At 34.6% G+C, this 288358-nt stretch overlaps 2 protein-coding genes, 1 long non-coding RNA gene and 1 pseudogene across 5 annotated transcripts; 2 read left to right on the plus strand and 2 right to left on the minus strand.

The window, feature by feature from the left end:
* Positions 1–54893: 54893 nt before the first annotated feature.
* eag (potassium voltage-gated channel protein ether a go-go) lies at positions 54894–233949 on the plus strand. The gene is made up of 11 exons (XM_074185196.1): positions 54894–55124; positions 136130–136261; positions 139961–140082; positions 140179–140574; positions 145153–145576; positions 174259–174458; positions 180775–181027; positions 186785–187282; positions 188450–188868; positions 200322–200588; positions 233380–233949. The coding sequence occupies exons 1-11, from the start codon at positions 54995–54997 to the stop codon at positions 233506–233508; spliced, it is 2970 nt and encodes a 989-aa protein (XP_074041297.1). The 5' UTR covers positions 54894–54994; the 3' UTR covers positions 233509–233949.
* Positions 176440–178900, minus strand: LOC141486730 (uncharacterized; annotated as a pseudogene).
* LOC141486713 (uncharacterized) lies at positions 226600–228722 on the minus strand. The gene is made up of 3 exons (XR_012468001.1): positions 228004–228722; positions 227617–227693; positions 226600–226940 (listed from the first exon to the last, which is right to left on the minus strand). It is a non-coding gene; the product is annotated as an uncharacterized lncRNA (long non-coding RNA).
* A 32237-nt stretch (positions 233950–266186) lies between the features above and the next one.
* On the plus strand, positions 266187–281074 carry LOC141486717 (uncharacterized). Of its 3 annotated transcripts, none has more exons than XM_074185213.1 (2): positions 266187–266468; positions 279883–281074. In XM_074185213.1, the coding sequence occupies exon 2, from the start codon at positions 279906–279908 to the stop codon at positions 280794–280796; it is 891 nt and encodes a 296-aa protein (XP_074041314.1). In that variant the 5' UTR covers positions 266187–266468; positions 279883–279905; the 3' UTR covers positions 280797–281074. The 3 variants fall into 3 exon arrangements, with proteins under 3 accessions (XP_074041314.1, XP_074041312.1, XP_074041315.1); XM_074185211.1 differs by having other exon boundaries at positions 266188–266476; XM_074185214.1 differs by lacking the exon at positions 266187–266468 and adding an exon at positions 273280–273427.
* Positions 281075–288358: the final 7284 nt, after the last annotated feature.

Consider the following 288358-nt stretch of genomic DNA (forward strand, 5'->3'; position numbering starts at 1 on the left):
TTCAAGTTCATAGACATCGAAATTGATCCGATCACAGGATATGGAATATAAAACAATCTCCAAATATGCAAACTTGGCACAGATTGCATGCTGTGCATTTTACCTCAGTACAGTGACCGGATCAAAGTCGCAATGTCAGCGTATAATTCTTTATAAATATTGAGGGAGGTCAAGATCATAGTTAATAGTTAACAGTTAACAGTCAACAGACAGTATTCATTTACGTATCGATTGGATCATCAGAAATGCAGCACATCTCCTTTTCTTCAATCCTGCTGGGTGGCAGTATAATGTAAGTTTTTTGATTATTTTAATGTATTTTTTTTATTAACATTGAGTGTGAGTTTATTTAAAGTATTTTTCCGTTTCTTTCACAATAAATATTTTATTAAGTTTCAAATGAGTTCTTTCATTATTTGGGATGAATAAATGAGCGGGTGAAACAGCAAATAAAAATCCTCTCGTAAATAGCCAAGCGAGAACTGGAGTTGCGACAATACAAATAATTGGATAGAAGAGACAGATGATGAGGATGTCAACATTCTGCTAGAGGAAGTGATACTTGAAGAAGGTGTTGGAGTTGAAGAAGGTGTTGGAGTCGATGAAGTGGAGATGGACCTTGAAGTCAACGAAGTTGAAATTGATGCTGAGAGCGATGAAGATGAAGACATGGTCGTTGAGCTAGTCGTGGATGGTGAAGGTGAAGATGAAGGGGTTGTAGCGGACTCATCTGAAGGTGATAGCGCTTTGAGAATCGGTCACCGAATGCTCAACATCACCGATACCTTAGAAGATCCTGCCGATTTATATTGCATGATGAATGCGCATGTGCAGATCGAAACGATTGATGGCAGCATAAAAAAGTTATGTTGGTGCTGTTTCCGATTTTATTCAATAAGGAACAATAACGGTGGCTGGTATCAACACGTTAATATCCACGATGCGGTCTCTATGATGGAGATGGGTCAATATTGGTGTGAGGCATGTGAAAGACCGCTTACGAATTTCACGAGAGTATCAGCTTGCGTAATATGCAATAATGTGAAACCTGTGGCAGAATAACCCTGGACCTATTGGTCAAAAAAAAAAACAACAGCCCTTTTCAGGGCTACATTATTCACACAAACAGTAGTTAGTTGTATTAGTATTCATAGATTATATGACAAATGAATACTTTGACTAATAAAAAGTCTTTGTTGTTGTTAGTCTTTGAATATCTATACATTATATGACAAATAAATTACTACTTTGACTGAAAAGTCGAAATTTGGAATTTGATAGTCATTGAATATCTATGCACATGATGAGTACTACTTTAAATGAAAGTTGAAGTTGGCATTTTGTCAATCATTGTATGCATATAATGATGAATACTTTCACATACATATATTTCGTTTGAGATTATAATGTTAACATAATGTTAACAATGGTATGAATCTGTTTCTGTTTGAAAGTATAATGATAGCTCTGAAAAAAGCTATTTTTTTTTATTGTTTCAGTCTTTAATTGTAGCCCTGAAAAGGGCTGTTATTTTTTTATTAATCCATGCAATGATATGGACTAACGCTCCTCATCATCAGAAACAATAATTATGGTATCGTCATCTGAATCAGATGATATACTAATGATATCATCCTCATAGTCATCTGAATAAGATGATATACTCATGATGTCGTCGTCGTCATAATCATCTGAATCAGATGATATACTAATCACATCATCCGCATTGTTATCGTCAACAGCATCTATGTCGTCCTGAATACCTTGTTCCACTCGTTCTGCGAAATCATCAGGAAGATCATAGATTCGCTGCAGAAATTGAGCGAAGGTTGTACTCAAATGATCAGACGTTGAATCTATTTCATGTACTTGGATGGGTCCTGTACTCGACATTGTGGAAGAATGATATAGAACTGGGATTGTTGCTATATTTATATTGGAAGAAATGAAACGGAGGGGGTGAAGTGTAAATATAGAACAGTGTTTGAGATTCGAAAACATCAAGAATGAAACTCTGAGCGATTATTAGGAGAAATTCTTAGTGATTATTATGAAAAAAAAAAACTAACAAGAGGGAGAGGAAGGGAGGAAGACACTGCCACAGCCTCGCAGTGCCTCGTGTACACCAACCAAAAAGTGTGTACTCCGTGGAAGAAAAGGAAAGGAAATGATGGAAGAAACGAGTAGATGATTATATGTCATCATCGGAATTGAGGACATCATCATCGATCAGGATTGGGGATGGCGGAGGACTATCCTCGAAGAGGATAGGGGATGGTGGAGGACGTCTAACGTCAAGCTCGTCATCAGCATCGTCGCCAGAGTCGTCGTCGTCATCATCATCTGTGGTGTCTCCAGGCGGTGGGTCACCCCATTCATCATCCCATTGATGGGGATCCGGATAATCCCCGTCCGATAGGTCAGCTTCATCACTCCCAGTGACATGCTGAACCTGCACCCTGTAGTCATTATTCATGAATTCGTATGGAATGTCATGAGGCGCCGTTGTGGAGTGTACGAATCCTTCCTGAATAGATGCATAGTAAGGCATCTGAGGCTGCGGGACACTATAGGGCTCAGTAGTTGAATCAGGTTCCATCTCGATGCTAGCTGATCAACTGAATGTTTCATCAGATGATTCTTACTTTTATACTTTTGAGAGGAAGTGGGAGAGGAGTGGGACATTGAGTAGAGGTAAATTGCAAAGTGACATAAGACATATTCAATGAAAGAGATACTTGAATGGATAAAATACAAATGAAATATACTTATCGATTTCATTATGAAACATGTCTATTTTTTATTTTTTAAATTTTCTTCACATGAAATTATTTACAAGTGATTAGAGAACACAAAAATTGATGTGAGGTATTTGTCTAGAAGAACTTGGAATTGAAATTAAAAAAAAATAATAATAATAAGAGGAAGTGAAGAAAAATGCTCCAACCATCGCATTGTTCAATGTGTACCAAACCAAAAAAAAAAACAATGTACACCCTTTATTTCACTTCCTTTTCCTTTATTTAATATAAACTCAACAAATATAAACTTAAAACTATCATAATTAAATTTTCCTAACTAACCTAAAACTAATCTTATATTTACACTCAATCTATGGATAAGTGTCCATAAAAGTCACTAATCTTTTATGAGTCTCTATCGAAGAGGTCTCCGCTTCACACCTTTCCTCCAGAGATGCAATATCACGATCAAGTTCAGCCATTTCTTTTTCCAATTCTCTACGTCGTTTAACCTTGTCACCCTTTATGCGGTTCATGTTAGCCAACGCGGCTTCACTTAATCGGGCAGCGTGTTCTGCTTCCTTACATCTCTGCAGAAAACCACTCAACTTTTCACTAACCTCTCCGATAGGCTGTCGCACTACTTGTGGCACCAACACCTCAGGATCCGCCGGTGTCGCTGGCAGCGGTGGTAGTCGCGTCACCAACGGAGACAATATCACTAACTCCGGAGAAGGAATCCTCAGAGTTTTCACTGCTGCTGCTGGAGGCGGTGTGGAGGCCCTCTTACGAGAGGTCGACCAACTACCTGCATAAGGATTAGTCCTATTGCAAGTAGCTCGGTACTTAGAAATAGGACCAACCCTCGCTGCAGGTCGTTGGCAAACCTTCTTCACAGCCATGAATTCCTCCGCCTCCTCGAATAAGTCAGGGCTAGGAGATCTGCACCTAAGTCGCGAACGCGAAGTGGTTGCCTGGTCACCCGGCACCGCTCCCGAAGATGCTGCCTCCTCCTGGTCCCTAACCTAACGAGGGAATACATTCACCATGTTGGTTCCATTAATACATCATCAGTTGGTTTTGGTTTTGGCTGTTTTATTATAACATTTGGATTAATGTTCAGTCCTGGATATCCCAGTCCACCTGATGATGATGGCCTGACTTTATAGTTTCTCTCCAAAACTTCTTTATGGTTTTTCTCCAATACTTCAACTCTCTGTTCCAGTACATCATACTTTTTCATTGTAGTCCCTGTTATGTTTGACATAGCATCAAATTTTTTATTTGTAGACGCTGTTATGTCAGACATTTTTATGTCTATATCATTTGCAAGTTTGTCAAATTTACGAGTGAAAGTTATCCGAGCCTCTGCAATTTTATCGTCAAATGCTTGACGGGCATCGCGAGCAATATTGCCTATTGTGGATTGTATTGCAGCTTGTAGGGCTAGAAGTATAACCTCCTTTGTTCCGTTAATTTCCCCCTCAAGGTATGATACAGTTACACAATCACTCTTGTCAATTGGTTCGCTTGTATTTTTCAATATTTTTCTTTGCATGTCATAATGACCATCTTTTGTTAATTTAAATCCATTGCCGGGGGACATCGGATGACATTACCACCCCATTTTCTTTTTCTGCCAAATTTATCGATTGTTTTAGACATTGTGCACCCACGATGATTCTTTTCAAACTGATATTCCTTTCATTTACATTATATTATATATTGCAGTAATTGATTAGGGAAATAGAAATAATACAAATAAAATTCATTTTATATTCATTACAGTAATACATATACACACATACATAATACATTAATATCACATTACTTCTGTCATATTGAATTTTCCGGTTTTGAAGATAATGAATGATATTTCAATCATTGATCTCGGCAGATAATAAATTAATCAATTGATCCAATGGAGTCTCCTGAGATTGTGATTGTTGAATGATATTACTTATCCAACGTATGTTCTCATTTGGATCGTTTTCATAAAATTCAATATCATTAGGAATCACACGTTAAAAGGTAAGACCTCGTTAATCCTTAGGTCGCACAAGTTTCGACTTCTGAGGGTTGTCGTTCGTAGGGGTGCGACAGCTGGTTAACGAAAAAACAGATTTTAAAACAGATTATGACCCCAAGGAAGAGTGTGGGTAGTATTCGGAATGATAAATCGTTTATCGTCGTGGTATGATCATGCAACTTTATTTTTCAATTCAGTATACATATCATGCAACACGCTTCTAAATGAATTCATCTTTCTGAATATCATACCACCTTGTTCGACGATTTTTTGATAATCTTCGCATGTCAATTCATTCTTTATTACCGATCGTTCAACCCCTTTGGCTTTCTTAAATTCACCATCAACAGATTTCACATAATATGCTTTAGCACCTGTACCATAAAAACTCATGATTGGATCATTTGGAAATTCATCTTTGAAGTTACCTAAGACTGAACTTGTTACTGGAATATTGAATTGGTTAACTATACTGTAATTGGATGTATCAAATCTACTTAGGTTAGTTTTTATGAATTCATGAAAATTTTCTGTGTTTACTTTAAGAATGAGCTAGTCGGTATCTGTGTAAAGTAAAGAGACATCTTCATCAAAGTGTTGTTTGATGCATCCATAGAAAAAGTCATACATGACTGTTTTAGATAATTCTAATATGGAAAATCCCAAATATAATGGTTTATCGTAATGAACCTTAACTCTACCCAATTGAATGGCAACGAAATTATCAGTGAAAATTGAACAATTTTTGAAATTTGGTTTGGCTATGAGAGTGCTGGCACCTATATTTTTCTTTATATTTTCCCAATGTGTAACGAGTCTAACATCAATTCGATTATCTACATTCTCCATTGTCTTTCCATATGCCTCATTATTCATTAGTTTATAGAAATCTTTAACAGATTTGTTGTTAGACCTATTACGCATTTCAGTATTAAGATCTATATAGGGTTTCATCCAGCATGATTGTTTGAATTTCAATACTCTATGTGTATTCATTACAATCAATCCATTTTTGACAGCTTGCTGTAGATTCCTATAATGAACAATATATTTTCTTTTATCATTCAAATTTGGAATTAATTTGGGAATTTTCAATTGTGTACGAGGTGGTATTATTTTTTCGACTAAAAATGGAAGGTCAGAATGTTTATCATGCAACTCTTGTGGATAATGAATGTCCACTTCAAATACATACCCATACGGACTATCAGTACTCACATCCATCACATCAAGATTAAGAATTTCATTTGGTGTCAACCATGTAAATTCACTTGTTGGTAGAGGTTGTGACATACTGTGACCGTATAGATTTGTTGCATCTAAATATGTAATGAATGTGGAAGGTTCATTGGGATTATAATTCGGTAAAAATCTATTATTTGCTATATGTTTCCTCTCGCTACATTGACTAATTCCACCTCGTATACCTTTTTGAAAAAAGTGAATCATATCAATGTCAGTTAGTAATTCCAATTCAACATTAGTGGACTTCAACATGGCATCCCATGATAATCCAGGTGCAGTGTAATATTGTGCCGGATCTAAGTTATATATCTCTAAACTTGTGGTGCGGAAGTTTTCAAAAATATCACATAGTAGCAATACATCCGACTTCAAATACAAATCAGAGTATTCCCCCAAATTCTGACACTCGAATAAATTCCAAACATTTCTAGCCCTATCATAATCAGTTTCCGATATATGTTCACAATTGAGTGTGTCATAAAACTGATTTTTTGTCGGAAGTAATGGATAATTCAATTTGTCGATGTCATCAACAGAACTATATGGAAATACACCTTTCTGTCTCATCAAATTGAATTTCTCAATTTGTGGGAAATGTTTGTGCATCTCCAAACATTGATCGGAGGTCAAGTTTGCACCCAACTTCTCCAACGAATTAGTCATAAATTTATAACTATCGATAAATCTCATTTTGAGATAATTCTTCCTAACCACACCATCTTTATCGGTATAGCTGTGTGTAGAGAGATGCTTCGTGAAAGATATATATTTCTCTTTAGTTTGCGGGATAACATCAACTTTCTGTTTATTCCTATACAATTCTTTTATGAATAAATGACAATCATAACCACTTGAATTACAAAAATGATAGGTGTGAAGTTTGGTATTTTGAAATTTAAATTACATTTCGAGTGAGCGGCATGTGATCTTTTCTTTCCTGTGACATGACAATGATCTCTTACTTTAACTTCACCATCAGTAAATGCTTTATTACATATACCACAAGTTCTGGCTGCAGCAAACTGTTCTTCTTCTTCGACAGTTTGTGTATCCAATAGTTTAGGGTTTCTGAGATGATTTTCATGTATCTCTTTCAAATCATCTTCAATGCTACTCACAAATTTCTTAGCTGCATCTACACCCCTATATGTAACAAATTTTGACAAATCATCATTATATGAACACTTTATCAAATAAGCAAATGAATATGGGGCATGTTTGAATGTTTTAATCGTGTATGAACTTTCAGGATTTGGCTCATTCACATGAATCGGTTTAAGCACTGATCCAAAATCAGCATACACTACAAATGGCACCCTCATTTGTCTCTCAAAGTTTTCAAACATTAGTTTATTTTCCGCAACCATTCTACCATATTTATTGATCTTTAAATTAGTAGTTGGTGTTGTGGTACTTATGTGATTACAATCATACATATTATGACGTAAAAGCAATCTCTCATCAGAAAAATATATCAAACATCCGTCACAAAAATATTTTTTCTGTCTATGAGCTGATAGTTGATTATAAACTAATCTTGAAAGATCTTTGATCCAACAATAGTGACCATTACCTGAGTCTCATCAGTTATAAACAACAAATTGACATGTCTCCGGAGTCTTCTCTGTGAGTATCGCAATGGACCAATCACTTCATACTTCATTTTACCCTTCTCAAATGTACTCTCTAAACCGTAAACATTAATTGAAATATCATTTCTATCTTCGAATCTTTCAATACTCTTATTATTAACTTTAACTGGAAAATCCATACCAGTGACATTTAAAACAGTGGAAAAATGTGGATATGACGTAAGTTCGGACACTCGACTATCTGCAGGATATAATGCTGATGTTATAGCCCAAGCAAAACAATATTGATCTTCATTACGAACATTCACCACAGCTTTCTTCCATTGAATACATTGAGGCAGCTTCACATATGAACGTCCTTCCAGTGGACTGTATTTATTAATGTTGACCTCGAGTAACAATATTTTTTCACAAGTCCAACCTGAATTATAAAAAAAAATATTACTATTCAATCTTATTGAAATTTTTCAAAAATAAATACCTGAGTCACGTTCCTGGAATTCAGTCGTTTGAGCCACAATTACATCACGGAATCCATCAAAAACAGCATTCAAATCTGAAGATTGGTCCACTATTTTATTTTGGGAATTAAATGACTTCGTGTCCCTCGAATCTTCAGTCTGAAGAATATAATTCCCAAAAACTTCCATATTCACCTTGATGCTTTTATGGATCCTGATGGCCGATTCCAGTAATTCAATGACCTTCTGCCTAATCTCATTGAAAAATGACATATAGTCACTGGTTACAATCGAACTCTCCACCCTGTATGTAGCAATGCGGCAATTGAATGCATTCGTTATAATTTGAACACCGTCAGACAATTGAACACATGCATTATTTTTATGACTCATGGTTCTTCGGTGAGAATTCACTTGGGTCATAGGAATTGTCACATTACAACAATTGCACGTATACATAGGTGTTGCATTATCCACTCTCACCCGTTTCACTGCAGGCCCTCCTTGGCAACTCTGGAGCTGATGCCGACAAAGATTATCACTACGAGTGAAAGATTTACCACAGTCACAGGAATACATTTTATATAATAGTTCTCACTAACTTACTTGATGTAAACTGACATAGCCAACACTCGTACGCTTCTTAAATACACTCTGATAGGACCCGTCAAGACGTCATAGCCAACCCCACTTCTCAACTACATGCGCCAAGATTACCTCCTAACTGAATGCGATAACAGATGTCGATATACGAGCAAGCAGTGGTCGTTGCGGTCTCGGAGAGGGTAGACGTTAGACAGACGGTCCTCGGCTGCCGTGGTGTCACCATCGATAGCGGGGCTAGAGCGATGCGTTACGTCACAACCTTCATCGCTTCGGGAGTGGTGAGGGCAGACCGATGAATACGCATTACTCTGCCACACGTCGTGGAGTGAACATCTCGCTCTCTAGCCGTTGAACGGTTATTGCTGTGACGTCACTCCACTACTAACTTGGTGCCCTCACACCGATGGAGCATTTATTACTTGGAGGATATTCGAAGTATGCAGACGTATGTTTGTACATAGACAAACAAGCACATGATGAAACCCTGTACCGTGCATTCTCTTACACTCACACACACATACACACACAAAATCTCATATGAAAAAAAAATCTGAACGATCCATGCACCAGACACTTCAAGGTCACAACGCCTTGACTTCACTGCACAACAAAAAAAGCAAATAACACGTCATATTGGTGGGGGAAGGATTAGAACCGGGAAAAAATTTCTGAACGATCCATACACTACACCCTTCAAGGTCACATCACCTTGACTTCACCAAACAACAACCAATTAAAAAGCAATTAATACGTCATAGTGGTGGGGGGAGGCCGAGAATCAGCTGTAAACAACTACTGATTCAGTTAAGAAATTATCATTCGAGGACTTTCTTTTCGAATGAAAACCGAAGTTCTTCGTATCTCTCAATAATATCATAAAAGTCGCTTGGATCAACATTTCGCATCTCACGTCAGAGTATGTAAAGTAAATGCATATTGATTCAGTTTGGTGAATTTTATTTCCCTATTATTGACGACCAGATACATTGAAACAGGTAAAGAAATCGACTCAGGTAACAGTCGTATCTGAGGAGTTGGGATCCGTCGGTGTCAGGAATGCTCATTAAACTGATTTCTTTATGAAAAGATGCTCGGTTCAACTTATCATACATACAATTATATAATCTTGAGTCGCTTCGCTCAGCATTTCATTTATACAGGGCCCTGCAACAGTGGCGCGGTGTTACATATCTCAGTTTAAAAAACTGATAGCAATCTGAATTTCTTTAATATCACCTTATTGCTTGACCTTGACAAAATGATGACTTTGTTTTCGAATGGGTACCGAAGTGCTTCTGCATGTGATCATGCCTTGTGAAGCGTTTGCCACATTCGTTACAAATAAAAGGCTTAACTCCGCCGTGTATGTACAGATGCCGCTTTAAATCGCCTTTATAATGAAAGCCTTTTGGACAGTATTCACATTGAAACTCTTTGTTCGAAACATGGCGTCCAAAATGCGTTTTCAGGAGCTCGGCGGTCAAAAACCTCTTTCCACATTTGCTGCATTTGAAATGTCTTGCTTCCCCATGAATTGAATTCATATGCTGTTGGAGATAACAAGATCGCCTGAAACACCTATTGCAGATTGAATATCTGAATTTGGGGATTTCAGTGTCGTTTTCAGCATTAACCCCACCTTTTCGATTCATGTCTCCGAAACTGCGGGGGATCTCGACTCCTGAACTTGACCCATCTTCTTTATTATCCAAGAAACGACTTATTTGTTGTTGGGCTTCACGTTGTATTATTTCGACTTTGTTTTCCACCAAACGAAAATGATCCTCATCGAAACAATCCTGACCGATGACAATTTCTTGCCCATTGTTTCTTTCTTCAACGTGGTTCGGAGACCTCTCCTGATTGATATCATCATATCCCACGAAGGGATTTGTTTGCTGATCAGCAGATTTCGAAATTCGCTCACCGTCCTCAGTTTCATTCGCGTTCGCGTCTTCCATCATATCAGGCTCCAAAGGGAACTTTATCAGAGTTCTGTTCTGATTGTTCAATGGCATTAACGCCTTCTTGATCACACTGAAAATGACAGTCATTCAGTTCTCCAACGAATTGATTAACTTCCCCTGAATTTATTTGGTCGTTTTGTGAATTACTGATTGCTAATGATGACAAACCGTCTTCTTGTGAAGAAATTTCCGGAATTTGCTGACTGTCCTCAGTTTCTTTCTGAAAATTTATTGGTTTCGCGTCTCCCATCATACCAATATCCTGTTCCATAAACGTTTGATAATAATATGCTGTCGTTGCTTCAAAGGGAAATTTCTCAGAGTGCTCTTCTGATTGTTCAACGGCAACAACTCTTTTTTGATCACACTGAAAATGACAGTCATTCAGTTCTCCAACGAATTGTTGAACTTCCCCTGAATTTATTTCGTCGTTTAGTGAATCACTGATTGCTGATGATGCCAAACCGTCTTCTTGTAAAGAAATTTCCGGAATTTGCTGACTGTCCTCAGTTTCTTTCTGAAAATCTATTGGTTTCGCGTCTCCCATCATACCAATATCCTGTTCCATAAACGTTTGATAATAATATGCTGCCGTTGCTTCAAAGGGAATTTTCTCAGAGTGCTGTTCTGATTGTTCAACGGCATTAACTTCTTTTTGATCACACTGAAAATGACAGTCATTCAGTTCTCCAACGAATTGATTAACTTCCCCTGAATTTATTCGATCATTTCGTGGATTACTGATTGCTTATGATACCAAACCATCTTCTTGTGAATGATTACTGAACTGACGTTGCTGGTAACCCTCCATTTCTGAGCAGAAAATATCGTTAAGATGGAAAAGTTTGATTGTTAATCTGGAATATGATAGAACTAGAAAATTATCTTCACTTGACAATTACTCGATTAATACGTATATCAACAAGTATACTGATGTTCACTACCCACACAGCACTAGATATTCATTGAATATTCCCTGTATATCATAAAACGAACGTATATATTCCAAATATTCATAGAATATTCTTGGAATATATACATGCCTTTAGAATATTCATAGAATATGCTTGAATGAATATGGCAGGATTATTCCCGAAAGAATGTGCATAGAATGTCTATAAATGGATTATTCTCCCTTGAATATTCTAAGAATATTGTCGATCGAATATACCATATGGTATATTCTTAGAATATATCCCCACGGTATATTTTGGAATATTCTATACAATGGAATTTTGAATTATCTTATAATAACGTATTCAAATAATTCAATATTATTAAAAACAAAAATATTTGAAGATCTTAATCGAATGCATAACCTAATGTATATAACCCTGATAGTGTTAACCAGTTTTTGAACTCAACGCAAAGATTCTGGATGAATTGCTCCAACAGCAACTGTTGGAAACGACAAAAAAAATTGAATGGGCCAATAAATGAACCAATTGCATCAATAAATTGGTTAATTCTCATCCTATTTGACTTTTTGTATTTGAAATTATTTAATTACAAAGCGAAAAATCCTGGAAACAGAGAAATGAGGAAGTGAAAAATTGGAGTAAACGTTTCTCATTGGTCAATTGAAGTGTAGCGCGCGACAGTCGAATAAGCTCTGTGAAAGCGGCTGTCCCTTAATGCATGGTATATTTGCGTTTGCGTTAAATTCGACATTTGATTCAACATGGCGGTTGACGTGGCAGGTTCGCGTGTGTAATGCATGGTGTGTTGGTGTTATTATCAAAATATAATTCTGTCACGTTCAGTGTACCATTTATAATTTGGGGTTGTCCAATTTGCAGTACAGCGAATAGTTTGATTTTGGATCTTCAAACAGGAGAGTTGCATCTATTCAGTCTTCAAGAAAAGTAAGTAAAATACAATAGTATCGATAGTAAAGTCAGGGTGATTAACCTACTATACCTCATTTTAGGTTCGAGGAGAGTTGGTGTGTGGACAATGCAAGTTGCTCTCCAAGTCATAAAATGTTGTAAATGTTCATGAGTAACCTATGCGAAAAATATCTATTTGATTTTTATTCCAGTTTTATTGTGCCACTTTCAAATAGTGATAATGAACGTTAATGTACATGTTGTTCCAGGTATTACTATTGAAACACTGGCTGATGCATTGTTGGACAAATATAGGGAAAACTGTTCTGGTGAGCAAAGTTTTAATAACTTTAAGTAAGTGAAATTCATTGAAGAACCCATCATACCACTCATTTTAAATACTTCATTTGTGGGTTTATTTTTCTAAGTGAGAAACCTAACCTAACCTATTTCTTGATGTAATACACTTTTTCAATGAAATGATATATTTATTATTTTTTAATTAGTGCTGATGAATTCACAGAGTTGTTATTTTAGTATATTTTTTAGTATACATTTGTTTGAGAGTAGGAACATCCTAATTTGAATACATTTCTAATATTTGCAATATGACAGTATTCAGGAATATTTTATTCAGTGAATAAATATTTTGAATTAGATTTTTTATTTTTAATATTGGTTGAAACGTCAAATATTTCAGTGTATATTGTTTTTAAAATATATTTGTTTATGAATATTATGTGTTTTATTACTTGTGTGAATCTTGTATCAAAATGCAATATATACATGCCTAATAGCGGTTACTCGTCACATTCTTGGAATATTCCAAATATTCCTAGAATATTCATAAAATATATTTAAAGAATATTCTATGGTGTTTCTCTATTGTATATTCTCACAATAAACTAAGAATATCCTGAATATTTTATGAATATTCCTCGGGTTCTATTCCTGGAATATTCTTAATAGAATATACCTTAGATATTCTAAGAATATTATAAGATATTCCAAGAATATTCCCAAGGAATATTCTTAAAATATATCAAAGGTTCGCCAGGAGCACTTCCAGAGGGAATATTCTCCAGAAGATATATATATATATATATATATATATATATATATATATATATATATATATATATATCCATGGCATATTCATAGCATAATACAATATCCTTAAATGTATATTCATGAAATATACCTGGAATATCTATTGCTATGTGGGTACTCTAATTTCCAGACTCTTTTATACTATGTGTCTAATCGGCCGTCCGCATAGTACCTGCAGATTTGTCCGAGTGGGGGCGTCACTTATGAATTTCGATGGATTTTAATCAAATGAGATATTCCACTATTATTAATGAACAGATACATTGGTACATTAATTGTTCGATTTAATGATAATTATTCAACTCAATAATAAGTGAACTATAAACAGTCTCACGTAAAATTATGTGAAAGGATTACATATTGATTCAGTTAAGATATTATCATTCGAGGACTTTCTTTTCGAATGAAAACCGAAGTTCTTCATATCTCTCAATAATATCATAAAAGTCGTTTTCTGGGCGGATCCCAACTGTGTTTTTTCAAAAGGCAACCTAGATTTTTTATCGATATTAAGGTTTTTATATTATTATAAGCACCGAAGTTATTTTTCATATGATCTCTCATAAATATAATCTTGAGTTGCTTGGCTCAGCATTTTCATATATATATTAATTTCATGATTCAAATATTCAGTCAATTATAATGCATCTCACGTTAATGGATGTAAAAATATATATAATGATTAAGCTTGAGAAATTTTATAACACTCTTATTGACGAACAGACACTTTGAAACAGAAAAAAGAGGCCCAAGTAACAATCGTATCTGAGGACTGGAGATTCGCCGCTGTTAAGAATGCCAATCGTACTGATTCCTTCTGAAATTTGCATATACTGTATATTTACTGGTTTTGACATTTCATATATACATTATTTGTTCGATTTGATGATAATTATTCAATTCAATAATAAGTGAACTATTAACAATTTCACGTAAAATTATGTGAAAGGATTACATATTGATTCAGTTAAGAAATTATCATTCGAGGACTTTCTTTTCGAATGAAAACCGAAGTTCTTCGTATCTCTTAATAATATCATAAAAGTCGCTTGGCTCAACATTTCGCATCTCACGTGAGAGTATGTAAAGTAAATGCATATTGATTCAGTTTGGAAAATTTTATTTCCCTATTATTGACGACCAGATACATTGAAACAGATAAAGAAATCGACTTAGGTAACAGTCGTATCTGAGGAGTTGGGATCCGTCGGTGTCAGGAATGCTCATTAAACTGATTTCTTTATGAAAAGATGCATAACGAAAGGGAACTGAAGGGCCCCTTCACATTAAATCTCAATAATATCATCTAGAGTCGCTCGGTTCAACTTATCATACATACAATTATATAATCTTGAGTCGCTTCGCTCAGCATTTCATGTATACAGGGCCCTGCAACAGTGGCGCGGTGTTACATATCTCAGTTTAAAAAACTGATAGCAATCTGAATTTCTATAATATCACCTTATTGCTTGACCTCGACAAAATGAAAATATTTGCAGTCACACAGGGTGTTCAATTTTTTCTGGACGGATCCCAACTGTGTTTTTTCAAAAGGCAACCTAGATTTTTATCGCTATTAAGGTTTTTATATAGAAAATAAAAGACACTTTATGTATATATCTACTTCAAAAATTTTGACGGTTTATCCACTATTCTCCCGAACCAAGTTCCACCGAGAAGCAAGTACTCCAGGAAGAATTCCGGCCGTAGACAAGAATACCTCTTCACTATCGTCCGTCAAGGAATATCTACATAGAAATAAGTTTTTGGTGACAGAATATGCAACGAGCCATCATCGTCATCCTGTAAGCATAAATGAACTCAACTTCATCAATTGCAAATACTATTTTACGTCCGTACGTTTTACCAAATTCACCTTCAAGTACCAATTCTCGCCCATCCATTATTCCTCTTACCAACCTTTAAATCCCATCAACATGGCAAAACAATTCGACCTGAAAAATTTTTGGATTGTACCCGAATACGATGGAAACTCTCAAAAGCATAATAAACAGGAGCATCAAGTTTTTTATCGAAATTCAAATTCCAACGCTCATATGGATAAACTTCAGAATTCAAGTATACTCGAATACTATTGATATCAGCAGTTGTGAATTTTGTAATATCCTGTGTTCTATCTTCAGATGTGGTAGTACTTTGGAATGCGATGATGACAAAACGAGGAGTTTCCAATGCGTTAGTTGTTTTGATGGCCCATATGTCTGAAGAAGTCCCACGTAATGATGGGAGTTCATAGAGGTCCCACATACGATACGCCAACTTGATTTTGGCATTCAGATTTAATGAATCATTAACAAAATCACAACCTCTTTTAATTTTACGATCACTTTCAATACGACCGTATCGTTTGATGGTACACATTGAAATGAATAAGCTGATAACATTTATATAGTCTCCAACCACAACACGATGCGCATTGTAAAACAGGAAGAAAAGTTTGCTGTAGATAATCTAGATGAGAAATCTGGGTGTGTCTGTAAGCATAAATGAACTCAACTTCATCAATTGCAAATACTATTTTACGTCCGTACGTTTTACCAAATTCACCTTCAAGTACCAATTCTCGCCCATCCATTATTCCTCTTACCAACCTTTAAATCCCATCAACATGGCAAAACAATTCGACCTGAAAAATTTTTGGATTGTACCCGAATACGATGGAAACTCTCAAAAGCATAATAAACAGGAGCATCAAGTTTTTTATCGAAATTCAAATTCCAACGCTCATATGGATAAACTTCAGAATTCAAGTATATTCGAATACTATTGATATCAGCAGTTGTGAATTTTGTAATATCCTGTGTTCTATCTTCAGATGTGGTAGTACTTTGGAATGCGATGATGACAAAACGAGGAGTTTCCAATGCGTTAGTTGTTTTGATGGCCCATATGTCTGAAGAAGTCCCACGTAATGATGGTAGTTCATAGAGGTCCCGCATACGATACGCCAACTTGATTTTGGCATTCAGACCGCTTTTGTTTATTCTAAAAAGTTTGAGCTTGTGTTTATCATCTGGTACAATATGTCTTATTTTCCATTCGATTTTATTTATTTCCAAATCAGCATCAACCTCATCTATATATGAGTTTTTGAATGATCGAGCGATAATCAAAATCAATTCCTGTTTGGCATTCAAGATACTTTTGTTGTAATCTTCAGCAAAACCCATCAAATATTTCAGTGGTAGTTTTCCACTAAAAACATGACTGTTTGTATCCAAAATATCTTGCTTCAATTGTGAAAGTCCCCAACCAGATGTCAATAATGTGAGTAAATAGGCTATAGGAGTTCTTATGGCCCATTCCTTATATTAACATGGGAAAACGGCTAAGGTTCATTCTGGACCTTTTTGGACCTCAGGCCCACTTCACACGAAAGGAGGTCAGCGCCTCGTCTCTACCAGACGTCCATTATGTGTAAACTGAGCCTTAGCCTTCAAAGCCCACTTCAGACCACCTCCACTTTTCCACTTTTACCGTCATTCAGTCAACAAATCAGCTATCACGCCCGGTAGATGAACAACGTATGTTCTGGCACAAAATCCCATGTATTTTCTTATGGAGCTAAACTTTCTGCAATTTTTGGTTCAAACAGGAGTGAAGGAAACGTGTGACGTCATCGACGCAGGATGGAACGAGTTTCGTAGCGATTCAAGCATTCACGGCCCCCTTAGTACTCCACATCACCGCTCAGGCCCTCTTGCGACTCTTCCTCACCCCTCGGCCCCCTTGGGATTCCGCATCAGCGCTCAGACCTCCTTGTCACGTGATTTTAATTAAAAAAAGTTTATAGTTATGAGATTCGAACCTGGTTCGTCCGCGCCGTAGACATTGTCCTTAGCCTCTACACCATCGTAAGATATTGAAGTTAACTGCGAATGTTGGGCATTTATAGCGTTAGTTTTGTCGGGACCGAAATTGACTCATTCATTATACTTGACAGCATTTTTATTTTTGATTTCCGTAGATTGTAATCGTCATTATCATATTGAAGATAGGAAAATATACTTAGATTTGGGAAATAATTATTATTTCATGTAAAGATGTGTATGTGTGTGTAAGAGCGAGAGGCGCGTGTGACGTAATCGATGCAAAGAGAGATGGAGATCGAGGTTTTACCGGTTGCTAGTGCAAGCAGGTGTTGCCAGTTGTACAATAAATCAATGTTTATGGAGTAATGTAGCGTTGCCGGTTTGAAAATTAAGTTATAGAACACACACAGTCATCTATGAGTCACTAGCTGAACTATCTATTGGTTGAAGAAGGACACTGTAAACACTAGACTCATAAGACTGCATCTGTCAAATGTCAATACATGCCAGCATGGCAGGTTCGGCGTTGCCAGTTGTACAATAAATCATTGTTTATGGGGCAATGTAGTGTTGCCGGTTTTGGAATTAATCGTGAACAACTCGATGAAAATTGGAAGCGGGAAAGTGATATATTAATAATAATGAATCAGATTTAAGAAAAAACATTACAGATTAATGAGGCTGTATCGTTTCAAAGTTTGATCCCTCAATGTTACAAGGTATCTCAAAATACATCATTGAAATCAAACATGGCGTCGAAGTGTACAGGGTGCGTCAAAATACATCATTTAAGAAAAAACATAACAGTTCCACGAGGCTGTAAGTTTTCAACGTGCGATCCCTCAATGTGTACAAGGTATCTCAAAATACATCATTGAAAAACAAATATGAGGTCGAAGTGTACAGGGTGCGTCAAAATATATCATTTAAGAAAAAAAACATGTCGATTTGAAATATGATATTAATGTGTATACAGGGGCGTTTCAAAATACATCATTTAAGAAAAAAACATGTCGGTTCAACAGAAGTCTAGCATTCCAACATGTCGGAAGTCTCGTATCTTTGTTAACCAAGTTAGCATCATCAGGAGAAAGAGTAGATCCAAAAGTGTCGAGAGGTTAAGCGTTGTGGACTCAACGTGAGGGCAATGGGGGAGCCAAGTATTCGACAATGACATTTCAAAATAAGTGGTTTTTCGTGCGTTTACGATCGTTTTTCGTGCGTTTACGATCGTTTTTCGCGCGTTTTCGATCGTTTTTCGTGCGTTTTCGACCGTTTTCCGTGCGTTCATTCGTTATCGTTTCATCGTTATTGTCGTAACGGTTTTTCGTGTTTCAATATGACAGTCATTTATCATTTAACGCGTTTCGCTAACCAAGTTAGCATCATTAGGAAATGACTAAAGTCCATGCTTTGTCATATGAAGATTCATTTTGCGAATTTTCAGACTCTTGAACGGAACCTTGTGGAACACCCAACCTAACTTCTGTTACAGAGTAGTGTCGGTCAGCCAATTAGAATGGAGAAATCAAATATCGCTGGATTGATTGTGCTAGATGAAATTGAACTGGAGAATGAGGGTCGAATAATAATAATAATAGTGATAAAACATTAAAAGCTTGAAAGTGACGTAGTCAGCGTGATAGGTGGTGGCGTGTGTGATAATGAATGAGTTATTACAAAGAATAATAGCGCAACTGTCAGAAGGGCACTGAGTTGTATATTCACTAATAATGATCGGATCGTCGCATACAGCACGTCAAATGAAAGGATAAGAAATGGAGAATTCATCGACAGAGAAAAAACAAATATGGCGTAATGAATATGATATCCAACGCCTAATGTGAAATAACATAGGAAGAATTGCAAATTCAACAAACTTGTAAATAAAAAATGTTGGGTTATGAACAACTATAAGTTTATTTCAATTGCAGAAGTTTGATGCAAAACGCAGAATTTATTGACAAAGAAAATGAAAAAAATCATTGGATACTGAAACATATGATATATTTGGATTCCTTAGGGTGAGAAGATTTCGAATCCATAAAAAAACGACCACTTCCGGTTTCCACTTCCGGTCCTCCGATTTTGATGATTTCAACATCTATGGATTGGTTTAGATGTCATGAAACATAATTAATCATTTGTCGAAGCCAAAAGGGCCTTATAACCTATTTTCATTATACTAGCAGCAACAGACCGATGTGGGTACTCATTTCAAATGATGTCATTTGTAGATTATGAAAAGTATAATATCGAGCATCTAATGTGAAATAGCATAGAAAGAATTGCACATTTGAAGAAAATCATTGAACATATTTGAAATTAAAAGTTGTTGGGTTATGAACAACTACGAGTGTAATGTAATTGCAAAAGTTTGATTCAAAACACATAATTTGTTGACAAAAAAATGAAATAATCATCGTATACTGAAACATATGATATTTTTGGATTCCTTAGGGTGAGAAGGTTTCGAATCCGTCAAAAACAGGTCACTTCCGGTTTTCACTTCCGGTCGTCCGATTCCGATGATTTTGACATCAATGGATTCGTTTAGATGTCAAAAAACATAGTTGATCATTTTACGAAGCCAAAAGGACCTCATAACCTATTTTCGCTATACTAGTCGCAACAGGTCGGTGTGGGTACTCATTTCAAATGATTTAATGTGTAGACTATGAAAAATATAATATCGAGCGCCTAATGTGAAACAGCATAGAAAGAATTGCAGAGAGAATCATTGAAAAAACTTCGGAGTGTTACGTACATCATGTCAAATGAAAGAAGAAAAATTGCAAAATTCATCGACAACGAAAAAACAAATATGGTGCAACATGTCAGAAGGGCATTAACCCACATCTTTATTAATGATAACTGAATCTCAACGTGCAGCACATCAAATGAAAGGGAAACGAATGCAGAATTCATCAACAGAGAAAAAAAAACGGAGACGATGCCAAGAGGGCACAAAGTTGTATCTTTACTAATGATAGTCGCATCATCACATGTAGTACTTCAAATAAAATGGGGGAAAAAAGCAGAATTCATGTGTTTGTTGCGCTATTCAAATCCAAGGTGACATGGATCAATGTCAACGCTGAATATGCATCTAACAAAGACTCTTTGATTTTCTTTTGTTTCATTTCAGAATATATCATCACTAATTTTTATATTCAAACCCAAGGTGACATTGATCACTGTAAATGTCGAATCTACATCCGGAGATACGCAGTTTTCAAAGCGAGGAAACAAAGGCTCTTTGTTTCATTTTAAAATATGTCATCACTTATTTTACTATAAATACGTCATGCATGGGGAAATGAGTTAGTTGCATCCGTTGAAAGTGATACCAGTGACAAGTGCACCGATTCTATTTGAAAGTAAGTGTTTTAGGTTTGACTTTTTCCTCAGATGAATTTATTCAGATGTAATTAAATTGAAAGTTGTTGAGAATTGTTGAATCCTTTGATTTCCAAAATTTTTATCGATATATATATATATGTTGGATGATTTCAGTCGAATGTTTTACATGTCATGGTTTCTTTGAGATAGTATTCGCATATATTGTGAATCAAAACATAAAGCTTTCATTTTTTATTTTTCACAGATGGATTTACAAAAGTTGAATGAAAGTTCGATCGTGAAGAGAAAGCCAAGTATCAAAGTAGCAGATTTGCCTGTGGAGATGCCGCAGAGGATATTCACTGCATAAATCGTGAAAGGAAAATTTGGTGAGGCGGTCTTGTTAGATTTGGGAGATAAAGTATCATTTCTGCCCCACCGAGTGACGGAGGCGTATCGTCCTCACTTAGAAGAATTTTCATCAGGAAAATACGCTATTGTGTTCAAAGGGTTAATGGACATTGGGAAACCGAATCTTGTCGTTTCATTTGAGATTGTACAAAATTAAGGTTAGTACTGTTTCTAATTTTTTCTTTGTTTTATAGGCAAAGAGTTTTTGGGTGTATACAATATTTTTCATTCGAGTCAAAAATTCTCACTCACAGATATGATCCGCATAAAGTAGTGTTTTCATACAATATTTTTCCTTCACTTAGTACGTGCAGAATATGTGTTTTAAATTCTTTATTTTGAATGATACTTGATTTTTCATTTTCATTATAAGTGTAGCAATTACTTCATGAAAGACATTACCCTCTCTGTTGCCAAAAAATTTTTTTTAGTGTATGTTTTTATTGAAAAATCGAATTTATTTCAGTGCATTTTTTTATTGAAAAATCGAATTTATTTCAGAATAATACATCAACGTGTGCAGTATCAGTCAGAGTCATCTCAACAACAACATTCAAAACCGTCATAGCAACCTTTCCAGAGCGAGTTTCAAATCTCAGCAGTTTCCATTTTTTTCAGTCTATAGTTGCACATTATGAGGCTAGAATTTGTCGATATTCAGTGATTTGTTGGACAAACTGCGTCTATTCAATATATACATAACCGTAATGAATTTGGAAGACTTTGAAGAATCATCGTGGTGTGTTCCAAAATTCAAGAAAAACACGCCGTTCTGTATGAGTCATTTCAAAGGAAATTTGTTCAGCTGCAGTCTCAATAACGTTGATATTTTATATAAATGGCTTTAAAATATACTACCAAAATAAAATAAAATACATATCACACACATCTTTTTTTGAAAATGAAAACTTATCTTATACAGGGAAAGTTGTCAAAAATATGCAATAACAAAAAATTATATACCAGATTTTATAGAGATGAAGAAACATCATATTGAAAGATACTAAGTTGACAAAAACAGGACATTTTAGAAATAAAGGAAATAAGTTTGTCTGTCATTTTAAATTCTGATTCGTTGGGTCGATATAACAAAAAGTGGCATTTTATATCTTGAATTTTATTCAGGACATTATTATAGATGATTGACATTTGTCATTAAATTTCAAGTGTGATATTTGGAAATTCATTTCGTATTGTAGTTTTTTCGAAATTCCCATTCAAAATAGCATCCTTTGATATAGATACCGGACGAGTCTATTATGTGTAGATAACCTGAGTTTCGATTGTTCGGAGTTCTGAGTTCTTGTACATATAAACATAACAAAGTAACGATACAGACAAATATGAAAAATCGTCATAAAATAATTCAAATCCATTCAAGTGAATACATGAATTGAAAGATATTTTAACCTCAACTTCGATATTCTGAAACAAAAACACGCAATATTCACAATTCCATCTTTCGTTATTCCAAGTTCATAGTCATCAAAATTGATACGATTATAATATATATAGGAATATAAAACTATCTTCAAATACAGTTGCATGAATGCACATCAAGCATTTTGTCGTAGTACGGTGACCGGGGCAAAGTTACAACTTCAGCATAATATGAATGTTTATAAATATTAGGAAAGGTCAAGATCATCAACAGGTATTGAGAAATTCATTCGGTGTCCAAAGCTTTCGGAATACAATGCAAATAATTTTCTTTATGACTATTCGTTCGATATTAAATATTATTACCTCAAAATATATCAAAATCATAACACGTTTGCGATTCATTTTTTCAGTTACATATGAAAAGTGAGTTTCAGTTTGCAGAAATAATAGCCCACACATGTTGGAAATTTTGCCATAATGTGGTGAAAATCGTATTGGAAATTCTACGAAATATAAGCGCATACATACAGAGTGAATCAATATTTGAAATACGTCGTTTGGAACCCCCATAACCCTTCTCCATCGAATTTTAGCAGAAATAATGCTGAGTCGTATTGTAAAGTTAACGTTCGAAATTGGGGAGAGTGAAGTATTCAACAGTTTTGCGTGCGACGGTTTTGCGTGCGTTTTCGAACAGTTATCGTTCGTTATCGTTTCGTCGTTATTGTCGTTTTTTTTCCTATTTCAATATGACAGTCATTTAACACTTAACGCGTTTCGCTTACCAAGTAAGCATCATCAGGAGATGAATAAAGTCCACGCTTTGTCGTATGAAGGTTCGTTTTGCGAATTTTCAGACTCCTGAACCGAACCTTGAGGAACAATCAGCCTAACTTCTGGTACAGAGTGGTGTCGTAAGCCAATCAGACTGGAGAAATCAAATATCAGTAGAATGATTGTTTTAGATGAAATTGAACTGAAGAATGTGGGTCGAATAATAATAATAATAGTGATAAAACATTAAAACTCAACTTGTGTTACAGAGTGGTGTCGGTCAGCCAATCAGAATGGAGGAATCAAATATCGGTCTAATAATTGTGTTAGATGATATTGAACTGGGGAATGTGGGTCGAAAAATGATAATAATAATGATAAAATATTAAAACTTTGAAAGTGACGTAGTCAGCGTAGGAGGTGGTGGCGTGGTAGAAAATGTGTGAGGATTTGTGGAAATGAATGAGTTATTAGAAAAAAAAAATGGAGCAACTGTCAGAAGGGCACTAAGTTGTATATTCGCTGATAATAATCAAATCTTCGCTTACAGCACGTCAAATGAAAGGACAAAAAATCCAGAATTCATTGACGAGAGAATACAAAGATGGCGCAACATGTCAGAAAGACATTAAGTCACAATTTCACTCATGATATTTGGATGTTAACGTGCAGCACATCAAATGAAAGAGGAACGAATGCAGAATGTTATCGACAAAGAAAAAACAAAGATGACGCAACATGTCAGAAAGGAACGAAGCCACATCTCCGTTAATGACAATTGAATCTCAACGTGCAGTACATTGACTGAAAAAGAAAAAAAATGCATAATTCATCGACAGAGAAAAAAACAAAGACAACGTAACATGTCAGAAGGGCAATGAGCCGTATTTTCGTTAATAATGATTTCTTCTCAACGTACAGCACATCAAATGAAATGGAAACGAATGCAGAATTCATCGACAGAGAAAAAACAAAGATGGCGCAACATGTCAGAAGTGCACTAAGCTGCTTCTCCGTTAATAAAAGTCGCATCGTCACGTGCAGCATATCAAAGAGAAAACAAAAGAGGCAACCAAAAGGGCACTGAACCATATTTTCGTTAATAATAGTCGGATCGTCGCATTTGACATGATTCATTCACTCAAAACTGAAATGTTTAGAAGATACCAAAGGAGATCTTACGGTGAGTATAAGTTCTGGTATGCTTTGTTAGGTATCGAATGATGCGTGCAATTTCGTTAATTCCAGCGACGTGATTATTCCAAGATATATTGGTGTCCACTTGAACCTCAAAAAACTTATTGAAGCAGAAGGTGGAACCCCAAAAAAATATCAGATATTGTACAACAAGTCAGTGAAGAGCGGCTTTTTTCTGCAGAAAAATGTTTGAATTTCTTCAAATTTTCCGAATATCTGTAACAGAAAGACAAAACTCAGCTGCGGAACGCTTCTATCTACTAAAGTTAAGTATGTGTCAGTAGTGTGTAACGAAGGTTTCCATTTAATTCACTGGTTGCGCCCTCTGGAGGATGTTTGTTGCGATACACCATAGATGACAATATTTATTGTTTATCATTTCAAATCCGTTGAATACAAGGGGTCTGAAAATAGAAAAAAACAACGTTGTAACGCTTTGTAGACGTGTTTGATGCTCTATGACCAACACCCGTTATCCATATTTTCATTATTATTCCGATTGTATGACCACCAAACATTCAATTTTATTGGGATTGAAGGGAGCTGATAGGTTAGGTGGAGTACCAAGGGGGCCGATAGGTTAGGTGGAGTACCAAGGGGACCGAGAGGCGGAGTTACACGCTTAAATCACAACCATACTCGTTCCATCCAGCAAACTGTTCTTCTTCTTCGACAGTTTGTGTATCCATTAGTTCAGGGTTTCTGAGATGATTTTCATGTATCTCTTTCAAATCATCTTCAATGCTACTCACAAATTTCTGAGCTGCATTTACACCCCTATATGTAACAAATTTTGACAAATCATCATTATATGAACACTTTATCAAATATCGCAATGGACCAATCACTTCATACTTCATTTTACCCTTCTCAAATGTACTCTCTAAACCGTAAACATTAATTGAAATATCATTCCTATCTTCGAATCTTTCAATACTCTCATTATTAACTTTAACCGGAAAATCCATACCTGTGACATTTAAAACAGTGGAAAAATGTGGATATGACGTAAGTTCGGACACTCAACTATCTGCAGGATATAATGCCGATGTTATAGCCCAAGCAAAACAATATTGATCTTCATTACGAACATTCACAACAGCTTTCTTCCATTGAATACATTGAGGCAGCTTCACATATGAACGTCCTTCCAGTGGACTGTATTTATTAATGTTGATCTCGAGAAACAATATTTTCTCACAAGTCCAACCTGAATTATAAAAAAAAATATTACTATTCAATCTTATTGAAATTTTTAAAGAATAAATACCTGAGTCACGTTCCTGGAATTCAGTCGTTTGAGCCACAATTACATCACGGAATCCATCAAAAACAGCACTCAAATCTGAAGATTGGTCCACTATTTTATTTTGGGAATTAAATGACTTCGTGTCCCTCGAATCTTCAGTCTGAAGAATATAATTCCCAAAAACTTCCATATTCACCTTGATGCTTTTATGGATCCTGATGGCCGATTCCAGTAATTCAATGACCTTCTGCCTAATCTCATTGAAAAATGACATATAGTCACTGGTTACAATCGAACTCTCCACCCTGTATGTAGCAATGCGGCAATTGAATGCATTCGTTATAATTTGAACACCGTCAGACAATTGAACACATGCATTATTTTTATGACTCATGGTTCTTCGGTGAGAATTCACTTGGGTCATAGGAATTGTCACATTACAACAATTGCACGTATACATAGGTGTTGCATTATCCACTCTCACCCGTTTCACTGCAGGCCCTCCTTGGCAACTCTGGAGCTGATGCCGACGAAGATTATCACTACGAGTGAAAGATTTACCACAGTCACAGGAATACATTTTATATAATAGTTCTCACTAACTCACTTGATGTAAACTGACATAGCCAACACTCGTACGCTTCTTAAATACACTCTGATAGGACCCGTCAAGACGTCATAGCCAACCCCACTTCTCAACTACATGCGCCAAGATTACCTCCCAACTGAATGCGATAACAGATGTCGATATACGAGCAAGCAGTGGTCGTTGCGGTCTCGGAGAGGGTAGACGTTAGGCAGACGGTCCTCGGCTGCCGTGGTGTCACCATCGATAGCGGGGCTAGAGCAATGCGTTACATCACAACCTTCATCGCTTCGGGAGAGGTGAGGGCAGACCGATGAATACGCATTACTCTGCCACACGTCGTGGAGTGAACATGTCGCTCTCTAGCCGTTGAACGGTTATTGCTGTGACGTCACTCCACTACTAACTTGATGCCCTCACACCGATGGAGCATTTATTACTTGGAGGATCTTCGAAGTATGCAGACGTATGTTTGTACATAGACAAACAAGCACATGATGAAACCCTGTACCGTGCATTCTCCTACACACACACACACACATACACACACAAAATCTCATATGAAAAAAAAATCTGAACGATCCATGCACCAGACACTTCAAGGTCACAACGCCTTGACTTCACTGCACAACAAAAAAAGCAAATAACACGTCATATTGGTGGGGGGAGGATTAGAACCGGGAAAAAATTTCTGAACGATCCATACACTACACCCTTCAAGGTCACATCACCTTGACTTCACCAAACAACAACCAATAAAAAAAGCAATTAATACGTCATAGTGGTGGGGGGAGGCCGAGAATCAGCTGTAAACAACTACTGATTTAGTTAAGAAATCATCATTCGAGGACTTTCTTTTCGAATGAAAACCGAAGTTCTTCGTATCTCTCAATAATATCATAAAACTCGCTTGGCTCAACATTTCGCATCTCACGTGAGAGTATGTAAAGTAAATGCATATTGATTCAGTTTGGAAAATTTTATTTCCCTATTATTGACGACCAGATACATTGAAACAGGTAAAGAAATCGACTTAGGTAACAGTCGTATCTGAGGAGTTGGGATCCGTCGGTGTCAGGAATGCTCATTAAACTGATTTCTTTATGAAAAGATACATAACGAAAGGGAACTGAAGGGCCCCTTCACATTAAATCTCAATAATATCATCTAGAGTCGCTCGGTTCAACTCATCATACATACAATTATATAATCTTGAGTCGCTTCGCTCAGCATTTCATTTATACAGGGCCCTGCAACAGTGGCGCGGTGTTACATATCTCAGTTTAAAAAACTGATAGCAATCTGAATTTCTATAATATCACCTTATTGCTTGACCTCGACAAAATGAAAATATTTGCAGTCGCACAGGGTGTTCAATTTTTTCTGGACGGATCCCAACTGTGTTTGGGATCCGCTATCAAAGTTTTTATATTATTATAAGCACCGAAGTTATTTTTCATATGATCTCTCAAAAATATAATCTTGAGTTGCTTGGCTCAGCATTTTCATATATATATATATATATATATATATATATATATATATATATATATATATATATATATATATATAAATATATATATATATATATATATATATATATATATATATATATATATATATATATATATATTTATTTCATGATTCAAATATTCAGTCAATTATAATGCATCTCACGTTAATGGATGTAAAAATATATATAATGATTAAGCTTGAGAAATGTTATAACACTCTTATTGACGAACAGACACTTTGAAACAGAAAAAACAGACCCAAGTAACAATCGTATCTGAGGACTGGAGATTCGCCGCTGTTAAGAATGCCAATCGTACTGATTCCTTCTGAAATTTGCATATACTGTATATTCACTGGTTTTGACATTTCATATATACATTATTTGTTCGATTCAATGATAATTATTGCTTGCTCGTACCGGCAATTGTTATCGCATCAAGTTGGGAGATGGGCTTGGCTGTGACGTCAGGCATCTCTAGTGGATAGCAACTAGCAATGTGAACCTTTCACGATTTCATGGTGGGGGTGACTCGCACTGTTTAATATAAAAGAAATGCCTGGCACACTATGGAATCAGTAGACGAATATATCGCAGTTAGCAATTGGTAGAGTGTTATTCAGTTCGTAATAGAAGGAAGACGGTGAGTGTATTTGTTTGTTGGAAATTGTTTATATTTTCATATATATTTTCATCATGTCCGTTTCAAAAGTAGACTTGAATAAAATTAATAATTTGATTGTACAGGAGGTTGAAATACTAGAGCAAAAGGCCTTATCATCATTGCCAATTGATGAAGTGTACATAATTAAAAATATGTCAACTTATTCTACACGATTCGGTAAATCATTTTTATTAAGATGTGAGCAATGATAAATTATTTAAAACATGGCTACCAAAACGTATTTCGTTGCAATTCAGTGATGACGATATATCTTGTATCAACTCATCAGGTGGTAAATATACGATGATGTATTTAGGACAGACCCAACAAAGTTTTGCTGGCATGAAAACGCGATCTCTAGTCAAATTCAATATGATTGAATAATAATAGTAATAATTTATAGTGAATTTCTTTAGGTCATAGCTTACAAAGTTTTTTGGTGTGAAAACGCTAACTCTAGTCAAATTCAATATGATTGAATAATAATAGTAATTATAATGAATTTCTTATTGTTTTATAATATTCATATATTAGATGATAATAATTATATGGAAATATAAACATTACTAACTTAGTTGAATACACTCACTTTGTAACTACAAGTAAAATGGGAACGTGAGTATTATATCACTGAAAAATTGGAGGTTGCTCATTGTTTTTTTTTATTCGATTTCAGTTCCACCATTCAAATATGTGGATGCAGTACGCAAGTCAAGATTGGGTCGATGTTGTAGATCTCAAATCATCGGTTCAACATTTGTCGTCTAAATTGAAGGTGTTGGGTGATGGACCCGAACATGCAAGCAATTATGATATGAGTGTATGCTATGATGAAAAACAAATCGAATTATGCCTTCGTGATGCTGAGAACTATTGGAGTGGTGCAGAAGTTTGTAACAAATTTTTGGATAATGAATTGGAATTGTGGCAACTTTGTGAGGTTATGATTGAACTGAACCTAAGAAGATTCCTGTATAGCCTCCAACCATACTTGCCAGAATGAATTATTCATCACTTTGAACTGAATGATGAAAATCGAGAGGAAATTGAAGATGGTCGCGAAAATGATGATTATGAGGAAGAAGTTATTTTAGATAGTCTGTATGTTCCTGTAAATCGTAAATAATGTCAAATAAAAAACTTTGTATTATTTTCATGTTTTATTTATTTGAATCTCATGAAATGCAATAGAAAATGATTACAAAACAATAAATATGATATAAAATACAATACATGATATAAGTCAGTTACAAATAAAAAAAAAAGATCATAAAACAGTACATGATAGAGTGAAAAAAAAGTGTCAATATCTGCTATGAACTGAACCATCCAATGCATTGTATGTTAAAACTGTATCATGCAAAATTAATGCATATACTTTAGTGTTGTCTGAAAACTTGGTCTTCCTCGTCTCAAACTCAATCTTTATATCAATAGTTGATGATTTTGTTGCATTCGGTTGATGAGAACAATCGATGACGAATAGTGGATTCTCTCTAAATTGTCCAATGTCCATCAGAGGTTCACTCATATCCTTATCATAATAACTTCGCTGGAAACTCTCAAAAGCATAATAAGCAGGAGCATCAAGTTTTTTATCGAAATTCAAATTCCAACGCTCATATGGATAAACTTCAGAATTCAAGTATACTCGAATACTATTGATATCAGCAGTTGTGAATTTTGTAATATCCTGTGTTCTATCTTCAGATGTGGTAGTACTTTGGAATGCGATGATGACAAAACGAGGAGTTTCCAATGCGTTAGTTGTTTTGATGGCCCATATGTCTGAAGAAGTCCCACGTAATGATGGGAGTTCATAGAGGTCCCACATACGATACGCCAACTTGATTTTGGCATTCAGATTTAATGAATCATTAACAAAATCACAACCTCTTTTAATTTTACGATCACTTTCAATACGACCGTATCGTTTGATGGTACACATTGAAATGAATAAGCTGATAACATTTATATAGTCTCCAACCACAACACGATGCGCATTGTAAAACAGGAAGAAAAGTTTGCTGTAGATAATCTAGATGAGAAATCTGGGTGTGGATTGAATGGACAAAGAGTATTCAGACATGGTCCACTACTTCCATCATCAGTTCGAGGACTCATTATAGGACCTTCAAATTGTGGAAAGACGAATGCAATGATATCACTATTAACACATCCACAAGGATTGAGATTTAGAAATGTGTATCTCTATTCGAAATCACTCAATCAACCTAAATATCAGTACTTGCGAAGTGTTTTGGAACCTATAAAAGGATTAGGTTTTTATACATTCAGCAATAATGCAGAAATAGTGGAACCCTCCGACGCTAAGCCTAATTCTGTTTTCATTTTCGATGATGTGATATGTGAAAAGCAAGATATTATTAGATCACATTTCTGTATGGGACGTCATAAGGATGTTGATTGTTTTTATCTAGCACAGACATATTCACGGGTACCCAAACGTGACAATACCAATTTCATTATAATGTTCAAACAAGATGAGACGAATTTACATCACATTTATTCAGATCATGTTTCACCCGATGTAACATTGAAACAATTCCAATTGATGTGTGTTAAATGCTGGGAGGATCAATATGGATTTCTAGTAATTGATAAGAATATAAAAATAGATGAAGGTAGATATCGCAAAGGATTCGATAGTTTCATATACCCATGATCTTGTTTTTGAAACTTATTCGATCACTGAATATTGTAGAGGTCACTTCATCAACGAATTGAGCTATAATTTAAAAAGGGCATTATGAATACAAAAAACGATTCTGAACATAAAAACAGTGAAATGAATTTGAAACGTCAACTAGTAGAAACAACAGAAGCTGTCAGACAGAAATTCAACTCTATCAAGAATGATAATATTGAAAATCGTACGACACTTGAAAGATTGTATGAGCCCATAATGAAACCATTGAATGGTTTTTCATCAAACGCTACTTCTAAATCAGCAGTGTTATCACCGAATCGTGGTGAATATATATATATATATATATATATATATATATATATATATATATATATATATATATATTTATTAATAATAGAGGACAATAACGATAATAAAAAATATAAAATGAAAAATGTTAATATGTCTCTGTGAATGTGGAACGTTCTTTGACTCTATTCCTCAATAGTTGTTGCTCGTGCAAGTTACAGTTCGATAACCTCTTACATCAGCAGGATATTGTTCGATGACCCGAAGACGACATCAATTATTTTGCTGATACCTGCAAAGTCGGCAATAATTTATATATAAATAGGTGCATTTGATTTGTAATAGCCAGTACTTATTATTCATAGTTATTAGTTGTTACTCTGTTCAAATAAAAAGTTTTTAAAAACCCTTTTGTGTGAACGAGAAATATAATTGGCGCAGTCATTAGGATAGTGGAAGAGTCCTTAGAAGATCCTCGTCGTTCTCAAACGTTTATCCACTATTCTCCCGAACCAAGTTTCACCGAGAAGCAAGTACTCCAGGAAGAATTCCGGCCGTAGACACGAATACCTCTTCACTATCGTCCGTCAAGGAATATCTACATAGAAATAAGATTTTGGTGACAGAATATGCAACGAGCCATCATCGTCATCCTGTAAGCATAAATGAACTCAACTTCATCAATTGCAAATACTATTTTACGTCCCCCTACCTTTTTACCAAATTCACCTTCAAGTACCAATTCTCGCCCATCCATTATTCCTTAAACAATTGACCAACCTTTAAATCCCATCAACATGGCAAAACAATTCGACCTGAAGAATTTTTGGATTGTACCCGAATACGATGGAAGCCCAAATGAATTATACCAGTTCATCAACGTATCAACAATGATTCTGAACGAATATTGGAATACTGAAGACCCCGGTTGTTTTCAGAACCATATATTGATACAAGAACTACTCAACAAGCTACGAGGCAGAGCCAAAGACGTCATCTCAGTTTATGGATGTAGTGACTGGAACAGCATCAAAGGAACTCTAATCCAAAACTTCGCCGACCAACGGAATGAAAATTCCTTAACAAGAGATTTGGTAAACCTGCGACAAGACCAGAACGAAACACCACAACGTTTCTACGAAAAAGTCATGGGACTTTTAAACATTATATCAAACTATATCGAATTACACACCGCCGATGATACGATAAAGATCAGCAAGAAAAGCTTTTTCCAACAACAAGCTCTAACAACATTCCTAGCCGGACTACGAGAGCCCATGGGATCCACCATAAGAGCAATGAAACCAATAGACTTGGCAACAGCAATGCAGTACATCCAAGAAGAAAACAATATTCGTTATTTACAAAGGACGTTTTGATCCCCACAAATTCCCAAGAAACCACTCCAGACCCAGCAAAAAACTGCAAATCACGAATATGCCCAACAATCAATACCACAGCGGATGTACCAACCCATGCAACACTTTCAACGACCCGGACAACAACAAGCTCATCAGGCAATGGGACTCCAACCACAATTTCAACAACCGACCTTCAGACCACATTGGCAACCAAATACTCAACAGAAACAGATGTGGCCTTCAGTCCAACCACCACGTTTTGGACAGAATCAACCAAACAGGCAGAACGGACAAGAACCAACACCAATGAGCATTAGTACCAGAAATACTTATGGAGCACCAACGAGGAGCATGAGAACCCAACCTCAGGCAAGACCAAATTTCAATCCAGCTCCCATGTTCAACATTGAGCAACATGACGAAGACTTTGGATATGAAGCAAACCCCTATTACATTGAAGAAACCTGCTCTTATCCCAATCAAGAACCAACTGAAGAATTCCAGGTTCAAGAAGACCAACAGGAACCAGATGTAAATTTTCCATTGGATCCAGGACAAAACCAAGAAACATAGTGGAACTGCATACATTCGACGATAAGAGAGAACTTCCTTATATAACCATTGCAAATCCTCCCCTCAAACTCCTCATTGACACCGGATCAACAAAATCCTTTCTCAATCCTGAATTAGCTTTCCAATATTACAAGGATTGCATCAAAAAAGATCCCTTCGTCGTCACTTCCATTTTCCAAAACTATTCTCAAGATTACAGTGCAGAAATCCCCATATTTCCTGAGTTTAACTCAGACGGCATTCTGAAATTCTACCTCTTCAAATTCCATAAAACTTTTGATGGCCTCATTGGACTCGACAACCTGAAATTTCTCAAAGCTGAACTGAATTTTCCTGAATCCTCCCTTTTAACCGAATACTCCTCTCTCCCAATCCAGTACTACGAAACCAATAAGACCCAGTTCTACTCTATCCAATTGGAGCCAGACAGCGTGACCCAAGTACGACTACCGGTGAAGGAGAAGAATGGAACTATCATGATACCAAGACAGAAACTGCAAGGCGCTTACATCCGTGAAGCTCTCACTGATGCCCGTGATCATCTAGCCTGGACGGAAATTGTCAACTTTAGTCCAGATAAACTCCAAATCGTTCTAGCCGAACCAGTACGCAGCAGCTCAATAAATCTTCAAGAGCATCATATCTATTCTGCTGACGTGATCCCATCAGGAAACAGAGACCCAATCAACAACATGGATGATCTAATCAGAACAGACCACCTGAATCCAGAAGAGGAGATGCATATCAGAAAATTATGCAGAAGATATGCTGATATTTTTCACCATCCAGATTCGTCACTCACATTCACCAATCAGGTCAAACACCATATAAAAACCAGAGACGAAATCCCAGTCTACACAAAATCATACCGATATCCGTATGTACACAAGGAAGAAGTCAAGAAGCAATAACTTCGTTATTGGACCAAGGAATCATCAGACCTAGCCAATCTCCCTGGTCCTCACCAATTTGGGTCGTTCCAAAAAAACTGGACGCCTCTGGAAAAGCAAAATGGCGTATCGTTGTGGATTTCCGCAAAGTCAACGAGAAGACTTCCATCTTCATTCTATACGTAATTTACAGATTGAAAAGGCAAACGAAGAAAGAATCATCCAATGATGATCCACCAGTTCCCGAACGCGAAGCATCATCTTCAGTCTTGTTCGTCCCTTACAAGACTTCCCCAGGGGATGGAGAAGTTACAGTTCGATAACCTCTTACATCAGCAGGATATTGTTCGATGACCCGAAGACGACATCAATTATTTTGCTGATACCTGCAAAGTCGGCAATAATTTATATATAAATAGGTGCATTTGATTTGTAATAGCCAGTACTTATATTTCATAGTTATTAGTTGTTACTCTGTTCAAATAAAAAGTTTTTAAAAACCCTTTTGTGTGAACGAGAAATATAATTTGCGTCAAACACCAACATTGAAAAAAATGGATTCTCCTATTGGGGTAGAGTTGACCAACCTTCTCACACAGATCCCAAGTACTTCTACATGCATTGCATACATGATTCCAACAATTCATGGAATATGTATCACAACGCAAACAACGTTGCAGTGGAGCTGGAACGGCAGCACAGGTACCACAAATATTTCTACAGATACCTATATTGTTAAATATTATAGGTTCGGAACACTTCAGACACTGTAACTGTTGTTGATGATAATCCGATTTTGTTCGCTTCGGTGGATGAGAAGGAGGCGATAGTTGAATCCGCAACACGCAATCACTACACATACCAGTACATGGATTGATTGAATCCTTAGGTCTACTTATTTGACAAAAGTAGCACACAATAGCCCCTGCAATCATCATTGGGTAGACACACACTTTTGGTTTTTCATTCCACTCTTTTAGAAACGGCATTTTACTAATTCGATTAGAAATATTAAGAGATGACTTACAGAATCTCTGAATGCTCTCTCCTATACCTACGATCTCTATTTATACAAATCAACATCATGTGAAAGTATAGTGGGATAACTTCTCCTACTCTTCCACTCTAAACGAGTCAAGTGGGAAACGTATCACTACCTATTTAAGTCGACTTGCAAACCTAGAGTTCATTCATTCACTCTGCAACTGTGAGAAAACGTTAAGATGAATACTCAAAAAATAGTTGCTGCATTAAACAGAATATCTGCTATTGATACAAATAATTGGATAGAAGAGACAGATGATGAGGATGTCAACATTCTGCTAGAGGAAGTGATACTTGAAGAAGGTGTTGGAGTTGAAGAAGGTGTTGGAGTCGATGAAGTGGAGATTGACCTTGAAGTCAACGAAGTTGAAATTGATGCTGAGAGCGATGAAGATGAAGACATGGTCGTTGAGCTAGTCGTGGATGGTGAAGGTGAAGATGAAGGGGTTGTAGCAGACTCATCTGAAGGTGATAGCGCTTTGAGAATCGGTCACCGAATGCTCAACATCACCGATACCTCAGAAGATCCTGCCGATTTATATTGCGTGATGAATGCGCATGTGCAGATCGAAACGATTGATGGCAGCATAAAAAAGTTATGTTTCCGATTTTATTCAATAAGGAACAATAACGGTGGCTGGTATCAACACGTTAATATCCACGATACGGTCTCTATGATGGAGATGGGTCAATATTGGTGTGAGGCATGTGAAAGACCGCTTACGAATTTCACGAGAGTATCAGCTTGCGTAATATGCAATAATGTGAAACCTGTGGCAGAATAACCCTGGACCTATTGGTCAAAAAAAAAACAACAGCCCTTTTCAGGGCTATATTATTCACACAAACAGTAGTTAGTTGTGTTAGTATTCATAGATTAAAATGACAAATGAATACTTTGACTAATAAAAAGTCTAAGTCTTTGAATATCTATACATTATATGACAAATAAATTACTACTTCGACTGAAAAGTCGAAATTTGGAATTTGATAGTCATTGAATATCTATGCACATGATGAGTACTACTTTAAATGAAAGTTGAAGTTGGCATTTTGTCAATCATTGTATGCATATAATGATGAATACTTTCACATACATATATTTCGTTTGAGATTATAATGTTAACATAATGTTAACAATGGTATGAATCTGTTTCTGTTTGAAAGTATAATGATAGCTCTGAAAAGAGCTATTTTTTTAATTGTTTCAGTCTTTAATTGTAGCCCTGAAAAGGGCTGTTATTTTTTTATTAATCCATGCAATGATATGGACTAACGCTCCTCATCATCAGAAACAATAATTATGGTATCGTCATCTGAATCAGATGATATACTAATAATATCATCCTCATAGTCATCTGAATAAGATGATATACTCATGATGTCGTTGTCGTCATAATCATCTGAATCAGATGATATACTAATCACATCATCCGCATTGTTATCGTCAACAGCATCTATGTCGTCCTGAATACCTTGTTCCACTCGTTCTGCGAAATCATCAGGAAGATCATAGATTCGCTGCAGAAATTGAGCGAAGGTTGTACTCAAATGATCAGACGTTGAATCTATTTCATGTACTTGGATGGGTCCTGTACTCGACATTGTGGAAGAATGATATAGAACTGGGATTGTTGCTATATTTATATTGGAAGAAATGAAACGGAGGGGGTGAAGTGTAAATGTAGAACAGTGTTTGAGATTCGAAAACATCAAGAATGAAACTCTGAGCGATTATTAGGAGAAATTCTTAGTGATTATTATGAAAAAAAAAACTAATAAGAGGGAGAGGAAGGGAGGAAGACACTGCCCCAGCCTCGCGGTGCCTCGTGTACACCAACCAAAAAGTGTGTACTCCGTGGAAGGAAAGGAAAGGAAAGGAAATGATGGAAGAAACGAGTAGATGATTATATGTCATCATCGGAATTGAGGACATCATCATCGATCAGGATTGGGGATGGCGGAGGACTATCCTCGAAGAGGATAGGGGATGGTGGAGGACGTCTAACGTCAAGCTCGTCATCAGCATCGTCGCCAGAGTCGTCGTCGTCATCATCATCTGTGGTGTCTCCAGGCGGTGGGTCACCCCATTCATCATCCCATTGGTAGGGATCCGGATAATCCCCGTCCGATAGGTCAGCTTCATCACTCCCAGTGACATGCTGAACCTGCACCCTGTAGTCATTATTCATGAATTCGTATTGAATGTCATGAGGCGCCGTTGTGGAGTGTACGAATCCTTCCTGAATAGATGCATAGTAAGGCATCTGAGGCTGCGGGACACTATAGGGCTCAGTAGTTGAATCAGGTTCCATCTCGATGCTAGCTGATCAACTGAATGTTTCATCAGATGATTCCTACTTTTATACTTTTGAGAGGGAGTGGGAGAGGAGTGGGACATTGAGTAGGGGTAAATTGCAAAGTGACATAAGACATATTCAATGAGTAGGGGTAAATTGCAGAGTGACATAAGACATATTCAATGAAAGAGATACTCGAATGGATAAAATACAAATGAAATATACTTATCGATTTTATTATGAAACTTGTCTATTTTTTATTTTTTAAATTTTCTTCACATGAAATTATTTACAAGTGATTAGAGAACACAAAAATTGATGTGAGGTATTTGTCCAGAAGAACTTGGAATTGAAATTAAAAAAAAATAATAATAATAAGAGGAAGTGAAGAAAAATGCTCCAACCATCGCATTGTTCAATGTGTACCAAACCAAAAAAAAACAATGTACACCCTTTATTTCACTTCTTTTTCCTTTATTTAATATAAACTTAACAAATATAAACTAAAAACTACCATAATTAAATTTTCCTAACTAACCTAAAACTAATCTTATATTTACACTTAATCTATGGATAAGTGTCCATAAAAGTCACTAATCTTTTATAAGTCTCTATCGAAGAGGTCTCCGCTTCACACCTTTCTTCCAGAGATGCAATATCCTCCAGAGAAATGGCTGAACTTGATACGATCAAGTTCAGCCATTTCTTTTTCCAATTCTCTACGTCGCTTAACCTTGTCACCCTTTATGCGGTTCATGTTAGCCAACGCGGCCTCACTTAATCGGGCAGCGTGTTCTGCTTCCTTACATCTCTGCAGAAAACCACTCAACTTTTCACTAACCTCTCCGATAGGCTGTCGCACTACTTGTGGCACCAACACCTCAGGATCCGCTGGTGTCGCTGGCAGCGGTGGTAGTCGCGTCACCAACGGAGACAATATCGCTAACTCCGGAGAAGGAATCCTCAGAGTTTCCACTGCTGCTGCTGGTGGCGGTGTGGAGGCCCTCTTACGAGAGGTCGACCAACTACCTGCATAAGGATTAGTCCTATTGCAAGTAGCTCGGTACTAAGAAATAGGACCAACCCTCGCTGCAGGTCGTTGGCAAACCTTCTTCACAGCCATGAATTCCTCCTCCTCCTCCTCGAATAAGTCAGGGCTAGGAGATCTGCACCTAAGTCGCGAACGCGAAGTGGTTGCCTGGTCACCCGGCACCGCTCCCGAAGATGCTGCCTCCTCTTGGTCAGCGGACACCGGCAGAATGGACGCCACAGCATTATTTACCTCCTGTGTATTGGTTGCCATTCTGAAAAGAAGAAATAATACAAAGTTAGTTGATATAAAAAAATAACATTCTTAATTTACTTACTCAAATGTCAAGTTGGTCGTTGGAAGCTACTGTGTTGTAGTGGAGTGGACTGCTCTCGATGAGATGACTTGTCGAACTGAATGTTGTGAAGTGCTCTCCGGAGGGTATCGACTTCGATGCGTGAGTGGTGGGAAAATGGTGGGAGCGCGCATGCGCGTTGAGGGTAGGGGGTACATGAGCAAATGTTGGGAGATGGGGGGGGCGGGGCTTCGGGGAGGGGAGGAGCGGGGCTTCGGGAAGGGGGCGGGGTTTCGAGAAGGGGGCGGGGTCTCTGAAAAGTTGGTGTCGACGGGGGGCGTGGCCCATACGGGCCACGCCCACCGCCTGGGTTCCGCCCAGGTGGGTGGGGCCTCCGACCCCTGGTAGGTGGGACCTCTGCCTCCTAGTAAACGCCCGCTTCGCGCGTGCGGAATGCTTCCACCATTCGTTCCTAATATAATATCTAACCGAACACCTAACCTAACGTATGTATGAACCTAATCTAGTAAGCTAACCTACCGTAAGTAATAATCTAACCTAACACCTAACCTAACCTAATATATGTATGATCCTAACCTAACCTATAGTAAGTATTAATCTAACCTAACACCTAACCTAACGTAAGTATGCAGCTAACCTAACGTAACTATTAACCTAACCTAACGAGGGAATACATTCAACATGTTGGTTCCATTAATACATCATCAGTTGGTTTTGGTTTTGGCTGTTTTATTCTAACATTTGGATTAATGTTCAGTCCTGGATATCCCAGTCCACCTGATGATGATGACCTGACTTTATAGTTTCTCTCCAAAACTTCTTTATGGTTTTTCTCCAATACTTCAACTCTCTGTTCCAGTACATCATACTTTTTCATTGTAGTCCCTGTTATGTTTGACATAGCATCAAATTTTTTATTTGTAGACGCTGTTATGTCAGACATTTTTATGTCTATATCATTTGCAAGTTTGTCAAATTTACGAGTGAAAGTTATCCAAGCCTCTGCAATTTTATCGTCAAATGCTTGACGGGCATCGCGAGCAATATTGCCTATTGTGGATTGTATTGCAGCTTGTAGGGCTAGAAGTATAACCTCCTTTGTTCCGTCAATTTCCCCCTCAAGGTATGATACAGTTACACAATCACTCTTGTCAATTGGTTCGCTTGTATTTTTCAATATTTTTCTTTGCATATCATAACGACCATCTTTTGTTAATTTAAATCCATTGCCGGGGGACCTCGGATGACATTACCACCCCATTTTCTTTTTCTGCCAAATTTATCGATTGTTTTAGACATTGTGCACCCACGATGATTCTTTTCAAACTGATATTCCTTTCATTTAAATTATACTATATATTGCAGTAATTGATTAGGGAAATAGAAATAATACAGATAAAATTTTAATCATTTTATATTCATTACAGTAATACATATACATACATACATAATACATTAATATCACATTACTTCTGTCATATTGAATTTTCCGGTTTTGAAGAAAATGAATGATATTTTAATCATTGATCTCGGCAGATAATAAATTAATCAATTGATCCAATGGAGTCTCCTGAGATTGTGATTGTTAAATAATATTACTTATCCAACGTATGTTCTCATTTGGATCGTTTTCATAAAATTCAATATCATTATGACCCCAAGGAAGAGTGTGGGTAGTATTCGGAATGATAAATCGTTTATCGTCGTGGTATGATAATGCAACTTTATTTTTCAATTCAGTATACATATCATGCAACACGCTTCTAAATGAATTCATCTTTCTGAATATCATACCACCTTGTTCGACGATTTTTTGATAATCTTCGCATGTCAATTCATTCTTTATTACCGATCGTTTAACCCCTTTGGCTTTCTTAAATTCACCATCAACAGATTTCACATAATATGCTTTAGCACCTGTACCATAAAAACTCATGATTGGATCATTTGGAAATTCATCTTTGAAGTTACCCAAGACTGAACTTGTTACTGGAATATTGAATTGGTTAACTATACTGTAATTGGATGTATCAAATCTACTTATGTTAGTTTTTATGAATTCATGAAAATTTTCTGTGTTTACTTTAAGAATGAGCGAGTCGGTATCTGTGTAAAGTAAAGAGACATTTTCATCAAAGTGTTGTTTGATGCATCCATAGAAAAAGTCATACATGACTGTTTTAGATAATTCTAATATGGAAAATCCCAAATATAATGGTTTATCGTAATGAACCTTAACTCTACCCAATTGAATGGCAACGAAATTATCAGTGAAAATTGAACAATTTTTGAAATTTGGTTTGGCTATGAGAGTGCTGGCACCTATATTTTTCTTTATATTTTCCCAATGTGTAACGAGTCTAACATCAATTCGATTATCTACATTCTCCATTGTCTTTCCATATGCCGCATTTTTCATTAGTTTATAGAAATCTTTAACAGATTTGTTGTTAGACCTATTACGCATTTCAGTATTAAGATCTATATAGGGTTTCATCCAGCATGATTGTTTGAATTTCAATACTCTATGTGTATTCATTACAATCAATCCATTTTTGACAGCTTGCTATAGATTCCTATAATGAACAATATATTTTCTTTTATCATTCAAATTTGGAATTAATTTGGGAATTTTCAATTGTGTACGAGGTGGTATTATTTTTTCGACTAAAAATGGAAGGTCAGAATGTTTATCATGCAACTCTTGTGGATAATGAATGTCCACTTCAAATACATACCCATACGGACTATCAGTACTCACATCCATCACATCAAGAGTAAGAATTTCATTTGGTGTCAACCATGTAAATTCACTTGTTGGTAGAGGTTGTGACATACTGTGACCGTATAGATTTGTTGCATCTAAATATGTAATGAATGTGGAAGGTTCATTGGGATTATAATTCGGTAAAAATCTATTATTTGCTATATGTTTCCTCTCGCTACATTGACTAATTCCACCTCGTATACCTTTTTGAAAAAAGTGAATCATATCAATGTCAGTTAGTAATTCCAATTCAACATTAGTGAACTTCAACATGGCATCCCATGATAATCCAGGTGCAGTGTAATATTGTGCCGGATCTAAGTTATATATCTCTAAACTTGTGGTGCGGAAGTTTTCAAAAATATCACATAGTAGCAATACATCCGACTTCAAATACAAATCAGAGTATTTCCCCAAATTCGGACAATCGAATAAATTCCAAACATTTCTAGCCCTATCATAATCAGTTTCCGATATATGTTCACAATTGAGTGTGTCATAAAACTGATTTTTTGTCGGAAGTAATGGATTATTCAATTTGTCGATGTCATCAACAAAACTATATGGAAATACATCTTTCTGTCTCATCAAATTGAATTTCTCAATTTGTGGGAAATGTTTGTGCATCTCCAAACATTGATCGGAGGTCAAGTTTGCACCCAACTTCTCCAACTAATTAGTCATAAATTTATAACTATCGATAAATCTCATTTTGAGATAATTCTTCCTAACCACACCATCTTTATCGGTATAGCTGTGTGTAGAGAGATGCTTCGTGAAAGGTATATATTTCTCTTTAGTTTGCGGGATAACATCAACTTTCTCTTTATTCCTATTCAATTCTTTTATGAATAAATGACAATCATAACCACTTAAATTATGAAAAATGATAGGTATGAAGTTTGGTATTTTGAAATTTAAATTACATTTCGAGTGAGCGGCATGTGATCTTTTCTTTCCTGTGACATGACAATGATCTCTTACTTTGACTTCACCATCAGTAAATGCTTTATTACATATACCACAAGTTCTGGCTGCAGAAAACTGTTCTTCTTCTTCGACAGTTTGTGTATCCATTAGTTTGGGGTTTCTGAGATGATTTTCATGTATCTCTTTCAAATCATCTTCAATGCTACTCACAAATTTCTGAGCTGCATCTACACTCCTATATGTAACAAATTTTGACAAATCATCATTATATGAACACTTTATCAAATAAGCAAATGAATATGGGGCATGTTTGAATGTTTTAATCGTGTATGAACTTTCAGGATTTGGCTCATTCACATGAATCGGTTTAAGCACTGATCCAAAAGCAGCATACACTACTAATGGCACCCTCATTTGTCTCTCAAAGTTTTCAAACATTAGTTTATTTTCCGCAACCATTCTACCATATTTATTGATCTTTAAATTAGTAGTTGTTGTTGTGGTACTTATGTGATTACAATCATACATATTATGACGTAAAAGCAATCTCTCATCAGAAAAATATATCAAACATCCGTCACAAAAATATTTTTTCTGTCTATGAGCTGATAGTTGATTAGAAACTAATCTTGAAAGATCTTTGATCCAACAATAGTGACCATTACCGGAGTCATCAGTTATAAACAACAAATTGACATGTCTCCGGAGTCTTCTCTGTGAGTATCGCAATGGACCAATCACTTCATACTTCATTTTACCCTTCTCAAATGTACTCTCTGAACCGTAAACATTAATTGAAATATCATTCCTATCTTCGAATCTTTCAATACTCTTATTATTAACTTTAACCGGAAAATCCATACCTGTGACATTTAAAACAGTGGAAAAATGTGGATATGACGTAAGTTCGGACACTCGACTATCTGCAGGATATAATGCTGATGTTATAGCCCAAGCAAAACAATATTGATCTTCATTACGAACAGCTTTCTTCCATTGAATACATTGAGGCAGCTTCACATATGAACGTCCTTCCAGTGGACTGTATTTATTAATATTGACCTCGAGAAACAATATTTTTTCACAAGTCTAACCTGAATTATAAAAAAAAAAATATTACTATTCAATCTTATTGAAATTTTTAAAAAATAAATACCTGAGTCACGTTCCTGGAATTCAGTCGTTTGAGCCACAATTACATCACGGAATCCATCAAAAACAGCATTCAAATCTGAAGATTGGTCAACTATTTTATTTTGGGAATTAAATGACTTTGTGTCCCTCGAATCTTCAGTCTGAAGAATATAATTCCCAAAAACTTCCATATTCACCTTGATGCTTTTATGGATCCTGATGGCCGATTCCAGTAATTCAATGACCTTCTGCCTAATCTCATTGAAAAATGGCATGGTTCAACTTATAATACATACAATTATATAATCTTGAGTCGCTTCGCTCAGCATTTCATTTATACAGGGCCCTGCAACAGTGGCGCGGTGTTACATATCTTAGTTTAAAAAACTGATAGCAATCTGAATTTCTATAATATCACCTTATTGCTTGACCTCGACAAAATGAAAATATTTGCAGTCGCACAGGGTGTTCAATTTTTTCTGGACGGATCCCAACTGTGTTTTTTCAAAAGGCAACCTAGATTTTTTATCGCTATTAAGGTTTTTATATAGAAAATAAAAGACACTTTATGTATATATCCACTTCGAAAATTTTGACGGTTTTCGAGATATCTAGCATGACAGGTTTTTTCCAATATTCGTCACTCTTTGTTACTCTCGGTTGCATAGGCCAACCCATACTCTTTAGCTGTGCTTCTTATGGATTCGCCAGCTTTGCACAAATTGATAGCTGTTTTCATGACATTCTCATCCCACGACCCTTGTTTAGTTTTTTTTATATTTATTAACGATCTGAAACAAAAGAACAACATGATGAAATTATAAGTCAATAATAAGGAATAGCGGGCAAAGTGGATACCATATTCACTTTGCCCGACTAGGTAACTTTTGAGGTTAACAAATTTTGTACAAAACGAATAATGCTAAACTTCTGTGACAGATACAACAAAAACCTACTTTGACATGATACTGAATTGAAATATTTCTAAAGATCAAGAACCAATAGCAACGGAAATAAAATCAATGTACTTACCTCGTAAAATCAATCTTTTTTTTACAAAAACACAAATCTCTTCTCTGCGGCCGGCAAGCTACGCGGCCTCATGCTTTAGTATTTGCCGCGCACTAAATCAAGATTGCGGAATGTCACTACGGTGGTATGATGACAGTCGAATGAATAATATAGAAGTAGTGGGGAGTATTCGCTTTGCCTGGGGTGTTCACGTTGCCCGGCCTTCCCCTACGTCTTCATATGATCTCTCTATAATATCATAAAAGTCGCTTGGCTCAACATTTCATAAATACAATGATTTTGTGATTCAAATAATTAGTGAACTATAACGCATCTCATGTGAAATTAGGTAAAGTAAATACATATTCATTAGGGTGGAAAATTGTAATCCTTCAACATTGAAACAGTTAAAAAAAAAGACTTTGGATTCATGTAACAATTCAATTCGATGACTTTGTTTCCGAATGGGTACCGAAGTGCTTCTGCATGTGATCATGCCTGGTGAAGCATTTGCCACATTCGTTACAAATAAAAGGCTTAACTCCGCCGTGTATGTACAGATGCCGCTTTAAATCGCCTTCATAATGAAAGCCTTTTGGACAGTGTTCACATTGAAACTCTTTGTTCGAAACATGGTGTCCAAAATGCGTTTTCAGGAGATCGGCGGTCAAAAACCTCTTTCCACATTTGCTGCATTTAAAATGTCTTGCTTCCCCCTGAATTGAATTCATATGCTGTTGGAGATGACAAGATCGCCTAAAACACCTATTGCAGATTGAACATCTGAATTTGGGGATTTCAGTGTCGTTTTCAGCATTAACCCCACCTTTTCGATTCATGTCTCCGAAACTGCGGGGGATCTCGACTCCTGAACTTGACCCATCTTCTTTATTATCCAAAAAACGACTTATTTGTTGTTGGGCTTCACGTTGTATTATTTCGACTTTGTTTTCCACCAAACGAAAATGATCCTCATCGAAACAATCCTGACCGATGACAATTTCTTGCCCATTGTTTCTTTCTTCAACGTGGTTCGGAGTCCTCTCCTGATTGATGTCATCATATCCCACGAAGGGATTTGTTTGCTGATCAGCAGATTTCGAAATTCGCTCACCGTCCTCAGTTTCATTCGCGTTCGCGTCTTCCATCATATCAGGTTCATGTTCCATAAACGTTTGATAAAAATATGCTGCCGTTGCTTCAAAGGGAACTTTCTCAGAGTTCTGTTCTGATTGTTCAATGGCATTAACGCCTTCTTGATCATACTGAAAATGACAGTCATTCAGTTCTACAACGAATTAATTAACTTCCCCTGAATTTATTTGGTCGTTTTGTGAATTACTGATTGCTAATGATGCCAAACCGTCTTCTTGTAAAGAAATTTCCGGAATTTGCTGACTGTCCTCAGTTTCTTTCTGAAAATCGATCGGTTTCGCGTCTTCCTTCATACCAATACCCTGTTCCATAAACGTTTGATAATAATATGCTGCCGTTGCTTCAAAGGGAATTTTCTCAGAGTGCTGTTCTGATTGTTCAACGGCATTAACTCCTTTTTGATCACACTGAAAATGACAGTCATTCAGTTCTCCAACGAATTGTTGAACTTCCCCTGAATTTATTTGGTCGTTTAGTGAATTACTGATTGCTGAAGATGCCAAACCGTCTTCTTGTAAAGAAATTTCCGGAATTTACTGTCTGTCCCCAGGTTCATTCTGAAAAAAGATCGGGTCAGCGAAAACATCAATATCCTTCTCCTGTTCCATCAACGTTTAATAAAAATATGTTGCCGTTGTTTCAAAGGGCATTTTGTCAGAGTGCTGTTCTGATTGTTCAACGGCATTAACGCTTTTTTAATCACACTGAAAATGACAGTCATTCAGTTCTCCAACGAATTGATTAACTTCCCTCGAATTTATTCGATCATTTTGTGGATTACTGATTGCTAATGATACCAAACCATCTTCTTGTGAATGATTACTGAACTGACGTTGCTGGTAACCCTCCATTTCTGAGCAGAAAATATCGTTGAGATGGAATAGTTTGATTGTTAATCTGGAATATGATAGAACTAGAAAATTATCTTCACTTGGCAATCACTCGATTAATACGTATATCAACAAGTATAGTAATGTTCACTACTCTGATTTCCAGACTCTTTTATAGTATGTGTCTAATCAGCCGTCCGCATAGTACCTGCAGATTTGTCCGAGTAGGGGCGTCACTTATGAATTTCGATGGATTTTAATCAAATGAGATATTCCACTATTATTAACGAATAGATACATTGGAGCAGGAGACAAAAAATAACTAATGTACCAAATTATTTGAGGACTTTCTTTTCGAATGGGCATCGAAGTTATTTTTCATATGATCTCTCATAAATATAATCTTGAGTTGCTTGGCTCAGCATTTTCATATATATATTAATTTCATGATTCAAATTATAATGCATCTCACGTTAATGGATGTAAAAATATATATAGTGATTAAGCTTGAGAAATTTTGTAACACTCTTATTGACGAACAGACACTTTGAAACAGAAAAAACAGACTCAAGAAACAATCGTATCTGAGGACTGGAGATTCGCCGCTGTTAAGAATGCCAATCGTAGTGATTCCTTCTGAAATTTGCATATACTGTATATTCACTAGTTTTGACATTTCATATATACATTATTTGTTCGATTCAATGATAATTATTCAATTCAATAATCAGTGAACTATAAACAATCTCACGTAAAATTATGTGAAAGAATTACATATTGATTTAGTTGAAAAATTTTCATTTGAGGACTTTCTTTTCGAATGAAAACCGAAGTGCTTCTTCATATCTCTCAATAATATCATAAAAATCGCTTGGCTCAACATTTCGCATCTCACGTGAGAGTATGTAAAGTAAATGCATATTGAATCAGTTTGGAAAATTTTATTTCTCTATTATTGACGACCAGATACATTGAAACAGGTAAAGAAATCGACTTAGGTAACAGTCATATCTGAGGAGTTGGGATCCGTCGATGTCAGGAATGCTCATTAAACTTATTTCTTTATGAAAAGTTGCATAACGAAAGGGAACTGAAGTGCCCCTACATATTAAATCTCAATAATATCATCTAGAGTCGCTTGTTTCAACATATCATACATACAATTATATAAAGTTGAGTCGCTTCGCTCAGCATTTCATGTATACAGGGCCCTGCAACAGGGCGAAAATTTTGACGGTTTTCGAGATATCTAGCATGACAGGTTTTTTCCAATATTCGTCACTCAGAATATTTGGTAATATTCACAGGCCAACCAGGACCGGAGTGATGAGTGGAGCGATACTACGTTAGCTTTATTCCCTCTGAGTGCAATCAAATGTTCATCAGGCTGAACCATGTAGTGTACACTTCAGACAAATGAGCCCTATTGGAACCATAATACCAAAAAATACCCTTGAAATGTAGACGAGTGGTTAAACCAAAGCTTGGGAGATAACCAACCAGAACAGAAACTGTGACAATTTCCTGGGTGAAAACCCTCCGTGTACAACAACCCTATAAATGTTTTTTTAGAAACTGTCCTATATTGTCGCTAGCAAGAGAGCAATGAAAAGAAAAGTAGAAAAAATCACCTTCCGTGAAGGGTTTTATCTTGTAGCAAAAAGGCGTTGGCGTGGTACCAATTATTCAAACACCAAATTGATCCACTAAGGATGATTCAACAAATTCGGGCTTCGTCAGCCGTTTAGTAAAAAAAAGTTTATTTAGTTTGTTACTCTCGTTTTCAGAGCAGTGGTGCTGGTTTTGACGTGCCTGTACAAAGTTGCATAGGCCAACCCAAACTCTTTAGCTGTGCTTCTTATGGATTCGCCAGCTTTGCACAAATTGATAGCTGTTTTCATAACATTCCCATCCCACGAACCTACTTTGACATGGTACTGAATTGAAATATTTCTACAGATCAAGAACTAACAGCACTGGAAATAAAATCAATATACTTACCTCGTAAACTCAACCTTTTTTCACAAAAACACAAATCTCCACTCTGCGGCCGGCAAGCGACGCGGCTTCCTGCTTTAGTATTTGCCGCGCACTAAATCAAGATGGCGGAATGCCACTACGGTGGTATGATGACAGCCGAATGAATAATATAGAAGTAGTGGGGAGTATTCGCTTTGTCTGGGGTGTTCATTTTGCCCGGCCTCCCCCTACGTCTTCATATGATCTCTCGATAATATCATAAAAGTCGCTTTCCTCAACATTTCATAAATACAATGGTAAAGTAAATACATATTCATAAGGTTTGAAAATTGTATTCCTTTGATATTGACGCACACACGGCAAAACAGCCTATTTACGACGACAAAAGTCAAAAAAATAAAGTTTTATTTTGAATAAAATTTTAATGCCAAACCGGTCTCAAATATCCCTTATATCCAATACAAGATTAGTTTTTTTTCTAGAAATGCCCTAATCCATGGGGCAGGTAGCCAAACTTCGAGTTCTTTCATCACCCTTATTCGGCTCATCAGTTCTGTCCCAACCATAGTGTCGATTTGTTGTGTTTTTGTGAAGTTATAGTGCATTAAGTGGAATGTTTTCAATATGGATATTTTATCTTGTGGTAAGTACATTGTAATTTCAATATGTAGTTATAGAAATATCCTAGTGAAATATTCGAACATATCCGTTGAATGCACATTTTTTTGTTGTTGTTTGCCTTAGTTTGACTAGATTTTCAAAAGAAGTTCCACATTGTTCCGGTTCGAAAAAGTGAACAAACATAACCCACGTATCTGAACTTTAGTTCTCAATAGTTTTTAGCACCCCTTTTTGCCACATTTTCACATAATTCTTCATTTTTCACAGGTAGTCAGACAGTCGATGGCGCTGTGGCGTTGCCGAAAATAACCAGAAAAGAACTGTTCTTGATACTGAGGAGCGAAAGTTTGTTCAAGTCATCGATACCTAAGTGCAATAAACGATTATTTGATTACATTGTCGACAAATACAACATTGAGGATTGCCCATCAACAACAGAAAAAGCATTGAGAACTAAAGTAAAAGTTTTCATCACGAAGTTGAGGTCTAAATGGGGAGAATGCCACAACATGCAAGAACGATTCTTTGACAAACATGCAAGGTGGTTGAGCGAAGAATTCCAAGTTCCTCAATTTTCGAATATTGAAGCAGTTACACCTAGGAGAGAAAGAATCCAAGGCAGACCAAAAAAAAGTGTTGAGGAGTGGTCTCTGCGCACAAAACAACGAAATGTTCGACCTTTTGTCGACAATGTATCTCCTGAGCAACTTTCTTATGCTGCCGAATCCAGCTTAGTGAAGACGTGAAGAAGAAAAACTGCGAACGTTATAAAGCTTGCTCTCGAAGCTTCACCAAGGAGTTTGAGAAAAATGCAGCATGTGAAAGAAATACCTTCATTACAAAAATACAGCCCGGAAGAAGCTTTGGCACTCATTATTGATACGAATCTTACCAAAGAACATTACATTAATATTCAGAGAGGTGCCAAAACAAGAGGGACCAATATTTATTCTGCTTACAATACCATTTCAGAAGTGAAAAAAAAATGTTACCCAAATACTATTATAATTTCTGAAAGCGAAGCTGCGATACCTCTTCAAGATCTCTTGGAGTTGATAATCCGCCAGTTATTCGAAGTCCAGAGTGAAGTTCTTCAACTGCACCTCCCTACTGAAGTAACGCAGATTGATGTCCATTATAAATGGGGCTTAGATGGGAGTGGATGTCACAGTATTTACAAGCAAAATTTCACAAATGATCCAAAGTACTCAGATTCCAATATTGTCATTAGTACAATCGTGCCACTAGAAATGTCAGTTGTGCATAGAGAACAAAAGTTTATATTCTTGGAGAACTTCAGTCCATCTTCGACAAAATTCTGTCGCCCTAAATGTTTCAAGTTAGTAAAAGAAAATAATGAAACCACAAAGCAAATGTAAGGATTAATTATGCAGCAAATTTAAAATCTGAAACCAACAGATATCCTGCTGAACGCAGAAAAAAGTATTCAGTTTAAGCATATACCCAAATGCACAATGATGGATGGAAAAACGTGTAATGTGTTGACGGACACAGCGTCAACACAGGCTTGTAATATATGTCGAGTCACACCAAGAGATATAAATGACCTTGAGAAAGTGATAGCTAGACCATGCAACATTTCTGCATTCAAGTTTGGAATCTCAATTTTGCATTCATACCTCAGGTGCTACGAATATCTTTTGCACATCGCCTATAAGATGGAATCAAAACAGTGGCAAGCTAGATGAGATACAGCAAAAAACGCAGTGAAGGAAAGAAAAAAACATATCACTGATCTATTTTATGAGAAGATGGGTTTAGTTGTAGATTAGCCAAAGCAAGGTGGAGGAAACTCAAATGACGGGAACACCGCGAGTTTACATTTCTAGCTAGTTTGTTTTCCTCTCATACATATCTATATGAATCAAAAACTTTTTTTTAAACAATATTTGCCTTTTAAACCTATTAAAACTCAACCAACATGAAATTATATCTCACAAATAATGTTTTATACACAAAATTTATGTTTCTGTATTGAAAAATGTTTTTGTCGCCGTAAATCGGCTGTTTTGCCGTGTGTGCGCCGTCTCGTGTGTATCAGAATCAGTTGTGGGTTCGAGGGGAGAACAGGCAAGTTTATAATATATTCCTTGTAATTCCATACCTTTTATGTACAGCAAGATCGCTCTTTTCTTTAATAGAAATTCAAAGATGCTTTTTTTCTGACCGTAGAACTACTGAGCAAATATCACCGTCGCTGTCGAACTCTCTCAACCAGAACTTGGTCCATCAGCATGTTTCCAGCGGAGTTTTCTCTTTCTTTTTCAGTTACTGGTGAAAATGTCTAGCCTACAAATTCTCGAATCTGAAAAATTATGAATGTTCATGGATAGCAATTTGTGAGTAGTGTTTGAACTATCCTTCCTTTCGGTTTTTGAATCATTTTTCCCCAAGTTAATATCTAAATCAACCCATACTCGAAGGTTCCTAAACCTACTAATATTTTTGGGTAGCTCTTGGTCGCTTTTTGAATCGAACCGAACTCTGAGTGGTTTCTAAACCTACTAAAATTTCAAGTAGTTCCTGGGCGGTTTCAGAACCATGCCACACTCTCAGTGGTTTCCAAACCTCTTCTGATCCCTATCAATTTTTGACCGTGTTTTTCGAATAATTTTTTTAAAATACTCCACTGGAAAATTTCTCAGAAATCATATTTCATCATTGAATGATAATGGCTGCATATTTTTTCCGTGATTGAAAAGCTTTTTATGCGATATGATAAGGTACTCCATCCTGATAACTCACGCTACCTTGTGGAATTTGGAAAATCTTGTACAATTCGCATTTGCCACACAACATGGAACTTTCTGTAACCCGTCACATGAATGGATATTTTATTGAAATTTTCAAGTAAGGTTTCAAAATCATTCATTTTGCAATATTAACATTGATTGTCGTCAACTAACAGCCTTTTCCTTCAGCATGAAGTGAAATGAGACACACATAGAAATGAAACAGTGTATTCGTTCTTAACCACTGGGTTGTTCTATATGTTCTGACTCATTTTCCCGTCTCTTCAGTCGATACGATATCGGTGAATCAGCACGCGATGTACCACCCCTATGGTGATTAAATAAAACTTTTTCAATACAATAAAAATGTTTTTTTTGTGGAAAAAGGTATTGGCCTTCTACTTCTCTCTTGATACAAAAATGTGCCAATCTTTCAAAGAAAGGAAAGAAGTAATCACTTTCAAAAATCAACTCTATACAAAGATAATAATAATAATAATATTTATTTTCCGTTGGACATAGATAACATGTATTGGAATCGTCAAAGTACACACAAAACAATGTCACAAAATTCACAGTGTGAGCGACACCGTTGTTATTAAAACAACAACAAAATCAAAATAAAATAAAATACATCACAGATACACTTACATATTACGAATTGTAAAATTCTTGCAAATTATGAAAACAATTCTCAATCAAATAATTCTTCAACAAGTTACTGAATTTATTAAGGTTTGTTATATCTTTCAAACACCTAGGGAGTTTTATGAAAATAGTAAGAGCTACCACTGATGGATAATTTAGCGTTGTTTTATATTGACGAAACGGAACATGGAGATCACTTTTGTCTAGTGTTCACATTATGAATACTTCCGTTTGCAGGAAATCTATTCTTGTTTTCAAAAACATAGATTGACACAGGTTAGGGTTAAGATTCAAAATTTTTGAAATATATCCCTACAAGAAAATGTACTAGGAACTCCTGCTACTATACGAATATTCCTTTTCTGTACAATAAAAACATCTGAAGCTAGTGTAGAGTTTCCCCATATACATATGCCAATTCGCAACCTTGACGCAACTTGCGCGTGATATAATGTTAATAGTTGTTGTTCTGTTCAAATGGTTCTGAGGTTTCTGAAAAGGTAACATATTGGATTCAATTTGTTCGTCACGAGGGTGCAATGTTTTTTCCAAGTCAGACATGCATCCATGGTTATCCCCAGAAATGCTGTATCATCTAAACTGTCGAGTGTTTGATCATTTATTTGAATTTGTACTTTTTCGCACTGTCTTTGACAATTGTGGAATCTCACCAACTGAGTTTTTTCAGCATTGAGGTACAATGAATTGTTTCCGCACCAATTCACAACTGACTTCAGAGTACTTTTACACTTCTCAAACAGAAGATGGTCCACATTACTGAACACCACCAAGGATATATAATCAGCGTACATTGTTATGAATGAATCTGTGATGAAGTTATCGGTTTCATTTGTATAAAGAAGGAATAATATCGGACCTAGCACATATCCTTGTGGTACACACATCGTGACGTCCAAGCGCTCAGAATCAAAGGTAGTAGTGGTAGACTCACTATAATATTTCAAGCTGTCTATTCTTCAGAAACGATAAAGTCCAGTCATAGGCAGATGTGTAGACCATGCCAAGAAGTAACTTTCAAACACAAACTGGAAGAAAGAGCCCTTTCGAAACAGCTATTTTTATATAAACTCTGAATGATACGATAAACACTTTTCTTCATTCCGTTTATATTCCAGACATTCGTAATGGAATCGAATCAAATATCATTTACAGGTTTCCTACACAATATAATTGAAGAAAGAAGTGAAATTTCACTTCATTGATTATATTGTGTAGGAATCCTGTGAATAATATCTGATTTGATCCCATTACGAATGTTTGAAAAACAAACGGAATAGATATAATTCAACGTTCATATAAAGGTATTTGTTTCGAAAGTATTTTTCTTTCGTGTATTTCAATGTATATATGGAAAAATTGTTTCGATAGGGTTATTTCTTCCAGTTTGCTTATGAAAGTTACTTTTTTGCATGATCTACACATCTCTGTATAGAATTAATTTTTGAATCTATTGAAAGCACTTTCCACACCAGCATAAAAATCACGGTCCGTAATTATTGTTCCGGTATTGAGAAAGTGTTTTCAATACATTCATTTTATGCCAGAGGTTCCAGTACGAACTATCAAGTTGATTTTTGAAATTAATTGCTTCCTTCCTTTTTTTTTTGGGAGTTCCCCACATTTTTTGTATCAAGATGGAGAAGTAGGAGGCCAAAAACTTTCTTTCCCAGAAATTTTTCCCCCCTGAAAATATTCCTTTTCAATTCAAATTAATAATGGTAATTTGAGAAAAATGCTAGTGAAGTTAAATTTTGAATAAATCCTCTTCCAGAAATGGGATAAATTTAGGTTTTGAAATAAACTTACCATCACCTGAGGGTGTTGTTCTAGAGTTTGTTTTTGTTTGAACTAGTAGGTATTATTCGTTAACTATATAAAAAATCACAAGTTATTCAGAAAATCAAACCAGTTCAGGAAAAAATACCACTCAAGCCACCCCTAAGAGTTGTTTCGCTTTTCATCAGTCGGCATTTGCAATATCACTATTAACGAAACCTATAAAATATTTTTACTGAGAAATGATTTTTATTTTCAGCTGACAGTAGTTTTCTGTTGGCCAACGCACAAATAGTAGACTACCCAATAGTCTATTGCAACGAATCGTTCTGCAAGATATCTGGATATAACCGAGCGGAAGTTATGCAGAAATCCTGTAGATGTGCCTTCATGTTTGGTGAATTGACGGATAAGGAGACAATCAGCAGGGTAGATCATGTTTTGGAGCACCAACTCTACGATCAGTTCGAAATACTTCTTTATAAAAAAAATAGTGAGTACTAGCTAAGTTTCCCATTCATTTCATTTCAATCATCTATTCATCATTTCAATTTGAAATTTATTCATAATTCAATCTTCATGAATTTTGACATAATTTACCAGCTCTGTGTCACATATTATAAACCTATATCTTCGACGAACCCGAGTTACACAACTCTTTTTCAGGTGGTGTAAATTGCTATGAGTAACAAAGGACTATTTCGTCATTTTTTGGTCATTTGTCTGAGTTTTGTTTTCTAATCTGTTAGTCTTGTTCACAAGTTGAAATTCGTGTTAAATCAACAGAGATAGAAATCCTAAAAATAGGAGCGATAGCTCACTGGACTCAAAATGACTCATAAAGGAATGTATCAGATGATTTTACAACACACGAAAAATTGCAGTTTTCAGTAACGAAGTAAAATGAGAAAAAAGGAAGCATTTCGTTTTTGTTACCTACTCAAAAGTTTTCAAAACTTAAAGAATCAAAATGATAGATTATGAAAGAGAGAGAGAAAATTCACAATAAAAAAATTTCAATCTTTGGAATGTTACCTTCATTAATTTAACGACGTAAAAAAAATGTTTGAATCTTCCAAAGACAGGAAGGAAGTAATCAATTTTTTTTTAAATAAGTAACTCTATATATGGATGTGTAGATCATGCAAAGAAGTAACTTTCAGACACAAACTGGAAGAAAAAGCCCCCCTGAAACAGCTACTTTCAAATAAACATTGAATGCCACGAAAGAAAAATTCTTTCGAAACAAATACTTTTATATGAACACTGAATTATACAGAAGACACTATCCTCTACTCAGTTTCTATTCCAAACATTTGTTATGAAATAAAATCAGATATCTGCCATCTTCCTTACAGTGTTCCATGTACGTGCAATTTTTTACCATTCATTTAGTGTAGAAATCCTGTGAAAGATATCTGATTAGTGAATAGTGGATAGTGTTCATTTAAAAGTATTTGTTTCGAAAGATCTCTTCTTACGTGTAATTCAATGTTTATATGAAAGTAGCTGTTTCAGAAAGGCTTTTTCTTCCAGTTTGTGTCTGAAAGTTACTTCCTTGCATAATCTACACATCCATGTATAGAGTTACTTATTTTAAATACATTACTTCCTTTCTTTGGAAGATTTCCACATTTTTTTATATCAAGATGGAGTAGTAGAAAACCAAAAACTTATTTTCCCAAAACTCAATCTTGATTTTGAACAAAGTTAAGCAGTGGGTAAACTAACAATTTTTTTTCGACCTCGGTTTTTACAGATAGACACATAAAAGTTCAAATAGTTGTCTGAAAATAGTTTTGCTTTTTGGAGCTCTTTTTATCGGAGTTCTTGAAACAGGTTTTTTCCGCATATTATGATTTTTCAATAGTTGTAAATTATTCAAGTATCCCAAAAATCACCTTGGAACATTTATTATTACAAATGTTATATTATTATCGTTTTTGCTACCAACAACAGCAGTTATTGTCGCTAGGTACGATTTTTTCAGGTCATTCGTCAATGAATTGTTCACAACAAACGTCTAGCACATGAAAATTATTTTCACCAATTTGTTGTCATGACAAAATTATGATTCAAAAAATCAATCCATGAAAATATGTAATTATTCATAACTAATTTTTTAGCACTTTCGAATAATAACTTTTTTAACGAATCACGAAATATGGAAAACTAAATATGGATAAAAAAACGAAATATCATATAAAACGGGTCACTATTAAATGAATATTAATTGAACACAATTCATACTATGAGCTATATAGACATGTATATAATTTGGCGGATATTTATCCACTGAACAGATTTTTTTTCGCAAAAATTTTTTTTGCCGAAAATCAAATAAAAAATACTGATTTTTTTGTTTACCACATTCGTTCATTTATTTATAAATGATTCATTAACGAAAGATGCAAAAAATATATCTAGCGTCATTGGATCAGCGTTAATAGATAGGTAGTATGACGTACTCCTGTTGTTTTTATTTTAGTAAGCAAATAGTAGTATTGTCCAGGTGAAAATGATAAACTCTTGACTTTGCGGAGGCAAGGGCGTGGTTTGACTTTTGATTTTTATAGGAATTGTATTAATATTTGGAAAAGGAATCTTCAAATTAACAGGTCTCATTGAACGTCATCCACAGTAATTCTGTGGATGGTGATCTACATCACTGTAGATCAACTCATTTGCACTCACATAGGAGGCACCCCAATACTTCTTACCGGTTTCAGCGATAGATATATTTATCAGTCTGATCAGTTTCAAAATATAGGGACTTGGAGCTCAACCTAAGGTTCAATGCAGTAAACCTCATAAATCCTGATCGTAATCCTATATCTAAGAACCTTCAAGAAACCAACGATTTTCGTCTTCTGTGATATGCGATCCAAGATTCCGGCAATACTTATTTGCAGTTTTCTAGGAGATCCGTCATTCTAGCCAGTTGTTCATCGACGCTCTTCACTTTTGGTTTCTATTTTTCACCCCTAACTTCAAATACAAGCTTGATTTTGATTCGACCACAAGCTCGAATTCGCCTCGAATTCGAGCTTGTGGTGTTTTTTTAATTCGCTTAATTTGCATGACAGAACTCTACAAAGTTGAAATATGTCTCGCTTGATGATTTTCAAAATTCTCAATACTACATCCTCGCAAACGTGGGTAAATATCCTTGTGTGTACCTCACTTCACGTTAATCACTGTGACCGAATAAAAGAAGTACAAAATGAACATTTGTATAGAATGAGTAGCTGTCACTAATTTGGCTACTATTGACGGAGTACTGCTGCAAACTGCTCAGAGAAAACTTATAGATCTATGAAAATAGAAAACAAAAATTTAAATAATTGGTATGTTACAATCTACAAATCGGAATTGATAAAAAGGTTTTCTTCGTGTTCAGATCCCTCCCAAACAGTATAAAATAAAAAGTGGAAAAATAAAATGTTGCAGTAGGTCCGATATGAATGGGCCTATTCGACCTATTTCTTGAATCTACTTGAATCCAAGGTTTGAAGGCCAGAGTGCTTGTCTTTCAATCCAATAATAACTTGATCGGCTGTCAGTCTGCAACTTACAGTAGACAGTACAAGGCCCAAAGGTTAGAACTGATGGAAGTTTCAGTTTACTCTTATACCTCATCTATGGTAACACAGCACTTTTTCTTTCTTCCCGAGATTTGTTCGATTGTTCCTGATGGCGATTTGCATATAGGAAATCTGAGATACAAAAACACTTAACACTTCAACTTCCTCCGGGATCCTCGAGTATGTCCTATTCCCAAAACGGGGAGTGCCTGAAACTGTTTTCGACCAATGATTTCTTATTTCTTTCTTGAGCCCATCTCCTCGTAACTCATCCTTCAGCGTCCTACTCTGAACAGCACTGGTTCCTGATCACAAAATTTCGACCCACTTTCTTGCGGTTCTCTCGCAAAAATGAGTTACATATCAAAAATCGACGAAGTCGATTTTTGGAATGTAATTCATTTCCTTCCATTCTAATCCGTGATGAAATAAAACCTTCCTAGAATATCTAATTTCATCACATTTTCGAATCAATTTTTCAACTTACTAACTTACTGCTGAAAAATTCACGACACTTTCTGTTGTTCCAACTACTTTTTCCAATGGTGGTATAAATGTCCTTTATAGTCACATTTTTCATCTATTATAACCTCTAATTAATTATTCGATGCTTCAAGATCGATTTCCCCATCTACCCATCTATCAATAAAACGTCCGTTCCGAAGTTTATGCAATCTTTCAGACGCGAATAATTTGTATACGATATTTTTGATCTTGCAGAAGAACGTTTTAATAATGAATATTCATACTTGAAACATACATGAAAACAAGCATATTGATATAGTTCACACAAAACATGTTTTTAAAGCGAAAATGAATTGCGTTTTGAGGCATTGCGACAACAAAAATCGGTATCGTTTCGCGAATGTGTATATATTTGAACGAAATCATAAAAGTAAATACCTTAAAAAATACAGGTTTCCAAGTTGAAATCAACTATCAATTTTTTGACAAAATGGTTGAGGCTTTCGCGGCCGAGATTTTCAGTGTCACTATTTTTCGGGTTCGAAGGCCGTGTATTTTTGGATTTTCTTCCTGACGTTTCACTAGCGCGAGTGGCTTTCTCAGACGTATATCCGATGAATCATGGGATATTAATCCAGGATGTATAAAACTCTGAAGGAGCCTTCGAACCTGAAAAATAGTGACAATATCAATTTATTGTTTTCCTTTTTTCTTCCTCACGATCTTCCGAAAAATGTTTGCAAATATTCTCAAAATAACCTAGTGATGAAAAGAAATTGATTGCATATTGTTCAGATTCTGCCAAAATAGCTATTTATGATAAAAGTAAAGTTATATTTTGTGAGTGAAAAAGTTTGCAAAACGAGCGTAGTGAGTTCAGCAATTTCACAAAATTAAACTCACTTTTAACACAAATATCATACAAAGTTTTTTGTATAACTGTCCTGTTTTCATAATAAAATAGATAAATTCAATATTTCTATAAAAATGCATTATGACATCTGACGCCGAATCACCTGGTTATCAACAAACAGTACTGTTTACAGCTCACGCGTTTCATTTAAAGTCACAATTAAAGTTTCTGTTCCTGTTCCTGTTCAATTAAAGTTCCTAGTGTTCAATGTCTTGCATAATGAAGAACAATAGTGAGGAGTTGTGTATTCTGGACGATATTGAACAGGCTACAAAAATAGCTTCAATTGAATTGATACCAAAAAAAATCGCCTAAGCAGTACGACATCGCATATTCTAATTTTCTCAGCTGGTGTAGACTCAAAAACGTCAAAGGAAATTTCAGCGAAACCGTCTTCTCAGTCTATCTAGAAGAGAAATCAAAAATATGGAAATTGTCAACTTTGTGGAGCAAGTTTTCAATGATAAAGTCGAGTGCGCTTGTTGAAAATGGTGTGAATACAAACAAATATTTCAATGTAATTGCATTTTTAAAGCGGAAAAATTGAAGTTATATGCCCAAAAATAAAAAAAAATTACGTTTGAACAAGTCTAGAGATTTATAAATGAGGAGCCAGATGAAAAATATTTAATGATGAAAGTTGCTACTATTTTCGGAATACATGGAGCTTGCCGGCGTGAAGAGATGTGCCATTTTGATAAAAGGCATTAAACTAAGGGATACATTATTGATTGTTCAAATTCCAAATATAAAAACAAAAATAGGTCGTTCTTTTTGCATTATTGGAAAAAACATTGACTATTTCGAAAACTACGTTGCATTACACCCTTCTGTTATCAATCATCAACGATTTTTTTTTTTGAAATACTCAAACTATAAATGCAGTGCCAACCCAGTTGGTATAAAAACGTTTGGGAAAATGCCCTCTACCATTATAATAATACGAATAATAATAATAATACATTTATTTTCCCAAAGATGATAAAACATATAGAAATAGTCACTTATAATCTAAAAATCTAAAGAATAAAAAATTCATCCAATGTATAAAAAGCATTGTCGAGTAAATATTTTCTCAAGCGAGTTTTAAAAATAGAAATATTGGCGAAACTAACTATTTTTTTAGTCAGTTTATTAAAAATCCTCAGCCTCAAATATTCATAAGATTTCGAAAATACAACATATTTACAGTAGGGGAAAGTGGAAATCAGCGCAATTCCTCGTATTATAACTATGGACTTGTTGGATTCTAGACTTATTTTTATTTGTGTATACGTATAGACACATTTCTAAAATTAAAATACTTGTAATTGTTGAAAGTTTTGATTCTTTAAAAATCGGTCTACGGGATGTTTTGCTTGGGGTACCGCAAATAATTTTCAAAATACGTTTTTGTGGAATGAATACGTCTGGTACTCGAGTGGACACACCCCAAAAACATATGCCATATCGTAATTGGGAGGCTACTTGTGCATGATATAATTGTTCACGTAACAAAATGTTCTTAAGATTTTGGAACATAAAAGATAATGAGTTCAATTTTGAGATCATTGCTGAGTTTCTGAACTTCCCGGAACCAAAGGAATATAGGTCTCTCTTTCAGAAGGTATTCTGCTTCTTTACAGAATCAGTAGCAAATATAATGAATATCAAGAAGCACGGAGGATGGAAGTCTACAACAGTAGCTGGGGGTTACATCGATCAATCTATTTCTTATAAAAAGGCTATTGCTGAAAAAATAATCCCAACAGGTAGCTTCAGCATTACAGCATCGTCCTCTTCACTTAATGCCCATGAAATGGTCAACTCAGATAGGTCAAATAAAATACAAGGCTCTCCAACATCACAATATATCAATATCAGCCGTTGTTCTAACTGTACTATTATTAGTACTGTACTGTACTGTATTAATGTTCATAAATAATAATGTAATTAATGTATATAATACATTCGTAACGGAATTCAATTGTATCTATATATATTGTTCATGATAGAACTTTCTTAAAAATGGATTAATCATGTTTTGTTTATTGCTATCCGATCGAAAAAAATCTTGTTAAAATTTTAACACTAATGTTAGAAATATTTTCGACACGCTACATCATCTTATAATACTCTTGACAACCATTAAAAATGTCACTTTTGATAACAGTTGTACACGAACAATTTTCTCTATTGTGCTATTTTCCCACTGTCGTTTAGCTTTGAAAACTTTTATGAGTAATAATCCAACCATTTCCATCACTTGAACGTTTCTTTGAATAATATTCGTGTATAATCGTATTCATTCGGAAACCTTTGATTCACTCCAAAATTCAAATTATCTCAAAGAGATATTTTTTCAGTATTACGAGACATTAAAAAAACATATAAAAAATCACACGGAATCAGAATTAGACTCTATAAACAAAAAATTACCACCGACTCGATAATACATAATAAGCAATGACAACTTCAGTCGAAAACTTTTCAATTTAGGTATAGGAACAACGTAGATTATTCGAAAGGAAATTAAAAAACCTTGGAATCACAATATATGGGTGGAGTATTCCTTTTGAAAAATCAAAGATAATAAGGCTTGAACATGATCAGAATTAACTTGTTATTTGTTAACACGCTGTGGAGAAATCGTTCGAATTGTTAGAAAAATACATTGGGAAAAGACTTCTGGATCAAATCACAGAAATTGATTTTTTATTTTTGATTCACTACGAGTAAATGGGGTTTTTCAGAAACACTGAATTTCCAGAAAAATTGCAAAATTTCGAAATCGGCTACATTCAACAATGGAAAACCTTGATGGAAGTCCTCTTGGAACTCATCGTAGAAGTTTGAAAAGTATAACTTTGATATAGGTATTGTTTTTTATTGACCTCTCAGTAATGTGAACCATTTCAAGAGACAATCTTTTCGTTTTGTTATACTCTACAGATATAATTTTGGCATTGTTATAGTTCATGATACTACCCACCGAAATCACATGCTTTGCTTAACCATAAGATATTTTATTCAGTCAGTAGTCACTTCTATGTGAGGTAATTCATGAAGAGAGATTACGAAAAGTATCACCAATGTAACCCAAATTACAAAATGTGCATAGAATAGTGCATATCAAATTGAATTTTTCTTTAATCTTGAGGGGAGTTTTAGTTTTGCAATACTTTTTAGAAATTTCGTCATTTGTAATATGCCGGACTTTAATGAATTGTCATTCAACGGAAAAGAATTATTGTTTCGAGAAAACATTTTATATAATCTACATATGAAATTTCATTATACAAATTTGTGTTATTTAAGTAGAAATTGGAATTTGGTAAATCGAATGAAATTTATTCCAAAGCTTTAGTGGATAACAATTAAATAACAAAATATTTCTTAGTGTTTGTGATGCACTGTTTGGAACCTTTGGTGTAGTAATGAATATTACTGGAGTTTTTTCCTAACACCAAATCGTTATTTTTAACACCTCGACACGTGTTTCGATCACCAAGTGATCATCTTCAAAGAGGACGATTAAACTTCCTCTTTGAAGTTTAATCGACACGTAACACGTGTCGAGATGTTAAAAATAACGATTTGGTGTTGGGGAAAAAACTCCAGTAATATTTATTTCTTAGTGATTTGAATCATTTGGATGAGATAATCTTGTAACTCTTTCTTTGAGAGCTGAAATTAAGTTCGTTTTCATTACTGGAGGATGATGAGAAATGTAACTGATAAATCTATTACTACATATAGATTTTCTATACCACATAATCTTGAAAACGTTACCTCTATATGTCAAGGAAAGGCAGGGATTCATCCAGCTATACCTCACACCTGATATATAGGTGAGGATTTGAGAGTTGAAGAACTTGAGAGTTTGATTTACAAGAAGACCTAAGAGTATGTCATCAACATATCGTTCAGTTAGGGGAATTCTACTCAGTAGGTCATCTGAAACAAAATTATAAAAACTTTGAGACAAACTTGAATTCATAGGAGTTCCAAAAATCTGTTTATAATATTAATTGTTGAATTCAATTGCACAATTTTCGACTGAAGTTCGACTCTTTCTTATAATACTGAAAATGAAGTTTATATTGAAGGATAACTTCATTTCAATCGGATTATTAACAATTTTCATTTGCCCGATCATATTGCGTCTTTAGTCACAGATCTTTCATTACAACCAATAGTTGAAAGCATCGAGTATCATTGGAGTGAAATGTTTATACTTGTTGAATCTACTCATGTCATCAATGACAGTATGTAATGACATTCATTAGCTCATTTCATTCAATTCTAGCTATCGGAATCATGTTCAAATGAAAAAGAGTATCTTCTTAAGAAAAAAAGGTTTTGACTTTCTACTTTTTAATTTTCATACAAAAAAATGTGGAAATCTTTCAGAAAAAGGAAGAAAGGCTTTATATGTTGAGATACTTCAATTTTGATTTCATAATTATTTTCATTCATATCTGAAAATTGATTTTTCATATATCCATACTCACAATTTGATTAATTTTTATTTATTAATAATTTTCAACAATTATTATACAAGAATATCCTCACAAATTTCTAGATATGTGATAGAATCGGTCGATATCTACTTGATGAAAATCCATAGCATTTTCAAGAAACACCTTATTGTGAGAATTTCACCAAACTGTTTTACAAGAACGCTTCATTGTAAAACTGTTCAGTGAAAATCTCACAATGAAGTGTTTCTTGAATGATTTCTAGATATATTATTCAACAGTCTTTGATAATTTGGATTGTATATATGAAACTACACTCCATTGTCCAATATTCAACAGTTTACTCAGCCTTACTCATGGGTCAATGAAATTTCAATTTTTCCAGTCGGTCAACGCTACCATAAATATTTCAGCTTATTGATCAGATGAATCTAGGCTATTTCCATTTATTTTTCATCAGTTTAAACACAGATATGAAATGAACATGAAAACTGGGACACAGTTTCTATACAATACATAGGGAAAACTGATTGAATATCTGTGTCAAGATTCTTCAATTTCGAGTTATGATTCGTAATTCATATTCGAACTCCTTGAAAAAATAATGAGGATGCATTCAGAGGATGTTGATGGTCAAATATTATTGCATGGAACCTATTGGTTTATTCAAGTCATTCCAAATTTATCTGGAATTGAAGATGAAAAAACTTGGAAATTTCAGATGGAATGATGAATTAAAGGCATTAGTTATTCGTGAAAACACTATTTTGAAACAAATTTCATCTGGCGATATCTAGAAATTTTTATATTATTCTCTAACTGAAAACTGTTTTGGGAACTCAATGAATTCATAAAATGGATTGACCGAATAACAATACTTGAATTCACAAATCTTTCAGAATGGTGAACTGTTTGTATTTGACATACCTGAATTCACTATTTGTTTGTTATTATTCTATTGACTTAAGTACAGTAAATTTTTATTGGTATTTTTTCCATATAATTAAAATGTTGAAGAATCTTCACCTCCTCACAATCTTCCTCGAAATAATATGCGTTGATTCATATTATACGTTCGTCTTACAGACGGAAAAATGAGAAAAGTGACTGAAGTGTGGGTGTCTAAATTCCGGAAGTTTCTGATTTTACCAGGTGATATTCTAGTAATGATGCTTTCACTTAAATTGATTTACTTCATCCAAGAAAAATCGTTTGGAACGCAATATGGGTTTGATCGAATTGTTCAATTTATTTTTCTTCCCTATTATTACTTGTTCATTCATCTTGCCTATTTCTTTTTCAATTTATCCTATTCTGATCGCTGAATGTCTATATTCGAGTCTAGACTTCCTTGATATCACTTCTAATCTTTATATGTAATCTTTTGTTTGCCGAACTAACAGTTTCATTAAACCATCTGGATCCTGCTTTCTCTTTATTTCTCTTTGTGGAAAAGGCTCCAGCAATTTTTTTTTCGTTCTTCTTTCGTCTTTTTTTCTTTTCTTCTCATTTCTTGTAGGTCTGTCTGGACTTATTTTCCATTTCTTTCTTGCTCCTTTGTTCGTATTTCCTCATACTCACTGTTTTTTGAGCATTTTTTTTCTTGTTTCTTTTTCTTATTTCCTTTGTTGCACTTTTGCTACCTTCATCTTTTGCGGGCTCGATTTACCATTCCCTCTTTTTCTTCTCTTTCTCGGTTTCTTCATTCCTCTTCTTTTGAACGCTAATGAGCTGTAAGTATTTTTAACTCATTCTCTGCTTGTAACTGATCCGTTTGTCCGAAACATTTCACTTCCTCAATTGATCTCAGAGATTTCACAAATTCGTTAATTTCTCCATTGTGAGTTCTTCATAGGTCGACGTTTCACGTTCATAGCTCCGGCTTTTCAATTTCTTGCGAATATCTTTAGAAAATTAATTTTCGTTTCATTCAACTAACCTTGTAAGACCTAGGAAGAAAATTGTAGAGTTTTACAATTGAAATATTTTGAAGTAGCTAGTTTTAAGAACTTTTTGTATTTATTAACGGATTAACGGAAAACAGGATTTTTTTTTCAAACAGATAGATATATTTCTTTTGGCATTTTTCATCATTTATCTGGAAAAGACAAGCCTTCCTACGAAGATGCCATCCTAGGGATTATCAGAAGGTTAAATCCTCAAATATCAAAGATAAAAGAGGGTCCCCGAGGCGGTCAGTTACAAAGCCAAACTTCAACATTTACTGTCGAACAAGACAGACAACGCTCTTTCGCCTTGACAAGGTCATGTGTGTCATGGGGACACTATTCCATTAGAGTCAATGAAATTTAATGAATAATATAATTTGAAAACCTCTGTCGGCTGCTACATAACCGTCAATTTCTCAGTTCAATATTCATATAATACCTATCATATTCATTATTCAATAATATCATATTTTATACCCAATATTTCACATTTTTTACTTTGATACTCACATAATATGCTTAATGTGCATTATATGCACAAAGTTAGATAATTATAATTATTCTTCAAAAATAATGCAAATTGTTTGGAACGTAAATAAATATAAAACGTTTTGCCCTCATTCAATTCAGTGACTGAATTTGTTTCTTCCAAATGCAGTAGAATGTTAGAACACAACCACTTGTTAGGACAAATTTTTACACTTATCTGCAACACCAATTATTATCTCCAACAGTGTCACATCTACTCCAGTAACGGCTTGCCTTCTGACAAAAAATGCACGTTACTGTATCCTTCTATTGAAGATTTATCAAAAAAGATTCGATCGTCTTCATTTGTTCATCATTATTTGACACCCATCATGTTTTATCTGAATGTATGAGTTGTAATTTTCGAACTGTGTTATTACATTTCAAGAGCCCAAACAGAATCGTGATCTAATCTGGCCAAAGCCTGATACAGCAACTGAAAATCGGTTAAATCTGGCATTTTTTAGGGCTGAGAACACCACATCATATTTTCTAAGAACGAAATCAATTTTCCTTTCAGATATACCTTGCAAAGGCTTGAAACCAAACATTTGTGGAAGATTACTATCCGGAAGATTACTAGACAACATCCGTTTATATTCATATTTTCAGCGCCTTTTATAATTCATTACAATCATCGCCAATGATATAAAGCCTCGCACACCGGGCCTCGAATTTCCACTGAATAATGAATTTCATCCAAATCTGTTGAAGGCTTTTCGTGAACCATACACTTTACGAGCGAATGAAAGATTTTCCACTGAAGTATTTCTCCTGAAATTTCCGATATTTCAATTTTCGGAAGCGGAACTGATCCATTATCTACTACAATATTGCTATCATATCGATTAGTTTGAGGAGGTAGTATTCGAACCGCTTTTGCAACCATTTGAATATGACAGAATTCGTTGAGGTTCTCTAGCAGTATAATGGGCTCATTCAGGCTAATTTAATTTTTCATTAAGAATTATATATTATAAAAGTAAATCATCCCCCAAGTATCCCACAAAATTTTCTGATTCATTTGTCAATTAACAAATGAGCAAGAGCAATTGAAAATGTGATATCGCCCGCGGTACATCTTGACGTTACACCAGGCAAACGAGCTTCGAGCGTTGGCTACCGGGCCTGTTGTTGGAGATTATGAATCGCTGCTATCGTCAATTCAATTTAAGTTTCTTCAAAGTAATGTATATATCAATTCTGGGTAACTGGCAGAAAAACTATTCCAGAAAAAGTAGAATCTGATGATGTATCAATAGAAGTCATGTCTGATGTACTCAAACTCTCACTGTCGTCGAGGGAACTGTATTTTCTATTTCTCTAGAACGACTTTTTTTTCGGTGGTATATAATATTTACGGTCTGTTTAGCTTTTGAGCTTCGAAAAACCTGTTTATTAATTTGAATTTCAACATCAAAAGTATTTTCCTGTGTAACTGCTTCATCAGATATGATTTGATTTTTAGCGATATCTTCGTTACAAGTATTCAACAAAATTTGTTTTTCCTTTTTTCGAACAAACGGTGGAGCTTTAGATGCATGGGCCGTCGGCCTATCAATCTGGCAATCAAATATATGCGGAATTACGCCTGGTTTCAATATAATTTTTCCCACTTCCATAGTTTTGATATATGTACATGTAATTTTAGTAGATGTTTACAGCTGATTCTCGGCCTCCCCCGACCACTATGACGTATTAATTGCCTATTTTTGTTGGTTTAGTGAAATCAAGGGGATGTGATTTTGAAGTGTCTGGTGCATGGACCATTCAGAATTTTTTCGAGATTTTGTGTGTGTGTGTGTGACGTAATGACGTAATTGCATTTGGTTGTTGGGGCATATTTCAAAGATCATCCAAGTAATGAATGTTCCATCGGTGTGAGTCCACCAAGCGGTGTGACGTCACAGCAGGCAAGGTACAGGGTTTATCATGTGCATGTCTGTATACAAACATACGTCTGCATACTTCAAATATCCTCCAAGTAATGAATGTTCCATCGGTGTGAGCCCACCAAGTTAGTGGTGTAACAGCTGCAACCGTTCAGCAGTAGGAGAGCGAGATGTGCACTCCACGGCGTATGGCTGAGTAATGCGTATTCATCGGTATGTCCTCACCTCTGTCTCGACATCTGTCCTGTACGCAACGCGCAACGCTGTCTGTTCGTATCGGCATCCGTTAATGTGTCCAACTTAGAGATTGAGTTGGTGCATGTAACTGAGAGGTGGGGATGGCTATGTCGTCTTGACGGATACGATCAGAGTGTATTTAAGAAGCGGACCAGTGTAGGTTGTACCAAACTTTCACTCAAAAGGGAAATTTTCAAAAATTTATCTAAATGGTACAATGCAGACGGCAGCTCTTCGTCGGTAGGCACTATGGGTTCGTTGGCACTATGGGTTCGAGCAAAATTTCAGTAATTTAAAGGTCAAAGGAAAATGAGAGGGGCGCCACTACAACTTTTTATAATATCTAGTCAAAGAGTACTTACTTGGAAAGTTGAGCAACCAAATAATGACTACTTAGATGGTATACCCAGAACTATTAGAGACTTGACCATAAGATGTTCGTAAGTTGATGAGTGTGAATCGACAAATGAATGAAACATAAACACATACTATTTTATTAAAATTTGGCTCTTCACTGGTTCAGGAACAGTTTTTCAAAAGAAATTAAAAATTATGTTTCTGTTAGTGGATACTCAAATTATACTCAATTATCAGGTGGATTGTGTGCCATTTTTAGCCACACAGTACTGTGGTGGTTTTACATATGGTTGAGATACATAGTTATACCTGAGTATCAAAATCAGATTTTACAAATTAAATAGTTCTTAATATTAATAAAACCTGTTCACTGGAGCCGTGGTAGGAGTCAACGGTGGAATTCTCCTGGATGAATTTTCAGCGGGGTCCAAAACTTCTACAATTCAAAAGGGTTTCATCAAAAATCATACGAAGCGTATCCCGATGATGGTTTGTCTTTCTTCCCAAAATAATCCGTTCCAAAAATGGTCCCTCAAAAAATTGTCTCTTCTTCAATTTACATTCCTCCGAAATAACGAAAAAACTATTTTTCCAAGAACGATCCTTCCATAAAAACGATCCTTCCATAAAAACTATTCTTCCAACAAAAAAAAAATCTGTCCTCTCTAAAAACTTTCTCTTGGCGAAGGTTGTTTTTTATTTACCAAAAGTCGTGGGGAGGCTATGGACTTGATCTCAACGGCGTAACCCTGTTCGGGAAGGGCATCAGGGTGATCGTCCGATGGAGTCTTGTGGGTCTAAATAAAACTTTGGAAGAAGGAAGCCAAAACCAGACAAATTCTGCCCTTCTTCCGTAACGACCGCTGCTCTCCACCATCAATCAACTCACCTCCTCACCGACTGAGTGACTCGGAGTGACTAACTTTCAGTCAGAGAATTCTTCCACTTCCCATCTCCCTACTCGTGAAGATGGTGCAAACTGCCATTGTTGACACGTTCCACGCCACTCACCCAGACTGAATGGGTAAAAATCCCAACGCGTTCAGCTACATTCGGTCAGAAACCGAGGTGTCTACACTGCCTCTTGGCATCGTTAGCCATCTAGGACCACGCCAACATGAAAACAAACGAACGAACTCGGGTCGCCCCGAAAGTTGGACATCTGATCTAAGAGAATTGTCCGAATTGATGGTAGGCAAGCAACTATACCACCATAAGTCTCTACAGAAAAACTTCTAAAATTAACAAAGTAAAGTAGCGAAAATTTAATTGCTACACAACCCCTCTCCCAACAAAATTTGAATCCTCCTGGATTCATAATTTTCCTCTACACTAAAAAATTCAACTCAAATAACAATCAAAAAAATTATTCCAAAAATTCAAAAAAATATATGGAAAATATTTGGAGCAGTAACTATGCGTACCAAACATCCTTCTAGGAGTCACTATCGGTAAGTCAAAATCGGAAAAAGGTCAAAATCGGAATCTAAGTCTATCGGTTAAGTCTATCCAAAATTTCCAAAAACCAAAAACTAACTAAAAATTTACACGGTATTATACAAATACCAAGGAGTACCCAAGAAATCAAAATTATGTTGTACTCAGACAACCTTCTCAAAAATTAGTGTTCTCAACACTCACTATCTGAAATGGAAACAGCATCCACCCGAAACGTCTGAATTAAATAAAAAAGCAGACCCTATATACACTCTAACATTTTTTTGAAAATGTACTGGTTTCAAAAACTCACTACCTGAAGCAGCAACCACTAACCGAAACGTCTGAAATAGACCAAAGAGTTAGACCCAAAAATATGTTGCATTCAAGCTTTCCCAAAGTATAGTGGTTTTTTAAAAACCCTTGTATGCGAACCATCTAACTGAAACGTTTGAATAAGACCAAAAAAGTTAGACTCAACAATATGTTGTATCCAAACAACATTCTCAAAATATAGTGACCTCAAAGACTCACTATCTGAAACATCTAAATTATCCAACTGAAACGTCGGAATTGGACCCAAAATAAGGTTTCAAATCTTTAATGTGCCAGTCACCTGCTGGAGCACCATCCTCAAATTCCAAAGAATAAACCAAACGTGAAACCTTTTTTCTAACAATACATAAGACGTATTTAGGAGCTAATTTAGCACTGAACTTGGCCGCAGCTTCTGATAGAACCTTATTGCGACGCCAAACTCTATCACCAACCTCAAATGAATAGTCTCTCTTTCTCAAATTGTAAGCTCGTGAATTTCTCTGATAGGCTTTATGTAGCTTATCTTCAACTTCAGCAAAAACGGTATCCAAACCAGAAGTTTTATCTACATAATCAGTCCTATCAGGCTGTAATTCAATATCTTTAGTGCTTGAAATAGTCCCATAATATTTTCCAGACAAAGGGATATTTCTGGCAAAAACTAAAAACGCGGGAGAATAATTATGTACTTCATGAACAGAGGTATTTATAGCAAACTGTATTTTTGATAATTCTTTATCCCAATCTTTATGTTCATCAATATAAGAACGTATGGCTTGTCCGATTGTCTTATTGTTTCGTTCCACAAAATTACACTGGGCAGCATACCTCGGTGTAAACCAAATTTTTACTTTATATGAATCAGCAAGTGTTTTGAATATTTTTCCGGCAAAATAAGTGGCATTGTCTGTTATAATCATTTGGGGGGTTCCGTACACCAAAAATACTTGATTTTCAATAAATTTCACTATACTAGGAGCTTTAGCATCACGAAGTGGACATAACAGAGTGTATTTCGAAAACCAGTCTGCAACTACAAGTAAATAAGTGAAGCCACGTGAAGACCTGAGAAAAGGTCCCATAAGATCAACTGCTAAAACTTGAAAAGGAAATTTGACTTGTTTTTCACAGCCCATCAGGCCCATTCGTGAAGTGTTTACTATTTTCTGTGATTGACAAATTTTACAAGAACGAACAAACTTCTTAACATCATATAACATTTTTGGCCAGTAGTAATTTTGCTGAATCCGAGAAAAAGTTTTATAAATTCCAAAATGAGAGCAAGTAGGTGGATCATGGGAATCACTAATAACCTCTGAACGTTGTGATTTTGGAACAAGTACTTTCCACTCCTTCTCATTAGATTCAAAAGGAATCTTGGACGGAATATATTCATACAAAAGATTTTCCATAACTTTCCATTGGGGAAATGAATTTGGATCACTCAAAACTTTCCTTCTGAGTGAAGCATACCACTCATCCAGTTTTTCAACTACTATATCTATTAAATTTACCTCTGGGACATTATCGGGTGCATCTTTAGGAGGGATGCGCGAAAGAAAATCTGGAACTACATTAGTCGAACCCTTTCGGTGTATCAACTCGAAAGTATGTTGCCGAAGTTTTACGGCCCATCTAGCAAGTCTACCACATGGATCTTTTAAGTTGTTCAGCCACAAAAGGCTGCTATGATCTGTAAAAACCTTAAAAACAGTTCCCTCAATATATGGACGAAATTTATCAATAAGAAAAATCAAACTCAGTAATTCTCTCTCTGTAACTATATAATTTCGTTCGGCACGAGACAAAGATCTAGACGCATAGGCAATCACTCTTTCTTGTCCATCTAACTCTTGTGTCAAGACACCTCCAATACCATAGTCACTTGCATCACAGGCTATAGTGAACGGTTTTTCAAAGTTGGGAGAAGTTAGTATAGGAGAAGAAACAAGTGCACTCTTAATTCTAATGAAAGCATCTTCAGCCTCGGCAGACCAGGTGATTGGTTGCCCTTTCTTTTTACCTTTTAGAAGTCCTGAAATAGGAGCCATTAAACTAGAAAAATTTTCTATAAACCTTCTGTACCAGGAACACATGCCAATAAATCTTTTGATTTCTGTGCTAGTAGTAGGACGTGGATAGTTAACCATTACTGCGACCTTATCTGGGTCTGTTTGTATCCCTCCTCTATCAATAACATACCCCAAGTATTTTAACGAAGTCTTAAAAAATTCACATTTCTTAGGATTTATGGTTAAATTGGCATCTTTAAGAATATTTTTTACCTCTGTAAGAAGAGACAGATGCTCAGAAAACATTTTAGACGTTATAATAATATCATCAAGATAAGTGAATATGTTAGGTTCATACTTAGCACCAAACAAAGCGTCACAAAATCTTTGCTGAGTCTGTGCACTATTAGATAATCCAAAAGGTGTAACAGTGAACTGAAAGGAACCTCGTCCTGGAACGGTAAATGAAGTTTTTTCCTTTGATGACTCATCAAGAGGAATTTGCCAAAATGCTTTCCTAAGATCAATGCTCGAAATGTACTTTGCATTTCTCAGTTGATTCAAAATTCTATCAATGCGTGGAAGTGGATAGCTGTCATGTTTCGTTATTTCATTCAGCTTTCTTCCATCAAAACAAAAACGGTACTCCCCTGAGGGTTTTTTAACTAAAAGTACGGGACTATTGTAAGGACTCCGAGAAGGTTCTACAACATTAAGCTTAATCATTTCGTCCAACTCCGTATTTAAAATTCTCAACATATATGGTGACATCAAATATTGTTTGACTCGAAAAGGTTTGGCATCCCCTGTATCAAGCATTAATTTTATTTTATCAGTTCGACCCAAACGAACTTCACTGCTTATTTCATTAAATGACTCAATTACTTGTTGAGCTTGAGACTTTTCATTTGGTGATATTTCTAAAAAATCAGACAAATCCAAATTCTGACTATCAACAAGATCACTAGAAACAACTTGTACCGAATTATTCGTAACCACACTATGAACTTTCCAGCTTTCATCATTAAAATCAATTTCTATCTTAAACTGACAACAGAAGTCACTACCAAAAATAAAGGAATGAGGAAGTGAAGGAACAACTACTGTAGGGACAATTTGTACAACATTGCCCACCCTGACAGGTAAATCTACTATCCCTTGGACTGACTGACTAGTACCATCAACTGTTGTTACATGTTTCAAGACAGAAATGTTGATGTTGAGATTATGTTTCTTCAGAAAATTTAAAGATTTCTGGCCACAAACTGAAACGTTGGCACCACTGTCCAATAAGCAGATAACATTTTGATCTAAAATTTTAACAGAAATATAAGGTCTATTATCATTAGGTTTTTGAATATAAAAAGGCGAAACATTATTAATGGATGATTTATAAAAATTCCTTACTGTAAGTTTCCAATCATTCCAACCGTCAATGTGAAATAATTTTGAATTTGAATATTTAGGATAATTATCTTTGGCTCTGTGTAACCTTTTCACTATCCCATCAGTAGCCCTACAATCTCTGAAAACATGATTTTTCATTCCTATAATTTCTTCTTGGTGGTTTACTTTACTATTCCTCCTAAACTTCATGTCATACTGAGAAGACTGAACATCTGAACAAGCAAGTTCAGGATCTATCAAACAGTGAGTAGCTCTGAAGTTTTGAGAACCTGAAGCTAAACTGAGTACATCAGCTTCCTCTAACTTTTTACATAAATTACTCAAAGTTTCTATACTATCTACATCACTGAGAGCAAGACGTTTTCTGTATTCAGCGTGAAGACCAAACTTGATAAATTTGATTTTAGTTGTTTCCGCTGCCCCTCGACTAAGTCTACGGAATAATGTTTCCATACAAGCAATAAAAAGAACAATCGGCTCAGTTCTACCTTGTTTCCTTGCCTTTATCTGTTCCCAAATCTCATCATCATAATCAGATACTAAAAAATCTTTCTTCAATTTACTTACTAAACTATCCCAATCATGGACTTGAGAATGAATCTGTCTAAACCAAAAAGTAGCTTTACTAGTGAATAAGTCACTAGCTGACTCGAAAAGATCACCCTTACTAACATGCCTGGCTTGTGCCACTTCTTCTACCCGTTCTATAAATGATATAAAATTTTTTGGCTCCCCATCAAATTGAATATTTAATTTATACACTGGAAAAAATTTGATTGTGCTTGGTATATTTCTACAAATATTTACTGCCTGTGAAGCATTTGCAACATTAGAAGCTAGTTGAAAAACTGTAGAATTAACGAGAAGTTCTTCTTCCTGGATATTTTCATTGAGTTCACCTTCTAACTGTAAAGCTGTAGCATAAGTTTCATTTTTAAAATTCAAAACTTCAGAATAATTTGCATCTTGAATGTTTAACTTAATTCTCTGAATTCTTAAGCAGACATGATTCAAACGAGAACTAGCTCTTTTATAAACTGAGTCAGTAGTGGGACCTTCAAAACCTTCAATAAGTAACTTGATTGAATCTAAAGTAGCTTGAATTTCTCTTTTCTCTATAATAAAGTCATAGTGAGGATCGAACAAAACATGTACATCAGCACCAGCTTGTCGTTCTTTAGCAAGAAGTCTACCAAGAATTTTCCTTTTATCATCTTGATTACGATCTGAAATTACTCCCCTAATTCTCAATTCATAATTTGTCTCATCCTGAAGCAAATGATTAACTCTGATTGTATCCATGACTCAAAATGAAAAGCTACACAGCAATCAAAACAACAACGATATACCTAAGCAACAACTCAACTATAAAATTCCAACAACGCGCAGAAAGTTCAATAGGTATAATAAGACATATCATCTATTTCTATCACCACCAAAATATTCTAAAAATTCTCAATTTACTCAAACACTCACTAGAAAATTCAATAACAAATGAAAATGTACCACCAAAAATTTTCTCCCAAGTTATGTCAATATTTCAATTCCAAAAACTCTAAAAAATGTTTATTTATTCATCGATTGTACACTCACAACTGTTAAATTACTGACAACCACTATAAAAAACAAGAAACTATGCAAAAGTTCGAACTCGGGCCCCACACGTTGCGGCGCCAATTAATATGTATCAAACTTTCACTCAAAAGGGAAATTTTCAAAAATTTATCTAAATGGTACAATGCAGACGGCAGCTCTTCGTCGGTAGGCACTATGGGTTCGTTGGCACTATGGGTTCGAGCAAAATTTCAGTAATTTAAAGGTCAAAGGAAAATGAGAGGGGCGCCACTACAACTTTTTATAATATCTAGTCAAAGAGTACTTACTTGGAAAGTTGAGCAACCAAATAATGACTACTTAGATGGTATACCCAGAACTATTAGAGACTTGACCATAAGATGTTCGTAAGTTGATGAGTGTGAATCGACAAATGAATGAAACATAAACACATACTATTTTATTAAAATTTGGCTCTTCACTGGTTCAGGAACAGTTTTTCAAAAGAAATTAAAAATTATGTTTCTGTTAGTGGATACTCAAATTATACTCAATTATCAGGTGGATTGTGTGCCATTTTTAGCCACACAGTACTGTGGTGGTTTTACATATGGTTGAGATACATAGTTATACCTGAGTATCAAAATCAGATTTTACAAATTAAATGGTTCTTAATATTAATAAAACCTGTTCACTGGAGCCGTGGTAGGAGTCAACGGTGGAATTCTCCTGGATGAATTTTCAGCGGGGTCCAAAACTTCTACAATTCAAAAGGGTTTCATCAAAAATCATACGAAGCGTATCCCGATGATGGTTTGTCTTTCTTCCCAAAATAATCCGTTCCAAAAATGGTTCCTCAAAAAATTGTCTCTTCTTCAATTTACATTCCTCCGAAATAACGAAAAAACTATTTTTCCAAGAACGATCCTTCCATAAAAACGATCCTTCCATAAAAACGATCCTTCCATAAAAACTATTCTTCCAACAAAAAAAATCTGTCCTCTCTAAAAACTTTCTCTTGGCGAAGGTTGTTTTTTATTTACCAAAAGTCGTGGGGAGGCTATGGACTTGATCTCAACGGCGTAACCCTGTTCGGGAAGGGCATCAGGGTGATCGTCCGATGGAGTCTTGTGGGTCTAAATAAAACTTTGGAAGAAGGAAGCCAAAACCAGACAAATTCTGCCCTTCTTCCGTAACGACCGCTGCTCTCCACCATCAATCAACTCACCTCCTCACCGACTGAGTGACTCGGAGTGACTAACTTCCAGTCAGAGAATTCTTCCACTTCCCATCTCCCTACTCGTGAAGATGGTGCAAACTGCCATTGTTGACACGTTCCACGCCACTCACCCAGACTGAATGGGTGAAAATCCCAACGCGTTCAGCTACATTCGGTCAGAAACCGAGGTGTCTACACTGCCTCTTGGCATCGTTAGCCATCTAGGACCACGCCAACACGAAAACAAACGAACGAACTCGGGTCGCCCCGAAAGCTGGACATCTGATCTAAGAGAATTGTCCGAATTGATGGTAGGCAAGCAACTATACCACCATAAGTCTTCACAGAAAAACTTCTGAAATTAACAAAGTAAAGTAGCGAAAATTTAATTGCTACAAGGTTATGTTAGTTTACATCAAGTGAGTTAGTGAGAACGTATCATAGAAAATGTATTCCTGTGATTGTGGTAAATCTTTCACTCGTAGTGATAATCTTCGTCGGCATCAGCTCCAGAGTTGCCAAGGAGGGCCTGCAGTGAAACGGGTGAGAGTGAATAATGCAACACCTATGTATACGTGTAATTGTTGTAATGTGACAATTCCTATGACCCAAGTGAATTCTCACCGAAGAACCATGAGTCATAAAAATAATGCATGTGTTCAATTGTCTGACGGTGTTCAAATTATAACGAATGCATTCAATTGCCGCATTGCTACATACAGGGTGGAGAGTTCGATTGTAGCCACTGACTACATATCATTTTTCAATGAGATTAGACAGAAGGTAGTTGAATTACTGGAATCGGCCATCAGGATCCATAAAAGCATCGAAGTGAATATGAAAGTTTTTGGGAATTATATTCTTCAGACTCAAGATATGAGGGACACGAAGTCATTTAATTCCCAAAATAAAATAATGGACCAATCTTCCGATTTGAATGACGTTTTTGATGAATTCCGCGATGTAATTGTGGCTCAAACGACTGAATTTCAGGAACGTGACTCAGGTATTTATTTTTTTAAAATTTCAATAAGATTGAATAGTAATATATTTTTTTTATAATTCAGGTTGGACTTGTGAAAAAATATTGTTTCTCGAGGTCAACATTAATAAATACAGTCCACTGGAAGGACGTTCATATGTGAAGCTGTCTGAATGTATTCAATGGAAGAAAGCTGTTGTGAATGTTCGTAATGAAGATCAATATTGTTTTGCTTGGGCTATAACATCAGCATTATATCCTGCAGATAGTCGAGTGTCCGAAATTACGTCATATCCACATTTTTCCACTGTTTTAGATGTCACAGGTATGGATTTTCCGGTTAAAGTTGATAATAAGAGTATTGAAAGATTCGAAGATAGGAATGATATTTCAATTAATGTTTACGGTTTAGAGAGTACATTTGAGAAGGGTAAAATGAAGTATGAAGTGATTGGTCCATTGCGATACTCACAGAGAAGACTCCGGAGACATGTCAATTTGTTGCTTATATTGTTGGATCAAAGATCTTTCAAGATTAGTTTCTAATCAACTATCAGCTCATAGACAGAAAAAATATTTTTGTGACGGATGTTTGATATATTTTTCTGATGAGAGATTGCTTTTACGTCATAATATGTATGATTGTAATCACATTAATTTAAAGATCAATAAATATGGTAGAATGGTTGCGGAAAATAAACTAATGTTTGAAAACTTTGAGAGACAAATGAGGGTGCCATTTGTAGTGTATGCTGATTTTGAATCAGTGCTTAAACCGATTCATGTGAATGAGCCAAATCCTGAAAGTTCATACACGATTAAAACATTCAAACATGCCCCATATTCATTTGCTTATTTGATAAAGTGTTCATATAATGATGATTTGTCAAAATTTGTTACATATAGGGGTATAGATGCAGCTCAGAAATTTGTGAGTAGCATTGAAGATGATTTGAATGAGATACATGAAAATCATCTCAGATACCCTAAACCAATGGATACACAAACTGTCGAAGAAAAAGAACAGTTTGCTGCTGCCAGAACTTGTGGTATATGTAATAAATCATTTATTGATGGTGAAGTCAAAGTTAGAGATCATTGTCATGTCACAGGAAAGAAAAGTTCACATGCCGCTCACTCGAAATGTAATTTAAATTTCAAAATACCAAACTTCATACCTATCATTTTTCATAATTTAAGTGGTTATGATTGTCATTTTTTCATAAAAGAATTGTATAGGAATAAAGGGAAAGTTGATGTTATCCCGCAAACTAAAGAGAAATATATATCTTTCACGAAGCATCTTTTTACACACAGCTATACCGATAAAGATGGTGTGGTTAGGAAGAATCATCTCAAAATGAGATTTATCGATAGTCATGAATTTATGACTAATTCGTTGGAGAAGTTGGGTGCAAACTTGACCTCCGATCAATGTTTGGAGATGCACAAACATTTCCCACAAATTGAGAAATTCAATTTGATGAGACAGAAAGGTGTATTTCCATATAGTTTTGTTGATGACATCGACAAATTGAATTATCCATTACTTCCGACAAAAAATCAGTTTCATGATACACTCAATTGTGAACATATATCGGAAACTGATTATGATAGGGCTAGAAATGTTTGGAATTTATTCAAGTGTCAGAATTTGGGGGAATACTCTGATTTGTATTTGAAGTCGGATGTATTGCTACTATGTGATATTTTTGAAAACTTCCGCACCACAAGTTTAGAGATATATAACTTAGATCCGGCACAATATCACACTGCACCTGGATTATCATGGGATGCCATGTTGAAGTTCACTAATGTTGAATTGGAATTACTAACTGACATTGATATGATTCACTTTTTTCAAAAAGGTATACGAGGTGGAATTAGTCAATGTAGCGAGAGGAAACATATAGCAAATAATAGATTTTTACCGAATTATAATCCCAATGAACCTTCCACATTCATTACATATTTAGATGCAACAAATCTATACGGTCACAGTATGTCACAACCTCTACCAACAAGTGAATTTACATGGTTGACACCAAATGAAATTCTTAATCTTGATGTGATGGATGTGAGTACTGATAGTCCGTATGGGTATGTGTTTGAAGTGGACATTCATTATCCTCAAGAGTTGCATGATAAACATTCTGATCTTTCATTTTTAGTCGAAAAAATAATACCACCTCGTACACAATCGAAAATTCCCAAATCAATTCCAAATTTGAATGATAAAAGAAAATATAATGTTCATTATAGGAATCTACAGCAAGCTGTCAAAAATGGATTGATTGTAATGAATACACATAGAGTATTGAAATTCAAACAATCATGCTGGATGAAACCCTATATAGATCTTAATACTGAAATGCGTAATAGGTCTAACAACAAATCTGTTAAAGATTTCTATAAACTAATGAATAATGCGGTATATGGAAAGACAATGGAGAATGTAGATAATCGAATTGATGTTAGACTCGTTACACATTGGGAAAATATAAAGAAAAGTATGGGTGCCAGCACTCTCATAGCCAAACCAAATTTCAAAAATTGTTCAATTTTCACTGATAATTTCGTTGCCATTCAATTGGGTAGAGTTAAGGTTCATTACGATAAACCATTATATTTGAGAATTTCCATATTAGAATTATCTAAAACAGTCATGTATGACTTTTTCTATGGATGCATCAAACAACACTTTGATGAAAATGTCTCTTTACTTTACACAGATACCGACTCGCTCATTCTTAAAGTAAACACAGAAAATTTTTATGAATTCATGAAAACTAACATAAGTAGATTTGATACATCCAATTATAGTATAGTTAACCAATTCAATATTCCAGTAACAAGTTCAGTCTTGGGTAACTTCAAAGATGAATTTCCAAATGATCCAATCATGAGTTTTTATGGTACAGGTGCTAAAGCATATTATGTGAAATCTGTTGATGGTGAATTTAAGAAAGCCAAAGGGGTTAAACGATCGGTAATAAAGAATAAATTGACATGCGAAGATTATCAAAAAATCGTCGAACAAGGTGGTATGATATTCAGAAAGATGAATTCATTTAGAAGCGTGTTGCATGATATGTATACGGAATTGAAAAATAAAGTTGCATTATCATACCACGACGATAAACGATTCATCATTCCGAATACTACTCACACTTTTCCTTGGGGTCATAATGATATTGAATTTTATGAAAACGATCCAAATGAGAACATTCGTTGGATAAATAATATTATTTAACAATCACGATCTCAGGAGAGTCCACTGAATCAATTGATTAATTTATTGTCTGCCGAGATCAATGACTGAAATACCATTCAATATCATTAAAATCGGAAAAATTCAATATCTTCAAAACCGGAAAATTCAATATTGATGTTTATGTAATGTGATATCATTTTATTATTATTGTATATGTATTTCTTTAATGAATATGAAATGATAAAAATTTTATTTGTAATGTATATAGTATAATGTAAATGAAAGAAATATCAGTTTGAAAAGAATCATCGTGGGTGCACAATGTCTAAAACAAATGATAAATTTGGCAGAAAAAGAAAATGGGGAGGTAATGTCATTCGAGGCCCACCCGGCAATGGATTCAAATTAACAAAAGATGGTCATTATGACATGCAAAAAAAAATATTTAAAAATACAAGCGAAACATTCGAAAAGAGTGATTGTGTAACTGTATCATATCTTGAGGGAGAAATTAATGCAACAAAGGAAGTCATACTTCAGGCCCTACAAGCTGCAATACAATCCACAATAGGTAATGTTGCTCGCGATGCACGTCAAGCATTCGACGACAAAATTGCAGAGGCTCGGGTAACTTTGAGTCGTAAATACGATAGTCTTAAAAGTGATGTAGAAATGAAAATTTCCGATATAACAACATCTACGGCATCTACAGTGAAAAAATATGATTATATGGAGCAGAGAGTTGTAGTTCCGGAGAAAAAACATAAAATTAATTCAGGTAGTTCAAGTAGTGCACATGGTCCGGTACTGTGGTATCCAGGAATGGACATAAACCCAAATGTCAGAGTATTAGAACCAAAACCAAAAGCAACAGATGACGTATTAATTGAACCTACATGGTGAATTGTGAAGTGGAATAGCCTGCCTGGGCAGGGCCTGATTAGGTTAGGTTAGGTAAAAAAATGTGTATTTGAAAAATTAATAATGAAACTTATCAACATTATTATTATATATATATATATATATATATATATATATATATATATATATATATATATATATATATATATATATATATATTTCAATGTCTCAGAACCGGCATTAGTGATCTACTTGAATTCTGAAAAAAAAAAATTTAAATTTGCCGAAAATAAAATTTGCAAATTTGAAAAAAAAAATAAATTTCAAAAAACTATTTTTTTACATGTATATACCCCCCCTCCTTCTTCTTATTATGTTTTCTAGTTTTTTTCTAGTTTTGCCATTGCCAAGATTCGATAATACCTTAACATTCACGCTGCGACAGGCCCACTTATACTAACAGTATAAATTCTATTTAAATCACGAGGAATAATGGTGAGAAAAAAATTTTTGGTCATACGGATTTGAACTCATGTCATACGTCTTCATAGGCTTAACCATTACGCCACAGGCTTACATATTGGTGTTGATAACATTTATTATTCTATATAACGTATTCCAAAAACACTTTATTGTGAGATTTTCACTAAATTGTTTTACAAAAACGCAACACGTGTTTCGCCATCTGGCGTGTCTTTCAACTAATTCTACACATTCAATACTAAATATATATATAGTTTATGGAGTACCTGAAATCAAAGTACCTGTAAACGAAGTACCTGAATTTTAAGTAGCTGATATTTTACCTGAGTTTCTAACGAATTAAATTACCTGCACTTATGTTCCATTTTCACATTTGAAAAAATATATTCAGTAACGGAGAGTTATTGTTGGAAATTGAATTCTCTACAACTTTTGTTATTACTATTTTTCGTGTAAAATTGAAAATTAGTGCAATAAATTTAATATTACATAATGAGATTACAACCCGTTCTTTTCTCGAAAAATATCAATCCTGCGAAAAATTAATAGAGACCAAATTTGTTGGAAATTGAATTCTCTACAACTTTTGTCATCACTATTTTTTGTGTAAAATTGAAAATAAGTGTAATAAATTTAATATTACATAATGGAATTACAACCCGTTCTTTTCTCGAAAAATATCAATCCTGCGAAAAATTAATTGAGATAAAATTTGTTGGAAATTGAATTATCTACAACTTTTGTCACACCATTGCGCATGCGCGCTCCCACCTACACGCAGGAAATCGACAACGCTGTGGCATCGATCATACCTGTGGATGTTGACTACAGGATGCAGGTTCAGCATGTCACTGGGAGTGATGGAGCTGACCTATCGGACGGGGATTATCCGGATCCCAACGGATGGGATGACGAATGGGATGACCCACCGCCTGGAGACACCACAGATGATGACGACGACGATGCCGCTGGCGATATCAGACTTCTATCATCCCCAATCCTTATCGAGGATAGTCCTCCACCATCTCCCATCCTAATTGATGACGATGATGTCCTAAATTCCGACGACGATATGTAATCGTTTCCCTGTTTCTCCCACCCTTTCCTTTCCTTTCCTTCCACGGAGTACACACTTTTTGGTTGGTGTACACGAGGCACTGCGAGGCTGGGGCAGTGTCTTCCTCCCTTTCCCTTTTTAGTTTTTCACAATAATCATTAAGAGTTTCTCTTAATGATCACTCAGAGTTTTCATGAAGATCGTTATTCTTGGTGCTTTCGAATTTCAAACAATGAATTGTTCTACATTTACACTTCAACCCCCTCCATTTCATCAATATAAATATAGTATCAATCCCAGTTCTACATCATTCTTCCACAATGTCGATTGCTGATTCCACCACCGAACCGATGAGTGTACCAGAGTCTTCTATGATGAGTACAGGACCCATCCAGGTACATGAAATAGATTCTACGTTTGATCATTTCAGTACAACCTTCGCAGAAATGCTGCAACGCATCTACGATCTTCCTGATGATTTCCCGGAACGTATGCAAGAGGAAGTAGATGAGTTAGACGATCTACAGGATAACGAGCTAGATGATCATGCGGACGATATAATTAGTATATCATCTGATTCAGATGAATCTGATGAATATGAGGACGACATGATCAGTATATCATCAGATACAGATGATTCAGATGATGATACCATCATGATTATTTCTGATGATGAGGAGCGTTAGTCCATACCATTGTAAGGATTAATAGGAAAAACAGCCCTTTTAAGGGCTACAATTAAAGACAATAAACAACTATTTTCAGAGCTATCATTATACTTTCAATCAGAAATAGGTTAACACTATAGTCAAAACTTATGTGAAAGTATCATCATCCAACTCTGTAGTACTCATCATTATATTCAATGATTGAGAAATTACCAACTTCGACTTTTCAGTCAAAGTAGTTCTCATCATATATATAGATATTCAATGATTGACAAATCACCAACTTCGACTTTTCAATCAAAGTAGTACTCATCATATGCACAGATATTCAATGATAAACAAAATCCTAACTTCGACTTTTTAGTCAAAGTAGTCATCACATAATCTGTGAATTCTACTACTACCGTTTGTGTGAATAATGTAGCCCTGAAAAGGGCTGTTGTTTTTTTTGACCAGTAGGTCCACGGTTATTGTGCCACAGGTTGGACATTATTACATATAATACATGTAGATACTCGGGTGGAGTTTGTTAGTGGCCTCTCGCAAGCTTCACACCAATTCTGTCCCATTTCCATAATTGAGACAGTGTTGTAGGTGTTGACATGGGCATACCACCCTCCATTATTGTTTCTATGCGAATAAAACCGAAAGCAGCACCAACATAGTTTTTTGTTCTCTCCATCTATTGTGCTGATCAATACGTATGCATCCATTGCACAATACAAATCCAAGGGATCTTCCAGTGTCTCACTGACATTGAGCGTTCGCATACCGATCCTCAAAGCACCATCGCCTTCAGTTGTGTCAGCTTCTATCCCTTCATCATCTCCTTCTTCATCCATGACCCTCTCAAACTCCATCACGTCATCATCTTCGTCGCTTTGGTTTGCCTCGTTTTCAACTTCGTCTATCTCATCTTCATCGATTCCAACATCTTCTGCTTCAACTATCACTTCCTCTAGCGGAACATTGACATCCTCATCATCTGATTCGTCTATCCAATTGTTTTCATCAACAGCAGATATTCTATTGATTGCAGCATTTATTTTTGCAGAATTCATCTTGTTGTTGTTTGCTCACAGTTGTAGAGAGTGAATGAATGAACTTCAGGATCGCAAGTCGACTTATACGATTGAATAGGAAACGGAAGTGGTACGACTCCCACCTATCACTTGACTCATTTTAAGTGGGAGGGAAGGATATGGCATCTCTAGTCGATGAAAGAGTGGACTAGTTGACGAAAGAGCGCATGCGCTAGTTTATTTTCTTCTATAAAAGGTGAAGTATCAGTAACATTATCACCTTTCCTATCCACATTCTATTGCTATTACATATCATTCCTCCAAACCTAAATAATCATTATCATGAGCTCCATGCCACTATTGATTGCTGAAGATGGTTCACCACTTGTTGATATCGATCACACTGATTTTGAAAATATTCCAATATTACATTTACAGTCTCAAGACTCGATAAGTGATTTTGATATTAGCGACTTCGTTAACTTCGCAGATGTGCCGGAACCAATTCAACAAATTATCGTTGAAACTCCAATCATTTCACAATCATCATCATCCAAACACCCTTCATCTACTCCCCCTCTTGGTGTTGATAAGAAATCCAGAACTATCAAAAGGAAGGTTAATAATGCATCTTCATCGATTGTCACTGAGTTGAAAGAAAGAAAACAATCGAAAAGTGGTTTGCGGGAGAAAAAGCCCACAACGAAAAGTGACAGATCTAAGAGGAAGGCAAAAGGTTCACCTAAAGAAATGAAGGGTGATTTGAAAGCTGAATCGCCATCTCCTTTCAGTCCAATACTTCGGTTTGGAGATATGAAAAAGAAACCGAAATGTCGTCTTGTAAAGGCACAAATGGCTATTGCTGAACATGAAAAGAGTGATCAAGCTATTAGTGTCAATAAGGACACTCTTCAAGCATTAGATGCTAAGATTGCATTAGCGAAAATTGAATTGGCTAACATGAGCAAAGAAACAGATGAACTACGTTCAAAAATCATGAAAGATGACAAATTCAATCAACGTTCGAGAATGCAAGCACAGGCAGAGCTTGAGGAGTCGACTCGACTTTTTGAGACGGCATTATCAGTGAGAGATAATTGGCGAAAAGAGTTGGAGAAATCATTTCAAAGTGACAGCGATTAGTTTTGGAAATGGTATTGTGTTCTCAATATTGTGAGTTGAAAAACATTTTAAGCGGGAATGGAGTATACAATTAATTTGGTTTGGTATACACAGAACATTGCAAATGGTTGGGGCAATGTTTACCGCTGCAATATTTTTTCAATTCACTTACATATAATTAAAATGAACAATAATGAACTTCAACATTACTTTATTCATAAATACATTATTAGATACATTTGAAGCATATTTGATTCATCAATCCAAGAATTCTGTTCACTAGGAAGTCCTAACCACTTTACATATACTTTATTTTTCCTTTTCTTCAGCACTTTCTCGATCAGATATACGTCGGGATTTTCGGTTCGCAATAACTCTTTTTCGTAAAAACATCCTCTAATAGGTTGTTCATTCATATCTTCAAGATTATAGGTTGTGGGGAAGGTTTTATTGATTTTAACAATTCGCCGTGTAAGACTTTTCAAAAATATTTTTGTATTTGCTTATTCGTACAATATCATTCAATCGTAATTTGCGTTTACTTTGTTTTCCTCTAACTCCATTGATACCTTTGAATATCAATCTTGTTGATGGATCAACATTAATGGGTGCCATACCTATTGTACGATGAACTTTATTGTTATATCTACTAGTTATAGTTGGAAGAATATCAAGCCATTTGTGGTTAACTGCTACAGTCCACAGATATTTGGAGTAACAATCTATCACTACAAGTATATATCGGTATCCTTTATTACTTTTTGCATAAGGTTGCAGTTCAGCTAAATCTATTTGCCATAGATCTGCAAAACCTTTTATGGTGGTTATTCTTCTACGAAAATTACGTCTTGCAGGTTTCTGTAATTCATTAACAACTTGTCGTTTGACATCACTTATTTCATTAGTCATTCTATTTCAATATGATTAAAGAGAAAAGGTGATAATGTTATCGCATTGAATGATGATGTGACAGTGATCATTACATGTGAATATGTTGATATATTATACCTTCTTCACGTAATTCTTCAATTATTGAAATTATTCCATTGTCATGTCCTGTATGACAAGCTGACTTTGAAGCTACCAATAGTCGTAGGCGAGAAACTAACTCTTTCGGTGAATTCCAGTGCACATAATTCACAGGTTTAGAATTATGTGTTTTCTCCATTTTCATTCGTTTGAGTGCTCCACCAATTCTACTTCTTATTGGATATTGTGGCGAGTCTAATAGAGGTTTGATTACTTCACGAAATTTTTTAGAATTTGTGTTTTCATAACCATTCTTCAAATTACATTGTTTATATGGAGCATTCGTTATTTTCAATATTTTGGAATATACTTGACGAATTTCTTCATTATCAACATCTTGTGGATTCTTCAAAAAGATCATATCATACAAGTCTGGACTACCTGCACATTCATATTTTTTCACTTTATTAGCATTCCAAAATGAAATGTTTCCATCTTTGAATCGTACCTCTAGACTTCCCATTTTTAGCTTTTGTGTAATAGGATCCATACGTACACCAAATGTTCCATCATATGCTGAATTTCTAGATTTTACATTATTCAAATGTTTCATCAAAACATCTTCACGACTTTCATTCATATTAGGTGAAGAGTCAGGATCCGTGGAATCGATATGGGACGATGATGGTGTTTCGAATAGAGTTGTTCTCATATCGTCTTGAAGTGTGCTCGTGTCACTATTCACAGATGATACATTACTAAAAGATTGTTTTTTCTCTATTGGAGTTCTCATGGAAATAATTGGAGTAGATTGAACATTTCCATTGTTTGACGATAACACTGATGATTTCGAAGTAGCTTTTGATGATAAAACATTCAATGGTTTCGTTATGGGCTCATACAATTTTTCGAGTGTCATACGATTTTCAATATTATCATTCTTGATAGAATTGAATTTTTGTCTGACAGCTTCTGTTGTCTCAACTAGTTGACGTTTCAAATTCATTTCATTGTTTTTATTTTCAGAATCATTTTTTGTATTCATATTGTCTTTTTAAATTATAGCTTAATTCGCTGATGAAGTGACCTCTACAATATTCAGTGATCGAATAAATATGAATAACAAGATCATGGGTATAAAAAACTATCGAATCCTTTGCGATATCTATCTTCATCTATTTTTCTATCCTTATCAATTACTAGAAATCCATATTGGTCCTCTCAGCATTTAACACACATCAATTGGAATTGTTTGAATGTTACATCGGGTGATACATGATCTGAATAAATGTGATGTAAATTCGTCTCATCTTGTTTGAACATTATGATGAAATTTGTATTGTCACGCACTAACTGTTTAGGCACCCGTGAATATGTCTGTGCGAGATAAAAACAATCAACATCCTTATGACGTCCCATACAGAAATATGATCTAATAATATCCTGCTTTTCACATATCACATCATCGAAAATGAAAACAGAATTAGGCTTAGCGTCGGAGGGTTCCACTATTTCTGCATTATTGCTGAATGTATAAAAACCTAATCCTTTTATAGGTTCCAAAACACTTCGCAAGTACTGATATTTAGGTTGATTGAGTGATTTCGAATAGAGATACACATTTCTAAATCTCAGTCCTTGTAGATGTGTTAATAGCGATATCATTGCATTCGTCTTTCCACAATTTGAAGGTCCTATAATGAGTCCTCGAACTGATGATGGAAGTAGTGGACCATGTCTGAATACTCTTTGTCCATTCAATCCACACCCAAATTTCTCATCTAGATTATCTACAGCAAACTTTCTGTTTTACAATGCGCATCGTGCCGTGTTTGGATACTATATAAATGTTATTAGCTTAATCATTTCAATGTGTACCATCAAACGATACGGACGTATTGAAAGTGATCGTAAAATTAAAATAGGTTGTGGTTTTGTTAATGATTTGATAAACAAACTTCCGTTCGAATTACACATACCCGAGGTTATCAATACTGTGGACCGGGTACAAAATTGAAACAACGTTTAGCTCGCAACGATCTTGGAATCAATAAATTAGATATTGAATGCAAAAAACACGATATTCAATATTCTAAGCATCCATCCGATCTTGCAGCAAAACATTTAGCCGACAAAGAACTTGAATACAGCGCTTGGGATAGGGTTAAATCGAAAGACGCGAGTATTGGGGAAAGAGCAGCTGCATTACTTGTCACCAACATTATGAAAACAAAAAGACGTATGGGCATGGGTTGTAGCAGCACCAATAAGAAAAAAAAGTAAGAAGAAACAAACGAAGAAAAATAAAATAAGAAAAGTTGCATTTGGTGCTGGGATAGTTCATAAAGTGCGAAATGTATTGAAGAAAGCTGGCGGAAATCAATTTGTGACGAATAATAACAAAAAAGCTATCACTGTAGCATTGCAGGAGGCACGTAAATACCTCAAAGCTGCCGGTGGAAAGAAGAAAATCCGCACACCACGCATTCCTATTCCCAAGATCGGTGGACTTTTACCATTGATACCAATTTTTGCTGGACTATCCGCACTAGGGAATTTGGCTGGAGCCGCTGCTGGCATTACCAAGGCTATGAATTCAGCAAAAGCCAGCAGAGCGGCTTTAATGGAAGCCAATCGCCACAATAAAACCTTAGAGGCTGTAACATAGGGAAAACGCGTTAGTGGAATATACCTTAAACCGTACCGTAAGATTTAGGACTGTATTTAAAACCATACAAACCCACAAACAAAACAAAAAACTAGTTGTTCCCCTACCTCAGAGGCCTCTCACCGACTTCGATCTCACATATTATCCACAAAAAATGAAAATTCCACATTTTCGTGGTGTTTTTATGCGTGACACATTACCCTCTTCAGGTCCAAGAAAAAACGAGACAGCTATTGTAAATTAAGATGGAATAAGTGGACCAGGAACACATTGGGTAGCATATAAAAAATGTGGGAAAGAAGTTACATATTTCGATAGTATTGGAGATCTACCACCACCATTGGAATTGACTAGATTCTTTCGAAAATGTTCGAATGTAAAAATCAAATATAGCTATGATCGTCGACAGAAATTTAATACAGTTCTCTGTAGTCACTTGTGCTTACAGTTTCTCTCTGAATAATTTTCCAAATGAAAATGGATACAACACCAAAACTGGATCGAGAGGTTATCAAGGGAATGGGGTTTTCACTTAGGATGTTTTCAAAATATGGTACCTTCAAAAAAATGGATGAAGTGATGCTTGCAAATATGCCCAAGGAAGTGATACTTGCATGTGTTGCTCATGAGATTGCATATGTTTGGGAAAAGTTACCCAAACATCTACAAGATGACATCGACATAATGAAATATAGATATTGTTACGAACACCACGCCAATGAAAATTCAGATTCGGATGTGAATGATGGTCCAATACCTCGAAAATCTGTGTGTTGCATTTGTAATATAGAGGATATGAATATCGGTATCAATAAAAATGATATTCATTTCAATACAACACCTTCGAAAAAGTGTAAATTGTCTCAGATGTGCTGTTGCTGTGCACAACAATGAATTGAAATGTGTTTCAAAAGGTTCATCAGTCATGTCACGAAAGTTCGAGCTACAAACTGTCGGGACAAGTGTCTTGAGTGCAGATTTTTTTCCACCCATTGAATTAGATAGGAACAGTCGTTATGGATTAGGACTGTTGGGATTCTATGGATGCAATACAATCAATAATATTACTGAAGCAAATAATTTAATAAGTTTCAGAATCGGTAATGACAATCCATCGATAATCCAAAAGTACACAATTGAAATTCCATGTGGTGCTTACGAAATAGAAGAGATCAATGCCGTCATACAGAAACATATCATGTTCAGATTGTTTCATGGTAAAAAACCAAATGATATCGCTGCAGATGACATTTTCTATCTACACGCCAATAATAATACATTCAAATGTGAAATACGATCCAAATATGAAATTGATCTGACACATCCAAATTCTATAGCAAACATGATGGGGTTTGCTCATGCCATATTTCCACCAAATCAGATACATGAATCCTCATTATCAATAAATATTACAACTGTGAGACTTATCCGCTTAGATTGCAATATAATATCTGGTTCTTATATAAATGGTGAAGAATCCCACATTCTTTTCTCATTCGATATTGATGTTGAACCTGGATACAATCTTACAAAAGAACCACACAATATTATATATATGCCTGTCAGTTCAGAAGGTCGTCAATTGATTCACAATATTACAGTGCGTATTTTAGATCAAAAAAATAACCTTATCGATTTTGGAAGTGAAGAAGAGATTTTCATTATTTTGGAATTGAAGAAAATCGAATAACTATTGTTATGGGTTTCCTTTATAACAAACAAAATTGTTTTGAACAATCCCAAATCAGAACCAAGTGCACAATTAAAAAGAAAAGTGCACATAAAAAAAAAGATTATTCCACAAGTGTATGCTAAACAGTTAACACATAACGCTCTGTCTGCTAACGATCTGAAATTTTTGGAATCGATTGGATTGAAAGTGAGAAAATAACAATGGTGCTCGAAACAAACAGTGAAAAGTTGAATATATTCGATGAACCAGTGCTTGATCATTCTCTTATAAGTTTACATGAGCACACATATAAGCCATATGGATCACCGCTATTCAGGAATTCCGATGAAATTAGAATTGCTATCAATAATCAAGATGTTATACTAGATATTACTGAGAGCTTCATTTACATAGAAGGTAAGTTCACCCCCAAAGACGTAACGAAAACATGTTATCTCTCGAATAATGCAATCGCATTCCTCTTTGATGAAATTCGTTATGAAATGGGTGATGAACAAGTGGCTGTTGTTAGAAAACCCGTGATAACATCTACAAGAAAACCATGATATCATTTGGACAATCACATGCTAACACATTATTAACATCTGGCTGGGGACTTTCACAATTGAAACAAGATATCTTGGATACAAACAGTCATGTATTTAGTGGAAAACTACCACTGAAATATTTGATGGGTTGTGCTGAAGATTACAACAAAAGTATCTTGAATGCTAAACAGGAGTTGATTTTGATTATTGCTTGATCATTCAAAAACTCATATATAGGTGAGGTAGATGCTGATTTGGAAATTAATAAAATCGAATGGAAAATAAGGCACATTGTACCAGATGATAAACACAAGCTCAAACTTTTGAGTAGAATTAACAAAAGTGGCGTGAATGCCAAAATTAAGTTGGCTTATCGTATGTGGGACCTCTATGAACTCCCATCATTACGTGGGATTTCTTCAGACATATGGGCCATCAAAACAACTAACGCTCTGGAAACTCCTCGTTTTGTCATCATAGCATTCCAAAGTACTACCACACTTGAAGATAGAACACAGGATGTTACAAAATTCACAACTGCCGATATCAATAGTATTCGAGTATACTTGAATTTTGAAGTTTATCCATATGAGCGTTGGAATTTGAATTTCGATAAAAAACTTGATGCTCCTGCTTATTATGCTTTTGAGAGTTTCCAACGAAGTTATTATGATAAAGATATGAGTGAACCTCTGATGGACATTGGACAATTTAGAGAGAATCCACTATTCATCATCGATTGTTCCCATCAACCGAATGCAACAAAATCATCAACTATTGATATAAAGATTGAGTTTGAGACCAGGAAGATCAAGTTTCCAGACAACACCAAAGTATATGCAATAATTTTGCATGATACAGTTTCAACATACAATGCATTGGATGGTTCAGTTCATAGCAGATATTGACACTCTTCAAATTATTGATACTATTTCATTTTTCCACTCTATAATGTACTGTTTTATAATCTTTTCTTTTTTTTATTTGTAATTGACTTATATCATGTATTGTAATTTTTCTTGATTATACTTCATATTTATTGTTTGGTAATCATTTTTTTATTATATTTAATGGGTTTTAAATAAATTAAACATGAAAATAATACAATGTTTTTTATTTGACATTATTTATGATTCACAGGAACATACAGACTATCTAAAATAACTTCTTCCTCATAGTCCTATTTTCGCGACCATCTTCAATTTCCTCTTCATTTTCGTCATTCAATTCAAAGTGATGAATATTCCATTCTGGTAAGTATGGTTGGAGTCTATACAGGAATCTTCTCAGGTTCAGTTCAATCATAACCTCACAAAGTTGACACAATTCCAATTCATTATCCAAAAATTTTTCACAAACTTTTGCACCATTCCAATAGTTTTCAGCATCACGAAGACACAATTCGACTTGTTCTTCATCATAGCATATACTCATATCGTAATTGCTTGCATGTTCAGCTCCATCACCCAACACCTTCAATTCAGACGACAAATGTTGAACCGATGATTTGAGATCTACAACATCAATCCAATCTTGACTCGCAAATGCATCCACATCTTTGAATGGTGGAACTGAAATCGATTAAAAAACAATAAATAACCTCCAATTTGTTTCCATGATATAATACCCACATTCCCATTTTATTTGTAGTTATAAAGTGAGTGTATTCAACTTTGTGAGTAATGTTTATATTTCCATATAATTAATATCTAAATAATCTAATATATGAATATTAATAAAACAAAAAGAAATTCATTATAAATAATTACTATTATTATTCGATCATATTGAATTTGACAAGAGATCGCGTTTTCATGCCAGCAAAACTTTGTGGGCTCTGACCTAAATACACCATCGTATATTTACCACCCGATGAGTTGATACAAGCTATATCATCATCACTGAATTGCAACGAAATTCTTTTTGGTAGCCATGTTTTAAATAATTTATCATTGCTCACATTTTCCAAAGTTAATAAAATTGATTTACCAAACCTTGTAGAATGAGTTGACATATTTTTAATTATGTACACTTCATCAATTGGCAATGATGATAAGGCCTTTTGCTCTAATATTTCAACCTCCTGTACAATCAAATTATTGATTTTATTCAAGTCTACTTTTGAAACGGACATGATGAAAATATGTATGAAAATATAAACAATTCCCAACAGAAAAATACACTCACCGTCTTCCTTCTATTACGAACTAATAACACTCTACCAACTGCTAACTGCTGCAGAACTGACACAAGCAACACTTGTCCGCTTCTTAAATACATTCTCCCCACCTCCCAGATACATGCGCCAACGCAACGTCTCAACACTGGATGCGTTAGCAGATGTGTCGATACGAACAAGCCGTGGTCGTTGCGCTCTCGAAGAGGGTAGACGTTAACGCATTACGTCACAGCCTTCACCGCATCGAGACAGAGGTGAGGACATACCGATGAATACGCATTACTCAGCCATACGCCGTGGAGTGCACATCTCGCTCTCCTACTGCTGAACGGTTGCAGCTGTCACACCACTAACTTGGTGGGCTCACACCGATGGAATATTCATTACTTGGAGGATCTTTGAAGTATGCAGACGTATGTTTGTATACAGACATGCACATGATAAACCCTGTACCTTGCCTGCTGTGACGTCACACCGCTTGGTGGACTCACACCGATGGAACATTCATTACTTGGATGATCTTTGAAATATGCCCCAACAACCAAATGCAATTACGTCATTACGTCACACACACACACAAAATCTCGAAAAAATTCAGAATGGTCCATGCACTAGACACTTCAAGATCACATCACCTTGATTTCACTAAACCATCAAAAATAAGCAATTGATACGTCATAGTGGTGGGGGGAGGCCGAGAATCAGCTGTAAACATCTACTAATTTTCTAAGTCTGCTTCAACCTAAAATTCAAAGTAGTGCTCAGAGTAAATTATAATTTTTTTTATTAATCATTATCATTCATACTTACATTAAAATGATCTTCGCAACAAAAATGCGTCCCTTTGGCAGATACAAAGTTGGCCCTCCGCATATCTTTCGTAACAGTAGAATAAAAATTTTGTCTGGTGCAGTTACCGAAGAATTCTTGCATTTAGGAACGATGCAATACTTGTAACGTTATTTTTCATCATTATTCATATTCACACACTGCAGTAAACAACACACAACTTGCTTTCTACGGCTTTAGCAAACGTATTTCGCTTATCCGCCAGCACTCCCTTGTCGCCGAGTCGACTGATGTGACGTCAAGCTTGACCACGTTCCGTTTCGCTGAATGCCACATTCAACAATTAATTTGAGGGGGAAGATAACGAGTGAAAATTCAGATTTTTTGCAGATGTAAAATTTGATATTATGGAAGGTTCATTCTTGGGTGGTTCCCAAAGATATCTATGTATCCGGAAGTTTTTGTGAAATATAGAAAACACTCTTTTTTCGCTGTTAATATCGTCAATTTTTTTTCTGCTACCGTACCCATTTCGAATTTGATGATTAATTATCGATACCTTTCCAAAGCATGTTATTCAAACCTACCGGCAAAGACTTGACTACTTCAATTAGCTTTTGTTATTTAGCCAATTCGAGAAAGAGAAAAAACAATCTAACTACAAATTCTACTCAATTGTAATAAAAATTATATTCTGTTAGGGATATACTTGAACTTGTGATCAAAACTTAGCAATTTTCTCCTCTTTATTGTTGAATTCAAACTAGTTAAGAAAGACATCATGGTGCATGCACATTAGAATAGCATCTTGTATTACTAAGAAAGCAGTTTGAAAAAATGTCTACAAAAGACATTTCTTTCGATACGACTAACTTCCGTTTTTATCTTTTATATACACCGTCAGCAGTGTTGCCAAAATCTAATTATTTTTTACTTAAGATATGCCTGGTTAACGGAAAAAAAGATTTTAAATGGATTTTTAAACATATCTGTCTCTTTATCACAAGTTGATTATTATTAGTTTGAACTTGAAGAAAATTGCAAAATCGTTATCGATATCTGTAATTAATTTGGAAATGATATAAATTCATTACGAAATGAAATTACATTGAATAAAATCAAAAATTTTCTGTTTTAATAATAAGTTCCGTTTACACTGTGCTCAGTGATAATAAAAATATACTCTCACTACAATTCCACTTTGTTATCCTTACCTATTACATAAACTAGTAACGAGTTTCAGAGTCAAGACTTATTGAAAGTTTATTATTCCCTTCGGAGATGAACTTCAATGTGAGTAAAATTTGACTATGAGAAACAGAGAAGTTTTCCAGTTCTGTTCTGTTACAATGACAATTATCTACTAGTCATTCAAATATTGCACATCAAAATAGTGGCGTGAATAACCCAGATATCACAATCAACCTCAAATATTGCTATATAGTACATGTGCAATACCTAACTTAGAATTCATTTCAGATAATTCCCTTATAGTCAATAAAAATTTCACATTTCGTATCCAAATTATTCCCTACTGAATTTTCAGTTTGTAAGTTGGGTGAAACAATATGATGTATTCACGTTTATACAGGATGTTAATTAAGTATGTACCACAGAAACTCGAATTCTGCAAGACGCATATACCATGAAAGATTTCCTCAGCGTGTAGTGCCTAATAGAAGAATTTTTGTACGTCTCTATGCACGACTTTCTGAAACAGGCAGCTTTAAAAGATCGACGGTTGTCATTGGGAGGCCTGCAACTGTACGAACAGTTCAAATTGAAGAAGCTGTTTTGAATGAATATTAGCCATGTCACAGTGTGGCAAATTTTAAGAGCCCAGCAGCAACATCCCTATCACATGCAACATGTGCAAGCTCTATTGCCCAGAGATTTGCCTGTAAAAGTAGCTTTTTTCAATTGGTTACGCGGTAAAATAAGGAGAAATCCAGGTTTCCAGTTGAATATTGTTTACAAATGGAGCTTGTTTATCTCGCAATTCAATTATTAACTTCCACAACAATCACATTTGGGCCAAAAACAATCCACACGCCTTGATAGAAAATAATTTTCAAAAAAAAATTTCTTTCAATATTTGGGTTGGAATTATCGGTGACCATCTCATTGGGCCTCACTTCCTTCCACCTAGACTCAATGGAGAAGAACACCGAAGGATTTTAGAATTTGTTTTACCTGGACTTTTAGAAGAAATTCCAGTCATGAAAAGATTCCGTATGTGGTACATGCACGATGGTGCTCCACCACACTTTAGTGTAGTGGCACGGCAATTTTTGGATGAAAATTACCATAATCGCTGGATTGGGAGAACAGGCTCACACCCATGGCCACCTCGCTCGCCCGAAATGAATCCCTTAGATTATTTTCTCTGGGGACACCTTAAAGCGTTGGTATACAAATTTGCTATTTAAAGTGAAGAGGATTTACGGAATAAAAAATACGCCAGGTATTTTCAGAAGAGTGCGAAATTCAATGATGCGACGGCTAGACGGTTGTATTGAAGCCGAAGGAGTCCATTTCTAACACTTAATTTAGTGCAATTCGTTAGTCTAGATGTTAATGTTATTTATTATTTGTTGTTATTGTTACATAATTAGTAATGAAAAATTGCAAAAATAATAATTTTCCAAAGAAACGTTCAATGAGTCTTTTTCCTGAGAATGGTACAGCGAACGTGTCACGAGAGGCAGCACTAGTAGTCGGGACAAACATAAACTATTCACATGTACATCTGTGTTATTTACGTAATATCAATTTATCATTTGAAAATATAAATCTGCTATAAAAAAACTATTTTGTGCTAATATAATGCCAACAAAGCATTGCTGTTTTGCGAATTGTACGTCGGATAATCGATATCCGGAATAAAACGTGTTTTATACCATTTATAAAACCTCATTTCAATGAGATTAGATGGTGGTGTTTTATACCATTTATAAAACCTCATATCAATGAGTTTAGATGTAAGAAATGGATACATACTTCCAGGAGGGTGGATTTAACAGTGCAAAATATAAATAAATATTCATATGTATGCTCTAAACATGAAATGAATAGTAAATTTTTCATAGTTAATTATTTACCATTGATTAGAATGAGATATAACCTCAATCGTTTATTAAATCATATTCATTTATTATATTTCATTAAATTTATTTCATTACCATCTATATTTGATTCATATTTCACTCGGAAATAAATCTGAAATTCATAATTATTTTCAATTTCATTTATTACAGTTTGAATCTACCGCTACTCTTTTACTAGAGCATGTATACTAACCTGTCTATTAATTCACGTTTTTTTCAGTTACTTTTAAATTACGGCATGCAAGTCAACGTTTTGTGAGGTCCAGGGATATGCAATTAGGTCGACTTTTTTTTCTTAAAAACTAAGCAAGATACGAAAAAAATTCAAGAGACAAAAACGTTGTATTTTTAATTGCTTGATCCAAAGGAATAATGAAAATTGCACAAAAGTCAGTGGCGTACATTTTTAAGTCAAAAATATTCGTTCAAATTCCGCTCGAGACGCCACTGGACTCAATAAATTGAATCACGTTCGGGCTTGATTAGCTCCTTGATGTTATAAATACCATTTCCAAATCACAACAGAATTAGGTGAAGAATATTTAAGATATTTACGAATAACTTTTTTTTATTTTCATTTTAACACCCTGTATCTTAAGAACGAAGGATTTGCAGACCCATGTTTATATGAACATTTCGTCTTGAAATTACCTAAAGAATCGTCTGTTGAATTTATGGTACATACTTAATTAACACCCTGTATATTGAGTAATTGGTATTCATTTATGTATATTTTTTATAGATGGAGGATATGGATAATGATTTGCTTTTATCGTTTGGGAGTACATTTGCTGATTCATTTCTAAATGGTGCAGGAAAATTTAAAAAGTTACTGTCGGTAAATAAAAGACACTAATAATAATATTAACCAAATTGATGGATGTAGCCGTTACTACGTGGTAGGAGATTATCAAGAAAAAGGAAAGATTAAACTTTCACTTTCATATCACTTGTATTCATAACTAACGTTAATGCAGTTTCGTTCTATAAGAACATTTTCAAACGAATACAATAAACTGAATCAATTACCAATGTTTAACCCTTACCTATATATCTATACACCCCTATAATAGGTTATAACAGACGGTCCCCAACTTAACTGATTACCTTAATTTCGTTCACCTGTGACAAACAAAAAACGAATATAACATCGAAATTTTTCTCTTCGACTCCACATACACTACCCGGAGCACTCTGTCGAAATGGTTATTTAGATAATTGAAGTCCTTTGTGGAATGAAATCCTCTCTACACTCGATTCTGAAGATCATGCCAGCTTGCCACACTGAGGCAGAAATCTCAACCGAACAAATTCAGAAGACCCAATGATCTCTTGTGATCATTGGTTCATGATGCTGGCCGCCATCTTGAATATATCGTGGTTTGAGGATTGGGTTCGACCAGCGCGACTTCGAAAAAAATTCAGCTATCAGCATGTACACCATATGCGGTCTTGGCCTATATCTATCGATATAACGCGGCCCTAAGAATGCTTCATCACCATCTACGGCACTTATATTTATTTATTTATTTATTTATTTATTTGTATCCAAACAGACCTACTGGTCTTATTACATGGATAAATTATATATATAAATATATATATATATATATATATATATATATATATATATATATATATATATATATATATATATATATATATATATGTATATACATCGGAAAAGTCTAGGGATATTTTTAAAAATGACAATAATTTTTTTTAGATCGCTTTAGGGAAAAAAAGGTTGACGAGTGATTATTAAACGAATGTAACTTACAACAAACTTTATTGAATGGTCAAAAATACTGAGTGCGCATATAAGCAAAACTAAAAAAAATATGGCTCTTCTTTGGCATCCCGAAAAAAAATCATAATACAAAAAAAATTGGAATCAGTACAAAGTATGGCCTCCACGCTGGTTTATTACGGCCCTACATCTATCGTGCATCGACAAAATGAGATTGTCAATGTCTTGTTGAGGTACATTTGTCCATTCAGCGATTAAAAGCTCTCTCAATTGAAACGTTGTGTGAATGTTCCCCATATGCGGAGTAATTCTTCGTTGAAGCATGTCCCACACATGCTCGATGGGATTCAGGTCCGGTGATTGTGCTGGCCATGGCAATACATCAACTCCTTCGTTGGTGAGCCAGTCAGTCACTAGACGCACATGTGGACGAGCATTAGATAGATAGATCTTCATTTAAATAGGATTTCCTAATAATATACAAATCAACTAGAATGGTAGAAATAAAAAAAAGGGTATGTGTTACATCTAGAAATCACTTAAATGTATGACAAACATAAGTTCAATAAAATATTTTTAAAGACATTACTACAAAAACAGCAACATTATACATTCGAAAAATTTCAATGCAACATGTAGAAAGATAAATTACATAATTATTTGAAATATATAACGAACATTAGATGAATGGAATTATACAAATTACAGCTACAGGTAACAAAGACATAATACATATCATATTTGTTCATTTAAAACAAATTTCTTCATTTAAAACAAATTTCTTTCGTGCATTAGGTGGAAGTTTTCACCAACAGCACCAGCAAACGGACGGACGATAGGTAGAAGAATGGTGTCGAGGTACTGTCGAGCTGTGAGGGAGCGATTTGGAAAAACGAGATCGGTTCTGCCGCCGATCATGATTCCGCCCCATAGCATTACTGTACCACCTCTGTATGTGTGGACTTCCTGGACGTGTCTCAAACGTTCATTATTTCCAGGTCGTCTCCACAGTCTTACTCGACGAGAATCTGGATGAAATCCAAATCTGGATTCGTCTGTAAACAAAACTGTGGCCCAATCATTTGCATCCCAGTTTGATGTTCTTGACACCACTTTAATCTTCTACCGCGATTGCCTCTCGACAAAGGTGGACATCTAAGTGGCCTTCTGTTGTGGAGATCTGCTTCATGCAGTCGATTTCTGACAGTATCATGACTAATGGTTACCTGGTGCGTCTGCTGCAACACGTTAACCAACTCAGGTGCTGTGATTGTCGGTTATCTTCTTGCGGTTAAGACCAAAAATCGGTCTTGAACTGCAGTTGTAGCGCGTCCTCGCCCTGGATGTTGTTCGGCTGGACTGCCAGTTTCACGGAAACGCCGCCACAATCGACTGATAACACTTTGGGAGACCCCCAAACGAAGAGCTACATCATTTTGTCGCATGCCACCTTGAAGAAGCCCTACAGCTCTATTCATCTCAGCCAATGGTAAGTGATGGCGTTCCATGTTAAAGCACAATATTTCCAGTTTAATTGCTGAGCAAGAACTGCATAGAATGTACAAACTCGACACTTTCAGATTATTCATTTTAGCCGAAAACCTACAGTTTGTGAAAAACTTGATAAAAGATTAGTTACCGTTTTTGCAGGCTTTGTTCAACCCATAGAAATCTACAGAGTGTACCAACTTAATCGAAATTAAACGACCTCATGCATTTATTTTTATGATATTTAGTATGTTATAAAAATATCCCTAGACGTTTCCGATATATATATATATATATATATATATATATATATATATATATATATATATATATATATATATATATATATATATATATATATATATATATATATATATATATATATATATATATATATATAATATTACAAATAATTTAAATTAATTTACAAGAGTTATAAATGAAAAATAAAAGTAAACGTGAACTTAACACTATGATTTCTTACAATATTAGTTTTAATTCAACAAATAAAAGAAACTATTTGAGTAGTGATTATAATAAGTTAACATTATGATGATAAATTAATAATTTGTTTGATTATAATGTTTCTAAACATATTTTGAGTTATTGACCAATCCAGATCAATGAGTGTTTTATAATAATTTGCTAGTCGACACATGATTGCAAGAGGAGCTCTAGTAGTTCTATGTAAAACAGGGATATTAAATGTGACAGAAGAGCGCATTCTCCTTGGAGGCACATTAAATCGCAGTAAAGAAAGTAACGTTGGTGAATTAATCTTATTATTAATAATTTTAAACAAAAACAGCAAAATGTTAAGCACTCTTCGATCTTCCAAAGTAAAAGATGGGTAGTTCTAACTACATTATAATCGAGATATACATGATGCTTTTTATAATACAGGTATCTTAGAAACTTGTTTTGAATTTTTTCTAGGAAGGATAATGTAGTCTGGTATTCTCCATGCCAAATTATTGCACCAAATTCTAGTTTCGGTCTTACTAAACTATAATACAAAATTTTGAGGGAATGTATATTGGTAAAATTAAATGATTGTCTAATCAAATAACCTAACAGTCGGTTTGCAGACTTAGCTATATTTTTAATATGTGTAGAATATGGTATTGACGAGACACCAGTTGCCTTTTCGCTGCGAGGAACATTGAATCTGTTGTGGGGAGTCAGAAGTGCCAAATTTATTGAAACTAGTCATTCCCCAGCCTCAGGCTCATACAAGCTAATGAGCCTGATGTATTTCTTCTTTACCATCAGAGCAAGATGATACTCGTCGTGGAGTTCTCCAGACCACTCTGTTAATATGGTTGTTCTGATTATTGGAGTCCTTGGTGCAATGATGTCCTTACTTTTCTCGAATCTCAATATCATGCCGGCTTGCTAAAACACAAATCTTGGCCAGGCAAATGCAGAAAGCTGTCATCCTTGGCTTACTACGCTTGCTCAAGGCACATGATTCTCAGACCCAATGATCATTTGTTCCACGATGTGGGGAATGGCCACTGCTTTATGATGCTGGCGCGACTGTGTCCGAGCTTCGGAGGCAGGGCCCGACCAGTTTACCCTACCAGAAAAATAATAATAATGATCAGAATTAGGTACTTATATATTCCATATAAGACTACATATATGATAACAAGAAAAATGATTGATGAAGAAGTACAGAGGTAGGGTAGATATTTCTTTGTTAATTTCATTAATTTGTTTTTCATACCTGTTGATACCCTGTATCATGGATACGATCAATAATTGAAGGAATATTATGTAAATAAAAAACAGTTGTTCAAAAAATAAATTTGTCAACAGGCAAAAGTCTGTCAGTTCTAGAATAAAACGGCATTTTCTGCAAAGGTTTGAGAAGTTCCATAAAATGTTTCACATTGATCCTTCGAGTTTTTCATTCGAACACGCCATGGAATTCAAAAAATTGCAAGAGAATGCTACTTGTGAAATTGATCTGCGGAGAAGCAGTAGGTACAATAAAGGCAATCCTCTGAAAAGATATTTCCGATCAGAAATGGATGCTGTTGAATTTTGTTCAAATGTGCCTTCAACTAGTAAATATTCCAAAACTGGAAGACAAAGAGGTTTCTTTGATACAGAAAAATCCATTCCTGGAAATAGTATTTGTGAGGTCGCTGATTTTGACTACAATGTTTCTGAAAAAGTTGTTGATCCTAATTATATTCCTGACACTTCAGTCAAAAAAGTGAATTCAAACAAGGAATCAGTTACTGGCAAGAAGTCTAATGTGTTCAAGTGAAACTCAGAACTACAGATATTGGAAGAACAACAGAAACTTGAAGGAGAGGAGAAACAAGCACAAATTAAAATGTTTCGAAGAAAACGCTTGAATTCAGCAAAACAAATAGAGCTGAAGAAAAGGATCATAGAAAGTTCCGAAAATAATAGTTGAAGCCCTTCGGAAAGTTGATGCATGCATGCATGTTTATGTATGTATTTAAACAAGTGGATTCCAAAGAGTACATCGATTCTCAATCTTTAATTTACAAAAAAAAATGATGATTCCAAAATATGTGAATTTGGGCCACTCCAACTGCATACGTAGAAATTACAGCAATAATAATGTTTCTGTAATGGATGGAGAAAGGAATAAATTCTTTTCAATATTGCTCGAAAATATATTGAAAATACAGCCACCACAAATGAACGTCTACTCCGTCAAGAAGTTATAGACCTCTGATACTTTTCTGGTGAACTTTCAGAGTGGCTAATCTTCATCAGTAAATTCAATAGATTCACATCACAATACGGATTGACTGATGAAGACAATCTTATTCGGTTGGACAGATCTCTGAAAGGAAAAGCCCGAGAAATAGTGATACCCTTTCTTACCTCACCTGTGAATGTGGCCAGAATCATCAAAGTATTGCAAATGAACTTTGGTAGAGCAAACTGGATTGTTTTGAAGTTGGAAAAAGTGAAGGAAATTGGAGCAATCAAAAAAGAAGATAAATTAGAATCTTGTATTATCGTCTCAAATGCTGTTAGTAATATGGTGATAACTATGAAAAATATTGATGCTGAACATTATCTATTCAACCCAGAGTTACTGGGCAATCTGGCGGATGAACTGCTTCCAATACAAAGATACTCTTGGCCAAAATACAAGCGTGAGCTAGAATTTGACGCTAAATAAACGTCCGTGGAAACAATCCTCTTCAAAGAAATCAAGTGATACCTGTCACAAAAAGAGAAGATTTCATGGTGTCAAACAAAAGTGACGAATGAAAACAGAGTGATTTTAGTGGATGTGCATCCAACCTCAAACTTTGTTTGTTATGTTTTCAAGTGGATCATATGGTAGAAAGATGGTATTGCCCCTGGTAAATTATGTGGACCTGCAGAAGAAGTTACAATATTCCCTCTCTTTAATGGAGGTTCTTCGTGTACGATGATTGAAGATGAGTTAGCTGAACAGCTTGAGCTACCAAGCCCGGTAGTTCCACTTTGTTCTCAATGGACCAATGATATAAGCCATTATCAAGATGACTCTAGATTGAATCCAGCTGAATACCCAGGAGCTAATGGAAATTGAAATAAGCCAGGCGAGAACTGTGGAAAATCTTAGTTTTTCTCACCAAAACATACGTGTAAACGAATTGAAAAACGAATTCCTCTATTCAGACATTGAATTGTTGAAATCCATAAAATCAGCATCCTCTCAATTATTGATTGGTCAAGATAATTGTGATCCTATCGTTCCTCGAAAGGCAATTCAGACAAAATTGAAAAGACCCATCATGTCAAAGTCGAAACTTGGCTGGACAATTATTTACATCATAACCAAAATCGCATCAAACAAAATATCCCATGCAAGTCTGATTAGTGACGAATAACTCCATTTGCTAGTAAAAGACAGTTTTCGACTAGATTCATTTGGAGTTTGCTAACAGATCGCATCATTAAATCAGCAGAGAACAAAAAGTCATTGGAATCATGGAAAGAATAATGAGAAGAAACATTTGCTGTGCATGGAACGGAAGATGGATAAAGGCGAAAAATGTTCTTCTGAATCCTGCAAGAAAATAGAAGAATATCTCACATAGGGATATGCTAGAAAACTAACTCCTGAACAAGATGGACCACCCAAAACTTGGTATATTCCTCATTTTGCAGTTTGGAATGTGAATAAACTAGGAAAACTAAGGTTTGCTTTTGATGCAGCTGCAAAATCTCACGGGTTTTGCCTAAATAACTTTTTGCTTCAAAGTCCAGACTTCGTTCCTTCACTATCCTTGAAAGATAGAAATGCTGCTAAATTTCAGTTTCCAGGTGTAATGAGATGTCTGAGTAAACAACATCATGTTGATGAATACCTAGATTCCTGTAGTACCGAAAAAGAAGCCTTCATGAGAATTGCAGATGTGATTCATGTTCATAAGCAAGGGGTTTTCAAATGACAAAATAGACCAGTAGCTCCGAAGATGTGATAATTCGTTTTTCTACAGCTCATGAATCAAAAATATTTTCAGAGAATATAGAAAGAGTACCCGAACTTTTGTGGCTACCCAAAACCAACAACTTCATAATTTCAGAAGATATCACCTGAAATCTTTTGTGGTAAAAAAATCACAACAAAGAGAGATTAATGTATTGTTAATGTACATATTTGATCCTCTTGGCTTCTTCGCTCCACTTATAATGAAAGGACGAATTTTAATGCAAGGAATATGGAGAATTGTCAGTGACCGGGACAGTAAAATACCAGACACTCTACTTTTGGCTGACGATAATTCAAGTTTCATCGCCCATTATTCTGCCAAGATATAATTTTCCAAATTCAAGTTGTATAAAGGAGGTTGATCTGCATATTTTCTGCGATGCTAGCGATAAAGTTTTGTCACAGTAGCTTATTTGAGATATGAAGACGGAGAAATCATATTCTCATCATTTGTCTCTTCAAAATTCAGAGTAGCCCCATTAAATTAGCAAACCATTCCCAAGAAGCAGTTTTGGTTTATCGTCTAGGAAAAACGATTCGTAATGAACTTGAGTACAGAATAACATTCATTACTGGGCACATTCTTCAGTCGTCTTGAAACAAATAAGATCAGAGTCCAGTCGGTTTCCAATTTTTGTGGCTTGTAGAATGGAAGAAATACGAGAAGAAACTGATATTTCTCAATGACACTGAGTTCCATCCGATTTGAATGTTGTCAATCAAGCCACGAAAATTCTGGCCAACATCGACTTCAGAATAGAGAGTACATCGTTGAATGGTCCCAGTTTTCGTAAATTTACGAGGGAATCCTGATCAAAAAAAAGACTACATATCAAGTAAAGACCGTGAAGGTATACCTGCAATTGTCGAACAAAGAGGTTTCCAGTTACCTGATATATACAGGTTTTCAAAATGAATTCGATTTATCAGATCTACCGCTCGGGTGCTTCATTTCAAGAAATTTTTTAGAATTCCCAAATTTGAAATGCCAAACGAATTAAAACTGGATGTTGATAAGGTTGAGGAAGCTTCTCAAATGAGTTTACAAAAGGGCCAGTATGAATCTTTCGAAGAAGTAGGTCTGCTGAAGCCAAATATGTTACTTCCGAGGTCCAGCAGACATTACAAATTGTCAGCATTCCGTGATGAAAATGGTAAAATCCGGGTAGGAGGAAAATTTCCTGGAAAAAGATCTTAGATATGATGTTCGATATACAGTCATTCTCGATTTCAAAACCAAGTATACCCAATTGTTAAGTGAACATTATCGCCAGCATGGTAGATATACTGGCAAAGAAACGATATTGAATAATCGAAGACTGAAACATTGGATCATCCATATGCGACAGTCAGTTGAAAAATGTTTTCCGTGTTAGGAATCACACGTTGACAGATGAGACCTTGTTAGACCTTAGCTCGCACAAGTTTCGACTTTTGAGAGTTGTCGTTCGTAGGAGGGCGACAGCTGGTTAACGGAAAAACAAATTTCAACAGAACAGAACAGAGTTACGTTAGGATTAACTTTTTTGGACCAATGACTGTTTCTATTGGAAGGGGAAAAATTTACAGAGTCCTTTTCACGTGCCTTATTATCAGAGCAGTTCATATTGAGTTGGCAGCATCCCTAGATACCAGTTCCGCTATCCTTGCTATTAGGCATTTATGTCGCCGGGGACAGTCAAAAGAAATTCGATCGGACAATAGAACTAATTTCCTCGGAGCTGAACGAGAGTTACGAGAATCTATGGATTCCTTGAATATGGTTAACATACCAGACAAACTTTCTACAAAAGGTATAAAATGGAAGTTCAATTTCCCAGAAGGGGGAATATGGGAACGGATAGTGCGTTCAATAAAAACAGCCCTGAAGTTATCACTCAAATAAGTCAACCCTATGGACGAAGTTCTACTCACTCTTCTGTACGAAGCAGAATACATGGTAAACTTCAGGCTCCTAACTCATATATCAGTTGATCCCAATGATTCAGAGGCAACTACACCTAATCATTTCTTGCTTTTTTGACCTGGAGATGTGCAGTATTATGAAGTTTACCATAAAAAGCAGAAAACAATGGAGAGTTTCACAAGCCTAAGCTTTTTAGTATGATTTGTCATAAAATATTGAACGAAAGTCATTTTGTAGAGAAAACCAGAATTTTTCATCGACCTTTTTTGGGTACCTTCATCAGTAAATTTGCTTTGACATTCATCATCTATCTAAACGAAGAGAAACAGAGAAGAAAAAACTGCATAGATTTTTTTTAATTCTGAAGACGAAGGCAGATTTTAGCAAGCGAAACGTTAAGATAAGTAATTGTATAACTTCTCAGCTTTTTTGATAGGCGAAGTTATCGAATGCGACAAGTAACTGATGAATAGAACATTTTTTTTCGTGAAAAATACTTTGAATTTACACAATAACACATCGAGGTGAACTGAAAAGCTTGCCCTTCCATATTATGGAAGGTGAAAATGGTCAAAGAAGGTACATGAAAAATATTATTTGAGTTATTGAAATTTCATTGGATAGATACTCGTATATAGTTAGATTTCAGAATCCGACACGTATTTTACAAAAATACAGGTACATCTCTTTCAAATTTGAATCAATACTCATTTTGGAATAGTCACCTTCCCGTATCAAACGAATTCATGGATTCACATTGGCGTCAGCATATTTCATTTAATGTAGCATGTTGTCTGATGATCATTGATCTTTTGCATGAATGTAGGTTATATGGAGATACATTAACCTCCATTTACAGAATGGAATTTCTCCAATGTTATTCCATAACAGATATACGTGGCGGTTGATATGAAAGAGTCGGTGATCACATTGGAAACTAAATAAAACTACGTGTATGAATATGTTCATTGTTAATTTTTTGCCACTCCTAATATTTTTCAAATTTCCTGCATATCATATTTGATGGAATCGGCCGATACCTAATGAAAATTCATGTCGTATTCAGAAAACACTTTATTGGGAGATTTTTACTAAACAGTTTCACAAAAACGCAACACGTGTTTCGCAATACAATAGCGTCTCTATACAAACTCCAGCAGACATGCAATTGTATAGCGATGAAGTGTTTTTCTTTAATATATTCCTACATATTTTTCCTATTTCGTTTTTCTCGATTCTTTCCAATTTTTTTGTAGTTGTAGTTCTGTACGAATCGTTTCTGTACTCTAACCAATGCTCAAACTTGAATAACTGCCAATGTTGATGATTGAAGTTACTTTACTCTTTCCAGTATATTTAACCCGTACATATGAGAGTCTATTCCTTTGAGAATTTATCGATTTTCTGAATAATGATTTCAAGTATATATTCATCAAAAGTTATGTTGTGAAGAGTAACACCATTGAAACTATCTCTCATTAGTTTAGCAGCCTCGCCTAACTCAGGCCTTCTTAAAATTTGGGTCGCGACCTCAAATGGGGTGGAGAATCACTCGTAGAATGGAAAAATTGCTGTGGAATATTCACATATGGTGCAAGAGCGATGACGGCAAAAATATTGGTTTCAAATCATTTTTTCAAGCTGCTCATTATGATCATATATCTTTTTCTCACTACCTCATTCACCGAGAGGCCCTTGCAGCAAAAAAATTAGTGCCAGAATTGAAAGATGTGCTTCAGGTTACTGTTAATATTATGTATTTAACAGCCGCTTATTTTTGAAAATAGGCCGCTGTTAAGGATACTGATTCTAACTACACAACTTTATTAATTTGAAAGGGTTATATTTTTAGAAGTAACTGATTTTTGGGAAAGAAAGTGTTTGGCTTTCGAAATAGAGTAGTAGAAAGCCAAAAATTTCCTTTCCAACAACTTTATTATTACATGCAGAAATAAAATGGTTGTCAAGAGGTCAAAATTCAAGTAGACTATTGTTATTAAAGAACGAAATCGAAATATTTTTAACCGAACGAAAATGTGAACTTGCTACTTTTTTGCAAAATGACTTATAGGCTATCAAAGCTGTGTTATTTGTCAGATATCTTTGCGAAATTAAACGATCTCAACTTGTCCCATCAAGGAAAAATTGCGATATATTCACTTCGAAAGACGAAATTGAAAGTTTTCTTAAAAAGGTCAACATTTCCAATGTTTTGCAGTGTCGACAATTTTATAATCGAGAAGAAATATTGTGAAAATTGTATTGCAAAAATTATTGTAGATCACTTAAAAGCATTAGAAACACACTTCCGTACATATTTTATATCAAATATTGATTTCAAAAAAAGATAGCTTGGGTTCAAAAGCTGTTTATGAGTTTTCTTGAGTGAGATTGATCATCTGATGCCACTAGAAGCTCAACAGGAATGTGTGAGCTTTCGAGTGACTCAAACCTAAAACTACAATTTCCAAAAAAGCCCTTGACTGAATTCTGGATCGGAACTAGAACTGAATTCCCCACAATCGCTGATATGGCGTTAAATGTTCTTCTACCATTCAACACCACATATTTATGTGAAGTAAGTTTCTCAGCTTAAACACATATTAAATCCCAATATCGTTCTTCGCTAAAAATGTTGAATTCGTTATTAAGCAATAAAAAACAGGCACATCCGTCTCATTGAATTTTCTCCTTCAATTTTAATTCAGCACTTACCACTTAACGGCTGCTTTCGAATATATTCGAGCGAACTAAGACGGTCAGAATTCCCTTCTATTTATGTTATTGCAAAAAATGGTAATTTTGATGAAAAATAGAGCATATAATTTTTGTAACTATAATAGATACAATTTCACAACTTTTTGTGCAATTATCAATTTGAAATTCTTGTATGGTTCTAAACGAATTCTACATATATTTTCATATGTATATGTATATTGTTACCTAAGCCCTTGCTTAACTGCTTCAATACAACTTTTTGAGATTCAGTTGTTATTAGATCATAGATTTTATTGGCACACCCAAAGTTGCCAATGTTGCTGCAATTTGTTCCTGCAAATTCATCAAATGGTTGTCTCCTCTCAAATCATTTTCTTTATTTACTGTTTTCATCTCAACATTGGATTCTAGAGATGAGGAAAAAGAGCAGTTTGGTGGTGGCGGATTTTGGAGTAACTCTTTCCTATGTTCTTCACGAAGTCATTCAGATATTACGTGACTTGATCTGATGACTGAACTTTCTTGTATTAGATCACCCTGTTCATTCGTTTGTTTGAAAGTTGTTGTCGTTTCATGGTGTCGTGATGTCATCACCCGAAAACGATTGTAGATACTGGCAATCGAAACGTCGGGAAGTATCTTGGTTTTGTTCATTTTTACTTTCAATTCTTTTTATTTTTCATTTTATATTCACTCTGTGGTAATATCCATTTTTTATTTTGATGACGTTTCTATTATCTTTAAAATTTCTGTATTATTGGGTTGTAACGACATCGTAACTCCCTCATAGTGTCAACAGAACACATAATAAATGTATTTCTACTAAACCCAAAATATTTCTACTAAACTCGTCCAATTTGAACCGTAGAAGCGAAGCGCAGATATTTTCAAGGACATAGACGGTAAGAAAATCGAATACCTCCAACACCCGTGAAAAACTGTTTTTATTCACTGTTGGAAATTATCTGATGTCTCGTCCAAGGCCAAGAAAGGAGTAAATTATTTTATCTATGAGTTTGTGATGCATGGCGAAAAACAGTATGACCACCAGGAGAAATATTCCACTATATGTGTGTCAGAATCAATTCATTTTTGAATGTTTCATATCTTTATAACGTACTTGTAGATGTGACAAAAAAACCTTTACAAAATATCGTGAATAAACGACATACAGGCAGAAACATATATTCAACACTACCCTTTGGCGGTTATAAAAGGAAAAGTGTTAGGAAGATGTTATTGACTTACAAATCCAATGAAAACTTTAAAAGAACGCTATTTCGAGAAAATCCTGATTTTGTTATTCAATGTCGAGATAATTATCCATTTGAAACCAATGTGTGTTGAGTTGTTTTTCAAGGGGAAAAATTCATATGTAGAAACACACACTTTACTAGGTATTTTATTATATTCAACTATTCCCTTGAAAACAAAAGAATTTGGCAAATATTTCAAGTTATTCTGAATTAAGATGAGAATATTTTGTTCTTTTGTAGTATAAGTATGAATATTACTGTGTTTTTATTTTTAAAATGTAGTGCTGAAATACCTAACTTCATTTCATGTATGAAAATTAATGTCTGATATTTTGAAAAATCATTTATATTCATCCAGTGTCCCTATCACATCTCAAAATTCTTTTGTTGACCGGTTTTGAAAAATATGAAGTCGATTTTTTTTACTTTGATACTATAAAAAGTAAAGTGTGGTTAGATAATGGAATTATATATTCATTTTCTAGAGAAAAAACAGAGATCCTTGCAATAATTAGTTCAAAAATTATTGGATCATAATAATTTCTTTTTTTTCAGTATCATTCTTCTTTGAAATTCATATCAACCAATAGCCTGATTCAAAGTGTATAGAATTTTTCAGTCATATTCATTGAATAGAAAACTATAAAAATGCGCCAGAGCTGTTTCCGAGTATATTTGACGGACGTAGTATTTTCGTTGTCTCGCTGTCGTATATATGCCTAAGCACTATATGCTAAGAGGACTCATATCATTTACGGTATATTCAGAGAGGACAATGAGAACACTGCGTCCGTTACCTCATGGCATTTGATAATGTTTACCGCAGTTGTGTATGGAACTACAGGCTTGGTAATTTGTACCCCATGGCAGACAGACCCGGAAAATATCTTTGACACAGTTATCTTCGGCCATAAAAAATCACATTCTTTGATTGAAACTTTGTCAGAAATTATCGTCCTGGAAGAAATAAAACCAACTAACTAGATCAACTTTTATTTTGAAATAGATGAAATTGGTCGATACTTGATGAAAAACTATAACTTATTCAAGTAACACAAAGCCGCAACACGTATTTCGCTATGCGTATGTATGAAAACGTTTGATTAAGCTATTATATCCTAAAACAAGTGTTGATGCGATTTGTAAACTGACCAGTAGAAATCTAACAATGAAGTATTACTGAATAAGAAATATCATAATTCAGTTCCAATTTGATATAATTTGGTGTATGATCATTAATTCGAATGAAAAACAACTGTTTCATATTTACAAAAGAAAACGTCAATTTTAACAAATAGGGGAGTCAGTGATGAATGATTACTTTAACATGGAAGTTTACATTATTTGATTAACTCTATAATGGAAAGATATAAATTTGACTAGTTCGGACTTCCATTGCCTAATATGATTATAATCTATGAAAGAACGAACAAAATTAGAATGAATACCTGAAATATCACTTATATATTATCAATCCCCTCTTACATCTCTACGCTTCAACGGTTCAGCAGGAGTTGACCGTTTTTCGGGAGTTGACCGTTTTCCGCTTAATGGCAGGTTTTCTTTTGTTATGTTAGCTTGGCAGGATGCGTCGTTGGACATCATATATATATATAGCTTCTTGAACTCCCTTTTAAACTAGTATTCCTTGTGTGGATGATATCAGCTTGGAAACACTTGATGTTATGTTGATGAGTCCAAATATGCTCTGTCATTCCCGATTTGCTGATTTCTCCTCTGTGTGTTTCTCTTGTGCTCTGCAATGTGAATTTTCAATGGCCTCTCAGTTTCACGGATATAGAGGATTTGCCGCACTCACAGGGTATCTGATAAATGCAATTCTTGGAATCATAGTCCGCGTTTGGTGGCCTGGTTTCCGTGAGGCTGCTACGAATGTGGTTTCCGGATCTAAAGCAGGTTCTGATGTTGTTCATTGGATACAATTTTTTTTTCTTTTTCGACAACCCTCTGACGTAGGAAAGGACAAGTACCGGTTGAGACGGCTTCTCTCCATGCAAGGCCTTGCTGTCTTCCAGCCAAAGTCTCTTACTATCACTTTGAAATATAATTCCATTGAAGATGTTTTTTTGATGATGCCTAATTTCTTCTCGATCCCCTTGATGATTCCTCTTTTAGTAGTAGATTGATGCTGGTTGGATTCATGATTCAGATACTGCCTCATGTGAATGGGTTTTCGGTATACAAATTTTTTTTTAGTTAGTGTCCTCTTCACCAATACGTCTAAGAAAAGCGATTCGTTATGGACTTCCTTCTCAATTGTCAGAGAACTGTCGAAGAGGATAAGAAAAATTGGGTCCAAGTACATCAGAACCTGCTTCGGATCCGGAAACAACATCCGTGGCAGCCTCACGAAAACCAGGTCACCACACCCGGACTGAGATTTCAAGAATTGCATTTATCGGATACATTATGACTTCGGCATATCCTACATCAGTGAAACTAAGAGGCCATTGAAAGTCCGCATTGCCAAGAACAAGAGAAACACACAACGAGGAGAAATCAGCAAATCGGGAATAGCAGAACAGTTTTGGTCTCATCCACATGCTGAGATCATCCACAAGAAGGAACACTGGTTTGAGAGGAAGTTCAAAGAAGCTGTATATATGTTGTACCACGACGCATCCAGCTGACCTAGCCTAGCGATACGCAATATATGGTGACCTGTAATCGAGCGGAAAACGGTCAACTCCCGCCGAACAGTCAACTCCTGCTAAACTGGTGAAGCAGAGAAAGGTAGGAGGGGATAGGTTAAAAGAACTCGAATCATCTATTAGTAGTCATCTTTCGGAGAAAAAGTTTAGTCATCACACCTACAATTGAAACCTCGTGAATATAACTTGGTTTGAAATCTTTATATTTTTTATCTTTTTATATGTTTTAATTTTTATTCTCTTTTATTCATTTCAAGTCCGAACTAGTAAAATTCACCATGGAACATTGTCAATCACTTCCATATGAAGGAAGAAATACATTTAAACAACTAGGTGAACTTTTATTTACGAATAGGAAGATTATGATTGAGTTGAAAAACAACTAGTTAAAATCTTTAAAAATTGGTCAAAAACGACGTTTTCGTTATTTTCACAAAAGTAAATCAATTTTGACAAATAACGAATTAGGTCTGTGGTGAATATACCAAATTCCAATTTTATATATTATAGCGTCAATAGTGTCACTGCATTGCGTTTAAGAACTATAACAATAAATCAGTTTGATTCAAGGTAGTTTCTGTAAAATAAGAAAACACCAGCAACTAAAAATGTGTACTCACACGAAAACAATATTTCGCTATACAATCTGATTAAATTTTTTATATATCATAAAAAAATACTTCCTAATAACCGCAGCAGGCGAACAAATTTTTTGCGTTTTTATATTCTTCGAAGAAAATAATACTCCTCAATATCGATTACGAAGTAAATTTTAGTCTGTAGTCTCAAACACTCTATTCCCCTCGCGAAGTGTTTCAGATACTTGAAACCGAGAGACAAAGTCAGCTGTTGCATTATCTTACATCGCTTTGAACATCATAGTTCTAACGCAGCCACAAGTATCTCTGCAATCTTTTTGAGATTTTCCAGTATATCACCTGTTGAAAAGATAATTTTTAAACAGAATATAATTCATTGTTTGTTGATTGATTTTCATCATTCATCTCATTAATTGTTTTCCACACTAATCTGTTCCATCAAGTCATCACATACTTCCATTCCAATCAAAAACTGATAGTTTATTTCATGTTCAACCCAAGCATACTCGCATTTCTACCGGCAAATCGATTTATTTAATTGATGCACACTTGAATTTTTAATGTGTATTTCATTTGTCTACAGGTATCCCGGAAGGTATGTAGTATCTAATGTGAAATATGCTATGAACATATGCTATTTCTTACCTTCTTCTTATATTTGGATTTGCTTGGTAGAAGTAGACTTAACTTTTACACTCTAAACAATTACAATCGTTTTGAAACTATAGAACTTTCATGTAATGTTTATAACCCCTACGAAGATAGAGCTATTCATTCTGTCCATACCATATGTGCCTCATAAGCTTCCGTTACAACTTTTCATCGAAGACTTTATTGAAAAAGATTTCATAGAAAATATATTGCTTTCTATATTAGTATAGGTACTATTGCGAGGAAATACACCAAAAACTAAGGCGAGATCACCTGTTGATAAAAGTTGAAGGGTTCATTTTATCAAATTTAGTGTCTTCTTTGTTGGGAATAAAATTGATCGAAATACTTCATTCTAATACTAAGAGAATTAAAACTCCATACTCAAAAGTAATAATGAGAGTAAAAGTTGATGATTCGCCTAAGTCTGCCATAGTAAACGCATGATGGGTATAGAGCCTAACACCAGGTGCAAGGCCTTCTGCGAGGTGCCTGAGACCCCAATGCACTTGCTATCGATATAACCAGCATATGCTGTCTCAGCCTAAATCCATCGATATAGGAGTGTTTTATTACCACCTACGGCTCTTTTATGTTATTGACGGGTTACCGGTGATATCCTACGCTGGGTGGGGATATCAAATCCGTTGTAGCGAATAGAAAGTTCGATATCTCTTGCACTATTCATTGCCCACTCTCAGGCTCATACAAGCTGATAAATCTAATGTAAATTTTCTCGACTATAGGGAACAACTCTGCAAAACGTTATTCGTTGTAGCGAATATGAAGTACCGAATTCACTTTGACAATTCATTTTCTACTCTCAGACTCTTACAAGCTGATAAACCTACTGCAAAACTTCTCGACATCAGAGAACAACTCTGCAAAACGTTATTCGTCGTGGAGTTTACAGGCCCGAGTGAGACGAATATCGTGCAAAAGAGAGGATTAACATATGAAATATCAAGATTTTCTCTCCGGAACTACAGCCACTAGCCAGACCACCATATCAAGAAGGATGTTCTGATTATTGGAGTCCTTGGTGGAATGATGTCCTTTCTTCTCTAGATTATCAATATCATTACGACCTGAACACTGAGGCAGAAATTCCGGCCGGATGAAAGCAGAACGATATCATTCTTGATTCATTGTGTGTCATTAGAGTGCATAATTCTCGGACCCAATGATCACTCCACTCACCTCACGATGTAGGGAGTGACTATTGGTTAGTAATGTTGGTACACCCTCCATAATGATAACCTGTTGAATAATATGCCTATAAAGAACATTATTATGTACATACGTGAACTACCTATTGGAAATATACTACTTTTGGAAATATACATTGCATTCCATTTAAAACGAGCCACCTTGAATAACTTTTGGTACAATATTTTTCAGGAAAAATAAAAAAACACGTCAACAATAGTACACAGGAGGACACATTTTGACATATTCACATTTGATGTTACTTCCCCTATCGCACACCCAGAGCATGTCTCCAATGTTTTTCATTGGATCACCCTATATTGTTTTTCACTATCAGATGCTCCATGATGAGCAGATTTCAACAAAGTATAAAACATATGATCTGAAGCTTATGGTTCGGGAACTACAAATTATTTGAGTTGAAAACGAACCACCCTGAATAACTTTTGAAACAATGATTTGCAGGAAAAATAAAAAAAGGTCAACAATTATACAGAAGACAACATTTTGAAATATTCATTCTGGAGACAAATATGGAAGAAATGAATCAGAGAAAAAGATTTTTTTATTAATTCTTGAATCAAAATCTGATGACTGAACAATGAGAAGAAAAAAATGTTTTATGGTAAATGTTCAAAAACGTTTTCACCAACTTCCATACAATGGTACAAACGAGCTTCCATTGCCGCCCTCACATGGTTGAGAATCTCGGGAGTTATTTCTCTGCTATGCCCCATGATATTGTCTATGAAAACTCTCTCTCTCTCTCTCAAACACTTCAGACTTCAAATAACCCCATAGTAAGAAATCTACAGGAGTGAGATCCGGAGACCTTGGTGGCCATTCTGTAGAACCTTTTCTGCCAATCCAGCGACCAGGAAAATGCTCATCCAAAAATTGTCCCACTGGAGCTGCATAATGAGGAGGTGCACCATCCTGCTGAAAAACTATTCCGTTTTCGAATAAATTTATATCTTTCTCAATGTCCCTATTGATGCAGGGTATTATTAGATTCTCCAACATATCCAAATATTTATCACTAGTCAAATTATCATCAATAAAATAGGTCCTACGATATGGTCACCTAAAATTCCTGCCCAAACATTCAGTTTTTGAGGTCGTTGGGTATGACCTTTACGGTATAAATGAGGATTCGTATCACTCCAATATCGAACATTCTGCCGATTCACCTCTACATTCAAACTAAACGTACATTCTTCCGAAAAACACATGTTATACAAGACATTTATGCAAGTTGATCCATTCAGTGAGACTTTCACAAAACTTGATACGTCTATCGAAATCATCTTCGTTCAATTCATGAACTAGTATAATCTTATATGGATAAAATTTGTTCTCATGAAGGATCCTGAATACATTTGTACGACTGATTCCTGATTCTCGAGATAACTTAGTAAAAGATTGCTAATTTTCCGTTAGTCCAACATTCCCTGAAACTGCAGTACAAATATCTTCATCGTTGACAAATCTGAACGGTTATGCTTTTTATTGTTAACATATCAAGTTTCCATAAATTTGTTCAATAATTTCGAAACGTATTTATGTCATACATTTCTTCCTGGATGATTATCATTGAACATACGGTCAGCAGCTCTAGCACTATTTCTATTCTGGTAGTACGAACTCGCTATTTCAATCCGTTCTTGAAGCGTATAAACCATTGCTTCTCAAGAATTCACAAAAACAGAAACACCAATTGTAATTTCACCTGGCAATTAATCGTTATTGTAGAATGAGACAAATACAAAATGAAGAGAATATCGAATTCAAAGTTAACTAGGCAAAATAAGACTTTTTTAAAGTATACCTCACACCCATGAAACTTAGGTATAGTCTATCCATTCCCAATTGGAACGGCAATAAAAATAAAATTACAGTCATAAATATTTCTTACCTGTGGCCCCTAGTCGCCCAGATAGTTAGTAAACGTGCTATCAAATGTAGTTGAGGAATAACGGCTTGGCTAGCTGGACTGGCTGAATACTAATTTTTTGTCCGTTTCAAAATATTTCTTTATCAGTGCGGTGTGTTTGTGGGGTTAGGTGAGGTAGTGAGTGGTTTTTCAAACCAATTTTTGAAAACTTTTTCTAGTGATCTCTAACACCAAACTGTTTTTTTTTGCATTCGACGCACGTTTCGCTAACAAGGTTAGCATCTTCAGGAGAAGCAAATTGATACTGAATCTAAAGACAAGGGTTAGCTGTTTATATACCTGAAGTTTTTTGGTGCGATGTGGACTTTGTTAAATGATGATTATCCTAATTGATTTTTCGGTAATCAACTAGTGGAACCACTACCACTACAAATTGATTTGTCAACAATAGATTAAAAAGCGGACAAATTAATTTGCAGATAGTGGCTCCACTAGTTAATTACCGAAAAATCAATTAGGATAAGCATCATTCAACAAACAACATATAAGGCGAGTGGTGAATGAAGTAGGTAATAGTGATGTGTGGATGAACTGTGTGGTCCACATTATAAAAGAAGAGAACAAATATTATGTGCAAAGTTCCATAAATCCGATCGTTATTCAACCCGATGATGATTTATCCTCATCCGAATATAGCGAAGAAGAATTTTGATTTTTCTAGCAATTTTGTTGGCCTCTATTATTTTGTAAATATATGTTTGACGAGAATTCGGTGTGATTATTTGTGTTTTCATTGTATTTTAGAGTTTTCGACTCGGAAATTAACTACCTTGAATTTCGAAGTTTTCCATTATTACCCATGGTGGAAATATTCAGTTGAGATAACATTTTCATGGGGTGATCAATTGCTATGATTGTAAGAATAAGTAACTGAAAAACTACCCCTGAAAAATAATATGCCGACGTCTATGTCGAGGCGGGAATTCTTCTCTGTGCTGTTCCAATAATAATTTTCAACTTCCAAACTATGAGCTTCAGACCATAATGTATTCTACTTCTTTTAAATCTTTCCATCATGGAACATCTGATAATGCGAAAAAATTGATCCATTTGAAAAAATGGTGATATGCTCTCGGGGTGCGATAGGGAAAGTTAGATAAAATTGGAATATGTCAAAATGTGTCCCCTTGTATACTATTGCTGAGGTGTTTTTCAATTTTTCCTGAAAATCATTGTTCCAAAAGTTATTCAGGGTGGCTCATTTTCAACTCAAATAATTTGTAGCTCCCGAACCATAAGCTTCAGACCAAATGTTTTATACTTTGTTGGAATCTGCTCACCATGGAGCATCTGATAATATGAAACAATATAGGGTGATCCATTTAAAAAAAAATAGTGACATGCTTTGGGGATGCGATAGGAGAAGTAACATCAAATGTGATTATGTCAAAATGTGTCCCTCTGCAGACTATGGTTGGCCTGTTTTTTTAGTTTCCCTTCAAATCAGTTTACCAAAAGTTATTCAGGGTAGCTCGTTTTAAATGGAATGCACTGTATGGTTCAACTTAGGAACTTCCCACCCTCCGAATCTCGCGTCTTCTCTCTTGTTCATATACTAGTAGGTCGTTTTTCAATTTCATTGCACTTAAGTTGTCATTGCTCTGTACGAGTATTGTTTTTGTGTTCTCGAAATTGATGTTGTTAAATTACCGTATCAGCGATACATGCTCATTTTTTCTGGATGGCAATATTAATAGACAGAATTGTCGCCATTGGAGTTGGAGTGATAAAAACCGTCACATTTTTCAAAAAGGACATACACACCTACAAAAAGGTAATGTTTGGGTTGGTATTTTTGGAAATATCATTACTTCTCCTTCATTAAAAAAAATCGGCTGGCTAGATATGGTTGAAAATACTATTGATCAACTGATGCGGACAGTATTCAACTGTTTCAAGAGAATCTGTTACATTTCCAGCAGAACGGTGTTCCACCTCATTATTTTCGTCTCATTCAACAGTGGTTGGATGGGAATGGGAACGATTGAGTGGTATCTGAGATCACCGGATTCAACTCTTATAATTTTTTGAGAACATTTAAAATCTACAGCAGCATGCCGCTCAATTGTTAGTGAAGTTTCCCGAAATGTTTCAGTGGAGTTCGAAAACAGACTTTATTACTGTTTCTACCAAAATGGCCAATATTTCAAACTGTTTATCAGATGTATTCTTATTACCCCTACGAAAATAAAACTATTTATTTTGTGCATACTATGTGTATCTCATAGTGCATGAAATTTAACATTTTTTTTTTAACGTTAAATAACCAACAAATGAAAACTCACAAGTGTCAGCTGGATTTATTCCTGTCAGTTAAGGTTGGAAGGACGCCACCTACTCTTTTTACTATTTCTATTGAGAGGAAAGTCAAAATACAATGATAATTTTTCAAATACTAACCTGGAAACCATGTCTCAGTGGGGACAAGTTCCAATTACTTCTGTAAGTTTAGAACGGAATTTTTTCGAAAACTTCTCATCAAAAAATAATGAATTAAGGTATCATTGAAAAAATAAATAAACGTCCTTCAAATTGATTTGTCACCTGACAGAATAATAAACATATTGCAGAGAGGTGTATATGACAGATGAAAAACATGTGCCTGATAGTTTACTTCAGCCTTCTGCGCGTCATTAGCAGTGTTAGTTGTTGTTTTTACATCGGGTATCTGCCATGCGAACCTACAAAGTTGTTGGTTCACATAAGAGGTAAGGTGTTCTCACCTGAACTTGGGTATGTCATATACACCTCTCCGGAATATGGTTATTATTCTGAGTGTCGAGTGGCAAATCAATTTGAAAGGCATTCAATTCACTTTCCAATGATACCTTGATTCAATTGCCGAAAAATACCATTCTAAACTAACATAAGTAATTAAAACTTGCCCGCACTGAGATGCATGGTTTTCAGGTTAGTTTTCAAACAATTATCATTGTATTTTGGCTCTCCTAATAATAGATAGGTATGGTAAGAAGGGTGGGTGGCATCGTTTCAACCTCGAATGATAGGAATGAATCTAGTTTAGACGTTTGAATTTTAATTTGTTGATTATTTTCTATTTACAAGCAAAAATTTTAATTGCGAAAAATAAATTTCAACCATGTTTTCACGCACTATGGAACACACATGATATGAACAGAATGAATGATTCTATCTTCGTAGCGGTTATAAACATGCATCTGACAAACTGTTTGAAATATTGGCCATTCTGATAGTGATAAAGTCTGTTTTCGTCCTCACGAACATTCAGGAAACTTTACCAAAAATTGAGCGGCGTGCTGCTGTAATTTGTTCTTAAAAATTAATCAGTACCAGCAGGTTGTGTTTCATGATCACTAGATTTGAAATGTCCTCAAAAAATGATGGGGGGTTGGATCCGGTGATCCCGGAGGAAACTCATTTGCACCCCTTCTGCCAATCCAACTATCCGAAAATGGCTCCTTCAAACACTGTCGGATAGGAAGAAGATCATGAAGTGAAGCACCGTCTTTTTGCAACAATAAATTACTGTTTGCATCAGTGGATCGATAGTCTTCTGAAACATATCTAGGTACAAATAGCTTCAACAAATGAGGAAACAATAATGGTATTTGTGAGAATACCAGTCTAAATTTAACTTTTTTGTAGGTGTGTAGATATTTCCTTCTCGAAAGATGTGAGGGTTTTCATCACCATAACTCCAATGGCGACAACTATGTCTATTAACATTGCCATCTAGAAAAACGAGCAGGCATCGCAGAAACCGATATGAAATCAAGAAACTTTAATGTAGTCAAGCTGCTGAAAATAATTCGATGAAAATCAAAAAAATATGATGAGTAACCATTCTGATCATTCACAATTTGATTTCAATTCAAGAACCACCGATAGATAGCTGTTTCAGTCTGTTGGGCATCATCATTACCGGGCAGATGTTCCTCGATTGAAGACAAAATGCGAAAAACCAAGAATAATACTTGATAGAAATAACTGCATGAACGCAAGCGACACATAAGTACTTGGTAAAAATAACTGCGTTATCACAAGCGGGATATAAGTGACAGGTTGACTTGGGTGAGACACCTTGTCACACCTACAGGTGGTTCCACTTATGTTTTGCTTTCTCTTACGCAGTTATTTTCATCAAGTACCATTATTCATTTTTTGCATTTTGTCTTCAATCGAGGATCGCCCGCCCAACATCATGCCCAACAAGCTGTTCATGATCAGAATGGTACTCATCAATTTATCTTTTGTTTTTCATGGAATTATTTTCCATCAGCTCAACTGCATTATTCTTTCTTGATTTCATATAATTTCTAAAAACATGTGGATTCGCAGTTGTCGGTTTTGCAAATTGGTCAAACCACCAACGCCGACATAAAAACTTGGCAAGTTGACTGGGGTGTCATACCATCAGGTGGTTCCACTTATGTCTCGCTCGCGTTTTCGCAGTTATATTCATCAAGTACTATTTTTGATTTTTCACATTTTGTCTTCAATCGAATAAATCATAGATGGAATAATACATCTAAGGTCCTGAAATTATGAGGCGGTGCTCCAACTTTTTTCCGCATCTACAGTTGATAAGTTATTCACTGCAACTCTCACAAAATTTTGCAGTTTGTTTCAGTACCCCTAACCATCACAATTTCCATCATAGATGTACAAACACAGAATTTTATTTACCAGCAGTCCTCTTCGAGTCTTGTACGTTTTGCCTTATTGTAGGTCGTTCTCGCTGTATTCCTGAGGAGTTCCAGTTTAGAGCACAACCATATATTGGTTGCGTCATCTATTTGAACCATCCTCATTGGACAGGATTCCTTGTAGGCAATATCTATTTTGTTCTGGATAGATACCGTGTACCTTTCCGGTTCTTTATTATTGCCAGGTGTCAGAACATCTGTTTCCCGAAGAGCTTCTTTTAAGAGTCAATTGTGAAGAACTAACATGAACTCTTCGGGTCACGGGATTTTACAGTGATCCTGAGATTCTGGCTTACCTTCTGGTCAACCAGCGGGGGTCTGACATAGAAATATGGTCAGACCCTTGCCAATCCTGGATTTTATTTGATATTTTGGCTCTCGTCAGCGTGATATCTAATATTAATGTTTGGCTACGGGCGTTAATTAATGTCGGCTCCGTGCCTCCGTTCAATATTATGAGATCTTTCTTAATTATAAACTTATATAGAGACTTACCTCGAGCGTTGATATCTTTGCTGCCCCAGCTCTAGTGGTGGGAGTTTGAGTCGGAACCCAATATAAGCTCCACTCTCTGGTTGAGGCAGTGATCCACTATTACCTCCATTTCTCTGGTCGGTGGTAGGGTGGCTGCATCTGAAGGGAGGTACACCGATGCGAGTATCAACGCCTTTTCCATCTGGACATTCCACTTTAACCGCAGTGAAGTCTAAAGTGCAGAATTGTGCCATCGGAAAGACTCTGTAATTCCTAGGAACATAATCAATAGTACTAGGTTGCTGATTGCTTGGTAAGCTGAAAATTCGACCAGTTAGGCTCCTGAAACCAGTAATTTTGGTCTTTATTATCCATGACTTCTGGTTCAAAGGTATTGCATCCCCCAATACATCAAGGTGGCGACATAGTGTTGCGGTTGCCGCCTTTTTGTGTTGGAGGTTGCATTGTATTATTTTCACCTTTTTTTCAACATCCTTGCCCATGAGATAGTTGTTGGATTTGAGGTTGCTTTTAGAGGCCCATGTGCTCCCCCGATAGGGGCGAGGCGGCCCCGCTGTATTTAGGTGCCTCCTCCGTCATCTGTTCAGATGCTTCGATTTCCTTTTCGGGCCCATGGTGGCCTTGGAGTCAAAATCCACTTTAGGTGGCTCGACTTCCAAGGGCCTAGGGTCTCCAGAGGTACCCTCTGATTCTTTCCGTGTAGTCTTTTTGGTCAATTAGCTAAACGCATAGCTTATTCTCATCGGGACAATCATATCATCGTCTCCGATACCGAAGATGAAGGTGTCCTTGTAGGTTCACCTTTACCTCATGGTGGAAAGTGCACCATCTTCCTACCATCAGATCAGGGTTTTGCGCCTTTAGCCGACCCAGCACCCTCTCCTTTTCACCGAATGTCGTCTTGTGTACCTCCTCCGGGATCCAGAGCGAGGCTTTGGTGAGCTTTGGGAGCTTATCCACTGACGACCTCAAGTGACGCCTCCTCCCACAGCTTGATGTTCATTGTGGCTTTCTTCAGCCACTCTAGCGTCATGTCGTCATCGCAGACCACTCTGATGATTTCACCGGAGTATTTCCACGACTGGAACGTGGGCGGTTTGCTACTGCTGCTGGAAGCGGAGAAGATAATCTTGTCCAGCTCCTCCAGCTGTCGTTTTTTGATGAGACTCTGCCGTTCTGCGGTAACCTTACCGTACAGGTCAGTCTCATCTATGATGGCAACCTTGAGATGTCTCACGGCGGGCTTCACAAATGTTTTAGAGGGTGCAGCGACATTGCTCCCGTGAGCACCTCCGTGAAGGTGCTCCAAGGCCTTTTAACTGGCATCTTACCTCTGTTTAGCGCCACCACTGTCAGGGGAGCCCCTACTCCTCGGAACTCTCCCCCCCCGCATCACTGACGCAGAACGCCGCCGTTACGGTGGGACGAATAAGCGGGGTATTCTTTATTTTCCCAAAAATTTTACAATATATATGAATATCTACAAATATTCCATGAACTAATTTTCTAAATAGGGTATTAAATTAAAACATCATCTCTACTACTATTCTCAGCCTCAGTTGCAAACAGTAAATAATGAGAAAAGAACAGGCATGATTGAAAAATTAATGAAAGAACTAAATTAGCATGTTAATTACTTCCCCTAAATTTGATTACCCAACCCATAATCCCCATTGATTCCATAACAATATAATCGCATATCATCGGAGCTTTAAACAATTTTACACTCTCATGTCCAGCCATCACAAGGAAGACAGCCACGTACCCTCCAGAATCGATTTTTCCTCATTTTGCTTGTGTGCTGGTAACTCACCTGTATCCTTCCCTTTCGTCCCTCACCACGCTATCTGCCCATTCATACGCGAATCTTACCCATTCGTTCATTTTTCCGTTTGCATCCCTCAGAATCATTTCGCTATCCACCCTCTCCATCCTTTCCTTCCATTCTCGCCATCCAATCCTATCTCCTATCATAAATCTATCAATCACGTGATCTGCCGTTTCTGGCTCCCCATAGACACACGGGCAGGGTACCTCTTGGTCAAGTTAAAGTTCCCATGAAGAGGTGGACCGCCTTTCACGACAGATCCAATGACTCATGCCCGACTGTTCTACAAAATCTGTAGAACAGCCGCCCAGTCGTACCTCTATCCCATTCCTTTTGCCATTCCCTTTTAAAACTCTCTTTTATACGTTTTCTCTCTTATGTAGGGTTCGTCTCATCCATTTTGTTGTGTGAGTTTCTCACATTCAACGAGACCTGTTCTTTATCCATGCCCATATTGGCCTCTTCATGGGCCTTCATATTTCCAATATTACCGACGTCGTGTCACCTCCTCCATATGATTTGGGTACGTACTCCCCTCCCTCTCCATTACTCAATCATGCTATGAATCCTTGCTACTCTTTTATTCACCACTCTTCCTGCTTTCACTCGTTCTACAGTCATAGCAGAGTCACTTACTACTTTCAGATGTTCATCCATGCTCTACATGCCAATCACTCGCTATATCGCTATTGACTCTGCTTCATTCATGCTGCTGTGCCCGCTGATCCTTTCATTCCCTGTGGTCCATTCATCCCCTCCCCACTTGCCGTCCTCCATTCTCGCTCCGGCATCCACGTACACTTCACTCACTTCTTCGCCCTCCATCTCCTCCAGCAACTTCTTCGCCCTACATCTCCTCCAGCAACTCCCCTTGTAGCCAGGGGAATATTCTGTCTTCCCCTTTCACTCTGTCTCCTATCTTTCTTTTCCCATTTACTCTCCATTTATGATATCTGGACCATCCTTCTATTTGAAGTGGCGACATTCCTGTGATGACGCTGAGCGCAGCCGTTGGCGTCGTTCTGTATGCTCCACACGAGGCTAAAAGAAAAGGCCTCTGTGCAGCACTCAGCTCTCTTTTCACCCTACTATCATGCACTTTCCCTCCCAGATTTGTACTCCATACAGTGCCGCAGGTTTGGCTACCCTTTCATATATCATCCTTACACATTCTCTCTTCAGTTTGACATTCCTCCCGGTTCACCTCCTCATTTTTCCTGCCAGTTTACTCAGTTTTTTCCTCACCTCTTTGTGGTGGTCTATTAACAAGAGTCCTGTATCCATCACAATTCCGAGGTATCTCACGTTCGTTTTTTGCTCTATCATTCTTCCATTCATGTTCTGTCTTCCTCTCATCAGCCACATCTCTTCCTCCCATGCTTTGCACTCACTTCATACCAACTTCCATCTATCCTCTATGCTATCGGCAGAGTTACCCTCGATGATGTCAAGCTGATCATCCGCATAGGACTGCACTCGTACTCCCACTTCGCCAATGCCTAGTCTGATTTTCATGCTATTGATTCGTTCAAACCATGCCTCTGTCACCAACAACCATAGGGTCGGTTCCAGACTTGACCCCTGCGGACAGCCTCTGTTCACCGTTTCAGAGACCGCCCCACAGGTGACTGTTCTCTCTCCTATGAAGCTCATGCATGTCCTACCCACATTTTCCGGCATTCCTATTCGCCTCATTCACACTTCAATCGCCGGTGCCCAAGCGGGCATCGGCGATTTGACAGGTCCAACGCCACAACCAGACTATGTCTCCTTCCTCTCTTGTTTTCTTTTATTCAACTCACCATTCTCTCTACATCCATGACGGAATCCATTCCTCCTCTGAACCCAACTTTCACACTTTCTTTCACACCATACTTGCATCCTACTGTTCAGAAGCCTGTCCAACATCCATCCCATGCCGGTCAGTAGACTGATTGCCCTGGGATATCCGTCCTTCTTCAGTATCCATACAACCTTTGTTCGTTTCCATGCTCCGGGAAAATGCCCGCTCCCCAGACAGGCGCTGAATAGTTTCACCATATATTCGCCCTTCCATTCAATCACCTAACGAATAATTTCGTTCGGGACGCCATCCACTCCTATTGATTTCACATCGAGGAGCTGCTCAGCCACCGCTCGCAGGTCCCCAATAGAAAATTCGAGCTGATTTTCCCCCATTCTTCATCCTCTCTCTCCCTCCACCAGCGCTTAGGCGGGGTGTCTCTCAAAGGATCGTCTTTGGGAAATTACTTGCCCAGCAGGAAGCTACTGGCCTCCTCCTCCCCACGGTGAAGGTACCATCCTCCTTCAAAATGTTGAAAGACATCTTCTCCGCTATCATTGTTAAGGAGTCGATAGGCTCGGTCCCTCAGATTTTTATCCTGGATCCGCTCCACTCTCTTCCTCAACCAGATGATTCTTGTCCTTCCTATCGCTCTGTTATACCTATTCCTTTCCCTCCTGTACTCCTCCATCATTCCTCTCCTCTCCTCCTCTAATGTTTTGTGCATTCCTCCTTATTCTCCTTACATGTCTTTGTAGGCTTTCCAGCTCTACGCTTCACCATTCTCTATCCGTGTCCATTATCCCTTCGCTCCTAGGTATAAATTTCATGCAAGCTTCTTTCAATTTTTCCTGAAGCTGCAGAGCTTCCCTGTCAATATCCTCTTTCATTTCCAACTTCTCTGGCTGGTATTCGAGCATCATTTGTTCGACTCCAGTCCAGTTGGTTCCTCTAACATTCGCAACTAACGCTCTCCTCAACTTTGCTAACCCCATCAAACAAAACTCAATCATCCTATGATCACTCATTGTTTTCTCCATGAACACTTTCCAGTCATTCACCTGCGCATTCTCACTGAAAGTCAGATCGACCCAACTTTCACCCCTGTTGCTGGAGAAAGTGGCCGAACTTTCACAGTAGTTCTCTATCAGGTACCGCTTTTTCTTCACCCATTCTAGCACATCTTCTTCCCTCTCATCCGTGGTGTTGCCACCCCATGCTACATTCTTCGCATTCACATCTCCAACCAAAATCTTCGTTCCCTCCCATTCATCAAATATTCTTCTGATTGCATCCAGTCTCACATTTCTCTTCCCATCTGGATCATCATATATATTCATGATTCTTACATTACTCCTTTCGTTTCCTACAACTATACCTATCCCATTCGTACTTCTAGCATTTCTAAGGGCGAGGCTATCAACGGTGGATCGGACTCAGGTTCGTACCTTAGTGCCTTCTCCACCATCATGTTTGACCCACCCCTCCCAAGCTGGTTCTCTAGCCCACGGTTCCTGTATGCACATCACTGCGGCGGCACGTTCCTCAGCGGTCCTCCGCAATAGTGTGGTGGCTTCCCTCCCTTTTCTCACATTAATCTGCAGAACCCTGAACATAATTGATTCGCCTTCTCTGTACCTCTACCCTTCTCACATATACTGGGCACTTGGGGTCTAACACCTCCACATTCACGCCCTTCATGTTGTCTCGCACATTTGTTGCATTCAGGTTCTTGTCTACATGCCTTGATGGTGTGCCCAAAGTGGCAACATTTAAACCACACCGCCACACTATTATGCTCTTCCACATACACCTCTGCTAGGTTCAGGTCAACAACTCCTAAGGCCATCATCCTCCGGAAAAGCTTCGCATTCAATTCTGCAATCACGTTCTCTTTCCATGCATTTCTACAATTCCTCCTCTTTCTCACCACAATGCTCTCTATGTCAGACTTTGTTAGGTCTCTACCCATTTCTGGGTTCTGTTCCAGCAATAGTCTGATCAGCTCTTCGTCTCCATATCCCTTCCCAACTCCCGTGAGTAGGACATGCGGATTTGGTTTCTGACCATCCTTTATACTGACTCTACTCTCATCCCGGAGTGCGTCCCTAATTTTTTGCCTACCTTCCTTGGTTTTGCCTTTTATGACCACCACAAGTCACAGCTTACACGTACGACAGGCACCCCTCTCTGCGAAACCTTTCGCTTACAATCCTCACCCTTGGTATGTTGTCCTCTTGATTCGCTTTCATTATGACGATTTCCTCTTCCAATGGAGGTGGAGTTTTCCAACCCATCCTCTTCTGCCTTGGTCTCTCCATTTCAGTCGGAGAGACCGAAATGGTCTCTGTTTTTTCTCTTTCTTTTCTTTCTGCTTTGGACCTCCTGGTAACCGGCATCCGTTTCCATATCAGCTGCCTCTGTATCAGCATCTGTATCCATCTCGGTAGTTGTGACTATTCCCGATACTTCAGTTTTTGCACCCCTTTGTCGTGATTTCCCTATGCTGTTTGTTAGTTGTCTCCTTCCTTGTCTCCTGTTTTTCACCTGTGCCCTTTAGCTGCCTGTCAATGTTGCGTATCATGTTTTTCATAATACGCCACTCCTCTCCCATACCATTCATCCATCCTACCAAACCTTCTAGTCTAACAGTCAAAGCTGTCACACCTTCCCTTTCTTTTTCCATTACTCTTACTTTCCTTTCTAACTCCCTTATTCTCCCTTCAAGTACACCCTCTTTCGTCTCAAGTGATTGGAGTTTGTTACCAAGCTTACCACTTAGTCTAATAATTTTCTGTAAGCTGCCGCTTACAGCGTTCTGTTCTCCACGATTTAATTGTATTTTTCCCCCAGAGATTCTGGACATGGCCTTCTGTATGGTCCCAACCATATCCCCAATCATGGCTGTCCATGAGCCTGCCTCCGATTGTGCTTCACCACCTCTTCTAAAAATATTTATCTGGTATCTCATCTTCTTTACTTTCCGTTTCCTCTTCACTGTCTCTCAAAGTCCTCTTTAGGTCCTCCCGGAGTTGCTCAATCCTCTCATTGGATCTATCCAGGATTTCTTTTACTGGCTTCTTGAATAACCGAGTCAATTAACTTCTTCGTTTCTCTGGCGGTGTCCTATTCAGAGACTCCTTAGGCTTCAAAATATCCAGATCTTCCGAATTATCACTAAATCCCTTTCTCTTTTTGAAGTCCATTTTGTAATTTTGCACTGAATTTCATCCCAAATAAAAATTCCAATTTGCTCCAAATATGAAGATATTTCGTATTTCCTGGCCCTTACATTCGATAAATTGGCGAAGGTTGTTTTATACCTTTCGCCAAATTAAAATGTAAATATTTAACCGGCCAAAAAAACCTTATTTCGTTTTTAATCCGACCACCGATAAGATTTTATTTCACGTAGAACAATAATGTTTTTCAATTAATGAATGCATGCATTCAATAAAAATATAGAAATTCTGTTTTTAAGTGTGTCTCTTTCACAAAGTGAAAGAGACACTCAGTAATGTATCCTTTTTCACTTCACAAATTCACTTGTACCATACAAAAACACTTCCAAATACAATTCTATCAGCTCCCAACAACACGTCCGTCCTCGAAGAAAGCTGAGAACGAAGTGCTGCAGGGGCAGCCGGTTCCGTGCGGAGCTCATGGCACCCGTCGCAAGATGTGCCCTTGCTGTTGGAGCTAGAGTAGGAGAGGAGGAGAGTGCACTTGTAGTTGCTAACGTTCCTGCTTCTTTCGCTCTCTTTTTCCTTTTGTCCTCGGCGTTGCAAATTTTTCAAAAAAAACATACAACTAGTCTGTTTTTTTATTGAAAATACTAGACTCGAATAGGCATCCAATCCATTAACACTGATACTGTTCCTAGGTGCATTTTACTTTCGCATTAGAGAATAAAGATCAACTAGCGACGATTTTAGGAATTATTTATAATTTTGACAGTATCGCGCATCCAGCATACGTGTTTGATAGGTTTGAAATTTCACTTTTGTTTACCAGTTGTCGTCACCCTGTGAGCAGCACTTCTCAGAATTCGAATTCATACAAGCTTAAAATTAACTTTCTATATTTTTTACCACTTTTATTTGTAACTAACGTTATTGCAGTTTCGTCCTATAAGAACAGTTTCAAACTTATACATTAAACTAACAATTTTTTATTACATTAGCTCTTATATACTACTAATAGAGGTACTTGGCTTGATTGAGTACCTGAATTCAGAGTTTATAATGCGGATGTGCCAGTTTGAAAACTAAATCGATTTAATCATTTAACAGGTTTCACCCACAATGTTTATGCTTGTGAATTTCCAAGGATACTAAATAATTGAGTTTGTTACCCTTTCTTGCATAGTGCAGAATTTCCGTATCGTTTAGATTCGGAAACTTGTGGTTGCATGCCAAGGAGTGGTTTGAAAACGTCGAGTCATTTTTTCCTAATCTAAAGGACCTTTCATGTTCAGCATACCGTTTTTGGAAATTTCGACCGCATTGTCCCACATAAACACTATTACCCTCCAGACATTTAAGCTTATAAACTCCAGATCCCTCCAACTTGTCCACCTTATCTTTGGCATTGAAAAAGAAATCAGATAACCTGGCATGTGGTCTAAATGCCACTTCAACATTGTTTTCTTCTGAAGAAACCCGCAATTTCTTGATTTCTGGTTGTTTGACCTGAGGGTATATCAATCTGTAAGTGAATTTACGGCTTTGTTTTATGACTAACTTCCGGATAGTATTTGCGTTGAATCCATTATTATGACCTATCTGTATAATTATATCAATTTCCCTAGCTAGATTGTTAGCAGACAAAGGCAGTGAGAATGCTATGTGCAATTGCAATTGTAGGATGCTAATTTATGACTGTCTGGATGGATGGTAATGTCTGTATAGCTAGGTTTTCTGAAAACATTGAACTCAAATTTATTCTTATTGTGTGTAATGCTCAAGTTTAAGAAATTTATAAATTTCTTAGACCTAACCATTAATTTATAAATTTTTCAGACCTGACCATTACACACAATCAGAATAAATTTGAAATTTGAGTTCAATGTTTTCAGAAAACTTAGCTATACAAACATTACCATCCATCCAGACAGTCATGAATTCAATGTAGCCTACAATTCAATGTTGCACAATGTCTGCTAATAATCTAGCTAGGGAAATTGATATTATTACACAGATAGGTCATAATAATGGTTTCAACGCAGATACTATCCGGAAGTTAGTCAGAAAACAAAGCCGGAAATTCACTTACAGGTCAAACAACCAGAAATCAAGAAATGGGTAGCTCCAACATATTTTGGAAAAAGAACAGTGATAACCGCGGGTCTATTCAGAAAAAACAATGTGGAAGTGGCATTCAGACCACATGCCAGGTTATCTGATTTCCTTTTCAATGACAAAGATAAGGTGGACAAGTTGGGAAAATCTGTTCAAAATATGTTTATTTTCTAAAAGCTCCTAATTTTACATTCTTATGGAGATATGGAAAATAAAAACAAGTTTTTTTACTTTCAATACGGGTTAAAAAACCCTTTGTTGAAGAATGATTTTGTTCTATTGTAGAATACCTTGTCAATAAATGTGATGTGTGAGAATTATGTGCGTGTCCACTGAGCTTAAACGTCAATTGGCTAAAATAATTAAGTTTTTTGACATATTTTTGATTATATACACTTATGACTTGTCCCATATAACTATTGTGATCTGAAAAGATAATAAATAGTTAGATTTTTTGATATATTTTTGATTATATACACTGATAACTTGTTCCATATAACTATTGTGATCTGAAAAGATAAATAAATGGATAGGTTTTTTAACATTTAATTATATACACTGATGACTTATCTCGTATAACTATTGTGATATGAAAAGATAAATAAATGGACAGGTTTTTTGACATATTTTTGATTATATACACTGATGACTCGCCGCATGTAACTATTGTGATCTGTAAAGATAAATAAATGGGTAGGTGTTTTGAAATATTTTTGATTATATACACTGATGACTTGTCTCATATAACTATTGCGATCTGAAAAGATCAAGAATTGGTTAGGTTTCTTGACATATTTTTGATTATATACACTGAAGACTTGTCCCATATAACTATTGTGATCTGAAAATATAAATAAATAGCTAGGTTTTTTGACATATTTTTGATTATATATACTGATGACTTGTCCCATATAACTATTGTGATCTGAAAAGATAAATAAATGGTTACTAATTCATCATTGCTTCATTTAGTAACTTAATATTGGAATGTGTTGAATAGTAATCAATCGTTTCGAAGGTTGGAAATTTATGTTTTCATGCCAAATAGTGTCATTTCAATAATGAGGAATGTGTCTTACAGGATTTTTTTCAAATTTCACTAAAACGGTAAATTAGCTAATGTCTTTTCTTTGAACAATACTACAGTTTTCAATATAACAGAGATCAATGTATCAATAAAATATGTAGCAACTCCATACAATGTTGAGCAGTGAATAAAGTAACAAAATTTTCAAAGTAATTGTCATTGGTTATATCACCAGTTGATAAACCTATACCTAACCATTTTTTAATACATAAATTCAACTTCTTTTCGAAACAAACCTGCATAATTATGTTTTCTTTCAATTGACTAAGTTTCATATTTCATTATTGTGAATTGAAACCCAGTAAAATTCTCGCCGAATTATTAATTTTAAAAGTATATAAATATAAGTAACTAAGCACAACCACACAATGCTTTGCTTCTATGAGCTGAATTCACTACACCAACTTATACAGCTTGGCTTTCCTTTTGTGAGTGATTGAAATTCGAGCCCATCCACGGGGATCTAGAAAACGAGATACGATATGCTTTTACTTATAGCTGGTTTGATTGAATATATTTATACAAGCTCTTTGCACTTCTCCGTTACAACTTTTAGTTGGCTCTAGAAATATACTAAAGAATTTTTCATAGGAAATTGAATTTATCTTAAACATAGGATTTTAAAATGCCTACCTACATTTTTATGACGTATCACTACTTACAGGGTATTGCTTAGTGGTCGCATATCTGTCAACTTCTAATTGTGTCTGTAGTACAATCCCTCCAAAATGTAAGCATCAAATGAAATATTTCTAAAACTAACTGTTTTATTGATGAAAAAAATTGAAACTCGCAATATTTATGTTCTTTATTTTCAGATTTTTTTTCTGTCAACTATTTCTTGAGGAAACTTCATAATGTTTCGCTCGCAGATGGAGAATGTGTTTTTGAAAGATTGGTTCAGAATATTTCCTAATCAATATTTGTTATGTGATCATTGAGTTATAAGAGAATCGTGTGAATTGCGTAAAAAATATCAACAAATTTGAGTTCTCAACTGTGTTTTACATTCTCTCGAGGAGTTCAAATTTGTTGTTGATGGGGTCGGTATAAAATGCTCATTCTTACCACTTCGTTTAAATACCTTTGATCAGTGATCTTGATTCGTGTAAAATCACTTACTCTTTGAATTTATTGAAGTCTTCACGTACCTGTATACAGTTTATTCATTTTTTTTGTAGTGGAAGATAATTTCATATAACAAAAATTTCTACCCGTATTGAGTCTCTCATTGAGTCTCTAATTACAAAACGAGCTGTTCATTTCTGCAGAATCATGAAAAGTTATACGTCGCATTTGAGTTTGTTAACCGTATTTTGTTTGGATTATGTTACTCTAAATGATAAATAATCAACAATCTCATAGAAGGTAAATGCCGCATTGTATTCTGAGTCTTACTCAATATACTGAAATATACAATTTTTTATTATCAAGAAAGTATAACTGCTATTGCATATTGAGAATTAAATGTCAACTAGAGCCCCATAGTATCCATTAATATTGTAAAGTAGGAAAAAATGACAACTAATAAATAAAGTGAATTTAATTTACAGTTTTACCTCCAAAATAACCCCCTACAAATTGAAACCGATTTCATCCATATTCTAACACACAATGTCACAGTCCTACATACAGAATAACTTCGTTGCTATTTCATAAAAAACTTATTACAACACCGTCTTTAAAGTTAGTTTGACATTTTTGTAGTGCACGAAAGGCTATGTTCTTTGCTACTTTCGCATAGTCTATCAGTAGTCTAGAGCCGCCAAGAGACTTCAGAGGATTCTAAAAGTTCTCAACATTGAAATGTACGATGAAAAGAAAAATTACTGTGGTAGTAATAGATAAATACCTCTTGGCGGGTCTATAGTAGTAAAAGCACTCTGTGTAAACCGTTTTCTCTCAATCTCGAATATTATAAAATGAAAAATGAAAACGTTTCAAAATATATTTTATTACAGAAACACCACTATGGCTACTTCTTCAGATTTCACCTATAAAAAACGAAAGAGATCTAGTCGTTCTCTTCTTGTTAACCTTCAGAGATATAACAGCATTGAAGCAGCCAATAGAAACGGACGACACAAAAGGAGGTAGGAATATTTTTTTGAAATTATTTGTGGTGAAGAATTCGATGAATGATGATGAAGCAATTGATGATTCTTTCATATAGTGTAATTTGAATTAACGCTTTTTGTTTCAAAGAACAGTGTATAAAGAAGTGGGTATTTATGGAAACTCGGGGTTGCACTTTGACATGACATAATAAATATCACAATCGAAGTGATAAATAATTTGGTGGTCAATGCTTGGTTTTTGAAGAGAACGTTTTTGGAGATTCAGGCGCCGGCGGCGTCTACTATTTTACTCGTAATTGTTCTTCAAAAACAAAAATATCGCATTTCAGACCCAAACAAGTGAAGTGTTTTCAGTAATTTCACACCTCGATTATGAAATCAGCATAGATTTAAGTTAATTATGTAACATCAACAAAGACTCAGGTACGCACTCTGTACATATTTGCACTTATAATTAATATAACATAATTTAAAATACCAATGAACCTAAGTGCCTACCAACTGAAACACAAATTTTCATATAGGTGTAATACTCACGAGGCTTTGCAAATTGCTGTGTTTGAAATCTATAGCCAAAATATAAATTAGGCTTATGGGTCTCATTAAGTCTAATGAGGAACTTATTTCCGACTAATCTATCATAATATACTTCAACAAGTCATTGTTGTTATTTTTATTTTTTTTTAACTTGGACCATTACTTGACTGCTGAATTTCACGTTTTGGCAATATTTTATACTTCAGGTTCATTTGGAGTCGACATCAACTTTCGAATTTTAGTTGAAACACACTCGAATATCATACAATTTTTGGAACTCTAATAATTTTTTAAATTAAATAATATGCCGTAAATGATATGACAAAACACCATATTGTCTAATGACAATATTTAAGACTACTGTTGTCTGAATCGCAAATACATTTTCTACATATCAAATCCAAGTACGTGTAACATAGCTGAAAACAATGGATATTCTTCAAAAATTGTAGATAAGTTGATTAGGAAACGTAAATTTACGAAGAATATTCGTCAATCTTTGATTTAAAAAAAAAAGTTTATTGTTCATCCATATGAACCAAGAAAGATTCAACAAATGTTAGGTAACCCTGAAGACATAATTGAATAGAAACGGCCGATACTTGATGAAAATCCATATCAAAAAACTTATCAATACAGTTTATTGTATGATTTTCACTATAAGGATTTTACAAAAACCGCGACACGTGTTTCGCTATACAACAGCTTCTTCAAGCATAAACTCCGCTTGAAGAAGCTATTGTATAGCGAAACACGTGTCGCGGTTTTTGTAAAACCCTTATAGTGAAAATCATACAATAAACTGTATTGATTAGTTTTTTTTAAGACAAGATGTTGGAAAGGATATAGAAAGGCTGTAGAACAATTTTTTGAAAGCACTGTTCTATAACGCTGCGCACGCCTAAGTTCGTTGATTTTGATTCTGTCAAAACATCGGAACAGCAGCGACGCAGCAACAGTACTACAACTACCAAATTCTACGCGTGCGAAGCCGCGGGCAACAACTACTCTCATATATATAAAAATGGATGTTTGTTGGTTGGTTGGTAAGTGATAAACTTTTACATCGCTCAACCGATCGTGATGAAACTTGACATGTATAAGAGATTTTTCACAGAGAAGGTTTTTAGGCTATCAATATTTCTGTGATTCGCCACTAAATGGCGCTGTAGAATATATATATATATATATATATATATATATATATATATATATATATATATATATATATATATATATATATATATATATATCATATATATTCGAAATGTTTCATCACATTTAGTTTTGGTCTTTTTTCCTAGACTATTATCCTTTGGGATATATAAATATATATATATATATATATATATATATATATATATATATATATATATATATATATATATATATATATTTCTGTTTTAAAGATCTTGCTAAATATTTCGGCACTGTCAGTGTTTACGTCAGTTCATACAATGAATAGGTAGAGAAAAATATTTATAAAAGGGGAATGTAAAAGTAGGTGGAATCTCAACCCTCAACAACACAGACATTAAAGATAAATTCATAAGAGAGCTAAACTAAAAAACAATACAAAAATTATCGATTCAAGAGTAAATTGTAGACAAATAAAGAAACGAATTTTGCAAGAAGAATCTGGAAGAGTGGTGTTCCAAGATTGTGAGTGAACAACAAAATTGGATAGACATTAAATGCTGGGTTCAAAAAAACAAAACATAACATGAGACCAACTAGAAAGAAACCAAGCGGTGTCATTATACAAAAAAAATATGGGGATATAGAAAGATGCAGAAGGCAAAAAAAGACAAGAACGAGAAATTATTCAGAAGAAGAACTGACGCAGAAAATAATACAACCAACTGGTAGAGCGGGAGGAATGAAGACCAAACACAAGAATAACAAAGCATAGCCGAAACAGATGTAGGAAAAATGAAAAAAGTATTTCAACACCATACTGAATAAATGGATGATAAAAAATAAATGACGGAACATGAAGCGAAGACAGAGAATAACAATAAGAAGAGAAAATAGAAAATAGAAAATAGAGTATAGCCGAAACCGATCTAGGAAATATGGAAAGAGTATTTCAGCACCATTCTAAATAAATGAATGATGAAAAATAAATAACGGAAAAGGAAACAGAAGCGAAGAAGAACAAGAAGAGTAGAAAATAGAAAAGAGAAAACAAATTCAAAAAGGAACAAAAACGACGATAAACAACGATAACTTTTTCGGTTTCTAATGTTTTCTAATGATTTCACATGTACGATAATTACAATTGAGTTTTTGTTATTATTGTAGAGATAAGTTCCGATAAATGAGAAAATATTGTGTTCTGATGAAATTGTATAATCTAATACGATCCTTATTTTTAAGAATCCTTTGTTGTGCTCTCGAGCACAATTCATTGGCAATTTTTGACAAACCTCGTATTTGACTGAAGAATTCGATAACGGATGGTTGCATTTAGATTTCAGTCCAATATATTATATTTCTTCGATGATAATAACCTTATTGGCGGTATCTGGGAAAATATTATTAGATATACACATAGTTTGAAAAATACTCTACTCATAACATGTGTAAAAATTGAATTCTGATGAAAAATTTCATTAGCTATTCCTTTTTCTTCCCTAAATCAAACTTTTAGATTAGTAATTTTAACTTTATTATTATTATTATCGTTCTGAGTAGACTGAGATGAAACATAGTCCTCTTTATTGTTAAATAAAATTATCTTAATTGACCCTTGCAATATTACTTGTTTACAATACAGGGTGTTATATACAAAAATTGAAAGTTGATGTCACTTTCGGAAACAACAAAAATAAAAAACAAGTGTCAATACGTCACTATCCGACTTTTATCGAGCAGTCAAAGTAGTAAATGTCAAAGAGGAGGGTTATCTAAATTTGCAAAACCTAGATATAATCAATATCCTAAAGGAAGTATTACTTTGAATTTGTATTTCATATTTTATTCCTTATATTGAAATGGCAAAATAATATTCCATTTTTCATCTACTGACCATAGTAGAAAATTTTTTTTAAGTGGGTATTTGTTAATGATTTGAACTATTGTCTTTTCTCTTTTTTTTCTACTGTCTCTTTTTCTTCGAATACTAATTTCATCACAACTTTAAATCATGAGAACTGAATATATTAATCTTCACAGGTTTATCGAAATTCGCCAAGCTCGCACGTTCTGTGACGAGGAGCCGATCTGTACTAGTTTCGCAGTTTTCATCACATTTACCAAACCTGAAGGATACAACAAAGCAATCACATCTGGCACAAGTATATAAAAAATAATTGAAGAAAATAATAACTAATTGCTTTTTTTCCACGCTGCTCTGGATTTTTTTTCTCCATTCCATTCATCATGTCATTCAGATGATGAGTTTGAATGCGGACATAATGCCTCAGTACCGACAGGAAGCCCCCAAGACCCCTCCACACATTTTACTTCACTACTGCGCCTTCAAAGCTATATGGGATTGGATTATACTATGTTTAACTTTTTATACAGCCATCATGGTTCCTTACAACGTAGCTTTTAAAAATAAGACATCGGAAGATGTGTCTCTGTTAGTTGTGGACTCAATCGTTGATGTGATATTCTTTATTGATATAGTTTTGAACTTCCACACGACTTTTGTTGGGCCAGGCGGGGAGGTTGTTTCCGACCCTAAAGTTATAAGGATGAATTATTTGAAGAGTTGGTTCATCATTGATTTGTTAAGCTGTTTGCCGTACGATGTCTTCAACGCTTTCGACCACGATGAAGATGTAAGTTTATACGAATAGAAAACATGTATCTCCTGAATAATATTTCAAATATGTTATAACAATGATGTAAAATTAGGAAATGAATTTTTATTCGGAGTTACTTGTCATATATTCAGTTTCAGAAATGTAAGTAGGTTGATAGAGTTTTCACAATACGGAATACGCTTTTCCTAGACGACGGAGGGTGGAATTCAACACGCGATTGAAATATACCGCAGTGAAGATTTTTATAGGTATAAGGTCATGTAAGATTACGACCTACTTATATAAGAAAACCGTCTCGTGCAAAAAGTCACTTATTTTAATAAACTCACGATATATCTGGAATGAAAACGTTGGGTTTTTCATGAGTCGCCAAGGATTTGATATTTTTTTCATCATTTCCAGTTGTACTCCTTATGAAAGTGTCATTTTATACTTCTTTTTTTTCTATTTATTCATTTTCAGGAGAGAGTGGGTCTATTCGACCCTCCACCGCAACCCGCAAGGGTTTATTGTGGCTCACACCTATTCACACTCGACCAAAAAATAAACCCAGCTTCTTAAGGAGGCCGATCAGTTTGAATTGGGGGTAGTCTTTCAGGTCAGATGGTAAAAATACGGCTCTGCCGAACTCTAAGAACAGAGGCCACACACACTGTCTTCCAACAGTCCGAGTTTTGCTTATTCAAGTGACAGTAACCTGTAAGATGGCCTGTTAGTCATCGTAGTACATCCCACTTGTAGTCCAACAACTGTTCGTTATCAAGCTTCGTAGTGTGAATAGGCGCCCTTAATTGAGTCAATCCTAGAAGATTCTGACAGAAGTCCATAAATCTTCTTGCCATCCAGGTTTTCAATGTTTGTTTGGCAAAACCTAAAGCGATGCCAATAACAAGTTCTGGTCCGATGAAGCTGCTTGCAGCACCCTCTTTTGCAAGGGAGTCAGCAGCATAATTACCTAACAGGCCAATATGGCCAGGAATCCAGACCAGAGACAATCTGTTCAGTCTTCCCGGCGAGGAGAGTCTTTTTTGGCAATTTCCTACCAATTTAGATGTTGCTCGGTAGGAGCCAAGAGCTTCCAACGCTGCTTGACTATCCAAAGATATTTCCATTAACTTGCATGTGAGGTTGGATTCTTCCAATCTCTCCGCACACAATTCAATAGCATAAATTTCCGGTTTAAATACAGTCGCATAGGTTCCTAGGCATGTTGAAATCTCTGTCCTGGGTCTGCGACTGAAAACACCTGCACCAGAACTAGAAGGTGTTTTGATCCATCTGTGAACCAACAACTATCTGCTCCTAATGTGATAGACAGTGAAAGATGTAACACTTTCTACTTTTTGAGGAATATACAATTTGGCGAAATGAACTTTTTCTTCGATTTTAAAGATTATCCTTATTCTACCTTGTTGAGTGATACGATATGTTGTTCATTTACAGTCAATAATTACAAAAAAAATAACAATGAGATGTTGAACCATTCCTACCCTACCCAAGCAAGCGCAAATTATCCACATTGAGATTATTTCTCAGTGAATTTTTTTTGGAAATTTCAAACATGTGGTGGTGAGACGATCTCAGTTATGAATTCAGGATGAAAAATTAGTTGAAACAGCTTTTGTGAAAAAATCAAATCATCGAGCTTTGAAACAAAATACAAAAATATTATATTCATGCACTTCAACTCATCCTCATTACATTTTTGAATGAAAATTCATTCCATCTACAACTTTTTTTCAAATGCGGACCTGTATTTTTGTCAAGTCTAACACATTCGGTCCTAGACGGCCATAACCATCGCAGCCAATTCAGGAAAAAAAATATGTACCTAATTTTGGAATTTTAGATGGATAATTTCAAATCAATATTTTTTTTTTTTTCGATATTTCCACCGGAAATAATTCAGAGATTTTCGAAAATTTTATAAATGTGCAGGCTATTTTTTCTTGGTTTGTTGACCTTGTTGTGCAGATTTTTATATCTGACGTTTCATCTACGAGTGCCCTAGATGAAAGACAAGGCGATGAGTTAACGAAACAAGTTCTCTAGCTGTACTCACACGAGATACTACATCAATAGTTTGGATATCCGGTTCATTAATAGAACCCAAGAAAGAGTTACAGGGAAGCTTCAACCAGGCCAGATTTTCTGGAAGATTTCTGGAGAAACAACGTGAAACTTATACTCATGCCAATGAAAACCATCATAGAATCCCTAAGAACCTTCAGAAATACTGGATTCCTTGAAGCTTCATAACGTAGTCGTTTATGAAATGCATGCATTACAATTTTCAAATCACGACCAACAATTATCTCCAGACGTGAAAGTTACGGTACTGACATTCGGTTGAATGGAAGCAATACGTTCCTTTTTGTACCATATCTCATTCAGAAACGTTCCTTCATAATCTAGGACATATGAAGAGAGGTAAGTTTTGCTTATATGATGTTTATCGAGTTACACATATTTTAAGGAAAAACTTCATTTAAAAATTGACTCTTAGTAAATAGACTCAAAAATATATTTGAAAGCTGATACAAACTGACGCAGGTCCTGATGGCCTTTCAAAAGTTAATGTTGCAAAGAACGAAGTGAACGAATTTCCAATATTTCTGAAAATTGAGTAAATATAATCAAAAATTTAATTTCAAAATTACCGTAAAATAAGCATCTTGACTAAAATTTAGTACCACGCTTCTCATAATAATGAAAACAATAATGACTGCTTTTATTGAAAGGTTACCAGTACAAGAGATATAATAACCCAACCTAAAAAATAGAAGAATTCAAAATCTGCACATAATAAATCTAGGCAGACATTACTCTTCTATCCAACCAGCAACAGCTAACTCAACAGAAAACAGAGATGAAGAACGAATAAATCAGACTTTGATATTTCAAAATTGAAAAGTCATGTCATAAATATGAAGGATATTTGATGTTTGATACTTTCTACATATTTATGGCAAATAAATATCAACTACAGATATCAAGGGATAAAATTTTATGAAAGAAGAGAACCGGATTGAAACATATCTCCTCGGACTTTTTTAAGTAAGTGGTGGTAGTGATTTCAATTCAATGGGTAGCCGACTATATAAGCGTACAATGTTATGAGAAAAAGAATCTCGAAAAAGAAAGGTTTTATGTTTAGGTGCAGTCACAACATGTTTGAATCTCAAATTCAAATTATGTATATCAGTTCTGAAGGACAATTTAGTGAATAGTAAGCAGATTTTCCAGTGGTTATGACCGTATAAAGTATACTAGCAGAATGCAGTGTGCGCCTAGCATCCATGTTCAGCCATGTGCAGTTGTTCAAAGAATTGAGATTACAAGCTCAGGTGCTCAGGTCTCCTTGTGCCTGTGACGAGCCTTATGTACGAATTACGCAGTTTCTGAAGTCTTTGCCTGTCAGATTTCCCTGTCAGTCCCGGACCATAAACATTATCCGCATGATTTCCATAAAATAGTACCAGTGCGTTGCAAAGTGAAATTTTATTATTTTTTGTTCATATAACCTTTTTTTAAAAATCTGAGAGTGTAGTGAATCGCAGAGAATTATCGAAATGAAAGCCTGAATTTTTCGGTACATATCTATTTGTAGGAAAGAAAGTTTTTGGCTTTCTACTACTGGAAGAAAAAGCCCTCCTGAAACAGCTACTTTCATATAAACATTGAATTACACGAAAGAAAAATTATTTCGAAACAAATACTTTTATATGAACACTGAATTATACAGAAGATACTATCCTCTACTCAGTTTGTAATCCAAACATTCGTTATGAAATAAAATCAGATATCATTCACAGGAGTTCTACACTAAATGTTGGTTAAAATGAATTGCACTCACATGGAACATTGCCATCCTCCTTGGTAGACATCGATGTTTCGCCGTAGGACACTTGCCTTAGGGCTCTTCAGTACCAATATGGATAACGCCAGTAAGGCGATAGACATTAGTTGAAGTTTTTGTTGTATTTGAAGTGAAATAAAATTAAGTTTGATTATTCAGTGTGGGGAGAAACGTAACAATATATACACCAATTAGAATACGTTTCAAAAAGTATTATAATTGTTATATACAGCACAGACATTTCAGTTAAATTGAGAACAATATTGCTCTCTTATAGTTCATATGGTTCGATTGGTTATTGAAGCACAAAGTTTCTGCTTAGTCAGAAAAGTGGTTCCATTCCTTTGCTATTTCTAAGTGGCCGATTTCTACAAGAAATTTCAAGTTTTCAACCAATTAAATATTTATAAGTCATTTACAGATTTTTGATAGTACTATTGCAAAGTAATAAAATATTCGTTGAATATCCTCAGTTTCAAAACATATATTGAACGTAGAAATATCGTCACTACAGATTTTTCATTACCCTATACAAGCCTATATTTCTATCCTGATAGAAATTGAGATCGTAACTGATACCTAGCAATTTCCCTCTATCATTCATAAATCCAGAAATATCCTGACAGATATGGTGAAATAATTACAACAAACGATGCTGGCATATTGTAAAATTAATGGAAACCTCATTTTCTCTCTTATATTTTTGGACTAATATATTTTCATTTAATTTTCAGGGCATAGGAAGCTTGTTCAGTGCTTTAAAGGTTGTTCGATTATTGCGGTTAGGCAGAGTGGTGAGAAAATTAGATCGTTATCTGGAATATGGTGCAGCGATGCTCATACTCTTGTTATGCTTTTACATGCTGGTGGCTCACTGGTTAGCCTGTGTGTGGTATTCAATTGGCCGTTCGGATGCCGATAACGGCGTCCAATATAGTTGGCTCTGGAAGTTGGCCAACATTACTCAAAACCCATATTCCTACGTGTGGCCCAACGATTCCAGTACACCTGAACTCATAAATGGACCCTCGAGAAAAACAATGTATGTTACGGCCTTGTATTTTACGATGACATGTATGACATCAGTTGGTTTCGGAAATGTGGCGGCGGAAACTGACAACGAGAGGATATTCACAATATGTATGATGATTATTGCTGGTGAGTTTTCAAACTGTCACCATTGTTTTGAAGTTTGTGTCTTCCATATTACAGTAAGACATTTTTTTAGCTGGTATGTCATGATTGAAAGTCTACTTTTGTATTCAACAGTTTTTTTCAATAACCAAAATACTTACATAAAAAAATAATCAACCCTTACTTGACAATTCTCTCATTCATAGAACACACTTTTCCTTCATCAAAACAGATATGTCATCCTGATGATGATGATGACTAAAACTACTTCTTGCCAAAGAGGTTCCAAATACCATTTAGCAAATATTCTCTTATTTGACAGTTCATATAAGTCACTTACGTATATTATTCTACAGTTTCGTCTTGTAATACGTTTAAATTCATTTCTATTGAATGGGTAGGGTAAAAATAATAGTTCACAATTTACAATTCACTAACATTTAATGCTAACAGTTGTTTCAACACACAGTGTTATCTTCTGGGCTAGTTATAAACCAAGTATCACAGTATTCGCTTCTAAGCGACAAAGACTTCCTGTATAACAGCATATCTGCTCCAAATAATAATCTCATATACGATCATGCATTGTACTTTCTTGATATATATAATTTTATATTTAAAAAAGTAACACGTGATCTTCTTTTTATAACATTCACCTTTACCTAGTTATGCCAAGTGAGAAAAGTGACAAAACTTATTTTGGAAGTATTCAAAGAGTCATATTTGTCATATAGCCAAGTACATAATGCAAACATGTTTGGAGCATACAGGATTTACAGAAAAACAAAAGTGAGGAGTCATCTGCAAACAAATAGGTAAATACATCTGGGAGTAACTCATTCACACATGACATAAATGAAACACAACCCAATATCAAGGCTTGAGGCACTTCAATTCCCACTGACAATTCTATAGATTTACAGGGTGTTTCATAACTACGATCCGAAACTTCAGAATATGATTCGTCTGACTTTTTTAAAGTTTATTATTTTATTAGATTAGGCAACTGAAAATACAACCAAAAACAAAATAATCACTTTCGTGCTTGAAGTTAATGAACAAAATGTCCGCCTTCTGATGAAATACACTACTGCAAACGATTTGTCATTGGTTGTCACATGTTCAAAAATACCTGAAGTATCCCTCATGACATTGCAATTGTCAGTTATTCGATTCCTCAAGTCATTCACATCTAGTACAGAAGTTTCATAAACAAGACTCTTCAGATGACTCCATGATGATTCATATTAGGACTGCGGGCTGACCAATTTTGAGGTCCTTCACGTCCAATCCAGCGAATAGAGTAGGTGATGTTGGTTTGCTGACGAGCTGACGAGCAAGAACACTAAAATGAGATGGAGCCCCGTCGCGTATTAACCACATGTTGCCTCTTACAAGTACCGGCACTTCTTCTAACAAAATAGGTAAATGGTCTCGCAAAAAGTCTTCCTGATAGAAATAATGGGTCAATTAGAGTCACCAATAATTCCTACCCAAAAATGGTCATTATAAAAATTCATAATAGCATCTCATAAAAAATTTGCCACGTCCGTAAATGAAATATTTGGTAAAAAATATCATTGTGTGCCATCGTATGAATCAACCACCTGCAAAACATCAATATTGGGTGAAAAACCCGTGGCAATAGAGTTTGGACCCGCTGTACGTGATTTGGATATAAGAGGTTGTTTTTAGAAATGATAATACGGTTTAATAGCTGACTTCCAGCTGCAGTGCAATCTTCCTGGTACTATTTGAAAGGTGTTTTTCTATCGCATCAAGTATAGCTTCTTCTAGTTCAGGCGTTGTTACAGTTCCTGGTCTTCCACCACCTGCTTTTTTATTAAAACTACCAGTTCCACATGATTTTGCATTTAGCATTCTGAATGTTTTATCACAAAGAATTACTCTGTTGAGATATCTGTCCTGGTAAAGACTCCGCATTTCCATTTGCTAATCCATTAATAAAGTGCATGTCAGCCATTTCAGCCTCACTGAAATTATTCATAATGGAACCACTGCTAACTGACAACTCTGCCTTTCACTGATATGACAACACTTTCACTTCCGGCTGGTTTCCAAAGCAGGTGTTCACGATATGAGTATGGCTTCAATTTTTTTTTTCTCGAAAACGAAGCTAAATATGAAAACACTAGCGAGAAAATACAAAAAGTTGTATTTTCAATTGATTGATCTGAAAAAATGAAAAAATACAGCAGCAAGTCAGTGGCGTACCTTTTTTTCCAATATTGTTGGCTGAGGTGCTCACTGAGCATCCACTGGACCTAATAGTTTCAATCTAGTTAGGGCTGAATGAGCGTATTATTACTTAAAATATCTGTATCATATTTCAATTAAATCGGTGTGGTGATTTTTATGATATTTCATAAACACGTTTTTTTTTAACTTCAACGCCCTGTATCTTAGAAACGAAGCATCTCCACACATCTTTTTTTTTAAACGACCTAACGAATCACCCTCTAAAGTTTCGTATGGTAGTTAGGGAACACCCTGTATATGATTTTTTCTTCGACTTTCTCATGGTTCCCTGTAGGTGCCAGTTAGATAAGAAGACATACAATCGTAAAGCGCGCGTACTACCCTATTTGAAGGAATTAAAAATTTCTTCATGGAAGCTATAAATAGCTGCGGTGTTATGCCTTTCATGAAATGAAACGATTTCTTCAATATATCGTGTTCAGAAATTCTTGGAATAAACCCGCTGATAGTACTATGTCGGTGGTTCTTCATTTTCTTGAAGTTTCCTTTTTGAAAGACAGTAAACAGTTTTCATTCTTATGATACATTGTTAGGAACCTTTGGTGTAGTGATGAATATTACTGGAGAAAGATTAAAAACAATCTTTCTCTTCGAAGATGATCACTTGGTGATCGAAACACGTGTCAAGGTGTTAAAAATAACGATTTGGTGTTGGGAAAAACTCCAGTAATATTCAGTTTTCATTCTAATTGAAAGCACTCCCTAGTAAAATGATACATTCTTTGTATCATTTTACCAGTTTACAGGTTTGAAGCCGTCGTGTTTTGGTACTGTATCCTAACGTTTCGGCAGCACGAGTGGCTGTCTTCTTGAGAGGTTTATTCATCTTAACCAATTCATCAAAATGATATATTTATCAAATAAGCAAAAGGTTCACTTTCTTTGGTAATCAATCCTTTGATATCCTCAAGACCAAGAGAGCGTTTATTTTCAATTTTGGTTTTATACTATGGATATTTTCATCTTTGGAAATATGGGTAACAAACATACTGTCAAGCAGACCTTTTTCATTCTTTCTGTTGTTCTTCGTTCTTTAGAATGGATCACATTATGCAATAACTAAACATCTCGGAACTCGAAATTTTACTTGGTAGTATTTGCTAGTTTTATTATCACATTGACAACTAATTTTTGTCAATACATTTTTTATTCAAAATCTGATTATCCTTTAGGGAAAACCAATGTTTGTATCTGAACTTTATGCTTCTTAGTTGTCATTGTATATTTTTTTCAATGCAGAAAAATTTTTTGAGTCCAAGCTGTTTTTCAAATAAAGTATAAATGATTTTCAGCTTCAGAAGGTAATAAATTGGTTCGCACAAGTTTCAACTTTTGAGAGTTGCCGTTGTAGGGGGGCGACAGCTGGTTAACGGATAACAGTTTCAACAGATTTTACCAGTTCAAGGTGATTTTGACATAATTCAACATACTGATTGAATTTTGTGTTGTTGATATGGAGTGGAAAAAATTACCCAGTGTAGCTTGGAAACGTGAGAAATGTTTAATATTTTTCGAATTCCTTTAATTTCGAGAAATTCATCAAATTCTTCGTTATAGTATTTCAATCCTTTGTAAATATAGAAAAATACCTTTCTTCTCAAAGATGTTCTTTCTTGAATCCACATATTCCTTTAAGTGATTTCGACTTTCTTCTTTTCTTTTGTGTTCTCTCATGAGAGTTGAATTTAATTTTCATTGAAATGTCAAAACCTGTCATTTGTATAAAAAATATTTTCGACGTCAATTCATTTGTGAAACTGTTGTCACTGAATTCTAAAATTATAAGTACGCCCCTGGTGATGAAAACTTGATGAAACTCTGCTGTTCAAACCGATTAACTTTTGTTTTTTCAAAAACTTTCGACGCGAAAAATGGAATCGATCCAACTTTGTACACATGTTAATAGATAAAACAAGAATCTTTTGCAAATGCAAACATTGGTGTGCGCTTGGATCTCTCTATTTCAGGAAGAATCAAGATTGCTGGAGATCGAGTGTTTCCGTAAAAATGTTTCACACAGAAAAGGGTATTTCTATCCAACTGCCATAGAGTCGAGGTGCCTTGAAATTAATCGAGTCTCAGGCACTTTGCTGTTTGGATCGGATCTTTCCTGCACTGACAAGAGGTAATACTTCGAAAGCAGGGTGTAGTTGATCTACTCGAATGATTTCAACATGGTCCTGCTACTGGACGAACGAGAAACATCTGCGAAACTAACCTCTGTCAGGTTTCTTGCATAAATATTTGTCGGATATAATTTAATATCCGGCTAGATATTAGCCGTGAAATTAGTTGTTTTCCGACAGGTAGATAGTTGGAAGGGATGCATATTTCGAGATTTGATTTGGAAATATTAATTTTATTAAAATCCATTACCATGCTGAAAGTGTCAATTGAGGAAGATTATTTAAATTTCATATTGATTCATATACTTGCTGGACATTTGAGAGCTGAACGTACTGGAAAATGACGCAGAACGCCTTGGATACGTAACTATGAGAGACGGAACGTAAGGATTTTTACGCGAGGAAGGATCGAGAGTGGGTGCTAACAGAATAACACAGGCGAGTGCAATTATGGCTCCAGTAAATTAATCAAGAAATATAGCTGCAGAAGCAAATTTTCATTGATGAAAATTATACTGAATAATTTCATGTTACAGTAGATTTAAATAGAAATTTCGTAAAATTTGATATAAAATTAAAAAACGGGCCAAAATTAAAAAATACGGTTGATCTAGCTTAATGTATTCATATTAGAAACGACAAAATTACACTTGATACGTACTGCGAAGAATTAATACAATGCGTAACAGAAATCAAAAATTGGAAAATTATTATGGAAAAATTAAGGAAACATTTTATTTGTGAGAAATTAAAAAACCATTTCATTTCATTTTTAAAACATATGCTTCATGTATGACGTCCTGAATTAGGATTTCATTGAATACTAAATGTGATGAAACATTTCGAATATATATCATATATATATACTGTCCTGTGCGAGTGCCCGGAGTTATCGTCAATAAGAGAGTGTGTGTTCGACGAGTCTTGGCCTACACCTGCCGATATAAAGGAGATGTCTCCCAGCGACCTGTCCACCTTCCTGGAAAGGACAGGATGGACGACGATCTAGGAGGACAACTCCTCAGGAGGATGTACAATAGGGCACATGTGGCCTAAGTGCGTGGGCTTACACTCACCCTCCCTACTCTACAGATACAGATATCATATATATAAAAATGGTTGTTTTTTGGTTGATTGGTTGGTTGGTAAGTGATAAACTTCGACATCGCTCAACCGATCGTGATGAAACTTGACATGTATAAGTAATTTTTCATAGAGAAGGTTTTTAGGCTGTCAATTTTTCTGTAACTCGCCACTAGATGGCGCTGTAGAAAAATTTTCTGAAAGCACTGTTCTTAACGCTGCGCACGCTTTAGTTCGTTGATTCTGATTATGTCAAAACATTGGAACAGCAGCGATACAGCAACATAGTACCAGTAATATCATAAAAGTCGCTTGGCTCAACATTTCATAAATACAATGATTTAATGATTCTGTGAATATTCAGTGAACTATAACGCATCTCACGTGAGATTATGTAAAGTGAATGGAACTCTCAACTGTTTCTCAATATTTTCAAATTTCAAAATATTCTCAGGTACGCATTCACCGAATTTATCAACTCTGAATTTTGTGGTTGGTGTTGTTGTCGATATGTTCTTACAGTCATTCAATTGATGTCGCAATAAACCCCGCTCATTACTAAAGTATAATAAACAACCATCACAGAAATATTTTCTATTTCATGTGCAGATATTTGAGATGATACTAATCTCGATAAATCTTTAATCCAACAATAATGACTGTTACCAGAATCATCCATTATATTCAGCAGATTCACATGGCTATTAAGTCTACGTTTCGAATAGTATAACGGGCCTACAACATCATATGAAACTTTGCCGTTTTTGAAACATTTTTCTAAACCATAAACATTGATAGAGCAATCATTCATAATCTCAAATTTGGGAATATCTTTTAACTTTACGGGAAAATCCATACCTGCTACATTCAACACGGTAGAGGAGTGAGGATATGATGAAATTTCACACACTCTCACACTGGCAGGATACAGAGCTGAAGTTACAGCCCATGGGTAACTTGATATAGGAAGAGCCTCCAAGGGGGCTATACTTGTTGACATTCACTTCCATAAACGGAATTTCCTCGATAGTCCAACCTGAAAATTCATTTTCTTTTCACATCTAATAACCAATTTTGTGAATACATCACTTACTTGAATCTCGATGTTGAAATTCCATTGCTTGAGCAGTTAAAGCATCAATAAAAATGTTATAAATCACATTCAAATCATTCGATTGATCGACAACTTGATTGGGACTATTGAATGATTTTACTTCTAAAAACTCCTTAGTTTGGAGATGGTAACGTCCAAGCACCTCCATATTGACTTTCACACTTTTATGGATAACTAACACTTCTTCGAGTAGTTTAAAAACTTTTTGCTGCAATTGATTGAAAAATGTTGGGTAATCAATGTGATGGTTTTGACTATCCACTCTATAGTTCACAATTCTACACTTGAATGCTGTGCGTATGATTTTAACACCGTCCCCATATTGAATACATGCATTTGTTCTATGTTGCAAAGTCCTCCGATAAATATTCATCTGATCACTTGCAATATTCAAATTGCAACACAAACAGGTTTGCATTTCTGGAGATACTGGAGGATTTAACCTAGACCTCTTCGACATTGATGGTCCTTCATTATTTGCAAGAATACATGATTCTTGCTGATGACGACGCAAGTTATCACTCCGAGTGAAACTATTTCCACATTCACTACACGTATACATCTTTTATATAATACCACACGATTATGATGAGAATATGTACAAGAAAGAAACATTCACAACACACATGTTATATGTGCACAACCACCCACTCCAATCCAAGGTAAATCTATGACATTTTATTGAATATCACTCAAACTCAAGGTAATACATCAGTAATATGTTTCAAAATTTTTCCCAAGGTCATATGACGTGTTCGAAGCTCGAAATCGCTTAGGAAATTTCCAAGGCCATGTGACCATGCAAGGCCAAATCATAGCTGTACAGTATAAAGGGGTTCACGGTCATGACATCACACACATCTCAATGCCAGTCGTGGGCGGAGAGTAAAAAAGGGGTTCCACCTCATTATGTTACACACAACTCAAGGTCAACTTATGAGTCACCGCCTATGGGCGGTGAATAAAAAAACGAATCAAGGTCTCAGTCAGTGTTGTGGATCTGGAGGGGCATACCCTTGGGAGGAGGTCCAGAGCCGTCTTTCCCCCCCTACTACTTTAATATAGCAACGTATTGCTTGACCTAATGTCTGATTGTTTCGTTCTACAAAATTTCACTGGGCTACATACCGCGGTGTAAACCAAATTTTTACTTTGTATGAATCAGCTAGTGCTCTGAATATTTTACCCGCAAAATAAGTAGCATTGTCTGTTATAATCATTTGGGAAGTTCCATACACCAAAAATACTTGATTTTCAATAAATTTCACTATACTAGGAGCTTCAGCATCACGAAGTGGACATAACAGGGTGTATATTGAAAACCAGTCTGCTACTACGAGTAAATACGTGAAGCCACGTGAAGATCTGGGAAAAGGCCCCATAAGGTCGACTGCTAAAATTTGAAAAGGAAATTTGACTTGTTTTTCACAGCCCATCAGGCCTTCACGTGAAGTGTTGGATATTTTCTGTGATTGACAAATATTGCAAGAACAGACAAACTTCTTAACATCATATAACATTTTTGGCCAGTAGTAATGTTGTTGAATCCAAGAAAAAGTTTTATAAATACCATAATGCGAGCAAGTAGGTGGATCATGGGAATCTCTAATAACTTCAAAACATTGTGATTTTGGAACAAGTACTTTCCACTCATTCTCATTAGACTCGAAGGGAATCTTGGCTGGTACATATTTATACAACAGGTTTACCATAACTTTCCATTGGGGAAATGAATTTGGATCATTTGGATCATTTGGATATTTCTTAATGAAACATACCAATCATCAAGTTGTTCAATTGCTACATCAATTAAATTCACCTCTGGGATATCACCAGGTGACTCTTTTGGAGGGATGCGTGAAAGGAAATCTGGGACTACATTAGCAGAACCCTTTCGGTGTATCAACTCAAAAGTGTGTTGTCGAAGTTTGACGGCCCATCTAGCAAGTATATCACAGGGATCTTTCAAATTATTGAGCAACAAAAGACTGCTATAATCTGTAAAAACTCCTGAAGACAGTTTCCTCTATATAGGGACGGAACTTGTCGATTAGAAAAATCAAACTGAGTAGTTCTCTCGCTGTACCTGTATAATTGCGTTCAGCCTGAGACAAGCATCGAGACGCGTAGGCAATAACTTTTTCTTGTCCATCTAACTCGTGTGTCAAGATACCCCCAATACCATAGTCACTTGCATCACAGGCTATAGTGAACGGTTTTTCAAAATTGGGTGAAGTTAGTATAGGAGAAGAAACAAGTGCTCTCTCAACTCAGATGAAAGCATCTTCAGCCTCGGCAGACCCAGTAATTGGTTGCCCTTTCTTCCTACCCTTCAACATTTCTGAAATAGGAGCCATTGAATTAGAAAAATTTTCTATAAATCTTCTGTACCAGGAACACATGCCAATAAATCTTTTGATTACTGTACTGGTAGTAGGACGTGGATAGTTTATCATCACTGCGGCCTTATCTGGGTCGGTTCGTATACCTTGTCTATCGATAATATAGCCCAAATATTTCAACGTAAGTGTTAAGAAAATGTTTTCGACGTGATCATAATATCATCCAGATAAGTGAATATGTTGGGCTCATATTTGGCACCAAATAATGCATCACATAGCCTCTGCTGTGTCTGTGCACTATCACATAATCCAAACGGAGTAACAGTAAACTGAAAGGATCCTCGTCCTGGAACAGTAAATGAAGTTTTTTCCTTTGATGATTCATCAAGTGAAATTTGCCAAAACGCTTTTCTAAGATCAATGCTGGAAATATACCTTGCATCTCTGAGTTGATTTGAAATTCTATCAATGCGTGGAAGTGGATAGCTGTCATGTTTTGTTATTTTATTCAGCTTTCTTCCATCGAAGCAAAAACGGTATTCCCCTGAAGATTTTTCAACTAAAAATACGGGACTATTAAAAGAGCTCCGAGAAGGCTCTACAACATTAAGCTTAATCATTTCGTCCAGCTCAGTATTTAAAATTCTCAACATGTATGGTGACATCAAATATTGTTTTACTTGAAACGGTTTAGCGTCACCTATATCAATCGTTAACTTAATTTTATCAGTACGACCTAGACGAACTTCACTGCTTACTTCATTAAATGACTCGATTACATGTTGAGCTTGAGACTTTTCATTTGGTGATATTTCTGAAAGATCAGGTGAATCTAAATTCTGACTATCAACACGATCACTAGAACCCACTTGTACAGAATTATTCGTAACCAGCATCTATCCTTGAAATCAATTTTCATTTTGAACTGAGTACAGAAGTCACTACCGAAAATAAACGAATGAGGAAGTGAAGGAACAACTACTGTAGGGACAATCTGTACAATATCGTCCACTCTAACAGGTAAATCTACTATCCCTCGAACTAACTGTACCATCAACTGTTGTTACATAATTCGTAGCAGAAGAGTTGGTAATAAGATTATGTTTCCTCAAAAAATTTAAAGATTTCTGGCCACAGACTGAGACGTTGGCACCACTGTCCAATAGGCAGATAAAATCTTGATCAAAAATTTTAACAGAAATGTATGGTCTATTATCATAAGGCTTTTGAATAAAAAAAGGTGAAACATTATTATTATTATCTGGTTTATAAAAATTCTTTACAGTAAGTTTTCAAGCATTCCAACCCTCAATATCGAAAAATTTTGAATTTGATTGTTTATAAAAATGGTCTTTTGCTCTAGAAGATTGCGAAGGAAAACCCGAGCTTAACCGATTTTCCTCCTTATTTAGTTTCCCTAACATTTTTTACAATCTCTGGAAGTCACATCGGGACAACCACCTTTGAAACAAAATTTTTTAACTATACAATCTGTAGCCCTACAATTTCTGAAAGTATGATTTGGTTGTAGGCCGCGCCAACATAAGACTTGACTTGGACTAGAATTGGTAACGTGAACCTGCTTATCTCTAGACTGATTCAAATTCAAACTTTTGTCATGTTTTCAATTCCTAAAAAATTTTCTTTGAGGTTTACTACTTCTCCTAACATTCCTGTCATCATGAGAAGACTGAATATCTGAAAGATGGGCAAGTTCACGATCAACTAAACAGTGAGTAGTTCTAAAATTTTGAGAACCTGAAGCTTAACTGAGTATATCAGCTTCCTCTAACTTCTTACATAAGTTACTCAATGTTTCTGAACTATCTATCTCACTAAGAGCAAGACGTTTCCTATATTCAGCTTGGAGACCTAACTTGATAAATCTGATTTCAGTTGGTTCCGCTGTATCTCGGATAAGTCTACTAAATAACGTTTCGATACAAGCAATAAAAAAACAGTCGGCTCATTTCTACCTTGTTTCCTAGTAAATTGAATGTTTAATTTCTACACTGGAAAAGATTTAGGTGTACTCGGTATATTTCTATTGATATTTACTGCGTTTGAAGCATTTGCAACATTAGAAGCTGGTTGAAAAATTGTAGAGTCAGCAAGAAGATGTTCTTCTTCCTGAATATTTTCATTGAGTTCTGCTTCTAATTTCAAAGCTGTAGCAGACACCCCATAAAGCTAAATTGGCTACACTGACAAAAAATGACAAGTTGACAGTCGAAATATCATCAAACGGCCGACAATTAAAATTAAACAGAAAATACCAACAGAAAATTTCAACTAGAATACACTCCTTGTGAAACTTATCCATAACCAAAACATTCGAGATTAGCAATGGGATTTTCATAAGGTTTCTATGGATGAGGTTAGACAACCCACTTTACATATCTATATTTGTTATTTTCACGTTCGCTGAGGGTAGGTCACCACGGAGTGAAATCTATGTTGTTCTAAAACTTATTTATTTATTTACAAAATGAAGTAGCGAAAATTTACATGCTACATCGTTATTGAGAGAAAGTCCTCGAATAAAATTGTAACATAAATTTTTTTTTCACCTGTTTCAATGTACCAATCAGTATGTTATGTTTTACTGAATAATCATATCAATCAAATAATGTATATATGAAATATCAAGCCCAGTGAATTTATGCAAGGTGTTCCTTAAACACATGCTAATATTTAAGGAGGTAATTCTTAGACCCATTTTAAGAGAAAACACTTCCTATGGACGTATGTCCTAAACGCCTTAACTTTTGAGATACAGGGTGGCAAAGTTTTCAAAAATAATCAGTTTTTTAATAATAACTGAGGTAATTTTGTAGACATCTTTGGCATATTTGGTACATATGTTCCATGCTTCAAGGCGTATTTTCTGATGTACACAAATTTGTATTTTTTCAAACAGTGGCATCCCTACGGGTTTCGCATTGAATATTTTTGGGGAAAAAGTACTATGCCAATGCTTTCTTTTCAAAATAAAATCATTTTTAAAATCCTCATTTATTTTTGAGAAAATTTGATCTCCTGGTATTTCTTTGTCCGACGCATGATTTTCACTCAAAAAAATTAAAATCGACAGAAAGCAAATTGAGAAATTAGATCAATTCTAAAATGAATGAGAATCTGAACATTGCTTCATAACGCATTACCAATTCCATAATAATATTTGAAAACATAATCTGCAAAAAAATAAATTTTTCACAAAAACGAGTTTTATTTTATTTTGTGACAGTAAGTCTAAACGAATAGCACAAATTTGTTAATTAGTAATAACACCAAAACTGATTATAAAAATTGTTGGAAGTGGCCACCTGCACTTAGTATGCATGCTTCCGCCCTTCTACGCATGGAATTACGCACCCGTTCAAATATTCCCGGCGTATTTCGTATAGTTTCACACGAGGCAACTATTCGCTCTCTTAAATCTTCTAAAATATTAACGGAAGTTTCATACACAAGAGTTTAAAGGTGACCCCATAAAAAAAATCTAAACTGTTGAGATCGGGGAACTTGCTGGCCATTGCTGAGGTCCTCCGCGACTTATCCAACGATTAGGATAAACTGTATTTAATGGTTTCGGACAATTTCACTGAAATGAGCAGGGGCGCCATCGTGCATGTACCATATTCGATTCCTTAACGCAAGTGGCACATCTTCCAATAACCCAGGTAAGCCTTCTTCGAGAAAGTGTAAATAAGAACGACCATCAAGGCGTTCTGGTAGAAAAAATGGGCCTATTAGATGATCATCTATAATTCCTGCCCATACATTAACCGAAAATTGGTGTTGGAAATGAGTTTCGGTTATTGCATGGGGATTTTCTTCAGGCCACACATGATTGTTATGGAAATTTTGAATGGCATTCCGAGAAAAATTTGCTTCGTCTGTGAACAAAATGTGTGTCTCAAACTGCGGATTTAGTGCAATACTTTGTAGATACCACTGACTGAAGTTCACACGCTGTGGAAAATCTCTGAGGAGTAATGCCTGCACTCTTGAAATATGGTATGGGTATAACAAAAAATCAACCAAAATACGCCAAACAATTTGATGACAAATATTCATAGTTCTAGCGATCTTCCTCGTTCTTCCTAAGGATGTTCCTCAATTTCTTGCAGTACCGCTTCCTCAATTTCAGGAGTTCTTACTACACGAGGTCTACCTTCCGGAGTCCCTTTCTTGAAACTACCAGTTTCCCCAAGTCGACGATGAATATTTGAAAAGGTTCGGTTTGGCAAGGCCATATACGTAATGCATTTGCGCCATTTCCGCATTCGTATAATTTACCATATTTACTGATATTCAGAAAAACAGCGGACTACCAAAATAACTTCAATAACACTTCAAAATCAATCAAAACGCGCTGTGACAGTTTTTAACACCAACACCTTACTTTAAACCAACATCAATATTAGCTACTGACGTTTGTACATACAGAGAATTCGTTTTTTATTGCTATGGTGGGTACGCTGTTTTTTCTGTTTTTGATCTTTAAAAGAAATCACATATCGACAAACTCCATATTTCCAAGAGGTGCAGTAAATAAATTCTGCTACACGTCATTTATTCCAGGACAACTAAATTTATGTTTTCAAAAATTATTAAGCGGTGCTGCGTTATGACGTAATTTTAATTGAGAACAGTGCATCTGACAACAAACAAATACCTTTTAGATCCTCAATTATTTTGCGAAAAATCTGATCTCATAGTTTGCTTTCAGTCGATGCACGATACCGCATCAGATTTTTAAGGAATTTATTCTTAAGTAAAGCGATTTTTAATTTTTTGAGCGAAAACCATGCATCGGACAAAGAAAACCCAGCAAATCAAATGTACTCAAAAATGTATGGAGACTTTAAAAATAATTTTTAATTCAAGATAAAGCAGTGGCGTAGTATTTTTTTCGCCAAAAATATACATTTCAAAACTCGTACGTACGCCACTGGCAGAGAAAATTAAGAAAATTGTACATCAGAAAATGCGCCTTGAGTCATGGAACATATGTACCAAATATGCCAAAGATTTTTGGGAAAGAAAGTTTTTGGCTTTCTACTACTCCATCTGATACAAAAAAAATGAATGAGAGAATCTTCCAAAGAAAGGAAGGAAGTAATCAATTTGAAAATAAGTAACGCTATACATGGATATGTAGATCATGCAAAGAAGTAACTTTCAGACACAAACTGAAAGAAAGTCCTCTTGAAACAGCTACTTCCATATAAACATTGAATTACACGAAAGAAAAAAAATCTTTCGAAACAAATACTTCTATATGAACACTGAATTATACAGGAGATATATATATATATATATATATATATATATATATATATATATATATATATATATATATATATAGAAGTATTTGTTTCAAAAAAAATTTTTTTCTTTCGTGTAATTCAATGTTGATATGGAAGTAGCTGTTTCAGGAGGACTATCTTTCAGTTTTTGTCTAAAAGTTACTTCTTTGCATGATCTACACATCCATGTATAGCGTTACGTATTTTCAAATTGATTACTTCCTTCCTTTCTTTGGAAGATTCTCTCATCCATTTTTTTTGTATCAGATGGAGTAGTAGAAAGCCAAAAACTTTCCTTCCCAAAAAATAATCACTCCTAAAAATATAACCTTTTCATGCCAAGGATGTCTACAAAATTATCTCAGTTATTATTAAAAAACTGATTATTTTTGAAAACTTTGCCACCCTGTATCTCAAAAGTTAAGGCGTTTAGGACATACGTCCATAGGACGTTTTTTCCTTAAAATGGGTCTAAGAATTACCTCCTTAAATATTAGCATGTGTTTAAGGAACACCCTGTATGCCTCTATTGAATGCACGTTATGCATCTTTTCATAATATAAAGAAATCAGTATAGCGGGCATTCTTGACATCGACGGATCCCAAATCCTTAGATACGACTGTTACCTAAGTCAGTTTTTTTACCTGTTTCAATGTGTCTATTTGTCAATTATAGAGGAATAAAATTTTTCAAACTGTATCAATATGTATTTACTTTACATAATCTTACGTGAGATGCGTTATAGTTCACTGAATATTTGAATCATAAAATCATTGTATTATGTGTTGCGTGTTGCTTTTTTGTAAAACAATTTAGTGAAAATCTCACAATAAAGTGTTTTTGGAATACGTTAATCATTGTATTTATGAAATGTTGAGCCAAGCGATTTTTATAATATTATTGAGAGATCATATGAAGAAGCACTTTGGTTTCCATTCGAAAAGAAAGACCTCGAATGAAATTGTTACATAAATCCATCTCTTTTTCACCTGTTCCCATGTATCTCTTCGTCAGTAATACTGAAATGATTTGTTTCAACTGAATCAATATGTAATCCCTTTAAATCATCTTACGTGAGATGGGTTACGGTTCACTGATTATTAAATTGAAAAATTATCATCAAATCAATCAAATAATGTATATATGAAACGTCAAACCTAGTGAATATACAGGATATGTAAATTTCAGAAGCAATCAATATGATTGGCATTCTTGACAGGGACAAATCTCCAATCGATACGATTGTTACTTGAGACTTTTTTTTCTTCTGTTTCAAAGTGTCTGTTCATCAATAATAGTATGATACAATTTGTCAAGCTAAAACAATATGTTTTTTTTACATCCACTTCCGTGAGATGCATTATAATTCACCGAATATTCCAATCATGAAATTAATATACAGTGTCCTGCAACAGTGAGGCAATGTTCCATTTTTCTATGTAGGAAACAGATAGGAATCTAAATTTCTATAATATCACCTTATTACCCGAGCTCGACAAAATAAAAATATTGGCAGTCACACAGAGTGTTTAATTTTTTCTGGGCGGATCCCAACTGTGTTTTTTCAAATGGCTACCTATATTTTTTATCGCTTTTTCAGTTTCTACATAGAAAATATAAGACACTTTATGTATATCATCACTTCGAAAATATTGACGGTTTTCGAGATATCTAGCATGACAAATTTATTTTTTCCAATATTCGTCACTCAGAATATTTGAAATTATAAAGTTGTGCCAAGTCCAACTGAATTTTTTCTTGGTCATATATTCTACATTGGTAACTCTCTCAAACGATATATCTGAAATTTACCTGTGATATACAGGGTATGAAAAACCGCTTGCCACATATTGTAAATAAAAATTTGCAGAATCTTTCTTATTTTAAATGGAACACCCTGTATATTATTGACCCATAAGGAGGGCCAACGAAACCTCTACAAATTTCATTTAGTATTCCTTATGGCTAGGTTCAATAGTTTTTCTTAAAAAAGCATTTTTTTCGAAAAATGGTCGTTCTTTCTCCATAAACGCCATAAACTCGTTCAAAGCGAAATCCATTTGACGACTGATAAAAATATACGAAAGATATATTGTTTCAATTCTGTACATTATAGCGTGTCCAAACAAATATTTTTTTACGAAATAAATGTATGTACCTATCACATTTTTCTAAATCTGATATCGCCTTAAAATATCGCCTCATGCCTAAAATTACCTGTTGCTAAAGTTTTGAATTACACCGCAAAATGTACGTTCTTGAATAATTACAATAATTCCAATAATCACGAAATTTGTGCCATATTTTTTCAGTCTAAAACAACCTTCAGCGAATAAAATGAAACGATTTGTTGAAATTGGATCTATCAATTATCTAAACATGAGCGCATCAAGCCAGCTACTAATGAAGATAATGAATTGCAAGTTCTTCTCGCTGTTGAAGTAGATCCTAGTAGGAGTCAACGACAAATTGGTGAGATAGTGGCTATAAGTGAGATATTAGTGCAACGAGTTTTGAAGAAACATTGCTTTCATTTATCTCATACTACTGTATGCCAATTTTGAGATAAGAGTGAGATTTTGCAATTGGGCCATGAGAAAAATTCGTCGAAACGAAAATTTTTTCAATAACATTTTATGGTCGAATGAATCGACATAATTACCATTATTATTCGACAGAAAATCCCCACTCATTGAGACAGGTGGACTATCAACATAGGTGGTCGATAAATGTCTGGGGAAGCATCATTGGAGAATATGTTTTTGGTCCATACTTTTTTGAGGGACATATGAATGGAACAATGTATGTGCACCTGCTCACCATTCGGCAGAAGTGAGAGATCATCTGAATGAAGTAGTTTCCATTAAATGTATAGGACGGAATGGACCTGTACGGTGGCCCGCTAGATCACCAGCTTTAACAAAACTGGATTTTTTCTTATGGGGATAGATACATAAAAAATATGGTTTTCGTCGAGCCACCGAGCCACTAGCTTCTTCCGAAAATATATGACTTAGAATAACGAATGCTTTTGGCAGCATTAACCCAGCTGTCTTGCGGAGGATAGAACAGTCTTTCAAACATAGACTTAAGCTCTGCATTCAAGAAAATGGAAGACATGTCGAACATATTTTATAAAAGTTTCATTATCAACCTTCATCAAACTTTTTCTTTTGTAGTTTTGTACTTTGGCAGTGGACAAATTTAAATATCTAGAACTTTGAACCCGGAATTCATGAATAATACCGTAACATGAAAAAAATATTGGTAATATTCATGGAGTTTTTTCTTTTAATCTTGTTTGGTTTGGTATTGCACGATTTATGAGAACATTCTGCATCCACTGAAAAAAATAATTTTCTATTAAGAAAAATGTGTTAGGTACATACATTTATTTCGTAAAAAAATATTTGTTTGGAGACGCTATAATGTACAAAATTGAAGATATCTTTTATATATATTCATAAAAGTCGTCAAATGCGAGTTTGAAGAACAGGACGAATCTATACATTTTCTGGATTTGACAATAGCGAAAGTTAAGAACAAACATGATTTTTCAATTTATCGTAAACCGGCACATACAGATATTATCATTCATAATTCGTCCAGCCACCCATATCAGCATAAGGTAGCAACTTTCAACAGTATGATCCACAGACTGATAAATGTACCTTTGTCAGAAGCGAATTTCTATAAAGAACTTAATATAATAAAGCAAATAGCCGTCAACAATGATTATGATAGTGGCCTGATACATTCTTTATTATCAAAGAAGTTATACAGTCAAGCTTTGAAAGAAGTTTACCCAATTCGAAGAGAGGAGGATAAAAGTTATAGAACCTTAACCTACTTAGGCCAACCCACTAAAAATATTTCAGATTTCCTGCACAGCAAAGGTGTAAATACTGCTTTCAGAACCAACAACAACTTGGGTATGTATATTAAAAATAACAAAGATAAAAGTTCAGTTTCAGAAAAATCAGGAGTGTATAAATTATCGTGTGGGTCATGTCCGATGTTTTATATAGGTCAAACTGGAAGAACGTTCAAAACTCGCATAAACGAACACAAATATAGTTTTCAGAACGGAAAAATAAATTCCACATATGCCAGTCATCTAATCTCAGAGGGACATGAGTTCGACCATGAATACAAACCCCTCCATTTCCAGAAGAAAGGTTTGAAACTCAACCTGTTGGAGAGTATGGAAATAAACAAATTCAAAAACTCTCACCATCTTATGAACGATCAAACTGAATTGAATAATTCGCCTTTATTGAATTTGTTCACACGCAGGTAATAATAGTAAGGTATATTTACAGTTAGACTTTCGAAAAATGTATTGATGCCTGACTTTTTCAGGTGCATTTATTACTTAGGTAGACGAATAGTTACTAGGTTATAGTATATAAGGTGTAATTTAGAAGTAACTTCAGTTATGCTTGAAGAAGCTATTGTATAGCGAAACACGTATCGCCGTTTTTGTAAAACCCTTATAGTGAAAATCATAGAATAAACTGTATTTGTTAGTTTTTTGAATATGGATTTTCATCAAGTATCGGCCAGTTCTATTCAAATTGATTCAGTTGAAAAAATTTCATTTTACCATTATTGATGCACAGATACATTGGAACGGGTGAAAAAAAGACTCATGTAAGAATTTTATTTAATGACTTCCTTTTCGAAAATGCTTCTTCATATTAAATCTCAATAATATCATCTGCAGTCGCTAGATTTAACATATTATACACAAATCAATTTCATTTAAATATTCAGTGCACCATAACGCATCTCGAATAAGGTGAGGAAACGAAAATACATGTTGATTCAGAAAAAAAAACATTCTCCTATTATTCACGAACATTTAGATTGAAACGGGTGAAAGAAAACAAACTATTGTAATAAATTCATTTGAGGACTTTCTTATCGAATGGGTACCGACGTGTTTCTTCAAATGTTTTGTCAACCATAACGCATCGCACGTAAGAAAATATACGTAAACGAAAAAGATATAAAAAAACGGAATTAGGTAAAAATCGTATCCGAGGACTTGGAATCCGTAGATGTGTAGGTAGGTATATTCAATAGAGTCATCTGAATTCTCTAGGTTTGACATTTCATATATACATTATTTGATTGATTTAAATATTCAGTGATCCATAACAAATAGATTCAGTTCAATTTTATTCCACTATTATTGACGAACAGATACATTGAAACAGGTGACTTATGTAAAAATAATAATCGAGGACTTTCTCTTTGAATGGGTACCGAAGTGCTTCTTCATATGATATCATCTAACGTCTTTGGCTTTATATTTCATATATACTTTAATTTCATGATTTAAATATTCAATGAATCATAGCCCATCTCACGTAACATGGGATGAAGAAAATTCATATTGATTCTGTCAAAATAACATCTGTTTTTCAGTTAACTATTATTGACGAACAGACACATTGATACAGTAGAGAGAAAAAAAAAAGATTTAAGTAACAATCGTATCTGAGTACTGGAGCTTCCCCGCTGTCAAGAATGCCAATCATACTGATTGCTTCTGATATTTGCATATCCTGTATATTCACTAGGTAAGATGATGAAAAAGCGATTACATATTGATTCAGTTAAGAAAATTCATCCCAGTATTACTGACGAAGAGATACATTGAAACAGGTGAAAAAGAAATGGAAAATTTCATTCGAGGACTTTCTTTTCGAATGGAAACCGAAGTGCTTCTTCATATGATCTCTCAATAATATTATAAAAATCGCTTGGCTCAACATTTCATGAATACAATGCTTTACGTAAGTAGATGTAAAAAAATACATATTGATTCAGCTTGAGAAATTTTATCACACTATTATTGACGAACAGACACTTTGAAACAGAAGAAAAAAAAGACTCAAGTAACAATCGTATCGGAGGACTGAAGATTGGTTGCTTAATTGATAATATTTTCACCAATATAAACACGGGATTATGCACATGCAATGTAATCATAACAGATATATCAGATCATTATGCACAGATATTTAAGTTTGTTCATTCAATCTCCAATGACAAGCCATTGACTAGTATAATAATAATAATAATAATAATAATAATAATAATATACTTTATTTCAAAAAATGCAGACTAATACAGCTGAAGCAGTAATGAAGACATAGAATGAAAAGGCGTCACAGTGAAAAACATTAAACATTTGTATATATAAAATCTAAAAAAAATTAAATAATAAAGTAGATATGAAATATGTTGCAAAAATATTCATAAACATATATTGAAGACATATAGAGTTGCCTATCAGGTGGGAAAATTACAATTAAAATATTCACCAGTATTATATGGTTCATTTTCTATAATAATTTTTTTAATTTCTTTCTTGAATTTGCTGATGCCATTGATTGATTTTATTCGATCTGGCAGTTTATTGAAAAATTTTATACACATGTAGTGAGGACTACTTTCTGTTATAGAGAGTCTGTGTAATTGATACATGATATTTCTCGTTCTTGTTTCATGCCCGTGTGAAATATTATAGGTCAAAAAGGTATCTTTATTTTTGAAAAAATATATTAAGCATTCATATATACAGAGTGACCCATTTGAAAGCGGGCCACCTCTCTGAAACTGTTATTTATTATCCGATTCAGAAGTTTTTTTTTCAATAGATAGAGCGTCAATAGTTCTATTAGAGTGCTGTGAAGTCGAAATATAAATAAAATTTTCAAGGCCTACTTCGAATTTTTTTCAAGGTCAAAAATCCAAAAAACATACTAGCGATTTTTTTATATGAAATTTGACGACGCCACTGGATTTGTGATGCTTTCAAATGGTTGTGACTGAAATTTCAAGATGAAATATGTTTTTTTAACAGAAATATAGCATAAGTAAAATTTTTATCACTTTATCTAAATATTTCGAATTGTCGTCATATTAAATCACAATATTATTAATAATATCGTTTAAAATGCTCTTTCACGTCGTTAGCAGTCGAGCTTGTAAACAGCAGTTATTCAAAATGGTGTCAAATTATGTTTCTTTCAAACAGAACTCCATAAAGTATAGAAGATAGTTATGTCCATCAAAACACTGCAGTTTTTTTGTCATCAGAGAAATGAAATATACATCTTTACATCAAATAGTAATCAATATTCAATAATCAATAATAACCAATACTGATGAAATAAATGAACTACAACAAAAAAATGGATTGAGATGAGAGTGCCCAGACATTAATTTCCGTACTTTGTAACTAATTTCCGATTTAATTCGATACGTTTATTCTACCATTTTCTAATGCTAACTAATCATAAGATTCGATCAAAATTCGATCATTGGTTTGGGGTAACATTTATGCAAGCCTGGTCTTATTCTTTCACGCAGTTCCTCTTTGGTGGTTGTCAGTTATTCCGAATATCTACATATCTTGGTTTCATTCAAACATGTTTGGGATGCCACATTTCGAAAATATTATTTTTATTAGAAGGCTTTGAAAGTTAAGTTGCCGTGGAGATGACAAGTCATTAAAATAAAAGACGAAAAGACACAAATTTGTCAGTATTAATAGTGAAGTTTATAACTCTTCAAGTACCTACACTAATAAAGAAGTATGGCAGATAATTTGACTTTGCAGGAGAAAATTGAAATAGTAAAACTTCGTGGTAACAACGACAGATCCGAAAGGGAAGTATGTAGAATTTTCAATAACATGCATCCGGAGCGTCGAAATATTAGCAGAGCTACAGTTGGAAGAGTAAACAAAATTTTCAATCAGTATGGAGCTGTTAGTAAACATATCCTGAAGAATATTAATACTGTACAAAGGCAGAGACGAAATAATTCTGAACGAATTCGAAATTATTTTAATAATAATCCGAAAACAAGTGTGAGAATTGCAAGTTTGGACATCAACTTACCGCGTGAAACAATAAGGAGAAATCTTAGGAAATATAATAATATGAAGCCCTTTAAACCAAAGTTTCTTCACACCTTAGAAGAAGGCGATAATGAAAAGAGGATGGAGTATAGTTTATGGGCTCAAGGAGAATATCTAAATAACAGGAATTTTCTGAAAAAAATTTTGTTCAGTGACGAGGCAACATTCACAACCAATGGAACAGTTAATTCTCAAAATTCAAGGTACTGGACGGAAGAAAATCCACATTGGATAATAAATTGCAGAAGACAGTACTCCCAAAAAATAAATGTTTGGTGCGGAATATTACATACCAGAATAATTGGCCCCTTTTTTTTTGAAAACAATTTGAATGGTCAAATTTTTTTGAATTTTTTGAAAAACGAGTTTTCCAACGCTATGGATGAACTTCCACTAGCAGAAGAGGCCCATATTCTATTTCAATTAGATGGCTGTTCCATCCACAATAGCAGGATTGTTAGAGATTGGCTGGAAGAAAATTTTCCTAATCGGTGGATAGGGCGAAATAGTTCACTGATTGAGTTTCCCCCCAGATCCCCGGACTTGACTCCACTTGATTTTTTTTTATGGGGCACCGTTAAGGAAAAAGTATACAAAACTCGCCCAACGAGCAAAGAGGAACTGCGTGAAAGAATAAGACAGGCTTGCAGAGATATCACCCCAAATCAATTATTGAATGTTTTGGTTAACATTAGAAAACGATATGATAAATGTATCGAATTGAATGGAGATTTGGTGGAACAGTCCAAAATTTAATGTGTGGGCATTGTCATGTTAATACATTCTTTTGTAGTGGTTCATTTATGGTTTTAATATTGATAATTATATTATGATATAAAGATGTGTATTTCTATTCTTTGACAACAAACTGCAGTGTGCTAATAAAGATAACTATATCGCACATAAAGTTGTTATGTTCTGAAGAAGTATTTCAAACCATATTATTTACAAAATTGTTATTTAATATACAACTATTTGAATTATTTTGACAGTGATTGGTATATTTTACTTATGCCATATTTCTGTTAAAAAACATTATTTTATCTTGAAATTTCAGTCACAACCATTTGAAAGCATCACAAATCCAGTGGCGTCGTCAAATTTCATATAAAAAAATCGCTAGTATGTTTTTTGGATTTTTGACCTTGAAAAAAATTCGAAGTAGGCCTTGAAAATTTTATTTATATTTCGACTTCACAGCACTCTAATAGAACTATTGACGCTCTATCTATTGAAAAAAAAAACTTCTGAATCGGATAATAAATAACAGTTTTAGAGAGGTGGCCCGCTTTCAAATGGGTCACTCTGTATATATGCCAAAAATTGTCATTATATTATTCTTCCGAAAACACCCTCTATATGATGCTATGTAGGCCATGTTTAACATAACCCGTAAGGTTCTTTTTTGTATTACAAAAATTTTTTGAACATCATGACTACATCCCCAAAACAAAATTCCGTACTTTGCCACCGATTCGAAGCTGGAATGATATATTATTTTCATTGAGTTTGGGTGGAGATATTTGTTGAGAGATCTTATAGCATAAAGCACCCTATTGAGTTTCATACATAGATCTTCTATATGTTCTGACCAGGTCAGAAATTCATTGATATATAAACCAAGAAACTTTGATTTTGATGTTATTTCTCTCTCTTTTGTAGCTATTTTGATTGTCGGTGGACATTCCAACTGCAACTGTCTTGAGCGAAACAATACTGTGTGGGTTTTTGATTCGTTAAGAATTAATTTGTTGCTATCAAACCATTCTTTTGTTTTTTTAAAGAGATTTTCAGTATTTTCTATGATTTTTGAGAAATTTTCACCGCCAATCAATATATTTGTATCATCAGCATAGCTTGTTATGAACTGATCATTTCTGGTATTCATTGAGCGTAAGTCATTGGTAAAGATTATAAATAGAATCGGTCCGAGAATGCTACCTTGCGGTATTCCAATATTTGAATGAAGTATCTGTGATTTATAAATCATTCCCTCACTTTTAATGGAAACTCTCTGATTTCGACCATTCAGGTATGAACTAGCCCATTTCAAAGCGTTTCCTCTAATTCCATACTTCTCTAAGTTATACATCAGAAGAGATATGTCCAAACAGTCATATGCTTTAGAAAGATCTAAAAACATTCCTAAAGATAAATATTTTTTTTCAATGAAATTCAATACATGTTGAGTGAATTGGAAGATGGCTGACATTGTAGATCTACCTTGGATGTAACCATGTTGATTCTTACTGAAAATGTTACATTTATTAAAGAAATCTATCAGTTGTTCAGAAAATGCTAATTCAAACAATTTTGAGAAACTAGGAGGTTGACTTATTGGCCTATAATTTTCCATGCGTTCTATATCACCGTTTTTATATATAGGTGTAACTAAAGACACCTTCAGTTGTTCTGGGAATATGCCAAATTTCAAAGAGTTGTTTACGATATACGTGAGTATTTCTTTCATGTTAGGAATATTTTCTTTGACTAATGCTGAAGGTATACCATCATCCCCGCTACTTTGTTTATTCTTAATCTTGCGTGATAAATTAATTAAGTCTTCCATAGACAAAGGTTTCAAAAAAATTGACTGGTTGTTTTCATTTATATTACACTGAAATGGTACATCTGGGATATTTCTTATTATATTAGGTACAGTATTCGTTAGGAACAGATTGTATTCTTCTGCAACCTCTTGTGGTTTCCCTTTTATTCGACAATGAGAAATTTTATTCTTACCTGTAAGTTCATTGCAAAAGCTCCACATGCATTTAGTTTTGTTATCTGTACGTTGCAGTTTTTTATGGTACGTATCTTTTTTGGCTTTAACTAACAACTTGTTATATTTCGATTTAGCAATATTATACTGATCTTTGAAATTTTCGATTTAGCAATATTATACTGATCTTTGAAATTTGGATTATTCCCAGACAAAACTAGCAATACATCAAGATTATGTTTACACTGGCTCAGTTCTTCATTATCATCGATATATACATGTTTGTGGGTGTATGGTTTAGTTTTTATGTATCTAAGCGGAAAACATTCATTGAAGATGTTGATAAAGTTGCTCATGAACGATTTCCATTGCAAATCGACTGAGGAGATACTGTGACTATACGTTTCAATCCAATTTTCATTCTTCAATTTGTTACTAAAGTCAATTTTGCTTTGTTCACTAAAAATTCGTCGGTATGTATATTTGTTTTCCTTCATAATATCAATAGAAAATTTTATATATTGTGCATAGTGGTCAGAAATATGAGTTTTTAAAACTATGATATAGATATGAAAGAATATCACATTTGTCAAGACAAAACTCATTCAGCAAAAACTCAATATGCAAAACAACTCAGAGAATCACTTCAAGGGCAGTTATAGTGGAATAGGATCCAGAGGAACAGAAAGATGTAACTGTTCAGAAAGTGAATGGGGTGAAAAATAAAGGAACTGAAAATGAAAATGACTTAGTGAAAAACTCGCACAGAAAAGTAAAAGTAAATAGTGTAGAGTTGACCGGACTAATCTATCATGGCAGTTCAATGTATATTATGATGGTAATATTGGTGATCGATCACAAATGCTTCGATTTTTGACTTTTGACTCTGGTTTCATCCAGTTACCATACTGTGAAACGCAGGACGAATCTAGTTCGGCCGTGTCGGTGTTGAAGCGGAGCTTAATTTTGATACAGGTCCATTTGGGTTGTGGACTGAGATTTCTGTCGATCCATAGAAAACGTCTTCGTTAAGTGATATGCTATCTTCATCTTGACATTCACTTCCATAGGTTTGTCCATCAAGGACCAGCAATGCATTCATAGTTCAGCTCAACACCAATGATGAGACCTTAGCGTACCGGAACAGTGCTATCTGATATCGAATCACGACTACTTTATTTTTGGGTCCTGGTTTTATCGAACTACATCCAGTTCATTATGGGCCTGAGAAGACAACAGAGGTGCAAGCACAATACCACTCTAGTAAGTTTGAGTTGATGACGATTAAGGGGTGTATTCAGAGAGAGACACAGAAAACTTGAATTAATTCCAAGATGGTGTTGACAACTACAATATTTCAGAATACGAGTTAAAACGAGTAATAAAATAATGGAAATCATTCAGTAAAAGATAATAACAGAAAGAACGATTCTAAATGTAGAGATAACTGAAAATACAAGAAAGTTCAACATTTTATTTGGATCCTTCCGGAATGTAAGATTATTAGAAATCACGGATAAAAATACCGATGAGTGAAAAAACCAAAACACATCTGAGAATGAGTAAATGGTGAAATTAAAGAGTAATTACAGAAATATGAAGTTATATTACCTAGCGATACCTACAGAGTAGCAAGCTTAGAAAGAACAGGAGGTTGGAGATATATCACCACTACCGATGGTAGTATAAAGCACCATTGATATAGCTATCCAGAAGCTCTGAAGAAAATGAGATTTGGGGAAAAAAACTTGAGATTTGAACGAACTAGAAATCTACGATCCAGAAAGTAGGTTAGGAGACGTACATTCCTGCAGGACTACGATTCAGACGAGTCGAAGTCAAAAACCTTTTCAAAGTCAGGATGGACGAGTTATTCGATTCTAAAATTCTAAATACGTCCCTAGTTACGAAGAAATTCTATACTAAAAGAGAAGTAATTGTCATTAAGTGACATAAGTTAGGAGTTATCATTTGCATCCTGGTAATTTTATTTTTAATAGATTTTTCTTTTTTTATGATTCCAATTGCTGCTTCTCACTTTTACATAACTTTTTTGTTTCATTTTGAATGAATTCATGTCGATCGAATCCTTTTTTTTGTCACATATTATCATCTCTTTTATAGTAGCATCGAATACGCTATAACCAAAACTTCACACTTGATAATGTTTGGATTATGAATTATTTAAATATGTGGCATATTTGTTGAACCACAATAATCAAATATTGTAAAAAATTAATTTTGATGAAGGAATCACAGTTTTTATAAAAATTTTTCGAGACTTTTTACCTTCCACCATCTAGAAAAGTTCCAGGAGAAATCAATGGAAACAACAAAATACATAGACACTGGCATTTCATTGATTTACTTCACTTTCTCAGATTTGTTATCGCCGCCGTGACTAAAATGAAATTGATCTTTCAATGCGTCAGATATTTTTCATACCTTCATCGTTTCTTGTTATACCCTCCATTCTCACCAGTGTATCCTTTTAGTAACGACTAGAAACGCGATAAACAGTCTATTCATTAGTTGTCAGGACCGCGTTTACTCACCCAGTATATTTTCGTTATTAACTTTCAATGTTCTTCATTTTTCTGATAAATATTTTTGAATCTATGATGAAAAAATATTGCAATTTGCCGTTTCCAATCGATACTATTCAAACTCATTAATACAGTATATTGTATGATTTTCACTATAAAGGGTTTTACAAAAACCGTGACAGGTGTTTCGCTAGCCACTAACTTTATCAAGCGTTAATAACGCTGTATCAACGAGTTTTAATATGAATTTTCATCAAGGATCGGCTAGTTATATTAAACAATACTATTCAATTACTCTAATAATGGAATGTTTATGATTTTTTCATATATTTTCGATGAAATAGGAAGAATGGGAGTACGATTATTATCAGTTTTTCATAATTCATCTCTTGAACCTCCGGGAATCAATGTCATCAATTGCATATTCCGTGTCATCTCAAATACGGACCAGTCACCAAGCACCAGTCGGTCACTCAATCAATTTTTATGCATTCATTCGATATTAAAAATGTGTTAGTTCAAAATATGTTTCCCCAATAACCACCTGTCGTCTCGTTACGGACAACTCGGATAAGAAAATGAATATATGTATCAAAAAAAAATTTCGAATCATTCATCTCTCCCAAATCACCTACGCAGTAGGTTCTGGTGAATTCCTACTGAAAAACAACTACTTCTATGATTAATACCACGCTTGAAAATGATTTATATCTGTAGTAGAACCATGCTGAAATCAATCAAGTAGATCATCTACAGAGCTGTTACCTCCCAGCTATGTTGACCAAGCGTCATCATTTCAATCAGGTTGGAGCCCAGCTCCCTTATCCTTTTAGCTGATTTTTGTCGAAGAAGGACAAATGGGTTCATGACTGAGGGAAAGTTGGCGGTATGAAGTCCTCAAACATCAGTACCGCCCTTCACGGGGTACCCCTACCTGGCTGGGGTTCCTACCTGGCTGGGGTTCTCAGCAGTGCAGAACCCCAGCCACCGTAACGTATCATGGTCGCCCTGCCTTATTATTATTTCGGTTTTTCGATATTTCACCAGAATTACCAAACTTCATTGATATACATATACACCACCTCTTCATTTCCGGTTATTTAAAACTTGACTAAGTTCTTGTTCTCCACCTCATTCGTAAAAGCACTTTGTTATTCAGAATATTGACAAATATCCCAGTTTGTCCACCACCATAAAAAAGTGTATATTATAAAACAGCAAAATTCATTATTTTCCAGCTCTACTGTATGCAACGATATTCGGCCACGTAACAACTATTATTCAACAGATGACTTCAGCGACTGCCAAATATCACGACATGCTGAATAACGTAAGGGAGTTCATGAAGTTGCACGAAGTCCCAAAAGCTCTCTCGGAACGGGTAATGGATTACGTAGTGTCAACATGGGCTATGACGAAGGGACTGGATCAGGACAAGGTATTTATACTCATTCATTGTTGCTTTACCTATGGATTTAGCTTATATATTTTGGTGGATGTGACTGAAAGCTTATCTATTTGAAGTATATCTTCAACAGCGGCAGATGTCTTCAACAAAAGTCATATAAATAAAAAAAATATTCTTTTCTGGGTTGTGAATTTATTCATTTGAAAAACGATTCGCTTTGGTGGATTTTCATCCATATATCCCATAGAGGTATGAAATATTTCTTTATAATATACATTTTCATCAATACTCTTCCATATTTTACTTCATGTGGCATTCATGTGTTTGATAGTTCAATTCAATTATGTTTTTTATTGTAAAAGAATAAAGTTCTTACCGTGTGATTTGTTTTTGAATGTTTGAACGTATTTGTTTCGGATGTATTTTTTCCGGTTTGTATCTGAAACGAACTCCTGTGTATAGACTAATCAATTTTATTGGGAGTGTTTTTATTGATATATTTTGTTCTTTTTTTCTTGAAAGCCATGAAGGTTTTTTCCCCAAAAACAATATCTTCTGAAACAATGTATCTGATAACATTTCTCAACAATTGATAAAGGTTTGGCAGTTCATCCTTCAAAAGGACCAGCAAATCTAGAAAGTCGAAGTAAATAAACATAAAAAGATATATACAATAGAAACAATTTTAAAGCAAATCTATTGAGAGAATAACTTATACATTCCATTTCAGAAAATTCATTTCAATAATTCATTATCTTTCCATCTAATATTTTTTCTTTTCACATCTGCTCTCATTGTTCAGATTTTCATTTCACTTCATTTATTTTTCCTAACTGTGTTCATCATTTCACAGAAGTCTCAATTCGATAAAGACTACGATTTTCAGTATTCATTAATTCAAAATTCTGTTGCCAGAAAGTAATTAACAGATTCGAAATCCAAGAAGAAAAATGCATAGAATTTTAAAATTGTTATTCGTTCATCTAGGCTAGCATTTCATTGAAACTAGCCAAGACAGTAAATATATTTTTCTGTCGTATGAAACATATAATCTTTTCTCCGATTTTTTGTACTGTGAGTTCCAAACATCGAAATGATTTTTTTTTATATAATGGGTATAACTCATCATTTTCATATTTTCAGAATTTAATTCAATCGTATATTATAATTTATGATTTCAAATCGTTAAATTGTAATAATTATCACTATTGACGGCTAGACCGTATTTACCGAAAGATGATATGTAATATTGACTTTGGGTTACTATGTATATTTTCTGATATGTTTAGTTGAAAATCTCCATTTTTTCATCCGTTCATCTTGAGAGTAAATTATTTGTACAAGGGATTGATCTGTGTTTTTTGTTTCTAAAATAATGGATTGATGATGAAGACATGTTAACTCCTTCCGAAATTAGAAATTTGACAAAAGACGCAGAATAGAATGTGTCGCCTTTTCAATCAAAGAATCCGTATAAAATAATATATTATACGAAATTCGTGGATGATCTCAAGAAATTGAAATCTGCGACTGAATGTATGTAATGTATATACCAAACACTGTTGGTCTAAACCACTTCGCAAATCGTATACTGTCCTTCCGTAATCCTTTTAAGAGCGCTCCATACCTGCAACTGGACCCTCGAACTGCATCTAACGGTAAATGTCTGAGAATATGGTAGGCGGTCCTATTTTTACAATCACAGACATACTGAACAAGGGACGCCTCCTTCTATCTTGATGGATATATTCATTACGCAAATCGACAAGTTAATGTTGTTGCGACTCCAATACACACACTACAGAGGGGGCACGGCAAACTCCATAGACGGAGCGTAATTGTTTTATGTTTGAAGATTAATTAATCGTTTATATATTTTCAATGGTGAACGATGTTTTATTATTCTATTCTTATCATGAGGCTATTGCCAGAATCATTTCATTTTCAACAAAGGCTGTCCTACATTGGTCGTAATAAAATTCCTTCTAGTGTCGAAAATGCACCTATATTATCAAACAGAAAAAAATTCGGAATCGAATGATACTTCAACCATACTTTTAGGAGCCGGCAAAAAGCTTTGACCTAAAAAGCATTTGCGAACTAGACTTTTCAACGGTATGTTTACTGGCGTGGTGGATTGCGAATTTCCAATTTCCTCGGGTATCTAGGATCTATCAATTCGGGCAGGAGGCAACTGTTGTAAAAATTTTCCAACTTTGGTTTCATTTTATTCGTCCAGAATGAATCGTCCTTGATAATCTAAAAAAAAATTCCTATCAATTTTATAAGGTCATGGAATATAAAACAGAATTAATACATAAAGTGCTCAGCCTATAATTTTAATAGTTATAATCAGAAATATTTTTGAATGATTGGGGTGAGTTGTTGAAGGCAGTTAAAACATGGATGAAAACCAATTTATCGTTTTGATATCACAGATTGTTATAGGTATGTTACTAAAACTCACCTTTTCAACTAAAATTCCCAACGGAGTCCAAATTACAAAATAACACAGGGAACGCTGAGTAATGTGTAGCTGTCCCTGTACTTTATAGTAATAATTATGATTTTGTTTCAGCTTTAAGTGTAGATTCTCATCTAGAGTAAAGAAATTTATTATTTTTTGCTCGATTGCTTCTTTGGGGTGCATTTTTGACGCAGTTTTGGGGCACTTCACCTCAACAATGGCATCTTCTATCAACCCATCAGGACTGGCTCCAAAAATATAGTCGTATTCATCAATGAACATTCCACAAGGTTCAACCTGTGACAAAAAAAAATAATATTTACTCTTGTGTATCATTAAAGAAAGGATTACTTTGACATCAATCATTCTCTAGTTGTCTAATTGCGGATGGCTCATGTTCTCTTCCATACTTGGTGTTTTCGTTTCCTCTGAAGGTGGCATAAAGTAAGTTTTTCACCTTATTGACACAAGATATTGTTTTTCGCATCTTGCAAATGTCACCAAAATGTGAAGCTGTTAAGCGAATACTTCTCTCCTGTTGCCATAAAGGATTTCCAGATTGACCTCTTGTATTGAGTTCAATGAGTTTTATCTCTTCGACAGTTTTTTTAATGAATTGAGAAAATCGTATTTTTTTCGCTCGAATTGATCGGTAGATAAATCAGGATCAGGGATAGCGTCTGGGCCGTAATCCTTATCTGGTAGAGCATATTCCTTCTTAAATTTTGGTGGAAGGTCTTTATTTTTGCGTCTCGTGATTTTCTGAAGTTGGCGTCTCCTTTTCATCTTTTCTACATATCTTTTGGTATAAAATGGAACTTTGTGTTTTTCAACAACATTATAATAGTCCCCATCAGAGTTGAATGAAATAGCAGCAGCTTTACAACGTGTCGCATACGATCTTTTACGAGAATAGTTTATTCTTTTACCTCCAACAAACTTGCAGATGATGCTGTTGTATTGTTCAGCGATATTGGTATCCAGGTCCGCTATCAAGCTGGCCGCATTGAAAACTAAGCGGTTAATACAAACTTCAATATCGTCCAATAGACCACATGCTCTCATGCTGGGTATATGATCAACTCCATCTAATCTTGGAGAACACTTGAAATATGATATCTCCTGACATCTTTCATGCTGTCCAAATACATGTGATGGGACATTCTTGAGATCTTTGTATAGGTTCTCAACTTTTTGGACCAATGAAGTTTTTTATTTAATCCTGAACATCGTAGCAGATTTTATTGAAGTGCGTAGTCTACGGGCATTGCTTTCAACTAGTTTCCTTAGGCCTCGAGGTACTAGCAAATTTTTTTAATTACTTCGCTTCCTATCTGTAAATTGAATTTTGATTATTATCTTCATTTTATTGTCAGAATGAATAAATAAATAAATACCACAAATTTCTCGGAACTTCTTCTAAAAATTCCTCAAATTCCTCAAATGATTGCGACACTCAATTTTCTGTATCATAAGTGTTCCATAAGGTCGAGCATCCAGTAGTTTTTGATGAACACTGCTATCACCATCTCCAATCAATTTGTGGAATTTTAAACCATGCATTTCCATGCTCCGTTTGAAACCCTCAACTATGATATCGGATTCCATACTGGTTGATGATTCACTCCAATTTTTGTAGCATTTGTGTTCAGGTAAAGGAATATTCTCATGTACTGCGGAACGCGAGCACACGGCACAAAACTTATTTCTAACGCCCAGGAATAAATTTTTTTTCGTTCTAGCACCAATTATACAAGCCTGTAAAATAAGAATATAATAATGATATATTCGGTGCACTCAGCAACTGACTACCTACTACGCCTGAAGATGCATTATAATTTACGGAGTATGATATTTTACTCCAAACCCCGTCAGCTACAACGGTTATGTTGCTAGGTATGTTTCATGTTTTAATGGATTACCTTCCCGAAACTTGAACAGATCTAGTTGGAAAAGGGGAAATGGACAAGGTTTTCAATTTAATCTACGAATCCGATTCACACATATCCAATACCTCTAAATAACCAATTATTTCATTGTCGAAAATATAATGAAATACTCCTAATAAAAAAGGTGTAACTTTCTCAACGATATCACTTGTTTGGAAACAGATCTATATTTATTTTATACTTATAACGTTGAATTATGGATAAACGTAATTATTATTAACAATCGATAATTTCATTATATCATTGTATGAAAAATAAGAATCTAAAATCATATAAAATGACGTCGCTCAAATTTCCCAAAATGGCGAGATGAAACATATCAATTGAATAGTTAAAAGAACTTACCTCTTAATTAACGATTTCTTTCCGATGTTTCTACGACTACGTCTTTTCTCACTTGGGAACAACCTTTTTCTCTCCGCAGCGCCTTGCCTTTCTTTTATCTTTCCCATGACCACAAAAGCACCTAAGAGTAGATATTTTATGGAATGTAATTCAAACACAATCAAGTACAAACTCACACTAATACAGGAAACAAATGTGACTTACATATGAAGCTTTCAAAATTTTTGACTAATAATAATCTACGAATCGATGGGTTTCGAATGCCACATGCTCAATGAGACGTCACACATAAACAATGCCTCTAAGTAACCAGGGCTTATATTTGTCGAAAATACATAAGTAATACCTACCTAAGGCTTACCTACCTAACTAGTAATACCTACCTGACCATCTATAATGGTCTCAAAATAATACTCTGGGAATACCTGACAAGTAATAAATTGATTTCCGAAAATTTATTAACAAAAGATAGCAATTACAATTGAAAGAAAAAATGGGTAAACAATCATTTTATTACCATTGCCTTATGGATAAACGTGTGATTAAACTAATTGAATAGTTATTGATTTCTTACCGATGTTTCTACGCCTACGTATTTTCTCACTTGTGTACTATCGTTTTCCTTTCGCAGCGTCTAGCCTTCCTTTCCCAAAATCACACCAAAAAGCAAGTTCCGAATTAAAAAACCATGAAGGAGAAATTCACAATGAACGAATTGCAGCCGCCCATAAATAAAAATCCGCACGCCGTTTGCCGTTGCATTTGCGATCAGGGAAGAGATTGTCGGGTGATCAGAGGGCGCCACGAACTGGTTGCCGTAAATGCATTTTCTATTTTACTTCTCAAAGTTTTCATTTAAAATGTGATGATTTGAAAATGTACTTAATTTCAAAAAAACTATATTCACTAGAGGGTAACTCTCATTTTCCATGATTTCAAAACAATTTAGTTGGGATAATTCTTTTTCTTTTCAAAAATTCGAAAAACAATAGTCAGGCACTTGAGGAATATTTTTTTGAAGCGATCGGTGCAAGTTGCATGAAAATCGGATAACTGGTTGAGAAACTATAAGTAAAATACGTTTCTAGTGGGCATGGATTCCTCTTAAGGTGATGATGAAAAAAAAGTTGTCGGTGGTCATGTTCATTATTACATGGTTTCGAATTCAATAAAACTTTCCTTCTCCATTTTTTATACTTTCTGAAATAACAATTTTATTCGTAAAGAACCAACAACAACATATTTATTTTTCCCTGTGTGACTGAAAAAGGGCGAAAATCTCTTTAATTTTTTTTGACAATTTCACTGTTTTCCACGATAGTTACCGTTTTCTCATTCAATTTTCTTTATATCTAGTATGGTTCATAATATAGCAAGGTTACTACGTTATAAAAGAAACAGCTTGTATATCCTGATAGACAGTAAGTAATGTAGACTTCAAAAAATAAAATGAAATCAACATCAAAACATTATTTTTTATCAAATCCAACGGTTTTGTTCCAGTAGTTACGTTATCAGGGAATGGAAATATATTGTTGCTGTCACCCTTTCAGAATTCTCACGTAAACACAATCGTTTTCTACAGGTTCTGAACTTTTGTCCCAAGGACATGAAGGCAGATATATGCGTTCATCTGAATAGGAAAGTGTTCAACGAACATCCGGCTTTCCGGCTAGCATCCGACGGCTGCTTGAGAGCTCTCGCTATGCACTTCACCATGTCGCATTCAGCCCCTGGCGACCTGCTATATCACACGGGAGAGTCGATTGACTCTTTATGCTTCATTGTTACTGGGTCTTTGGAAGTGATACAGGACGATGAAGTCGTCGCTATTTTGGGTGAGTACGTATATGGATTTTACATGTTTCTGAATTTTTTGTTGTCCCACAGTTTTGCAATTTTTGGTATTTTCCTGTTTATATATATATATATATATATATATATATATATATATATATATATATATATATATATAAAATCGAGAAAGGTTACTGCAGTCAAGTTGCTGGAAAATAATTCCATGAAAATCAAAAGATAAATATATAATTTTTTGGGAAAGAAAGTTTTTGGCTTTCTACTACTCCATCTGATACACATCCATGTATAGAGTTACTTATTTTCAAATTGATTAATCCTTCCTTTCTTTGGAAGATTCTCTCATCCATTTTTTTTTGTATCAGATGGAGTAGTAGAAAGCCAAAAACTTTCTTTCCCAAAAAATTAATCACTCCTAAAAATATAACCCTTTCAAATAAATATATAAGTACCATTCTGATCATTCCCATATTTATTTCAATTTAGGAGCCACCGGTAAACAGCTGTTTCAGCCTATTGGGCATCATCAGTACCGGGAAGGCGGTCCTCGATTGAAGACAAAATGTGAAAAACCATGAAAATTACTTAATAGAAATAACTGCGTAAACGCAAGCGAGACATAAGTGGAACCACCTATTGGTGTGACAACCAAGTTGGCAAGTTGTCTCAACCGACACTCTTAAACATCCAGAAATTTATGGATGTTTATGTTTTCAAAGATGTTCATGCGATTTCCTTTTTTGACTTTATTTATGAGTTTTATGTTCTCTGGTGGGGGAAACTTATGTTTGTTTTGTATGGCGTGTGTTGCGAGGTTCGATTTATATACTATTAGGTTTATGTATGCCTTTTTGTGCTCGTCATATCTTTGGATCAGTTTTTACTTGGTTTGGCCGATATAGAATTTGTTGCCGTCCGAGCATTGTATGCTGTACACCTCGTTAAGGTTTTTGTTTCCTTCTGTTTCATAGCTGTTTATTTTTTGTGTTATTTTCGTGTTTGGCTTGTATGTGATGTTGATGTTCAGGGGTTTGAAGATGTTTGTTAGTTTTTTGGTTTGGTGACCTACGTATGTGAATGCTGTCCATCGTTGTGTTATTTAATCTGTTGGAGTAGTTTGATCCTTGTTCTGTATTTTTCGTTTGATTCTATTTTCTAGTTTATCTATTGTCTTTTGGGTGTATCCGTTCTTGTTAGCTATTTGGTATGTGATTTTCCTTTCCATGTTCTGGGCTTCATTGCTAAGTGGTATCCTCAACATTCTGTATATGAATGCGTTATAGGCGGCCATGTTGTGTGACGGTGGGTGGTTTGAACTTGCGGGTATGGTAGAGCTTGTTTGTGTAGGTTTCTTTTATATTGTCATTTGAAATTGTGTTGTGTTGTGGTTATATCCGATAGTTATGTCTAGGTAGTTGAGTTTTGAGTTGTTTTCTTCTTCTATGCTGAAATTCAGTCTTTGATTCATTTTGTTAATTTCCTTTGTTATTTGATCTATTCGTATTCCATTGTTTTGTGATATGTACAGGCCATCGTCAACGTATCTTCTTTTCCATCATGTGTTTTGATTATTATTAAGATTTTCTCATCTATGGTTTGCAGGTATATATATTTCGGATATAATGCTAGATAGTGGAGATCCCATCGCTAGTCCATCTGTTTATTTATAAATTTTTTCTTCGGATTCGAAATAGTTGAGTATTGTATTAAGGCTTTTGTTCCATCTGGTTAATGTAGATTCTGTCATGTTTTGGTGTTTTAGTTTATCTGACATAATTTTTATACTTTCGTTGATCGGTTATTTACTCAAACGATATCGGTTTGTCCGAAATTTGTTACAATGTCTGGTATCATAGTCATGAAGATCTGATTGCTTGATTAATGAAGTTGATTTTTTATGAATTTCTATGAGAAGGTTGTACAGAAATAATGTGGGGAGCGGCATTATTCTCAATTTCAAAAACAGAAGTAGACAATGATCCCTATAACCAGAGTTAGAAATTATTCTGTGGGCTTTTTTCTGCAGTTGAGTTGCCCCAGAGTATAACACCATAGCTAATGTGAGAATGGAAAAGGGAGAAATAAGTTATTTTCAGTATTTCAAAACTAGTTATATTTAGAGAATTCTTTACTAAATTGGCCAATATGACAGGTCCAAGCGAGAGTACTATCGATAACTTACCCAAGTAATTTAACACTGTTTGCACTTGATGTAGCGGCAGAGCTTGCTGAATACTGTAACTATTGCGTTTCATCTGTATTCAGATTGAGTCGATTTGACACGAACCAACTTTCTGCCTTCTCATCGACTTCCTTTGATATTCTAGATAGTTCAATAGAATTTTTGTCAGAGTAAATAAATGTAGTGTCATTGGCAAACAAAACAGATTTATATGGATACATGAAGTTACTAATGTCAGTCACGTAAATTATGAATAGAAGTGGTCCTAATACTGATCCTTGAGGAACACCATGTTTAACGAGTTTCAAATTCGAAATGCAATTATTGCTACTGACTGCTTGATATCTATTTGATGAATATGATTTTATGAGGGATAGAGATACTCCCCTGACGCCAGGGTAATATAGTTTTCCAATAATATGTGAGAGATGCAGTCGAACACTTTAGAGAGGTCGCAGCGCGTAATAGCTGTGTGGTTACCTTGTCGACTACTTCACTCACCACATTGAGAACTGCCACTGCTTTAGAGCGGTACTTACGAAAACCAAACTGAAATTCGTTGAATAATTAATATTTTACAAAATATGCGTAAATACCTTGTTTAATAATCTCAATTATTTTGCTAAAAATGGATATTATTGAAATAGGACGATAATTGTTAATAAGAGAAATGTCTCCGTTTTGAAACAAAGAGATAACTTTTGATAGCTTAAATGTGCCAGGAAAAATACCACTTGTTACATTTATCAATTCAGAAAGAAGCTGCAACAATATCTGGAAGGTCTTATTAATGATATCACTATTTAGTTCATAGGCGTTTAAGCATTTGGAATTTTTGAGTGAGCTTATTGCACTTTGAACGTCTTCTTCGGTCACTGGGATAAGAAAAAAAAAGCTGCAAGGGGCTGAAAAATTTCTGAAATTCAGTAAACCCTCTTTGCATACCGTTGGTAGAGATTGAATATTAACAAAAAAGTCATTGAAATGGTCAGGAGATATATCAGTATGAGTTATATTATTGTTGTTTTTGTTTCTCTCAAAATGTATTATTTGCAACATGCTTTCGTCTTATTTCCCGCCGATTGAATATAATTGTCAAAAGCTAATTTCTTAGAATGTTTAAGCTGGGCAATATAATATCCTGTGAAGCATAGAAAAGTATTACAAGTAGTAATAAATCAATCATAAAGCCGCGGTATGCCAATTGATATAGACTAAAACTGCATATCCTGTCGAATTATATCTTCACGACTTTTTTCACAATTGACAGTATACACAGGAAACAGAAAGCCAAAACTTTTTTTCCCTAAATTATTCTGTCCTAAAAATATACCCCTTTCAATCTACACAAAAGAAATTCATTCATCACCTTCGGACTGCATTATATTCAATATTGCAGTCCGAAGGTGATGATGAAGGTGGTTGACAATGTTTCATGGTGAACTTCATTAGCTCAGATTGCCATTGTCGAATATGAAATGAAATGATTCGAAATTCCTAGAAGAATCAATAAAATTAAAAAGAGGGAATAGCTGGAAATAACAATTATATCGAGCAAAAAACCCTGAAATGAAATCACTATAAAATAAAATACAAGCAACAATTGAAAATTGAACAATTAATAGAAAATTAAAAAACAAAAATTCAAAATTGAAAGATTACAAGTCAAGTTACAACCTTTCGATTGTTAGTATCCACAATCGTCGAGTGCTTTTACTATCCCATCTTCCCTCTCCCCGCTTCGCCAGTTTAACGAGAGCTTACGGTTTTTAGGGAGTTGGCCCGTTGGCCGTTTAAAGCTTATCGCTCACTTGTCCGGCACAGCAAAGCACGGCGCTGTCCGTCGACTAATGGCGACGGGTAGTAGTAAAGCCCACTTGTTTGTTTGTTTGATTTCAAAGGAATTTCAGTTGACATCGAGCGGTGACAGAAAAATGTCTATCAATAGCAGTTCTGACGTAGAAGTCGTCATTATAATGGCCGCATTATTGAATGTAGAAGAAAATATACTCAAAAAAAAATGTTGTGAGACCATCCAATTATTCAGAAGAGAGTAAATCTGGGAGAGTGTCAACATCTTTTCAACGATCTGAAAGAAGACGAGGAGAAATTTTTCCAGTATTTCCGAATGATTCCAAGCAAATTTTCAGAACTTCTGGATATTCTAGAGCCTGCTTCAACAAGCAACTCAATTTTTCCTCGCCCATTTTCATAGTTACACCGTACTATCAACTGATGGCATATCAAAACAGAGAGACAAAAACTTCCAGGCACGTTTGGACAACTTGATGCTGGCAAGCGCTGGCCGGCGACGCGCTCATTTGGACAGTCCGCCACAGCACGTACCGTTATTTGCCGGACAGGATTGAAGAGCTGGAATCCTTTCCGACGGCGGACGCTCTTGGCTGTGCCGTGCTAGTGGGTGGTTGTCCATTCATTTTCATTGTTCCAATCCTATCCGTATTTTGATTGTGTATACTAACAATGGAAACATCGTGAAGTAACTTGGCTTGGAATCTTCACAATTTTTATCTTTCAATTTTTGATTCTTCATTTCTTGTTAATTGTTCATTTTTCAATTTTTGTTTTTATTTCATTTTATTGTTATTTCAGTTCAGGGTATTTTGCTCAATATAATTGTAATTTCCAGCTATTCTCTCTTTTCAATTTTATTGACTCTTTCAGGAATTCCAAATCATTTCATATTATATTAGACAATGGAAGTCCGAACTAATGAAGTTCTATTTTCCACTTCTTTTTGCTAAGTGTTATGACGAGGAATCTTCATCTAGTACTTCTTCTTCATATGATTTTCTAATGTTCGAAATTATTAAGAAAATTTTTCCGTTTTCCTTCTCTTTTCTGATACTCAACTCAGATAAGAAAAGGTATGTGCGTTGATTTTTATAATTGTTGGTTTATAAATGAAATATTCAAACACATTATCATATTCTTAATTTCAAGTGATGAAATGGTCACTTCCATTCTGGGCTCAATTTGATCTTCCTCTTCAAGATGATCACTTGGTGATTGTAACACTTGTCGAAAGGTTAAAACTAACGGTTTGGTGTTGGGATAGGACTCCAGTAATATTCATACTCTATTGACTTTTCTGGGAATTTTCACCTTACACTGTTTGAAAAAAATAAAAATTTCAATTGAGAACTTTATACTGATGTAAAATGAGCCAACTTTTTAGTTCAATCCGATAAATTATTGTGTAAGTTTAAATTATTCTCCAGAAAAAAAATCTACTATTCATCAATAACTTTTCATATTCAACAATTTTGCCTATCTCAACGTTTTGGAAGCTCCATCTTCAAAATTGTGAAAAATACATGCAAGTTGCAGTTTTTTTCTCCGATTCGCTTTATTTTCAAACTACTTTAACATTCTACGAAAGTTGAAAACTTGATAAAAAAATTATTTTCTCTAAGAAAAATGACTTTTGTTAAAACACCTTGTTGATTCTATTTTCCGAAATTATTATTATTATTAATGGAATGAGGATTTTTTTTCGTCTTGAAAATGATCAGAGAGTACAAATCAGAACAATAGTGTGCAAAATGGGTTAGTGATTTCCGTTTATCATTTTCAGGTAAAGGTGATGTCTTTGGTGATTCATTCTGGAAAGATAATGCGGTAGGCCAGTCCGCTGCTAATGTGCGTGCTTTAACTTACTGTGATTTACATACAATTAAAAGAGACAAACTTCTAGAAGTATTAGATTTTTATCAAGCTTTCGCTAATAGTTTCGCGAGAAATTTAATTTTAACGTATAATTTAAGGCATCGTTTAATATTTAGAAAAGTTGCCGATGTTAAGAGAGAAAAAGAGTTGGCAGAACGAAGAAAAAACGAGCCACAGTTAGATCAAAATCAAGATCATTTAGTTCGAAAAATCTTCTCAAAATTTCGTCGTGATCGGAGTCAGCACGTCAATACACCGATTGTGACACCATCTGATGTAGAAAAGGGGGATGAAATCAACGATAAAACCACGAGGGTGATGTCGACAACTAAATTGTCTGCCGTAACTGAGAGAGATGACAGTAATGGGGGAGGAGTTAAAACTACTGTAGCACGGCCAGTTACAGGTATTTTCTTTTTTTTTTTAACTAGTTTTGAATAATGCATTTAATAACACAACAGGCATGTTATACTGTGTATGTTATATGTATGAAACATATTAAACACGCCTGAAGAAGTTATCAAATTGATGTTGTAGTGTCATAAAATGTTTTGTTGAATTCTCACAAATATTGTGGAGTACAAAATACATTTATGGCATAATAATATAAGAAGAATTCATGAACAATCACGAAAACTGTTTCCGCTATAAAATTCACCTGCACGAAGAAATCAACAAAGCCTCACGAAGCTCAAATTGTTGTATCTAAGGATAATACAATATATGAACTATTTTTTAATAAATCATCGGCTTATCAAACTGTGGAAGAAATACCGATCAGTCGTTATTAACCTTTCTTTCACTTCATATTTATGGTGACGAACGGATTTTTCAAAGTATGGCATATGTATTTGGTATAATGCATGTAGAATTTTTCGTACCAATTTTCTCATTCGATTCATTCTTTGAAGTTTATAGAACAAACATTTCAAGTGAATAAGATGTTTTTCAATTTTGGATTTTTTTCATACACAATACATAATAGGTCTATGATTTTTTATTTCGTTTCCATCACCATTTTTATAAACTGGTTTTATTACTTTCAATGAACCGGAATATCATCCCGATTCAAAAATGTTATTCATGAGATGAACTGAGGGATTTTAAATCAAATCCACTTACTCATGTTAACAGAACTTATGTTGTTATACAATCCCATGAATTGAATAACTTTAAATCTGAGTTTTCAAGGAAACTGTATTTACAACTCCATCAAATGAATCTTCTGATCACAACTCCTTGATGACTTCTGCAAACGCTTTGATTAAAGCACCCCATACTAGAAATACTATTTGATATCTTTCATGAATTCATCAGGGTACCAGGCTTTTGAATTATCACCACGTCTTTTCAAGAAACTATTCTAAACTTCTATCGGTTATTTCTGTAGAATAACAAGTTGTCCAAGTTTTATTTGTCTCATTGATGATTAGAATATATACGATTCATAACCTTTCTAGAAATCTTTCAGTTTTTTTATATTGCCCGTATTGCCCGTATCAATGCCCGTATACTAATAATACACGGGCATTGATAATGTTAAAACAATAAACTGCTAATCAATGAATTTCAGTACGAGGAAGTAAATGGGGAAGATTGTTGGGGTCAGCCAGTTTAGACTCCAGCTCAGAAACGTCTACAGCACCGCAAGGTTTCACTAGAAGTTTAAGTGCAAAGGATCCGAAAGACAGGCCGAGCTCATCATCGTCAGGTGGATCGGCAAGTCAACCACCAGGATCTGGTAACAAAATTTTCCCAAAGTTACAGAAAGTTTCGTCCACCTCAAGTCCTGGAATTACTAGACAAGATACGATAGATGAGATGGTAGAAGTAGAACAGCCCCATTCCAGAAATTTATCTCTGAGAAAGATGCAGAGCTATGACTGCGGATTGAGAGATCCATCAACTGCTTCAATGTATCAAACATCCGTCCCTGAAATAATTGCTCCTTCGGAGTACAAAGAACTTATGACCAATCTCATGGATTTCAAGGTGAGTCCAATAGATAGTCTCAGTGTTGGGAAATATACATTATTAGTAGTTGAGAAAAAAAAGTGAATTATAGATGTACCTCAACAACAGCATTATGTTTTCGTGATTGCGTTTTATTTATCACCAATGTAACTTTTACTACAAATGAAAAATATCTCATTTCTATTAGATGATTATAAAAATCAATTATCTAGATAAAGTTAGCACGAAATGGTTGAGGCTTTCACGGTCGAGATTTTCAGTGTCACTTTACACACCCTGAGTTAATATCTCCGATGATTGGATATTACGATTGCATAACGCCTATTTGTGTTGACTTCTCAGGTAGTTTGGTGTGCTAATACCTGAACCTGGCTTAGATAAATCACGTAAAGCGTATTTATGTTGAATCAGGTATTCTGGTGTGATAATACCTGTACCTGAATTTGGTAAATTGTCACTAACGTTCGTTGGCCCTTTTCTACCTGACGTTATGCTGCCATTCTTGAGCTTCCCAGAATGGAATTCCACATTCGATTAAAGTTCACAGCTTTTTCTTTTCTGTTAAAAACATTCATGTGTTTGTGGATTTCTATTGCCTCCCGTACCAGTCGGCTATAGTATCCCTAGTCGAGGGCAATGAATTTCGTGTTTTCAAACATAATCCTGTAGTTTCCTTCACTGAGTGCGTGTTTGATCATAGCTGATTTGTCCGTTTGGCCTAGTCTGCAGTTACTTACATGCTTACATTTGGTGGTTCCGATGTATACCTTTCCACAAGTGCACAACAAGTGCAGACCTGAGGTTTGGTTGTATCTTCTTGGTGGGTTTGAAAACCGTTTCGATGTTGAGCTTTGTCGATCTCGGGTACACTATATCCAAGATCAACAGAGCTATGAAACTGAAGAGTGCTACGGCTCAAACCGGGGGGAAGGCTCAGATTGTTGCACGCACGTATCCACCTCATATCCCTAGAGTCACAGTCATAATTGGAAAACTCTTGGGGAAACAACATCAAAACGGTTTTCAAACCCGCCAAGAAGTTACAGCAAAGCTTCAGGTCAGCGTAAGAAGTTCAAGAATAGCAAACAGCGTGCCAGCAGGTAGAAAGGAGTCATCGAACGTTATTGACAATTTACCAAATCCAGTTACAGGTATTATCACACCTGACTACCTGAATCAAGATAAACACGCTTTACGTAATTTACCTGAGCCATGTTCAGGTATTGGCACATCAAGCTACCTGAGGAGTCAACATAAATACGTCATACGCAGGCGTAATATCTAGTCAACGGAGATATTACCTCAGGATGTATAAACCTCTGGGAAAACCAGCCACTCGTGCCAGTGAAATGTCAGAAACAAATTCCAAAAATTCACGGCATTCAATCCCGGAAAATAGTGACATTGTAAACTTAACACGTCATTTCTTCACCTTTTCCCGTCAACCCTTCCGATCTGCACTCGATTACTCTTCAAATCACTCTTACCCGAACTATCAGCTGAAACATAGAAAAATGTAAAAGTATTTTGAGGAAATGAAAATAATAATTAGGAGACATGTGTTTGTACCATCTACCATATAATGAACCTCTTCTTTCAATTCCATCACAAACAAAATAGTGAACTGAAAACTGGTTGTAGTTTGCACATCGCTCTCCTTCGGGTTGCAATTTTTCAGTGAGTCCATTTCTAGGAAACTGGATAAATTCATTTCATTGCTGGATTTGATGCGGTTCAAGACTCCGATTCTTCTGACGATACAATAAACAAAATATATTGTCAGTAACTTGACATACATAAACCTCAAGCTGTTGAACTTGTTATTGAAATATATTTTTCTTTTGAAAAATTCTAACATATACCTATAGAGACAAATTATCACGTTATTCAGTATATGTATTGAATAGTTTGATATTGGGAAAGTAAAAATAATGTTGCACGTGAAAAAACTTACTGATTTCAGTAAAATAGTTTATTTTTCAGAGTGACCGTTCAATTACTACAAGGCCCTCCTGAAACCATAAACATTTTCCAGTTTCTCATGTTCACCTTTCGTTACTGAAAATATCAGCTTTATATTTTTCATACATCCATTTGTCCTCTATATATCAATTATTTATTGTATTGTATCAAGCTGTGACGATATCATTTCCTGTATTATTGTCATTGTATATATTTCATTGTGGTACAAATTTTCACCTCCACAAAGTTACATGTTTGTTATTCACTTCAATATAACAATGATTTATTTCCCAACATACAATGTTTGTACTAGGAAAAAACAATATACAAAAGATCAAAAGAAAGTTTAACCTATTCACCCAAGTGAAAATGTGAGAAATATATAAAGTATTGATAATGTTCATTGATAACCCGACAATTATGTATGAAATAAGAATTTTGCAATTTCTTCATTATTATCACTGAATTTATCGTAGAAATGTTCTTATATTTCTCATTGTCATATCGATTATAAATTATCTGGACCTCTTTTACATTTAGAGTTATTTTTACGGTCTCTTGAATTAAGTTCTTCTAAAAAAATAATTCCCAAAATCAGGTTGAATGGTGAGTTTTCCATGACCTAAGCTTGATGAAGATACGCACGTTGTACCTGAAACGGACCTGATATTTCAGGCTGTTCTGGGGTTATAAAAACAATTTTTGAATTCTAGAAGGAAGTCTCCTGAAATTATATTACCGTCAAATACCGTATCTTGAACAATATTTGTTCAGTTATCATTTACCTAACATTTAATCTCTGATATTCGTTTTTTTATTTTACAAAAGCATCATATTGTTTTGACATAAAATGATTCAAATTACTCAATGCCGTAGATTGTTATTTCTTATTAACGTTTGAATTCCTTATGAAAATTGAAATCAATGTTCCATTTGTGCATCAGTTCCAATTTTTGATCTGCACCCTATCATGTGCCCAATGAATGTTATAATTATATTAGGGTATAATCATCAGCGAGTATTGGAAAATCTTGAAAAGAATAATGTAATTTTTCATATTCTTTTCGTTTCCTGTCTTATAATCTTCAGCGACTAAAACTATTCAAATGTAGTACGTTTGCCAGAAAGGGGTAAGGGTTTCCGCATAATGTTGAATTAGTATTTACTGGGTACTGTTTCATTAGCTATTGTGGAAATATCATCTAGCGTTGTATAGTCGAAGTAACCGATATAGTAATCTTAAAGGTGTCGGCAAAGTCAAAGGCCAAAAAAACCAACACAAAGGAATTATGCCGCAACGAATTAGTACAAGTGGACTGAAGAATTGGCAGTTCGTATTGGATAATTTTTACTAACCGAGTTTTGTGATTGGCTGAAGAGTCATGAAATTGAATTTGAAGTTATGTTACGGTGACCAACAGAATGTAGCTAGGAGTACCGCATTGTGTGTGTTATTAAAGGGGAACTGCTGGAAGGAAGGGTGCACTATATATTTTACTTGAACTATACCGAGAATTTTTTCATTACAAATTTTTGAAACAAAAAAATTACAAAAAATACGGAGCGCCCACCACTTTTCGTAATTGGGATTCATTCACCACTACCTATGTAACATTTATTGACTTACGAGGATTGAAAAAACTAAAACTTCATTCTACAAATGAAGTCAAATTGTTATTTCAATAAGATATATTCAAAAGAAACAATCATCAAGGGAACAAAAATAAATAAACTTAATAACTGACATAAAACTCAACAGGACCTAACTTCACTTTTTTCCTTCCATACCTCTCAATCTGCCCTCAGACAGTATTAAAATTACTCTATCCCGAAATATCAACTTCCCGTAGTTCTCTACTTACTTTATACTTACTTTCAATTTCAATTTGACAATGACTCCTGGTAAATAACTGAATAATTTGACGGATGTATGAAATTCTTCAACACCAACCAGTTATTTTATTGACTTGAATTTCTATTTTTACAAAATAATAATTAAAGCTGAGAAAAAGGTGCATTACCGATCATCAATATACCAAATTTTGTTTAAATCAATCAATCAATTTCAAAAAAGTTAACCCTATACAAGGAAGTAACTTTCAGATACAAACTGAAAGAAAACAAGCCTACTCGAAACAACTACTTTCATATAAACATTGAATTGTTGTGGAATTGGCCGCGGTGGTAGTGCGCCCGACTCACGATCGGAAGACCGTGGGTTCGATTCCTGCCTCGACTAGATATTTTTCTCGAGAGAATTTATCTGATTGAAGCTGGGATGATACAGCAACCGTGTTAAGAATCACAGGTTAAAAGATAAGACCTCGTTAGTCCTTAGCTCGCACAAGTTTTTCAACTTCTGAGAGTTGACGTTTGTATGGGGGCGACAGCTGATTAACGGGAAAACATATTTTTTTAAACAGAATTGGAATTGAATCAGATATCAGTAAACGAAAGAGGTGAAATTTCACTTATATGGAACACTATCATCCTCACTGGTAGACATCCGATGTTTCGCCGTGAGATATTTGCCTTATCAGCTTTTCAATACCAAATATTGATAACATCCTGAGAAAAAACACTGAAATCATTCATGAAATTACGACTGTATGTCACGAAGGTGTTCAATCTACTCATGTCACCGATGACAGTACGCAATGACATTCATTCGCTTATTTGATCAAATCCCTGCCATAGGAATCTTGTTTGAATTGAAAAGGATATATTTTTAGGTTAGATCAATTTTCGAGAAAGAAAGGTTTTGACTCTACTTCTCCATCTTTATACAAAATATTTTGTGGGAATCTTCCAGAGAAAGAAGGGAAGCAATGAATTTCAAAAATGTTAACTTTATACAAAGATGTGTACATCATACAAAGAAATAACTTTCACCTACAAACTGGAAAAACGCCCACTCGAAACAGCCACTTTCATATAAACGTTGAATTACACGAAAAAAAAAACTTTCGGAAGAGCCTGATAATTTTATATGAACACAAAAAACCCTTTTTTGTCTATTCAGTTTGTTTTGCAAACATTAGTTATGGAATTGAATCAATTATCATCCACATAGGAAAGTATTAAATATGTGTGCGAAGTGCAAAACATTGAAAATATCAAAAGTTTTCGCAACACAAAATAAAAATCACTGCAATTCATAAATCCCCGAGCCAAACATTTCATTACTGAACTCACTGGTGGTTATTTACAGAAATCAAAAAACAAATGTACTCATATGATTATAGGTATGAACTTAGATCTTCTTTGTGATAGTGAAATACTTGAAGAATATACTAATATATTGGGATTCATTTCATATATTAATGAAGTAACTAGACCCCAAATAGTGATACTTGTCTAGACCACATTTTTGTCAAAAGTGGTATCTTAAAAATTGAATATTTGAAACGAATATTTGAAACTACACAATTGCCATAACGCTTGATTTGGATGAGACAGAGATCGATGAAGAAACGGGAAAAACAAAATTCACGAATTACAAAAAACCTAAAAAAGACTTATTGACAGAAAACTGGGAAAATATATATGATGTAGAACAGGCCGATAATGCTGCAACAATATTTGTGAATAGATTATATCTTGTTGAAAAAAATACAATCTTAACTTAACTTAAGAAAAAATATAAAGTAAAAAAATCCTGGATTACTCCAGAGTTAACAGAGCTCTTAAATATAAAAAACAAATAGTATCCAACTCCAATAAAATATCCCGAAACATTATCACTCAAAGAAAAATTTAATTTCATAAAAAAATAAGTTAAATAAGCTACTGAAAGCTGCCAAGAAAAAATGTTCTCAAGAAATGTTTGAGTAAAAACTCAAAAGAACTATGGAAATGTGTCGATGAGATATGCAATAAATCTAGACCTGAAACGAAAATACCGACTATTCAATCAGAGAATGGTGCAGTGATTAAAAATAACTAGAAAGTTGCAACAATTTTAATGAGTACTATGCGAATTTTGGTCAAGAATATGCCCTTGAAATTGAAGAACCAGCTAATTCCAAAAACAATGAACACATACTACAGATTTCAATATCAAAAACTAATGAAGATGAGGTTTACAAAGTTGTTATGGAATTAAAACAAAAGAAACCTCTAGGTCATAATGGAATTTGTTCAGAAACGCTGAAATTGATTGTCAACGAAATGTTTACAGGAAGACTGATTTTCCAAAATATTTAAAATTGGAATAATAAAACCACTTTTCAAAAGTGGAGACAAAACAATAATGGATAACTATAGGCCTGTATCACTAATCTCAAACGTAGCCATAGTAATAGAGAAAATTCAAAAAATGAGATAAGTGAATTTTACTAGAAAATTCAAACTAATATCAGCAATACGAACTCAAGGAGAGAAGATTAACGGAAGATGCAATACAAAATCTAACACCTTTCATTTATAAAGCTCTTGACAAAAAACTCCAGTAAGTGCATCTTCGTTGATCTTTCCAAAGCTTTTGATGCCGCTAGTCATACAAAACTCCTGGAAAAATTAGAGAACTATGAAATACGAGGGAAAGCTTACGACATTTTCGAATTATATTCATGCAACCGAGCATAGAAAGTTAGTATCGATGTTATTTAGAATTATCCCAAATTTATTACTTATGGTGTTCCGCAAGGAACGGTTCTACGACCAATTCTGTTTACAATATATCTGAATGAACTGCTACAGATACCAACAAAAGGTAAAATTTTGGGCTTTAGTGACGATACGGCTGGCTTTTATACCAACCCTTCATGGAACCAACTAAAAACGTCTGCAGAAAAAATTTCATAGAGATTGAAAAATGATTCTGTCACAATAAACTCACGATTAATTTCGAAAAAACTAAATATTTAACCTTCTCATCTTATTGCACTACATTACCCTAAATGGGAAACTTAAAAATGGAAACAATAATCGCATACCTGAAGGCAAGTCAGTAAAATATTTAGGTATCTATTTAGATAGGTATTTTCCATGGCACCTACAAATGAAAAAAATAATCAGAAAGTTAAGAGGAACACTTTTTAAATTCAATAACACAAAAAACTTTCTTGACATTCAGCATTTGAAAACGTTGTACTTCGTGCTTGTACAATCCCAACTATCCTATGTTATAGTGAGTTGGGAAGCAGTGAATGATTGTAATCTTAGGAATCTAAATGTCATACAGAAATTAATACCGAAGACTATATTTAATCTGGTAGACATCCAAAGTTTTGCCGTAAGACACATGCCTTATCAGCTCTTCAGTACCAAATCTGGTTAACATTATAAAAAAACACTCAATTCGTTCATAAAATTACGACTTCATGACACGAATGAGTTTAATCACCAATGAAACTAGGAAGTCAAAACATTGCTTTCCCAAAACTCAATCTCTCCTAAAAATATACCCCTTTCAATTTGAACTATTTTTTTTTATTTTATCGCAATGAACCAATACAACAAATGTCTGTCCAATATTGTCCAATGATGTCAAGTCCAATATTCGTGTTCAATAATTTCGAGCCTCAATTGTAGTGACATTCTCCAAATGCTGTAGAACAATATGAAAGTTATCTGGACTACAGAATCGAATATACGACGGTGTAGTAGAAAAAACACTCATGATGCCATTTTTTCATTATTGTACAGTCTATATAACAAATTAAATGATGGAAAGATTGCAGCTGCTGTGTTCTGTGACATATCGAAAGCGTTTGGCTGTGTTAGGCATGGTACACTGCTTCTGAAGTTATAACAGTATGGTATAAGAGGTGTAAGTCTCAATTGGTTTGAATCTTATTCATCTGAGCGTAGTGAAATTGTTGAAACGACTAATTATTCTGAGGAAGGAAAAATAAATTGTGGAGTTCAACAAGGCTCAGTCCTAGGTCCACTATTATTTCTTTTGTATATACATTATCTGACATCTATTGATATTAAAGGAGAGTTCACACTATTCGCTGACGACACTACAATTTTATGGCATGATCAAATTCCCTCTGAATTCGAAACAGTAATAAATCATGATATTAGCAATATAAAAAGATGGTGTGATGCAAATCTTCCCAGTTTCAATATCTCCAAAACGAACGTAATTTGCTTCAAATGTTCCATCAGCAATCTATAAATTGATAACATCTTTGTTAAGAATAAACCATCAACCAAATTTCTGGGACTATCTATTGACAGTGATTTGAAATTTGAAGACCATATCAAGAGTCTCAAATCAAAGGTATCCTAAGGGTCTTATGCTGTGAGGATGACATCTTATGGGTTGGGATTTGCTGCTGCCAAAGTAACATGTCACTCTCTCATAGAATCTCATCTACGATATGGAATTCCTTTCTGGGCTGCATGTACTGTGACAATACTGCTATCAATTTTAGTTATACAGAAAAGAGCTTAGTAATGATTTGTTTTATTAAGTGCACGAATTTCCAATTATCATCACAGGAGCATAGTTAGTGAATCGTAATACACCACAGTAAAGAAAAGTTAGCTTCAAAGGAGAACATTAATTAATGAAAAACTGTAGAAAATCAAAGGCAAAATAAAATGATTCATGAAACATTTTTCGAGTTATTGTCGCACGCGATTATCGTATAAAATCATCATTTCGAGAGCTCAAAATTTTCAATAACCAATTGTTATATATTATATGTTATATTCCATTCCGAACTATTATAATAACAGAAGATACTACAGACACAAGCCCAGTTTACTAGTCTTCTCTTATCTACTTTTATTTAATTGAGTGAATACTATTCTACTCTACATTCCTCAAATATTTTCTCCAGAATTAGTGTGCTTGAAGTATTTATGGAGTCCTAGCCATGCCGGTTCTTCTTATTGAAGCTTTCAATTCTTCGTTATTTTCAAAATGAATTCTATATACCTTGTCTTCAATGTGGCCTCATAATGAAAATTCTAAAAGTGGAAATTTGTGGCATTACTCATTTTCCATCCACCTTTCTGGAATATTCCTATTGGGTGCGTTTTCCTGCAATATGGTATAGCTCTATGACTCCTTAAAACCATACTAGAGTCTGATGAAAAATCCAATTATAATTCTTCGCTCACAGCAAATAATTTCTTCATTCAGAACAAACACCAGACCATACATTAACTCCGAAACTATGTAAGTAGCCAATTATAGAAATCTTTTTTTGTTGAAGTCTCCCAAACGTTATTAATACTTTTGTGACTCTGTTACGTTTAAATTTATGTTACTTTCAAATGTTTTTACTGTACTGAATGTAGCCGAATTACATGTAATCTCCCTCAAAGGTACTTTTTCCATTATTTTGAAACTTACACTGACCTATTACTTGGAGTAAATTAATAACACAATCAATCCATGATAATGAAACAATGTGACCACTGTTTCATCATGATAGTATTTTCGATATGTTGGAGATGTCTCTGAGAATGGAATTCTTAATACATTTACAGAGGCCTGATAGTATTTCTCAAATACCTCAGGTATACAAAAAGCATATCAACTCTTTCATTATTTGAAAACTCCATGGTCTTTTCCGTTAAAATGTCTCACTGAATTGAATAACTATCTCAGCTGTCTAACTGTTACACGTAACTTCGGTTTTTGTTTATTTCAAAAATTTCTAACACTGAAATGTTTTCAGGTATTTGCCTTTCTTTGATTTATGAGTAAAACGTTTCACGAACTATTAATATAGTTCAGCAAAGTTTCAGCCATATCACCTGAACAATGTTTCATAATAAAAGATAAAATTGAAACCTCTGGAATACGGAACAAATACTTTTCTCAATCACCAGAACTAGAATACTCTTGTCGACGCACGTTCCACCGACCAGGTTGGTGTCTTCAGAAATGTAGAAAACTTCTGAATTCAAAAGGAATATTCCAGGTCTGGTGATTGAAAAAAGTGCTTGTTTCAGAAGTATTCTGATAATTTTTTTTTTCGAAAACGTGTTTGACATTGTTTTTTGAATTGACATAACCGATTGAAATGAATCAAATACTAAATTTTGCGTAAATTCACCATGATAGATTGCTGATGATTTCACCCAAATTGGTAGATCAGTTTTTGATCCGATTTTTAGATTTGGAATATAGAGGATTCCATTGAAAACAATTTAGCGAACACGGAAACACCAACAATCACTAGATTAACACAAATATCAAACATTACATTCATTCCAACAACTGGATTGAAACACATGCATTTATTTAAACCTAGCAACTCAAGTAACACTAATATCATACTCTGTTGAGTTAATCTAAAATTATCTATGATTTTTTCATACTCTTTGATGCGTTAATTTCAGTAGTTGAATTTTGTTGATGATATAACTTTTCAAACAAAAATATATGAGGAGAATATTCTACTCGAGCAACAAATTTTCAAGAAACGTTTGGGGATTATGAAAGGCTTAATGTTGATACTGAGATTTATTATAGTCCTTTCTAATTCAAGATATTCTTGACAGAAAAACTATTTCTTTCAGGTCAAGTGTAGATACGTTGCAATATATCAATTAATTTGTAGTTATATCAAAGTTATTACCAAACCAAAAGTTATAAAAAAATACGTGTCTGTATTTAAAAAAATTGAGTCAAACCAGACCAAAACAGATATAAAATTAGGCAAATTTCTTCATCTTGATATTCGTCGTACTTCACAGGAAGTTCATGTTATATCATTCATATATTCGAAGAAATATCTTGGATATCATAATCAAAAAAAAACATAATGTCATAGCTCTATATGTCTAACTAGTAACTCGTAAAATGATTTACTTTTACTGGCAATTTTTTTATTTCTTGGGTTCACTATGGCAATGTTCGTAAAGTTGTTTTGATAAAATAGAATCTGTGTTACTCCCTGATAACGTAATTTTTTAAAGGTGAAATAGTTTTTAAAATCGATTGATTTTTTGACTTCATCCATTACAAACGCACAAAAAAACAATTTTTTCCTCTTCATATTAGTTGTATATTTTAGATTACCCTTGCAGACCCACGATTGGCTTCAAATAATGGACTTCATTTTCTGTTACCCGAAAATAATTTGTCGATCAGGCTCTTCAAACTAAGCTTCAACCTAAGCTCAGATACATCTGAAAGCATCAATAATCATTACGAGGTCGGCTTGTTCTCTAATTTCACCTTTTTCATTTTCTTTAAATAAACCGCTCTCATGAAACTGAATTTGTTGCTCATGAAAGTTTCAAATGTTCATACATGATATTCGTTCTGACTGGATATATTGAACAAGTCGCTGGATAGGTAGGTACACTGTTTGGATGTATGCCAACAAGAAAAAAGTCAAAATGAACTTATCTAGATCATGATCAACTTATATAGCCTCCCAGTCTTTATCAAAAGAATACGGTACTTATGTTCACGTATCATCGTATCATCGATCTGTAATATAATAACATATATACATACATACATACATTTACATACATATATTTATATGTTCAATTCTGAACAACTTAGCTGAAAAATATTTCCAATGCAGGTAGATGTGAAGTTGGAGATACAAAGGATGAACCAGAAAGTCAATCGCATTGAAGAAATGATGTCAGAAGTGTTGAAAAGGCTTAGTCCAAACAGCGGTTCGGGTTCTCAATCTCCAAACGAAACAGAGTCAAAACCAAAGTCTTCCAACAACACACATCCAGAAAGACCTACTGATTTACTCCAGAGGTCGGAAGGAACAGGATTAGGACCTATTATACTGAAGAAAAGAAGATCGAAAACTCGACTGAAAGGATCAGCACCCCAGGTAAGAAATCGCTCAGTAATTGATATTGTCTTTTCAGAAGCGCAAAAGTTTATTTTTGATTCAGTTAGTAATCACATGTGTACACCAAGACTTTAAATTTTTATAATTCCTCTGTATATATTGGACTATTGAGAAATGTTCAACTGTGGTATAAAATATTTGAAATTTTTATGTCAAAAAATTGTCGAAACATAAATTTCATAAATGGGTATTGAAAAAAAAGCATCGATTTTTTGACCGTTTGTTGTGGAGTAAGTGACTTTCAAACCAATCACAGTCGACCAGATTCTTAACTCACTATTACTTATCACTATTACTATTCAGTGAACCGACATTTAGTTTTGAAAATAATAATTTTTAATAAAAAACAAGAATAAAATCATGTATTCGGAGTGTATTCCACCAGAAAATTGTAATTTGACAAAGAAAAACTATTTTCAAAATTGTCTCAGTTATAGGATGAGAGTAGATATAAATTCAAATAGCTTTATGTCACAATAATTTTTAAGATTCTGCATGGTATAGTTGTCAGAACGTTGGGTTTGAATGTCAGGAGTTCTGGTTTCAATCTCGGGTAAAAACGTTTCTGCCATTCAATTTTCAAATTATTCAACAAAAATAGAGAACATTTTGTAATGCTATTTTAGGTTGCTTCTTGTAATCAAATTCAACGGTATTTCTCTTAATAGGGATACCCTTCACAAATATATGGTTTTTAAGTGTTCCTGATATTAGTCATAGAGAAAGAATAGTATTTTTTCCGCATAAAATGGTCATTACTCGTTCTAATAATTTACGATACGCGCCTTCGGCTCTCGACGACAAATTTCGTTCTCACGAGTAATAGCTGCCCTACTCGCTCGTTGATTAAATACAATTGTTAAATTCTTTCAGACCTTCGACATTTCGATTGCACCTCACATATTTCCAATACAAATATTAATTTTGATATTTTCGAGAAGATCTTAGTATACGTATTAATCGAAATTTTGTTTTCGATTTAAAGTAACAAATTATGAATGAATGAACGTACCTTTCTCATTGTTGGGATTGAAACTGAATTTATTGGTAATGCTGCTTTTTATAATTCATTTTTCATAAACCCTTGAGTTACAACTAAATCACACTGTTCAACAATGTCAAGATGGCAATTCAATTTTCATCATCATTCACCTTTGGGACTGAAATTGTTTTTGACATATGATTCATGAATTAAAGAACTGAACGAAATGCATGCATCTTGATTCATTTGTATTCGATATTGGTCTCACAAGTTATACGAAAGATTGATTTCCAACTAGAAGTGGTTTGCAGATACCAGCAGGATTCAGGTCAAAGTCAACTTACAACTAGTTGATATTTTCAGTCAGTCCAAGAATCAGCTTATACATGAAACAAATATTTGACAGTTTGTTATGTTGGATATACAAAATTACCAAAAATGACTTATATCAGAATGTATTCAGGCCAGGATACAGTTGTTTATCAGCGCTGTGTACTATTTCTGATGACATATTGAGGTCTATTGATGATAATTAAATGTGTGCTCTGACACTACTTGATTACTCCAAGACATTCGATACCTCAAGACATGAGATTATTTTCCCTATCTTAAACACTATTGGATTTTCAGCAAATGCTTGTTCAATTATTAAGTCTCATATATTTGGTAGTTCGCAACAAGTAACTTTAGATGATCATATCTTAGATTTATTGAACATATGTCGGGCGCTTCACAAGGATGTCTTCCGGAACCATTACTATACACTATCTACACTAGCAACTTCTCTATTCATCTGAAAAACTGTGAATACTTACCATTGTCATGCAGATGACACAGCGAAAGCATCGGACCGGACTGCATCAATTACTTACCCTCACGAATGGTTTTTCGTTAAAAATTAATTTAACTAAATATGGTGCACTCTTATCTGGCACTGACCAAGAGGTGAGCTCAGCAAAGAATTCAGATAGGGAAACATAAGATTGAATTCGCTGATTATTGTAAAAATCTTGATCATGGGCAATTAGTCCATAAGTCGATTTAAACACCCAAATTTTTAAAAATGCATATATGTCATTGAAACTTATTTACAGTCAAAGACTGTAAATCCAGTTGTGTGATAGTTTCGTTCTGTCGGACTTCAATCATTGTTACGTAGTCTATGAACCATGTATTGACAGTTTTGATATTAGAAGGGTACAAAATGTTCAAAATTCTTGTAAGTGAATGATATATAGCATACGGTGTGCTAATACGCATATTTCAAGCTAGATGGCTTAGTATGTTCGATTGTCTAAAGCATCATTTTTACTAAATATTGAAAAATAAAATCCCTCAATGTCAATACTGAAAGTTTGGAATATTACTTTTTATCCCAACACCAATCCGTTATTTTGACATCCCGACATGTGTTTTGATCACTAAGTGATCATCTTCAAGAGGAAGATTGGATATAGGACTGATTTGAACTTGCGACGAAGGAACACGCTAACTATATCCAAGCATAAAAATGAAGCAGTTAAACGATCTTGTTTCTTATGATCAAATAAGTGTATAAATGTCTCTACGCACTGTCATCGTGATAGTAAATGCAATGAGCGGAATGTTTGGAACGAATAGAAAATCGTGATTTTCGTATAATTTGTTGTTATTATGGAAGTATTTGTGTAACCAGAACGTTTTCTTTTATGTAAATAAATGTTAATGTGAAAGTAGCATATGAATATATTTTTTACACGTACTTCCGGTAACATAAAGTCGTAATGTTACGAAAGAAATGAACACATCGTCTTGTAATATCATCCAGAAGTGTATTGAGAAGGTATAAGACGGATATCGTATTCCAAAACGTCGAAATATGCTATTGACGATAATATAATTTTATATTGTGATTCTTTCATATATCATATTGCGTAGCGTTCCTAAGAATGATATCTATTTCAATTCCATGACGAATGTTTTGGGGTACAAATGTGTAACTCAATGTTCATATGAAAGTATTTGCTTTTTGGAAGTTTCTGTAGGAAATAGAAATCCAGAAACCTTTTTTTTTCGAAAAATTTCGAAAACTGCATCATTTTTGAAACATGTATCAAACTTGATAACAGATTATCTTGAATTTGAAAAAATGGCAACCTATTCCAGCAAATTCTATCACTTTTCGAGGGCTTTGGGAGGTTTGGAATGAAAAGTCCTCATTATATTGAACGGTTTTTTGATGGTCACCTACTCAGTTTTGATTGGAATTGAGGAGATTTTGAAGTCTCCTGATTATGTAAACTATTTTCAGTTCCACAAGACTAGCCGCTCTCACATTATCCCATTTCTCAATTGGGAAAATTTATTCGTACTTCCTGAAGTGAATTCACTCGATACTTTCGTGAATCGTTCGGAGATATACCAGAAGTTGCAATCAATTGTGGAACATTTTTGGTTAGATGGCCGAAAGAATATTAGAACTACAAACTCGAGTGAAGTAGAAGCAGAAGTTACCCCATTTCATTATGATTTATTCTTCAATACTTTCAAAACAGAACAAAAGTATCTCCATTATATCGGAGAATGACTAGAATTACAGTATCCAGGCATCGACGGAGTTACCAGAGTAGTCGATATAAAAGTTTGAAACGATAATTTGATTCAAAAAGATGTGTGAACCGGCCGAAATTTTGTTGTACAAACTGTATTTATTATTGGAATTGATTTTTATCAGTTTTCCATAAAAACTGTAGCATTCAAAGTATTATAGCATATGACAATATGTATCACATAATTGTCTAGTTTGATCCAATCGTATTCAATTAGGAAAATGTCACACTCATTCCTTCCTTTCTGGTGATCAGTTTTTTCTAATAACTTCTTTTCCTGTTGGATTTATTCATAATTTGGTTTTTTGTGTGAGAATATGGGCTAGACGGAATAATAATATACAAAGAAATAAAATAGAAAAGTATAATAGTGAAAAAGAAAGAAAAGAATGAATTCCAAATAAAAATATTTTTGATCGTTAATTTACAGGAAAATGTTCTCCTCCTTTCATTTGTACCCTAAGTCAGTTTGTTGATTCAGTATAGGCTGTAACTTACACATCATTGATACTTACATGTTTTGAAAAAGTATTTTCGAATCGGTTGTGAGTTTGTGTTGAGTGAAATCAATTGTTCAAATCACTATGAATATAAATAAGTGACTCAAATAGAATGTAGGATTTTTTGGATTTTTTTGTATATTTATATATAAAAGAATTCCTATCGTGCACTTAGATGGTGCAACTGCATGCTTCGTAACTTTTTCTTAAGAACAAAACAGAAGAGCAACGGGAAAATTCTAGGAGCTCTCAGATCGGTGTCTTTGCGAAAGTAGTGATTCACATTGGATTTGAATCGCTGGAGATTAAATCTATTTGAAAAAACGTTCTCAGGAAGTTCATTACACAAAAACGCAGATCTTCAGATGGAAGAGTTTTCGAACAGTAAATTTGGTGGTGTACTGAGTTGAACCTCGAAACATTGAGCAGCCACAGTCCGTCGCGCATTTTTTATATGTACTGCTCTTGGCGGAATCAAAAGTATACAAAGAAGAGAGACAAATCTCCTATCTTTCTTCAATGTTCCAGGCTATCAAAGTTGCACGTGATGTTTGCGTGCAATGATCAATGTTCTCTTTCGTTAACTTCTGTATATATCTGTATCTGTAGAGTAGGGAGGGTGAGTGTAAGCCCACGCACTTAGGCCACATGTCACCCATTGTACATCCTCCCGAGGAGTTGTCCTCCTAGGTCGTCGTCCATCCTGTCCTTACCAGGAAGGTGAACAGGTCGCTGGGAGACATCTCCTTTATATCGGCAGGTGTAGGCCAAGACTCGCCGAACACACACTCTCTTATTGACGATAACTCCGGGCACTCGCACAGGACATGCCTGACAGTCTCATCTTCCTGTTCACACATCCTGCATAGAGGTGTGTCCACTAGCCCCATATTATGTAGGTGTTTCCTTAGCTGACAGTGGCCAGTCAGAAATCTTACTGTAAGGCGTAGATTTTTCCTGGTCATCGCCAGATATTTCTTCGGCGCCAGCTTCCCAGGGTCGCCCAAGGTGATCCTGGCAAGATTACATCCTTTGATTTCATCCCATCTCTTTAAAGATTGAGCATGGGTGTAACATTTGACTAGTTCTGCAATTGTCGAAGTCATCAGGCCGTGGGTGCCACTGGGTCCTAAAATTCTTAGTCCAGCCGCTTCCTTGGCTAAAGAGTCGGCAATGCGATTATACCTTTACTCCTTTCGTGCCCTTTAACCCACCTCAGGATAATGTTATTATCTACCGAGGCTTTGGCTAAATCTTGGTGGCACTCTAGTGCTAGCCCTGAAGTAACACGGTGTCTGTTCAAGGCTAATAGTGCTTGTCTGCTATCAGTGCAGATTGTTATGTTTTTGCCAGAAATTCTTTTCTTGGTTATTTCTTTTGTGGCGATTGAGATACCAGCCAGTTCTGTTTGGACCACGCTGGTATTTCTTCCCATTCCCCATTTAATCCTTAGGCTTAGTGATCTGGAGTACACTCCACATCCTGAACCTTCTTTGGTTTTTGAGCTATCTGTATAAATCCGTATTGCATTTGTAGCATCTGACTCTGTGTTCTGCTCAATTTGTATTTTGTAGGGTTTATTAAACACAAACCTGGGTTCAATTGCATCACTTGTTGCCTGCAGCAGAGGTTGCGCAGTAAGCGCTTCCCGCCATAGGCCCAGCCTCAATCGACCCATTCCTACTTCTAGGTTTACACCAGCCGTGTGCAATCGTACCATGGCCATTAACGCAACCTCCTTAACGTACAGATCCAGAGGGGTCAGACCCGTGATTAATTCCATTGCCGCGGTTGGTGTTGTTCTCATGGCTCCTGTGATGTTTAAACAAGCCAGTCGCTGTATTTGATATAATTTTTGGATGGCCGTTGCTTGTAGAACTTTCGGTCCCCATGCAATGGCTCCATACGTTAACATAGGTCTTATTATTGCAGTGTAGATCCAGGCGACTACACGGGGTGAAAGGCCCCATGCGCGTCCCATGCCACATATGCATGCTCATGAGCCACGTATGCTCTTTTTGCTCTACTCTGTAGATGAGAGTTCCATGTTAGCTTCTTGTCGAGGATAATACCAAGATATTTCACCTCTTCAGAGAAGTTTAGTTGGCTTTTGAAGATTTCGGGAGGTTTTAAGCTCGTTAAACTTCTTTTCCTGGTGAAAAGGACCATCTCAGTCTTCTTGAGATTTATCTACAGTGAGTGTTCCTTACACCATGTTTCTATCAATTTGAGCCCATCCTGCGCTCTATCGCACAGTGTGTTTACAAATTTGCCGGTCTGCAAGATAACTATGTCATCTGCGTATGCAATTGTGTAGAATCCATTTTTGTTAAGGTGATTAATTAGGGTATCCAGAACTATGTTCCAGAGAAGGGGTGATAAGACCCCTCCCTGTGGACATCCCCTCATGACCAGTCCTTTAACTGTGATGTCTTCTACATTAATACTTATTGCTCTGCTAGAGAGCATCTGGAGTATCCATTCTCCTACTACCAGGGGTACATTCCAGGAGTGTAGTTGCTGGGTAATTGTTGGAAAGGTTGTTTTATCAAACGCTCCCTCAATATCTATGAATATACCTAGGGTGGATTCTTTGTTGTCCAATGATCTCTCGATTCTGCCAACCACATGGTGAAGGGCCGAATCAGTAGACCTTCCCGGGGTATATGCATGCTGATTTGGATGAAGTGGGTTGTTAGCAAGTAGTTCATCTCTTGTATACCGCTCACATAGCCTCTATATGGTTTTTAAGAAAAACGATGTGAGACTAATTGGTCGGAATGCTTTTGGTAGGGTGTAGTGCATCCTACCTGGTTTGGGTATAAATACTACTCTTACTTCTCTCAACTTACTGGGAATATACCTCAGAGCTAGAGAGGCTCTGAATATTCCATCCAGGTGTGGCATAAGAGTGTCCAGTCCCCACTGAAGTAGGGCTGGTCTTATACCGTCAGGCCCTGGTGACTTGAAGGGGGAAAAGCCCGATATAGCCCATCTTATTTTGTCCTCATCAATTACTGTACTAGCATATTGCCAGTCATATTGTGAGGGTGTTATTGGTACATCCGTCCAGTTCGCCGTTCCAGGAAAGACAGAACCTGGGAAGTGAGTTTCCATAAGAATCTCAGCACTCTCCTGGAGGTTGGCGGCTTTGTCGCCATTTTCCCTCGTCAGGATGCCGATAGTCTTATAGTGGTCATTTGAGAGTGCCTTCTGTAGCCTAGAAGCTCTGTTTCTTTTGTTGTTGCCCTAATAGTCAGTGAGGTAAACGCGTAGCTTAACCTCATCGACTTCTTCTTCAGGACAGCCATATCATCTTCTCCGATCCCGAAGACGAAGAGGTGTCCTTGTGGGTTCATCTTAACCTCATGATGGAAGGTGCACCATCTTGCTACCTTCAGGTAGATATTCTCACTGAATTCATTTTTCAACCACATATTTTATAAACATTATTTAAGCTTCCAAAATCACTATTTTCAGCCGAATATTGACTGGAGTTCACAAAAAGTGAAAGATGGGAAATAAGTTATATTTGCGTTATATGGTTTGTCGGAGAAGGAACAGATTTTCTACTCATAGGGTACATAAAATTAGTTTTAATAGCAACATCGTGAACAATTCCAGGGGAGCCTCAGTTGATGATCTTCCGTTTTTAACAAAATTAAAGATAACACAATAACTTTCTCGCGATTTAACTAGTAGGTATTAATGAAATCGTTGGTGCACCCCAACCTTGTGCACTTTTATTTTTGTTTTCAAGTGATGTTCAATATATAGCCAATGTTCTGAGGATTTATTTTTCAAGTTTGTAGTTCCATAGTACATACATTAATGAAAATGGCACTGAATAAATCCAATACACACCAAAACTATGACACTCAACGCGTGTTCTATGACGTCTGTCAGTACCTTCTAAAATATTTGGCGGTAACGCTTTCATCAAAGGCTATATTTTGGTGAAGGTATCGAGATCTTAGGTGTTCTGGAAAGTATAATTACGAACCTACATTATTGTAACTGTGTATCTTTTGAAATATCATCATCCCTTTTTATCAACTTTGTTTGGGTATTTTACCTTTCACAATCCGGAAAATATAAAAATTGTACTGCGTAAATTCAAATTGCCATATTCAATAATTTTGTTTATCAAAAAATGAGCTAGAAAATTATACAGATACTTATACTAACGTTTCGGAGGCTGAAATCTCCCCCGTCTTCAGAATTGAAAAAATCTTAGTCTATGGGCGAATCTATAAGAGAATCATCGATTGATATTGAAAGGAAAGCAACAGTGATACACGTGTATTCATGGTTCTCTACTTAGAAGTGTATTTGAACGGGAGTAAGTTGCTGTATTTAATTTGAAATTGATATCAAATTGCGAAGGAAGTTGCCCTGCCAAAGAATTGCGTAACAAGTGACTCACATTGATATATACAAATCAATTCAAATAATAGATTTCTCTATTGAATTTTTTCATGCAAAAATAAACTTCACTAAAAAAGGGACAAATATGTTGAATTCCTAAGAAATAGTGCAGGAGGCTCAATCAAAATATGTTAGGACGAGAAAAAGCTATTACTCTTCCACAACAAATAACTCAAGATATATCTGAATGTAAAACAAAATAAAAAATATATATAACCCCTTCAATTCAAAAAATAAACAAATTGTGTAGCTAGTCGAATATTTAAAACAAGAAATGAAAACTTTCAAAAATGGAATGTATACACATATCAGTGAAAGGAAAGAAGAAAATAGTATCTTGAAAGAAGAAAATTAAAATTGGAAATAAGACTGGAAACCATTGAAACCATTGGAAAAAAATGAAATACAATTCAGTAGTTTGCGGACGAGAGAATATTTCAAAAATTTTGTTCCGTAATCAGTCAACATTTAAAACTCACATTCAGAGATGATGACTAGGGAAATCGGATGAAAAAAAGTAAGACCAGTATAAGTCGAACTCGGACATGCTAAAATAAAAACTGATATTTCGAAAAACTCAATAAAACTACAAGGTATCGCTTTAGATCATATACGAGACATGAATTCTTGGTGGTGAATCAACTGAAGAAAGTACGAGAACGTCATTCAGCCAAATTAACAGGGAAATTTCTCGTCATTGACGATACGGTGTGACACTGGGGGTGTTTTGATGTCCAGAGAAGGGTATAACTATAAAAATTTTCAAAAATTTGTTCTTGATAAAATTTACTAGTGTGTTATCATTAGGATAAACATTTATTGTTTCAATTAGATAATTGGCTGTCTTTTTCGATCCCAGTTCCGATACAACTATATTCTTGGAAAAATTCGATAATTAATTGGAATGAGGAATTATTCAATGAAAGGAATAAACATCTTTTAGTAGGTGATTTCAATATTAATATCTTGGATTCTAGCAATAGGCATGTTATAGAATTTAAGACTACTATTAACCTTTTTGGAGTAAAACAACTAATAAAAGAACTATAAGTAAGTTTCATAGGAGAAGGACGTGGCTAAGTGAAGCGGTTCGAATCTTAGTTATTTACAGTGTTTTCAACTCAGAATCTATTCAAAAATTATCCTCGTCATACCACAAACGCGCGAACAGATGAGTGAAGTGAAAAACTGTGCTGAAATAGTTATAACAACTGTTCAAGGAACCATTATTTCCAAAGCAAATAACTGATGCACAACACAACAAAGTTTTTGTTTCGGGGTTGAAATTAGATGATTTTAATGTATTTCCACGTGTTAAAACCGAAAGTGACCATAAAAATTATATATTAGCTCTTGTTTTCAAGATATAATCTGTTTAAAATCTGTTTTTCCGTTAACCAGCTGTCGCACCCCTACGAACGACAACCCTCAGAAGTCAAAACTTGTGTGAGCTAAGGATTAACGAGGTCTTACCTTTTCACGTGTGATTCCTAACACGGAATAGTATTATTATATTATATATATGTATATTGAGTTTTCAACAAATGAAATATTTCATCACCAACAGTTGGTACACATGTTTGTTTACATAACACCCCTCTCATCAGCTGTTCTTAAGTAGTAAACATAACCTATGTGAGTTTGTCAATTGTACGCACGTGGTTGCTATTGAAATTATCGTGTGAAGTTGATTTTTAAATTAATTCAAGTGCTGATCTGAAATGCCTCGAAAGTGTGTGAATTCTGTCGATAGCTTTTGCTATATATGTGGTGAAATAACGTTTAAGGCTCAGAAACGTAAAATGACACCTATCGTTAAGACAGCCTATGAACATTATTTTGGTGTGAAAGTTGGGGACCAAGATAAATCATGGGCTCCTCATATATGTTGTAATTCTTGTTCCGTCATATTGCGAGAGTGGCTGAAAAATAAAAACCGGGCAATGGCTTTTGCAGTACCTATGGTTTGGCGTGAGCCTACCAATCATACAGACGACTGTTATTTCTGCTTAACTCCTCCCATTAAGCAAGGTTTATCTATGAAGAAAAGAGGAACGGTTAAATACCCTAATCTCCCATCTGCTCTTCGGCCTGTACCACACTCAGACAATTTGCCAGTCCCTTCTCCACCCCAAAACTATGAAATTTTAGAGGAAGGTGATGAAGACTGTTTAGAAGGAGCAACCCATCCTTCTACATCCTATGACCCTGATTTTGAGGTAAGTGGTAGGTCTAGTGATCCGCACAGAATTAGTCAAGCAGAGTTGAGTGACCTTATAAGAGATATTCGCTTGTCTAAGGAAAAGGCTGAGCTGTTAGGGTCAAGACTACAACAGTGGAATCTTCTAAAACATGATGTGAAAATATCTCAGTACAGACAGCGTCAAAAAGATTTGCTTCCTTGTTTTGAGAAAAAAGAAAACTTCGTAGTTTGTTCTGATGTTAATGGTTTGATGGACTGCTTGAATTTGGATCACACTCCATCTGAATGGAGACTGTTTATAGACTCTTCAAAACTAAGCTTAAAAGCTGTACTTCTGCATAATGGAAATCAGCTACCCTCTATTCCTATAGGTCATGCAGTTCACATGAAGGAAACGTATATAAATATGAAAACACTTCTTCAATCAATCAAATATGAACAACACAAGTGGCACATCTGTGGTGATCTAAAAGTCATTGCTATACTCCTAGGAATGCAATTAGGGTTCACCAAGTACTGTTGTTTTTTGTGTCTGTGGGACAGTCGGGATAGAAAATCTCACTATAAAAAAATGAACTGGCCTACACGAGACCTAAACCCTAATGAGAAAAATGTAGTTTACGAGCCTCTTGTAGATCCTAAGGATGTTCTCCTTCCCCCATTACATATTAAGTTGGGACAAATGAAAAACTTTGTGAAGGCCATGGACCAGGAAGGACAAGCTTTTGAGTACTTGAGAGCAAAGTTTCCCAGGTTGAGTGATGCTAAAGTCAAGGAAGGCATCTTTATTGGGCCTCAAATCCGTGAAATCGTAAATGATCCTGCTTTTGACATGATTTTAACAGGAAATGAAAAAAGAGCCTGGGAAGCCTTTAAGGGGGTTGTACATGGGTTTTCAGGTAACAAAAGAGATGATAACTTCACAGCATTGGTTAAAGAGCTTCTTCAAGCTTACCACCAACTTGGATGCAACATGTCCTTAAAAATTCATTTTCTTCACTCTCATCTTAATTTCTTCCCACAAAACTGTGGAGCTGTGAGTGACGAACATGGAGAAAGATTCCATCAAGACATTGCCTTAATGGAACAGAGATATCAGGGCCATTGAAATGAAGCAATGCTTGCAGACTACTGCTGGTCTGTGTGTAGGGATGCTCCAGAAGTGTTTTATAAAAGCTAAACAACAGCGATCTTACAATGAATCGGATGGACTTAATTGAAATTTGGTGGTACAAACTTCTTTTATTTGTCAAAACACTAAGAATAATGTTTTTTTATTAATTTTGTACTTAAAATATTCTAAAAGAAACATAACAATATTGTTTTATGTACTTTCACTTTTCACGTATAGTATAACTACTCTTTAAGATTAAGTACTGTGTATCTCAAAAACCAGAGCTAATAAAAATTTTTCATTGTTATTTTCGTTTTTATCACCCCAAAATTAGTAGAAATTGACTAATTTAGTGTAGGAAACATTCAAAAAATATTTTTTTGTTGTGAATTTCACTAGTTCGGACTTCCATTGTCTACTATATAAAATGATTTGAAATCCCTGAAACAAGTAAAAAGAATAATTAAAAAAGAATAGTTGAAAATAACAATTATATTAAGCAACAATAAACCTGAAATGAAATGATAGTGAAATAACCTACAAGTATAAATAAAATAATTGAATAAAAAAATTAAAGGAATGCAAAAAGAAAATAATAAAAAAATAAAAAAGTGTAGAGATTCCAAGTCACGTTAGTTCACGACGTTTCGATTGTTGGTATCTACAATCGTCTTCGGGTGCTGACGTCATTGTTGCTTAATATAATTGTTATTTTCAACTATTCTTTTTTAATTATTCTTTTTTACTTGTTTCAGGGATTTCAAATCATTTTATATAGTAGACAATGGAAGTCCGAACAAGTGAAATTCATCACGAAACATTGTCAATCACCTTCAAACAAACATTTTTTTGTTGTGTTGTGTAATGTGTCGAATGAAATCACAAAAAGTGTAAAACAAAAACTGGCCACATTTGAGAAAAAATTGGACGTGCTGAAATCCAATATTTATAATATGGAGAAAGAACACGAAAAAGTAGTGAAAAACCTCAATGATAAGATAAATTTACTGAGGTCAAAGTCAATGATTCGTCAGTGGCGTTCCAAAATCCAATGCAAATAACATCTGAATTAACAGAAATTAAACAACGTGAAAATAATATAATTATGTTATTGTTCCGTATTATGAAATGACTGGGACAAAAATCCACCCTCTACTGGAGAAAAACGACCCATAAAAATAATTATGCCTGATAGTTCGAACCACCCATAACTCATTAGAAACAATAAAAAGATACAAGCTATTGACCGGTTCAAAGATATATACATCAAACCAGATCAGACAGTCATGCAAAGGAAGCATTTGACACGATTGCGCCATGAACTGAAAGAGAGACATGAGTCTGGTGAAAATGAATTAATTATAAAATACAGAAATGGATTTCCATTTAAAACAAAAAAACTAATTTACTCATCCAGTAGGTCCTCCCAAGAAAACTGTACCTCAATTTCTTACCAGAATTGTAGAGGTTTGACCGCAAAAACACATTTATTTTACAGAAACGTTCTAAGAAGTGACCAGAATATAATTGTAATTTTAGAGAGCTGGTTACATGATGGAGTGAACAACGGAGAATTATTTCCAGATTTTTTGTAACTTACCGCAAAGACCGTAAAACACGAGGTGGAGTTGTATTAGTAGCTGTGAAAAATATATTATTCAAATCAGAAATATATGAACTCACTTGTCCTATTGATACAATATATCTTCAAAGTATCAACGGAAAATATGGAACAAATATAAAGTGCATTTCTTTTATGTCCCTGTCTCCTTTTATTTTTTGAACGGGTCAACTCAAAATATTGAAATTTGGAGTAGTGAAATTTTGAAGTGAAATTAACAAATGAAACTTTCAATATGGCGACTGGACATCATCTGGGAAAAAAAATTTAATGGAAAGGGGAGTCTTGTGACATACCATTTTGAAGCTTCTGACGATTACTTCACAATCCTACAATATGAAGTCAATATCTTCATCTACAAGAAAGGTAAAAAGGTAGAAAGATACCACGTCAATAATCTCTAAAATGGTCAATTTTTGTCCATGAAAGAAATAATTAAAGCGATTTTTATTTACGGTGCGACGCGTAACTTTCACGGGACCGAACGGAATTTCAATGAACACAATGTAGCAGCACCACATTACTCCAGACAAGTAAGAAACGATTTGGATACTACTTATCCCGGTCGATGGATTGGTCGTCGAAGTCGTGCAGAATGGCCAGCCCGCTCGCCAGATTTGACACGTTTGGACTTTTTTATGAGGCTCTTTGAAGTAAAACGTGTACGAAACTGAACCTGCTTCAGTATTGGATATACGGCAGAGAATAATAAATATTTGTAGAGATATCGGATAGGCAGTTCATATATCAAAAAGTTCAAGGCAACCATTTAGAGCATCTTCTGAACTGACCTCAAGCTCAATACCTCATATTATGTAGTTAAATGTCAATGTATTCAGGCAATTATTGAAAGTTCCGCCATTTTGAAGTAGTTCAAGATATTGACATTATATTCTAAGGTTGTGAAGCATCTGTCAGGAGCTTCAAAAAGATGTGTTATAAGACCCCCCCTTTCTATTTAATTTTTATCCCAGATAGCGCCCAGTCGTCCTTCAAAAACAACACTTGAAGATTACAATGAATTCTTTGGACTCGTGGAAAACTGTATTGAAGAGAACATCTTCTTTATTATTGGGGATTTTAATATTTCTGTACTACAAGAATTCTACGACAAAGGTAACCAAACGAATCTAATCTGGCAATTTGCCAGATTAGACTTTGGATGATGAGACTTTGGTGATTTAGTACTACGTAATTCAATCAAATCAAAAACATCAATGGCAGGCTATTGGATTTAGTGATATGTTCAACCGAATCTACATGTGTCGTGCAACATAATGAAGATCCATCAGTACCGACTGATCCCCATCACCCAGGACTTCTGATGGAGCTGTCCAAGGATGCTGTAAGCTGCAAAAAATTTCAATCAACTGTTATAAGGTATGACATGAAAAGTACAAAAGTCTTCTCGGTTACTGTATGAAATTAATTGGACTCAACGTTTATCCAATCACAATGATGTAGACTCTGTGTGTGAAACTTTCGATGACATTGTTCAAAAGATGTTTCGAATGTACGCCACTTGCAAAATGAAGATCAAATTCGTACCCAATTTGGTATAGCACAGATTTAAGTAAACAGATAATCACCAAGTATTTGAAAATGTTTAAAAAACGAAATACCTATAACAACAATAACAACTGATTATAGGTTATATATTAGTAGATCTGAAGAAACAGTGAAGAATAATCCACGCGACTTTTGGAATTACATAAATTCAAAAAAAATAAGTCTCGCATTCCGGGTCAAATGGCTTATAATAATCAAACACATAGATCAGCACACTCTTTGGTGAATGCATTTGCAACACACTTCAGTGGTGTATACAGTCAAGATGACTTTGACGTCAACTATGATACGTACCTGCCAAATCAGATAAATCATCCGTACTTGAGCTTAACAACAATTACAGTTCAACAAATTATTGACGCTACTAAAACACCAGAAAATAATTTATCATGTGGAATTCCAGCAAAGACAATTAAATCATTAATAAGTAGCATTTCGGTGCCGCTAGAGATTACATATTGTAATGAATCTGAAGCCGGCCCTGACCGTTATCTCATAGGACAAACATATTACTCATCGCGAAAGGAATGATCTCGACAAGTCGCCGCGAACAGTCTAGGCCACTACCGAAATAATTAGAGAAATCTAGCACGGTCTTTGCCAATATATAAGCCGGGTTCTCGTCCCGAGATAGTTACTCTGAAGAAGCATTAGCCTATAGCAGGGCCCCATACAAATTAGTGTGAAGTTACCCAAAACTTTTCATCCACAGTTTATGACGAAGGACAATCGAACAGGGTTTAGAATGAGATTTGCGAACAGTGTTGCCAGATTGCAAATATTGATAATTTTACCTGTATTTTGATGTTATCATTTTAAAAACACGATATATTATCGAAACATGTCGAATAAATGAGTCAGCATTCTACATAAACTTATTATATCAGCCAACTGTCCGTATACAAGCAGTAATACCGAAAAAAATGTGAAATAAGAGTAAAATATTATTCAGGAAAAATTCATTTGTACCGAAACATGTAGCGAATGAGAACTGGAAAAATAGTTTCTCGGTAAAAATTTTCTGACTTGTAAAAAGTATGTCATTTGAAATATCCTGCGTTAAACAATACCGAATGCTCAGGAAAGACTCATCCACAAAATATCAAATTTCTCACTGATCAAAATTAGTTTGTTGACGAAAATTTCAGAATTAATTCAGCGGAAGTATATCTATCGACGTGCTGAAACAGATTTGCGACTATTCGTTTCTTGGGTGCGAAAAAAAATAGTTCCATATATTCGGAACTGAATTATTCAAAAAAAAGTCAAATTTCTCACTTATCAAAAATAGTTTGTCGATGAAAATTTCAGAATATATTCTTCTAAAGTATATCTATCGACGTGCTGAAAGAGATTTGCGTACCATACGTTCCTTCGGTGCAAACAAAAAAGTTCCGTATATTCGGAACTGAATTACTCATGAAAGTCAAATTTCTCACTTATCAAAAATAGTTTGTCGATGAAAATTTCAGAATATATTCTTCTAAAGTATATCTATCGACGTGCTGAAACAGATTTGTGTACCATACGTTCCTTGGGTGTGAAAAAAAATAGTTCCATATATTCGGAACTGAATAACTCAAAAATGTAAAATTTCTCACTTATCAAAAATAGTTTGTCGATGAAAATTTTAGAATGTATTCTTTGAAAGTATATTCATCGACGTGCCAGAACATATTTGCGTACCATACGTTCTTTCGGTGCGAAAGAAAAAGTTCCGTATATTCGGAACTGAATTACTCATAAAAGTCAAATTTCTGACTTATCAAAAATAGTTTGTCGATGAAAATTTCAGAATATATTCTTCTAAAGTATATCTATCGACGTGCTGAAACAGATTTGTGTACCATACGTTCCTTGGGTGTGAAAAAAAATAGTTCCATATATTCGGAACTGAATAACTCAAAAATGTAAAATTTCTCACTTATCAAAAATAGTTTGTCGATGAAAATTTTAGAATGTATTCTTTGAAAGTATATTCATCGACGTGCCAGAACATATTTGCGTACCATACGTTCTTTCGGTGCGAAAGAAAAAGTTCCGTATATTCGGAACTGAATTACTCATAAAAGTCAAATTTCTGACTTATCAAAAATAGTTTGTCGATGAAAATTTCAGAATATATTCTTCTAAAGTATATCTATCGACGTGGCCAAACAGATTTGTCACAGCTGCTCCTGAAATCATATTTATCCGACCGAAGTAGTAATGTTGAATGTGATGGTATAAAATTCTCCTGCTTTGTAGCGAGTTCGGGTGTCCCACAAGGGTCTAATCTTGGACCGTTATTATTCATACTATCAATTAATGACATTGCCCATGATATCACTTCTTATAAATTGCTATTTGCAGATGGCATGAAAATATATCGTAAAATCCAAGATGAAGCAAGTAAAAAGTTACTTCAGTTAAGGAGATCTCACACGGTAAAAATTCTTCAACATTGATTGATTTGATTTTCACCAGTTCTTAAGATGTTTCTGATTCTGGCGTTCGGGATCTTGATACATCTGATCACATGCTCGTTTACTGTTCCATGAATGTAGAACTGAAAGCCTGTTATAATTATTCATTCAGTTTTAGGTCTCTAGGTAACATAGATATGCTCTGTTTTCAGAGGGACCTCGAAAACATAGCATGGGACATTTTGTACTCGATTGAAAACATAGAACAGAAAATTATTTTTTTAACAGATAACTTACTGCAACTTTCCAACCATCATGCACCTGTTCGATACGTAAAAAGCAAAAAAAAACCATATAGTCCATGGATTACAGATAATATATGCAGAATGCAAAAATTAAGGAATGAATCACTCAATCGTTATCGGTTAACAAAAATGGTGGAACATAGGGAACATTACAAAACTATGAGAAATTTTGTCACTGCTGCTATAAGGCCGAAAAAAAAGCGTATCTGAACTATAAATTCAAAAAACTCAATCAAAAAAAAATTGCAAGAACTAAAAAAACTAAACATTAAAAACAAAAACAATGCTTCATTACCAGAAAAACTACAGAACGTTGAGGCACTCAATCGGTAATTTGTTGACTCATGTTAAAACTCTCGCCAGCCAAGCACTAGTTTACTAGATGAATATACTGCTGAAAAATTACGACATTTTTTTACATTCGTGGAGGTGAATGAAGAATTTGTTTTTCAAACTTTGAAAGGTATTAAGTCTAAAGCATTTGGGTGTGATAACCTTAATATTACTCTAATAATACTATGTTGCCCCTTTATTGTGCCACATATAACGTATATAATTAACTCTTGTATAAAAAACTCCTATTTTCCACAGTTATGGAAGGGAGCTCTCGTCAATCCTCTGCCAAAAATAAGTTCACCATCAGAGTTTTCACACTTACGTTCAATTTCGATTCTACCTGTTCTTTCGAAAGTGCTCGAAAGAGCCATTGAGTCTCAAATAGTACCATTTATCAACTCGATAAATTATTTACCAGCGAAACAATCAGGTTTTCGGCCAGGTTACAGCTGTAGCTCTGCATTGACTGATGTGTCAGATGATGTTCTGAGTGGAATGGACGAAAGTAAGGCAACGATCCTGGTACTCCTGGATTACACAAAAGCGTTCGATATGTTGAATCATAGAATTCTATTTGCAATTCTAAATCATATCGGCTTTTCTGTGCGAGCTTGCGATTTGATAAAATCATTCCTAACGAACAGATTACAGCGAGTAGTGTATAAAAATGAGACATCGACGGCGATTGCTGTCACCACTGGTGTACCTCAAGGAAGCATTTTGGGTCCTTTATTTTATGCGATTTATACTGCACAGTTCGTAAAGTTATTAACTTTTTGCAAGTATCATCTATATGCAGACGACACGCAGCTATACTTTTCCTTCAACCCTTCAGATACTGCAGCAGCAGAATATTCCCTCAACTATGATCTGCAAAAACTTTTTGAAATATCAAATGAAGATTTATTGAAAATCAATCAAAAAAATCCATGGCTCTACTTTCTTGTAATGATAGAATCAGAGAAGAATTGCAGGCATCTTTGAACATTAGTATAGCTAATGAGATTATTTCTTTCAGAACATCCGCTAGAAATCTGGGTTTGATAATTGACAATAAACTCAAATTCACGGAGCATGTCACGTCAAAGTTAAGAATTGGCTATGCTAATTTGAAAATGATCTACCCCCAGAGAAAATTTCTAAATCAAAGCACAAAGAAAGAACTATGTGATTCAATTGTTCTCTCACACATGAACTTCTGTGATAGCATGTATGGGCCGTGTTTAGATAATAGAGATTCCAAACGCATTCAGAAATTACAAAATTCTTGTGTAAGGTTGATATTTGGTATAAGGCGAAGACAGAGAGTGTCGCATAAAATGAAGGAAATAAGTTGGATGAATATGTATAATCGAAGACTACTTCATACAACCTTTTTCTTCTATAAAATCTTAAAATACGAAAAACCTCCTTATTTACACAAAAAAATTATCTTTAGAAGCCATGTTCATAATGTAAATATTCGTAGAAGAGGAATTATAACTATACCCTCCCATAAGAAAGAGATATTCAAACGTTCCTTCACATACTGCACGGCAAATCTCCTGAATAAATTTCGGATTACTAACTTCACAAAATCGATGGCGTCATTCAAAAGAACGGTAAAAAAGAAGTTATCTCAATATTAAGATATTTAGTACTCACCTGACAGTTTTCATAATGTTCGAAATATAATAATCTCAATCTTAGTCTCAGTATATGCATTTTCCCTCTGGGCCTCAACAGCACCTGATCTCGTATCAGAAAGCTGACAATAGGCCAATTAATCTGTATATCACAAAATATATGTATTATTATACTGGTCATGTTATTGTGAATTCGGATTAATAAACGTCTTATCATTATTATTATTATTATTATTATTATTATTTCACATTACAGGAGAACATAAATTCTTTGACTAATTGGTGTATTAGTGATAAATTGTACTTAAACACAAATAAATATAAAATAATGACATTCACACGTAAAATATTACCGGTAACATTAAACTAAGTACTAGATGGTGAAAGTTTAACGCGAAGTACGGAATCAAACGATATGGGGGTTTTGTTTGATAAAAAACTCACGTTTTCAAATCATTTTCAGAATGTAATATCAACTCCAATGAGAAGTCTGAGTTTCCTGATATGCAACTGCAAGAAATTTAAGACCTCTCATTCTTTGAAAACAGTTTACTTAACACTGATAAGGAATAAATTAGAGTACTGAAGTGTCGTTTGGAATCCGTCCCACATGAAACATATATCTAGTTTAGAAAATGTTAAAAAAATGTTTTAAATATGCATATTTCAAACAACATGGTGCTTATCCCGAGGGGGGTTGTAGCTATGACTTATTGTTGGACAAGTTCCAAATGATATCACTAAAAAAATCCAGGCAAATCCGGGATATGTGTTTTGCATATAAAATAATACATGAACAGATAGATAGCTCGCCTCTATTGTCTCAAATGCTATTCAGTGTACCGCGTATTTCATCTTAGATTCTGCAGCACATTTCATATTCCGGTTTCCAATACACTGCATTATTTTCATTCTCCAATAACTACTATATTCAGAAGTGTTAATAATGTTCCCAGCGTAGATATAACGTTCAAACAATTCAAAAAAAGAGTTTCTTCGTTTCATTCAAAATTGATCTTACTATATGTATAATTATCATATTTCTAATTGTATGCACCTGTAAATGGACTTTTGTGTCTGCTGAATGTATTGAATAAATAAATGAACTCGTATCACTAATATAAGGTCATTGTTAATTGAATATGTGCTGTGTAATCAAGATAATGTGAAATATCAAGTGCACGAGCCTAAAATGACTAACCATTCTATTATTTCAGTGTCAATAGGTAACAATAATATTGTAAGAACTAAGAGTACCAGAAAATATAAAAATTTGAGTGAAGAGAAATTAGACAAGTTAAATATCAATCTCATGATTGTAATTGGTTACTTAATACTATGGACGTTTAGGTAATTTATTCCAATATAATTGATAATCTAACATTGAATGTTGAAAGAATTTCACCTTCAAAGTCTTTCATGAACTCATCTTAGCTTCCATGTTATGATTGGGAAATATCAAGTTTAACAAAAAGCAGAGAAAGAGCGTATAAAACTTTAAAGAGATGTACTTCTGAAGATCTGAAACAGATGGTGGGTAAAGTGCTAAAATTTCAGGAATCAAGTTGTCAACAGTTTAAAAAAATAAAGAAAGATTACTACCCATTCATATCAAGGATAGTGCAACACTGAGTTCACTCAAATGCAATCTTCTGGGGTACCTACATCAATGAAAAATAACCTTCATCTTGTATATGTATTATTGTTTCACAAACTATTGTATTTAGTAACAGCAGATGTTCATTCATACAATCAAATAATTATGTAATAGTTGTTATTAAAATTTGTGTATATTAGGATTTTTATTTCAAATGAAGATTATTATTATTATTATTGTATATTATGCCATGAGTTTTCGTCGAGTGTAGACGCTATTTTTGCAGCTATGGCTATTTTTTAATTTTTAGTGATAAAAACAAATAGTTTAAAAAAAGAGCCGATAGTGGAGTGTTTATTATAAAGAAATACTTTTACATAGTTTTTTGCCGAAACTGTAAGTTTTGTTCTTTTATTAATTTCTTGCATCAATTGAATTGAATCAAACAAATCTTCATATAAAAATATCGAAAATGGTTTTTACTGAAAGACAAAGAGAAGAGATAAAAAGATTGGTTAAAGACATATCGAAAGAAGTGTTGCAAGAAATGCTTCAAAACAAGAAATTCGTTGAGGATATATCCGAAACATTAGCTGATAAACTGTCACAAAAATTATTACAAAAAGTTGAGGATTTATCCTTGCAAATAAATGAACATTCAAATAAAATTAGGACTATACAAGGGGAATACGAAGATTTGTCCCTAAAAGTTGAAGAATTGGAACAGAAAACCAATAACTTCAAATTAAGGTTCTATGGTATTAAGAACGAAAATGTAAATGGATTGAAAGACAATATTCAAAATTTAATTGCTATGAAGATCGGAGTGCCTGATGTACAAATAAACTCTTGCTATCAGATAAATAGTAGAAAAAATAGAAATAAGGATCCTGTTATTGTTGTATTTGATAGTTTGAAGCAGCGGAATTCCGTCTACTTCAATAAAAACAAATTAAAAGGTTCAAATGTAGTCATAACCGAAGAATTGACAAGAAGCAAATACGATTTAATGGTGTTTGCTAAAGAAAAACTTGGAAAAAAGAATACGTGGACCATAGAGGGAAGAATTTACTCATGGATAAATGGCAAAAAAATCCTTATTCAGAGTGAAGAAGATGTAAGAAAGTTATGTTGAGCCAGAGCAGCGACCTGAAAATTGTTTATATATTTCTCATTATTTCATTATTTTTAGCATAATTTATATACCGGGTGTCCCACATTTTATGTGACAGGCAATATCTGGTTTGTTGAAGGAGATACACAAAAATGTTTCATACAAAAGTTTTAGGAGTTCATGAAAGCTATATTTTGATATAATTTTTAAATATACAGGGTGTTTGGTGTAGGTGCTACAGACCAAAATTCCATTTTTTAAAATAGAACGCCCTGTATATCATTACATATTCAGATGCTACGTTAAATTCTGATATCATTTCAGGTTTGGTTTTTGAAATTCGGTTACGGCGTTGTTGAGTTATTGCACTTTTCCTTAAATATAAAGTTTCAAAAAAACTTATTTACTCGTACACGAATCCAGTCTATATCTTTTATTAAAGTGAACTAGACTACTACTGAATACAAACCATTATTCTCACCTCTACGATACGATATCGATATCAGTTGAATATAATATTGAAATTCTTGAGAATGTGACTAACTTGAGGGTGAATTGCTTTATATTGCACAATTTCATCAAGTAGCTTATGCTTGTTGATGCCATAGTAACAAATGTTGTTGAATTGTATCTACTTGTCAGTTCGATTCAGTGATTCTTTGCAAAACAGTAACTGTGTTCTTTGTGGGAAAACTCCAGTATGCCTTTCGCGTTTAGTCCAAGTGATTGCATTGATATGTTATTAATTTTTGGGGAATGTCAGAAAAACTGCCGTCAAGCACAACGTCTATACCAAGAACGTTTTCCAGACAGACCCATTCCGTCACGAATGACTTTTTCGAGAGTTGTAGAAAAATTGCGAACTGGGTCATTTCCTTCTACTATAAAGCATCGTCATCATACGAGATCTGTTAGAACTGAAGATTTAGAGATCAATGTTTTGGCTTATATTATTATTCATCCACATGTTTCTATCCGTACTCTTGCAGAAGAAGTCGGTGTGAGTAAATCTAATGTACAGAGAATTCTGAAAGAAAATAAATACCACCCATTCAAAATTCAGTTGGTACAAGGTTTGAAACCCACGGACTTCGAACGACGACTTGAATTCATATTGTATTCAGGTAATATTACATGAAAGTCCTAACATATTCAGTCAAATTTTGTGGAGCGATGAATCGCAATTCCACAATAATGGAGTTGTGAATCGACATAACAGTCACTATTGGTCTCAAGAAAATCCCCACTGGGTCCGCGAAAGTAATTTTCAAACTACTTGGGGTATTAATGTATGGTGTGGATTGTTCAATGGCCGCATCATAGGACCTTACTTTTTCAATGAAAATCTCAATGGATTGCGATATTTACATTTTCTAGAAAATGATTTGATCCAGTTGATGGAAGATATTCTCATAGCAGAACGACAAGGAATTTGGTGGCAACAAGATGGTGCTCCTCCTCACAATTCACAGGTTGTTACTGAATATCTGGATAGAACGTACCCAAATAGATGGATTGGTAATAAGGGTCCAATTCGGTGGCCGGCTCGTTCCCCAGATTTATCATCGCTTGATTTTTTCCTATGGGGTTATTTAAAAGATATTGTTTTCACTACTCCCCCTTTGAATGTGGATGATCTGAAAATGAAAATTCGACTAGCGTGCAGTGATATTACGCCTGATATTATAAGAGCGACTTGTACGAGAGAAGTGATTCGACGTTTCGAAGCCTGTATAATATCTAATGGGCATCACTTTGAACAATTTTTATGACTTATTTCTAGGTACCTACCATTCTTATGAAATGATTTATCAAGTTATATTATTTACATTGTTATTAATTAAAGATATGTTTTCGAATACACCTCTTTCAATTTCGCAATTGTTTCATATTCAAAATGATTCCTGACTGAATTCCACAACTCAAAATTGAAACCATTACTTCGAACACCCAAAATTTTGACTAATTTTCATGAGATCTGATGCAGAGAGAATAATTGTATGAGATATTTTAAAAAATAATAGTCGTTCTCAAGACTTTACATTTTAAGCAATAACTCAACAACGCCGTAACCGAATTTCAAAAACCAAACATGAAATGATATCAGAATTTAACGTAGCATCTGAATATGTAATGATATACAGGGCGTTCTATTTTAAAAAATGGAATTTTGGTCTGTAGCACCTACACCAAACACCCTGTATATTTAAAAATTATATCAAAATATAGCTCTCATGAACTCCTAAAACTTTTGTATGAAACATTTTTGTGTATCTCCTTCAACAAACCAGATATTGCCTGTCACATAAAATGTGGGACACCCGGTATATATATATATATATATATATATATATATATATATATATAAATATATATATATATATATATATATATATATATATATATATATATATATATATATATATATAAATATATATATATATATATATATATATATATATATATATATATATATTTCCTAATTAGGACAATCAATTAATCTTAAAGGACAGTAAAGAAATAGAGAGAATTGGGGATGGATCAGTATATTAGGGATGTTAGAATTAAAACTTTAGATACTTATACTGTATATAATATTGTAGAATATGAGGATATTTTAACAAAAAAAAATTGCAAAAATTCATTCAAGGTGTTTAACCACAATATACGAAGCATTGCAAAGAATATGGATGAGCTAGAGATTATATTAGAACAGTTCGAAAATAAATTTGATGTAATAGTTTTAACTGAAACGTTTAAGGTTCAAAATACAGGTATTTTTAAATTAAATGGGTATAGTTTAATATATAATGAAGGTGATATAAACAAAAATGATGGCGTGATAATATACATACGTGATAATTTAAAGTACCATACCAATATCATAAACATTAACCAACTTAAAGTCATTGAAACAAATGTAACTGTAAATAATGAAAAAATTATTCTTACGTCAATTTATAGACCACCATCTACTGATATTAGAGAGTTTTTAGATAGTCTTGGGCGGTATTTAGTGGCATCAAAATTTCTTACTGATTATCATTTCATTTTGGGTGACATTAACATTAACATATTAGATGAGGATGATCAGTTGGTGTCTGACTATTTGAACATACTTTATGAATTTGATTTTGTTTCAACAATAAATGGAATAACAAGAGATGCTTCAGGAACTTGCCTAGATCATATTTTTGTAAGAAGTAAAAATTATGAATTATCCAATAATTTGTGTGCCCCCTGTATTTATAAGTCTGCACTCACTGATCATTCATCGACAATTCTACATTTGCAACAGGGTGGCATTGGGAAAGACTATTCGGGACAGCAAATTCAAAGTTTGTATACGAAAACTATAAATTATAATAACTTAAAACATTCTTTAAAGCATTATGACTGGACTACATTCTATGATATTCAAGATACAAATAAATTAGCTGAAACTCTTATGAAAGTAGTGAAAACAAATATAGATACTAATACTCAAAAAATTAAAATAAATGCCAAAAACAAACATCGAAAACAGTGGATTACAAATGGACTGGTAAAATCTATAAACAAGAAAGACACACTTTATAAAGAACATAAGAAAAACCCAAATGATTTATTTAAAAAACATGAATTTATTAATTATAAAAACAATTTGACAACACTGATCAGAACAGCCAAACGTAACTACTACCAAAATAAAATTGATGCATCTAAACATAATTCAAAAATTCTGTGGAACACTGTAAATGAACTCACAGGCAAAACAGAAACAAATAACAGTATAACAGAAATACATAATGTTCAAGGAAACTCTATCATTGATTCTTTTGAAATAGCTACGGAATTCAATAACTATTTTTCCAATGTAGGACCAGAACTTGCTAGTAAAATACCGCGGACTTCAAATTGTAAACATTCTTACAAATCACTACCCCATTCAATTTTCTTGGAACCTGCAACAGAAGAAGAAGTTATTAACACCATAAAATCTTTAAAAAACAAAAAATCACCGGGTTACGACGAAATTACCGCAGAATGTTTGAAGGAAATTGCAAATGAGATTGCAACACCACTGTGTTATTTAATAAACAATATTATTTATAAAGGTGTATACCCTTCTTGTTTTAAATTATCAATTGTAGTCCCATTACATAAAAAAGGAAGTGAAACTGATGTTTCCAATTATAGACCTATCTCCCTGATTTCTAACTTTGCTAAAATATTTGAAAAAATTTTGAAAATTCGTATAACAAAATACTTAAATAAATACAATTTAATATCAGAACATCAATTTGGGTTCAGGGAAGATAGGTCAACACAAGATGCAATCTCTTTTCTGACAAGCAAAATTTATAAATCACTAGATACAAACAAAAAATCGTTATGCATTTTCTTGGATGTTGCAAAGGCATTTGACACAGTGTCTCATAATAGGATGTTGGAAACTTTACAGGATTTAGGTTTCAGGGGCAGTGTTTATAATTTGATGGTAAGCTATTTAGCTGGAAGAAAGCAAAAAGTCAAAATAAATGATAAATTAAGTGAAGAAAATTTAATAACATATGGTGTGCCGCAAGGTACGGTTCTAGGGCCTACTCTTTTCACCATTCATATTAATCATTTACTTACCTTAAATACTGAAGGTTCCATTATTAGTTTTGCAGATGACACGGCTGTTTTTTTATCAGAGTGAGTCATGGGCTGACCTACAACGAAAAATTAATCAAGATTTTATTCACATTATAGACTGGTTTGATTATAATTTATTAACTGTTAATTACTCAAAAACGTGCTTTGTTCCATTTAGTTGTTATGAAAATGGTTTACCAGATTTTAATGTTGTACAGTTACATGTCAACAATAAAATAATAGAAATAAATAGAGTTAGATATATAAAATATTTAGGTATAACAATTGACGATACTATGAAATGGAATATACATATACAAAATGTAATTAAAACATTAAGGCCTATGCTATATAAAATAAAATTTCTGACCCGATACTTAGACTTACCTGTGATAAAGATTGTATATTACTCTCTGGTTGCATCTAGGCTAAATTACGGAATATTGGGATGGGGTGGAGCCGCAAACTGTCATTTGTCCAAACTTGAGACTCTACAAAAAAGATTCCTAAAAATAATATTTAAAAGAGACATGTTGTATCCTACAAACCTTCTTTATCAAGAGGCTAAAATATTTGATATTAGTCAGTTGTACTACATACAGTTAGTGTATTTTCAATATAAACATAAACGTCACGATTATATAGACCACGTACATAACACTAGAAATAAAGTAAAAAAATTTATCAAAACAGAACTGACACTCAAAACAATTGGTCATCGAAGTCATTTGCATTCAGCTAGTCGAGCCTATAATATACTTTCGGAGTCCATTCGACAGGCAGAACATTTTAAAAAATTTAAAAAATCAATTAAAAAATTCGTTTTGGACGAACGACATCAAATTAATTTGTTACTAAGAGCCTGACGTCCTAGTAACATAGTATGTTGTTCTTTTTTTTTGTATTGGCAAATCCTGTTGTTTGCAATGGTTTGTAGTTCTTTTTGTTTATTATTATTTTTATTAACTACTACATACAAAAGTTTTATTTACTGTCTAGATTATTTCTTCTGTATTTCTTTTTTGTTTGTTGCTATAGTTTATTTCATAAAATACGTATATTTTTTAATCGAAAATTTTGGCAGTTTCATCGAATACAAGCTCTGCTTTCGCGATGTTCTGTGTTCAGCATAATCAACCAATGACCACTCCCCACACCGTGGGGTGAGTGATCATTGGGTCCGAGAATCATGTGCCCTGAGCAAACGCAGTGAGCCAAGAATGACAGCCTTCTGCATCTGTGCGGCTAAGATTTCTGCCTTAGTGCGGCAAGCCGGTATGATTTTTAGATTCGAGAGTAGAGAAGACATCATTCCACAAAGGACTCCAACAATCAGAACGACCATCTTGACAGAGTGATATGGATAGAGTCTGCGGAGTTCGAAGAGAAAATCTCGATATTTTATCCGTTTTTCCTCCTCTTTTCTGACGATATTCGTCTCGCCAGGAGCTGAAAACTCCACGACAAATATCGTTTTGGTCTGGTGGTCGAGAAGGACTACATCAGGCTTATTAGCTTGTATGAGCCTGAGGGTGGGGAACGAATAGTTCCAATAAATTCGGCACTTCTCGTTCCCCACAACGGATTCAATATCCCCCGCAGCGTAGGGCAACACCGGTGTCTCGTCAATACCGTAAGAGTGCCGTAGATGGTAATATAGCACTCTTATTATTCTTATTATTATTATTATTATTATTATATACCTACTACACCTATGAAGGAATGAAAACGAGTGCAAAAGATAATGTATTTGAAGCCCGGCTTCAAGCAAAAAGAGAGAAATATGTGAAAATAATATCATCATCACGTATTCAAAAAACACACTTCAATGTAAGATTTCCACTTGAAAATTTACAAAACCGCGACACGTGATTCGCTATACAATAACATATTTGGGCGTCACAATATTATTTGAACTAATTCTGTGTCGTGCTTTTATAATAATTTGAATCATTATGACTATTAGACAGATTTCTTCATGATAAATTCATTACCTGAACTATTCACATTTCTAGAAACAACTCATTAAACTGGAGAATATTCTATACAATTTTTACCTAAACCATCATTTCACCTACTTTCAAGATCTATAATAATTACCAATTCCATTATATTCAATACAGGAGCATAATTCAAATATATTTGATTGATATATTTGAGTAGTAATCCAGAATAACATCTATTGATTTGTAAACATTCCAAAATATTGATTTTTTACCCTTTATCTTCCTAATGCATTACATCATATTGAATTGGTCTTCCTCTTGTCCAGCTCGATAGACAAAATTTGTCCTTGGCAGAACGTCACAAAAACTTTAGAAAAAACATTAAATAAGAACTCTAACCAATGACCCAATTCATTCGAACAGACATATTTTTGGTCATTAGTCTAAGGAAATAATTTGTGATGCATTAGTCTTATCACATGCTGATTGCATTTTTATGATTCTGATCCTACCACATAATAGTCGTAACCTTTAGTCAAAAATCGACTTGTTTTTGAATTATTTTCTCAAGAAATGTGTATTTCAATTTTTGATGCCGCACACTGTACAACAAAATACGTTCTGAAACCCATAATTTAAACTCTAGTTCAAACAGCAACTTTCCACAACAGTTTTTGAATCATTACCTCAACGTGGTTCTTTCTCTTGCATCACCCGGTTCTACAATCGACTCGACCCACCCAATGAAATTACTGAAATAAACTGAACAACTCTAGTACTAGTTGCCCGAAGCGACATTACTGGCACATGATTCTTGGACCCAATGATCACTTACCCCACGGTGTGGGGAGTGGTCGTTGGTTGAAAATGCTGACGCGCCCTTCCGAATGTATCGGGGCTTTGGGGGATAGGGCCTGACCAGCATGAAAAAAGAAATTATAATAACTCGGCCGCATTTATCATCTTCATGAACAAAAACGAACTTACAAAAACCAAAACAAACTTACAAACTAGTAAAAGAATAACCATGAGTTAAGTATCATCAAAAACTGTTTTTCAACTCAACCGCAAACAAAAAACTATTAGAATAAAAAGATGGAGGAACGCCAAGAAAGTTAAATATACTGTTGTAAATCATGCCCGAAAAAAAAAACGCCGGCTGCCACTGGTAACCATATACTAAACGTGAGGTAGCTAAAAGCGCGCGAATGCACGATGATTCCCCGCCACTCGAGAAGCAGCGAGAATAATGCTATCGACTTCGACAGAACTTTGGAGAAATTTCTACAACATTCGATTACGATATTTGAAGGCTAGCCACGAGGATATCGAAACAGTCAAGTAGACGTTACAGTGATCTAGTAAGGTGATAGAAATTCAAATAATAGTTGAAGTTTTAGTTAAAGTGTTTGTTGTATTTAAAGTGAAATAAAGATAAGTTTGATTATTCAGTGTAGTCAATTATTGGTCAACCCACGGGGAAAAACGTAACAATACCATAAATATGTGAAAATATATAACTCATTTCTATATCGTGATGTCAGAAAGTACAGTGCCAGAACGTGTCATATTTGGATTCAGTTTTTACCTGCTTCCTTCTAGTAAATCTTCAACCTTTTTTTTAATGAGAGAGTACAATCTAAAACCACTGGGTAATTGATTATATAATTGAAGAGCATTCTATGAAAAGCTCCAGGTAAAAATGGTAGAACGATGTCTAGGTATGATTATCAATTTACGCTTTTTTTTTCGACGCACCCGTAATGTAATTTCTCAGTTCTCTGTAATACATCCAGTCTAGCAAAGAGCGAAACGTTTTATATTTATTAAATGCCTTTTTTCTACTTGATTTCGTTTCCTTTATATTGTATGTGAGCCAAGGTGCTAGGGGTTTGATTACTATTTTTGTTCGGAGAGGTGCATGTTTATCGAAAAGTTCCATCAAATTGCCATAGGAAAAGGAAAGCATGTCGTTGCATTCATTCCTGTTGTAGACTTCATCCCAGGATACCTTACGCAAGTCACTATTGAATGATTAACCATTCAGCTCATGAACATCGCGGTATATTATGGTTTTTTCTTTATTTTCAAGTTTGCAGTTCGAAATGGAACAAATACTATATCTATCCTAGCGATTAAAGATATACTTATCTCTCTACTTATCTTATCTCTTTATTGACTTGATAAAACTTCACTTCAAATGCAAAATAGTATGCTTTTACATTTAATACCTACCAGTTCTCTTCAAATGATCTTATCAAATTAATTTACTCAATGCTCGAAAAACTAAACTCCTAGTAAAAAATATATTTTTATTTATATTAGCAACTAAACAATCTCATATCATTATTGAGCACATTTCAACAATTTGTCTATTATAAAAACCGTTTTTATGAGTTTCTTGGTCTGTAATTCTTCGACTAACCATTTTCGCTATTTTGATCCCAAGAAAAAACAGCGAAAAGTTGGGAATTTTGTAAAATTGTCACTTCAAAATTTGTGGAATGTTCAGGACTGTTCTCTTACTTGGGAGAAATTGAACTTCTTTGAAGTTTTCAAACAACTCAAAATTTCAGAAGTATGGGATTTCCAAGTTATGCATGTTAGGAAATCCCAACTTTCTCCTGGTTCTTTCCCTTTTCTTATCACTTCTCCCTTTCTTTCCTCTCATTTCTATCTTTTTATTTTTTTTCATCTTTTTTACTATTATTTTCTTCTATCTTCACGGCCCAAAATTTCCCAACTTTTTCCCAAGTCGAAAAAGCAGGGGGGGAGGCTCCCCTCCAGGGCGACAGCCCTGATCCCAAGGCTTCTTTTAGTTTTCTATTTTATCAATATTGTAATCGACAAGAAATTTATTGTTTCTTAGGATCAAATCCACTTATTCGTTAGGAAAAAAGTTTACATACTTTTCTTTGCATATGCATATGCAAGATTTTTTTCCGTTTTATTGAAATTTAGGTCCACTGTAATCTCTCAAACGATTATTATTATGCAACAGTGCAGCTAAAGCTTTTTCAGTTTCTCATTCTTATGTCAAAAGATGTGATCATAATTTACAGCCAAAACATATAGTGAATTGCTCTCCTTTTCAGTTATCAAAAAACCAAAGCTAAATAAAGAACAAATAAATTGACAGCACAACCAGTGTAGAAGTAACTCCAGTTGGCATTGACTTCATGACGTTTCTGATATTCAAAATAGAGCTTATGGAAATTTGGCCGCCTTTGCTCCATCTTTTTGAAATTTTACGACTCCGTCATAGATTCAGCCACTTGAAAAGTAAATTAAATTTACTCTGGAGACAAATTCAGGACTACACAGAAAGGATTCCTTTGAAAAAGCACAGTAAAAGAAGATGAGCTAGTTTCACTTCACCAAAACGAACTGATGTATAATCATATTTACGGAATGGTCGTGAATGTCTCTTCTTGTCATTTAGGAAGTCATTGTCTTTCTGAAAATGCATTTAATAGCCAAATTCATTTAGTGGGCAGAACTTAAGGCTGTTTGAATTTGCCAGCTATTTTGAATTTGTAGATACGGCTAACTAAACATAGGGTGTATACTATACGAAACCAATGCATTACGACGTTTTAGTAATGGTCACACCTAAGAGATGTCGCTAGTGGTATCAATATAAGGCAGAAATAATACTTGAAATTTATTTGGATGAAGACAAATTAAATTAAAAAGAAATTATTTTCGAAACGTTGTGATTACAGGGGTGATATGAAACTACAAATAAAATACTGTAAAAAATTATATACAAAAATAATATGTATATTGGAAAATCGTTCAGTATCAATTATTTTAGGTTCCAACCCCTTCGAGTGGAAGGATCACATCCCCAGACAGCGCAGCAACGAGTCCCACTGAAAATACGAAAATGTTGGACGAACCCATACACACCCCATCCTCAAGGAAACAAAAGGAGTTTCTTTGACATCAATGACACATACAGGAGTTGAATCCCGAGTTAGATTGATGAACAAAATTAGACCATTGATGAAATAGCTAATTCAACGACAATGTAAATTATTCGCACTTTTATTGTAAATATTGTTGATTTACCCATCAACTTGAACACTGAATGTTTATTGTGGATATCGTAAGTTTTGTGAAAGATATTTCGATATAAAATAAGTGCCTGCCCCATTTGGAAGAAATAACTGTTCTTGGCTAGTTAGAAAAAGATTTAAAAAAACCTCAAAATTTCTATTGAACAATTGAATAGATCAATTTCATTGGTTCACGAAAACAAAGTTCTTCAATAAAAATTCAGGTTTCGAACTTGACGGGAAGTAAGGGTATCAACTTTTCCTCGATTGTTAATGAGTCAACATCATTTGTTATCATAGCTTCGATTGAATACTGGTCATTCCTAGTTTGCATCATATCACCTTTAGGTACAAAATGTTTCTTGTTGATTCGCTTTCGAATTTGAAGAGACTCAGGTATGTCATCATGTGTGAAACAATTGTAATTAGACAAATCTTTGCATATTCCGTAGTTATTAGCTACCTGAAAATCACCTTGTATCTTTAAATCACCAGAAATGTATCTGAATGCTAATGGCAAACGAATGTCGCTAAACTCATTTTTTCAAACACCGAGAATCGTATTCATTGAATCCAAAGAAACAAAGTAGTTTTCCTATATTTCATGTAAGCAATGAACTCGATTTTTCAGAGAGATAAATATGTTTTCCTTTTTTGTGACACTGATAGAATGAACCGGCATTGTTGTTTTACTCCAAAAATGCAAGTTATTCCATTGCAAAAAGCCAAGTCGCGATATAATGTCTAAACATAGTTTTGATACCCAGATGATACTCTTTGATGATATACACCCTCTCCCATTTGCTTTTGATACCCTGTTAAGTGTTTTAATGGTACAGTCAACTACAGTAGCAAACCCTTATAAGACAACGTAGTCGAGGGTCCTACAACTGATTAAAAATTGGTGTATTTTTCATGTTTTCTTAAGGTTTCAACAAAATCATGAGATGTCGGAGTCTCAGTAAATAAAAAATAAATGGTTTTATTTTCGAAACATTTCTGCAAATCAAGTGGATATAAATTATGATAACATGTTTGAAATCTACGGAAGGTAAAATGAAATTGAAATGAATGAAATATTAAAATTATACTAAAAGTATCCGCACCAAAATATTTGGGTGAGTTAGTTACAACAGAAATAATGACAAAAATGAAGGAAATTAAAAAAATAGAATAATACTGATAATTAGCTTTATTAGACAATTCGTATGAAGGCACAAGATAAGATATTCAGTTAGAATAAAGCACAATGAAGAAAGCGATAAATGATACATAACTTGTTTTGCTTTCAGAAACTAAAACACATGTAAATGTAAAATGCAAGATTGATGTAAATTTTTGTGCAGATAACATGAAATTAAAGAAAATATATTAGTATATGAATAGTATATAAAAAATAACGACTAACACATGCACATCATATAATTGTTTAAATATCATAAGGTACTCCTAAAATGAAAGTTTCATTCAGTTAAATATAATTTTTTTTTAATATTTTTTTTTGTTCAAATGTTGAGATCTATCACGCCCATCTATTTCTTATTGCCTGTATTTTTGCCGGTACCGTGTTGTATATTTTAATAGAGACATAAGAATATGCTTTATGACAGCGATTTTCAACCCGAGGGACGATTTGTTTTTTCATTTTTTGTGTTATATTCATGTCTAGAAATGGGTTATCTGTTTTTTTTTGTTGAAGTGATATTCAATATTCACACAGAAATAACTATCTTATATCCATTATCCAGTTTATTTTTGGTGTTCAATTTCACAATTTCTTTTTGAAAATTTTTTCAAGAAGTTCAATTGATCCCCAACTAGTATTCCATATCCCAAGTGACTTTCTATCAGTGCAAAATAGAGAGTATTCGGTATCATCTATTGCAATTAATTTACCACGTAATTTATGTATAGATCCCGTCCCAGGTGTGAGTCGGAGATCAATCCCAGACATTGACATTGAAAGTTGTGATTAGTAGATTTATTGCAGCTAAACTTATTTTTTGGGAAAATATACAGGGTGTAACATAAGTACATTAGAATATTCAAGTGACGTATTCCTGAGACAATGTCAGGAAAAAAGTCTATCTAAACGTGTTTCCTAAAATGCTTCGTTTCGAAGATACAGGGTGTTGAAATCATTTATATTCTTTTTTATAAAAATGTATGCAAAAAATGAGTTATTTGCACAAAATTTGGTACCCTGGGTTTTTTAGACGTGAAAAATCATAATTTGTCAATAATTTCATTAATTTTTATGTTACATCTAGAGGGCGCTGCGTGCGCTGTCATTATTTATTTCAAATCGCCCTAACTTTTTTGACAGTGAACTTTTACTACTTTTTATGGAAAAACCTAATTCCCATACCTTTTCCAAGTAAATAAGGTACACTTCCTGAACAACGCTGGAGGTGGTCGTTTTCAAGATATTTATAATTTTCTATAACGATGCATAGTACTTAGCTCCTAGGACGCTAAATGAAGTTGTTGAGAACATTACAAAAACTAAGTTCGTGATGGATCTAGTCAAAGTAAACAACTTTTTCCTATGAAATTTTCATCAAAAAATCATTCCTTTTCGAGATTCAAATAACTACAATAGCAGAAAACTCAAGACAAAAACCAACCATGTTTTGAAAAATTTCAACAATTTGTATCTCGAAAACGAATGATTTTTTGATAAACATTTTATAAGAAAACGTTGATTATTTTGACGAGATCCACCACATACTTAGTTTTTGTAATGTTCTCAGCAACTTCACTTGGCGCCCTAGGAGCTAGATAATATGCATCGACATAGAAAATTGTAAATATCTCAAAAACGATCACCTCTATCATTGTTGAGGAAGTGTACCTTTTTTATTTGGGAAAGGTGTGGAAATTAGGTTTTGTAGTAGTAAAAGTTCACTGCCAAAAAAGTTAGGGCGATTTCAAATAAATAATGATAGCGAACGTAGCGCTCTCTAGATGCTATATGAAAATTAATACGAAATTATGATTTATTACGTCAAAAAAAACCCGGGTACCAAATTTTGTCCAAAAAACTTATTTTTGCAAAAGTTATTTTCCAAAAAAAACAAAAAAAAATCAAGTTCAACACCCTGTATCTCTGAAACTAAGCATTTCCGGGCACAAGTCAATGTAGACTGTTTTTATTGAAATTGTTCCAGGAATACGTCACTGTACTGATGTTACACCTTGTATTTCACATTTTTGTTGTCTTGTTGACTTCAGCCACTGTTTTAAAAGTAAATATTCCCTTGAAATTCTTTGTTAATGTGGCGTAGTTTTTTCTTACAGAGTCTAAAGGCACATTTCGCTCTTGGTCGATTGATGGTAGTTGGATTCGAAATCGGTTTTTGATATACGGATATTTCCCACTCATTGACGGTCCTCACCATTATATCTGAAGAAATTAATTTATTGTATACTTCCTACTCCATTTTAAATGTTATGGAATGTCACACGCTGTTGAGGTGCTACAAAACGATATCCAGATCTCCATGATTCCATAATATGCAATCAATGGATATCATCCCGTCATAAGGCTTCTTTCGGGTGATGAAAGTGAGGATCACATTGATAGTTTCTCATCTTGCATGAAGAATCCATCCTTCAGTTGAAAGTAACAGTTTCGGACATAGCATTATAATCTCTTTTTTTCTAATTTTTGTCATCAAACAGCTCATTTTGTATGAGTTGAAAACATATGTACAATATTTAAAAGGAGAACAACCTGTGTGACACTGGTCGTCATAACGTGGACCTATACGACCTGATGACTTCGACAATTGCGGAACTAGCCAAACGTCACACCCATGCTCAATCCCTAAAGAGATGGGATGAAATCAAAGGATGCAATCTTGGCAGGATCATCCTGGGCGACCCTGGGAAGCTGGCACCGAAGAAATATCTGGCGATGACCGGGAAAAATTCTATGCTTAACAGTAGGATTTCCGACTGGCCAATGCCAACTAAGGAAATACCTCCACAATATGAGGCGAGTGGACACATCTCTATGCAGGATGTGTGAACAGGTAGATGAAACTGTCAGGCATGTCCTATGCGAATGTCCGGAGGTATCGATGGAATTCCCGTAAAAAAATTCGAATTTTTGCCAGGCTCAGTGCTTGAAGTATTGGTTATTTCAATCAATGAATCAATCCAGAAGGACACAATTCCAGATTTTCTGAATATAGGGACCTCTCCTGTTTTTATTATATACAGTGTGACCCATTTAAAATGGAACCACCCCTGTAGAATGTGCATTTTTCAATCAATCTCAATTTTTTTTATTGAAATATTAAGCATGAAAAACTGTGTCTTGACACTAACTTTCACAATTTTAGTTTCATTTCCAAGGCACTCTATGGTTTTTTTTGTTTGTCAAAAACGGCAAAAGTTTATTAGGCAATTTTTGTTTTCAAATTTGACTACACCACTGGATTCGTAGTCGTTATAAATCAAAACTGTCAAATTTTCATTAAAAAATATTTGTTAACAACGAAGTTACAACAACTTCAATTTTGGAAACAAAGTATTTGTTTGTAATTTTTATTCAGATTATAGGCATATTTGAGATCTGACATCACTGTCATCACCAAGTAGAACACCAGTGAATTTGTACAGTGAAAATCCGAAGTCAACAGCTCAATGCGTTCTACAGTTATAACTCCTGAAAATATGGTAATGTGAGAGATTTGTGGTGCAAGCGTTTTGTAATAAAAATCTGACTACGCCACTGGATTTGTGGATAATATTCCCTTAAAATCATTCATTTGAGTGTAGGTTACGAGAAGTGAAAATTAAAATAAAAATTGAATAATTGAATAACAGAAAATTAAAAGTTCATTTTCAAGTTACGCAGTAGTAGACCAAGTTCAGAATCTCATGTCATGGGATCTCCCAATTGCGCTTTTACCAAATCTTGATAGAATCTTGAAGTATTAATGGTCATACTTGTAAGCTTTTTGGAAGTTTCCCAATAATAAATAATAGTACTTTTGTAACAGCGCACCTGGAAAATCACATTTTATGAGATTCTGAACTTACTCTACCTTCTTCTATAGCTGATGAAAACAAAATGTATACAAACAAGTTTCAAAGTATTTATTCAACAATTAATTGCCATTAAGAAAAAACTGATACTAAAATAAACATTGATTTAAAACTAAACATTCAAATTTTTGTGGCTTCTACCAAACCTACATTAAGTTCAATACATTTATCGTATCTCTTCCGAATATTGTTTACACTATTTCTTATTTGTTGAACTGTAATTTCGGCACAAGCTTGTCGTATCCTTTGCATGAGTTCAGCTCGATTCGTTGGTCTTGTTCTGTATACTTTTTGTGTCAGAATACCCCACAGAAAAAAGTCTAATATTGTTAGATCAGGCGATCTAGGTGGCCATTCAATTAAGTCACTACCTCGTCCTATCCAATGATTTGGAAACTGGTTATTTAGCCACTCTTTAACAATCCTCGAATTGTGCACGGAACAGCCGTCGAGCTGAAAATATAAATTTACTTGTTCCGCAAGAGGCATTTCATCTATTTCGTCCGATAATTGGTTATTTAGAAATTCCAAAAGATTTTGCCCGTTTATGTTTCCATCAAAAAAATATGGACCTATTATTCTATTTTGTACTGTACCACACCAAACGTTAACTTTTTCGGAATATTGACTTTTACAATTTTATGATCCAGTGCGGATTTTCCGTAGCCCAATACCGAGCATTTTGCGATGAAACTACCCCATTGGTGCTGAAAGAAGCTTCATCACTAAACATTATGCAGTTTAAAAAATTTCTTGTATTCAGGTACTCGCCTTGTGCCCACAAACAAAATTCAATACGTTTCACTTCATTACCTGCCTTTAAAGAGTGAAGAAATTTAGGTTTAAATGCTCTCATTTTGTTTTGTTTAAGACATCGTCGAATAGTCTCTCTCGGTAAGTTTAAATCCAAACTGGCGACTCGTAAACTTCTGTTTGGGTGGTTTCTAAAATAATCTAAAACAGCACCTTCGTTTAAATTTCTTCTTCGGTGATTATTTTTTAAAATATGTTTGCTGACTGCACCGGTTTCTTTAAATGTTTTGTTAATTTTACTGACGGTGCTTCTGTCAATGGGAAGTCGATTTGGATGTCTGTGATTAAATATACTAGCTGCTTCTCTTTCACTATGATAATTGTCCCCAGAAATTCTCACAATTTCAATTCTTTCTTCTAATGATAATTGCAAAGCCATTATTAAATGCACGTAACTAACAACTATTATTTTATTTATGATTAACTGTCTAAATCACAGCCTACTGTTGATTTATTATAAAACCTTTGCATAATGAGTTCAGCTTCCTCAAATTATTGATATCTCCTCTAAAAGATTGTTTTAGCTGAGTTATGAAGAATTTACAGGGAACAATTTTTGTCCTGCTCTCTGTTTTATTATTGAATAAATGATTTCCATGCTTTAAATCAATTTGATTTTAGCGGCTATGCGGAAGAATGTACTAAGTACTGCATAACTTGAAAATGAATTTTTAATTTTCTGTTATTCTAGAATACACTTCTCGTAACCTACACTCAAATTAATGATTTTAAGGGAATATTATCCACAAATCCAGTGGCGTAGTCAGATTTTTATTACAAAACGCTTGCATCACAAATCTCTCACATTACCATATTTTCAGGAGTTATAACTGTAGAACGCATTGAGCTGTTGACTTCGGATTTTCACTGTACAAATTCACTGGTGTTCTACTTGGTGATGACAGTGTTGTCAGATCTCAAATATGTCTATAATCTGAATAAAAATTACAAACAAATACTTTGTTTCCAAAATTGAAGTTGTTGTAACTTCGTTGTTAACAAATATTTTTTAATGAAAATTTGACAGTTTTGATTTATAACGACTACGAATCCAGTGGTGTAGTCAAATTTGAAAACAAAAATTGCCTAATAAACTTTTGCCGTTTTTGACAAACAAAAAAAACCATAGAGTGCCTTGGAAATGAAACTAAAATTGTGAAAGTTAGTGTCAAGATACAGTTTTTCATGCTTAATATTTCAATAAAAAAAATTGAGATTGATTGAAAAATGCACATTCTACAGGGGTGGTTCCATTTTAAATGGGTCACACTGTATGTATGCTCTCTTGACTATTGTTACAATAGAAAAGTGTAGTGTCTTTGTAGGTGATACAACGATTTTATGGCGTCGAGAATATTATTAACATTGTCATTAAAACAATAGAATTGTGGTGCGCCTCCATTCGTCTGGCTTTAAACATAACCAAGACCAATATTTTATCATTAAGGTGTAATTTGGGCACAGGCAATAACTACATTACAAACTGTCCCACTGCTGAATATCTAGAAATATTTCATTGACAACAAACTGAAATTTGATAATCATGTCACCAACATGAACAAAAAACTTTCCTCTGGATGATTTGCGATGAGGGTGGTGGCGAATAAACTTCTCTTTCATAAAATCACACTTGAGATATGGTATATATATTTTCGGGAAGTTACCTGTAATAATCCCATTAACATTACTTTTGTAACTTTCATTAGTTCAGACTTCCATTGTCTAATATGAATCGAAATCTAGGAAAGAACAAATTAAATTAGAATGAATAGCTGAAATATCAATTATATTAAACAATAAAACGATTTATTTTTTGATATAAATGATATTTTAGCTATTTATTCTATTTTTATTTTTTCTTCCGTAGATTTAGAATAATGCTAGAATCATATTAGACAGTGGAAGTCAACCACTTTCAAACAGTACTTTTGTATTGCAGAAACGTGCTATTCGATACTTGGCTAAGGCAAAACCTAGGGACTATTGTGAACCTCTTTTTGTCTGCTTCAAAATTTGTTCGGTGTTTGCATTTTTATCACTGAAACAGTATGCCTCATAAAAAGAAACACCTACAACTCTGAATTATTACAGCACTCGTCAGGCAAGTACCAATAATATAATTAAGCTCCTAAGGCCAAATACTTCGTTGGTGAAAAACTCCCTAACTTATAATGGTTACAAGCTGTTCAATCATTTACCCGAATTCAACCATACTGCAATGAAAATTATTTTTTAAGGACACTTTTTGGAATACATCTTTTTATATTCCAACCAGTTTGGTGTGTTTGTTAGTTTGTTCCATTAGTTGTCTCATATTATTGATTCTTATGGCAATAAAGCATATTCCTATACTGATTTTTTCTTCGACAGGAGTATAAGTGTATACGCTTTTTAGATCAAAGCAGACTAATTGGTTGCCTCCGGTAACTCCTGATTCCTGCTTCCAATCATTCAATAGTTACAAGAAAAATTTTCTGTTGTATTAAAAATTTTAGTCAATTTGTTGAGAACAAGGATTCGAAGATGAAGCGAGGTTTCTAATAGGAGTGAGAATTATGAAGATGCTGTGTCCGGAACAGTCGAGAGTCGAATTTTCAATACAAGATGAGAGACTACGAATAGGAGCGCTACATTCATCGGTTATAGCCAATAAATACATATCTGGTTGAGATACGATTGACATTTTCGTAGTATATAACTATAAATACCTGGTATGGAACTATGGAGACATGTAACTGGACACCGTTCTTATACCTAGCACCTCAATAGTATGGGACCCTCCATAACATTTACAATGGATAAGGAGGTGAATAATGAAATACCCTTTCCAGACGTAATGGCGACGAAGAATGGCGACGAGCGAAAACATATCTGGAAGAAAATTTGGATAAAAGGCAACAAGAGACCATCAAGAGAGAAGATATTATAATCAGTGCAGTGTGTGTAAGTATATTGTAACGTAGCAGCCTCAGAATCTCAAAAACCAAGCCAACGAACGCAGACTGCAACTTCAAAAATAACATGTGCGTGCGGAAATTTCTACAGCGATGAAACAAATCAAGAGGCCGTTGAAAGTCCTGGAGAAAACCGGTTTCTTCAACATAACATCGAGTGGTTTGAAGCTAAAATAGTTCCTAGGGATGAGCACTTGATCAAAAGAAAGTTCAAAGAAGCTGCCTAGATTTTGAACAGCGATGCATTTAGCCAGGCTAGTGTAGAGATAACGCAACATATGAACACCTCCAACCAAGAGGAAAAGCGGTCTGCGTTGCACTGAACCGGAAACTGAGTACCTTTAGAACGGAGAAAGGGGAAGAGTAGAAAGAAGTAAAAGCGTACAAATGATCTATGTCGTATCAGTATCAACCAAAAACGATTATGTATACTAGCAATCAATATGTCGTGAAGTGGCTTGGTTTGAGATCTGTTTTCTCATTTTTTATTTTTTTTTTATTTTGTATTTCCATATTTCAGTTAAATTTTTTATTTCTTCCATTTTTATTGCTTGCATATAATCGATATTTCACGAATTTTTCAACCCATTTATAAATTCATTTCTATTTCAGGCTACAATAATTTGTTTTCTTCACAAACAGAATTTTCACAATTGTTATTTTCTATTCGTCTTATATTATCTTTTCTCATATTTTTTTTTATTTCATCCCATACTTGACACTGTTTTTATTTTAACTAAATTATCTGAATACTTCGGTCCCATTACTTTTAGTATAATTTCAATATTTCCTTCATTTCGATTTTTTTCAAATATGTCAAATATGTTAACACCTTTGTAGACAACAGAAATCCGAACCTGTTACATACACCAAAAACATTGTCAACACCACACAAGCAAATATTTTCATCAACATTAAAAATATTTGACATATTCAACACAGCTCCCTAACTCTCAATTTTGCAATTTTTCAACGGTATTTGATAGGGTACAACAACAAAATGAATATAGAAGAGTAGTACAATAAAATCATTTCAATTGTAGTCAACCCCCACTGTGATTTCAAATTAGTCGTGATTTTTCAGTTACATAATCCTTATCTGCAAAAAGCTGACTCAGGTTCATGTATATATAGTATTTCGCTGAGGTACTAATAGGTTTCGTATTATTCACATTGTTCTCTAAGTAAGAACAAAAGTATCATAAAGTAGAAAACTGCAAAACTTATCTTACTAGTATCCAGTAAGAAGTGAATCAAACATAAATATGCCAAGTTCGTCAGTCTTAAAATATTTTATGAAAACTCACATCAACAGGAAAAAAGAAATTGTGCCAGAATGTGTTACAAAAAAGGTTATTGAACAAAAATTTTATGATCGATTGACTGGGAAAATATTTTTTCCTATCAAGAAATGAAAATTCACATCAAAAAGTATGACTACACATAATGCAAAACAAAAATGAATAGGGAATATGCAGGTATGTTTTTTTTATTTTTTTCATTCAATATTCACTTCATTTTGATATAGAAAAAAAAATAAATATAGCTGTAAGAGTAGTAATTATTTTTTCATAAAATCTTAAAAATATTGGTATAATTTGACAAGTTCAAACGCTCCTTTTACTCGCGCGCTTGAGGCGTGACGTCATAGGGCACGTCCTGTCAGTTTATTGTTTGCATTGAGAGTTAGTTTGATAGTTTACAAGGTGTTTTAGTTTAAATATCGCGTAATAATCATGGAAGAATAAAAAAAGCCATTTTATAGATATTGCATGGTACCAATATGTCCGAACACTATAAAAAGTACACCAGATAAAGTTTTTTTTGCTATTCCAAGAGATCCAAATATACGTAAACAATGGCGTAAGGTTATGCGAAGGGATAATGTATCTCCAATATCGCGTCAACAATACAATAATAATAAGTATTTGTTTCGAAAGAATTTTTTCTTTCGTGTAATTCATGTTTATATGAAAGTAGCTGTTTCAGGAGGACTTTTCTTTCAGTTTGTGTCTGAAAGTTACTTCTTTACATGATCTACACATCCATGTATAGAGTTATTTATTTTAAAATTGATTACTTCCTTCCTTTCCTTGGAAGATTCCCTCATCCTTGTTTTTTGTATCAAGATGGAGAAGTAGAAAGCCAACAAAGTAAACAACATTTGAGGTTATATTGAGGGAAATAATTTTATAGGTGCATGTATGCATAAAAACAGATTTACTAGATTAAAAATACCATATTTTACAATAATTACCTTGCAGCTTTTACTCCCTTAACCTCAGCAGATGTAAAATCCGGGTTTGACGCAAAATATGCGGTCATCATGAATGCATCTATTTTTGGATGATTATTATCCGACTGTGCTTTCACAAAACCGTTGTCCGTCATTGCTGTTGATGATGCTTAATATTTCTTGACATTAAAATATCAGAAAACTAAGCTAGAATAGCAATACAACCAATTTTTCTCTCCAACACAACCTGAATGTATGAAAATAAATCACAGGTGACTGACAAGACATGCCCTATGACGTCACGTTTCATTCCGACCAATGGTGGGGCATTTTACAAATTTGAATTTCGCTCGTAAATTTTTCACTTTTTGATTTATGTTTTAAATAATTAAATACATATTGAATTAGAAAATAACGAATTGAGTGTAATACTAGGACCTTAAAAGCACTGGAAAAAAAATCAGGCCATTTTATTTTTTATGCATATTCCCTATTCTTAAATCGATTTATTGATTATAGTGAAAATGCTAAGCCATATAAAGCCAAAATCTTTATTTTTCGTGAGAAGAAATCTCGAGAAAAATTTCCGTAGGGAAATTCAGTGAATCGAATAGATTCAGAGTAGGACTCTTGTTCAGTGTAAAATTAAGTTTGTTGCAACACAATACAAACATAAAAAGTCAACGGGGTCACGTCCCTTCGATTCGTTATTTTCTTTATTGAAATGCATCAAATAAATATTCGCGAGAGCACATCCTTTCTATCTGTAAATATAACTTTAGGTTCTTTATGATTCTCGAATACGGTAATAATATGTTGATCAATAAAATTGATTCCAAGAAAATTCAATTACAACTCGTATATCTTCAAATTCATCATAGATTTCTTTGAAATTTGTTCATTTCATTCACTTCCCTTTTCATTTCACTAATGCTGAACCAATATATTCCAAACATTTCTCAGTATAGTCCTAATAAAAAGCCTACTTCGTAACAGAAATATATTGTTTCATTTCTCAACTATTGTTTCACTGATCAAACCTTCCATAATTTGATTTGGGACCCTTGAATATGTTTGAATAATTGAAAATTATAATTATAGCAATAATATATTTCTATAGTGTAAATACATCTTAATAACTTGTGATATTAATGATACGTACTGAAAATGTTCCTTTGTATCATTATTTCAAATGTAGGTTAATATCAAAATCATAGCATTCATTGCAACTCAACTTGTTTTGTTTTATTCCATTCTAATAAAGCTTCAAAAGCAAAAGAATTTATTGTTTTAATTGCCATATATTTTGTGGAAAACAATGGAAACTATTTAATAGGTATTATTATAATATTCGTTTTCAAGATAAAGGTTCTGGTAAGTCATATCAAAACAGCTATACGAAAAGTATTCAAATGTTTGATTCATCATTCAAAAACAGTTCATTTTTTATTTCAACTGAATAAGTTTAAAAAATTAATACATTTGATAAAAGTGTAACTGATCGCTGTCTATGCGATTTTGGTGCGGATTTCGCTAATATGTTGTGATGAGCTTCTATACATTTATTGTTTGATTTATTAAAATAGGTTCATTGAAAAACTGTATGTCAATTTAGAAAATCACTCAAATATTTATTCGAAAAAATACTATAAAAATATTATCCAGTTGGTTAGGCTGAAACTTTGGTTAACTGTTTAAAAATCTGTTTAATATCTGTTTTTCCGTTAATCAGCTGTCGCCCCCATACGAACGACAACTCTCAGAAGTTGAGAAACTTGTGCAAGCTAAGGACTAACGAGGTCTTACCTTTTAATGTGTGTTTCCTAACACGGTTGCAGAATCATTCCAGCTCCAAACTATATTTATAGTGTGATTCGTAACTATATTCTCATGAATCAAACATAAGTACATGAGAATCTTTGGCTGTTCGAAAATCTGGGTAAACTCAAGTACACTCGATCGAAGTCGCAGGCTGCAGCTATACAAAACATACACAAAATTAGTTTCATCATTTATGAACAGATCATTTTTCCATTTCAACTGTGGAAGTTTATATTGAAGTTTTTTCAGGAATTTACACATTCAGAATTGACTATGAAAAATCATAACAAGTGAATGATGATATTATAGGTTGGAGTTATCAACTTAAACTATTGCCTCATTGTTTTTAACTTCTGCAAACAGTGAAATAGTCCAGTTCACATGTACCATTTTTTCTCGAAACTATGAACATTTTTATATAGCCTCCGAATATTACGATCAAGGTGTCATTCGATTCGTATAGTCACGTAGAAAGTTTAGGGAAAAGTTTGAAAGGAAGCTGAAGAAAATTACAAAAGTTATAAACAAATCATTAAAAAAAGTTGAGGTTTGTTTTGTTTCGATTATCTTGAAAAATATTCAAAATTTCCGAGTTTAAAAACATTCAAAAAGATCATCAAACTTCCGGAGCTGTACCTCTATTATTTAAAATTTTCACAGAGCCAAAAACAGATAGTCTGCCTTTCGCTCAGGGTGCGTCAATCTAGTACAGCAACAAAAAAAATATTTAAACATATCAAATATGAAAATTAAGAAATCAAAAAATTCATGTAGTTTTGGAATACATCATTGAACGATAATCCGCGGTAAAAAATGTTTATATCAATTTTTGCATAATTTATGCATTCCTAAATTAATATTATTTCATAAACTAAAAGTTAACATAAAAACCGTGTTAATCAATAAACTAAATCCCTAGAATTGTTATCATTACGTGGAATCATTCTCAATAGTATAATGAATAGATCTCCGTTGCAGAAATTACAGAATGTTGACTTTCCACTTTTTTATTAACAAACAAAAATAAAAAATAAAAAAGTTAATACATTTTTTTCCTTGAATTTTGATTATTTCGATGTCTAACGGTTAAAAGCTACTTATTTTTTTTTATTTCTTATTACTGTTATTGTTTGAAAAATTGTTATAATCAAATATATTGTTTATGACTAAATCTGAATTTTTTTTTTTCGTAATATACTTATTGATAGAAATTATGATTTTTGATGATAAAACGGTCTTAAAAAATTCATTTGTTGCTGAGAAATGTGTTTATTCATTAACAATGGTTTTTTGCGACCAAAATTAAAATTGAGAAACCATTTTTTTTTCTAAAAATTATAAATTCTATTGTTCTTTGAGATTTGGAAAAAATCAATTTTTTCCTTAGTTATTTATTTTTTTTATATATAAATTAATTTTTTCGATTTATTTTTCAAATACTTAATTATGTAATGAAATGAGTCATGTTTTTTTCTTCTATTTTTTATATAGCTTGTATGGCTTTGTTTTTAAAATTATAATAACTCTTAAACTGTTGCAAATCTAAAAATACCTTTTTTACAAATTCAGCTTTTCATTTGGATTCTAGCTCTATCATTTATTTAATCATTGACTCTTGTTTATGAACTTTTTTTTACAATTCTAATTGCAATAGAAAAATACTTACATCTGATATGAGTAACCGAAATAAACATATTATATGAAAATATCTAGTTTTTTTTGTAGCACTGAAAGAGCTTCACTCATGATCGATCAATTCCACGAATATCAAAAATAGATGTGGTTCTCCAAGGAGGTCATTTGAAAAGCCAAGCTTTGAAATTGACTGCCGAATGATATTTGTCCTCTGTCTTTCACTGCAGCTCTCACTGAAAGACAACTATTATGTTTTTAGGCTCTACTGTCAAGTGGAGGGATGGTAGTCGAGTCAGTTAATTAGCGTGAGTGGTTTATTCTACCCATTCAAGTCAACCGTTAATGTTTGTTCAGTCTCGACCATCAAACGATCGATGTTCATAGAACATCGTCCACATAGCAAAAGTAGCAAATGCTTCGGCCTCGCGACTCTAGGAGCCCCGCGATTCTAGGGTCCCCGCGACTCTAGGGGCCCCGCGACGTTAATGTCTTAATGTTTACGGTGTTGGAAAGACTAAAATTCCCGATATTTTTTTTTAATTTTCGTAATACTCTTCAGCAGATCCCTTTTGAAAATTTCGTTTCTTTACTTTTCGGTTTAATTATAGTTGTTCAATTTCATGACCCGAACGCATCCTTAAAACATTTGCGCTTAAAAAACTATGATCTTATATAATATCTAGTTCATTTTCAGAAAAAGGCAAAATGATTATTTTTTAACTCAGTCATTATCTGTATTTGCTTGATTTATTATAAAATATAGATTAATTTCATGAGTGAACATAGCTCTCCTTTTTTGGAATCGATTATCATATCAATCATGTTTCGAGAGCTAGTGACGGTACTATGCCTATTCATTTATAGCAAGATGTTTCAGTGCATGTATAGTACCTACCACGAGAAACGATGGTATTAAAGTATACAACAATAATTTAATCATTTCCAAAATTGAGCGCTGGCCACACCCAAAGTTATGTGTTGTACTGCTTGCACTGCACTACACGCATGTTGGCAACATTGCAAAACTAACAGGGAAATACCCTGATATTGTCTTCGAACGAGCTAATCGTAACAAACCGATCAAATTAAATATGATTCTATCAACTATCAAACAATAAGAAAATGCTGTACATTTACGTTTGGCACAACACAAAAAAAACTTTTAAAAGCACTTTAGATGTGAGCCATTCGTGAGAAAAGTTGTTTTGACATTGCTTCGAGTACTGGCTACGACCAAGTAATGCGATCAATATTTTCAGATATTGAGGCAAAAGCCAAAGATCTGACCGGCTGTGAAGAATATCAGCAACAGATTTCAAGACGAAGCAAGCGAAATACAAAGTACGACCATTTCACCGGCTCTACTACACACGACGACTTTGTTGAAAATGAAACACCTGGACAACGTTTTAAAATTCAGGTGTTTTTCGTCATTATTGATAACGTAATGTCTACTTTAACTAAACTTTTGGAAGCATATTATAAAATTACTGGTGTTTTTGGAGTATTTCGACAGCTAAAATTGGAAAACGCCTCAAGTATGGTCAGTATTGGTCAATGCTTACGAAGAGGTTTTGGAGAACAAGCGACGAATTAGTGCAGTTCACTGAACTGCTAAAAACAGATGTGGCTACTGTTATTGACAGCAAGAAACAAGAACATACATTTTTAATAAATGATTCCTCAGAATCATGTTTCCCAAACATAGAAATTTCCTTGCGTATTTACTTGTTTCTCATGATCACTAACTGCAGTAGCGAACGTTCTTTTTCAACGTTGAGTTGAAACACGATGGGCCAAGAACGTCTTAATCTTCTCACTTTTATGAATATACAGTATGATTTGCTTAAATAACTCGATATTCAAAGTGTCATTTCTAAATTTGCCCATATTAAATCCAGAAAATTTCATCTGTAACAGTTTTGTTTTATTCAATACCCCTAACTTGAAAATCTATAGCAAACCAAAGGCCTCTTAACAGAATTTGGTACATGCCCAACGCTGACTCAATCCGGCACCGAATAGCACGTTGAAAAGTGACACCTCGTCAACTTATAACTCACACAAGTGTCTACATACGAACCCTTTCCGAGAGAACACTTTTTTAAAACTAGGTATATGATGAGATAATCATAGTGATTACTACAAATGATTCAGCTATAAAATTCTCAGTTTTGCTCTCATTTTCCATTCCATTATTGCTTTTATGAATCAAATGACAGTTTAATACGGTGAAGTTGTCTAATGTGAAATAGGTTGCTTATATGAAATACTTTTTTATAAGTAGAACTACATGCGTCATCTACACGCGAATTACCGTATTCTTTCTCATATGCATATTAAAGAAATGAGAAGTTTAGACAGAAGAATAAACAATAATCCCGTCATCCATTTTGCTTTCTTTGCTCATTCACAACAAAATTTTCCTTTGATCGGAGGAAAAATGTAAGCAAATCATCGCAATACTACATGACGTCGTTGACATTGAAAGTAACATTTTTATTAGCCACGTAATCTTTCAGTCCAGCCCAAACCAACTCAGGTGGATTCAAATCCAGGTAATATGGCGGTTATCGTACAATAACGTTGTGATTTGCTGCCAGAAAGAACTGATCTATTTCATTCCGCTATAGTTTTCTACGAGGGCATATAATTCGGGTTTCTGTTTTTCCAAATGAAATATTCCTCTCTGATAACCATGATTGCATATCGGCTTTTTTGGTCGATGTCATTGGCATTTTACCGATTTGATTGATATGGTACATTATCGATCACCACAATGCTTAACGTAAAATTCGGAATCAATTGTTCCGAAACCCATTTCTTACAATAATTCACCTATCTCCATCGAAATCCAAGTTTATGAATTTATTTTCGTAAAGATTCCCTGCTACCTAATAGTCAATATCTCGGGGGATAGTTTCATGAATTTCCCTAAGCGTAGGAACTCGTTTCTCTTTGATATGGGAATGAATTATGCATCTGCGTAAAATTGCCAAATTAACCTCATCCATTTCAGTTTTGGAATATTTGATACATCTCTTTATATTTTGTGCCGATTTTTTTTTCACGCCAATTTCAAATTTTTTCAAGTCTGTTTTGATTTTTTGTACAGTTCGCACACAAACCCCTGTTACCTCAGCTATTCATTCTTGAACCTTCAAAGGTTATCTACTCGAGTTCCTAGATGATAACGAGCTATTGTCCCACTCCGCCAGCTGATCAACTGCGCATCCAAGCTGTAAGCTGTTAAGCAAGCAGGTATGAACGCCAATCAGAAACAAGGAAATATCTTTGTCTTGATTGATGTCACATCCAGGAAAATTGCTCTGACCTTCAGCGATAAACAAGTTCATGCCGTCCAAGGTGGGCAGAAGTCTAAATGTAGAGGTAGAGCTACGGTACGTGCATACGTCTCTATTTTAGGGTAGCTGGAGTGTTCATGCATATTGGGGAAGTTCAACGAAAGTCCATGTTGTGTTACTAAGCAGGCAGATGTACTAGTTAGGATGTTGATGAAGTAGGATAATGATGGAGCGGGAACGAGAATTGCTGAAATAAAATGACAATGGATGATAATGTTGGATTATATTATAAGGATAGTAATAATGTTGATACTTAACAGTTCTCCTACGTTAGGTGGTGGGTGGCCTTCCTACGTTAGGTGGTGGGTGGCCTTGGAGATATTAAAGGAGTATATTTTATCCTGAAGATAGTCAAATGCAACAATTCTATATGTGTTTCTTTTCTTAGTTCAAAATTTTACATAAATGTGTAATGAAATACATGCTTCTATCAGATGTTAGCCATGAGAAAACGATTAATAGAGAGAGAATTGTGGTTCCTTCCATCTGACAGACGAATGTCAAATGAAAATTATGAAAAAAAGATAAAAAGATAATAAAATCTCGTATAATATACGTGGTGGGGAAAGTTAAAATTGCTTGATATTATGAATAGGTAATTTGACGTTCAGAAGGATCCACTACCCATAATTATACAGGCTCTGGGATATTTAACAATTATTTTTTTATGAATTGTGAGAATTATTGAAGTATTTATTTCTTACTTTTACAATTGAATAGAAAAGTTGAAATGTATTTGGCAACCAGTTTATTTCATTTGGTACTTTCAGAATGATTATTAAATTGTAAGTATGAACACTGTTACAGTAGGTAACTGATGCTCATTATAAATGCAAAATGCTAACAATGTCCAAATAAAGTTTATTCATTTTGTTATGATTTGGCACAGTTGGTATAGGCGGGTTTATAATACTTTATTAGGTTCACCGTATTTTTGTATCGCAAACAATTTATAAGCGTTCGGATCGTTTTATACCTGCAGTGGCGTTCATTTGGGAATTTTATCAAAAATTGTTGAACTAATATTAACGTATGCTTATTTGAAAACGTATTAGGTATAGGCAAGAATTATGATGTGTATCATTTCATTAGTTCGGACTTTCATTGTCTAATAAGATATAAATTGATTTGGAATTTCTGAAAGAATCTGTAAAAGAAATTAGAAAGATTAGCTGAAAAATAACAATTATATTAAGCAAAAAAATTGAAACTACAATGAAATAAATACAAGCAACAACCAAAAAATAAAAATGAAAAATTGAAATATTAACACGAGATGAAAATAAAAAAAAATATTAACCAGAAATGAAAAATAAAAATTAAAAGATTCCAAAGCAAGTTACTACACGACGCTTCGATTGTTAGTACTCCACAATCGTCTTCGGGTGATAACTGGTCTTATTACTGCGAGATCTGACTAGGTCATTCGAGTGCTTTCACCTATCCCCTCTTCCCTTTCTCCACTTTATCGGTTCAAGCGGAAGCTGACCGTTTGGCGGGAGTTGGTCGTGTTCCGCTTGATTAGAGGTCTCCATATGTTGCGTATCTCTACGCTAGCTTGGCTAAATGCGTTACAGAGCCCAAAAGCACGGTCTAGTAGAGTCTTGATAATTCCTCTCTTACTCAATTGATAGTGATTGGATTCCTGGTTCAGATACTGTCCTGTGAGAGTGGATTTTCGATATACAGATGTTTCCCATTTAGTGTCGGTCTGTTCATTTAGTGTCGGCTCTGTGATACAAAGGAAGGTCTCGAAAAGGAACTAGGCATCATCAAAAATGACCTTCAACGGAATGACTACTCCAAAGTGATGGTGACACAGGCTTAAGCTAGAAGACAGCAAGAGCTCCACAAGGAAGAGAAGCCGCCACAATCAGTACTTGTACTTCCCTTGTACATCAGAGGATTGTCGGAAAGAATAAGAAGGATTGGGTCCAAAACTAACATCATAACTTGCTTCAGATCTGGAAACACTATCCGTAGCAGTCTCACGAAAACCAGGCCACCCAACGCGAACTGCGATTTCAAGAATTGCATTTACCGGATACCCTGCGAGTGTGGAGAATCATACATCGGTGAAACTAAGAGGCCATCAAAAGTTGGCATTGCCGAGCACAAGAAACACACACAGCGAGGAGAAACCAGCAAGTCAGGAATGGCAGGGCATGTTTGGACTCATCAACACAACATCATGTGGGCTCAAACTGAAATCATCCACAAGGAGGAACACTGGTTTAGGAGAAAATTCAAAGAAGCGGCATATATGTTGTCCTACAACGCATTTAGCCAAGCTAGCGTAGAGATACGCAACATATGGAAACCTCTAATCAAGCGGAATACGACCAACTCCTGCTCAACGGTGAGCTTCCGCTAAAACCGATGAAGCGGAGAGAGGGAAGAGGGGATAGGTGAAAGCACTCGAATGACCTATAAATAGTCAGATCTCGGAGTAATAAGTCCAGTTATCACCCGAAGACGATTGTGGATAGTAACAATCGAAACGTCTTGTAGTAGGTAACTTGGTTTGGAATCTTTTAATTTTAATTTTTTATTTCTTTAATAATTTTTTTTTATTTTCATCTAGTGTTAATATTTCAATTATTCATTTTTATTTTTTGATTGTTGCTTGTATTTTATTTCCTTTAATTTCAGTCTTTTTGCTTAATATAATTGTTATTTTTCAGCTAATTTCTTTAATTTTTTTACAGATTCTTTCAGGGATTTCAAATCAGTTTATACCATATTAGACAATGGAAGTCCGAACTAATCAAATGCACCACGAAACATTGCCAACCACTTTCAAACAAATGATGTGTATCATTAGATAAGTCCGTTTAATCTTCGTCGAATGTTATAATCAGAAGTTTTACAATTTCCTCAACGAAACGGTCTAATTGCCACATTTCTTTTTCTTTTTAACATGTTCAATACATTTTCTCCATTTTTCGGAATCGATATTTTTTCAGGATTCTTCAAAGAGTATTTTGACATTTATTTTAAATGTCGTGTTTCTTCTTGCAACCAAGCCCTTTACGTGAGCCCAAACGGTTTCAAAGAAATTGAATTCGCAATAATAAGGAGCAGACGCAGAATAATGATATTTCGTTTGTGTGCCAGCTTGTCGACTATAAGTACATTTCGTGAAACGAGTTTTAACATACTATAGATAAGTGGTTGTTTTTCAACCATATTGTCATCAAATAGTATGAATTATAGGTTTTTTTTTCTAGTAGGCTTCTCTTTGTAAAAGTTTAAATTACCCCACTTCTAGTTTCACCATATTCACTAAACATATATTTTTTGCACTTACTGTTATTATCATTATTATTTATTTATTTACGGATTCACCATTAGAAACAATATACATTACAGTGAACTACTATACTAAGAAATTACAAGTGGAGGATTTTTTGTTTCGTAAGATTTCACATTTGAAGTTAATAATTTCTTAAACATAAGGACAACGAATAAAGTTGGAATATATCTTCATTTTGAGGGATATATACTTTAAAAATCGAATTTCGACATTTTTAATGTTTTCAATGTCACATCTAAAGTAGGTATCTTTATTTCTCATGCAAAAGCTATTAAATTTCAACATAGAACATAGCATTTCCAAAAATCTAAAATACCACAAAAAGATGAGGTGCTATATTGATAAAACAGAAGCTATTTTCGTGGTAATCGTTGTTTATCGGAGATTATTTATAGAGCTTAATAATGTTTTGTAAGAAATTGTAATCTGAAAACGGCTCAATAGTGACGAGCTACATTTAAAGAGACGTCCTTTCAATTTCGAGTGAAGTACATCTTTGATAAGCGATTCGGACTGAACGCTCAACTCACTCCTAGATGGGAACCCAACGCATCAAAACTATATTCCATATTACCTCAAAGTTGAAAACACTTTCGAGAACTACTAACAGTTCCACTTTTATCTAGTTGTCCGTGTCCTCACGATTGTCTTTCCTAGGTCGCGGTCGTCAGATTAATTTTGATTCCAGTTGCAAATCCTGAAGTTATTTTTTCATTTATGACATATTTTTGTGTTTGAGTTGGCCCCAAATACTTAACAAGCAACTCTTTTCTGTGGATGAACTCCTTCAAAAATGTTTCTCACACACAGTGGCTCTTTGAAAATGTTTGGCAAATAGCTTATACTTACTACCCTATACCGCTTATAAACTACTTTATTGTAAACATTTTTCTATTGAAAGGTGAACAATAACGATTATTTCATCCTATTAGTGACGAAAAAATTTGGAAAGACATATTTGAATATTTACCTGTATTAATGTGAATACAATGATAATGAAATATAATAATGTGAGTTCAATATTAAAGGAATAATCATATATACTTACATGAAAAATTTTGTAAAATATTTTCATTTTACTATCCAGTATCCAAAAAAAAAACATGAAAACGAGCATTTCCAAAATGAAACCAGATTCATGTGAGATTGAGTTAGGTCCTCAATATTGGATGATAAAATCTATATGTAAGACATCAAAATAGTCTGCATGCCAAATGAATTATTGAAGTGCCTTGCAAAAATTTGATCTCTTTTTTAGATTTCGTCAGAAACTAATTATGGCAGAAAAATATGAAAAATCTTTGGGAAAAAGTTTTACGATTTTCTACTTCTCTAGCATCATACAAAAAAGTGAGAAACTTTCTATTGAAGAAAGAAGATAATTCAACTCTAATAAAATTCCTCAATAAGAATATGTAGCACACAAGTCACTACCAGATACAAACTGGAGGAAAAAGTTCATCCAAAACAATTACTTTCGAACATATGAATTACAAGGATATCACCTTTTCTTCTTAGTCAGTACTCCAAACATTCTTAATGGATGAGAAAATATATATTTTGAAATAAATTTCGAAATATTAAACTCTCCCAACTACCTACGCGGTAGGCTATGGCAAACGTCTGTCGGCAAACAACTACTTCCCCGACCAATACCACGCTGGATATTGAATTATATGCATAAATATCTGTCGGATATAATTCAATAACCAGCTTGATATTATCCGGAGAAGTAGTTGTTTTCTGACAGACGTTTACCAGAGCCTACTGTGTAGGTAGATAGGAGATGTTAATATTTCGAAATATTAATTTTCTTGTACGTATGTATCTCTCCTCGATAGTTTTCAGTTTTGATTCTTGACGGAATTTAAACAGATATCATTCATAGGAACGCTAAAAATCGTAATATATAAGGCGTTCCATTGAAAATTTGACCCACCTGTGAGTCAGAAATGGACGTGTGATCGAAAATTTCAAATTTTATTCCTAGGGGGACTAATTCTGATATGAAAATCATACCCGAAACTTCCCCCCCCTGCGGTCAGCAACTACCCCCCCTAGTTTTTCAATGACATGTGGGGTCGAGTGATAGATCATTTGAAAGGTCTTTTGACCCTCTATTACTTCTGTATTTTTTTTCAAAATGGATTCATTCGTTATTGAGAAATTAGATGTTGAACGTTTTATTTCAGAAAAAACAGAAAATTCGCTGTCTCTCATTTTATTGATAAAATCAACAAAAGTAATATCAATGGCAACACAATCAACGGATAAAGTGTTCAAAATGACCTCCATCTAGTTCCATACAACAAATACAGTCTACTTTCGAAAGCGTTCCTTACATTATTGAAGATATTCGGAGTCAGAAATCGGAGTCAGAAATTTCCGATTTCTCTGTCGCAGGTCTTATAGATTTGTTGAATTTATTTAATTAGTAGTAAACGTTTTGAAATGGATGGCACTGTTAGTTTTTCCTGCACTGGTAGTTTTTGTTGAATCTAGTTGTCGCCGAAACAAAAAGTAGATAGCTGGCTACTGTCACTTATTCACGAATTATTATTCGGTCATTCTTGTTCACTGTGTTCCAACATGATTCATTCTACTGAAGAAAGTATAGAAATTGTTGCAACCTATTATCGAAATAATGAATGTGCTGCTGTAAGAATTAATAATACGAATCACCCAGACCACAACGTGAGCCACCAATATAGGTTGAACAGTTAATGAATAAGTTTCGAACTTCAGGTTCGGTTCACAACTGAAAACATGAAGTATTCCGTCCTGTCAGAAATGACGGAGTCGACATGTACAAATGGATAATTGACAATATATCAGACAAGTAGCTGAAGCGTCTGGTGTATCAGCTACTAGTGTTTTTAGAATTTTGAAAGCCTACAAATTCCATCCTTTCAAAATAAGGCTAGTTCAGGAATTAAACGAAGATAATTCTGATCGTCGACTTCAGTTTTGTAAGGTGTTCAGCGAGCAATTGACCAATAACCCAAACCTATATGTTGAATGGTGAAGTGAATAGACATAATTGTCGTTACTGGAGCGATGTGAATCCTCATTTGGTGATATGGTGATGGGGACAACACATTCACAAACTCCACAAAAATTGAATGTCTGGGCCGGCATTCTTGGTAATCATATTGATGGACCATTCTTCATTGAAGGTAATCTCAATGGAGGCACATATTTAAATTCATTACAAGATTGTGAAATCCTACAATTACACAAATTTCAGAAAATGATGACAATTAAGTAGAAAATGAAATAACATTCCAGCAGGATAGTGCACCCCCACATTTTGATGTTCGGGTGAGACAGTTTTTGGACGAGCTAAATCACCTGATCTCACACCGATGGACTTCTTTCTGAGAGGACACCTGAAGTCGAAAATGTAATCTCAATATCTCTACAAATATTCATTATTCTCTGCCGTATATCCAATATTGAAGCAGGTTCGGTTTCGTACACCTTTTGCTTCAAATAGACTCATAAAAAAAGTCCAAAGGTGTCAAATCTGGCAAGTGGACTGGTCATTCTGTAGGACCTCGACGGCCAATCCAACGACCGGGAAAAGTAGTATCCAAATAGTTTCTTACTTGTCTGGAGTAAAGTGGTGGTGCTCCATCTAATTAAAATTCAATATCGATATCGAATTCTTCAGGATTCGCTTCGACGGTTTCAGTGATATGAGGGTCAACAGTAGTTTCCAGCATATTCAAATACAGTTCTCCTATTAAATTTCGATCAATAAATAGAGATTTTCCAAAATTCCTGCCCAAACGTTAATTTTTTCTGGATATTGGGTATGTGTTTCCCGGAAATCGTGAGGGTTTGTATCACTACAATTTTGTCTGAACTTTGCCGTTTAAAAAAATGTACATTCGTCACTAAAACAAATATTGTGGGGATAGGTAGGATGCCTTGCAATGGTTTCCGTCATGATTTCGCAGAATTATGTTCTTCGATAAGGGTCAGCTTCAGTTAATTGGTGTACCATTTTAATTTTGTATGGATGATACCTATTCCTCTTCAAAAGTCTCCACTCAGTAGAAAGAGACACCTCACATACATTTGCGACGGAATAAGTAGACTGTTCAGGATTTACTACCATGTCATCAATTATTTGCATTTGCTGTTCTTCCGGAGTGGACGGATGACCTAGGGGCTTTATGTTATATATGTACACTACCGGTAGTTGTGAATTTGGATACAAGTTCCCTCAAATATTTTCTACAGATAGGACGATGAAAATCACTTCAAATTTTTCTTCCAATGGACGAGAATTGACCATTTTAGAGATTGTTGACGTGATACCTTTCTACTAGTGAAACCGAAAACTAAATGAGAATATTTTAACTGAACAATGATGTTCATTGTCGTACTGACATTTTTTGTCGTTTTTATAAACAAAAAATAACTTAATAAACCTCATCGGGTTATGGGAATTGTCATAGGGCAGATAAAAAGGAATATTTATAGAAATATCGATATTAATGTGTGTGCCTTCAGGAAATGTTCCGCCATTTTGTAGTAGGTGAAGATATTGACTTTATATTCTAGGGTTGTGAAGTATTTGTCAGGAGCTTCAAAATGGTATGTCACAAGACGCCCTTTCCATTTAATTTTTTTCTTAGATGGCGCCCAGTCGCAATCTTGAAAGTTTCATCTGTCAATTTTACTTCATAATAAATTATTCATGCAATAACTTCATTATTCCTAATTTCAATATTTTGAGATGACCCGGTCAAAAAATAAAAGGGGGGCATTAAAGAAATGCACTGTATAAAATTCTATAGCAAATCGACGTTTCCGTTTTTAGGGGGCAATCCTAAGAATACTAATACACAAATTCATTTCTATAATGCACACACCATTTCAAAGTATGGTTCCCGAGAAATCGTCGTTTGATGAAACAGGCAATAAACGTAATATTACTAAATCCGCGTGACGCACCTTCTTTAAGTTTTAACAAAAATATAGTCTCAACAAAAATTGTATATCATAAAATTATCAAAAAAAATGATTTCGATACTTTTTCTCCTAAGAGTCACAATTCCTATGATATCGGCGTTTTATAAGTTGAAGTATTTATATTCTACATGAAAATGACGCTGATGGCCTTATAATTCAAAAAGCAATTGATCAATTCAATGCAACAAGTACAACTATAGTTGGTGAAGATGTTGATGTGTTAAAATCTACTATTTACTGCACGGACTCCAATTGATAAGATTGTTTACTTTTTAAAACCCAGAAAGGTTCAACAACGAACAGAAATATGTTGTTCATAATGTTTATCTGCTTATCCAAAATGCCAAAACCGTATTTTATTTTGACTGCGATAACCGGCTGAGATACTATATCAGCAATGTTCAGAAGGAGCAAAACATCAGAATTGAAATTATCAGAAGGAAAGAATTCAATTGATTACTCTAAATTATTTGAAGAAATCCAAAGAAATGAACTTTAAACGTTCAAGCCAGTTTCGAATATACCTTCACAGTAGGTTGAATGGACTGACACCCATCAGAAAACAACTACTCCCCTGGCGAATACCACGAAGGGCGTTGGATTATATCCGACAGGCGTCAGTGCAGGAATCTTCACAGAAAATTTCTTGCATATGCAATTGGCAATACAACTGAAAGAGTCGACCTTCAATTTTGGAACGGGCACACTTACAGACCGGTTTCGGGCTCATTAGTCACTCATCAACACAAGATAGTGGCCATCATCGACCTAAAGTCAATGATATTCCATAATTTAAAATTGGAATTCTTTCAGAGTATTTCATTCCTCTTCCTAAGTTGTATTGCCAATTGCATATGCAGGAAATTTTCTGTGAAGATTCCTGCACTGGCGCCTGTCGGATATAATTCAACGCCCTTCGTGGTATTAGCCAGGGGAGTAGTTGTTTTCTGATAGGCGTCAGTCCATTCAACCTACTGTTTAGGTATATTCGAGACTGGCTCGAACGTTTAAAGTTCATTTCTTTAGATTTGTTTACAGCCAGTCTCCAAGTATAGCCCTCTGACTAATAAGAAAATTATTTGAAGAAATTGACTCTTCTCCTCAAACGATAATCACAAAAGAAATTTGCTTTCCCCTTGCTGTTTATAGAGCTCCAAAAAATAAATTGCGTCGACAAGTATATGTATTCAACTTTCGTTAGAAGAAATTGAAACAAGGAACAAGTATAAGTATCTTGTCTTCTTCCAACATTGGCTTCTGCTCATCAAAATTTGTATCGTTGCAGTCAAGTTCAGAAATGGCTAGGCAATCAACTGAACGCTAAAGATTGGGATTGGAAATTAATAGATAATACTGATTCAAACTATATACTTCCACCTGTTCCGTAAAAATTCAGAGACACTTTTTTTGCAATTACAGAAGAGGCAGTAGTGCTGAATATGGTTGTAGAAGAATAGAGTTGTTGTGTTCACCAATGTTCACTAATTGCCAATGTCAGTCTTGCTGGAATGTTCAACTGAATCCAATGGACAAAGATTCGTGTGATATCGATGAAGAGACAGATGATTCATCACCAGTTGATCGATTTATGAACATCCAGTAAGAAGAAGAGAAAGAAGAAGGAGAAATCGAAGAAGGCATGGCTGTTGATCCAGTTTGAATCAATCATCTATATCAATAAATATGACTGGAGTTTTACCCCAACACCCAACCGTTATTTTCAATACCTCGACAAGTGTTTCAATCACCAAGTGATCATCTTCAAGAGGAAGGTTAGTCTTCAAGTGATATAAAGATGTGTCGAGGTGTTGAAAATAATGGTTTGGTGTTGGAATAAAACTCCAGTAATATTCATTACTACATCAAAGGTTCCAACCGTTGAAAGGTAAGACCACGTCAATCCTTAGCTCACACAAGTTTCAACTTCTGATGATTGTCGTTCGTAGGGGTGCGACAGCTGGTTAACGGAAAGACAGATTTTTTTAAACAGTGCATCACAAGTAGTAACCTATATCAATATCAAACTCAATAATCATCATGTTTTAAATACAGTATTTTCCCACAAAACTTCGTCATAATAGATAGTGGAGTAGGTTTACCAACGAAACCACGTTAAAAATCGAGCCAAATACACTACCTCACAGTTGATGTGGAAATGTGTACATATAATGCAGAACGTAATTGCTTCAATTTTTAGAATGGCGATATCTTAAGAATGGTGATTCTTTGGTAAAGAACTATTTTATAAAAAGTTTCATGACCTACAATTATTGTCTGGGCTACATTTTTGTGGAACCTTACCGTTTTAAAAAATCATCCAAAAAAATCCTAAAAAAACGAAAATTTCGACTTTTGGTCTTAAATAACATAATAAGCACACATGGAATCTATGAATACTTTTGGCACTTCATTTCTATTGGTCTACCCAAGGTCTCTACCAAAATTCAGCTCTGCCGGAATGTTTCTTATTTGTTATGTCTATTTTGACCGGGGTATCTCCCTCCACAAATAATCAAAGGTGAGAATATATCTTGTCGGTGAATGTCGAAATTCACGTCGCTCAATAAATTTGTGTAGTTTTCATTACTGTAGGAAACCAATATCATCAGTGCAACTTTTCGTGAGACTTAGAAATGTTATCGTCCAGAAATCCAACTCAATTCTCAGATGAAGATAAATAAAATACGGAAAGGAAAAAACTACGTATCCGAAATCATACAATATACAAAGAATCTACGCCAATATTATCCCAGTAAAGAGGACGTGTATGATTTCCCCGCATCTTGTTGGTTTTTCCCTGGGTCATTTATTTCAATAGAATATTTATGTGGATTTTACTTCAGTTTGTTGTTATCAATTTTAACTCCAGTGGCGTCTCTTATATGTAATACCTATTATTGTCCACCAATATAATTATCAGATGCAATTTAACAATATAAAAACATGTAGAGTTCCTTCAAGGAATACTACAACTGTGTTATTTGCTTAAAAAGTTGGTATTGGGCGAAATATAAAGTATAACGTGAAATTTTGTGTTTTCTGACCTACATGATGTAAAATTTGCAAAGGCAATGAGTGAAGAGGATAAAATGGCAACAACTACTCCCAAAAAAAACTAATATGTATTGGACATCAATAACAGAACTGGTCCCGATAGAATTCACGAATTTTTTCTCGCAATGAGTACGGATCTTCTGAGTGTTGTTTGACGATTCATGTAACTGTACAAGAAAAAGGCGCTTTTCTTAAAATGATTGAAATTAATAAGTCTTATGATTGTATGAATAAGAAAAGTGGCATTGAGAATTTAAGCAGTATATACAGTAACCTACTAGAACTACACCAAACACATAATAATAATTAAAATCATGCCAAACAATAACTCTTTAGAGTTAAAGATTATCAAATTATCATGCACATTGAAAAATGACATTTGCACAGGTGCCTGATGGTTTTACTTCAACTTTCTGCGCGGCATTAGTTGGGTCAGTTGTTTTTCCGTTGGGTATTATCATTATTAATGTAATAATGTATTTGATTTTTTGACTGAGAGACCCCGTTAATCCATTTTGCTGTACATTTCTCCAGTCGCTAAGATTATCCACTTTATATATATATATATATATATATATATATATATATATATATATATATATATATATATATATATATATATAAAAAATGAATAGATAAGTACTCTTTGATCATTCCCATATTGATTTCAATTTAAGAGCCACCGGTATACAGCTGTTTCAGCCTATTGGGCATCGTCAGTACCGGGCAGGCGGTCCTCGATTGAAGACAAAATGAGAAAAAACCAAGAAAGTACTTGATAAAAATAGCTGCGTAAACGCAAGCGAAACATAAGTGGAACCACCTATTGGTGTGACACCCAAGTCAACTTGCCAAGTTTTTATGTCAGTGTTGGTGGTTTGACCAATCAACCGACAACTGCGGTAGCAGAAATTTGGGAAGCTAACCTGAAATGCCATCGGAAAACGAATCCACATGTTTCTAGAAATGATATGAAATCTAGAAAGGTTAATGCAGTCAAGCTGCTGGAAAATAATTCCATGAAAATCAAAAAATGAATAGATAAGTACTCTTTGATCATTCCCATATTGATTTCAATTTAAGAGCCACCGGTATACAGCTGTTTCAGCCTATTGGGCATCGTCAGTACCGGGCAGGCGGTCCTCGATTGAAGACAAAATGAGAAAAAACCAAGAAAGTACTTGATAAAAATAGCTGCGTAAACGCAAGCGAAACCAATAGGTGGTTCCACTTATGTTTCGCTTGCGTTTACGCAGCTATTTTTATCAAGTACTTTCTTGGTTTTTTCTCATTTTGTCTTCAATCGAGGACCGCCTGCCCGGTACTGACGATGCCCAATAGGCTGAAACAGCTGTATACCGGTGGCTCTTAAATTGAAATCAATATGGGAATGATCAAAGAGTACTTATCTATTCATTTTTTGATTTTCATGGAATTATTTTCCAGCAGCTTGACTGCATTAACCTTTCTAGATTATATATATATATATATATATATATATATATATAAATATACATAAAAGTCAAGTAATCTTTAACTAAGGCCTTCTTCGGGCCTGAAGAAGTTATGGATTTTCATCAAGTGAGTTTCATTATATATCAAATAATATTGAAACTACGTACTTCCCCTTATCAATCCCCTCAGCATTGTAAATAAATTCGAATTGTCTAGCAATAGCAGTTCTCAACTGATATAGCTTTTCTAAAACCATGTTGATGATCGGTTAGAATCTTGTATTTTTCGACAAACACAATAATTCTATTTGCCATTATTTTTTTCAATATAAGGTCAGATGGAATACTCAATAATGATATTTGCCGATAGGAATAAGACTAACTTTCGCTGTTTTGAAAACACTCAAGACACGCCTTCCAATATAGAGTGATTAATAAGATTCAATAAAATTTCAGATATACATGAAATGACATATTTCAGAACTTTTATATTTATATCGTCTATGCAACTCGATTTTTTATTTCATTCACTGTTGAAACTAGTTCAGATTCTAAGTTTTTCAAAAAACATTAAGTTTCCATTGAATTTCGACATGTTCTGACCTTCATGTCTCAACAGAGCTGCCAAGACTGTTCTGGCAAAGTGGCAAGCAAATTTATTAGCAACTTCTGTTCCATCATTGATCCGGATATCATTTGCTCCAAGATGAGTCTCCTTTTCATTGTCAATTTAAGTTTTCCTTCTGAAACTATTTGCATAATAACTTTTTTTTCCACTTCTTCAATCCATTCGTATATTCTCTGGTAAATTTTCGTTTTGTGGACACCCGGCGATTTTGAAAAAAATTTTGCGTGTACTTACGTATTTTGATGTGTAGATTACGAATCCGAAAGAAAAAAAACGGCGCTCTCCCTTATTTACAAAGTTACGGCCCTTCAAAGTTCTGAAAAGGGCAACTCTTCAGCCTTCTTTTTTACAAAATAAACTATTTAAAAACACAAGCATTCATTCACTTTACACCTTATTCCTCCTTCTTTGACACTTTTCACTTCAATAAACAACATTTTTCCAATAAAAATGTTAAAATACGTACGGAGCTGCGTTTTGGTTACATATCTATTTATTTTACGTTTTAGGGTTAATGGCATGGTTGATACGACTGATGCAGTCCATATATTCCTAAAGTAATTCAAATGTTTTTTACCTTCATTCTTTAGATCGTAAATTGGTTTTTGGTGGTGTATTACGAATTTGAAATAGTGTGCAGCGGCAAATACCAACCGCTTTTTTCTGAAATGTCACTAGTAACTAACCTAAAAATAGAATAATGTTACCAGGAGAAGCATTCGTTTTCAAATTAAGTTTTTTATAAGAAAAATGTTTATTATTGAAGTGAAAAGTATCAAAGAAGGAGGAATAAGGTGTAAAGGTAACCTAGTGAATGAATGCTTGTGTTTTTAAATAGTTTATTTTGTGAAAAAGAAGGCTGAAAAGTTGCCCTTTTCAGAACTTAGAAGGGCCGTAACTTTGTAAATAAGGGAGAGCGCCGCCTTTTTTTTCGGATTCGTAATCTACGCATCAAAATACGTAAGTACACGCAAAAATTTTTTCAAAATTGCCGGGTGTCCACAAAACTAAAATTTACCGAAAGTACAACTAACTAAAATGAAGAAAATATTTGAGAAACTGAACACCTGATTTTTGATAAATGGAAAATCATGAAATCTTTCAAACGCCTCTGATAAACTCATTAAATGACGCCTGTGCATCAGTTATCCTCTCACCTCATGAAATATTATAATTGACGCCTATGGTCTGTTATTGAGCGAAAATAAAATCATTGACGATAAACTTGAAAGTGATGTGCTGTAGGTAGCTTCAGTGAGGTAGAACGCTTCCTATGTACGTGCCACTCCGCAACAACTATTGTAATAACTCATAACAAGAGCAGTATCACACGAGACTTCAGGCGTAGTGTATAGTAAACATGATGTTAGGGTTATTAACTGGGAAAGTCGCCTAACGTTATTCACGTCGTCAGTGTAAACAAAAAAAGTTGTTACTTTTAGTTTCTTCAACTCATTTGGATAAAAAGCTGACTAAATACTAGTGGATTCGTCGGACGCAAATAGCATTGACATTATCGGATGACCAGGTAATAAAGTAAGTGGATAAATTTCAAATATTTTTTAATTAAATGAATAATTTCATTACAACTAATGTCTTGAAAGAGTTCAGAAATAAAGTTCCCGCATACCTACCTACCTATTCATTCAGAGAACTAATTGTTGGGGTCGCCCTCAAGGACTACAGATTTCTCCGAATTAAATCAAAATATTCTTTGTATTGAACAGGTAGGTATATTGTGCAACGGCATTTCGACGTTGCGAGGCATTTAAATGGTTCAGTGCGCAATGGTATTTTAACGTGACCTGATAAATGACTGGAAAGTAGCACAGCCTAATGTGTTCCGTTTAATAATTCTCTTGGGCCGTTGCGTAAGCAAACATGTCTTTTCTTTGTGTGATACGCGATTCAATATGTTTTATTAAAGATAACAAGGTCGTTTACATTCTCTTCGAAAAACAATATTTCAATAACAGCTGGTGTGAATTCTGAAGTAATTTTTTGATAGCTAATGTGAATTTAGTTTGTTTAAGAGTGGACTGTTTTCACCATTCACGATATACCTTATGATTTATGGGTTTTTACATAAGTATTAGCGATTGTATTAATTTTCAACTGCATATAACAGTTAAGTACCTACTTAAAATGAAGCTGTGAATACACAACAGTCACAACACATAGGTTTTAGCTGAAGTGAAGTATATTGTTTGTGTTATCCACGTGTATAGAACTGTTATATTGGTTTCCGTTGATGGTTGTCAACCCTTAAAGTTTAGGGAACCCTGAGAGACATAAATCTATTAAACCCGACTGTCTGGCTATTTATGTCTATTCTCGATATTAGGTATAGCCCTGAAGAGGCATAAGCCTATAGCAGGGTCCTACACACACACACACACACACACACACACACAAAAATTGTAAATACCTGTAAAATTTGTAATAAACGATTTTAATTCATTCATTAGGTATAGCCTATTTCCATCTTCTCAAGAAAATATCTATCTACCAGAATAATAAATGCATATTGTGAGAAGGTATATACATTTTTGAGGTTTCACTTATCAAACTTCGTTATAATTTTTGAGTAGTAGGTATGAAAAATCTATAATAATTGTATCCAAAAAGATTATTTTTATTTTGTTCATATATTCGTTCATATTATTACCAAATGTTGACAAGGGATATTTGGTTGTTACAACCACACAGGTACACAGGGTACCCGTTGTTTCATTCAGTTGTGTTCTCTTGTTTGTTCTCCCCCGCGATGTTGCAGCTGGCAGGCATATCTCTCTCACTCTACCTACGTCACCTTTCACTATATCAGCTGACAAGTCTGAGCTCGTGTATTCATCTGTAATCTAGTATCACGTAGCCACAAGATATTTTATTCAATCTTAGTTTTCCATCTAAACTCATATAGACGCGAATAGAGTATCAATGAAATTAATAAAAAAAATTATCTTGAATGATTTTATTGAAAAAAAAAGATAATTATGATATAGATAATGTACCAAAAACTAAAAAAATAATTCGGTCCTAATAAGATCTTAGGTAGCAGTTATCACACCACACCACTCTACTCAGCAATCTACGGTATTGATCAGATAAAAAAATAATAAATCGTTAGGTGTATTCTAAGTAAATATGTAAACGATTTTATTTTTTTTATCTGAGAAATACCGTAGATTGCTGAGGAGAGTGGTTTGATGATTGCTACCTAGGGCCTTCTGAATTTTTTTTTATTACTCTAAATCTTTTTTTTTTTTCAAAGAAACCGTTTATCATAATTTTTCTTCACTTATTTTATTTTCAAGTTTTAAGTTTCTAATTTTGTTACTCAATTCTTCTCATTCTGTTTAGTCCATTTAGTGCCTCAGTATTACCAGGTAATATGTAATCCGCCATTTTGAAGCTACGGTCATCTTGAATTTATAGGTACTTCTATTCTACTAGTCAAGTGCTGTCATTCGATACCCATATTGACGTAGTTGTGAAAAAATATGCAATCCGCCATTTTATAGCTACGGCCATCTTGAATTTGTATCTTTTTTTAGAGTTTACTACTATTCTACCGGCAAGCCCTGTCTTTTGATACCCATATTGTTGTAGTTCCGAAAAAAATATGTAATCCGCCATTTTGTAGCTACGGCCATTTTGAATTTGTAACTTTTTCAGATTGTACTACTAGTCTACTAGTCAAGCTGTTATTTGATACCCATATTGGGGTAGTTTTGGAAAAAGTATGTAATCCGCCATTTTATAGTTGCGGACATCTTGAATTTGCATATTTTTCAAAATTTACTACTATTTTACTAGTCAAGCCCTGTCAGCTAAGAAATTATACAGATATCTTAACGTTTCGGAGCCTAAAATCTTCCTCAGTCTTCAGAACTGAAAGAAATATAAGTACATTAGCAGTTTTCTCTCCACTGATTCTCTTCATTTCTAAACGTTAAGATATGTATCTATAGGCAAGATTATTGTATGTGGTACATTTTTCTTTGTGAAAAATGCTTTGAATTCACGCAGTAACTTATCGGGGTTATCTAAAAAGTTTGCCCTTTCTACACGTGTATAAAGTTCTCGCAATACAATTTCTATCTTTTTCGATTGTGAAAGGTGAAAATACCCAAAGAAGGTCGATGAAAAACTTTGGTTTCCAAAGAAAGAAAAAATGAGTAGTTCAGTATTACCTTAATAATTATATATATAGAAAAACTGTTTTGTTGTTCAAATCTGTTATGTATAATGTTCCAAAAAAATGTGAAACAAACATGTTTATCTCAGTCTATTCGACAGTTGGGAAATATTTCAACTAATTAATCAAAACCCTGAATATCCTACCGATTTTATTAAAATCAAAACATTCAACTATCAAATTCTTAAACAAAAATTGGCAGACCTTGGGAATACGATTCACTTTAATCCAAATCTCGATGATGCTTTAGAAAAATACACTCGTAAGAAAAATGCAAAGCCATGGTTTGATAATCACTTAGCAAAATTGATTAAGGAACATAATAAATACTTCAATAAAAAGATTCTCTGATTAAGAATATTTTTTAAAAAATATAACTTTTTGAATAAATCAGTTGAAAAAACTTTTCGAGATAAAAAATATGAATATTGCCAGAAACAATCAAGCAACCCAACCCCAAAATTTAAATGGAAAGGTATAAATTCTTTACTGAATAATTCAATTACTAAGAATGAAAAAATTAAAAATTTGAACTCGTGATGCATTGTTTGGAACCTTTGGTGTAGTAATAAATATTACTGGAGTTGTTTTCCTCAACACCAAACCGTTATTTCAACACCTCGACACGTGTTTCGATCACCAAGTGGTCATCTTCAAGAGAAAGATCAAACTAATCATATTTACAAAACTATCCTTATTTATATTCACCATAGATAGATACCTGTTCTAGGTACCTGCGTCTTGAGTGTCTTAAATTAATTTCACAATATTGCCTTATCTTCCAATCTTAAATTAATTTGACAATGTGTCGTTATGTAATCGTCAGGTAAATCTAAAAAAAAAATATATTTTATTTATTAGATTTACCTGACTATTACATAAGGACACATTGTAAAATTAATTTAAGATTAGTAGATAGGGCAATATTGTGAAATTAATTTTACATAGCTTACAATATTTCAATTATTAGATTTACCTGAATATTATATAAGGACACATTGTAAAATTAATTTAAGATTAGTAGATAGGGGGCAATATTGTGAAATTAATTTTATATAGCTTATAATATTTTAATTATTGAATTCACCTATTACATAAGAACACATTGTAAAATTAATTTAAGACACTCAAGACGCAAGTACCTAGAACAGGTATGTATGGTATAAATTAGGATAGCTTTTAAGTATGATTAGTAAAGTTTACCTCTGTAAACTTTACTAAACAAAATAATAAGAAGTATTTATAAATTACCATATTTGGAACCAACATTGAAGTTATACATATAAACCTAACTATTTATTGGACTTGAATTTATTCTGTAAAGTGAAAATTAGCTGCTTAATTCATTCTGTTGAAGATAATACAAAGAAATCGAACTTGAATTTTATTAGAATTGGACATATTCACAATCATGCCACAAGACAAACCAAATTACTGTCAAAAAATAAGATACAAACAAATTTTGGAAATAAGTCGGTATATCACGATCAATTCCAGAGAAAATGAAAAATCACTTTTCCATTACAAAATTTGACTATCAATTGAAAAAAAAAACTAATCAGTGAAATTTCATAGCTTCCATTTTATTTCCATTACACTTGAAATCATTTTCAACATATATTTTCTGTAAACAATTTCATTATTTGACTGCATTTTATTGTTTTTTTTTTTCAAGATGTTATGTGTTCACTGTAAAATGTCTTATTTCTGTTATTTTAATATTCCTTGTAGTTAGTTACAGTCCTTAATTATAAGCATTTATTGTTTCTTGGGAGAAACTTAATTGAATTGAAATGAAGCTGAGCAAGGATGGAAAAATTTCGAATTGCTCCAGTTACCCACGTAACAGGATACGTACTACAAGAAACTGAATGTTTTATATACACATGGTTTCCATACAGAGAAAAAACCCCTCTAATTTGGCGACTTTTTGACATTGTTTATTTTGTATCACGTAATATTATCATAAATATTTGTTGAACCACAACAATAAATGTAACTTGACAAATGGCAAATATCGCAATTAGTTTCTGCTTTTTTATTGAATACTACATTAGTTATTTTTATCCTCTTTTCGTTTTTATTTAATTTTTTCTGGAAAACAAAGTAAGCTACGGAAAAGAATCAAAAAATACCAAAGATTTATTTTTACATGTTTTAGCTAACATAAAATTAAATGTTATAAGAAACGTAATGAATAGTTTTTTTTTGGCCAAATATTATTGGCTGAACTGTATTTGTATCCAATTACTTATGGCTAATCTCTCGTCAATGAAAATATCATTGTTTTAATTGGTTTCCGGGTTTTGCCGTGCTCTTCTTTGGTTACAATATCCAACCGTTTCAACTGCAACTGTGGCAGTCATCTTCAGTGGCGTGGTCGAAGTATCAAATGAAACAGTTGATACGTCAAGAAGAATACTTCGAGCATGCTACTGAAGATGACTGCCGCAGTTGCAGTTGAAACGTCAGGAGATTGTAACCGAAGAAGACTACGGCAAAACCCGGAAACCAACCAAAACATTGACGCCAGCCGTGAAAGCCTACATTCCCATAACAATATCATTGCCAAATTACACTTAAATTGGGTAATGAATATTTACATTGAATGTTGATAAAAATAAATGATTTTGTATCTTGGAAACAATGCATTTTTATGTTTGTATGAACTTTTTTCATGAAATAACTTTCAAAACAAGCAGTGTTATCAAACACCAGGCAACAAACACTCTTCTCGTCGCCAGATGTTCCAGTCCTACTTTTGAGTATTTGTCATTTTGACTATTTCTCATTTTGCAACATTTGACATTTTGAATGAGGTATTGGAGTCAATTAAGAGTTCAGTTTTCACATTTTTGCAGTATGAAAGCACAATTTTAATCCCAAATTCAAAACTCAGCTCTCCTTGAAAAATTCTAGACAAGGCTAACATATTACTTCCTAATTTTACAGCTTGTGGGTCATTGGTCACTTGTTTATAATCCTTCATTTAACATTTTGAATGACGTATCGAAATCAGTTAGTAAATTTTACATTTTTGCAAGCTAAAAAACAATTTCAAATTCAAATATCCTCGGTCTTAGCCCTTCTTGAAAAAGTTTCGATAATGCTAAAGAACTATTTCTATTTTGCAACTTCTGGATCAATTCTCACTTGATTTATTATGCGTCATTCAACATTACGCATGAGCTATTGGAATCTTTTAAAATTTATAATGTTTGCAGCGTAAGTGGAAAATTTTGTATGGGCACTCTCGACAAAAACACAGGTCTGATGTTGACTCTTTTTCAAGAAAACGTTTCCCTAACCACTTAAAATGGAAATATTAATGAAACCCGCTAACCCGAGCGCTAACTGTATATCTAATTGATTTTATGTATTCAACAACTGCAGCTGTTTGAACTATTTCCGTTCTCTCATATTGTTACCTAAAAAGAAGTTCATCGTTTGTTATGATATTCTATTTGAAAGACATATATCTTGCGTTGTGAAACAATTTAACGTCTAAATCTTCAAATTTATTCTGCAGAATCACTACTAAATTTTATCGCAGAAATGAATACAGAACTAGTACCCACTTACATAAATAGTTATAGGTATCTATTGCTGAAGAATTTGACTAGGTAATATCGCTGTCATTAATATAAGTTATGATCCATTGTTATCGCAATACAATATTAAAGAACAAATTTCGGAACAAATAGAAAACAAAAAATAAACGAATCTTCTCACTTTCACCTAAAACTATTCAGTGAAGCATTTCACAAATAAAGTAGACGTACATGTCGATATAAATACATCAAACTAGTTCTCCAACTAGTAAAGAAATAATTCGGCACAACATAAAGTCAATTCAACCTACTTTTTATAAATTCAACAATGTGTTCGTAAAAAATAGAAGATGGAATCTATTTTCACTAACACTAGTATGTGTCTGGTTATTGAGAAATGTTTTCAACTAGAGTAATTTTTTGTTGTTTTTTCACTGATTTCAATCCATGTTCAATTTTGTCAAATTGAAATTTTCAATTTTCATTTTCAGTAAAGTATATTTGATAATTTTTATTTCCTGACCTCATAATAAACTATTCTAAAATACTCCCTTAATGTCATTGTCATCAGTGGGGATCGACAATCTACGTCTTCTACCCTCGGTTTTACCTGTGTACGAATTGACATGAATACTATTTGGTGGTTTCTTGACTATATAGTCGGATGTTAAATTGAGGGATATACTTACTTTCTCTCACCTGGTGACCTTGCCGAGTAATTTTGACGAATAAAAGGTTAGTAATGATATATTCATTATTTTCAGTTAAGTGAAATTAACTAAATATATAGTTTAATGGTTATATTGATTAATAATATTTCCCATAAAAAGTCAGAGTAAATGGTAAACAATTGTGGATTATTTATGGAATAATCACATTCCATCATATTTACTGAATACTTTGAGGAGTTCAGTTTCACATAAGTAAATATAAATAAAAGTTTGAAACTATTTTTTGAACGGTGATTCATTTTGAATGTTGATTCATAACCTATTTTTAATTTTACTTCATTTTCTGGTTTGACTCTTTAAAAATTGAATTGCGAAATATGTTTACCACTATTTGATAAAAAATTCAAGTATATCAATCCAGCACAAATCACAAACGTAAAATTCGGAAGTACCTTCTTCCAATAAGATGTTTTTCGATACATTTTCATAGATGTTCATCAAATCGAGAAATGATGTAGGATCTATGTAGGATTATTGAAATTAAAGGCTGAGATGCATGTCGAGAATTTAATGAATGTTATTTCCAGTCTAATTTCAATTTTTAGGTGAGTTATTGATATATTCAGGAAGAAAATTGTGAGATGTATTCAAATATATGAAAAAAATCAGAAAAAGTAGTATTCTCCAAAAAACATCTGACCGTGATCCATTTCAACAGATTTCAAAACAAAATCTAAGATTCGAGATGACAAAATATTAAAACTGGTTATAAATCTGGTGTAGTATACATGAAACAAATAAATATACAAAATTATTTCATCGAAAGTGACAGTTACGAGCTGAAATTCAAGAGGAGTAGTATGTGTAAAATATTTCATGGCAATACTTTTTTTTGTTTTTCTCTGACTAAATTTAATTGAATCTCTTTCATCTTCTATTTATCTCTAGACAGATTTGTTCGAAGATATATACTTTTGACAGAAATTGTAGGAAAGCTAGCGATGCCCATAAACAGTAATAACCGTAAAATAAACAAAAATCAATCTGATATTTACAAAATGAGTAATTTATGTAAATAACTTTCTGTTCCAAAGGAACAACCAATATGAAAACAACTAAACGTTTACATATTTTTGGAAATAATTACAGGAAATGACGACTTATCCTTTTAGATAAATCACCAGATAACTACGTTATCGATTGTGACAACAAAGAGTCTATTTCGATAACAACCTGAACAAAAAATATTTCATAGGAACCTTTTACTAATGAATATACCACCAAAGCAAATTGCCCTATTTTTTATTGTTTTGAGATTTTGACTTTCAAGTTGAAATATATAATTTTGTAATGTTTTTTCAGTAGAATAATTTAAGAAAACCGTAGTTCCATCTCAACCAGGGGCGCAAATATCTGTGAAAAGAATGTAGTGATCTCAGTTCATATTAAATGTTCATACTAAATGTTTGTGTATTAAGTCCTATTCGTCACCGTTTTCCAGTAGTTTTTGTTTTTGTGTTAAAAAAAACTTTATTTTTATTACAAAATATATTTTAATAACCCAAGGACATTTTTAATTTTTATAAATACCGGGATTGTTGGTCTTTCATTTGCAGTAACTAGGTATGTAAAAATTTCAGGGTTTATATAAAATTGATTTATTTTGTAAATTTCTGTTCTTTGAAAATTGTCAATAATTTAAAGTATATCTCAAGACATCACAGTCAAAAAATGTATACCTTTGGGTAAAAACAACGATTTTTTATGCAAATCATTTTGTTACTTGACTTTTTTAATGCAACAATTTTAAATCATTAATATTTTCATTTCATGAATATTCAATTAGGTTATAACAATGAAAAAAATGTTGGTTAACTGGGGTTACCATACTGTTGATAAAAACTTAAAAGAGTAAAATACATAATTTAAGCAAAATATATACAATAAATGCTCGAAGCAGGTTATGCTCTGAAACATAACCTGCAGCATCGAATAAAGTTATTTCTTTGAAAGTTTCTAAATGCTGGTAAATTATTTCTTTTTTTGCACCACGTAATGAATTAATTCTCATAATCTTTATTCATTATTACAAGATCGTTCATAGACATGCGTCTCATGTAAAAAAATCAAGAAGGTTCAGATCCAGGGACCAAGGTGGCCAAGTGAATTCACCACCATCTTCCATCTTCTATTACCGCGCCATCTAACTGAAACCACGTATTCGGATGGTTTCACAAAAATTGTTGTCCTTTCTTATCTTCCAGGTAACTCAAATAGACCAAAAAATTTTCCATTCATCATACCAGCCAATGTACTAATACCAAACTGGTGCTGAAAGCGATCGGTCCTTACACAACTGTTTGCTGCTCCTAGGTAGGCAAGCAACTGGCTATCTGTTCAGTGTTAGGGAGGCAAGAAGCAAGCCTGCCCAAATTCAAACATGAATTGTGTTTTGTTGGTACCTAGATTGCGTCATTTGTTATCTCGACCTGACGTATTTTGATCGAGCAGAGGGAGCGAGACACTTTTACTTGGAAAAATAAGTTTTTAGATTTTCTAAAAACCCTAGAATTGTAACAAACAAATTGCGAATGAAATGAAAGCTCAGTAATTCTCCTACTTACTTCTTAAATAAATCATCAAAAATGTCCTTGGGTTAAAAAAAATATATATAAAAACAATGTTTCTCGTACGATTCATAAATTTAAAAGTTCCTCTAAAACTTTGTCATCAGAAACTTATAAGACAACCTTCTTTTTTTAAGTCTTATGGTAAGAAATTTGCTCGAATAAAATATCGTTCATTGCAAATAATATATTTCATTTCCTGTATAAAGGCTATAGTACTATTGAACGACAAAAAATTGAGAAAACTCACACAACAAATAAAAAAAAATTAGAAAAATATTCAAAATTATTGTTACCAATGTGAAATTATCATAAGATGAGCTTTTTAAGTTTATCATATTCCTCTATGGGAACAATTTTTCTTCAACCTACATATCAAGAAAAATGTGAGCAATAGATTTACTCCAAATACTACCTAAAAGGTGTGGCATTTTACTTGTAGTAAATTTTTGTAATCTGTAATTTGTACACAACATATTGATAAAGAAACAAAATCAATTTCTCAAAATTGGTTTATCCTGACAATATAATTCAAATTCATTTTATTGTTCATCATGAGATAAAAACACAAAAAATTAACAGCGATTCTATTTAATTCAGTATTATTGAAACTCACAACTCTTAAGTAAAAATTGTTAATTTTTTTAAAAAGAAATTAACACATATAAAAACAAAAACAAATTTCTGAAGTTGCTTCATTATTTTACGTTTTCAGTAAGCTTTATTTTTCATTTATCCTCAAAAAATATCTCAATTGATTGCGATTATCGAAGAATACGACTTTGTATAATCCACTCAATATACTGTACTAAGGGAAAGTTGAATATATTGTCATTGAAAGTAGTATATTTATTTCTAATTCTTAGAGGAGAATACTTTAGTAAGGCTACACCTAAGGAAGTGAAAGTGCAAAATCAACAGCATCCGAATATTGAGATAATTTTAATTGAAAACCTTTTTTTTCTAAAAACAAGAAGAATCCGTATGTTCACTTCCTTTTTTTATGACTAAATCAAATTGACCAAGATGGAGTGATAGATGGATCTAAAGGGTAAATATTTCAGAATTTCAAAAATCTTCAAAATACATTCTGGAAGAAAAGATTTTGGCTTTCTACTTCTCCATCTTTATACAAAAAATGTGGAAAATTCCCAAAATGTTTTTTGTTTGAGTCAATCTATCTGTTTAATCTACGAACGACATTCCTCAGAAGTTGAAGCTTGTTCGAGCCAAGGACTACCGAGGTCTTACCTTTTAACATAGGATTCACAACACGTTCATGTAAAATGTTCATATGAAAGCTGTCGTTTCGAAAGTACTTCTTTACTGTAATTCAATGTTTATATGAAAATAATTGTTACGAGTGGGCTTTTTCTTGCAGTATATGTATCAGAAAGTAACTTCGTGTCTGAAGGCACTTTGCTCTCTGGGTTGGATGAGAGGTAATATCTAGAAGCCGGTCTGTAGGTGATCTACTCAAATGATTTCAGCATGATTTTGCTGCTGGATGAACGAGAAACATATGCAAGACTAACCTTTGCATATATCTTTGCATATCTTGCATAAATGTCTGTTTATGAGTTCATTCTAAAATCAATTGCTGTCTTCCTTCCTTTGGAAGTTGCCCACAGTTTGTGTATGAAGATGGAAAAGTAGAAAGCCATTACCATCGTTATTCATAATATTATTTGTTTGAAGGTGATTGACAATGTTTCATGATGCATTTCACTAGTTCGGACTTCCATTGTCTGCCATATAAAATGATTTGAAATCCCTAAAACAACTAAAAAAGAAGAATTGAAAATGAATAGCTGAAAAATAACAATTATATTTACCAAAATAAACCTGAAATGAAATAATAGTGAAATAAAATACAAGTAAAAATAAAACAATTGAATAAATAGAAATAAAGAAATGAAAAAAGAAAATAAAAATAAAAAGTGGAGAGATTCCAAGTCACGTTAGTTCACGACGTTTCGATTGTTAGTATCTAAAATCGTCTTCGGGTGATGACTGGACTGATTCCTCCGAGAGATGACTATTTATAGGTCGTTCGAGTACTTTCACTTATCCCCGCTTTCCATTTTCCGCTTCACTGGTTCCGTGAGAGATGACTGTTTTGGCGGGAGTTGGCCATTTTTCGCTTGATGCTGGGTTTCCATATGTTGCGTATTTCTACGCTGGCTTGGCTGAATACGTTGTTGGACAACATGTATGCGGCTTCTTTGAATTTTCTCCTAAACCAATGTTCCTCTCTGTGCAAGATCTCAGCTTGTGTGTTTCTTGTGCTCGGCAATGCGAACATTCAATGGCCTCTTAGTTTCACCAATATAGGATTTTCCGCACTCACAGGGTATCCGGTAAATGCAATTATTGGAATCGCAGTCCGCGTTTGGTGGCCTGGTTTTCGTGAGGCTGCTACGGATAGTGTTACCGGATCTGAAGCAGGTTCTGATGGTGTACTTGGAACCAATTCTTCTTATCCTCTCCGATAATCCTCTGATGTAGGGAAGTGCAAGCACTGGTTGTGACGGCTTATCTTCCTTGCGAGGCTCCTGCTGTCTTCTAGCCAAAGTCTTTTCTACCATCGCTTTGGAGTAGCCATTTCGTTGAAGATCATTTTTGATGATGTCTAGTTCCTTCTCGAGACCTTCCTTCGTATTACAGAGACCAAAGGCACGGTCTAGAAGACAGCAGGAGCCTCACAAGGAAGAGAAGCCGTCACAACCAGTGCTTGCACTTCCCTACATCAGAGGATTATCGGAGAGGATAAGAAGAATTGGTTCCAAGTACACCATCAGAACCTGCTTCAGATCCGGTAACACTATCCTAGCAGCCTCACGAAAACCAGGCCACCAAACGCGGACTGCGATTCCAAGAATTGCATTTACCGGATACCCTGTGAGTGCGGAAAATCCTATATTGGTGAAACTGAAAGGCCATTGAATGTTCGCATTGCCGAGCACAAGAAACACACACAGCGAGGGGAAACCAGCAAATCAGGAATAGCAGACCATGTTTGAACCCATCAACACAACATCGAGTGGTCCCAAGCTGAGATCTTGCACAGAGAGGAACATTGGTTTAGGAGAAAATTCAAGGAAGCCGCATACATGTTGTCCAACAACGTATTCAGCCAAGCCAGCGTAGAAATACGCAACATATGGAAACCCATCATCAAGCGAAAAGTGGCCAACTCCCGCCAAAACAGTCATCTCTCACGGAACCAGTGAAGCGGAAAATGGAAAGCGGGGATAAGTGAAAGTACTCGAACGACCTATAAATAGTTATCTCTCGGAGGAATCAGTCCAGTCATCACCCGAAGACGATTGTCGATACTAACAATCGAAACGTCGTGAACTAACGTGACATGGAATCTCTCCACATTTTATTTTTATATAGTAGACAATGGAAGTCCGAACTAGTGAAATACGTAATATTATTAATTCTACACTCTCGTAGACATCTAGATGCCTGTTGTCGTTAAGTTGTCTAACTAATCTTAATGAACTAAAGTTTATGGAATAGTTTTGTTGCAATATATGATGGGCGACTGCTGAATTTTTTGGTTTTCCATATTTTAGGTGTGCTAAGTGTTCCTTATATCTTATTTTAATAGATCTTTTAGTCTGACCATAATATTTTGCATCGCAGTCCTTACATTTAATTTCGTGAATTCCAGACTTTTCCGAATTCTCGACTTTGTCCTTTGGATTTCCTAATTATTTAAAACAAGTCATACACTACAGAGCGTTTTAGTTAACAGAGTGATATGATAGTGTAAATATTAATAAAGATGATGCCATTATGCGAAATTATCATGGAAAAAAGTAGTGTGTAGAAAAATTAACTGTCGTCAGAATTTTTGAAAATATGTTTTATTGTATTTCAGATTTCGTGCATTCCTCTACCACTATGAAGCAAATGTCCTCGGATTATGGTGATATATTTGGTCCGTCTAGAACCACCAGACAATATTCATCCTATAACCGCCCTTCTATGATACCTCCGAAATATAGGCAAAAAGAAGAACGAAGAAAAGTTCTGAAAACGAGCATCTCCAAAATGAAGAAGATAGAGGACCCAGAATCTAGTTTATGGCGGTCAGTTTTGATAAACAATACAGTGAAAAGACTCCAAGATGAGACCAGAATCGAGAAACTACAAAAACAATCAAATTATTCAGTCCGATATTACAAAGAAAACTACTGTGATTCCAGTAGTAAAATTGGTAGAAACCAGGTAAAAAACGGCGAAACAAATGCAACTACTGAAAGTGGTGCAAACACCAATCAATCGATGAAAAATGACGTTAGTATAGAGGACGAGGATATTTTTAATACGCTTGTAGATAATTCAAATAACACAGATCATTCATCAGCCAGTGACAATTTACATTCACCTTCAGCCGGAAGCAGAAGTAGAATTACCTCTAGGAAACGTTCGTTCAGTGATCTCGATGAATATAGTGTACAAGATGTATTATCTCATTTTTATATGCCACCGACACCAACGATGCTTACTTGCATAGATGACTATGAAGATGTAAAAGTGGCCGATGAGTCGTCGAAAAGACTCAAAATAGGCAGTGATGATCAATCCTGTGATTCAAGAATTAGTTCTCAAATCGATAGTGTCTTAACAAACTTTAGTGCAGATAATTCTACTAACAAAAACGTACAACGATTGCGCCATTTTAGTCAGTCTGATTCGGACACCAATTCTTTCGGCTGTGGTGCCGCATTTCTCCTTGGTGAATTCCGAAATAACACTTACCAAAATCTTATAACTTCTTTAGAATCGTAGCAAGAGTGAACTATTTGTTGAATAATTTTTGTTATGTGATAAAAAGTTGTTCATTTGAAAATAATTTAATGCTATGTAATATAGTTCAATGACTGTAGTGTCTGTCTGAACAAGGCACACTTCTAAATATGGTCAGATCTACATGGCAATGTCCCTAAAGCATGTCTATTGTGAAACTGCATAAGTAATGTATATATATATTATATTGTACATCAGAGTTATATTCTTATAAAATATTACGACGGCTCAATGTTTTTTTATATTAAATATCGAATCAATTTGATAATTTTATTTCTATTACCACATAATTTGTATAGAAAGTGAATCTGTAGTAAATATGTCTCCTCGATAAGTTAGGGGCGTATCTTTGTTACCAAATAACATCACTTTTCAGACCGACATATAACTACAATCAGAAACATTTGTAGTGAAAAGAAAGCTACGGATTGAATTATCTGCTATTTTAGACATATAAACATGTTTCTCAATGGCGATGAGTAGACATTGCCAACAAATATGTTCTGAGGGTGACGCATGTTGAAGCAAATGCAGAAGGCTCATTTTTCAATTGATTCCGAGTTCCAATGATTATTCACTCCACGATATGGTGTGCGATCATTGATCGATGCTGGTGATCTCTCAAATAGGTCGGAGCTTCATATATAGACCATTGCCAGCTGTATAACTACTCGTTACATGGAAGACTAATGATAAAACTTCCGTAATTATGATTATTTATGGCACAGATATTTACTTTCTTCAATTTTTTAAATAAAAACATTAGTTGTTCTTTCATTAGCATTAGCATTAGTTGTTCTTTCATAGTAATTTCCACTTGTCCAATCTGTTTGGACCTTTTTTCAGCGATAATTCTAGGAGGAGCTGAAACAGTGCTGCATCCTGGAGCCGGTTCTCTCAAAGCCTCCACAAGTGGCTCTTTCAAAACATTTTGTCATTTAAGTTGTAACCTCAAAATACAGCTATTTCGCGTAAACATTATGACATCAATATCATCGTGAAATAATGCTCAATATATGCCTAACAATACAACATATCAATTTTATCAACTCATGCTGCACTTTTCTTTGTAAAACAAATTGAGTAAACGCAAAAAAAATACTTTTTGGTCCTAAAATCTTTGATATGGTCTACTGACGCCATTCGTTTTCGTAGAACTCTTAAATGTTTGTGGATGACAGCTATTCAGTGTTGCCATACAAACATTAAAATAAAATTATGTCTGTCATTGATTATAAAACAGACACCACCTTATCAGAATCACAGATGAAGCCATTCGTTTGTTTCATGACGTTTGTGTTGGAGTTGTCTCGGAAGTTTGTCTGGTGCAATGTTTTTTTTAATATGTATCTAATATGCCTGATGGATTTTAAAATAGTAATATCAATACTAAGAAACTATACTTCGATGAGTAATTTATTTAAGAACTCATTATTTCTTGTAAAATTAAAACGATAATAATCGTATAAGTTTTGAGGGAGGTATGTTTATGAAAAATCATTATTACAGAGCCCTGAAGAAGAATGTAATTAAATTTGAAACGTCGTTTTAAAAATTGATCCTGTTACCCAACCAACCTTTCTTCAAAAAAATTATTGGAACACTAAACTAGTTAACAAAATGGACAAATTCATAACCGAAAATTGATAAGATATTTGAAAGCTTAGTAACTAGAAATTATTATGAAGCATAGCAGGTAGATAATCTACAAAACATTATTTGCAATATTGAAAACAACATACCTGTATTTCAATTTCATTTCCATCTAATCATTAGGCACATACTCATACAGGTTCTTTTCAGACCTTCCATGGTATGATCACTCTAACTTTTTTGGTGCGTGTGTGAATCGTGAATATATGTTTCACCCATATAAATGATAGGTAGACATTCTTTTCTATAGGTCAGAAATTTTTTTCCATCAATATTTTTCTGTTATTTTTCACTTTTCGCCATCGAAATCAAAGTTTATTAATTCCTTTTTGCAAACACCCTGCTACCCTGATGGGTAGCAGGGACTTCAGCGTAGTATCACTGCGTGTTGCAAAAGAAGTGATTTTGATATTGATTATTATCGCACTCTGACACAGTTTTATAAAAAATTCACTGTCGAAGAGATGAGCAACACGGTGTTATCAATACCATCAACAAAAATTGGTTATCAAAGGTAGGTATAGGCAAATCTTCACCGACAAATAGAAGAAAGAATTAGAAAGATATATACTTATGGCTTTAAGTATTTATTTCGGTTTATCTTCCAAGGATATTCGAAAAACAGCGTTACGTTTACCAGGTTACATTTACCATAATTTTAATTTCGATTATTCACTGAATTTTAGACTGAGTGAATGTAATTTCGCTAGAATGGGTATTTTTAGTTTATAAGCATGGATATATTTTATATTTTTGGAACACCTAATGCATCATAATGTACAAGATAGAAATCGTAATACACAGAAATTTACTCCATCATAACGTCAAACGATAGAAATCGCAATTGATCATATAGTACAAAATAGAAAAGTACAGCGGCATAATGTACAGTTTCATAACGTAATCCTTCATAATATACTTCATCATAACGTACTTCTTCATAACGTACTCCGTCATAACGCTAACGTATCATAATATCATTCGATCATAAACACAATGCATCATAACAGCAACACATCATAACATCAAACGATCATATTCGTAATCAATAGAAACCGTAACGCGTCATAACGAACTTCATCATAACGTAAAACATGATAACGTAATGTATCATAACGTACTTTGTCATAATCCTATAGTCCGTGCGCTTGCTTATACTACGTGGGAATAATGGCGGAAGTTGAAGTTTTGAACTCATTGAAGATCTAAGAAGAGCCCTATGATACTGAAGAAGTTTAAATATGATGAAGTACTTGAATTTATTATTTCATTGTTTCTAATTTTTCATAATTCTACATTATACTGTTGAGTGAAATTTTGAGACAGTTGGCTGCCTTGAAGACCCTTTTACACCATAAAACCATTCGCCATCGGCAATTGCTATTGGTTGATTCGATCTGTGCTTTCTTTAAACTTTAAAATTGTTTGAAGGTTATTATCATGAAAATATTCTAGATCGATTTATTTGCCTCTATTTTGTCTCTGAAGTTTTCAAATTGTTAACATGGCTGTAGAATGACATGAACGTGAGTAATGGTAGTACCAAATTATTTTGTGTAAACAAAATTAATGAAATACCAAGTTACAAAACTATCAATATAACTTTGGATTCTGTAAAAAGTGGGACTTTGTTGGTGTCAAGGTTCCAAAATCAAGAACCACGATATGTGCATAAGGTTCGTAATTTCATCACATTGATACTCTAGTTTAAATCAATCTACCCAATTATAATCAAAACCAAACCAAACCAGTCACTGAAAAAAAAACGTACCTATGTAGGTGAGTGAGTACAATCCCGAAATCTGTAGAGTATGCGTTTAATTTAGTGATTTGCGTTCGATTTGGACTCAACTGATGTTAAATTTAATGCACCAGAGCCATCGCTAACAAATTTGAGGAGAGCAATTCAACGTAGAAGGCTTTCACATCCACTACCTGTACCTGCGTAAAGCAATGTTCAACGAGGAGCTTATCAGCCTGGCTTCACATCGACTTACAAGAGATCATATGTTAATACCTTAATCTGATATATGCCTGAATTCCTGAGGAATTTAAATTTTTCTAGAGACCAGTGTTACTAATTTTTCTATATAATACTTTGATGTATATAAATCTGCTGGTCTCAAAAATTTGTTGAATTTAACTAGGAGTTTTGTAGTATCAATATATGCTTGGAATACTATAATGAAAGTTGTTGAGAAAATCATTGATGTGAAGAAGAAACAGTGTTGATGACTTATTGTGACCAAAACTAATATATGGCATGTATATACTCTCAATTTTTATACACAATTGAAGCGATAGAGGTTTTCCATGAAGAATGTGGGTTGGCAACATGGACGAAACTTGGAAAGCGGCTTGTACGACGTACGCAACATAGCCCTCTACTGTCACTAGCGTCTAGCGACCACAACGATACTTTGGCTGCAGAGCATCTTGACAGCTTTGGTTTTTTTATTTTTATTGAAAAATCATAGTTTATCTGCTCAAAAATGTTGAAAACAAGTAAATGATAGCGTCTGTGGTGTTTTCTATTGACGAAGAACGGATTTTGTGTTTTCAATGATAGAAGAGAACCAAAGCTGTCAAGAAGCTTTGCAGCCAAAGTATCGTTGTGGTCGCTAGACGCTAGTTCTATTGTCGCATGGCAATATGACAACAGCGAATATGGTCAATTTTTAGGTTGAAATAATAGTTGAACTTTTGTAAAGTGAAGTGGGACATCCTTACTATTGAAACTTGTGGCATCTTTCTTAAAATAAAAGTATAAATGATTAGTAATGGTTAATTTCCATTCCCATGATTTGTGAAAAGTCAATAGGTTCTTACTGATGTAGGTTTTGTTAATAGGTTAATAATACTAGGACAGGCTGGGGTTTACCAGAAAACGTAAAATTTGTGTATGAAGTATTATTTTTTCATAGAATTCCTGATGATTAAACTCAATACTAAGAATGACTTTTTTATAATATTACAAATATCAGAATTACTCTTGTACACACTCAAAAGACAAGGTGAAAAGATTGTTGGCCATACCATACATTGTACATTTCCTTCGTCCATTTCAAGCAAAGTTTTTGGCTCAGAAAAATATATGTACATGGAAATTCTAGAGATTCTTGATGCAAATAAGGTTCTAAATTCAATAAAATATGACATGACATTTGTGGAAAATGCTCTTTTCCTCGAACAAGTACATGTAAGATACGATCTGGAAAATATGTGTTTCTACGTAGGTAATCCTTATTTTATCATACCCACGAAATGTCTCGACCTGGAGTTGCCAGTCTGTATCAGTCTCATCTTCTGGAATGACGAAGTCCTCGGGATTAAATTCTTGTCCTGATGACTTGAAATATGCTAGCAGTAATTACACGTAGCAATACATTCAAAAAATTCATACAAATTTGGCAAACCTTACTATTACAGTACAGGGCCCTTATTGATTATTGCTTACTTTTAACGAAATGCCAAACTTTTTCATCTAATAATCTCAAAATACAAGGTTACAAATATAAGAACCGCCAGATATGTTGATAAGGTGATTGTTCGACAGATTTATAACAGTTGGTTTCATACCAGTAAATTTTCTGTAGACGAAATAAATACTATCTAAAAAATGCAACCCTTCTATACAACCTAAGTATATGCTAATTGTAAAAGCCTTTTGCGCAACGGTTGCCCTGTGAAATTGGTGAATGGCATAGCATCTGTCACAAATATCCCTAGAAATCAAACATAACACACAAAATCCCCTAGATTCCCTAGAAACCTAATTTTGACCATAAAATAGTTACTAGGGACCTTTTTAAAAAAAGATATGCAGCTGGCAATGTCTGTGTAGTTGAAAATATCTGAAAAACTCATTTCAACTCTCGAAATCAGCAATTTGTTCAAAATTGAAGGACAATTCAAATAAACAATATGGTCGCTTGTGAATTTTGGCAGAAGCCACATCTAGTGGAAACGAATTTCGCGAATAGGGCAGACAGAAAGCAAAAAGTTATAATTAACCCGTGTCTCTTGGCAAATAATTTAATGAAACTGCCCTTCAAACAATTTCAAGAAACCGGTGGGAATGACGTCACTTCAAAGGAATATTATCCAACAGTACGACGGTGAGCCACAATTTCAATAAAATAATAGAAAATGTTAACGTTCAGTCTCAATGCTTTGAGACTGAACCGCTAGGAGGAGTACCTAATATTCCAAAGAATGTAAAACGAGGAAATACAGGAACCGAATTAATATACGAAGCAGTCTACTAGAATAAATATACACCAACAGATGTATTTATGTAAATGCACTCACGCACTCTCGCTAGAGTGCGTGAGTGCCCTCCAGTGCGACCATCGTGAAGCTGTTCGAGGATACTCGGGATACACGTCTTAGGAACGATCATCTGGAATTTGTGGGTTCTTCCATCCGGGCTTTCCCATTTCCGAATAAGTAGGTCATCTCGAATAGTCATGGAGTACCATGACTATTCGAGATGTAACCCTTTTCCTGCTAGCCGTGCTTGGAAAACTCTTTCTATTCCGGTCTCGTTCCTTTGGCAATCCATTCTCGTACAGTTTTCAAGACGGGATCCTCCTTCTGCGCTACGATGATGTCTTGCCTCGTCAGGAAGGTAGTGTCACCCTCAGAGGCTGTTAACGACCGTACCACACCATGGTCAGGTGATTTCTCAAATTGTCTGTCCGTATCCCTGGACAAGGGACCCTTACAGATAGCCACCCTCCGGGTCAGAGGGAACCCGAAGCGGCGGAAGGTAGGGGTGCTTATCTCCCTATCACAGCTGTCCATAAAGGAGTATCTGCCCGCTACCTTATCACGTCTGGTGGGAAGTTCTTCTTCTGGTAACTGGGTATCCTTGTCCTCTTGGCGTTGGCAAAATTTGCATCCGGATGTCAGGCATGGTCTTCTTGGGAGGCTATCTGTGTTTCCATGACTCTTTCATTTTCGGTGTTGAATTTCAAAGTCGTAAGTTTGTAACTTTTCGATTCACCTAGCTATTTGTCCTTCTGGTATTCTGAAGTTGTTCAAAAATTTACCTCCTCTTTTACCTGGAAAAGTACTACTCCTATTCCATGTTGGGATGCATCCGTGTCCAGTACGCCTTTGGGTACGCCAAGACCGGTGCGTTGGTCAAATGTCTCGTCAGGGCAGCAAAGGCTGCATACCAAACGAAAAGTGTTCTCTTTTCAGTTAAGCTATGCAACGGCGATTTTTCCAAAGTCCTTCACGACACTCCGATAATAGGTACAGAGTCCAAGGAAGCTCCTTACGTCGTGCTTGCTCTTCGGTGTTGGCCATTCTTGCACTGCCTTCATTTTCTCTGGATCTGTTTCAACTCCTTTTGAAGACACAACGTGTCCAAAAAAATTCACCTTTTCCTGGAAGAGGCAGCACTTCTTGGGATTGATCTTCAAATGAGCATTCCGTAGCCTTGTTAAAACACCCTTCAAATTTGACAGATGTTCGTCAAAACCTTTTCCGGTGACTATAATGTCATCAAGATAGACTGAGCATATTTACCGGGTAAGTTCACTCAACACCCACTCCATCAAGCGTTCAAATGTTTCGGGTGCGTTGCATAATCCAAACGGCATAAACTTAAACTGGCAGTCTTCTCTTTATCCTCGGGGCGAACGGCCACCTGCCAATATCCGCTGCTTTTCAGATCTAATGTTGAGAACCAAGTTGATCAGGGTGTCATCTATTCTACCTGTCCTTTCTGGTAACGTCATTAAGCTTCCTGTAGTCTACGCAAAATCTCGTCGATCTGATCTTTCTTAGTCACCAACACAACAGGTGACGACCAGGGGCTGTTTGATTCCTCGATTACTCCTTCCTCCAACATGTTCTTAATAATGGATGCAGCTTCGTCT

Source organism: Leptinotarsa decemlineata, unplaced genomic scaffold (assembly GCF_025532065.1).
Source record: "Leptinotarsa decemlineata unplaced genomic scaffold, Ldec_3_MD MMD2_tig00026369_RagTag_RagTag, whole genome shotgun sequence".
NCBI classification, from domain to species: domain Eukaryota; kingdom Metazoa; phylum Arthropoda; class Insecta; order Coleoptera; family Chrysomelidae; genus Leptinotarsa; species Leptinotarsa decemlineata.

What these genes read in the sequence shown, in the direction of transcription:
- LOC141486717 (XM_074185213.1), top strand. Translation starts at nt 279,906, where the DNA reads ATGAAGCAAATGTCCTCGGATTATGGTGATATATTTGGTCCGTCTAGA.
- eag (XM_074185196.1), top strand. Translation starts at nt 54,995, where the DNA reads ATGCAGAAATCCTGTAGATGTGCCTTCATGTTTGGTGAATTGACGGAT. An exon ending in CTTTCGACCACGATGAAGAT is followed by an intron (nt 140,575 to 145,152) that starts GTAAGTTTATAC and finishes TTTAATTTTCAG; the next exon opens with GGCATAGGAAGCTTGTTCAG. An exon ending in TGAAAGGATCAGCACCCCAG is followed by an intron (nt 200,589 to 233,379) that starts GTAAGAAATCGC and finishes CAATTATTTTAG; the next exon opens with GTTCCAACCCCTTCGAGTGG.